General features: G+C 38.1%; 2 protein-coding genes and 1 long non-coding RNA gene across 6 annotated transcripts; 1 reads left to right on the top strand and 2 right to left on the bottom strand.

Moving 5' to 3' along the window:
* Positions 1 to 17986: 17986 nt before the first annotated feature.
* On the bottom strand, positions 17987 to 87280 carry ODAD2 (outer dynein arm docking complex subunit 2). The gene is made up of 16 exons (XM_059869590.1): positions 87174 to 87280; positions 86611 to 86647; positions 85693 to 85806; positions 82675 to 82880; positions 81140 to 81259; positions 80794 to 80935; positions 68708 to 68854; positions 68216 to 68425; positions 67830 to 68054; positions 65458 to 65568; positions 64821 to 64975; positions 61186 to 61428; positions 53490 to 53604; positions 42362 to 42550; positions 41553 to 41774; positions 17987 to 18148 (listed from the first exon to the last, which is right to left on the bottom strand). The coding sequence occupies exons 1-16, from the start codon at positions 87278 to 87280 to the stop codon at positions 18035 to 18037; spliced, it is 2457 nt and encodes an 818-aa protein (XP_059725573.1). The 3' UTR covers positions 17987 to 18034.
* Positions 87281 to 108594: 21314 nt separating this feature from the next.
* On the bottom strand, positions 108595 to 256046 carry MPP7 (MAGUK p55 scaffold protein 7). 4 transcript variants are annotated; one of them, XM_059841146.1, is made up of 18 exons: positions 255930 to 256046; positions 251438 to 251514; positions 214817 to 214981; positions 201655 to 201773; positions 174205 to 174282; positions 169203 to 169283; positions 154601 to 154732; positions 146393 to 146474; positions 145224 to 145309; positions 143332 to 143406; positions 142548 to 142744; positions 141960 to 142024; positions 124600 to 124770; positions 117830 to 117910; positions 115918 to 116011; positions 114738 to 114846; positions 113165 to 113308; positions 108595 to 111767 (listed from the first exon to the last, which is right to left on the bottom strand). In XM_059841146.1, the coding sequence occupies exons 3-18, from the start codon at positions 214851 to 214853 to the stop codon at positions 111588 to 111590; spliced, it is 1731 nt and encodes a 576-aa protein (XP_059697129.1). In that variant the 5' UTR covers positions 214854 to 214981; positions 251438 to 251514; positions 255930 to 256046; the 3' UTR covers positions 108595 to 111587. The 4 variants fall into 4 exon arrangements, with proteins under 4 accessions (XP_059697129.1, XP_059697151.1, XP_059697144.1 ...); XM_059841168.1 differs by lacking the exon at positions 169203 to 169283; XM_059841161.1 differs by lacking the exon at positions 251438 to 251514 and having other exon boundaries at positions 255930 to 256042.
* Positions 256047 to 267209: 11163 nt separating this feature from the next.
* LOC132339465 (uncharacterized) lies at positions 267210 to 268920 on the top strand. The gene is made up of 3 exons (XR_009489652.1): positions 267210 to 267405; positions 267718 to 267810; positions 268378 to 268920. It is a non-coding gene; the product is annotated as an uncharacterized LOC132339465 (long non-coding RNA).
* Positions 268921 to 280717: the final 11797 nt, after the last annotated feature.

Below are 280717 nucleotides of genomic sequence, written 5' to 3'. Positions count from 1 at the left end.
AGGTTCTGGTCCCTAGAGCCTGAGGGGAGGTGCAGATGGGGCATGGCATGTTTCTGTGGGCCCTGCAGGCTCTAGAGAAGGGGCAATCCATGCACTGGCAGGGCACTGAGCAAGTGCCCTTGGAAGAACCTTCCCTCTGCCTGTCTGCTGTGGTGGAATGCATGCTCGTTCCCTGGGTGGTGACTCAAGAGGATCTGGGAAGGCAAGAATATTCCTTCGCTGTGTCCACTGATGTTGGTGCTGCCTGTGTATGGGCTTGGAGGATCGTTGCACTTGCAGAGTATGTGGCTGTCCTCAAGGAGAGGCTTGGTCCCCGGGAGTGGTGGAAATGTGCACTTCTCCCCTGCCTGGCTGTCCAGAGCTGGGCAGGGCACGGGCAGCCAGGGCAGCAGGTCGCTGAGGGCCTGGCAAATCCCACACCCACACCCAGAATAAGGCACAGCAGCAAGAGCTGAGGGCAGAAATCACCATTTGGAAAGCAGTTCTGGAACAAAACAAGAGCGTGTGTGGGGCAGGCATTACCAAACGTGGTGAGGCAGTGGCAGGAGCAGTTGGCACTGCGGCACCTCACAAGCCTCTAAAGCAGTGAGATCTCCCAAATCATCACATGTAAATCTCACACATGCCCGCCCCCTCCATATTTTATTACATAGATCACAGTTGGAAAGCTTAAATGAAAACAGTGTTTCTATTTCCAGAGCTTGTTTAACATCGTGAATGTGATACAAACTGTGGGCTTCATGTTTTTAATTAAGGTTTCTTACCCTTCCATGCACGGAAAAAGAAGTCAACAGTTGCTGGCCGCATACCGCAGCCTGCAGCCGGCTCCCTTGAGGATGCAGCACCGGCTGATGGGAGCTCTGCGGCTCCCCTGCATCCCACAGTGGGACAGGAGCCCGGGGCACAGCAGGACTTCAGGCACCTGCCAGGCTGGAGCTGCAAAAAACTCCCTGCTACTCTTTGCAATACCCCTCTATTGGCCCATGCTTTTGTGCCAGCTCCAGGCAGCTGGTAGGCCAGGCTGGCATGCCAAAAAGGGGCAGCAAGGCACATTTCCAAGGGATATCGTGCAGAAAGAGCCTAAAAGCAGTGCTTTGGGTCTTAATGTGTCCCACTGGAGGAGCCAGGAAAAAATCAACTGTGCTGTCAAGCTGAGAGGAGAATTTGCTCCTGAGGCTGCAAGCGATGGAGCTCCTCAGTGCCAGCGCTGCTCCAGCCCTTGGAGAGGCTGCAGCCCCAGCCCTGCTGCCTGGGTGGGCAGCCATGCCACAGATGGCACCACTGGGGCTGGCTGTGAGTGCTGCTCTGCCTCCTTCCCCCTTCTCCAGCCATGGGCAGGGGAAAACCAAAATCAGTTCAGTAGGGTTCCATATATGCTCCTAAATACTGTCCTTGTTTCCAGTGTCCACTTCTAGCAAAATGCTGCTTTTGTCTGTTGTTCTGGTTACTTTTTATACGCTATCAGCAAACATTTCATTGGTGTAGCATTCTCACAGCTCATCCCTCCCACTGCAAATTCCTTCACAGTAAACATATATGTTTGAAATTCAAAGAATTTCCTCATGTTCCTGGCACTCTCTGTGCTATGGCAGGTTGGGTGGCTAAATAACTATGGCCATGTATGTTGAAAGGCCTGAAGTTGTGTAGGAGAGAAATTGTTTAGGATTATGCTGAATGGGGTGTTATCCAAACTACAAAATAGCCACACTGGCAGGTAAAGCAGCTGCAGAGACCTGTTGCCATCCCTCATAGCAGTTGGATCACTGCTGACCAATGTCCTGAGGCACATATAGACAAGGATGAATGTGCTAAACCATGTTGGCTAAAAGGGACTTGGTCTGCTTCTGTGAGGAGCCAGAGATGGCAGAGTAGCTTTAGAACAGCTCTTTGTGCTCAGTCTGGTAGCTCCCCGATCACTGGAATAAGATAAAGTAGGGATGAAATTAATTCTTGTAATGATGAGTTTTGTTAAGTAGGATCCTAAGAAAGGAAGAACTGCCTCTTCTGAAGACTCTGCTGGACCAGTTCCTACAATAGCCACTGTCTTAGGGCAAGGAGGGTCTCAGTGCTCCATCCTTGGTATCAGCGAGGTCATCATACTGGGCATACAACATCTGAGAGGGGATGCATGAATCCTAATCTAGTGGCCCAATTATGTTGGGCCCAGTTATGTTGGGCCACTAGAAAGCAAAGATAGGTTCTGAAGTCTCCACCTGATTTTTGCATGCAAAAGCCTGTGGAGAAATGAGCTTTGGAAGATTTCTCAACAAGACTGAAGGAGCACTTAAAAGACAACATGTGCGCTCATTTCTTTTTTTGATGGATATTTGGTTTGGATGAACTGGTAAGAAGGTGTGTTGGAATGATGTGTGCAGGAAGGAAACACATCAGTGTCATCTGTGACCATCCCTAAAGCATCTTTAGTGCTGGTGCTGCAGCAGGTAATATTGTCAAACTGCAGGGCCAAAGACTGTGGGGACCTCTGTGAGCAACAACAGCACAAAGGTGAACTGAGGTTGTTGTCAAGAGGGTGTTCTGAAACCCGGCTGACGTGACCATTAATCAAACCCCAGTTTCAGTTCCAAATAAAGCATGACTGGACTGAGATAAAATGACAGACTGTAGCTCCAGGGTAGCATTCAGCACAACTCAGGTATTTCTTTACTGTGTGCACCTGCGAAGGAAATCCTCCAAGAGAGCTGGTCTGCTCTCTGCAGGCTGCTGAATGCTGCAGAAAGGTGGACAAGACATCGCCTGATGGGAAAGCCAAAAAACAAGCCCTGTACAAATGCAGGAGATGACCTTGCGGGAAGGTCCAGTTCTTGCCTTCCACAAATCAAGAAGTGTTGCACGCTATTTGTGTTTGGAAAAGAGTAGGTTGAGGGCATGGGCTGGTTTGTAGAGTGGATTTGTGCTACAACATATAATATTGCAAGGAGAAGTGGCTAGGGTGCTTCAGCTGCAGGAAGAGGTTACCCATAAGCTGTGAGCATGGCTTTAGTCATGGCTGTCAGGTGTGGTGGGGCTGACACCACTCTGAACTCAGGGAGCTGGTCTTGCAAACAGAAGGAGGGGACATGTGCCTCTTCTGAAGCTGCAGCTGGCCCCTATTTCTTTTAGGAAGCACGGGGTCCTATGGGTGGCCTTCCTGATCACACCCTCAAACTGGGGCTAGTGGCAGCCAGAAGCCCCAGACAAACTGCAGACCTGGAAGCCCCAACACACAAAAAGCTGTTGCTTTATCTGGAAGGGTGGAAGACCCAGTTCTGTTCTACATATGTGCTTTATCTTAAGAATTAATAAACAAAACCAAAAAAAGGTCTCCAAACAAGGATCTCAGTTATTTCTACTTCCATCTGAACACATCCCCAAAGAGTCAGAAAAACAATCTCCCAGCTTGTGCTCAAGGTCTTTATTTTTTCTCACTTCTCTGCACCACCTCCATTTTTTATTGCATTTTTTAGGTTTCCATCCCCTTGGGCCATGTAAAACAAAACTCCTTCCATAAGGCCTCTGCTGTGCATCAGCTGCTGCGTGCAGTGGGCACGGGGAGGAGGAGGAGGGCCATGGTGTTTGCAGGAGATGTGTTTTCCCAGCAGCCCAGAGCTCAGGCTCAGCTGGGGCTCTGTGACCAGCCACAAGGGCAAAAGGGCTCCAGAGAGGGGCCAGGCGGTCTCCCTGGGAATGGAAATGGTGTGTAATGCAGTGTTAATTGGGAGGAAACGTGGGCAGCAGGAGAAGCTCTGCAGTCTGGCCTGGGACAGAGTTGTTGTCTCGAGATCAAGCCTCTTGGTTATTTAGCTTCATTTCTGTGTGTGAGCTGTTCTCCATTTTGTGCTTAGGATCCAGGTGGGGTCTGTGTGTGCCCCATTGGAGACTCCACTCATGGCCTGCCTGGTTTCTTCAGTTCTGTGCCCTCTGTGGAGCCAAGCTGTGAGGGTTGCTCCAGTCTGTACCATTGCCCCTCAGCTAGAGCTTTTTGCTTTAACCCCAAGGAATACAAAGCCTTAAATACATACACAAGCTCTTTTTTTCTGTAAAGAAAAAACAACAGCAGTTCAAACATCCCCAAAGAGGATGATGTTCTTAATTATGTGTAATGTAGCAATATAATAAAAATTAGTAATTTTGCTATGTTTTATAAATTTTATTCCTTTAACTGAGCTTTAAATTCTGTACTTAATATTCTCAGAGCAAAATCCATCTTTGGTGTCTGTACTGGCCTGGGAGTGACTCAGTTCCATTTGATGTAGTATCTCAGATGGGTGATGTCTCTCCTGCATTTGGAAAATGAATGTGGATTTGTTTGGATTTAACATTAACGGTGCAGGTCACACTGCAAAATTCACTGCTCTGAAAAGTTAAGTATAAATGCTGAACAGTTGATAGCAATAATAGTCATAAATCTAATTTTTCTTCAGCCACCTGTGCAAAAATAAACACACCACGCTGTGTTATTGAATTCCCTGCTTTTTATGCCAGTTCTCTCATCTAGATTCACTGGAGAGCATAAGTCAGGCAATTTTGCCACCAATATTCTTCAGTATAACATATATAGAGGTCTATCCATAACTTGACATTATCTGCACCATTGTTCAAACCATGATGAATTATTGCTCAAACTTGTCTTTTTTGGGCAGGAAGAGAAGAGGATGTGCACATGTGTGAGAGCAAAGGTAGTGCAGTAATGTGCAAGGACACTGTGATTTATGTGGTGGCTGCCTGGGACCCATCCCCAGGGACTTAATTCCTCCACCAGCCTCAACTGTTGAGCATCTCCAAGTATCCAAAAATGCCCACCAGCCCAGCAAGGCAGGGGGAAATGAGTGGGCTGAAGGGATGGAGGGGCAGCTGTGAGGGTCTGACTCCCTTCCCCACTTGAGCTGCATGCAGTTTTGTGTGACCTCGAGGATTTCACAATCCCCATGCTTCTCTTCTGCAGCTGTAAGACAGGAATAATAACGCTTCCTCCCCTTTCTCTGCTTCCTACTCTGCTTTTGGCACACTGCTAATACAAGAGGGCTTGATCTCAGTTGGAATCTATCACTGCTACTGACATGTTAATAATACCAGTAGAAACGTTTCCTCTTTCCTTTGTACTGACAGAGCTCTGCACGGGGTAGCAGCTCCCAACGCGTCAGCCCAGAGCGTATTCACTTTCAACCCCAAATCTGAGGCGTTTTCCGGACACAAGACAGAGAGGATGCAAGATTCAGGCTGACTTTTAGGATTTTGAACCGGGAGTAGTCATAACAAGCTTCAGTTTGATGGTCCTCCAGTTATTGCATAAACCTCCGAATTATCCTCAGCCTCTTGGCTGCCTGCACGGCGTTAAACCTCGTGTGGTTGAGTCAGGGTTTCGATGATTTTCTGTCTAGAAGCTCCTCTGGTAGATATCGGGTCCTGGAGAGGACAGGGAGACTTGGAGTGCGTTGCCTTGGCAACACGGATGTGATCGAGGGGATTTTGTGTCTTGAAGGAAAACCCCAAAGTTAGTGCCAGTTTCTACAAAGACTGTGTGCAGTCAGACACCCGGAGCTGCCTGGGGAGAGCTTCCCCTGGGACACAGCATCCTGCTCTCTCTGGCTCTGCTTGGGAGTCCCGCAAAGGAAGCCTGAGAAAATCTAAAGATAAAATAAGGTTGCGGGAAGATTCTTCTAAAGATGGCTTGCAATTAATGTTTTTGGCCTGAGTTTGAAAACCTCCTTTCTCGTTGCTTGCAGTCATACAAAAACATCTCCCTAGCTGCTATAGCTCTTACATAATTGATCATTTATAAATCTCTAATGATTTAGAAGTTTTCTGAAAGTTGTCCAGTAATAATAAATATGTTTGTTCAAGCAGATCAAAAAGTCAGGCCAATCATATTAATCTGTTTAACCAGTGCTGATAGCTGTATTATCTCCTTTTTAGCAGAACTGAGGTTCAGCCTCTGTAAATAGCTGTAAAATACACAAATGCTATTTTAGCAGAGGCTAAAGCCAGAGACTCAAGATGCAATTTGGCTTTGATAGCTACTGCAAGCCTCAAATGTGGAGAGGCAACAAATCCACACTCTCTCTGTGCTTTCCTGCTTGTGTACAGAATAGATGGATTCTGCAGGGTGCAAAACATGAGGTGCAGCAGCATAACTCATGTACACACTGTTACTATTTAATATTGGTGAGGCTGAGGCATGCAAGCCAGCAAAGGAAATAGCTGGCACATCTTCATTAATTCCTTCTGGTTCTAAAGTAAGTAGTTTTCAGGAAATAATTCTCCAGGACCTTGGCTACACACACAGCGTATTTATTCAGAGTTGGCAGGGGCACCAGAAAACATATAGTTCATAGAGCCCTCATTTCTTTGGATCCCAAAGGTGTTTATCAAAAATGATTTTTAGACAGATTAGAGCCACACACATGCACAGAACCATGCCTATGACAGTCGCTGTGTCTCCCAGCACTTTAGGTTTAATCATAACCCCCATCCACCCTTTGAATAAACTTCAGAAATTCCCTGATGGCATTAAGGGTTATTTTGAGAATGAGGAGACATCCACCTTAGCTTGGCAAGTGAATATTGGCTTCACAGGTTTTTTTTCCTCCAAGTTACTTGAATATAGCTATTATACTTTCTTCTGAATTGTAACTATTTGACTTGTGACCTCACAGATACTTTACTTGTTGCTTTGAGATCTAGCCATGACTAAACCCAGAAATTTAGATATATATCCAGACTTTTTTATCTGAAAAATAGACTGAAAATCTTGAATATCAGTGTCTCTCATGAGATGTCCTGATTTCATGCATTACAACAGGGCCAGAAATAACACAAGAACAGCTTTTCTCACAGTAGTTCAGTAGTTCTTTTCTGGCCATTGCCAAAAGCAGGATGTGAAGACATGCACGAACATTAAAGCAAACTCTTATTGGAATAGTTCAAGTTCCTTTTGCATTGTGGTAAAAATTCGTGTCAATTTTCATTCTATTCAGGCTATTTCAACCCTTTCAGTACTTCAAAAATCCGTCAGTGTTTTTTCTTAATAAATCATTCTGCTAGCTCAAATGTGATTTGTGGGTTTTCGTGTTTTTTCTTTTTCTTTTTAAACACAGGCCAAGGATATGACAAAGTGCTCAGACCCAAATTGCACATTTGATTGTACACATAAATGCTGGCTATCCCACTGACTATCCCATTGACTTTGCAAGAATTCCTCATTGGTGAAATTTTAATTCTCCAGTAAGTGTTTGCAGGATTGGGATGGAAGGTGCCCTAGGACGCCCTAGAAGCCCAGGGAAAGACTGAAACTGCCATCAGTGGATGTGCCCCAGGGATAGGGACAGATTCAGGTTCAGGTTTGCATAATTAAATTGTTTCCTTCAAAGCTGTCAGCAGACTCAGGTGCTGGGCACCTCAGAGTCTTTCCACAAAGTGTGAAATGCTCTGAAGTTAACTGCTTCAGCTGGGAGTGAGTGCAAGCCCAAAGCAGAGCTGTGTCCTCCTCCTGGGGCTCCTCCAGTGTGGGATGGGCACTGGGCTGACACCCATGGCAGGGATGGGGCAGATCCTGGTGCTGTGCCTGCCCCATCCTGGCAGTGCCTGGGCAGGATTGCAGCGCTGCCCTGAGGTGTTCCTGCCTTCGGAGTGATGGGCTCCACACATGCTCTGCCACACGGCAGGTTGTGCTCTCCTGGAGAGGGCTCTCCACCCACTCTGGAGCTGTGGTGGCATCAGGTGAGGTCACAAATCTCTCTGCAGAGCTAGGTTTTCCAGATGTCTGAGCATGGGTGCTTCCCAGGGCACAGAGGAGATCAGCTAAGCCCTTTGGACTTTACCTTCTCCAGCTGGCATATCCCAGCCTGTCTTAACAGACCGGTGCATCCCTCACTTGCCTTTATTTTCTCTTCACTGATTCAGTAAGGAAAGGGTTGCAGGGATGTGGTGAGCAGCTTGTCCATGCAGCACCTGCAGGGACACCTTGCACCTTGCCACTGCTCAGGAGCTGAGCACCTTGCCCATGAACTAGTCTCTAACCAGAGGGAAAGTAAACAGAACTTTGGGCTGCCCAGGCAGTAGTGGAAGCTCAGATTTCCTGAAGTGATCTGTTCACAAACTGCAAACTTGGCATCACCACATGGCACCAGGTGGCTGGCTCAAACACTTGGTGTCTTTAGGGGAGCTGTCACCCTGTCAGGTCCTGGCTGGAGAGGGTCATTGCTATAATAGAGAGGAGACCTCTGTTTTTTTTGCTGATACTCTCCCCAAGGACAGCTGAGATATTAGTGTCTTACTGCAGATGGGTGAATCAGAGCATGAAAACACCTGCCTGGCAAGCCAGGAGCTGTCAGGCCATTTACAGGATATAGTACAGAGTTTGCACCCCTGGGACTATGAATCCTAAAATCTCAGATCAAGAGGGCACTTCAGGAACAGCCAAATACTAGAAAAGGATTTTGCTGTTCACCTTTCTAGGGACAACAACAAGACTAAAAACACCTGGCTACATAGTATTTGAATTGAAAATTGATTTCCTTCTTGACATTTGTTTCTTCTTCAGTGACCTGTAATATCTGCCTCCATGGGCTGGGATGCAGATATCTGGGAAGGAACAGATGGCCTTCTACAGTGCACAAAACCAGAGCACTGGTTTTATTGAAGAAGCCTTTGAGGAGGACACGCACTGGGCCTCCTGTAGTTCAGAGAACTCAATTCTGAGATCTTTTTCAAAGTTGTCACAGCCACTGTCCTGTAAAAGACTACAACTGGGATGCCTGGGCCCACTTGAGCATTGTCTCTCAAAAAAAGGTACATTGATTTGTGCCTGTGTTCATGTGCCTGTGTTCAAGTGGGAGACTCTCCATGGATTGAGCCATAAAGCCCCAGTTAAGGTAATTCTGTCTGGCAGCAGCACTAGATAGTTTGCGATGAACATTTGCAAACTGTCCAAGGAATATGATTTCTTACACAAAAGATCCAGCTTTTCAAGGCTTTTACTCATGGAGCTGCTTCAAGCAGTCCTCATACCTCAGTCCTCCCTTGGATGGACTCTGCAGCCCTGCACCAGGCAGCTGATAATACAGAAATGCTCGAAATGCCTGGAAAGGACACAGTCATGTCAATTGTCTCCACTGAAGGTAGCAGTCACAAACACATGGGTTTGCCAAAAGCCCCTGGCTAGTTCCAAGCCGCTTTCGTTTGTTTGCATTGCTAATCTACCAGAGACTGAGACTGCTGGGAGAGACACCAAGCCTTTTGTGAGCTCTCTTTCACCCTGCTTCTGTTGGGATCTGCCGGACAGCAGCCATCTGAGAAGGTTTTGGGAGACTGCACGGTTATCAGACTGAGACAGAAGGAAACAGTCTGAGCTGGAGGCAGGACAGCCTGTGCACATATTCATTCCTCAAGTCCTTTTGCTTCTCAGCAGCTTGTCAGGGCTGTCAGACTCAAGGTCTCACTGCAGCAGGGTCTGGACAGGCTGGAGGAACGCCCTGCTGAGATGCATCCCCATAAAATTCAGTTAATGCTGTAACAGAGAGGGCATTTGGCTCACAGATCATTATGGGATCCTCACTGGAAGAAAATTCCTTTAAAATTTTCTGAAGCTCTCTTCTCATAGCAGAGAGACATGTACTTTTTTGTATTTATGGAAAAGGGAGCAGCATGAGAGTAGTATGGCCATGTATCCCTTTTCGGAGTAGATGCAGCATTGGTTCATGTTCCTTGTCTCAGCCAGAAAGATTTCTCAAAAGAGGGGTTGGCTTTGGATCCTGGCAGCCTGGGTTGCCAGTCCACTGTGCAGGATCCCAAAATCTGTGTTTATCAGGCTAAGAGATCAAACAATCTTTCATTGCTTCTTGCTAAGGTCCTTCCTTAATAAAACCTTCCTTTCCACTTTACTTTCTTCCATACAGCAATGTGACTGACCAGCACCTCCCTTGCAGCTGAAGGTGCAGCTGCTCTCACCTGGGCCCTGCAGCAAAGAGCCAGGTGAGAGGCACAGAGCAGGACTGCAGCAGTGCAGCCCCACTGCTCCCAGGGCTGGAGCACACCGGGTGCCTGCACATCAGCTCAACCAGTGGGAATCACTGAAAGTGACTCCTCCATCCCTCCCCTCAGACCTTCCTTGGGCAGGAGTGATATCCTACAACCCATGTCTGGAATTTTTATGCAGTTGCTTATCATCCAGGGCTGCCCAGGGCAGTGTTCCTGGCACAGCAGGCTGGGTTTGCAGCTCATCCTCAGCCAGCAGGGGCTCTCCTGGGGTAGCCTGCAGCTCCCTTTGGCTCTCTCTCAGCTGTTTTGCCATCACTTTGTTTGCAGTTATTCAAGACATACCTACCCCAATCAGACTTGCTACTGGCCAAGGCAAAATGTTACTTCTCTCAGCAAAGTGAGATTTCACCTATTTTTTCCACAGCTTTTCTTGAATGAAACCTTGAAGGGGTACCTGCAGGTGGCAGCCACATTTTGTAACTGAATTCCCTCCACATTCTCACAGCTTTGTAAAATTGCTACTAGTTGACTACAGAAGCACAATCTTGTTACTTCATTGGCCTGTTTAATTTAGAAATGTAAATCTCATGGATTTTTGACAAATACTAAATTTCTCATTGTATTAAATTCTTAGACAGTTTTACTGATTCATTCTGCAGAGTTTTCCAAGGTTTTCTTTGGCTGGTTTGGCTTTTCTAAACTGCCACTTAGATTTGCTATGAAAATATATGCCTCTGCATGCAGTGCACACCCTGCCAGATGCACTGTGGAAGCCCTGAGCCCAGGCTGCCTATCAGCTCCCTGCCCAATGCTGCAGGGTGCTAACACCCCATTGGCACTGCTGCTACTGGGAAAGCCCATGGAGAAGCTCTGTGCTTGATTTCAGCCTCTCAGGACTTAAACCCGAGGTTACAAAAAGATGCTTCACATCACTAAAACTGCTTGTGGAGTTCAGCATTTTGGCCAGTACTTTGTGAGGCATCAGCATCACAGTTGTGTTTTGTCCTAGTTGTAATCGCTGACCATGATACAGAATAGCTGTTCCAAGGCCACAAGGGGCCTCTCTCATGTCTGCTTTCTCTGATGGAGACTCCAAGTCTTGCAGTTTCTAAGGGTGCTGTGGGACAGTTGAGCCTGCATTTCTCATCTCCCAGAGCAAGAATGTACATGGTAGAGTACACCAGGACAGTTTCAGTTAAAGCTGAAAGATATTTCAGTTCTTTTGGGATGGTGGGTGTGGATGTGGCAGTCTTGTAGGAGAGGAGACACACAATTCAAATGCAGCTTTAGTAAAAGTTGAAGTGGTTTCTATTACACATTCCTACAAAGTTCAGAACAGATAAAACAGTAATTAGATATCAGTAATTACCAGTGGAACTAAAATCATAACATAGATCTCAGTAACTGTTGATGTAGAAATATCCACAGTAGGGCGTCTACAGCCATACTTGTAGAGCCCCAAGACTGGTGAAAGGAGCATGTCCACACAGTGGAAGTGTCTTAAAGATAGGTAAAAATCTGAAAAGCAACTTGAGGGGACTGGAAGGAGTTCTGGTTTAGGCTGTTATTTTTTTTTTAATGCCTAGTTTGGAAATAATTAGGCCTCAGTGTCTTCAGACAAATAATTTCTCTTGGTTTTTTAGTGGTTTTTTTTTTAATGCTGAGTTTGGAAATAATTAAACCACACTTTCTTCAGACAAATCACTACCCTTTGTTTTGTACCTCTTCACGCCACATCAGATCCAGCGCTTGGCAGTCACCTACACTCCTTAGTTGCTGTGCTGAAAAACATTCACCTAGTCATTACATTCTGGGAAGCATACCAAGGCTGGCCCACAGATGTCCGCTTTTCCAAATATTTTTCCTTTTACATGACACCCCACCACAGACAGTTGTGGAACGGGTTGGAAGGAGGCATCAATCTGACCATAACTTCTCTTTCTGAACATATTTTGCCCCTCATCTGCAAGTGCGTATGGAATAGTTCTCTCCAAGGGTTGCTCCAGCTTCACTTTGAATATTTTCCTGCCTAACCTCATGCAGGGGTAAGGACTAGGTAGTCTGCTTTTCAAATGGTGCCGTTAAAAAAACCAGTCAGCCATAAACGAGTTCAATGAAGGTCTGCAGAGCAAGACCGGCAGCCATGGGGGCAGAGATTTTCCCTATACTGAGCAAATACAGGACAAAAAGAGGGCAATCCTAGAGCCTCTGACTACTGCAGCCATGGTGACTGAGCAGTAATCAAGGACAGCAAGACTTTGGTTATGAGAATGAAGCAATACTGATCTCTTCCCTCGGAACATTAGGAGCTGTTTTTCTCTTGGGCTGATCACCTCCTGGAAAGCGGGCACAGCAGACCCACTGCTTTAATACATGGTGCTGTCCTGCAGTGGGTCTCAGCTCAGCCCTAATCAACCCCAGTCCCAAAACCAATGTTTTCATAACTGCTGACCATCTACCACCAGCCTCCTTCTCCTCTTTCTTTTTGACTTTTTGAGTGTCTGTTTGTCCCAATATGTGTTCCCCCACCCTTCCGTCATTGGAAGGTTTAATGCTGAGTGAAAAACCACGAACAGCCTTTGAACGTGTTCTGCCAAGTCTCTTTACAGTACAATACTGGCAAGAGTAAAACTCTGGAGCCAGGCAAATATGCAAGCTTCATCACATTAAAGGAAGCAGAGCTGCACGGTTATTGCATCATTCTATGGCTTCCCAGACGTTGTTGTTATGTTTTCATTAGAGCAACAGAACTGCACTTGGTGCTTTCTGCTGAGGAGCCAAGGAGGCCCCAAAAGGCTGTCAACTGGGGCAGAGAATGTGGCAACTGGAAAGATGAGTGGTTTACTGCACTAATTTTATAGTGCAGCCTTTACCAGTTAGTGGTAGAGGGAACCAGCAACATGATCTGTGTTCACTTTTTTTAAAAAAAGACACATAGCCAAATACTTATAACTATTTGCTTGTTCAAGACAAGTTATTTGGAAGTTTAACTACTACTGAATCAACCAACATTTTTCAGCACTAAATCATTTCAACTCCGTACCCATATGTTTTTAATTTTATCAGCATCTGTATTTTTTTAATTACCATTTTTATTAAAACCTCTTTTTTTTTTTTTTTCCAGAAGCAGGACACAAATCCCTAGCTATTTAATCTGGATGTTAGAAGGTATAGTTCAAGGCTCAGCCATTGAAGGAAAACTCTGCTGCCAGATGCAGCCACTGGAACACAGGTGCTGAGCTTTGCTTTCTTGCCTTCAACAAGCCCTTGCAGAAGGGGGGTGTTACACAGCATGGCTGGACAAAAACTTACCAGTACTACAAGGAACAATCTGGAGCTCCAAAAGCTTCTCAGCCATTTCTCACCTAATGAAGAATGGAGCAGCTTTAAAGGCATCCAGCATCCTGGTGCAATGGGAAGTTGAAAACTGCTGGTTTACAACCTCTTGTTTCATGGTTCAGCATTAGTACAATGCCATTTTTATGGTCCTTTTCCAATACAAAGTAAAAAGAGGCAAAGGTTTTGACTGGCCAAATGCTATCTTGTCACCGTGTCAGGATTGTCAAATGATGGAAGAAAACGTGTGAAACTAGTGAAGATGGCTTTGTGTCACTGCGGAACTACAGAAGCGGCAGGACTAGGTCACATCACATTGTATAGAAGCCAAAGTCAACACTTCCTTACGTGCATTGTTCAGCCCATCAGAAGGGAAACATTTGTGTTTGAAGTAGAATTGGTTGCAGTTGTAAAAGATCAAGCAACTGAAGGGTCCTGTGCTCTATGTAGACCAGGATAAAAACACATAACTTGCCAATGACAACAACTGGAAAAGAGAAAGGAACTTGCCAACTGAAAGGGGTCTGGCAGATAACACAAAAACAAGTCAGGAAGATAAATATAAGCGATGGTGATGTTGTCCATGGAAATACTTGCCAGAAAGTTGTATTACTGAACTGATAACTAAGCAAAGCACAAGTTACAATGAAAATTGCACTCAAGGAAAAGGTTCACGAAAATGGGTGACTTTTGGCTGCTTTCAATAGCCAAAGCAGCAAGATATTAAACACTGAGGAATATCACTGTTTAGGTGAGGCAGAGAACACTAAGTGGCAAAATTGATTCCTTTAGAAGTGGTGCAGTGTAACTTACCACTGCAATGGCTATGGCAGAAACATGCTGGTCCTGGCCTGTGCCAGGTCACTGAACAGTCACAATTAGGTTGTCTAAATTAAAGAGTGGCCAAGATGAAGCAGTGCCTCCTTCTGTTGTTCTGGATCCTGAGCAGCGTGTGGCAAAGCTTAAGTGGCTAAAGAAGAGGCAAACCACAATTTGCAGTTGGGAAGCAGTCAGCTTCTGACTCTGGAAATAAGCTCAGCTAACAGCCTGCATGAAAACTTGAATTCCACTGCTGAAGAAACACATTACATGTTTCCATCACAGTCATCCTGCTGTCATGTATAAAACAAAGATTATTTTGGTGGAAATGTGCAAGGAACAACCATTTAATTTATTATGAGATGAAATTCTTAAACTAACATATTATCTAGTTCAGCCTCCTGGGATAATTCACATCTGACCCCCAGCATAAGCAGCTCACTCAACTCATTTCAGAAGACATGGAACGAAAGAGGTACCACGCTTTCAAAGTGATCATTTAGCCTAAAGCATATTACTGAGTCAAATCTTGAGACAGCCCTGTGAGTCTCAAGCTAATTTACTTTCCAAAGGAAAGTTTTGGTGATGGAGCAGAATAACAAAGCCCCTAATACATCACAGATTCCTTGCACCCAGGCCGTGAAGTTTATACTTCTCTTACAACTTGGAGACAATATCGTGTGTCAGAGCACATGCACTTGTCATTAGCATGAACACTAAAAGGAAATGAACATAAATCCCAGATTCAAATGTGTAGTTTGAACATCCTGGGACAATTAAATTATTGATAATGGTTATCTGTCACCAAGCAATAAATCATGAAGTCATGGAGTGGTAGAAGAAAAGCTATCTTGCTGCTGACAGATGTGTAGACTGAAAGATGTAGTGGGCCTATAAGGTTCCAGAAATAATTGCATAAATGTGAAAGATTTCTTCTCTTGCTTTTTTTCTCATCAATTCTAGTATTTCCATACTCAAACCAACACTTTCTCATGGCAACTTTTCCTACTTGGACTCCATGGCTTTTGACATTTTAGTGTAACTGAGGAACAAAGCTGACAATGAGCAGCTGGTGAAGAGCAGACCTGGTGTTGTGACTGCCAGTTGGAGCATGGCAGCTCTGCAGAGCTGGGACCTGCCTCCTGAAACTGTGAAAAGTGTTGGATTCTCCCTGCTGATGTTAAAACCAATGTAAATAAACTTGAAAAAAAGACATATTACAAAACTGAGAAAGTATAGGAATCACATAGAGAAAACATGGAGGGAGCAGACTGAGCAGATGATGACAAATGAACAGGACAAATCCTCACTCCCCCTTCTAGATCACTCAGTTTTTGCGACTAAAATAATTTGTACATCAAATTGCTCTGAATTGAAAATAACACTGAGCCCCATATGCAGTATAACCATATTTCCTAAGAGGCTACAGGTTTACATGGACACGAAGCAGCTGGTGGAAAGAGCAAGGAGTGAAGGCATTTCCCGCCCAAGCACGGGAGCCGGGGGGGAGCTGGCCAGTGCCTGGGTATCCGCAGTGGGAGTGCTGAGACTGGGAGGTGGCAGTGCCTTGGGTTGGTGCCAGGGCTTGAATGGGCTGGTGGGCACTGCCAGGAGGGCTGGAGGGCTGTGTGAGCAGCATGGGGGACCCAGCTTTGTGAGGATCCCTTTTCAGAGGGCTGCTGCGCTGTGAAACTCAGATCTGTGGACAAAGTGGAAGCTTTTCAAACGTACACGCTGTACTGCATCATTCACAGGGGCCAGGGATCACATTCATTAGTTCATTTTCCAACAACTAAATCTCTTCATATTAATTACATGGAATCTACCAGTTTTGGCCAAAAAATATGTATTTTTCTAATACTAGTTCTTTGCCTGTGTGGTGATCTGTATTGATTTCAACAATTCTCCTTGTATAGAACTTTAAAACTTCAGGCATGGTAAAGGAAAAGAAAACGGCACAAGTAAGTTATCTTAAGTCTGGGATTAACTGTCTGAGGTTTTAAATAAAGGTTTCAGATTAACTACTTGGAGGCATAAGGTTTACCAGTGTGAGTGAGAATGGCAAACTGAGGCCATTTCATTGTCAGAAACATGACATTTATTGCCCTGACACCTGTATCATAAAATTAGGCTTGCTTTAGAACTTGTTCCATTTGAAATCCACGCTAAACAGTCAAGTGTGCCTTGAGAGGTCAAGCTAAGGACAAGAGTTATTTTCAGGGAGTTTTTTGCCCTTCAACTGTTAGAAAAGCTACCATTTTACGTGTTATTCATAAGTGAGACTGTGATAAACTATTTGTATCCACAGCTCCTCTCACAGAAGAGACAAAAATAAAATCAAGCCTCTTCTCTTTCAAATGAATTTGGCAATTAGCATTTATTTTAGAAGTATTTTTGGGTATAGCAATGAAGCATATGATACTACTACAGCTGTGACATCAGTATAATAATATAGACATGTTTAGTCAAAATAACATACCAGGCCTGTGGGGCAGAGCTCGAAAAAACCTAAAATAGCATTTACGTGGTCACTGGATGCTGATGGAGCTTGTGATGAACCCTGTGACTATGTTGGTGTTTGCACTGATCAAAAATACTACTTGGATTGACATTTGATTTCCACGCTGCTTCAGCATCTGTCCATAGCTGGCTTCCTTTAAAATAGCCTCTACACCTTCCCTATGGGCCCAGTGTAATTTTCCTTTTTCAGAACTGTGCAAGTCTTCCAAAATGATATTTTAAATGAGTCTTCATGTCTGCTTCCAAGAAAACACAAATAAACAGGTGGATTGGCATTATGTCTTCCTCAGAAGCTTCTGTCAGCAAGAAAGTTAGTTGCCTTGAGAAGTCATGCTAGTTGGAGGAAAATAATGAAATTACAAAATGCTTCTAAACCAAAAAAATTGTTAATTATTAAAGGAAGTAAAAAAATAATTCAGAAGTAAGTTCTTGACAAATGTAAGTCATTTAAATATTTGCTTTTGTTCATTTTTATCTCCAGTCTGTGGCTGTAATTAAGACATTACTGCTCTCACAGAAATGCCCCAGCATTATTTGCTTAGCATGGTATGTACAGCCGGTTTATAATTTATAGTACCAATAATAATTTCTGTGCATTTTTGGAAGCAAGTGTAATTTTGAACATAATTTTATACAGAAATAAAGTAACTACATCAATACAATGTTGTCTTCAGTTTAAAAATTAAACACCACAAAAACTTAATATGCAAATGTAAATCTAAAATCTGACTCTTTATTTAGAGCTGAGTTAAACGTATTAATTAAAACACATTTCACCAGCTGCTTATAAAATTAAGCACTATTTTGTTTGATGTTGGTAGAAATTGGAAATTTGGAATGATGTCTATTGCTACAGCTCTTTGCAGCCTTTATATAATGCCAGATGTGAGATTCACGTATCTGCATTTTCTGCTCTCTTGTGAGTCACAACTGATCAAACACGCAAAAGCATAATGAGAGTATGACTGGGCAAGATTATAATGCAGGGAATTGTTCAAGACATTCATAAATTGCTGCATAACCACACACAAAGAGAAGCAAAATTTATTGTAATGTCACAGATAAGCAAAACCATATATAGATACAATGAATGAAAATAAAAGCATATCAATTGTAGAAAATGTCTTTGACATATCTTAACTGATGGTCTTTGGATGGATGTAATGCTAAAAGACACACAAAATTAGGTATGAGTGTTTTATCAAACCTAGGGGTGACAATCCAGTAATGTAAAACCAAACACAAGTTTCCACAGATTTGTTTTTATTAAATTATCTTCAAATAGATAAGCTCTGCTATAAAATACAGATGCTAGAAGGAGTAGTTGTGTATTTAAATGTAACTGAATTGCTAAACAAGTGTGTTGGTAAAAGCTGCTGAAGCATCAGCCATATTTTGCTTTTTCTGTTGCCAGAGCCAATCTGCGAATGTTTGCTATGCAACCAGCTGCTGCCTCCTGCAGAGTGTCATCTGTAGAGCCTACCATGGCCAGTAGGAGCTAGCAAAAACACAGAGGAGAAAAAAACAAATCAGTGTGCTTCTGTTTCATAACATTCAAATCATACCTAGAACAACTGCATTACTTAACCCACACATCTGATAAATAAAATACTTGCAATCATATTAACAACACTGGCTTATACATATGCATGTATCTACTACATGTATACTTTTGTATGCATATATCTATTAATATCCACATAAAAGTGCAATGCATTATATTTTATCATATTTGTACCTGTGAATTGATACTTTCATGTCCTTTTTTCTGCTCATTGCACTATATCTGTCTATTGGTTGTGACTTGTATTTTTGCTATTGTAAGGAGAAATTACACATGCTTTATGTGAGTCACATGAGTCACAATTTTTCCTCCAAAGTATACCAGTATAACTGTACAAGTTCAATATTTTTACTAGACAAAGCCATGCTTCTATTTTTTTTTTTTTTTTCTTGATCATGAAACTGGATTCATGTGATGGACCCTTGTGTTCCATTGACTGCAGTAGGTTTCTTTATTGTCACAGCAAACAACTCATGTTAAACATCTTGAAGGATATAGATCTGGGCATATCAGTCTTAAACATTTGCATGTAAAAGTGAAAAACAAAAGCTCAAGAAAGGCACCAAACTTTTGGAATTTATTCAGCTTTTCAGTCATGTATAGTAGATCCTCTGCTCTGGAAGTCATTCAAATTTTTCAGTGGAAATTCCCTGGGAGTAAGGTACTGTTCAACATGAGTATGACACAAGACAGGCCTTGGTCATAAAACATTTTTACATATCAGAAAATCATTAATAATGGGTTGTGATCTCACGTCAGTGTGTTGCAAGTCAGTGATGCAACTGCAAATGCAATATAGTTGGAAAAGAGAAGAGTCTTGCTTAGCTTAAAGCAGCTCCATGCAACCCCCAGATTTCTGAAAATTTGCCAGGCTTAATGTGCGTTCAGGTATTTTGAAGCTCAGACAGCTCTAATTAAAACCTGTATTTTCAGTCTGCAATACTTAGGAATCTGTATTCACCCAAACAATGTTGAGTTAAACCACAGAGAAATCTGTTATCACTCAACTCTGGTGCATATTTTTCATACAGCTAAAATATTACACAAAATTATGAACTGCTAAATATAAAAGCATAAATTGAATGCAGACATCAAATTCATATGCTACCTTTTCCTAACCTTCCAGCAGTCGTGAGGCATGGGCCACAGCTGCACACATATGGCATTTACTTAGAGAGATCAAAGCATTTTGTACTTGAGGAAGTATTTGTGTTAGCCAAATGTACAAAACAAGCATCTTTCCAGTCACCTTTCACCCTTTGACCCCTACATGCAACATGTAAGACTGCCTGTGATAGGCCTGAATTATGTCAGAAAAAGTGTTTATTATTATTATCAATCAAGCATCAATGATAATTTTTTCTAGGAATCCTTCCTCTTAAAATTCCCATTCCTGTAATCAGATATCTAGGTCCAAGAAGATAGACAGGACTCTTATAATATTAACTCTTCTGAAAGGATAGACCAGAGTTAAAATGACATTAGAAGAAATTATATGAGAAAGGTTTACGTTTCTATTCTTTATTCATGTGCAAAACCTGGGCCAGGGTCCGCAATCAAAGACCAAAGCACAAAGACCAGAATGCAAGCTTATCAAATGCTTGACTTCTATTTTTTCCTTCAGAAACACTGCTGGATGAAGATCTTTCTTCTCTGCCATTTGTCAAGAGCTGATTTCTCATCAGCTTAAATTACCGGGTGATTCTTCAGGTGCCTCACAACTTTCTTGTGCAACTAACAGAAGAAAACTGCTATAGATCCTTCATATCCCTGACTCAAACCCAAAAATATGTATGCACATGCTGTTCATATGGTGGTTTTGGTAAAGCTCTAGGTTTTAAATTTGGGGGCATGGAAACCATATGCCTTATGTGATTATTCATTGCATCTTCACAGATCTAATGCAAGGCTTTTTCAGTGTAGTGAGTGTGGAACTCCAGCATCCATAATAATTTCAGATAAGACTTGTATCCATGTGCAAGAGCAGATGTTCATCAAAAATATTGTTTTAGAGATACATTATCTAGTAGGAACATAGGAAAAAACAAAAATTGACCTTTGCCTTTATTATGACTACACATTAGGTAGGATTAAATTCAAGGTTAATCTCTTATTTTAGCCATCATTTCTTTCCAGACTCAAAAGACACGGGAGAATAGGTATTTTCTGTCACTTTCCACAAAGAACTCAGTATTAAGCAATGACAATAGCTGTAGGGGAGGATCCATGCTCTTTACTGTAGGTGCATTTTGGAAAATCAGGGTGAGGCATCAAAGAACAGAATCCTGCATGAAACTGGTACAAAAGACCCAAACAGATGCCTAAAGAGCTACTGGTACATATGCAACCAATGCAAACACCAGTTTTGACAAAGGTAGCAAATACTGATTTTTTCCTTCCGTGTTTAGGCGATCACAGATCAGTTTCTCTCTAATTTGCTGCTCTTCTAAATCACTTGCCAGTGGTAACATCTGCAAGAACTGCCACGTCATACAAAACCCAGTACTACACTGTGTCTCAGGATTTTCAATGTGAGACTTCAAAGCACTCTTCTTGGAAACACTGCCCAATACAGTAGCTGCCTCTAAGGACTGTGGATACACAGCAACATTTGTCAGTTAACCTACTCCTTTTGTACTAACAAAAAAACAGCTGAAGAGAAGATTATCAAAAATGTAAAATATTTCAATAGAAGTAGGTAATTCTGTATTTAGGAACCCAACTTTGAAGGTTTTGATATAAATCCTGCCTTTAATGAAATAAAAGTTATTATTTTTTTAATAAACTAAGACATTTATAATTCTTTCACCTCCTGATTATCACTCCTTGACCCTTTCATGGGTTCAATTACATTTACTGGCAATTTGGGTCATTCAATTCAGGTATGGAAATGCATTTATAGATAGTACTTACAAACTACGCCCAGGTATTAGGTATATTTGACAAGTCCAAAAAATCTTTTTCCTTTTTCCTTTTCTTTTATTCCAATGTACTGTATGCAATATGACATGCCATTTTTCTTGATATAATACCCTTGAACTTCATGTATCCCTTCCCTTCACTGTTCAGGTATTGTTTTCTGACACATGTAAATGTTAACAGATGTGAGAAGCAGTAAAAAGAGCATGTGGTCTAAATGCTTCTTTCTGGCACATGAAAGGCACTTTCCATAGACAGAGAAAGCATTTGCAGCACCATGTAGCCTTCATTTTCTGTTGGCAGGTATCTATATTCCAAGGCTAGAGTCCAATGTTTTTGCACAGTTTGCACGTCATACCAGTAAATAAGCACAAATACAAGCTGTTTGGAGAATGTACAGGGCATATGTACCCTTTCTGGATTCCAAAAGCAATGCACAGCCAAATCATTTAAATATTCAGAACAATTAAGATTTTGCTATTATTACCCCAGAATTGTGATACTATATTATGACAACACAATCACAGAGGAATTCAGAACAGAGAGGCTCTCAGGGGTCTCTAGCCTAGGGCCATGCCCAAAGCAGAGTCAGATATGAGGTTCACCTGGGTTGCCCAGAGTTTTTCAGTCTGACCTTGAAAAACTTCAAGAACAGAGATGGCACAACATCTTTGGCAACCTATTGTAATGTCTGACTGAGCTGGTGGAGAAAAAGTTTTTCCCTGTGCCCATTTACTCTTGATTTAGTTTATGCTCATTGTTTCTCATCCTCTTGCCATGCACTGCTGTGAAAAGCCTCACTCCTTTTTGATGACTGAACTCCCCATAGGAACTGCAAGGCTGCTATTCAGTCCAGTTAAAGCTCTCTCTTCTCCAGGCTGAAAAAGCCCAGTTTGCTTAGGTTCTCCTCACAAAGCAATGCTTCAGGTTCTGACCATCCTGCTGGTCCTCTGCTGAACCTATTATGGTTTATCCATACCTTCCCTACATGGAAGGCCAAAGCTGGGTGCAGAATTCTAGGTGTGATCTAATTAGTGCTAAAGGGGACAATCACTTCCCTCAACCTACTGGCTGTACTCCTGTTGTAAGTCCAGTGTTGTGACTTTGCTGTCAGGACACATTGCTGGCTAACGTTCTGCTTGTTGTCTACAAAATCTCCATACCCTTTTCAGTAAATCTCCATGATCCTCAGCATGTCAGTCTCTAGCCTGTATCACTGCAAACAGTGATGTCTTTCTAGATTTTTTTCACTTCTACAAAAGAAGTAGCCCAGGGGGACTTAAAAACAGAAAAAGCAGAGGTAAGTATTGCACCAACAAACTCTAAATCTGACAAAATCTCAGATGGTCTCCATGTACTGGTTACAATAACTTAGAATTACTCACTTTCCTTCTGCCACAGTCACTGCAGCTTCCAGACTCAGAGAGGGGAAGGAGAAAGCACAGGGTGTCATGTTTGCAGGAAGTATAGATGTTGGCATGGAATAATCTTTAAATAAGGGGTTAGTCATGTGATGTGTCCACAAGTTTTATAAAACAATGGAACATGAAGAACAAGGCTGTTGGAAAGAGGCTCTCCTGCTCACAAAAACCAGATAAAAGATCAGCCTAATCAATACCCCAGAGTCCTGTGAACATGGATGAAAACTATGAATAAAGAATAACTATATAAAAAATAATTAATGCCTTTTTTGTCCTGGCTTCTTTAGGTTTTCTGCCCTGTAAAACAAATCTTATTTAAATTTTTCTAATCAGAAGGAAATATGGATAAACTCCTTCAACAAGATTCATATCTATACTGGGAAGCCAAGCAGAGTTCACATAGAGCTTAAAATTCCTGGAACTAAAGACATGCACTTCAGTACAACATCTTGTAGATTGACATAGCATTTCCAGTTGGTGGCAGAACTTGCTTTTTTTTTTTTTTTCTTCTTTTTTTTTTTTTTTAAATTTAGATTTAGTATCTGGCTTCTTTTACATGCAACATTTCCTGAAGGATGCAAAATTTCTAGCACTGTGATTTTCTAATTGCGTAACACTTCTTTTTCAAAAAAAGACATTTTTCACATGTTTTTTATAAATCTAACCTAAAAGAAAAAAAAAAACAACTTTAAATAAAAGCATATGGTAGAGGCTTATCCAAGAAAGTATCAGTCTAGATCCAGCCAGCATTTTCTAACTTTCAACACCATAGTGCACACTGGAAAATATTAAAGCACCTAGTTAGTGTTACGTTACACATATTCCTATGAAAATACTTCTCATAAAATTAAATTATAAATAATAAAACATACTCCACAATCAAAGCATAATGAAGGTTAAGCTAAGTCACTGTTTCTAAACTAAAATTCAGGCCAATTTCCTGATTTTCCTTTTCAGCTGAAAAAGGATAAGACAACATGTACCATACCCAGACTCTTAAGAAGAAGATGCTCATGTAAGTTCTGGGGTGTTTTGTTTGTTTGTTAGGTTTTTTCCTCAGGTGGCACAAAGAAAACAGATTTCAAACTAAAGTCCCATGCACCAGGGAACAATCTGAGCTAGCAGCTGTACAAAATCCAGTACCAAGAAATTCCAAAGAATGGGCAAGGCTGACATTCACTGTGCTGATTCCCTCTTGCACAGGGTCTCTCCTCCCTGGGACTAAAATCAGAGCAAGCCCTGGTGCAGCCTACTTCACCCATTCTGAACACAAAGAGGTGAAACTGAAGCTCTCTGGTTGGGATGGGAGAAATTCCGGGAAGATTACACCTGGCTTCTTTTCCATTCTTGTCCTATTTCTGTCTTTTCTCTCTTCCATGAAACACATCTCCATTCTGGCAGCCACAGGAAAAGGGTAACTTTTTGGAATCACTCAACAATGGCTGGAGGGTACCAGGAAGTCCAAAGGATGCAGCTTGGGCTAAGTTTCACCTGAACACGATGGTAGCCAGCAGGCTGGCCAGGAACTGTCTCTTGTTTTTCATCCTCCCCATCCTCCCTCAGAAAGAGTACAGGAACTGGAAAAACTCTGCACTTCCTGCAAAGAGGTGCAGGACTCCAAGTTAGGATGAGAACAGACTTGCCTTGCCTTTTTGTGCACTTAAACCATCTCACCTGTCTCAAGACTCAAGACAGGTGATTTGTCCTTGGCAAGTTCTTTTTCTTATATGACTGCCTGGGACAAAATGACTGTTGGCAAGATGAATCCCACAAAATTCCAGGAAAAGAAGAGTAGGGCTTGATAGTTTCAGTGAAATATTCTGAACATATGATTACTGGCACTTTACCATAAGATGTTTACTATTTTGTTAGGATAAGCAGTTTCAGTGAGCTACAACTCATTTTATACAATGATAGATTTGAAGCTTAAAATCCTTCTGGAGACAACTTCATTTTTCCATTTTTCCTACCTGCTGTCTGTCCTTTTTTGTCTATTTTGTTTAGCTCCCTCCTTTGTTACAACTAAACTGAAAGGCATCTAGGACAAGGGCCATATTTCTTCAATATCCGAATGGGAACAGCACTCTTGAAAAGAAATCTCTTGACCACACAATAATAACATACAAAATAAGAATATAGTTGTCATATTCTCCAATAAGGTTAAATGTTGCATTGCATTACTTTGGAGACATACATAAAACCTATATGCCTAAAGGGAATTATTATATGGTATAGCCACACATACTGGCAAATGTTTTTATAGCTACAAAATATGAATACACTCTACAGCTCTCTCTTCACCTCATCTGTTTTACTGTCTTTTTCTTAAATAGTTATTTAGAGAAGGATGCCCTCCTTCTCTGCAAAGACACAAGAAATGGGCAGAGAACTGTGACTATTACTGACAAGGAGAAAATCAACAAAAAGTCAAATAGTGAAACGTAGAATAGTTTAAAAACTGCAAATTTGCAAACCACTTTAAAATACTCTAAGTTTAAAGGTTTTCCTATCTCAGTTTGATACTTACAGGAGGAATTGTAAATATTCAGAGGAATATTTACAATTATTTCAGGTGTAAATCTAACTGCTTATAAAAATATCATGCAAAGGTGAAGTAGCTAACTAAAACTAGTAATCAAAATTATTTCTAATCTTTGTTTAAAAGGTACAATTATATGGAACTAATTGGAGACCTGAAAGGCAGACAGCTTGAATCTCCATTCAGCTGCAAGACGTTTGGTGCAATATTAAGAAAGAATTCAATCATCATGAACATTCCAATGTACAGAAAGTCCTACAGGATATGAAATTCATCCCATAAAAAACAATAGGCAGATTTGATAATCCAAAAGTGATGAAGCCCAGGGTCTCACAGCATATTTTTATTTGAACCACTTTCTGTATTTTATTTTTATTTCATTGTAGTTTTCAAAAGAAGATTAATATATAAAAGGCTTTTGGTGGCATAGAGAGAATAAAGAACTTTTTTTGTGATTTCAATAGAGAACCATTTCAAAATTTATTAAGATTCAATTATGAGCCTGCTTACTTACGATATGGAATGGACATCCAAAACTATAAACTTATGTCATGGATGTCCCTTTCATAGTTTACTTTGGCTCAGTAACATCCTTCCTTTGTACGATTGCAAACCTGACCAATCTTTCTTTTTTGTATTTCCTGTTCCTTTTCCATACTTACCTGCTTTTTCACTCTTTGCTCTCCTTTTCATTTTGCAGGAACATGACTTTTACCTTTCCTTTCCTTCTTAAACATTATTGAGGAGGTAGTATAGGAAATTGAGAAAGAATTGCTAATTCAGTTTTGTTTCAAAATTTTTAACATTACTATGGATACGAATACCATAATCTTGTCTATCTCTAGCAATCACATGAAAATTATATGAAAATTAATCAGGGGCAGTTGCAAATATACTATCAGCAGCAAGTCAGAGGAAAAAAACGAAGTTTAAGCTGTCCATTAACCCTGACATTCTGAAGGATTCTGACTGATTTCTCAACAATGCCCTGAAAACATGATGTGGTTTTTTTCCCCCTTTGGTTTGTCTGATATTCCTGAAATGCACTCTTAAATATTCCATCTTTGAAAACAACACTGCACTGCAGTAAAGGGACACTACACTTTCCAAACTTTTGACAAATTTTGCTATGTTTCCCTCAAGTGCACCTTTATCCTGAGAATAGGGACCTGAGAACATAATCTGACTGTAACAACATTTTAAAAGTATATTAGATCTACTGGTAAGCGTGATCTGACTTCAAACTCTCTTCTGTATTCAATTGAAAGTACTCTGAAGTTGATCTCTAAAGTTAATATAGCTTTAGGTCCAATGCTCTAAGGGTCGGTCTCTCTTCCTACATACAATCATTACAATAAAAACCAGTGAGGTACTTTTGCTACTAAACATTACATATCAAAGTCTGGGAATAAAAGAAGGAGGTTCTCCCTGTGAATTTGTACAATAGCATTTGTTTGAAATAAGTAGCCAGCACATTTTAAAGCTGGCTTTTTTGTGGCACACAGGAAGACTGTTCTATAGTCCTATGTTTTAAGATGTGGGGGTTGCAACAGTGCATACATTTACATAAACTGGAAGATGAGTGGTACTGTTCAACATACAATCTGATTTTAGACTAGTAAATGTACTAGAAAATGTTGAATTAGAACACAGGATAAATAAATGTATAGATGGTATGAACACAGATCAGCTCTATTCATACAAATATGAAACTGAATGTGATGAAGTAAGAAAAGATCTGGGGCTGTTCATGGACAAGTGTACATGTATAGTCCACATGGTCATTCATATTAGTAAGTCTAAGTTTTCTTAATATCAGAAAATTAAATGTATGATACCATTTATTTCTCAAGATTTTCAAACGGCATTTTTGCTATTAGAAAAAATCAAATTATTTTATACTAAGGAGTCATCTTCCTATAACAAACACAATTTTTTTATTAACAGTTTGGTCAGTTGTCATAAAATACATTTTATGTGCTGGAAATTTGTGTGCTTTTAAAAAGTCTGTGTTGAGGAAAACATTACCATGTACACTTACTGTGACAGATAAATGCTTTGGTTTTTTGGTGATTGAAAAAAAGGGAGTTGCTTGAATTAGCACTCCAATCAGGCCATATTCAACCAAAGTATTTGTGATTTGCATACAGTTCTTTGGAGGGGAGTTAGACAGTTTTTCAAAAATAAGCAAAATGTCTCTCCAAAGCCACCCAAGGACTCTGGCCTCAAAGTGCTTGGATGGCTGCTGACTTTTGGAAGCTTTGTGAGATCAGAGACTTTTAAAAATACTGTGTTGCATGCAAACAAGCAAGCAGTAATACCTGTCTCACTTTTATATGTCAGAAATACTAGAAACTTTGATCTGCTTCCTTCCCTCTCTAAAGATGTGACTATGAAGTAGGAAGTGAAAAATCAATTAATAAAAGTTAAATTTAAAGCTATTCTCTGATTAGAACAAAAGCCTGTTCCTCAGTGTTTTTATTAACTTCTCAACTTCAATTCCAAGCTTCAGGTTTTGGAAATGTTTTTGGCTTATTCATTTGCTTGAGCTCTTTTAGTTCTATAAAAAGAAAGTTATAGTTGTGCCTGGGCAAGTGGAGGTTGTACCACATGCATAAAAGCTCTGCTAAAGCTGGTTAAAGCATGCGGGGGAAGATGTGAAAATTAATTTTATAAAACCATGCAACTCTGTGCTTTAACACAGGAGAAAAAAAAATTCATGTGAACCTTCTACCTGAATGTTACTGAAAAAGGTTAATAGAATCAAGATTTAAACCTGGTATGGTGGTTACTTTGTCTCTCGGGTAGGATGAAATGGTTGGAGCTCACCAGCTACCCAAGACATTATTTCACAACACAAGTGAAAGAACAAGAATATTACTGACCACGTGTTGGGCATTCTTGGGTGAGTATGTTTGAGGCATGCTGCCACCTAATAAAAGCAGTATGTGGAAGATGATTTAAGAGAAAGTACTGCTCCCACACGGGGAATGTTCTCTCTACTTCATCAGCTCCCCACTCAAACAGGCCATTTTTTCATTTAAACAGCACATCATGGCTTTGACTCATGATGACAATTAAGGAACTTAACATCCTTCTCTGAACAGAAGTATTTTAATGCAGAATATTGTAAATTTTGTGAAAGAGTGGTTTCTCAAAACACAATTCCCTCATATGCATTTCTGATGCAGAAGAATTAAACAGACTATCAGTTTCTCCCCCCACACTCCTGGATGTCAACAAAAATTTAAAGATAAATAACACCTACATATAACTGCAAATTTCATGAGGATTCTTGGATTATGAAACCAAGAGCAGAAAGATTACCAGAAACAACCTGATCAATCAGAAGCAAAGTCAGGGCTTCATGGTATCCTTAACTGTATCTTACATTGAAAATTTTTCTCTCCAAATTGTTTGGAAGGACTTTATTGCCCCACCCAAACATTTGGACATCTTTTCAATCCTAACCAATAGTTACTGGCACTATCTGCAGCACGTGCAGTGTGCAAAACTGTTCAGTGTAGTAAATCCATGAAAGGGGCACACTTTGCACAGAGCTGTGATGTATTTGCACAGGACATTTGACCTCTAGGGTTCTGTACTGTGAACTGCAGTCTGTCTGCACTTATTACAGAGAACTATATTGTCAGCAGTTTGTGACATCACCATTTACCACCCTTCCCCTTACCATTTATGAAGATCCTTTGTCTCCAAAACGTCATCCTAATTTCTAAACTTTGATTCCTGAGTTTTAAACAGTTATTTATCCTCTCTAGGACTTTGCCTTCTCATCACATCTCATTTCAACTTCTTTAATAGTTTTTGGTGAAGAGCGCTGCTCACTGCTTTCTTAAAATCCAAGCATTGTCAATTCCACCTTTCCAAACAGCAACAGGACTACTGCAGACCAACAGAGTAATCAACTGATGGAAAGACAAAATTCTTTGAGAAGCAAAAGACTAATAAAATATTCTCTACACCATGAATGTTCAGCAAATCCAGTGCCAAAGACAGACTTTTTTTTCAATATATACACACCCTCTTAGCCTATAATGCCTCTGGAGTCCAGCAGTTATGTCTGTCGGGAATTCTGAGAAGGAGCATTCATTCGACTGGATTAGCGCAATTTTGATTTTAGGTGTTCCAAAGACCTTCTTGATATTTTAAACTTTTCTCTATTTCCACAGAGCCCTAATTACGTATCTTATCCTTGTATTTGGAACTCTCATACCTGTACAGCAGTATGGAAGCACATTTATGAGTGGCAGCTTTCTCCACCCTATGTCATGGAAAAGGTTTCTTATTTTTATACCTTCAATACAAATGCTATGAGTAGAAGAGAATCAGCCTAAAGGCACCTCCTATCAAGCTTTACAGCTCTCCTAAATCCAAAGGTAACATGTAATTTGCAGTGTATCAGACTCTCACAGTAATTTAAAAGTGTTACTGGCTAATAATATTATCTTACTTTAACATTACATTTTTTTCTTCAAAGCTTTCAGAGATGAAGAATTATCATAAACCATGGCTTGGCAATAAATTCTGCACTGACTAGCAGCTGATAAATACAGCCAGTAATTACCCCTAGAGATAAAAGCAAAATTAATTAAAATCAAATTTTCAATGAAATGAAATCACATGAAACTTCACTTATAGTCCAGGAGAAGATACATTTTAGCTTTCACATGCAATTGATTGTAAAATGAGCATAAGTGCATCAGCAATTCACATCCTGTCCCTGCCCTCACTCAAGTCAGGACAGAATTCTCATCAGGCTTGTGCTGCCTGGCAGCCTTGTCAGGTCTTCAGATTTGATGCCAAAGTACAGAACACTGACCAGGAACATTAACACTAAAGTCCATCCCATAATCCACACACTGCAAATAAGCTTTTTCTTAGCATCTTCCCTTGAAAAGGATATCAATAAGTTGTGCCTTATCACTTAAAAGATACCAGTGAGTGTGCTTTGCAACAGCAATATAAGAGAGATTACAATGAGTAGGGCTTGAAGCCAAACTGAACTGAGTGATTGATTCTACAGGAAGAACTTTTTTCTTGGTATTTTTTATGTTCAGATTCTTTGAATAGCTCCTTACATACAAGGAAACTATTTTTGATCAGCTGAATGTCAAAAATAATTACCTGGCATTCTGTCCTTACACATAAAACCCACATTAAAAGTCTCTCTTAATTAAGAAAACTAATTTTATATCTGACAGTTCAGCTAAGATACTCTTCCATAAACATAAAAATATTTTAATGCTCTTCTTTCTTATTATTGCCAAGTTAGAAAGAAATGATTCACACAGTCACAAGGATAAGAGTGGTGCAGGGAGCTAAACAATTGCAAGAAGCTGCTCTGTGTATTTCTGTGGTTTGGAAATAGAGCCAAGTCAGAAGGAAAAGACATTCTCTGCATTTTCTAAAGCAAGATAAATACAGAAAAGAAATATAGATGAAAGATGGAACTGCTATCTGCAGATTCTGCCAGATTCCTTGGCTTTTTGGCACACCTATTGAAGCTGGCAGACTTAGCCAGTAGCAATCTTTTCCATTAAAAGGAGCAGCATATATTTTGATTTAACATACTTTGTTTGTGCATTTTTAAGCTTCAAAAATGTCTATTTAAATTTTTTTTAATGATTCCTTCTGCACAGTTGGCTGCAATTGCCCTTATTTGAAATGGCTCATTTATCACTAAAAGAGCTGCAGGGCACAGCTACTGTTAAACAGCTCCAACAAATGTACAGCTTAGTGGGACAAGCTTCTTTTTATAAGGCTAAAAGATGTTTAAAATGTGCCAAGAGGAGCTTTATGCCAGCCTCTAGGTTTGTTATCCAAATGTTACAAAATTAGAGATCTCCTGAAGCACAGAGTTTGGGCAAAAATAAGCTGATCTCCCTTAGGCTGCTGTTTTTTCCCATTCACAATCAGCCAGATTTTAACAGAACACTTACTACATAACATAAACTTCAGTAATGTGAAATTTTGAAAAAGTAATCTAAAGTCTGAGGCTTAATCTATACTAAAGCCAAACTTCATTACTTTGTCAATGGTGCAAAAGCAAAATGTTTTACCTAAAAGTACCCTTACTTTTTGAATGGTGACATTTTGCTTATTATGAAGGTAGAACAGCTACTGGCTACTGCTTCCTGGAGCTGAAACTGTAAGCAAAATGTTTAAAGCAACCTGGCAGTTGCCAACACAATGGAAACTGGTGTAACACTGTCAATTTACATTAATCCTTCTGAAACGGAATAAAACACAATAGTATGTGACTTAGTTTGTGGAATCTCTTATATCCAAAATTTAAGTGTGATGTGATCAATACATTTGTGGGTAAAGGGATTTAGCATATTTTTGGTAGACAACAGACATGCAGAAATTTTGGAATCTAGTGCCCTCTTTCTTGATGTCCAAGAACTGTAACAACTGTTATAAAAAGCAACAGGCATCAGCTTGGAGCATGTGCCAGACGCACCGTATCTCCAGCCTGAACTGTGGAGCCTGAGCAGAGCAAACCATTGCAGTTACAAAGGGGTTTTTCTAAATGCAAAATTAAAACACAAATATGTAAATTGCAAATACATTCTATTATTCCCCAATAGTACTATTGCATAGATATTACATGAAATACTATGGATTGATTTATGAAGATATATTAAACCTTGCTTTACAATGTAAAACTCCATATTGTGTATTTAATGTTTTCACCAAAGGCTCCCACAAGAAAAAAAATCACACCTGTTGCCAAATTCTCCTAAAGAAGTGTGTGACAGTGCTTTTCCATTTAATTTTCTATACTCCAAATAAATATAGTATGTGATAAAAGGTTGGTTTTAGAATGTTTTCAGCAGAAATTACTAGTAATTGTCTTCCATGTTTTGTAATTCACATCTATTTATTTCACAAAGATGGTCTTATGAAAGTCTTTGAACATAAAACAGTTAGCCAAAACTTCTTGCAGGGATTTATGACCTTAGCAAACAATGACCAGTTTTCTGGAAGCTCTGCACAATAAATTACAGAAGCTGTATTTTTTAACACAGTCATTATAAAAACCTTCCAAATATGAAATCTACATTTCACAATAACTTTCAGAAACAGTCGTTAAACAAACAGGTTTTATATCTTTGAATATTACAAGGGAATAGAAGAGCCCAACCTTTCTGCCACTAAGAACTGAACTCAAAAAGCACAAATACCTCCTATTAACTCCACACTGGATTCAGAAGATATATTAGGGCTGTTATGCCTTCTTTGCCAAATAAACCAAAACCAATCTACCAACAAACCCAAGCTTAACACATCCACGCTCTCCCCATCTCCCCTCCCATGCATTTCTTGAGGCTGTACCCTGATGAAAAGACCAATTTTAAAAAAATTAAAAGGTATGATTATACAAATTAAGTCCCATTCTTAGGGCATGAGTGTCTTCTTTGCCCACTTCATTGTACCAAGCCATTGAAATTTACTTTTCAGCATTCCTGGTGATGTTCTTATAAGCTACCCCAACTGATATTCCAGAAGGCATCCACTAGTATTTTGCAATATAAGAAAACAGAACACTTCCATGTTAGGCAAATAATAGCATAAACCAGACCACAGAGTAAGGCTAAAGATCAGTTCAGTGCATGGGTAGGTTGGATCGACACTTCCAACAATAAAAAATATCGGAACATGAACAAAACCTCTGATCATCTGCATTTCAAGTATGTGCCTTAATCATTAGGTTAATGGTTCCTCTAGCCCAAAAATAATTAGCTCTGTATGTACAATGGAACAAGAACAGGAGAAAATGAACTTTTTCATAGTGCAGCACAGAAATATATCTTTAAATTAATTTGGAAAATAAAAGCTGCTCAGAACAATGCAAAACTAAAAAGAGACTAATTTACTTGGACTTCATGTAGCCTTCAGCACAGGCACACACATGCAAAAACCTGACAACAGCACCAGTTATGGTTCCCATATGGTGTGAGTGCCCTAAAGTCTGGGTGACTGGAAACTCTCCAGTGGTTCTAGATTTTTACAAAAAGTTCACAGTCAGTATTTGTTATTTATATTTTACACAACATGACTGAGTTGCAGTTATGAATTAGCAGTTTAAAAAACGTATCCTGGTTTTCTTAAACTATCAAATATGAACATATAAATATTTTACATAATTTTTCTAGCAGTCCTATCTGTTTGTTCACCTCCACCTTATTGTGTTTTACATTTAAATTGAAAGTTTTCTGGAGTCATCTTCTTCCCATGCTGGTACACAGCACTCCCTGGCCGAGTGAAGCCCTTACCTGTGATCAGTGCCTTTAAGCATCATCACAGTACACAGAAAAATATGCATAAATAGAAAAATTAATAACTTTACTACTCCTTAGCTAACTAGTTCAGAATTCAAGAAGAAATTTAAAGTCAAAACATCAAGGGATTCTTGTATAAGATACTGGAAATCACTTCAGGGAAAAGATCTCCTTAAATGTTTTAAAATACTTATGTACCATCTGCTTGGGTACCTGTAAAGGTAGAATTTCATGGGCAGAAAGAACAGGCATTTTTTAGCTTCACCCTTTACAATCAAAGCCACTGGTATTGTTTTCACAGACTTAATAAACTTGTGTCTCCATAACTCAAAAGTATTTACCACTTTCTCAGCCAGTAAACTCCTTCAGTTTTCTAAGGAATCTTATCTCTGCCAAAGCTGCAGTCCTCTACTGTGAAAAGGCAATGTTTGTTTTAAAGGCACAAGAAGAGTCACTGTGTTGGTCTCTGAATATCTTCCTTTCTAAAACAAGAAAAAGCTTGAACACATTTTGTGTCTGCTTTTGAATTTTGAATTATTCTTTCAAAAATGAGACCTAAGTCTTTTGACATTTATAAAATACTTTGACAAAAATTAAAATCTGATTTAATCATCTGAAAAAAAAATCATCTTATATCACAACGTCTAAATTCACTGGTGGTGTTTTACTCCTGTGCATGAAGGCCAACATTATAGCATGCAAAGGTTTAACCTGCGGATCCATTTCCAGAAAGACATGAAAATCAAAGTAGAAAATTGGCCAAATACAAACTTTGAGGGCAATACTGTGGCCAAAGAGAATAATGAAAATCTCTGATGTTCAAACAGAGCTTACATAGAAACAGGGAAGTTATTTTACCTGATTTAAGTATTCATACAGATATTACTGGAATACTGAATTTTGTTCTGAAGTATGTTGCAATTCAGTCCAAAAATTAAAGATTCAGAACTGACACACAAATATAGCTAAAGAATTAAAAAGACAGAAATTCCATCAGCAATTACACTTGCCTAGCTAATTAAAAATATGACAGTGAGACAAGCAATTAATTTTTTCAATGAGAATGTATATGAGAACAGAAGTTATGTAGGGCTTGTCAGTTTACCAAGCAAAAGTATCATACATGTAATTGCATAAGATAAAGCTAGACAAACCTTAGGCTACAAATAAGGTGCAAATGTTTTTATGGGGAAGGTATTTAACTACTGGAACAAGTTATGATGTCTCTGGTGGATTTTCCATTGCTGGAATTTTTTAAGTAAAGAGTCAGTGTTTTTCTAAAAGATATACTCTATTCCAAACAGAAAAAAAATGAAGCAATGTCTCTGGTTTGCATGAGCAAGGCTAGTCAGACTCGGTCATTAAAATGATCCTTCCAGTATTATAACATATGGACCTACAACTCTGTCACGTGAGAATAGTGTCCAGTTTACCAGACTATAATCTTATTTGGCCTTTTGAAATGTTGGCATATTACCTCTCTTCCAGCCCTGCAACTTCCCCTGTACCACAAGCTTGCTGAAAATCAACATCCAGGAGGATATTAATTTAAATTCAGCTGTCTGAAAGCTGGCTGTTTAGTCTGAGCTAGTCACCTAGGTTCTTTCTACATTCAGTGGAGAAAATTAGGCACTTTCATGAGTCTATTCCTTGCAGATATCTTGGACATCTATTTTCAGCTAGGATAAGTCTGCAGGTGTCTCTCTCTTTCCATTGCTTGCAGAAGGTGTCTCAGTTTAGACTACTTTAAACTCCATACCTAAAAGTGACCAAAGTTAGATGAAAGGAATCCATCCTTAATACTCCAAAGATCTCTTTCAAAATCCTTGGATTCAAGTTAGTTAGATCCACTAATTTAAAACATCTGGCATTATTAGATCATACTCAAAGAGTGCTTCAGTTACGGCTGGGCAGATTGAGTTTCATCACCATCATAGCATATAAATTCAACTCATCTGTATTCTTCTAGGAAAAGAAAAATTAATATTTTTAATAGCTCTTTCTTATTGCACTATTATTCAGAATTCTGTCATTCCTATCTAATAATGAAATGAACTGTATGCTCATTTTTAAAAGTTCTCCACTGCCTTGGACGGGATTCACCCCATTAAACATAGATACCTACAGCATAGATGTGCAGCTCTAACCTTTGAACCTGCACTGTCATTACAGCCAAAGGAGACCAGAACATATTGCCTGTAGAAACCAAGGTGCCTTATCTTTGCATAAATGTCCAAATCAAAAGAGATGAAACAGTAAAAACTATTCTTCTTCTTTTGACTATTACAAGAATTGGGATGACTATTTCTCTTTGGCATGTGTACTGTGTAAACATTTAAAGTTTAGATTAATTACTAATTTGATTAATTTTGTTCTTCCACAGCCTGACTTTGGCTGCTTATTTTCTCTTGTTCTTACTTTTTTCATTACTTAATAATGTCCTCAGAGACTTCTCAGAGTCTCATTAGCACCATAATAAAAGACTGGACTCAACTCTCTAGATGATGAAGCCATTCAAACTTCCTAGGCCTTTTTTAAACAGAAATCATCATCATCATCATCACCACCATCATCCACAAAACCAAATCCTTTATATCACTTAAAAAGTCAGAAATTCACTTGTGCAATAGCAGAAATTAACTTCCATGAGAGATTATCTTTCACCTTCCTTCATTTGCGAAAGAAGAGTGACCAGGAATAATCAGCTACATGTTTTTCATGTGTATATACTTTGAATTTTTTAATACCTGAAGCCTTTTAGAAGGTATATTATGAGCAGTTGCATGGGTGCCTGTCCTATTACACCCCCATCCTCACTACCACACTTAGAAACAATCCAAATCTACAGCTTGCCAACATCAGCAAGAAAAAGAGTGACTGTAGCACAGAGTAGCATTGTATTATTTTGACATGGTCTGTAGGAAAATGATTTAAATACTTTTTGGCATCTTCCGATGACTTTACTTCTCCCTTTAAAACATGTTTACACTGATCTTTTCACTACTAAAGTAACTGCACTTCCTTAGTCTCCCATTTCTTCTCCAGTCTTTTTACAATTTGTCTTACAAGGGCCTCCCTTGTAACATAGCTGTACTCTTTAGCTTGCAGTTAGACTTGTTTTTCATGAATGAGCTTGATTGCTCTAAAGTTTCAGCAGCAGGCAAATATAGGTGGGCATCATTGTTTCTCTGCAATAGCTTTCAGGGAAATGTGGTGTTTCCATGAGTAGAAACAGGTGATGGCTTGATGCTGCTTTCAGTTGCCTGTGAACTTTCCCATTTCTCTCCTCTCCTCTCCTCTCCTCTCCCCTCTCCTCTCCTCTCCTCTCCTCTCCTCTCCTCTCCTCTCCTCTCCTCTCCTCTCCTCTCCTCTCCTCTCCTCTCCTCTCCTCTCCTCTCCTCTCCTCTCCTCTCCTCTCCTCTCCTCTCCTCTCCTCTCCTCTCCTCTCCTCTCCTCTCCTCTCCTCTCCTCTCCTCTCCTCTCCTCTCCTCTCCTCTCCTCTCCTCTCCTCTCCTCTCCTCTCCTCTCCTCTCCTCTCCTCTCCTCTCCTCTCCTCTCCTCTCCTCTCCTCTCCTCTCCTCTCCTCTCCTCTCCTCTCCTCTCCTCTCCTCTCCTCTCCTCTCCTCTCCTCTCCTCTCCTCTCCTCTCCTCTCCTCTCCTCTCCTCTCCTCTCCTCTCCTCTCCTCTCCTCTCCTCTCCTCTCCTCTCCTCTCCTCTCCTCTCCTCTCCTCTCCTCTCCTCTCCTCTCCTCTCCTCTCCTCTCCTCTCCTCTCCTCTCCTCTCCTCTCCTCTCCTCTCCTCTCCTCTCCTCTCCTCTCCTCTCCTCTCCTCTCCTCTCCTCTCCTCTCCTCTCCTCTCCTCTCCTCTCCTCTCCTCTCCTCTCCTCTCCTCTCCTCTCCTCTCCTCTCCTCTCCTCTCCTCTCCTCTCCTCTCCTCTCCTCTCCTCTCCTCTCCTCTCCTCTCCTCTCCTCTCCTCTCCTCTCCTCTCCTCTCCTCTCCTCTCCTCTCCTCTCCTCTCCTCTCCTCTCCTCTCCTCTCCTCTCCTCTCCTCTCCTCTCCTCTCCTCTCCTCTCCTCTCCTCTCCTCTCCTCTCCTCTCCTCTCCTCTCCTCTCCTCTCCTCTCCTCTCCTCTCCTCTCCTCTCCTCTCCTCTCCTCTCCTCTCCTCTCCTCTCCTCTCCTCTCCTCTCCTCTCCTCTCCTCTCCTCTCCTCTCCTCTCCTCTCCTCTCCTCTCCTCTCCTCTCCTCTCCTCTCCTCTCCTCTCCTCTCCTCTCCTCTCCTCTCCTCTCCTCTCCTCTCCTCTCCTCTCCTCTCCTCTCCTCTCCTCTCCTCTCCTCTCCTCTCCTCTCCTCTCCTCTCCTCTCCTCTCCTCTCCTCTCCTCTCCTCTCCTCTCCTCTCCTCTCCTCTCCTCTCCTCTCCTCTCCTCTCCTCTCCTCTCCTCTCCTCTCCTCTCCTCTCCTCTCCTCTCCTCTCCTCTCCTCTCCTCTCCTCTCCTCTCCTCTCCTCTCCTCTCCTCTCCTCTCCTCTCCTCTCCTCTCCTCTCCTCTCCTCTCCTCTCCTCTCCTCTCCTCTCCTCTCCTCTCCTCTCCTCTCCTCTCCTCTCCTCTCCTCTCCTCTCCTCTCCTCTCCTCTCCTCTCCTCTCCTCTCCTCTCCTCTCCTCTCCTCTCCTCTCCTCTCCTCTCCTCTCGTCACAGACTCCAAGTATAAGGAATGTTGCCTCATATTCCTGCTTATCTCTGCTGTAAACTGCCAAACCCTCACTGGATATCTCTTCTTCCTTGGTTTCTGGATGGCTGTCTCCAATCTTGAATTCAAACTGATACCTGTTCCTTACTCTGATGTCTATCAATTTCTCTTACTTTCTTGTGTCCCATATGTCATCTTCAAAAATGCAAATGCATGGTACTGCATTGTTACTGCACTGATGTTACTGCACCTTTGAAAATGAAAATCTATTTTCCAGCACAGCCATGAATTTTTACTTGAGAAAGAGGAAATATGTTCTGGTGTTTGGAAGAAAGAAAGCATTTATTCATCGGTCACAGGTCATAACCATTGTTCCATTCCCGGTCAAAAGAACATTGATTGTGGAACTGAACATAAAAGAATAACTTCATAAACTGCCTTTCTAAACTCCTTCCAAAATCCCTGTTTGTCTTCTCAGAATTTCACATGGCAGCTGACAAACACCAGTGACTTCCCAAGATTTTTATCATATACACTCACTTGACAAAATTGAATGTATTTTGGGTGCAGTTCCAAATAGGTGAAAATATCCAACACTGGTTCTCTGTTGTTTTGTGATTTGCAAATAATGTTTGAAGCAGTAGCAAAATGTGAAATGCAACACTCTGATTTGAATTATTTTCTGTTTATAATTTTATTACTGGTTTCCTGGACAAAAACATGTATATACACATTGAATAGGGAATGGTCAGAAAGTCCATGCTTTGAGAAAGTCTCTGACCAACTGTTAAAGCACTCAGCAACTGTGTCATTCACACAGGCTAAATGTTTCCCTGAAGCATCACACATTCTTTGTATGTGAACACAGCACATGAACATGTGCTGAAGAACACCTGGAATTAGGCAATCCAGTCACAACTACAGAGGCTGTGACATTAATCCAACTGTGCATGATCACTGAAACACCAGAAATCTGGAAAAATAGGAAAAAAAAATCTAACAAATTCAAATAAGTTTCCTAGAAAAAATATGATTGGTCCTGGAGTAACCTGTGCATAACAACCTCTTTATAACTACAAAGTATGCTTTCACTCAACTATTCACTGGAGGGGCTAGGAGAATGGAAACACCCAGGCATTCTGTCATTACTGTGAAGCACTGAACAAAGATACCCAACAGCACAGACAGAGTGCTGTGGGTTCTCTGCTTGTTTTTCCTACCTCTGTTGGGATCAGGATTGAAGGCACTCCAAATGATAGTTTGTGTTCAGACTCAGGTGTTTATTGTTTCTTATCAATGCTACAGCCTCATCACCATGAGTTCTGCAGTCTTTCATCAGCAAGGCACAAAATGGCTATCTCTTGCTACAAGGTCTTTTAAGGCTAAACTATCCAATTAAGTACTGACACGAGATAATTTTCCCTTTTAACCCAATAACTGATCTCTCAAAGCCCATAATGAGGACTTTTCTCTCCAATTACAAAATACCACCCAAACCCATGAAGAAGAATGAAGAGGAAAGTAAAGAAGAACAACCTGTCTCCACCTTAAAACCTCCATCTTGCTTCATATTTATAACTATATTCTAAAACCCCAAACTCTTAAGTTTTCTACCCTGTGATATCACACACTTCTAACCAACTACACATCCATTATCCCAGTGCTATTAATCAATTTTGGAAGCCTTCTCCACAGCCTCAGGTCAAATGCAGCGTTCTCTTGCGAGTCTGTGCCTTTCAGCACAGAAAGTTTAAAATTCTTAGCATCCAGGGTTCCAACAGTGAGCTGCAACTACTGTCTCACCTGTGTTGTGCACACCAATTGAACAGGCCAGGCAAGACTCAGCCCTGTACTGACTCGTGCATTTCTGCAATTAAATCTCCACCCGCTCTCCTTGCCATCTGGGAATGCCTATTTAGCCTTTCTGAAACTCCAGTTATTGGTTCTTGATGGCAATTCCAATAGTGCCAGCAAGGGAGTCAAGCTCTTGAGTGTTGGTGGATTTGTCATCTGTACCCTGAGCTGCCATGGTGCATGTGTTGATTTGCTCCATGATCTGCTCAGCTCTGACAACACAGAGCAAAAGCACTTGGACCAGCACCTCTGGAAAATCCAGAATACTGTGAATAATACAAAACATTAAAAACTTGTTATATTTTCTGTCGATCCCTATTTATCTGGAAGTACAAACTAATGCTTTTTATTAGTCCAAACACTTTAACTAGCACTGAATAATAAAGGTGAACCTAGAGTGAAGTGGAATTACTTTAAAAGTGCATCATCAGAACTAGTGTGCTGTAACTTATAAAACCTGAAATCTGCATAATAAAATGAAAGAAAACAGATGACAGGAGGTCAGAAAATGGACTGTGCCAGTTGAACAGAGAGAGAAGCAAGAATAAAAAGTCAAGAAATACTAATGCTGTAGTACAGCATATATTACTCTGTGCTGTATAGCCAATATATGTGACTGTGATAGGAAGGTGTTACTCTCCAGTGCTGAAAGGGTAGCTTAGATTTGAGTAAGTTCAAGTATTGAACCTTAAACTGAATATTTAAGTATTTTTGAGCAGTGGATCCTTTAAAGCCAACAGCACACAGATAAACACATGATAATTCAGGACCATTAACTGTGCCAGAATTGAAACTGCTCACAATGAAGTACACTATCATAAATGCAGACATAAATCAACATTAATAATAACACTGCATTATAAGTCAACTCTTACTGTAAATACATTTACCAGAACATCAAGTAAAATGAAAGGTCTGTATACAGTGAATCTTTCAGGGAATTTATGAAAATTGAGAACTCCTAACGTCTCCATCTCAAAACATCTCAAAAGCCATAATGCTCATCTCTCCTGTGCCAAAGCAGTAACTCTTCTGACTTCAACTAGTGAGACGAAAACTTCACTAAAAAAAATCTTTTTGAAAGAAAATTTTGTTCTAAGATAAGGTCTTTGCAGAATGTGATTATGCTTAACTCCTAAAATAAGAATTTTATAAGTAAATTCAGAATTCAAAACAGCTCCAGGTAAACTAAGCCTTTATATTATGGTATGTTAATTTGTCCTCAAACCCAGTTACACTCAATGTCTAAGCGTCTTACTGACATGTTAGGCAACCATCCATTAAGATAACCCAACTTCTTTAGCAAATGCCACTTGAGAATGACAAAATGCTGATGTTATGCCACTACCAGCCTAGGTCAGAGTTGAGTACTCTAAAGGTGAATGTCCACATCATACTTCCATTCTCAAAACCCACCTAGTTGTAGTATTTTTGACACCAAAATCCTGTTTCCTAATTCACTAATTAGTCAAACATTTTTAGGATAAAGTTTAGAAAATTTGAGGTAGAGATCAGCATTCAAGAATTATTTCAAATTAAAGATGTCTTTTTTTGACCATGCCAAACCTCTTCAGTAGTTCGAGCCCCAAATAAGAAAAAGCTTCCACCTCACCTTCACCACTCCATTTTCATGCATGATGACACAGTTCTTGGGATCCTCTGAAAGCTGATATAAAGCCAGAGCTGTAGCTCTATGAACTAATGGATCCTTTGCCTTCAAGTAACGTGCTAAAGGAGCCACAGCCTTGGTGTCTCCAAAGGCAACTCTGTTGCTGCCCCACATGCAACAGTGGGCAATGGCCTCTGCTAAGTGGCGTCTTAACTTGTTATTGTTCTGAAGAAGGTAAAAAACATAACAAATTAAAGTCAACACACAACAAAAAATTCATCGGAAAGCAGAATTGTATTCCCACACATCTTTAAGGCATCCCAATTTAATTGCAGTACAATTAAAACTGGAGAGAGCTGTAAGGCACAGAGCTATTAAAGTCCCTTAATATTCTTTTTATAGCAAGTGCTGTGAGTTTTTATATTATTTCAAATGTACTTTTAGACTGACTGGAAATTAGATAAGATAGCCATAAAATGTAAAATATAGCCCCATCAGCGAGATTCTTCTGCATGTTCGGATTAATTGTTTTCTCAACCCTTTGAGCTTTTCTCATATAGCAGCTGCACCACTCGAAAGCAATATTCTGCAACAGTAACTATTAAAATGAAGCTCATCTTCCAAACCAATTTTAGTAGCAGACACAGACTGTTTTGATGTCCAATATATGTCCCACAGAGGAATGACGCTACAGCTCTTCCTTGTAACTTCTGCAAAATCTACTGCTCTTGTCATAACCCTTCAGTTGGGCATAATGCAGTCTGAAGTAAGAAATTCCAATGCTTTTTATGATATCTTTAAATGTTACTTACTGTGTTTGCTAGCTTGGACAACAGAGGGACAACTCCATGATCTGTCATAACAGCTAAGTTTTCTTGATCTTTAGCTATATTTGCAATGGCTGCACATACACTTGTTAAAACCTCTTTATCCTTTGATTTTAGCAAATTGACTATCAGTTCCAAGCCGCCAACAAACGATCGAACCATTTCTCCAGAATTCTAAATGAGAATCAAAAGAAACAGAATTTTAAAATATTCAATCATTATTTATATGCAAATGTTTAAAAAAGAGATTGGCATGCCATATTTATTCAAAACTGCAGCTATTGCTGTGTTGCTTTCACTAAGAAATGTGGCTATTTGGAACTTGGAGCTCAATCTTTTGATTGACGTATGAGAGTTAGACTGTTTTATATACCACCATACAGGCAGAAATTCAATGCCTAAATAAAGGTATCTATCATTTCTCATACCGCAGGGTATAAAAATCTCCAGCTGTCACTTTAGAAGGGTGCAAGTCTCACTTATCAGTAGTATCAGAGTGGCCAGATGGGCGCCTTGCACACCTCAGGGCATCTAACACAGCAACAGACACTTTAGGCTCTCAAAGTGTCTCCTGTTTCCTACATTTAGTCTGACAGCTAAGACAAAGGAATGACAATATTATTTTCTTGTAGCAATGCCAATGAGTATTCAGGAATATTTAAGAGGGAAAGTTACACAAGCCATGACAGCAACTGTGGGAGGACCATGGTGTACCTCAGAGTATGAAAAATCAGTGTAAAATGTGAATAAAGGACACAAAAACTACCCTGGAAAAATGTCTAAGTTTGCTGATAAAAATGACAGAGAAAACAGTGTGCCTGGATCTTGAATACAGTGGGCAGATCTGGTACATTTTTCAAAAAGTTATCATAACATCAAAAAAGGTTTAGAGAAAGACAAGAATAATCAGTGGTAGGGAACTGTTCTGCAGAAGGAAAAATTAACCAACTAGAACACAAGGTAATTAAAAAAAAAGAAGGAGCAGTGTGATATAGATGTACAGAACCTTGAGTAGAGTGGAAAGGGCACACCAGGATCTCTCTTCTAGAAGAACTAGGATCATCAGACGAAATTAGCAGGTGGCATGTTCAGAATCAAAGTTGTTTTTAAACAATGTACAGTTGAGAAATTGTAAGTCCTTGGAGCAGGATTGGAGTGGCTCTCAAAAAATTTACACGTTAGGCAAATTCAAAGAAAAAAAATAAAATCCATTAAGGGTTATTCAGTATGAAAGTATTCTCTCTGACTTAGAAATTTCCTAAGCACAGACTTCTTTAAGTGATGTTATGGTGGCACATCTGAAGGTGGCATTGGTTAGTCTGTTGTCAAATTGTTATTACATTGAAACAAGAGTCAAGCAGTCAAATGGCTGGCAGTAACTTCGTAAGATAAATTTCAGCTTGTGCTCCTCAGTGGTAAATGTGCAGGGACGGAAAGAAAGGTCTGTAAGTGGAATTACTTTTATTTGTTTCTTTCAACAGGCCAATAGGAGAATTTTGAATAAAATCTACTAGACACTCTCCTGAAACCCTTTGGACTTCATGTAAGTGCAAACATGGATTATATGAACTTTCCTAGGGCTAGGGAGTGACCCTGAAGACCAAGCATGGTTTTGATTATATTTATTCATTTTGGGGGGCTGATTTATAAACGGAGTAGGGTCCAACTGTATTGTGTCAGCTTTGCTGAGAAAAATCCATCAAATCATGGACTTGGCAAATGAAGATTTCATAAGATGCTGCAGTTTCATCTTTTTTTAGTTCTGAGACTAAATGTCAAACAGAACTCTTAGCTGTGATGTTTCCTTCTCACAGAAAGCAAAAGCAGTGGGCAGGCCCATTGGGAATGAAACATTTTTTGCCACAGGCAGAAAAATTCTTGAGACTGGAAGGGAGAGCTTAAAGCCAAACTGTGTAAGGGTAAAAACCAGAAGCCACAGCATGTGGAAAAAGGGCACCATACAAAAGTAAACTTCCTGCAAAAGTCCTAAAAAACCCCAAAATGAATACGTAACAGAGATCCTTATAGAAATTAAAATAGAATCTAAATACAGAAGAGGGACAATACAGGTTTGTGGCTCAGAAAAGCAGCTGAGAAAGAGAGGGAGGGGCAATGCTCTGCCACTCTATTACCAGGTGAGCTGCATGTAGAGGCAGGTGGGCTTACAGAGGGTTTCCCATGGATGCACCTGCATCAATGTTCATCTATTACTGCCAGTGTATGCATACCACAATGTAATGCATCTACAGACAATCACCTGAATTAAAACACTGTTTGTCCATATCAGTTTTCATGTTCGTCTTGAAATTTTAAAATTCTACTCAAGGCAATATGTAATGGGTTACTGAGAAAGCTTTCTACACACAAATTTCTTACCTACATGTATTCAAGGGCTAGAAGTTCAATTACCAGGCATGGGAGGAGAAAAGTAAATGAAATATTTTATATTTACTTCCAAACTTTGAAGGTCACTACAGCATTACCTTGTGTATAAATATTGCCCCAACAGATGAGAAAGGCTTCTGTTCAACAGGTAAATGCTACAGCACAAGGTCTAAGATTTGAAAGGGCCCTGAACATGATTTTGTGTTTCTGCATGGTTCAGATACCTCCATATTCCTACTTTTGAAAGATTTTCCGTGAAAAGATAAAATAGCCTTCACCTCATCTTAATGAATCAATACCAACATTTTATATTTTTCTACCTGTACATTTTTTCTTTCCAGGTGATTATAGCCCTATTTGTTGAATTTCTCTTCTGACAAGCTTATACTTTCCACATTTTGTACTGGAGTACATCCCACTAAAGTCATGGAATAACATATAAATAATTCAGCAGTAAGAAAAAGAAAAGAGTTTCAATAATCATCTGTGAAACCAAGTAAACACAAGGACAGAGCTTTCTACCAGTGATGAAAAGCAGAGGGAAACTGCAGAAACCACATGTCAGGGAAGTTTCCCAAATGTGATTGTGGGTGTAGTCTGGTGGTCTGTGCAAGACAAAGAGAAAATCAAAACAGCAAGAAATTTGAAGAACAATAAGCGGAAAGAAGGACCAAAATGAGAGCTTTAAAATCCATCATGTTATGTACAAGATTTCTCTTTTTTGGAGAAACTTAAACAACAAAGACAATGTTTTTTGTATTGTTTAAGCAAAACCACACACTTGCTTTGTACAATATATTTCTAAACTGAAATATGTGTCTTTATTTTATTCAATTGCCATGCCCTAATATGTCAAAAAGAATTTATATGAAGTTGTGCCTGTAATTGCAGAGGCTACAGCTGAATTCTTCTGAATCTGTGTTCTTTGTATTAATGATCAGACACTGCTCATAGTGTGAAGTAACTTCAGTGATTTTAGTTTTCAAATACTCTCAGGCATTTCATCTGCACTGCTTTTATTAATGTAAGAGAAAAAAGAATATATAACATGTCTTTGGAAATACTTCTTTCTGTTTCAAATACAAAAAAATTCAATCTTTAAATTTCACCTTCTAAATTAATTGACAAACAAGTTAATTTATTGGACAACTCAAAGGGTTTGTAATTTCCAGCTATAAGTGTGTGTTTAGCTTTCATATTTATCTGTACTATGCTTTATCCACGTGTCCCACTTCCTTACCAATTGTAACAAAATCTTATTTATTGGTTGTCCTAACAAGGCTATTCAGGTAGAATTAGGTAGGAAAAAAAAATGCTAAGCATAAAGCCTAAGAAACTGTCTTCATAGAGAAAAACATTGATAAAATCACTGAAAATCAATAGACTAGATAATTTTATTGCCTATATCTGCCTGGACATGGTAATGATAAGTTGAATGCATTTGTTTTAACAATATTTCCTGAGCTGAACAAAGTAAGAGGCCAAACACAAAGACTTCTAAAGAAGTCATAAAACTGTTAAAAAAAACTGGAAAGGGGAAGAAGGTATTGTTATAACAGGAGATATCTTCATTTTATATCTTCATCATTAATATACTTTTTAATGCAACATGTAATCTGAGGTGACACATGAAAAAATTTGGATTGTTAAATTATGTTTCAAGTGGCTAAAGAAGAAAGGAAGAGATAACAGAATATTTCATGACTTCATGTAACCACATCTTCTAAGCTGTGGAGAGCGAAGCTTTCATCCTCAGAAACTATGAGAAATACTATTTTAAAATTGGATTCAAGAGGAGGAGTTTGCAATCTCAAGCAGTAAAAACACACTTATCTGGCATAGATGCTAAGGCTAGAAAAGTTACCTGCTGTGTTAATAAAAGCCTCATCCCCCTACTCTTACTACATACTTCTATCTTGCTGGCCTGCATGACTATTAACAAGATTCACTTAACTTTCCCTTTTCACTTACTTCTATACTGGCTTCAGCCAAGAGCAAAAATACTGTGAGACAGACCAGCTTTGCAGTTTTTCTAATCAAGAGCAGAAATATTATGGTATTTGCAGGACTTGATCTTTGTGGTACTTATACAAGGAGAACATTTGGGATTTTTGCATTTTCTCACTGTCATACTCTATGTTTTTTGTGTTTATTTTCAGCAAGAAAATAAAGTTCATCAGCCTTAAGTTGAGACATACAGGAATTGTAGAAGAACTACTGGCTTCTTTCATAACATAATTTCTTTCTTATTTCTTCCAAAGTGAAAACTGTTTTCTTTATTTGAAAGATTTAAACCTAAACACGTTATCACAAAAATACAATGTGTTTATCTTTAAAATATACTCCATTTGAAAGAAAAAATTTCTCCACTAAAGACAAGTAATATTATTTCACTCTCAGGACACCTTAAAAAGCTTAAGGCGTCAAAGCTAATTTAACAAATTGAATCACTTTAGTTCAAATAAGTGATGGTATGGCTGGGCAAACAACTTTAGTTATCAAGAGTCACCTTTAAACTACGTTTTCTTTATTGAAGGAAGCTTTTCCTTTCCATTTGCTATTCCCAACTGAATAACTTCTCATTCTAGTGCACAAACCAATTTAAAGTTCAAAATAAAGAAATGGAAAGAAGTTTCTATATTACAGCTGCTTAATGAAAAAGGAAAACAAAATTTATATAAAGAAGTTTCTATTAATTGTTCTTATTAAGTAACTCAATGGTAATATTGATGAAATTACTTTATATTTTAAGGCTAATTTTATTCCTGTCTATACAGTTATGGAGGCTTCCACTGTTGCAGAACAGATGAAGAAGCATTTGTAAGGTGAAACTACTTCCCTACATCTCACAACTTTTCTTCTGTGAGAAAATGCAATCAGTTGGGAAAACAACAGCAGACAATGAACATGGACCTTTGTGTCCTCTTCACCTTGATAAAGCAACTAAAGCCAAAGCAACAAAGCAGAGCTGCTTTGACATGGCTGAAATGCTACTCTATAGGCTGTTAGAGTAGAATTCCTCTTCAGAATTTCTTCTCTCTCTTCAGGGATTTGATCACCACACAATGAGCAGCTGTATTGCTCTTGACACTTTCAAGAAACCAAAGTGAAGTCAATTATCCAAGCATACAGCCCAAGAAGGCATTCTCTAAAAAGGTCAGGGGGAAAATGCCTACCTAGTCACTAATGCAACTTTCAGTAGTCCTGTCCGTTGTTTTCCTTACTTTTCAGTCTGGCAGATTATACCTGAAGTTCAGTAGTGGGTAATTGCCAAAATCCTTTTTTTTTTCCCCACAGTGAAACAATGACTATCAAAATCCTTTGATGCCACAGTTGTCTCAATTATGTTAGATTATTTTGAGGAGCATTTAAATAATGGATGTAGGAGAAACAAATAACACAGAATATCTGGGAAAAAACATTATTTCAATTGTTTTTTGGATTTAATTGAATTCAAACATGTCTAAGCAGACTTCTTATAATCATTAATATGCTTATGAGATAGTCATCACAAACATGTAATTTAAGATTGTAGAAGTGCAGACAGCAATATTAGAATGTTCTGAGGATGGTTTAGTTAAACAACCAAGTCAGTGACAACACGAACGAAGAAGTTGCTAAAACATTTATTGTTTGTCTTTGCATGTCTGGCATGGTTCCAGAAATAAAGTGGAAAATAAGAAGGCAATCATATCATGTTGTACCACTCATCATTACAGACCACTGAGAATCTGAACAAACAGCATGAAGTACAAAATATGTTTTAGTTCAGTCAAAAGTTTCATCACTTGACAAAATGATTGCTTGAAATCTTCTGGTATATATTATGTAGCAAATGAAACAATGATCTCCATGCTCTTTTCTTGCTTTAAGACCTACAGAGCTCCCAGTGGCAAGTGAGAGTATAAAGACAGGAAAAGAGTGACACGGACAAAAAGGAAAACAAAGAAGGGAGGAAAAAAATTTAGAGGAGAATGGTGTTTAAATCTTTTCTAGATTTTCAAAATCCAATTAGTGAATCAGATTTAAAAGTAAACAAGCTACACAACAAGCCGTTGACCAGCATGTGTAGCTGTTAATAAACCAAGCTACAAGAAAAGCTGGTCAAATATTTTCCAGTGGAACAGTATTCCATCAGAAAATGCTAATGGAATGGAATCAAAACCTTCCATAAGAACACAATAACTTCTTGAAAAGTTTTGACAGAAACCAGGCAGAAAGGCAGGCTAAATAACCAACATGTCTCTTCATTTTTTCTCTTGTCAGCCAGAAGGCTGATGAGCAGCCTGCCAGGCTCCTTGGCTTCTAGTTTTCATAGAATCCTTGACTTCTTGCCTGATGGGCTGCCAAACAGCTGGAAATCCAGGTCTCCAGGAGCTCCTAAGCTTTTTGGCTTCTTGTGGTCTCCCAGCTCTCAGGCAGCTGCATTGCCTGGAACTTAGGACCCAAGTCTCCTGCGTGAGGGAGATACAGGCGACACCCTTTGCTTCCCAGCTTCCATGTTGTGTGTTCTACAGAAACTGGACTCCTAGATTTGTAGACATTAAAGACCTCGGGGCAATTTATGTCAATCCATTTAGGATCTCCAACATGTCTGCAGGAGGCCCAAATAACTTGTGAGAGTCAGTTCACTAAACAAGGCAGCCAGTGTCAAGAGTCATTGGATGAGCTGGTTCTGTATGTACCCTGCAAGCACAGCAGTCACTTATGGATCACCAAGCCAGGTCTGGATTCCTTGACTTCCCAAATCTCTGAGGACCCTGGTTCTCTGAAAGGCTTCAGAGGCAAGCAAAAGATTCCTTTTTGTCTCTCTAATGGTTTGCTTTTGATGCTTGGTTAATAAGAAATGCTTAAAAATTTGGAAGATCTAAATCCAGATACCAGAGAGTAAAAACTGCTTAAAATGAGAGCAAATACAGAGAAGTAGGCATGACAGATGTAAAAAATTCTAATGTCTAGAGAAAACAAACAGAAAAATGGAAAGAGAGCAGCAAGAGTACTAATTTTGAACCAAGGTTTCTGTGTAAAATTGCAAGAAGCACAGCAAGGCAAACAAAGGAACTGGAAAACGCTGTACATACACAACCAGGGAATTTTGACATTTAAGGCTTAACCCAAGAATGGTACAAAACCAAAAATGTATTGGTAGTATTTAACTAAAATATTTAAAATGTAAAACAAAGGAACAACAGTGTGCAGTATGGAGCACAATTATCTTTATACACTATAGTTTTAAATTAGTAAAATGCGCAATCAAAGCATCTTAATGTATTTAAAACAGCAAATGGTTTAACTATTTTTTAAATATTAGAAGAATTTCCAACTTCAACTACATTTCTTTGTTATTCTTAGAAAAGAAATGCTCTCTGTGGTTTTCTACATATGGTTATGTTAAACGTTCCATAACAAGGAAAATCTATGTAAGAATAGGTCATCAGCAACATATTTTCTACCCATAGGTTAACTCCAGGCTGGTTGGCTGCAAAACTGACTTCTTCATTATTTAATACTGCTGCAGGACTGAACACTATTTGACTTTCACACATACCCATTTTGTGACCCTTCCCTCTTAAACCTGGTTTAGTTTTGGGGTTTTTTTTGTGTCAGCATGGGCATTCTCTTTCCCCTTATGAAATAAATACACAGACAACTTTAGATGTCTCCTCTTTCATCACACCCATGATAGTCTCCTGTAGAATTGAAACCACAATATATCAGAAAAAGGTGAGATGTCATTCCACAGGTAAATTTTAAGAAAACGGAGTAACTTTCTCTCTCTTTCAAACCCCCAGTCTCTGACTCTTTACTTAAATTATTTTGACAGACAAAACACAGCACTGTAACAGCTACTGAAAAATAATTAACTCTACCTTAACTGAAACCAGGACAACTCTATACATAGATGGCTTAATGAAGTTCTTTGAGAAAGCCTCACAGCTGTAGCTATAACAAGGCTAAAATTGAAAGTTGAAAGTTTATATGCAGGCACATGGGACAGAAAAACATGATACATGATATTGCCATTTGCATTTTAATGTTTCCACCCAAAACTCTACTAAATATGAGGACAGAAAATAACCTCTAGAACCTTTTTCCCTTTTCTCTTTTTTTCTTTTAATTTATTTAAAGATTCTAGTAGAAAGTTCCTCTGTGAAGAAACAGGAATTTACATACAGACTCAAGCTGGCAGTGTTCCTTTTATTGGCACAATGCATTTGGGTGATTTTTATAATAGCCCAAATTACATCTTTGTAGAATTTCTCCAAATGTTTATGTTTGGGCTGATGTATGTTGGGAGAACATTACAAGTACTGTTTTTCAAAGAAGCATCATAACCAAATATTGCTGTTCCAACATCAACAGAGTTGAGCAGACTTCTCTTACTCATTTTTCATAATCATTTGTATTTCTTGGACAGTGCACTTACACTTCGCTATTAGCAATGTGCCTGCAGCAGTAACTTTTCCTTTAGGAAGTAAGGAACTAATTAATAAGAATCTGCTTCATTTAAGATAATTCCTTTAATTCCTTTGTAACAAACAATATCACCTAGCTACATCATACTGATAAAATTCTATTCTATGGGAAGTATTCTTAAACAGATTATAGTGAGAGTAAGCATGAAAAAGAAACATGTAATCACATACTACAAAATAACTGCCCTATCAGAATGTTTGATTAGCTTCTAAGATTTTTTAAAATACAGAAAATAACCTTTAAGTTGGTAGTAAAATGAAAATATCTGTGCAGAAAAATGGATGCTGCATTAACTTGTTATAAAAACTTTTTTATGATAGTACTAACAAATTCAATTTCATCTGTGAACCTCCACAACACAGAAGAGAACCATTACAACTTCCACAAAAGAAGACAAAAAGAAAACAGACTCCATTCTCACAGCTATTTGAAACACAGTTTGCAGTCCCAAGTACAGGCTTAGAAAGGCCAGAACACACATAACCCTTTAAAGCCATGTACTTCTTACTGCTTTTGAATCAAGCACTGCATAAACCAAACTGCTCCTTGGAAGATTGTGTAAATTTCTGAATAATATTAACTTTGAACAAAGAACGCCCAAATTCTCTTTAGATAGAAATAGTTGCTGCACTTCCTCAGTGTGGCTGTAGTTGCTGCTTTATACATATTTCTTTCTATTCAGCGTCAGCGGAAAGGGTATTCTTGTAGGTTTGTTTCAGTGAGCCACTTGGCCTCAGTGTCACACAAAGAACTCTTTGTGGGATCACAGATTAGCATTAGGGCAGGCAGCCAGGAGAGATGAAAGGAGAATAGCTACACTAAGGGTGTACATAGCTTGCACTCATCAAACACCCCAGGGAAAAAATGAAGAAAAAAAATCCATGTAATGCATAATTTCAGCAGTTGTCCTCTATTGCCTTAGTTTCTGAAAAAGTGCTTTTAGTGGAAGTTCTAGCAATGTGCAGTTCTACCCTGGCACTTCAAGTGGCAGAGTCTTACACAAAGGAAGTATTACCTCAGTGCTGAGATAAAGTAGTATTTTACCATTCAGTTATAGCAATATTGTTCAAGAGAGGCAGTTATATTCACAGCTTTACAGAAGAGAGATGTTTAGACTGCACCATTAGGCACCAAAAACCTTTACTGCACTATAGTGCACATTTAGAAAAAAAAGATGAAAAGATAATTCAGAATAACCAGCATGTGTGAAAAATAACAAGCAAACTGCCATTGTAGAAATCATTGGGAAAAAATAAAAAATGCTTGAGTTATAAAAAACAACACCTAATTTTCTCACTATACATTCACATATCTCTATATCTATATATTTGTATCATTGAATCATCTACATAAATTAATAGCAGCCACACAGTGCTCAATCTCAAACAGGAAACTGCCTGAAAAGGATGTCACAGATATCTTGCACTTTGAAGGAATTACTATTCTTTACATAGTCAGGATCTCCAATCCTGTGTAGAAGGATTTATATTTCTCATATAGTAGAGAAAAGATGCAAATGTTGCATTAAATATAGATGTAAATCAGAAATGGAAGCTAGTACTGTACAAGGATTAAGGTATAAAGTTAGTACTCTAGGAAACTTCTAATGGGAAAGAAAACCTTGCCCATTTATTTTATCATATGTCAATGCTAAGAATTCAGAGAGATGACTTGCAGCTTATGCTCACAATTTTATCTCTATTTGGAAGCTGACATGAAATAAATGAATAGCTCAGTCTTCTGTACACAACTGACCTGCACAACCACCACTATTCACAACTGGCACTTTTTGTTGGCAGTCTGAGCAGAAAACCTGAAGATTACATTGGCACTGAGTCTAAAATATGCCCTAAAACCAAATGATGGTCTCTTGAGAACACAGCTGAAGTAGACCACAGTGGAGAACAACTGGAACTACCCATACTATTCATAGCCTGTGAGTAGAAGCTTTCTGTTTTCAGCATTGTCGGATTTTCATCATGCTTTATTGGGAACAGTAAGCTTAGGTACTGATAAATCACTAAAATATATTTGTCAATACAGAAAACACTGTAAGACAAAACAGATTATATAATGGGTGCTAAATGGAGGACTATCACTTTTGAAAAGTAAATTCACATGTTTTTTAATCAGTTAACAGAATAAAATAGAGTGTAAGTAGCAAACAGCAAAGTATTGCTGGAAATCATCCAAATATAAAAATTATGTGACTACATATATAACAAAACTGTTATTTTAGATACTTTCTTACCTTAGCATTTTCAATACAAGGACAAAGAGCCCAAGCTGCACTTGCTTGAACATCTGGGTTAGGATTTTTCAACAATGACCATAGCAAGCGGACTCCATCTAGACTGTCAATTATCCTATTGCAGAAAAAGACCAAAAAATGGAACATTAATTATGAAGTATACAATGTTGAATCTCAAATTATATCAGTTTGTTTGGAACACTGCTCTAAGAAACACTGGCACGATTCTGACATACTGTTTTGCTTTTTTGCAAAAGCTTGTGTTTTATTGTCAGCTAATCGCCATCAACATACTGAACAAACAGTGCCCACTATAACAGATGGGTGCCAATAACTGATGTAAAGACAGAATGTTTTCTAACTAAATCTCATTAATGTTGTTTATTTTTTTCCAGCACTGTCATTCAGAGTACTTACAGAAGATAAAGTAAGCTACACTATAACCAGAACTCATAAATGTGAAAACAAGCATGTGACTTTTTAATGATCTACATGCAAAGTGAAATCTGAGTTTGAGCATACTGGCTTCTTTCATATAGTAACAAATACTTTCCAAAACAAATATTTATGCCCAAAACTATGTACTTAACTTTTTATTCAGTCTATGCTTAATGTATTTACCTTGCTCTATGACATATTTTAAAAAACTATGTTTCTAATCAAGCATTAGAAATTAAAATGGTCACACTACAGAGCATCCTTTGTTGGGCATGAATAATGTGTAACTTGTTTCCCATATGTTCCTTCCTAACAAGACCAACACTGAGCACTATGTTATAACTATTTAAACATACTATAATCAAAGTATCTTCATGACTAACTGAGAAATGAATTAGCATCAGAATCATCTCTACACCATCTGGGTTATGTTTACGTATTGATCAGGCTTGGGGATTATAACTTCACATTAGGATCCAATGAATACCCTAAATGGAAAGGAAGGTCAGACAAAACTTACTAGCCTTTATCAACATGCCTTTTTTCAAAAAACTGTGTTAAACTCAAAGCAGATGAGCTGAAGTTGAAGAGAAGCAAGCACAGGTTCATTGTCTAACCTCAAAAGTAAAAAATTCCATTGCATATAACGTGTTTCTAGCTTTAATTGTAAATGCAAGAGAATTCAAAACATATTTTTAAGAGAGCTTAAGAACAGCAGGTAAAGCAAATCATTTGTGTTCACTACATATGCTTTGCCAGGAAATTTTAAAACTAACTATAAAATTAACTTTGTGTGTAATTCTATCATCATTTGAAGCAGAAAAAATAAATAAGGACATGAAGTCTGTCTACAATAAGCAAGGACTTTATTCATAACATCTTTATGCAAACTGTTTAAACAAGTATGTTTTTCAAAATAATACATTTTGAACAAAGCCATGGTTAAGCTAAAAACCCCTAAGTTTTTTAAGATCTACCAGTTTCAGTATAGCTTATTTTACTCACTGAGCTCCAAATCAGTTGCAAGAAAAGCATCAAAGGACAAATTCAGAAGTCTTAACACAACAAAATAAAACAATAGGAGCACAAACTACAAAATTACACATATATTTTGACATAGTAATGATGACTAAAGTAAAAGCTTCAAAACAAACTTTTAAGTCTCTTCAAACCCCAAACACTTTTAAGCAATTTTAACCTTACTCTCCTGTCATTTCAGAAAGCACAAGGAATTTTTTCCTATATTGGAATTAATTAAAAAGAACTCATGAATCTTTCTTCTAGTTAAGCAGACTACTGATCATTTACCAACATGAGGTACTTCCTCCCAAGAGGGCCTAAATATAAATGACCCAGATCCAACAAGTATATAAAAATCAAGAGATAGGAGCCAAACACTGAGCTCAGATTTTTCCACCACACTTAAAAAAATAACCTCTAGGCTGATTTGTCTTTCCTTTCTATTTCTTTTGAAGCTTCCTTTTCAACTGGAGATTTACTTTCATTTTCTTTTCAGTTTTCTGGTCTTCAGTATTTCAAGGTAAACTAGCCTCCCTCTATCCCTAATTTGCTGAAGAGTTTTGCCTTCTGCCTAAAGGCTGGAAAGACCAATTGTCTTAAATCAACAGAACCCAGCTCAGACTATGTGAAAGTATAGTTCTCTGACCATTCCACATGCATAAAATTAAACTAGGAAACAGAAGAAACAAAACCAAAAAAACCTCCAAATCACATTATTCCTCAATGATTACTTGCAGTTACAGTAGATTAACACAAATAAAAATACCTTTACATACAGGAATGATGCTCTTAAATTCTCACTCTGGAAGAATTGTAATTGTGTAATCACCATGCAAGAACAATCCTTATTTTCATTTTCCTGAGAACATACACTTGCCCATCTAGAAAGCAGTGCTAAAAAAATCAATTTTTAAAACTTCCTATGGTTTCACTACACAATCCAGAAGATGAAGAAAATGGGTGCTGAATGAGCACATTTGCCTTTACAGCAAAGAGAACACTAAAATAAATGGCCCTGAAAAATATTTCCTCTATAAAAGTGCTTAGACATTAACTTCCTTCCTACGTAAAAACTCCTTTTAAAAGCTGACAAAAAATACACATTCAGTTTTCTTTACAAAAACAAAGAAAGAGAGAGGAAAACAGACCTGTAATCTTGAAAATTCTAGCTTTGATGGCATAATGCTAAACAACATGATGATTTGTTTTTTTATATAGTTTTTGTATCTAATTTTCTTCCCACAATGTATTATAATATTATTAGCAGGATGAAGTAATAAAGCTTCTTACCACAATAAATACAAGCAAATGTAACATAAAATTTACTTTGGTTGGCATTCAATTCTGTATTCATCCATAGTTAGTACATTATTCACTCTGTGGTTTCAGTCACTTAAGTAATGTATATTATAATAATTTGTTGATATTCTGTTGATAAAATTAAACTACACTAAAATTTGGAGCAAGCAACCACTCATGGGACTCTTAAAAGACAGGCTTTTTAATAAAAATGCAAAAAATTTTATTTGAAAACTGAATGGAATCTCATAAAAGCTGCAATAATACGATATTTATATTGTTACAAAAGTCTAAATATTTAATACTTTAATATTCAAATGCTTTATGGAATAGTTGATCTGCTTTTGTATGTATGTATGTAATGTATTTAATGTAGAGAACACTATTAATAGTCAAAATCCTAACAGGCATGAAACTCACTCACAGTAGAAATGTAAACTTTATCATAAGCCACTTGGTAAATATATAACAATACATGAATATGTGGAGTTCAAAAGCAAGAACCCAGGTTCTGAACTTCTGTGCCTCTATTCCTCAGCATTGCCAAGGCATCTCACAATAGAACTGGGCCACCTCCCCTAATTCAAAGCTCTCTGTCACAGACTGATCTTGTTTGATCACTGATAGAATAGATATAATTCAGAATTTTAATTTATAATAAAGTGATTATATAATATAGTGATTATATAATATAGTAATGATTATGATATAATTTAGAATATTACTCTTCTCCTCAAAATGACCAAAAGAAATTGCAATGGCAGTTAGAACTGGCTGAAGAGGCACTCTTGTCATGTGCTCCTGGGCTGGCCAGACATGATCAGAGCAGAGGTGAAGGGATATTTTCAGCTGGCATCATCACTCCTACCAAAAGGCAGCTGCAAGGTGTAGGACCAAACCATCTTCCTGCTTCCAACACAGAACATATGTATGGTGTACATAGAATAGGTCTTATGGGCAAATCATTTTAATGCAATTAAACACATTCAGAGATTACTGCAATTTTTAGGTTACAGTGGATTGGTATATTCTATTTGACCACTGCAAATTGGTCAATTTAAGGTAATTTTTTAAAACTACTTTTGTTCTGTGTTCACAGACAAAAGTTGCCTAATGAAGACTTTTCACATTATTTAAGAATCTCATTATCATTATATCATTGAACATTATGAGCAAGATGTGGCTTGCAATTCTGGACATTTACTTTGCTTTTTTAAATATATCTGAAATTAGCAAAACTGTTAATCTGAAATAGTACCTCTCTTTCAAGTTAAAACTTAATATTGAACATTTCCAGTAGAAATGTCAACATGAATTGCTTAAACACACACATGTACACAAAGCCTAGACAACTGTTTGTCATATCTATCATCTTTCCCTGCTAAAATGTTACTTACCAGAACTTTGAGAACTTCAGTTTAATTGCCTGCCAATTTAGACCACAAATACAAATGTAAATAAACAAAGTTACACTGACTCTGTATTGTGCTCACTGGTAAGATTACAGGGTTTAATTCTGTCAGAATGTAATCTCATCTTTTTTGAAACCACAATTTAGCATTTTTCTTAAAACTTTCACTGGTTGCTGCTGACTGCTTTGATAAATAGTATTATATACCAATGACTCAAACTCCATCTGCTTGGCTAAAATAATCCTCAGTCTTGAATGCCAGCGATGCAGTCTATGGATTTTCAAATGGAAAAGGCAAATCAAAATCTAGAGTCAGTCAAAGAATAAGCACTAGTCCTTTTTTTTTTTTAGTTAAAGAAAGTTAGTAACTTATAAAAAGTTTCTCAAAAACATAAATAAACATTAAAAAATAAACAGCGACATCTCTGTCAGTGGGGGTACAGCAGACCAAGTATGGAGAACAGCTTCATCCTGTCTACATAGTGTAAGGAAGTTCAGTCACATAATTCTGCTGGGTTTTGTAGATAAGCCAAATCATTATTGGCTGTTAGAGAAGCTGGCTGCTGTTTTTTTATTTTAAATAGCTCACCAGAGTCAGTAAGAATCATGTAATTCCTTTGAGTTGCCCTGAAGTAAAGGATTGGTACAGAAAAGTAACACTAGTGTACCTTCCATTCAGCAGTTGTAAGAGCCTCAGTGTCAACTAGGAAACATGGCAGAGACAAAATATATAAAATACATGTAGAAGATGTACATTCACCGATGCCTATCTATTAGTCTCTCTTTGTCAATGCAAGATTCTTCCATGTAACATAAAATAAAAACACAGTCTTTCCCTCAGAATTTAACTGTACTGCTTCATATAATATTCTCAGCTTTTTCTAGTCCATAATGATGTTTTATTTCTTATATTAATCACAAACTCTTCCTTATATATCTGAATAATTTACAGAAATTATATGAGCTCCACACAGTCTGTATGGTCTTCACATACCTACTGCTGCAAGGATAAGCACATTCAAAGAAGAAGACTGCTAAACTGAATATTTAGTCTCTAAGCCACACTTTGTTAAACACACTTGCAGTTAATGAAATGTAAAATATATCTGAGAATTCTCAATTCTTATGAGGGCTTAAATTTTTCGACATATGAAAGTCAATGATAGCAGAATCTAGGAAAATCATCATAATTTTAAAAGTTCCTATAATGCCAAACAAAAAAAAGTTACACTGTAAACAGAGCCTGTCTGCACTACATGACAAAAAGCCCTCAAGCCTCAAGACCTGTCAGCCAAATTTGGTAGGAAAAAGGCAGTAGAGAAGAACTGATTACCTAGAACCTGTCAAACCATTCTGAGAAATAAGTGATCATGAAATAAGAAATGCAATAGGGATCCAGCTACATGAATCTGAAAAAGCATGAACAACTAAGCATCAACCTGCTGCAACAAAAGGTCTCATCACCTGTATATATGTACAGGCTGTCAGTGGCTTTTCTTGGCTTCTTTCTAGAAGGTAATCTTGGCACATTTCTACAGCCTTGTTAAGATGTGCCTTTTTGATAAAGAACTTCAGAAAATATTTACAGAAAGAGACTGACCTCCACAGTAGTTTCTAACAAGGCTATTTATTGTTTTAGGTCCCAATTTTGTAAACAGAAAAGAGTCATACTACAGACTCTGTATGTGTGTGTGTGTGTGTGTGTGTGTGTGTGTGTGTGTTCATGTCTTTGGTGACTTCTTCCCCGAAACGAAAGCACTTTGGATGAGAAGATAAAATTTCAACTTCTGCTGTACTTATCTGAGAGGAGGAGAAGGAAGAGGAATGGACATACTTTTTTTCTTTTCCTTGTTTTTTTTTCTTGAGAGAGAGGTGGGAGTCAGTGGTGGGAGGGGAGGTTGCTTGTGAGTGCCCTGTGAGAGGCAGAGCACTCAATCAATCAAGGAAATAATTTAGACATATGAGCAGTTGCACTGCTGTCAATATTTTACCTAAGCATTATTTTTAAAAATTTTGCTGAATTTATTTACACTTGGATGAATCATGCTTCGGTAAAAATATAGCAGCATTATCTCTTCTAGTACTACAAGCATAGCTAGCACAATACATCAGGTACATGGCACAGTCATGCTAATAATTTTTGTGTAACTTTTTTTGTAGTACCAAAAAGTACAGTCATGCTTATTTAAGATCTTGCTTACTTGCTAATGTTTTGAAATACTTTTAGAAACAGTTCTAAAGTTGAGAACTTCAATAGAGAATGTTTTATATGAACAAAATTCAATATTTGATTCCTTTGTTCACCCTTTACAAACTCTAAAATATAAATTTTGTCCCAAACCTGTACTTTCTGCTTCTCAAAGACAAGACAGACTCTGTTCTATCACAATTTTCAGCAGCAACTTGCATTTTTTTCATGCTTATACTGAACACATTCCAGTATGAAGCTGTCCTTACTGGATACTACAAGTGACAGTTCTGAGTACTGATTATGTCTGAGGTTTTACAAATATCAGTTCATGTTTATTGGCATTTAAGTTTCTCAGTATTTGCAATGCTAATTCTCTTAGGTTAATATATTATGCTAAAGGCTGGTTTTTAGTGAGAAATGTCATTAAAATGATTTCATTTATTTATACTTTTATGCTACATGGCTAACTGCTCATACAACCCATGTTTACGGTTGTGTACCATCCAGCCTTTTGCCACTGGGTGACAGCCAAAGCATGAAAACAAAAGCCTTATTCAGGAAAAGAATTCCCTGCACTGCTATATGAATATCAAGTGAATTATGCAAATCAGAACAGGAGGAGCTTAATAAAACTCTCTTTCTGACCTCCATTATGTATAAGGAGGGAAATATGCTGAGAATCTTGAGGTAAATATCCTTGTAAGAGAACAGTAAGTGCAGCAAATGCTGACCTCAACATTTAACTGAAACACTTTATCATAAAACTCAACAATCTTTATAATTTGTACAAATCTACATCACAAAATCAAAGGCTGTCTTTTCCTTTGATTTTACAAAGGAATAAGAGGGGAGAAAAGGGTCCAAAACCGTCTGGGTTCACAAAAGGAATGATGGAGAGGGACAAAAGAGATATACAATAGAATTAATACTCTACTACCAAAAAATTTAGTTTATTATCATGACAGTAAATGTGCACATTTCCTTTAGGCTATTTTTAATGACTTAAGATTGGAAGTAAAAAGAGAGTGTAAAACATGGACCTATCATGCAGCACTTTAAAATGGTGGTTTGAAACGTTGAATTTCAACTTACACAAAAATCAATTTATTAAAGGTTTATTTGATTTTTCTCAAAATACAAAAGCTTTACATTCTATATATTTCCTTAATAATTTTATCTATAGCAAACTTACAGTAAGATTAGTAACTAACCCACACAGTTCTGTAAAAAGCAAGAAGCAAAAAAATTTTTAAATTAGAATAGAATTAACTATATTTGCACCAGAATAACTGAACTGTTTTTCTATATTTAAAATGCTGTGAATATTAATAACTTACGCCATATTTTCAGGTTCCATTGCACAACCTCCCACTGCTTTGTTGACATTCACAAGCAGGGCTGGGTTAGTTGCAGTCAGTAACTTCACCATAGGTGCAATTCCGCCAGATCTGCGGATGGTGCCTCGATTTTCTTCCTCTTGGCAACATTCTCCCAGTGCTCCAATGACATTTATAAGGACCTCCTCAGGCTGATCAGTAAGCAATGTTACCAAAGTTTCTACGGTTTTATATTCCTGAAATCTAAAAGACAGCAATAAATCCAAAGTTGGTATTTTCAGTATGTTACCAATATAAACTTTATTTTTATAATTAAAGTATTATTATAATTGAAGTACAAGTTTTAATTTCTTACAAATTAAAGATTACAAATAATCTTGCTGAAGAAATCCCGATACAGGTAAACTGTTCCAATCAATTATTCTAAGTGTGACACACTGTCTAATTTCTTACTCTACTTCTCTAACTACACTTCTACAATTTAGCTGTCTAAGAACCTCCTGAGTAGTTTGAGGGTTTTTTTAAACTTGACATGCAGATGCAACACCTACAAACAGCTGAAAACAAACCAGAAGACTGCCAATTAATGTGCTATCCTTATTTCCAGCACTTTTCCCTGCTATGTTAACAATAGCTAGAGTAGTATTGTACCAGACCCTCCTCCACCTCTCTGAACCTAAGGATGGCCCTTACTTTTCACTAACTATGAGCATTTAGAGAGTTTACCCTGAGCAGTTCTATATTTAGTTTAGGCCTAATACACTGCATTTTCCTGAGGTCAGAACCATAGTTCCAGTACATTTCCATAGTAAAATGTTAGATTCCAACTTGTAGTTAAGAAATAAATTAACAGAAATTCAACTTGACTCATATTAATACTTTCCCCATTCTTATTAGAACTTTTGATACTAAGAATCAAAAATATGTTTTTTTAAATATTGATGGCGCTATCCTACAAAGACATGTGTGCTAAACCTCAAAAGTTCATCTTTCAGAACAGGATTTTTTCCTCAGTGCTGGAATAATTTTTAAGGGTTTGGTTTTTGGGTTTTTTTTTGTTTAAAACTTAGGGGATTCTTAACACTTAGCAAATACTGAATCTTCTTTTTATACATTTTCTGATATAACCTGACAATTCCATGTGGTATATCAAGCTAGATCTAACCTGTATATAATCTAATTATCAGAGAAAATTTCTCTGAGAGTACTGAGTTCTCATTTGTGCTTTTCTCCCAGCCCCAACTTCTGGGAATATCTGCTTGAGCTACAAAAACTATTTTCCAGGAATCAGTTGCTCATGTGGCTTCTCTTTTTATACAAAAAAATATTAGTATTTCTGAGATTTTTATGGCAGAACTAGATGCTTCAATAAAAATTAATCTTTCCAAGATGGATTATCAGCATAATAATTAAAATAACTGAGAAATGAGAAACTTTTGTTTTTCATCATCCAAACCTTTGCTTAAAGAGAAATTTTTCTCTCCTTGTTCACTGTAATTTGGAAGTATCCCTACAATTTTTTTTCCCAAGAGTAAACATCAACAGCATGAAAAAAAGAGCAATAAAGTAAGAAAATAATTTTAAAAAACAACAAAACAAACTGATTTTTGCTGGCATTTCAACTTCTTCACAGATGGAACGCTGTGAGCTGGCTGCGCAGCGGGCAGGCTGCTCTCAGACAGAGCTGCTGGCTCGGGCCATCTTGTGTCCAGGAGCAGAACGGCCGCTCCCACGCCAGCTGCACCCGGAGCGGCACAGGCACAGGCACAGGCACAGGCACAGGCACAGGCACAGGAACAGGAACCTGCCCCGGCTCACGGCTGAGTCAGCACAACATCTCAGCAACGACCTCCAGGTACAGGAAATAACTCTGGAGCACTTCAGAGATAATTAAGTGCCCCTGCAGAAGCCAGCAGGGTTTGTTAGTTCTAGCTTCATGCCAGACTCAGGCTCATCCCTCCAGATCTGCTTAGGTGTTTTCATATTATCCTCACTCCCTTTTCTTTAGTGCCCTCCCATCTTGAGTTTGGACAGGGTTTACTGCTTCAGACTCAGCACTACATAACACGTGAATTCAGCTGGAGCTGCACTGGGCTAGTAACCTTTGTGGAGCATCAAGCACTTGCCAAAGATATGTGAGTAGCCCAACAACAATCTGTTTGCAGTTGGACAGAATTATTTGCTACAGCTATACTAATAAATAAAACAGGCTAGGGCTTATTCTCTAGCCCTGAGGACAAGAAGCACAACATAGCATCCATATGGCTAAAATCTCTTATCCTCACAATGCAGGGTGGCCTCACCCATTCTGCCTAATGGGAACAATCTGTTGCCTGCACCGTTCCCAAGGAGTGTCTGGGCATTGTCTGGGAGAGCATTTGCTGGCAAACTGTGTAAGGAACTGTGCTGGCAGTTAAACAGTATGGATAATCCTAACATAGAGCCTGAAACCTGAAAGATTTGGCCCTGTTTAGTTTACTAGTACAGAGAGAGCCATTCAGTCTCATCCCTGATTGATCCAAAATCAGGTTACCTCTGCACAAACCCAAAGTCAACAGAAAAGAAGGATATATCCATATGAAAAGTTAGGTTACTGTGCAATTAGGAATGCAAAAAACCAGTAGGTCAGCAGTATAGGAAGTAAAGACCATAGGTCTGTATACCAACAGTTTGGGAACTCATTTAGGACAGTAAAAAGCCAGAATGTAAAACATGGAAATCTTCCTAATTTTTAGCCAATCTTTATCTATCGTTATGTGCTTATCCAGCAAGGTACACTAAATTAGGGCAGCAGGAAGATGTTACCTCTTACTAATACTCTTTCTAAACTTTCTACACACTCTACATACAGAGCAGCATAATTTCAGCAGGAAACAGAGCACATATATAGTGGAGTCAGTTTCCTTTTTTTAGGTAAGGTGCATGAATTTGTTATAGTAATTTTAGATGAGAAGGTAAAGTGTTCTCAATCACTTAACTGCTCCATGGAAGGTAGAGAGTGACAACTCTACTGTCCCATTCTCAAATAATTGCTCAGAACCCTGCTACTGAGAGGTTACTGGTACCCACAGTAGAATTCACATCAATTAATTCCACTCATTTAGAAGCTGGGTCTCCAGACTAAGGTACTTTTCTGAGACCCTTCTGTAGTCAAGAGGAGAGAGGCCGAGGCTAGTTATCCTAGACTCCAGTATATTTCTAATATGTATTAGATATTTACCCTAAAATGAGATAATTTGGTCTCTGTCTCTCTTGATGTAAAACATTAAAGTGTACTAAGTACTGTCTCTACCATGCAGCAGTGATTCTGGCTTCTAAGCTACAGACAGGAGGGGGGATATCAGAGATGGCCACATGTCAAATGTTTACTATGTGCTAGTACATCTCCTGACTCAGAGTCCTATAGCTTAACTAGAGGCACCACTTGTCTTCATTGACTGTTAAGATTCTAGGAACTTAACACTGTCTCCACTCTACCCTGATGAGGTCAGGTGGCAATTTTTAAGTACTATAAAACCTAAGTTGATTATAAAGATGATTTTGAAGAATTATGACACAACAGTTTTGAAAACAATAGAGGTCCATAAAATCAAAACATGATAATGTAAGAAATGCTTGTAAAATTAAATTGTTACTTTAGCACATTTTCTCTACTAATTGCACATTTCCAGATTGCTCCTGTCACAGCTGCCAAAAGTTGTTTGTTTTCACTTTTATCAAGCAGAGCAGATAGTGGCTGTAGACCTTCATGTTTTCTAACCAGGTCACGTATCTCTTCATCTTCTGCACACTATAAAAAAATATACATATTAAACATATATATTATGTATAAGTCTGTAAGATTATGTCTTCAAAAGCTAGCTGTATTACATTGTAACTAGTAAAAGCTAATAGAGAAGAAAACATAAATGTTGTATTCAAGTACCTGAATATGCTAACAACTCACTGAGAGAGTGACAGTAAACTGCTCCTGTATATGCAGCAGTACTTATATTGTCACATTGTCCTCTTTAGGGGTACACAAACAAAAAACCAAAGCTGCTCTATGCACAGTATGCTTCACCACTCTTCACTGGTTACCAGTGCAACTTAATGCTTGTACACAAGAAGAGCAAGTAGGAACCTAATTATAATGGAGCTAAAATATTCACAATATTTCTATAATTTTTTACACATTAGAGAAATAGTGAAATTAAGAAAATTTAAAACTGACAATGACATGAAAACAAAGGGCTAATCCTGACTCTGATCTACTGATTATAATAAAATTACCTTAAAAATGGCACTTGCACAATGCCTCTGGAGTTCCTCGTGTTCACTACTCAGATTTTTCACTAGGTTCTCAATCATGCCTTCTGTTCTTATTGCAAGTCTGTAACTTGGCTAGAAAGATAAACTGCATTTTTTAAATCCTGCATATTAACAGTTAATAGGTCAAAATAATAATACAATGCTACAATTATAGGGTTTGATACTGAGAAGCCTTGTGCTTTATGTAAGCACAAGTCATCATTGCCTTGAAAATACTACTGATAATCTCAGAGGTAAGCAAATACAGACATCCTCTGCAGTGCTCTTCAAATCACCTGTAAAGTGAGGTACTGCACTGCCTATCCCGTAGCCACTTGGCTTACAAAGAATGGAGAATATTCTGAAAGAATATTCTCCCTGCTCAGACCCAAAAAAGCAAAAGATGCTTCAGAATGGGATCAAGAAGTACCCACTCACTTCATCGACAGCCAGCAGCCAAAACAACAGATCTATTCCTAAAACAAGGTTAGAAAAACATGTTCTTAGAATTAACATTTTTTAGTGATATTGTCATCTAAATTTAACCCACAGGCATTGTAATGGGATGTTTTTTTAAGTGGGGGAAACATCTGTGTAAGAAATGCATTTAGTGTTCCTTCCAAGTTAGGCCATACAAGAAACCCTCAAAAATGACACCTTCTCAATACATACTTACTGAACCTAAAACCTGACAGGTTTGTGTCTCATGGAACATGCATTAATTTGTGTAATTCAAGAAGCTAATTTTTAACAGACAAAGTGTTTAATAATGTAAAATCTCTTTAAAAAATATGTCTTTTGTGCCTCAAATTCACCAAGACAAATTATGCATATCATTTTATCTGAAATGCAATACACCTCAAGCTCAAATGAAGATAGAGAATCATAAACAAATAGAATCATTTAGGTTGGAAAAGACCTTTAAGATCATCAAGTCTCACCATAATCCCAGCACTGCCATGTCCACCACTAAACTGCATCCCTAAGTGCCACATCTGCACATTGCTTAAGTAACGCCAGGGATGGTGACTCAACCATTCCCCTGGACAGTCTGTTCCAGAGCTTGACAACTGCTTTGGTGAAATTTTTTTTCCTAATATTCAATCTAAACCTCCTCTAATTCAACCTGAGGCAATTTCCTCTGATCCTAATACTTGTTACCTGGGAGAACAACCCCACCTGGCTCCAATTTTCTTTCAGACAGCTCAAGCAAGTGATCAAGTTCCCCCTGAGCCTCCTTCTCTTCACAGGCTAAACTCCCACAGCTCTGTCAGGTGCTCCTCACCAGCCTTGTGCTCCAGACCCTTCCCCAACTCCATTGCTGGACACACTCCAGCACCTCACTGTTCTTCCTGAACTGAGGGACCCAGAACACAGGATTTGCACAGTGCCTAGCACAGGAGGATAATCACTGCCCTGCTCCTGCTGGCCACATTATTGCTGATACAGGCCAGGATGCCATGGGCCTTCTTGTCCACCTGGGCACACCCTGGCTCATGTTCAGCCCTCCAGGTCTTGTCCTACCATGCAGTTTTCCAGCCACTCCTTCCCCAGCCTGTAGCACTGCAGGGGTTGCTTGACCCAAGTGCAGGACCTGTCACTTGGCCTTGTTGAACCTTGTAGCACTGGCCTTGGCTCATGGATCCAGCCTATCCAGAACTTTCTGCAGAGCCTTCTTGCCCTTCAGTAGATTGACACTCCTACCTCTGGTGTGCCTGCAAACACTGAGCGTGTTGGGGGTGCCCACAATCCTCTCAACCAGGTTATTCATAAAGATATTAAACAGAACTGTCCCACTAGCATAATCCCTTACATGGCTATGATAAAAAATATTTGTATTCAAATTTAAAAACTGAATATACTCAAAGCTGGAAAATGTGCCACAGAAATCTGTGGAAAAATCACATCTATTCCTTTCTTCTATTTGCAATGGATCAGACCCAATACAGGAAGACACTGTAAACCATCCTGCCCTGCACTGCCTTGGATCTTCTTGGCCACACCTGCAGGTAAGTTTTGTAGAATTTAAATGCATTGCATAAGCAGAACACAGCACCTTAGGCTGCCAAATCTGTAAAGTATGTTGAAAAAAAAAAAGGAAAAAAAGAAAGTGATTAAGGCTTTCATTTCACACTTTTTCTTTCATGTATTACCTCTAGCCTTTTAAGTAAAAAATACGTGGTTTTTACTTCAGTCCAAGCTGTGACCTTCTCAAAACCGCTTTGATTACATAAAGCATCTACTTCCTGATGGGATAACTGACCTGATTTAAGTGACTGTAGAATGTAGTATTTCCTTTTATTGGCAAATTTCTTTAATGCTTAGAAATAACTTCGCTGTTTGTGTTTACTCACCTCTGAGGCACATTCTTGTAGTGTCCCCACTATGGGGATTAAGATGTTTGCGTGTGCGCATTTGAGCCACCTAGCTAGTAATGGAATGCCACCAGCTCTACGGATTGCTTTCTTGGTTTTGGTGCTTTTGCTGCAGCTCCAGAGTGCCAAAGCTGTACAGCGTACTGTTTCAGTGTCTTTGGCTTGGAATGATGATCCCATCGAAATAGACTCCAACAGCTCAACCTATAAAAAATACCAATTTCTTAATATCTACAGGAAACTCTGATATCATGCTGCTTTCCAATTATGATAAACAGTACAACTGATCATGTTTACAACACATGATATATTTTTTCAACAAAAATATGCATATGACAGGGGTACAAATTTTAATGTCTGCTTACCAATCTCTTGATTCCTCCATGTTTCCTTACTGTCTTTCGTGCTCGTTTAAATTTAGCAACATTGGCAATTGTTTCAGCTGCTAAACATTTTAGATCGGTATCTGGAGAGTCCAGTATTTTCACCATGATCTCTAAGCCTCCAAGATCTGCAATTGCATGTCTGATCAACATATTCTGACTAATTTCCTTTAGGATTTTTAATGAACCAGTCTAAATAAAGGGAAACGATAGAAGTTAAATATTATTTAGGTATACAAAAAACATTAACATTATTTAAAATGATAGGTTATTTAATTTTTTTCTTTATATTTAATCAGGAGAAAAGAAGGAAACTGAAAGTCAAAGACATAGATATCTTTCTAAAAAATCTAAAGAAAACAAGAAAATACAGAAATGAGAAATCAATTTTCTTTACACTCTGTAACTTTGAAACTCAAAAAATATTCTAATAAAAAAGACATATTCATTGCTCTATTTGACAAAGCTCATTACCTGGCATTTAATTTCTTCTGTATCAAGTAAATTAATTAACACTTCAAGACATCCAGTGTCTTTGATGGCCAGCTGACAGGTTTCTTCAGACAGATTGAAATCCCTCATTGAACACAGTGCAATTAGAGTGGCTGTTGGATCACCTCCCTAAAATAAAGCAAATAATTAACAAATATGTAAAATGCATTTAATATAAAACTCAATCACTTCTAGTTGTGCCAGTAAAACTACTACTAAAGAAGAAACATGTTAGACTATTTTGACTTTATAGTGTTCAATAACACAAACATAGTAAGAAATGGAATTATTAAGTCTGTAAATGGCATAAAGATTCAAATGCGTGAATAGCTCAGGTGGAAAATTATTAACATGGCTTGCTGTGAATAGACCAGATTGAATGTTTTTCTAAACATTCAAGCTCTATTGAATAAGATAAGTTCTATTTCAGTCACTAAAACTAGACTTAAAGAAAAAAATCAAAGAACACAACACAGAAAGTTAAGCCATGAGACAGTGGATTCTTTTAAACCTATAATATAGGTTTCCTGTCAATAAAATCAGGGATGAACTGACCTGCATGGAAATTAGGAGAGCTGAGCTATAGCTGCTACAGAAGCTGGAGTGAACATTGCCAGCTGGTACTAATGTGGAAGTTACAACTTAGAGTACCTAGTAAATCAAACTACAGCATCCACCTCCTGCATTCCAGGGAAGCTTTGGCTCCCATCCCGATATGAGCTGTGCTGCCCAAGCCCATCTCTTTTAAATGAGAGTTTTGAATCTGCAAAGGATTTTTGGTCAGCCCTTCCCAGAGGAAAATGTTCTGCTGAATGGTGGAGATCATAATGAAACACAGAATATTACAAAACTGAGTAATGTTTGCTAATACAAACCAGGTAGATTTAACAAAACCAGAATTCTGAAGCATATTTCTTAAATGTAAACAGAAACAGTATGACAGACACAGCACAAAAGGAATTTAAATTTAACATGCTCTTCAAGTTGTTTTAAGGGTAGTAAAGAATACTACCCTTATAACAACTAAATACATCCAAAAAGAAAGTGAGAGAACTACTTCATAAAGTTTCAGACCAGTAGTTTACATCAGACAAAACACTTCTGCTGATCAATGAAATACATATTCATAGTGCTTCATAATTTTTACCTACCTTTCTTTTGACAACAGATACCAGAAAATTTCCCCACAAAAGTGGTTACATGTAAAGGTAATTCTTCAACATAGTGTCCTAGAGGAAGGTGCCCCCAATTTTTTAAATTATATTTTAAAATCATATTTATCATCTTGACTTCAGCAGAATGAAAAGCGTCTTGCTTTAATAACATATTTTCATCTACTTTGAAAAACTGCCCTAGAGCATAAAATAATGTAACAATTTCTCAAATGTTTTCCTAGAGAAATCAGTCTATCCACACTTATAAAATTTTAATTATTTTTTTAAAATCCCTACAATATGATTACAAAATTACAGAGAATAAACTGCACTTCAGAAAACCTAACAGCTCTCCTTTTATGAAATCTGTGGCCTTTTAACAGATTGGACTTTGATATTTACTTTGCTTTGTCTGATAAAAAATTTGCAACAGGCACTTTTTAAAAAAATTGTCTTTTTAGTATTTTACATAACTGTAAGAAGTATATTGCTAACCTAAAAAGTGATGTCCTCTCCTTGTGATGACTGCTTCTCCTACAGTGAAACTGCATTTATACATAACATAGTAGTCCATAATTCACTTATCTTACATGTATAATGGTTGGCATATGATATTTAATATGGACCAAGTTTTTAAAAAAGAAACAACTTTTAATTTTCTTATAATGAATAAAAAATGCAACCGTAAATTATATATATATGCATTTTATTTTTTCAGCTTTAAAAATGAACACCACTTTAAGTGTTTCTAATGTAAAACCACAATAAAATATTTTTCATATGTGCTGAAGCATGAGTTCTACAAAATAAGAAATATTGCTGATGGTTTCAACAATTATTTTTTGTTTCTTGAAGTAATCATTAGAGTAAGTCTTGTAGAAGTTACAGCATAGATTTTAACATGCATGGAAATAGTTACCTCTCCATTAAGTTGACATAAAATCTGCATCGTGTTGTTATACCATTTGAAATCTGATATGTTGGAAGCAAAATAGATTCTACTGGCAGATCAACAGTCAATTTTAAGGCTTGAAATTAAACACAGACTTATTTTAAAATGTGCCTTTCTTCCTATATATCAGTATAGCACATATATCCATGAAAATAAAGCAGTATCACTGTTACACTATCAGTGTATTCTCTTGCACTGAATGTGTAATGTCGCTGTTACAATACTCAAGCTAACAAGTGAGAAAAACTGAGAATTACAGAACTACTGACAAAATCAAAAAAGAGTGAAAAGAAAAACACAAGCAAATACAGACACAACCCAAAGTACAGTTACCAAGGAATACACAAGTTCAAACCTTAATTTTGTTTGACTTCTGTAATAATCAAGAGGAAAAACCCTGTTAGTCAATGGCAACCTTTCAATAAATGGAACCAAGAAAGTAAAAGCATTAAGGGGTCTTTTTTATGCATTAGCCTTCACTATGTTCTGCTAATGGTTACTTAATGTCTCTGACAGCATAGTGAACACTCTGGCTATGCTAAGGACATAACTAGTCAGCAAGTACTTAGATAGCAGATGTTTTCACACTGGATGAGCTCAATGGACTCTGTTCTGTGGTACTGAGAGAGCTGGCTGATGTCATGATTAGTTTGCAGAACTGCAGGAAGAAATCTGAACACAATGCTGATATTATCTATTAATATCACAGCGCTGCCAAACAAAAAAAAGCAAACTTTACAGAGAGACACATAACTAGATTTGTAATCTGTAAGATACAAGAACTCCTCCTTCTTTGGATTGGCACTGCTTAAATTTAAGTGCTACATTCATTCTAGGTATTCTAGTTCAAAAAAGATACTAGGAAAGTTGATAAAGACCAGAGGATGTCAAAATATCTCAAAATTACAATCTCCACAGAAAAATTGAAGGAACTGGAATTGTTTACTCTGAAGAAGACAATGGGAAGGTAGTTTAAAGAAAACCCTCAATGCCAATCATCCCTTCTCCAGGTCCAGATGAGAAATAATGGGGTTTAACAGCATCAGGGTTGATCTATGCTTGGTTAAAAAAAAAAAAAAAACACTCAACAAAACCAACTTTAATAGTAAGAATATTTGATTTCTTGAATACATTGCTTACAGCATGAAAACTCCATAACAGGAAAGAAAAGGTAGAGAAATATTTGTGTAGAAGGCACACAAAGAATTGGTGTTGTTTTGGAGGCAAGCAGATGGAGTCAATACCTTCCTACATTCTGCTCTAGTCCTATTGTCTGTTATTCACTATCATGAAATTTCATAAATAAGAAATGTTTTGGTATTTCCTTATTTTCTTTAAAAAAATAATTAACCCATCAATAGATACTATGATCATAGATATAGATAATAGATAATAAAATATACAGGCTTAAGTTTCAATAGCAGATGTCCAATCCAAATTAAACCATTCTTAATCAATACAAAGCTTTCATTTTTGAACTGATGATGTCAGTTCAGCAGACTAGGAAAGAAAGATACAAAATTTACTCTGAAGTCTACCCTTTCAACTGAAACCTAAAGGCATTATAGGAGTACAAGTAATAAAAGTATGAACAGGATTATAAAGAATATTATTCCAAATGTGTTGCCCAATTTGCAGCAAAACAAAAATATGTGAATGGAAATACATAAACATCACAATCAAATTACAGTGCAGTTTCCCAAGAGAAACCAAAATTAAGTAAAATGAAAATTGTACAGTTTTTGGCTCACAAATATCTCCATAAATACAGTACCTATTTGAAGGGTGTTTTATTCATTTATTTAATTTGGTTTAGGATTTAGAGTGTACATGACTGAATGCTACCAGAAAGTTAAATACTGTTTTACTCTGCATGGTAATGTCAAAGATAAGTTTTTTTACTGTTTAGACCAATGGCTGAGATTAATTTTGCCAGAGTAAGAGTGTATTTTCTCTACTGTATTAAGTAAATCCTGGATAGGTAGTAAACTGTGCCTGTCTGTGATAATAAGCCTATGGCTGAATAACAAGAGAAAAAAAATTGCTGCTTGTGGGCAATTTTGTCATTCTTCTGTGCAATATCCCAGTTTTGATTATGAGTATATATAATCTGAAGGGCAATTACAATATACTTGACAAAATTAAGACCAAACATACCAAGTCAATATATTTTTTAAAAATACCAAACAAACAAAATGGCATGACGTGATAGCCCAAAAATAGTTGGTCAAATTACTATTACACCAGACTTTTAAAATTAAAATTCATTAATAGAACAAATAAACTCCTAGGGGAAAAAAAAATTGTTTAGTTGGGATCCCAACCCAAAGCAGTATTGTCATTTTTATAAAACAAAAAATCCAAAACAAAGAGTAAAGTATGAAACAGAATTATTAGTTTTAAAGTTTGTGATTTTTTATTTTGTGTTGAACTTTTCCTTCTTAAATCAGACAGAAAATTTTGTAATTTTCTGCTAGAAAATACTTTAACACCTAAATAAATTTTGATTAAGCTTAATGAAAGACTGAGTACTGCAGTACTCAGTGTGTATAAAATACACAATATGCTTGAGCAAGGCAATTTTTCTATGCTAGTCAATCTCTAAGCACACTGAGTTTTGTCATGGTTTAAATACTAGTTCCAATTTTTCATCTTAGTTTATAAAACATACAAGCTGCAACTTGTTAAGACATGACTTATGGACAAGTATAACTGAGTTATGGAATAATTCCCTGACCCACTTCCTGAATCTTCTGGCATTCTTTAGCTCCAGCCTGGCAGTATGTAAACCATACAGATTAATATAAGTAAAGCCAGTGGAAAATCACAGGCATCACAACATTTCAAAACTTTCACACTGGACTACAACAATGCACAGAAGCTGCACTGTTTTAGTTGCAGATTAATACATTGACCCTGACCCTACACAGTGGCAGAAGTGAAATATATGTCACAACCCCAATACAGTGAGTTTAAATTGTAATATTTTATGAAATTGAAAATAAATGAGTTTCCAAACAAAAGGATGTCTATTATTTTCTGGGTGAACCAGGAGGTTTTGTTAGGCAAGCATTGATTCCCTCTTGAAAACTCTTCTAAAACACGTACCCTTTCTGTTAGCTTTCCTTCTCTGATTCACAGAAATTGGATTCTACTATAGAGGAGGCAAAAGTCTAACAGTTCATGTGCAAACATATGAACTTTTACTTCCTTGGACTGGGAATAACAGAATATTTTCCTAGTAACTTCTTAAACCTCAAACTTGGAAAGAAGTGAAATGGTGACCCCAAAACCACAGAAAACCTGGCCAAGATAATATATAATATCTTAGCAGTGCAAGTTTATCTTCTACTCCATTGTGAAATTTTCAGTTTAGAAGTGTATTTCTTCCCCAGCTGCATCTGGACAATTTTGTAAGGACACTTCATCTGAGGAAAATAAAACATATACGTGTTTTAACAGAACATGTAGAAATTAGAAGCAAATAGAATGGAGAAAGGGAAAAGGGTCTATGATTAAATTTTAAAAAGAAAAAACCCCACACTAACAGCACTACTATTAACAGTAATATAACACTGTAAATACTGACTGGAGACTTGTTGATGAGACATTTGCTGTCCATAACACAGATGTGCTACTGATCTTGTGTGACAGCGTCAGACCTGTCTAAGCAATTCTGACTTTGCCTAGTACTTGGCTCAGAAAGAGGATAAGAGCCTTAATGCTATTACAGCCATTTTAATTTTAGGTATCCAGCTAACTTGGGAAACCAGTGGATGTGAATCTGAGGAGAAAAGTTAATGAGGTTAAACTAGGAACGAGTGCTGCCTCTGCAGACTGCTGGAGAGCCTGCATAGTGTTGAAGCTTCATAAGCACTGAACAGACAGAAGAGGCAGTGTCATTTGAAACTAGCCAAAAAAAATTTTGCAAGGAAAACAAAATTATAGCAATAGTTTATGAAAACCTAAGAGACAGGTGTCCTCTGGAGAAATAAAACAAACTTAGAAACAGGGCTTAGTGAGAGCATAGGAAAAACAAATATGGGTGAAGACATGGCTGAAGCACAAGTGTGCTTCTGGAATAACAGTGTGTAGAGTGAGCTGTGATTCAACTGAGCCTAGAGCAATGTGGAACATTTAAAAACAACAAAGAATGTTGTTCTCACTACTTAAAACTCTTGCTACCTTTCAGACACATTCACATCCTAATTATTTAGGAAACATAACAATTTGATTATCTACTTCATGAATATAAAATCTGAAGTCAGATTGAGACAATTGTGGCAATTTACTACTATTTTAGAGGTACTACAGTTATGGTGTCAAAGCCATAGCTGATTAATTTCATTACCTGCTTTCATCAGAGACTACAATCCCGTAGAAAGAGGAGAATCACACTTAAGTTATTTTCCATTTTTTTCCTCAGTCCTTTATTTTTCATCTACCATTTCTTCTTTCTCCTTTTTTACTGAATTCTGTTTACCTTTTTTTTCTTTTTTTCTAGATTGACTTTCATCTCATCAGCTATGAAACTCTAAGGAATGTGTGACCCTGTGAACATTAATTAAACCTTCACTACACAGAAATTCATCAGAGTTGGTATCGGTGTTAATGGTCAAAATTCAACTGGTTGTTATGAATTTTATATGTCTCTTGGGATGAAGAATGATTGCATGGTATTTTGAACAGGGAGCTATTCCAATGCTTCAAAGTTGCCAATTATAATAATAATTTGAGAGTTCACCATTTGCCAAATATTTCCTACCTAGTAAAGTTATCATAAAAATATTTCTTTTTCATGATCAGCACTATCAAGGTTGTTAGGAAATACATATCTTAACTATAAATTGAATTTTTCACATATTTTTATTTCCTTTTTTTTCCCAGTAATCACATTCTTTACTGAATTTTTAGATAAAATCTTGGCTAATACTGGAAGATGGGAGCAAGAGACACTCATGAACAGTAGGGAAGAGTGATATGAAGGCTGACAGGTGTGCCAAGGCTGACGGGTGAGCCACACACGTGCCATGAAACACTAGCAGGTGGCACATGACTATGTCACCTACATTTCGTACCTTCTGAAAAATAACAGTCTTAGCCAAACTAAAACAAAGTTTCTTTTTCATCTTTACCTTTCCATTCAGTTGAAAACCTCCTTCAGATTACCCCACTATATACTTTCATAAGGAAGGGAAAAGATTTGTGGCTAGACATTTTACTAATAAGGTGAGTTGGTCAAAGTGGTCAGTCCTGAAAAAGGGCCTTACACAAAGTTATTGCATGTACAAAAATATTTTACATGCACTTACATATGCTTATTATGTATTTAATAGCTAAAACCTAATCTCGTGTAAGTTGCCAGTAAGACATTATAAAGAAAAAACATTTCACTCTTGTCCACAGATTATAGAAAAAACTTTGATGTGCAATATATGTCCTACACAGATTAGGGACTTCTGCTATTAGATCCTAACATTTGTAACCATCAAACACACAGGACCAGATTTCAAGACTATGGGAACATCCATAACCAACAGAGATTTTAGACTTTTCACTTTAAACAATTAGTGTCTGAAGACCCATTGTATTTCTTAGGATGGGATGTTCGTGTCTTTTTCTGAGGTCCTGCACATTAGAATAAAACAGAATTACTTTTCTGCTAATCCCAAATGCAGTTGATTTCTTAATACATGGCTGACGAAACTGATTCAAATTTTTATAATGAGCACTAGTATAATTTTAATAATATGGAATGTTTCCAATACCATTAAAACCTAGGAGAGCTATACTTTTTCATGATGCAGTTCAAAAATACTGTCTGTCCTCTATTGCTGTAAATTTCGAGAAAAATCTACAAGCCACATCAATGGCTTCACAAGCGCCATAAATTTATAACTGGTTCTCATAAAAGAGTTGCTGTATACATCAGCTGCTAAACCACACAATTCTCATTTGCACATGGGCACCTGGGAGCTGCTGCTCAATGCCACTCTCAGGGAACATCTTCCCTGGCTCCTGTGCAGTGCCATAGCCTTTCTCCAGCTCCTGGGCCTGGCACAGGGCACAAACAGCTAGGGAGAGACAGCAGATTTGTCCATCCATGATTCCAAAGTAGAAAAGAAACACAATGCTATTCTGGGAATGAGGTCTTTTGCACTGGAGTAATTCCAAACAGATATGAAATTAAAGAATGTATTCCATGAAGTGTGAGATTTGACTGGTTTCACTAGCATAATCCTGAAATATAGCCAAAAGTAGAATGACTTTCCACATAAGAAACTGAAGGATGAATTCTATAACTGATATGGTCCTGCAGAACTCTATTCATCGTCATCCTGGCATAGGTGTACATCTGAATCAAGCCCTTACAGGGAACCAAAGTCAAACAGCACAAAGGCTTAAGGGATTAAATATTTATTCTGGATATTGGCATTATTCCTGGCACAGTCACCAGCCCAATTCACCCATTAACATCTCAGTTTTATCAAAAAACTGGCAACAGTCAGTGCTCAGCTGTGGGCAGCACAAAGCCCAGCTCCCACCCTTTTTTTTCCCTTTTTTTTTTCCCCAGTGAACAGCCTCAGATCTGCCACAAAGAAGACTCTGCATTTCTACCTGATGTTCCCCATTTGTAGTAAAAGGATAATTGAAAAAGATGACCCCTTTGTCCTACTCCTAAAATTTTTCAGATGTAAAATGTAGTCCTTCCTCTAGAAATCCAATTCTTCACAAGTGCCAATTTAATAAATAATGTCAAATCTGAAGTAGGCTGGGTGAATCTCACTGTTACAAACATTAACAGAGCACCTCATTCCCATTTTATCTACTCTGGCCCCAAAGGATGTCTAACACAAGGCCATCACCAAGCTCACTGATCTATTTTGCTGCTCATTGTTAAGTCAATGGGGAGGCACGGCAGGAACACACATGCTCCAGCTCCTGCTTCATAGCTCTGGGAAGCCTGAAGGTAGGACAAGGAGCCAGACCACAAAAGCAGCTGCTTCCCAGCGGAACAATTCCAACATGGATACTCTTTCCCAGAAAGGAAAGGGAGTGGAGAAGGGCAAAAAGTCAGAAGGGAATTTCCCCAGCACTGGAATTTTCTCTCCATGAAGAGGAATACAAGTACAGAGCCTACAGGCGCAACTCACAGAATCTTGCAGGTTTGCTTTATACAAATAGCAACCATATTTTTAACATTTAATGACAATCTAACATTATATAAAAACTAGATATCTTTCAGGTTTTTGGGAGTTTCTTGTTTGCAAATTAATCTTTTACAGAGTCTTGCTGAATTGTGATTCCCATTAACTTAAACTGACTTAGAAAAGTTATTGTATCTACAAATTATTGCATTTTCTTGGTATCTTGATCAACTATTCTTTAAGGCATTTTATTAATTTTTTCAGATGGGCAAACAAGCCCTTTGAAATTTGTGCTTCTATATAAATTTGCTTGTAGATACTTAAATAACACAGCCATAAATTTATTTTCTCTTGCGTTGCATGTGTCATGAACACTTGCCTACATGAACAACAAGAATGCCAAAAAATCTCCCAAGTCTGGCCAGAAGTGCAGTATTTATACTTGAATTAAAATGAATTCCATGTGCAAGCTAAAGTAGCACTCCATCAATAAAACATTTCAACCACTGTCTGTGGTATGGCACTGAGGCATCTCTTTTCAGCTTTATCTGACACTAGGGAGTTCTTGCTTTATGCAGCTAAGAATGAACACGGAACTATTTTCACAGAACTATTTTATCTTCAAATGCTTAGTTTAATTTATATCTAACTTAAAGAACTATTGGAAGACTCAGGTATGCATGAATATGTAAAGAAGTATATATTTGAATTTTCACAACAAAACTTTTTCGTATTATTGAAGTTTATATTATGAACTTCTCAATGGGTACTCACTGTCTCATCAAAAATGCTGCCCTGTCATTTCTTAGTTCTAAACCATTAGGTAGTTTTGTTTGTTGACAGCTGGAACAAAATAAAGTCAATTCTAAAACAGAGGTGCATTAAAAATACACTTTCCTCTTTGTCATTCTCACTCTTCTTTCAGAATGGTTTTATGCAAATGTATATATGAATTTCAATACTGACTTAAGTTCAATACTAAAATCTAAACCCAACTACATGAAGGATCTAGAGAAGAAAGGAAGTTTGAGAATTAAGTAATCAGGAGAGCAGAGCCTTGCCAGTAAAGAGGTACATAAATGGGCCAATTAAAAGATTAGTGAGAATTCATCAACAGTAATGAATTTCAAGTATCTTCTCCAGGAGGACCTTGGGGTCTTTACTAAAAAGTATCATGGCTGTTTCTCTGAGCTCTCAGAAAAGTACAAAGAGTTGCTTCATTACACAGAGAGAAGCAAGCTACTAACAAACTGAAAGGTTTGAAAACATCCTGCTGAACTGTAATTATACACGGGTAGGAAGAATTCTATAATGCAAAACGTGTACATGCTGTGTTCAGCATTAGGAATAGCTGAGCAAGTTACATGCTCAAAGTTACATTTACAAAGGGTTACTTTGCCATAGCCAAAATGACAAAAATACAGAGGTCCAACCTAGAAAATATAAATGTAGACACACTTGTATTATCCATGTTTGTCTGTGTCTCTTTGCCAGGTCCACTAGCAAGGCCTCACAGACATGAAAATAAGCAGTGTGAGTACTCTGAATACATTTTAAATGACTGAGTTACTCTTCTACAATACTTAAAAGGACTGTGAGGAGCCAAAACTTTGCTTATTTCTCACAAGTAATTAATTGTAGAATCAATCATGGAAAAGATCTTCAGGATCATCAAGTTCAACCTTTGACTGAGCACCGCCACGTCAACTAAAGCACAGTACCAAGACCACATCCAGTAATTCCTTGAACACTTCCCCAGATGGTGACTCCACTGTTGTGGTAACTTCCCTGGGCAGCCCGTTCCAAAGCTTAACCACCCTTTCAGTGAAAAATTCTTCTTGATGTCCAGCCTGAACCTCCCCTGGCACATCTTGAGGCCATGTCCTCTTGTCCCATCTCTGCTCGCCTGGGAGAAGAGGCTGACCTCCACCCAGCTACAACCTCCTTTCAACCAGTTGGAAGGAGTGATAAGATCACCCTGAGCCTCCTTCTCTCCAGGCTAAACAAGCCCAGCTCCCACAGCTGCTCCTCATATGACTTGCTCTTTCTGCTGCACCAAAAGCCAACACCACCATTTTATCTGTTGGATGTGTATTCTCTGTAGTTGCACTCAAAAAAATAAATAAGCCAGAGCTTTTATTAGCAACTTAACAGAACATAAATTCCAGTACGAACTTGTAAAGGAACTTCTCCTGAGGGAAAAACATAATTAGAGTTTTCCAGAATAGTACAGGGTTGTTGGGGTTTTGATCTGTTTCAGACATATTCAGAATTCTAACTATCTATATTTATAGGTTCCAAAAGATTTTCAACAAGTCTGTGTAAAAACGTTTCCTTGGTTTGTTTTAGAAGATGCCTGTTTATCATACATTTTCTTGTCCACTAAAGCATCTATCCAGACACAAGACCATGTTAGAATTACTTCAGACATGCATTAATCACAGTTGATGAAAGACTTTAGGCAACTATTCAGTTTTAATAAAAACTCTTGAAAGTTATTATCCACATAAAGAAATCTCTTGGAAAGTTTCATACAAAAAGCAAAATAGAAACCCAATAGTTAATAAAGAGATTATGCCATCTTACGTTTTAAATAACACTGAACAGATGGTTTAATCTAAAGGGCTATATAAGCCAAAACCAGCAGATTAAAAAGAAAGTGCGTGATAGGAAAGTCCACAGTTCCAGGATTTGAAAATACTACACCGAAGGGCTATGCTAAAGTATAATGAAAGAGGAAAGGATAAGGAACTGGTCTGGTCTCCTCAAATGTAACTTTTTTACTTTTTATACAATTTATCAATGCTTACTTACTTTTACATATTTTGCAAGTTTTTGGATTCCCCAGTATTCTGCTGACAAATCGGTGCTTCCTTCCTGACGACGTACAGGCTGTTCATCTTCATCAGTCTCTGAGGAGCTTTCACTAACATCTTCAAAGCTGACTGATGCTTTACTAAAAATAAATAAAGAGAATAACCAATTTCAAATAGTTATAAACTATAATATGGACAAGCATATTTCAAACAGGTATGACAACACTGCCTAATAACTAGAAAAATACAACTATCATTACCAAATGGTAAGTATAGTGATAATCACTGTAAATAGGGAAAATAAAAATTTGAAAATTGAGGAAGGAAAAATAAGTCATCCATACCATTTTGAAGCTTCTTGAATTTTAACCGACTTAGATTTGCCACTGGCTTTCTTTTTTGTAGTCAGAGGTACAGTTCTACTTTTCCTTTCTTCAGAGACTTTTTTTGGAAACTTGTCACTACTGGATTTGGATTTATTTAAAAGAAAAAAAAAAAGAACACAGAAATTATTTTTTCCAGAATATTCTTCAGCATACTGTGATTCAGAGAACTCCTGATTGTCCATGTATTAATAATTTTGAATGGATGAAGAATTCAATGTCTCTGGTTGTTTTTTGAACTCACATAAACAAATCAATTTACTATATTCTGGCAAAGAATGTGAGTGCTGAGCTATGTGGCGTATGAAGACATCTCTCCCTTTGTTCTGAACTGATCTCACTGGCTCATTTTCATTTGATGCCCTTATTTTTGTCCTAGAACAGACAGTGACTATCTGTTTCCTATTTACCATCCCCAGACATGAGGTTCTGAATCTTTCCTCTTCTCCTCTAGTCATCTTATTTCCAGGCAGTTTTGTCTGCCTAGTTCTTCCACACACTTAGATGTTCCACAGCTTTGATCATGCCGAATACAACATATATTACTTTCCTCATATTCCAAAAAAACTCCTAGTTCTAACTGGCCACAATCTTTGGTGCTTTTTTTATCCCAAAATGACAATGTTGTGAAAGCAAAATGTCTTTTTGAGCCTGAGCTGGTCACTCTATTACAGTCACAAGAAAAAAAAAGAGATTACTTATGATTGCAGTCAATTTCACTACATCAAGACTTCATCAATAACTGTGGAAAAAGGTTAGCTCTTGCTCTGGAATGCCAATTTCTTTCTAACCGATAACCATAAGTCACATCCAAAATCTCTTAAAATGTTTCTTGCAACTTATTAAATTAGCAGACTTGAGAAAGATACTATTTTTTGTAGGATAACATTGGAAGGCTTTTCTGCAGATATTCTTCTTCCTCCACTTACACAAAATCAGGAATCATGGAATCAAAACAGAGGACTGATTTCAGAAGACAAATCCAACAATATACAATATATGTATACTCTGTTTTGGGTGTTCAAACACTGAGATAATCTCATCAGTGAATATCATTGCTAAGCAGAGCAGAGAAGTAGCTCACATAATACAAAATCAAGTGGCAGTAATAAGAGTCATTCTGATTTTCCATCCAGGACCTACTTCACCTTGCTCAGAAAGTGTGGTTTAGATCAGGTTTTCTAATCAGTCTTGCTTTAAAAGTCATTTTACATCAAAAAAATAGGATGGTATCACAGTCCTGGAGAACCAGTACTGCAGATGATCCCTGCCTTGCTGTGGAAGTGACGTAACAACATCATAGTTGTCACATGACAGAAAAAAACTGAGAATTCTCTTTGGCAGGTCAAACTCTCTCCTTAGAAATTAACATGTAGCAGGCTTTGCTTTATTCCTCCTAAGTTGGGACAATAATGAAAACCTGTAACATGCAGCCCTATCATTAGCAGAGTTAGACAGATCTATAGGCAAATTCAATTTTAAAGAAAATTACTTACCCTTGGGAAGCAGAAAGCCCACTGCTCTTCCACTTCATATATGGTTTTAAGCTATGGCCAGTGGGTCCTGCTGATGAACTCTTCCCTTTCTCACATTCAGTCTTTTCTGTAAGCTGATGAAGGCTCTGTGATTGGCCAGAAATCTCAGCACCTTCCACATGCTGATAATTCTTCTTGTGTGCTGGTTCTTTAGACATACTATATTCCTAATAAAAGGTGACATGGTTTGTCACTCATATTGCTATATGAATAATTAATATTAAAACAGTAAGTTATAGGAAAATTCTAGGACTCTGTGCTTAAAAATTGCATGCATTAAACGTAGAATAAAATTCTAAGAACAAAATTATATTGTCTTTGAAAGAACAAAACATGAATTTGAAAAGTAGCAGTTATCATATGCAAATTGAAGATTTTTATGTAAATTAAGTTGATAGATTTGGAATTTCAAGAACATTCTTGAATATTCTGTGTTTTTTGACTTTAAGTATGTCAAAAATCTGTGACACAAGCACTTTTATAGAACCTGGATCCAAATGAGTTTTAAGATTTAGACATGCAAAGTCAGCCTTCTGCTTTCAATGGATCATTTACATAGAAACTATTTCCTTGCATAAAGGATTTACAAAAAAATTCCCACAAAAAAAGTAATGAACGTAAAACTGAAAATAGACTATCATAAACTGCTAGACTTCAGTTCCAAGTAATTTAATTTGATATAGTTTAGAATTAATATAAACACATTCCATTTAACTTTTTTCATCTTCTGTCTCTCAGGACAAAACACTGTTGAACAAGTCACATACAAAAATGGAGCTGAGTGGCACCTACCAATCCTTCAGCTGTCAGTGTCTAGTACCATGGCTAATCAATAATATACAGAACAGAAAGGACTCTTGTCAACTCTTATTCTCTATTGGAACACACTCAATTTTTACAGGAAAGTCAGCATATGATCGTTACTTATTATTATTATTGTTGTTATTGCAGCTGTCAGTACCAGATAGGTGAAGACATTCCTTTGTGTGCCTGATTCAAGGCAGTTTTAAGGAGACTGTCACAGCAGGGTCTGTTTTCCACTGGTCCCTGATGAGAATCGGCTGTTGAAGCCTTGCCAACTCAAGTGTCTAATTCCAAACTAACTCATGCTAATGCTCTCATTCTGAAAATGTACTCCAGACAAGACAATTTAGCACATGATAAACTAGATAAATCACAGGGGAATTGGTGCTGTAGCTTGATCAGTTAAGCATACTTTAAAAAGCATGTTTGCTACAGCACTATATGCCAACACAGCAATTCTAAATGTTAGCTTAAACAAGGCCAGGCAGATATTATAAAAGTTAATTGGTTTTGCAACATATGTGTATGTAATGAGCCTTTTGAAGCTCTCCTCTCCTCAGAAAATAAATCAAAGCTATTTCCACTCATATTTTACTTCATTTAGTCAAACTTGGAAATACAGCTTTTCTCTGCATTTCTTAGTTCTAGAGCAGAGAAGATTTTCCCACAGGTACAAATGCTCTGCAGCTCTATGATATTAACTTGTTTAAATTCCAGTCATAGCAAGCAGAACGTACTACACCAACTCTTCAGCAAGGCAAGATGATATGAAATTCCAAAACCATTAAAAAGGTATAATGTATACTCTTCTGCATAAACTTATTTACACAGCCATAGAATAATGAGTGCATGATTTACATGAAAATTGAAGGAAAACAGGGTATGTTCTGTTTATTTGCTCTAATTTAATAAGTGTGACTTAAAAAGTTACAATATATTTATAAGGGCAGAAAAGGAGGAAATAAAGGTGTGTTATCATCAATAGTAACATTATTCTATACTAACATTTAGGATTAGATCTGAAAAAATAGTAAAATGTTACCATATTTTACCTTTCATGATCATCAAATGAAGCCAAATCACTGCAAATAAATTAAACCAATATCTAAAAACATTAATATGTTGTCCTATTTATGAAGTGTAAACCAATATGTAGGCATAGCATTAAAAAAATACTTGCCTATGAGATAAATAAAGATTTTGGAACTTCATACATTTTCAAACAGAACAACTCCCAATTCTAATTCCAATACTGTTAATATAAGCTACTGTATATATGTGTGTATTTCTAGGAATGCTCTGTTCTTTCAAAACTGGCAAATATCTGTATCTCAAAAAAATAAGTATAAGCCCTACATCCCAGAAAATCAGAACTCGAGGATAAGGAAATTTCACTGTTAATTACTTCCTTCTTGCAATAATTAAAATTGCATATAAATAACCACAATGAAACTCTTCACAGGTTTTGGCCAGTGAGGAATTTTACCTCCAAGTAATCTGTTAAAACCACACTAGAAATCTAAAAAACAAAACAGTTTTATCAGGAACAAGGAAACAACTAAGATTGTACTGGTACTCTGTGATTCTGGCTAGTATAGAGCTCTAAATAAAAGCCAAAATACTTGCATTTTACAGTGTCTGAATCAAGATAAAGTGTGTGAGCTTAACTTAACTCTCAGCTCTGATATTTAAATCAGGTAGTTCTCATAAGAAAGTTGGGCAATTATTTATATTTGGGTTACAAAGAATGAAAATAAAAAAATAAGTGGTTTTCATCACAGAAAAAAACCGTAATAAAAAGCTGACCTTTTCCATACAGATATCACATTTTCCTGCTTTAACATTTCCACTGTTCCATAAAGAACAAGACCAGAAGAAAGACAAAACATTTCATGCAAAACTAGAAGCTGATCTCACATGTTGGATCAAAGCCCACCAAAAAGTACGATAGAGCAACACAGGAAATGGTGCACTACTTGCTATTTACAAAAGAACATATTTTTTAAAAACTGAAACAAATAATAACTTCAAAAAGCACCCCAATCTTTAAAATTCTTCATTTAATCATAGATTTATCTTTGATAAAGAACACAAATGTTCAGCCAGGTTTACAACGTAATTCTTACCAATGTACATTTGCACAAAGAACTACACCAAGTAACAATACATACATACCTGTTTAGCCATATTTTCTATAAATCTAGGTGATCTCCCCCTTAAAAATGTGATTATGTCTTTATATAGATCACCATTTCTTTCATAGTCAATATCTTTACCCTTTAGCTGACCCTTAAAGAAAGAATACATTTAAAATTGTTAATAGTTATGCCTTACACAGGTAATTTAATCTGCATCATAAAATAGTGCAAAAGAGCAGCACCAACATCATATTGTAATGAATTAGATTAAGAAGTCTCATGCTCAGCAAAGTTGACCAAACTTCAAAAATGCTTCTTAAAGACACATGGATCATCTCCATGGACCCCAACAGATGATCAAGATCTTACACAGGATTTTGCAGGCAATAACCATCAGTTAATTATACCCTGTGCAGTTCCACTGAAAAGAATTTATGGTTTATGGGAAACAATCAAGTAAATATGAGCTTCGTGTGCAGTATGGCAGATGTCTAAAAGGCACAGAAAATAACGTGACCTGGCTGCCTGAGCTTTATGAGCTTCATCTATTAAAAATGTGCCAAGTCAAAATTTCCCTGGATTTTTCAACTCTTAGGAAAACGATCCGTGGAGTTATGCCTGCCAGACACCAGTCTCTCTTCAAAATCAATGTAAGAGCTCTGGTCACTACTTAACATATGTAAGGGTCTAAACAAAACCCACCCAAGAGGAAGAAGGGAGCCAAAATGAAAAGGAGAAAAGAGAGCAGTAATTTCTAAAAAGCTTCTTCTGAAAGAAGAAGGAACTGCTTATCATTTATAAAAAGACCAAAGCAAGCCCTACTAGCCCCACATAATAATACATCACCTCAGATCAAGAGCAATGAGGCACTGGAGAGGCATCCACAAAGGTAGGTGCAGAACCTTTAAAGAGGAATAGTGTGAAGAACTGTTATTTAAAGACTAATCAAACGCGCTAGCAGCGTCACCGGAGCCCACCTTGGAAACGAGACCCTGTCACAAACCGAGCTGTCAAATGGTCAAATAGGCTGTGGCTGCTATGATTTGAAATAAATCTATCTAGGAACGAATAGGTTCTTTTAACTCATTTAAATCCCTGAAGAGGGGAAGGAGGACTTGCTGAAGACAACTGCAAATTTTAAAGAAATGGGGAAATCAGGTGCAAACACTGGTTATTTCCCGCTACTATTAGAAATTCTGGCAGCCGACAGCAGGAAGCCTGTGTTGAGGCTGTAACAAAAGGATTCTCCTGTTCAAAGCCCCCTCCCAGCGCAGGGGACAGACACGGCCCCGCGGCCCCCGCGCTCTCCCCGAATGGCGGACACAGGGCCCAGCCCGGGGGCCGAGGGGAGCCCGAGGGCCGCCCGAGCGTGGCGGGCCCGGGGCGGGCTCGGCTGTGGTGGGAGCGCGGGGCAGGGTCTGGGCTGGGAGCGGGAGGGAGCCGGGAGCCGAGGGCTCGGAGCGGGGACACGGCGGAGCCCGGGGGTCGCACGCAGCCCGCCCGATGTTCGGCCCTCACCTCGCCCCGCGCCGGCCGCGCCGCGCCCCGCCATGGACGGCGGCGTTGCCGTGGGGACGGGCCGGCGTTACCGGGACAGCGGGAACAGCCGCGGCCCCGGCCGGCATTCCTCGTCCGAAGGGAAGGGGAGCGACATTTGAACTCGTCGAGTGGGCTGTGTGCCCTCGGTGTAGAGTTAAATAATGCAGTAACTAGAGCTACCTTGCGCCAGAGGTTAAAGGAAGACCACCGAACGAGTTTTTGGCTTGAATTTTAGCCAGTACAGCTTAAACCTTTCCCTGATGGTCAGAGGTTACAGGAAAACAGCTTTGATTAATCAAGGTTAAGATTGACCCCTTCTAGTTCTTGAGGCAGTGTGACAGACCGTGCTTGGAACGCTTATTGTTAAAGGAAATGTAATGTATAATTTGTGTTTGTTGAAGGAAGTGAAAGAAGTAGGTATGGGCAGTGCTAGTGAATAAACTCCTTTCACATACTGAGGACAACGCAGGACTGTACGTGCACAAATAGCCCCAAATACAGAATGGAAATCTGCACTATTCCCCAAATTCTATTATCAGTCCATATGTTGTTGAATGAGCCATCGCTCTGGATAAATTTTTGTTACAAAGTTCCTACCTAACTCATCATGCATTGTCTCTTCTTTTATACCACTGAGCCAAAAAGAATTATATTCTCTGACTTCCCACTTGTAAATTACCTCTCCAGTTCTGCTATTTGTCTTCATCAAAATCCCTATCAGATGATAAAAATTTGATTTAGATTTGGCTGAGGAAGGTGTGGCTACCTGCTGTACACTGACTGAAGCTAGGAAGCTCTGGTCAGCACTACTCTGTGTGTCCTTATGAAGGCACAGGAAAACAATCCTTCTGAGGACAGTCCAGCAGAAGTACCCAGCTTCCAAAACCACAGAGCCAACACAGCCAAGAGTTCTTTTACCGACTGAGAAATCAGCTGGGTAAGAAACTTCTAATAGTGAGGAAGGTCGTGGGGATGTCTGTGGGCTGTATCTCAAAGAATAAAGGTATGGGATCAATATACACTTTTTTGCATGGAGATGATTGTCCAGATACATTTTACTTACCAAAACTTTCGAGCAGTAGCTATGTAGAAGTACATGCAGTCTGCACAGTAATGGTTTAAGAATAGCATTGGCTTTTCTTGCTTTACTTCTTTAAGTTAGAGAAGATAGAAAATTACTAATTTTATTAGGTAAAACTGAAAGAGAATTTTTTTTATTTAAAAGCCTGGTTAAAGACTTAATGCAATTTCTTTTCTGTAAATGTATGAATACTATGTATGAATGCATTTCCAGAAGGGATTAAATCTCTTCATTTTACTGAAGTAATGACTCTTTAAAAATTGATTTTGAGGGCAGAAGGTGCAAGAAACAAAATGTGAAAGGGAATAAAAGTATCCCTGCCATGGGTGGTGGGGAGTGAAGACAGTGAGTTTTCACACAGAGCTGAGTATTTTAAGCAAGAAGTCGGTGGAGTAAGAAATAGAATTCCTAAATGAGATCATTCTCTTCCTCTGAACTGCAAGAAGAAAAGACATTTCAATGGCAGAGATAAATGGGATGGTGTGCCCTCAGAGGCTGTGCATCTCCACTGGCCATAAAAGGAGCTTTGGTAACTAGCTCAGGTTTAGTTACCAGTGAACTTTCTGTGGAACAGGTAAGTCAGAAAATGAAAAAGCAGAGCAGATTCTGCAAGCCAGCAGTGAGGACAGCTGCTGGGGTCTGGTATGAGAAGCAGTGCTTGTGAATGCTCAAGAGTCAGAGGTTTCCCACTTGTGTCTTTGTGGCTGGCAAATGCTGAGTTTGTCACGTAGCATTTCTCCTGGAAGATCATTCTAACTCTTCTGAAGCCTAGAAACTATCTGATTTAATTTAAAGCCTAAATTTGTATGACTAGTTTTTGTGTATTTTTTCTTGTCCAAATGTTGGTTCTTTACCTTATTTTCAACAGCTGCTTTTTCTCCACAGATTTTACACCCATATTCCGAGTTAGAATATTTTCTCCTAGATTTAACTTTGTTTGGTTAAACCAGTTCAGTTCCTCTGGACTCAGACTGCAAATTCTTAATTTCTTAGACCATCTTAGTATCCCTTATTACCCTGTGTTCCAGTCTGAGCTTTTTTTATAAAATAGATTCAACACTGTTTCTAAAGATTCTTTCACCAAGTTCCACTACAGTGGCATTAATAACCTTCATCTCTTTTGGAGGCTCCTCAGCTACTACATTCTAGGATTACATTTGGTTTTCACATTTGGGGATTGTTGTCACCTTGTAATTGAATAAATCAACCCATTTTTAATCCATTACTTTTATTTTCAGCTGATGAGTTTGCAGCTTTCTGCAGGATTTGGGCATATAATATTGCAGTTTGCCCTCATAAAATCCAATTGCTCTTTTAAACAAAAGAAATATTTATAGCATATGGTCTCTGTTTTGATCCCCATCCTCTTCCCCTTTTACAAAGAAGTTTTTGAATCTAATATTAAATTTGAAATGTATTTCATTGAGAGTTGTGGTCTTGAAAATAATGAATTGACATGAACAATTTCTCTTCCTGCTTGTAGTCTCTGTGCTCTGTAGTGTTTTTGCATGTTTTCAGACATGTATCAGCTGTAGCAAGTCATTACTGCAGTTACTGCATTGGTATTTGAGCTCTGGCTTATTCCCTTGGTTACATTCAGGCATTTCTTGCTGGTTGACAAGGAATCTTGCTTTCTTACATCAGTTATCACTGAAAAATAAGTACTTAGGTACTCCCTCATTTACCTAGCACAAGAATATAAATGGATATCTTGGAAGAAAATGTTGCCTGAAAGCTAAAACGTTAAGTAATTACTTGAAGAAATATGAAAATACTCTCTTGGTGCCCCAAAATCAGTGTGCAAAAAAAAAAAATTGCAGGCAATAAAGCTGCAATGTGTTCTCAAAACCAGCTCACTCAAGAACTGCATCCACCCAGAGATGACATTTGCACCATGTTTGGCTAATTCTGTAAACTAGTAGTAGTATGTTTATGTAGTAATGGCTTTTTCTCTGTTATTTTTACATTTTGAATGCAAAAGACATTTAATAAAACAGTAGGTGAGATGTTTGCCAGTAACAAAAGATGAGATCATTTCTTACTGGCACAAAGAAATGGGGAATATGAAGAATTTGTTAACATGGAGAGTAAGGCAAGTGGAAATTTTTTTACAATCTAAAAGTTGCAGCCAGAATGTGCAAGCAATTTTTCATGTATATTTTTCCTCACATTATTATAGAGGAGGGTGTAAATTATTACTGTTGAAGCAGAACAGTAACACCCATTGTAAAAAAAATTGTAGAGGCTTACGTAAAATAAAAAAGGTCAATCATACCAGCTAGTCCTCCTGTTAAATAGCAGTTTAGCTGATCAGCTTCATGGGCAGTTTGTCAGACAGGCTGAAAATCAGTAGAAAACAATATAATATTCATCAATTTACTTTTATTGTTCAGTAGTTTGCCTTTCTTGCAAAATTTATGCATTTTTTGCATTCACAAAAAATCCTGAAGTCCTACTGTTTTGATGTAAAGGGTTTAACAGTGCTTTTATTTCATTTTGTGTCAGTCCCAGGCACCATTTACGTGCCTGGAGTTCTTTACAAGCATTTTTATGCATCTTAATTGCTGGTAATCTGTTGTTTGTTGTTGTGGTTTGGTTTTTGTGCGTTTGGGATTTTTTTAACTGGGGAGTAGTGCTTTGTGGAAAGGCAGGGTTTCAGCTCAAGAGAGGATGTACATTAGGATGCAAAATGAAGCAGAGGACGTGATGAATTGTTAATGTCTTTTCTTTAAGCAAGATTCTATGGAAAACAATGTTTAAAACCTAATGTTTGGAAGAAAAGGACTACTGCTTTTTCACCCGGTCTCTGATTTCTGTATTGTGTTCCCCTACTTGCATCTTGTTTTGTGAATAAATACTACTTCAAAAAATGACAGATTATTTGCAGTGAGGATTTTTCAGGCTTGGACATTGTGTAATATACTCTCTTGGACCTAGAAATTAAGAAACAGAAAAGGACACTTTTCAAATGGGACTTCATGCAAGGGGCAGAGGCGTGCAAGGGTGTGCATGGGTGTCTGGCAAAGAAAGAGTTACTCAAAAATCTTCAAAGAAAATAAGGAAGGACAACATTTTGGTTAATCAGTGATAGATTGACAATATTTGCACAGTTATTTTCTGAACAATGACAATAACAGAGATTCTGCTGCTCTGTTTTAGAAATGGCTTCCAGATGGAATTCATGCTTTACAGTCCAAGATTGAATGTGATTTAATCAGTATCTATCAATAAAAAATATAATATTTCAGAATGTGGACTGTGTTACTCGACTTCCCTCTACTTGTAGGTGGCCATTTTTCCCTTTTGTTGATTTCTGTTTATTACTACGCAGAATTTTGGAAGATTTGTGAGTATAATTTGAAAGAAATTATCAGTCTGCTGTAATAACTAGGTGACTGTAACTGTGTCGCAGTAATATTTGGAATACTAGGTTAGAAGACTGTGGTTTTGAAAGATGCAGCAAATTCATTAATTTGTTTTCTGTGTAGCATTGGAAAAAAAAACAGGTCAGGTTATCAGGGGCCTTAAGATGGTGGTATGTCACTTCACTGAAACTTAGGTTGTTTTTTCCTGGGTTTGTAATACTTCAGTAGGGAATAATTACATTCAAAGATTTTACTTTCTAATCCCTAAATTATCTTTTTTGCATCATCAACTTAAATTCCCTTTTCATGTAATATTTTGCCTTGAAATTTTTGCAAAAAGATATGTGTGCCTAATAATACTGAAGGAGAAAGCTTTGGAGAAAGCTATTCTGAAGCAGGTTTTTCTAAGTATATGAATAAATCTAGAATTGTTTTAAAATGCTGATATTTACAGGTGAAGTCATTAAAGTATTGACTCAATGAGACACCTTAATTTGTTCATGTGCTGGTACAACCCTTACACACAGAAAGCATTAATGGCTAATTCTCTTTATTTTTACGAGTGATCATTCCCTGAAAAAACCCTCATATTTTGCCTATATTTTTCCAGGGAGAAATAATATCTGTGCCTTTTCATGTACAGATAAAATGCACTTCTGATAAGTAGTTGATTATTCTGACCTTACTAGTTTAGCAATTCAGTATCAATGGAAACTGCTTGTGTCTTTTAAAACCTGCTCATTGGTGAGCTGAATTGGTTTTGTGAGTAGATTATAACTACAAATTTAATACAGTTTCTGTGCAGCAATCAGAAGGATATAGCAGCCTTTTAAGGCTTCAGTGTAACTCAGGCATTTTATTTTATACTATAGAAAATAATGAACTTTAGCAGTGATACTTCTCTCCAAAGTAGTAAAGAATAAATTAAAACAAAACAAAGCAGAACAAAACAAAATCAAAGCAAGAATATGTATCCAAAACATGTGTGCCAAGTGTAATGGACTAAGTGATAACCCTGTAAATTGCTCTAAGTTGGGTGTATCCAGAAACACTTTGCACCTTTGCAATTTTGAAAGGAATTCAACTTTCTGGCAAGTAAAAATAGAGAATTATTTTTAAATGTATGCAGAAAAACTGCTAGCTACACTTCTTAGTTATAGGTTCAGGTTGTGGTGCTAGACATTTACAATAATTTGATATTAAAAGCAGCACTGCAGACAGCGTGTCTTGTACTCAGTGGACAGTGTTTTTACCTTTCAAACATAAACCATTTTTAGCTTTCAAACATAAAACCTTTGCAAGTGAATGCTACTGACGTGCTCAAATGCCTTTTTGCTTTCTTAGTAGTTTCTATAAATTGCCTCCTTTTTCAAGGAGAAAAAGGAAAAAAGGATTGAGCTGTTTGTTTTGTGGTGGGAGTGTGAAAAGGAGATTGTTTTAAAATTAGAAATAGAATGTCATAAGTAGTCTCCAGTTCTGAATTACTTTTCCTAGAGAAAAAATGAGAGTTATTGGTGAAAAGCATTGTGGACTGTAATATGGGGATATGAATGGGGAGAGAGAGTTTAACTGTTTCTCAAAGAGCAGATTATCACACGAGGTGCAAATATGAACACAAACTTTCACGACATGGTTAGAGAGAAGGTAAAAATACTTCCCAGTTATTCAGCTCCCAGTTCTTACTGTGGTAGCCCCATTTCACTCCTTAGGTAATCACCAATAGTAATTCTGGATAATTCCCTGCATAGTTCTTACAAAACTAACATAAAAATAAAAGAAAAAAAAAAAAAGGATTATTTTCCCCCCGTTATATAACCAGAAAGAAAGCCAAGACTGACATCAGGGCGTTTTCTCTTCTTTGTAGGTCATTTCAAGGCAGAAATTCAAGCACCTTGGAGCAATCACTGGTTTTGAAAAGACTGCTTCTATCATTTATGGTGGTACAGTAATATTATATGGGAAAATGTGAAATTGTGAGAGGAGTGCAGATCAGAATAAAGCCAAATCGCTACAGGGTTTGAGCAGCAATTGGCTGTAAAATTAATATGGAGCAACAGTTGGATGTTGCAAGGTTGAGCATTAATCCAGTGCCTGGTAGAAAAATAATGTATTTATCTAAATTTCTGCTTCATAGTGATTGCACTGTGTGAGCTATTAAACAAAGCAAAATAAAAAACCAGTTCTAAGCCCACAGAATATGTTTGATGAATATGACATCTTCACTCAGCTTGGATGAAAATGAAGTCCTGCATGGATGAGAACAGTGATTATAGCTCCGTTCCAAATCCTTTTACAGTAGAACTTCAATCTGGGGAGGAAAGCTGCCTTTTTATCAAAATTATTTTTATTGAGAGAAGCAGAAATGTGTGTTGCATATACATGTCTTCTTGCATAGTGTACATTCTGATACAGTTAATTCAGCCAATTTTCTGGTATTGTTCTCAAGATCTGTGCCATGGATATTAGAATCCTCCATATGGGTACATTTTTCCTCTGATTTTTTCCATTTCTTTTTCTGGTAATAATGGTATACATTCAAGTATTTTAATTTAAATTTTAGGATCATTAAGGCTCTTCTGGAGGATCTGGAGCTCTGCCACAGTTAGGTAGTTAGGTATTTTATTGTAGAAGGAGTTGCTTGTAACTCTTAGGTTTTTATATTTTAGCTCAAGCAGAGATAGAGATTAAAACTATCTAGTTTTTAAAACTCTTACTTTTCTATCCAATTTATGCATAAATTAATATTTTAGCTTATTACAAGAGCTGTTGATTTTCAGCAAGCCTTCAACTCTGAATGTAAAATTTGGGGGCTGAAGCAGGCCACTTCTTCAAAATGCATGTATATGTACTGTGTTTAGATTTGGGAAGAATAACATTGAATAGTTTGAACATCATTTTTTCCTGGAATATCAAGTTATCATGTACTGCTGTGGTATTGAAAAGGTTGCTGATTATGATGCCAAAAGACTGTCTTACTAAGAAGCTTGAAATAATTTTTGAGAGATGAAAAGAGATTCTGTCCCTCCTGGAAAATTGTATATGGTGAGACTTTAGTATCTGCACCTATGGTCATCGATGGATTTCTGTCATTGATTTCATGGGGTGAAAATTTGGTCTATTAACGTACTGTCAGAAAGCAGGCAATAAAACTTCATTTTTCCAGAGTCATTAAAAAAAAAAAAAAGTAGGTCCTGTGACATTCTAAAACATACTTTAGTTATTAATGACATTTTTCTTCTGAGATTTCAGTGTGAAAGGCTTGTGATCTGTTAGGATTTTGGTAAAGCCTTTCACACTGGAAATAAGGATGCCAAAGGTGAGTACTAATTAGGCTTAAGAGTCTGAATAAATCTACTAACGATTGGCAGTTTGCTACTGCTGTCACTAAATAAATAAAATAAACAATAAAAGCATATTTGACCGTGGCAAGCCTAAACTGATGCTTTTTAGTGATTCATTTATTGTAGTCTTTTGATGTTCTGGTTCAGTAATACCACTGAATTTCAAGCAGTGACATTTAAGAATTAAAAATGTTTTATGCCATTAAAATGAGTACGTGTGGAATAAAATTTGAGAATCTGAATCTGCACATTTTTATGCAAGCAGTCTTCTGCATCTACTACAAGCTGTGCTGTGCTGTACTGCACAGTAAGTCCGATGTAGAAATCAGTGCCAAAGCTGGCTCATGGACTGGGAGCAGGGTAGTCTATTTGTGCAGTGCTTTGTCAAAGCTAATTTACTTTGCTAAAAACCAGGGTAAATTAGACAGTGTGCAGCATTAAGCAATGTGGTTAAACTGCTTCCAGTTACCCGAGCTGGCTCCTTTTGAGCTGCTCAGGGTATCTCTCCACAGCACCGTGTTGTGCAGCACAGCTGTGCCCTGACTAAAACTGATGTGTGTGAAATTTTATTCATGTAAGGAAGGATTGATGAATCATACTCATCCTCTCTCTTCTGCAGAAATTCAGTCCTCAAATACAGGCAGAATGTACGACTAAGCATGTTTTCAAATAGCTACAGTATAACTGTCATTCCATTTGACCTCAGAAATGTGATTCTCTGGGTAAGCCCAGAAAATGGAGGCACCACAACTGATTGTAATTAAATATAAGTAGCTAAGCACAGATCTGTGGTATAAATAGATGTGTTACGGCTGACAGTCAAAGTTTGAGTTCAGTTTACGTGTGAGCCTTTGCATTACTCATGTAAATCAATGTTCTCACTTACAAGAGAAACCTCGTAATTTACCACTACCCATAAAGTAACTTTGCTGTAATCAATAGTGATTCGTATATGGAATTACTGTGCAGAGCAACCTTTCTTCCATCCATATCCTCAGTATGATTACTGTATGGTTTGGCACCAAGACAGATAAATATTCAGTGAGCTCAGTAGTTTTCTGCGTGGAGGGACTTAGTTGTCCTAATTTGGTACAAAAATTCCGTTCAGTTTAAAGTAAGCTAAACTGGAATGAAATACTCCACATGGGGAAGGATTGAGTAGAATCTTCAGGGGGGTAAATTGTTTGCAATCTCACTCTATTGAAACTTTACAGTTAAACCCAGCTTTATTTTATTCTCTGTAGAAGTAGAATACAGTAATTAGAAATACTTGATGTTGTCTACTACACTGGTAAGTGTAAAGGATGATCTGGTGATGTCCGCTTTTGGTGATAATTATGTATGCTGTGTTTGAGACTGAGAGCAGACCATATTCAAATACATACCAAAACATTTTACAGCTTTCACTTTCTGTGAACATGCTGCGCTGCACACACAGACATGCTGTACTCAGCTCTTTACTCTGCCAAACAGGAATGGTGAGTGTGGAGGGGTTTTTGAATCCCTCTACTTCTTTTTGCAGCCTGGGGGTACCTGCATGGCTGCAGGGCTCTAAGGCACTCTCACAAGGCTCCTCATGGAGCCCCAGTCCCTGTCCAGTGGGATTTCCTTCTATAAAACAGGCTAAGCTTTGCACAGTCAGGCAGGGACTCTGAAGCATGCAGGAACTTATCTCCTCTGTAACTCACCATTTTACCGGACAACTCCACAAGGTCACAGGCAATTGCCAAGCACCTGTGAGCCCAGGACATGAGTGAGATCCATCCTGGAAGCAGCCAGTGGTGTCAGTAAGTGGTAGGTGTGCTCAGGGTATCTGGACTGCCTCAAGGAACCAAGTCCAGACTTGTCTTTTAGTGGGGTTAAAAGAAGCTGAAGATAGAAATTGAGAGTTCGATGTACCTACAGAAACCTGAGCTTTGGACTTAGCAGACTGACAGGAGCAAAATAATGGAGCCAAGTGAATTCAGATTTTACAGTCAGTAAAGCAGAGATTTTCTGAATCACTTTTGTTGATTTGGATTACCTGAATTCCACTTTTGGTGCCTTGTGTACATCCTGAGCGTATAATCTGTGTTCCAACAAAAATATAGGTTACATTTCAAAGAAAGAAAATTTAGAAAATAGTTGGATTTCCATTGTAGTATGGAAGTAGTAGTAGGATGTAGTTTGTAGTATGTAGTGTTTCTGATTACTAAAGTAAAAAAAAAATCCTGCAATTTTCTAGTCACCTGTAACTAACACCTCTGATGGAATGGAGCATACCTCTTCCAGTTACATAAAACAGGCATTCCCAAATGTATTGTTTTAAAAATCTGTGATTAACTAGTGGGGGAATTGAAGAATTTTCCAATAAAATATGGTAAATATGCAAAATAAATGGCATTCCTAAAGAGCAAATTGTAATTGTCCTTGGCACTGAATTACAGCATTATTCTTAATAAATGAGAATACTTAAGCTGACAAAACTACACTACAGAAATCTGTGAAGTTATATGCTTTCTTGTTATCATTGCTCCATTTCACATTTGCCTTTGCCTATCTAGATAGAAGGATGGCTTCCATACAAAATTCATTTTTTCGTGTAATGAAAACGTAATGACGCATAAGATCCACAATACAAACCATCATGCTTTATTTTGTGTGTAAGCAGAAGAGTAACTCTTCATTTCAAGAAGTATCTTCCCATAAAGTGTCCTATTGTCCTTTTAAATTTTTACCAGCAGAGCAGTGTAGTCTTTTTATTCCTTTTAGCTGTACTGTTAAGCTTTCGTTTTGCACTTTAAGGCTGTGGGAAAACACAGGTTACTGAATCTCTAACTTTGCATATGGCCAGTAAAAGCATACTAGTATTCACAATATTGCTTTAATAGGGACTTCTTCAGTAACTGCTCAGTGATGCAATAACATTTCCATTTAAAAAGATAAAGAAGAAAGAGAAGGATAGACAAGTGCTAAACAGTAACTTAACTACTTCTCATCTTAGCAGATGTATCTGAAATTCAGCAATTGCTCATAAATACTGCACCTGTATTTAACGAGAAATATGCTCTTATTTGAAGTACAGGAAAGGACAAGTTTAAGAAGGACAAACCCCTTCAAGCTGTTCTTCAACACAGAAATTGAAGTCACGAAGATTTATCTTTGTAATCCCTCCCTCCACTTTGCTTGCCTGCCTCATTGGGATGTAGGCTGCCTGCTTTCTCAGTGTTCAGCACAGCTCCCACTGCCTACAGTTTGCAGTGGCACTTCTACAAATTACACTCCTCCATACCATGCACCATGAAAAACAGAATTAACAACCACGTGTGCAAAGAGACTCGTATCACACAGGAAATCTGTGGCAAAGGCAAGGATATGACTTGGTTCCCCAGAGCTGCACTCATGCCTTAATCATGAAAACATGTTCCCTTCTCTGCAGTTGTCTGCTTCATTCACTGTGTCCTTCCAACAGCTGCAGGAGCACAGGTTGTACAGAGCACATTCCCGGTTACTATGCTGTGATTCATCCTCCAGCACGGGTCCTTTCTGTGCGCTACACAACACAGGAGGCCATGGAAAACTCCCTCTGCCCAAAGGGATCTCGCACAGTTCCCTCTGCCTCACCACCAGCATAATCCACCAGAGCCCTTGTCCTTTTTCTGCCTCTTATGCCACCAGGAGAGTTGGGTGCATGGGAGCGATGGGATTCCCAATCCAATTCCTGCATGTAATCAGGCCCGGCTGCAGCTGCAGTGAGCGGCAGGATCAGGGAAAACTGTTTTGAACGCCAGTAGCCCCAGGGCTGGAGCATGCCCAGATGTTTCATGGAATGGCTCTGGCAGACCAGTCGCACACAGGTGTTTATTGGCTTCAAGTAAAAGTCAGGAATACCAGGAATAATTCATCCACCACTTGGCTCTTCAAACAGAACAGGAACGAGCACAACGTGCAAATCGAAACGGCAGATAACGGCAGCTCTTAGCTGACACACACACGCACGCTTCACCCACGGAGCTGCTTGCAGGATGAACTTATTATTTTCCTGGAACGAACTCATTTTAGTTATGAAAACTGATTATGCATATTGTGAAAGGCATGCAGCCAAGCAACTGTAAAACTCTGTTTTTCACTAATATCTCTCATTTTTAAGAACAAAACATGCTGCTTCTAAATGCAAGCACAAGTCTGCTTAGAAATGTGATTTGCAGTTTACTTTCTCTCCATGTTTAAAAGCTATTCCAAAGCAAAACAGACCTAACCAGATCAGAAGTAGTATTGTGCACTTAGCTTAAATACGCTGATTTTCACACTAGAATTACTTTAAGGAGCAAAGACTTGTTGTATGTGGCAAATCAAAGGAGAAATGCAAGAAACTTTTCCTGAGAGGTTCGCTACTCCTCGCAGCAGAAGCTCTGCTCAGCCTCTCCGTGACCTGGGCTCCGCATGATTTATTGCTTATCTTTAATAAAGCCAAATCCAAGCGCCTTTTCTGTTTTGTTACTTCCATTTTAACACCAGCAGTAGCAGACAGACAGACAAAGTTTAGTTTTAGCCTGGGAGCTAAAAGAAATACTTCTAACATACATATGTGCTGTAACAGTCTGACTTATAAATGCTCAGTAGTAAAGTCAGCAGGAATTGAACACTAAAACTGGAGAAGAGTAAATGGAAAGAGATCCTGCTGTATTTGCAGACTTGTGGTAATAAGGAAAGCACTCCTGACTGCTCTTGGAAACTTGTCATGTAAGTGAATAAGGGGAGAGGTCAGGCAGTGACAGACTGCTCTGCCAGCCTGAAATGGGGGGGTTGCATCAAATCTAAAAAACCAAAAACATGCATTTAACTTAAAATGAATGTTATTAAAACAAATTATACCCATCATTCAGAAATGTAATCTGAAAGTACCGTAACTCCTGGCTTCTGTTCAGATGATATCTGGCTGTGTATCATCCACAAAGTATCTTTCTGAATCCCCAGCACCCTGGCTTCAGGAACCACTCTAAATCTTACCAAGTTCTGATGATTCTGATGTCATTTTCTAAGCTTAAAGTATTCTTGCAAGTGACATCAATCATGACTCAACCTGGCCTCTCCTGCCATTATGACAAAGGCTCCTATTTTTAATTTTTTCAGACAAATACAGCTTGTGTAACTTTTTTTTTGCCAAAAATATGTCAGTTCAAATCTCACTATTCCAAGCATATTCTGTTCTTTTGGGATACTTGTCAGCTGGCCTATTTATATCAGGTTTGTAAGAAATTAAATGTTTTTCTAGAAGCAAAATAGCAGACTTGGAGAACAGAGCTTCCACCTTGCATTATTAATAGAATTTGTGAAAATCTGTGGTTATATTGTCAAGAAGCATAGAGACTAATTGCACAGAGCCAACAATTCACTCAGCGTGGTGGTTAAAATGCATAAATGGATAAAAATGATTTGTATTAGTGCCTGCAGTCTCTTGTAAATGTCAAATACTTTCTTGACATTCTAAAACCCAGGCTGTACAGCGAAAGTGGGAAAGTAGCATTTTGTATTAATTTGAAAATGTATAAAACTGATTATCCCCTTCTAGCACTCAGTATTTCACTTCTTCATGAAGACCTTACATGCTGATTGTAACTGGCTATACTCTTTCAAGTCATCATGGCTCTCATTTTTCTTCCAGCAGAGCAATGAATATTTTACTTGAGATAAATAAATAAGATTTTTCTTTTTGTGAAAGAAATTTAAAGAGGTACCACACAACCAGTTTTCCCACTTGGAGAAAGTTGCAAATGTTCATTTCCCCTATTTCCCATGCATGGCAGTCTTGCCATTCCTTTGAACCTGCTGTTCCTCTTTTGTAAATCTCCATCCCATGCATTTATCTCCATGTATGTCAGTACTGTCATTTCAGCTTTATTCCGTTCACTTTAATCTTCTCACAAGGTTCAAAGGACACCTGGACATATCCCCATCTCCATTTCAATCTCTAAAACATTCACTGAAAGTTCTGGTATAAAGGATTTATGATGTTTCCTTGGAACAAAACATTTGTGTCCTCACCATACATCCATCAAGACTTTACTTTTTATACTCTGCTAAAGTAGAACGATGCACAGGTATAATTGAACTGACAGAAGTGTTTGTATTTTTCTAGAACAGATCACTTATATTTTGTACAACTGACATTTTACTCATTGTTCTCCTTAGTGCCCACATTTATTTTCAAAGAATTGTGAAATGAAATCATCAAAAAGCTACCAGCTGCACAAGTCTTCTGCAGCCTCTGAGTCATACACATTACAAAAACATGCAAGGCTAAGGGCTTAGAGATAGTCCAAAAAAAGAAGAAAAAAAATTGAAAAGGAATATCCAGGTGGTTTTTTGACTGCAAGATACAATAAAGTAGAGTTTGGAAAGTATTACACAGAAATATAATAACAAAAACCCCCAAGATACACCATTTACAAGTTGAGCTGTACAGTGCTGTGCCTTTGTGTGAGCTGAAATCAGTAAAGCAGACAGAGCTCACTCCACAGGGTTTGTGAACTTTTGACAGCTCCGAATGTACAAACGTACAACTGGCAGCTCACAGGCTGCTGAGCAACACTAGAAAATCTTTCAAGGCTTAAGGTTAACTAAGGTTAATTATTCCAAAACACTCTTTTGTAGATTTCAGTAATAATTGCCTTAAGTAACAGCAATGAATCGCTGCCTCAATTTTGAGAGCACTTGGGAAATGACTTAAAAACATGTAGAAGATTTATCATGAACACACTGTAGGTGTAAAAGAAATGAAATGCTAAAAGGACAGCTAAGCAGCAAAGGGCAGGGCCATCTAATGCAGTCACACAATTTCCATTAAATAATTTAGACAAAAAGTCAATAGATTTATCAGCCACACGTATTTACGACCACGTTTGATGGGACTCTGATGCATTTGTATTGAAGTTTGTTCCCAGATACTAATCTCAGATACTAATCCAAAGATAATAACCAGACAGCTCTCACACATTTGATTACTTGCTGAAATATTTATCATCTTTCCTGATTGCATCTTATCTCAAAGCCAGACCCTGAGCCCAGAGAAGTAATCAGCTTGATTCCAGGGTAAGAGCTGCCAACCCCATTGTGAGGAGTGTTACAGAAGTCAAAGGGACCACACATGAAATGAGACACTAAGGTTCAACTGTAAAATTCAGCAAGACCTGGCATTAGATTACAAGGTCTTGAGAGCAAAGGCATTCCTGATTTCCCAGGCATGGAAAGACAAGAGGTAAAACTCTGATACTGTTAAAGTAAAAATGAAACTTTTCTAACTTCACTAGCACTGCATGTTTATTGTGTTCATCCACTGCCATCTCATCTGTGCCACGCTGTTAAACTGCAGGAACAATCCCGTGTGCTCAAGTGGTACAGATGAAAGTCATTTGAGGCTAACTACAGGAGGAGTTCCTACTATCACTCCTTTAGGGATTGAAGTGGTGTCAGCTCTCTGCTGATATTTCACCCTTGTCCCAAGCACATGATAGAGAAAGCAGCAGCAGCCATTAGGTACTCACAGTGAAGCAATCCAGACTAAGCACTTTCCAATAGCACAAAATGAGGCAATTTACCAGGAAGAGAGGGAGTTGCATTAGCATGAAAAATTCTAAGTTATTCACAAGATGCTAAAAGAGAAGAAAGAATCATCAATCCTAAGCACTGGAACCGTGAGGACCCATAAGGATTTTGCATGACGCTCATGAGCCCGAGCCAAGTTACCACTGCTCTAAGTGGAGCTGAGAGGGGAGCAGAGCAGTAGCACTGGCTCCCTGCAGAGCTCACTCAGATTTGGAATCTGGCCTCTTGTGTCTTCCACATACACATTGTGACAGACAAATTAGTTCACTGGGAGTGACCCAGGAGTTCCTGCAGAAAATCTAAACATGAGTATCTCACTGGGGGTACTTAAACGTGGTTGCACAGACAGTAACAATCACCAAATGTATAAATGCACCACATTCTGCCAGTGGCAGAAGAGTTAACACCAGCCACCACTCACCCCTCTGGTACAAAGTAGGTAAATTGAAGGAGGTTCAGGATTAAAAGTGCAACGACCTTGTCAGCAATACACAGACACTGCAACCACACCTGTCTTGGCACTTGCTGGACTCCAACAGACTCTCAAGTGTAGGCAGCTTTTTAATACCACTTTCAGAAGATGATTTCTGGAGACCACAAATTCAAGAGCTTCATTCAGTGACACTGTGAAGGGGAAGCACATGAGGTAGTCAAGGACTACACGCTGGAATGTGTTACCTGACACAGGGATAACACAACAGGTCCCTGCTAAATTCAGGGAAGTGAAAGGCCAGGGGTGGTGATGGCTCCTTGTAGTGAAGAGGGAGTGAATGACACTGTTGCTCAAATCACCTTCCCATGCTGTTTTCACCCATAGGCTGCTCATTTTTGTGCAGACTTGGAGACTTGCCGGTGTTCAGAGTGCAGCAGTGTCCCAGCTTCTCCCTTCCAGCGGTTCCTGGCCAGCCTCTCCTTTCTGCTTCACATTGCCTTTGTTCAACTATTGGCCCCTGACATGGAGAGGTTTTTGAGAAGACTGGTTAGGAAGAAAGGAAACAAGATTAAACAGAATAGGTCACTTGAGAACACTTGCAGAAATTTTGTCTTTATTTGCTTGGTCTGGTAGCTCTGGAAGATAGGAACTCCACATGTTTTATGGTTACATTTATATAACAAATAAAGTCTTTAATTACAGCAGCCCTTGCTTTCAAGGAGGCAGTAGGGAAGCCAAAGAAAAACAGAAGACTTTGCAGTCAGGGTAACAATGTCTGTTAATCAGAAGTGTCACATAATCCTCTGAAAATTAAAAATGGAATAATAAAACATTCTCCTCATTTACTTAGTTACAATGTAATCTTATCAGGGATACCATCCCTGGTTTCAAACCCTGTGGTGTTACCTATGGCAGCCTCTCCTGTGGCACAGAGTGGCACTTCCTGCTTTGCTTGGAACAGCTTCCCTGCAGCTTCCCTGCCGTGCCGCAGCCTCCCCCGAGCCCACGCGCTGGCTGACGCTCGCGGGGAGCGCGGTGTCAGGAGCGGGGCATGAATGGAGTTGGATTTTTGAAGGGAAAATAGAATTTGATCCTTCAGTTCCCACAGGGTACCACCACAGAGACTATTTTCTGTAAAATGAAACCAGTGGAGTGATGTTTTACACCACAATATCGCACAAAAGGCAAGACAGTTGGCCCAGTGATACTCCTACACAGACAAATGCCTGTGTCTCTGGACAGGTTCACATTTCTTTATCTGGCAAGCATAAAATCGTCGTCTGTGTACAAAGTAGCTATTTTATTTAAGGAACAATTAAGCTAATCCCACAAGATTTCATGTTTAACTAAGTTTGTAGTGAACAAGTTTGTAGTCTGCATTCAATCAAGTTCTTTTGACTTTCAGAAAATAGGGGCAAACCAATATATACGAAATGTAAAATTCTAAATTTCCTGAGATGTGTGAGTCCTGCTGGAGTAAAACTATACATCTATTTGCTAAAACTTTGCTATTCTATAAGTAGACTTCTTTCTTTAGCCTGCCCTTAATCTTCCAATTATGCAATATAAACCTGCATTTTTCATTAAAATAAACTGGTGTACACTAAAGCACTTGATAAATACATAACAATATGTACATGTGCACACATGTGCACTCAGTAAAAGCTGCTGTTGGCTTGAAAGTAACATCAGCTGCACTCATGACAAGATGCAGGCTCTTGGCCTTCAAAATCTCACCTACTCAAAAGTGTGGTCAGGCTGTGTGCTTTTTTTCAGTGTGGTTTGAGCTGGGGTTGAATCCAGCTGTGGCCAATGATGATCTGAATTCAATGAAGTCAAGAGAAGACAATAATTCAGGTTCAGTTCTGGTTTTTGACTAAACAATGGTTCAAATCAATCTTTGGTTTTGGTTCTACTTCCTGCTTAACAGCTGTGTAAAGAAAAACATCTGGAATAATAACCCAGCAGGGCCTATAAGAGAGGCTGCTCTTTCATACTGTCCAGATAACACCAATAATAACAAAGATTTCAAGCCAGTTTTCAACAACAACAATGAAAAAACCACAACCAAACAAGAAAACTCCTTTTGTGCCTTACAGTCACTAGTGGCCAGGACTGCACGTGGGACTTGGAGCATTCCTGCCTCCACTGGCACCAGGCAGGGAAATGGGCCAAGACCAACCCTGCTGTTCTGGCTCTGCAGGAAGGAGGCAGAGCACAACTCATACACACAGCTGATTCCCTCCTGCAGTCAAGCTGGCTGCTTGGCTGCCAGAGTCTGGCTTTTGTGAGCCCTCAGCTGTGCCCGGGCACTGCCCAGCATGGGTGAAGCCCTGCCAGGGAGCTCCAACCACCTGATCCTCCTGTGAGATGCTGAATCCTTGATCTGACAGCCCCCTTAGGCCAGCACTGCCTCTGTGCCAGCTGGTAGGAAGAGCTGTGCCCAGTGCTTCTCCTTGCACCTTCCCACTGCTCTGCCATCTCTCCCACTTCTTTCAGTGAGCTCCTTTGAATCTGGGACTATGTCTTTGTTCCATGTTCATTTGCCTAGCACAGGCCAGCCTGGTTTCAGGAGTAGGGCTCCAGACGCTGCATCAAATTACATTTGGTGGGGATGTATAAACCATCCAGGGCATGCAAAGCTCTGTGGAGTGGTCTCAGCCCATGCTCACATCTGGGCAACTGCCCCACCATGAATGTCAGCCTCGATCGTGAAACATGACTACTCCCACTGCCCAAGGTTTAGACCAATTTTAGGGAACTGTAGTTGCTTAAAAACAAGACAGTAATGGAAGTCTAGAAAAGGGAGAAGACACACCAGGAAATGTCCAGAGGTCACAAAGAAAATGAGCAGAACTGACGCCAATGGCCATTGCCTTAAACGAGAACCCCTGAAGCCAACACTGGCTGCATAAAATTTACAACTGCTCCTGGTCTTTTTTACCACATGCTGCTCTCATGCATCAAACAGGCCAAAGGGACCTCTCAGAGCAATTCTATTTTCATGGGACAAAACACTGCTCAGGTGCTCTCCATCTGGAAAAAGCACTAGCTCTTCACTTCTGTTTCAGGAACACACCACCCCTGTGTCCATTGGGAAGGAGGTAATAAATGTCCTTGTATCAAATTTTTGATGTCTGTTTTTCTAGACCAGTTAATTGTCCCTTTTCTCCTCCTTATATAACTGAATTACTAAGTTGAAACTGTACAAGGGTAAAGAGGAAAACAAAGAATGAAATTGCCAATGACTAAACACAGTTTGGTAATTTTGAGTTAGAGCTGTGATTGCTGTACTCTTGTTGCAAAAGTTAATGAAGTTAGAAGAAAGTAAAGCAGCATTTTGGCCAACATCACCAGGATCTGAGGTACTCCTCCTTCTGAATACTACATTTCAGCTCCATAATTTGGACAATTTTAGCTTTGTTTACCAAAGAAGATTTACTGGTGCTTATTTGTATTTACCAAGGAAGGAACAGAAACCACACCACATTTGCAGCCAGGTCTCTGACCTCCTGTTCAGTGGTTTATGAAACCGAAGATGCATTTTCAGGGTAGTACTTGCATTTGTAACATTCTCAGTTCATCTCTGCCATACCCAAAGACCCTCCCTTTAAAACACATACCCGAAGTTTTTATGAGCCTGTGTATAATCCTACAGAAAGCTTGTAAGATCTTTGTTAAAAACACAAATCTAAATTTCATTTAAAAATTATTGGATGCCTTCTGGGTTTTTTTTAGCATATTCAAGTTCTGAATATTAATACAGCTACTGAAAAGAGATCTAATTACAAAAGAAATTGTGACCTAATTTTCTCTATTTCTTATCAACAAGTTTTCAGATACTGTTTGAGCCATTTGAACCCTCTTGGAAATTCTGAGGGTATTTTTCTCCACATATTGAAATGTGTAGCTGACAGCTTCTGCCACTGAGTCCTTAAAAAGTCATTTAAACAGACATAAGTGTACAACTGAAACAGAAGCAAAACAAAGTCTCAATAATCACACAGATTTACCCTCTTTGTTCAAATGTTGGATTTCAGCTACAGAAAATACCATACTATTTTACTATAGAGATGTAAAATCATTCCATAGAGTCTTCCAAATATCCAGCTTGTATTTCAGACACAGATATCAAGAGGGGAAAAGTCTCCAGCTGTCTAGAACTCCAAATTCTCTCATTTGTACTGCCATTTAACATAAGACAAAATTTAAGACCAGACTTTAACTGTTTCCAAATGTTTTTGTGTGTTTTTCTGCTGAAACCTTTAACTGTTATCTAGCACTAGAATTCTTAGACAACAAATACACCTACAGTCTCCCTTTAATTTTGTGTTCAGACATTTTTCTGTTGAATGCTTGGTATCATACATTAATCATGGTAATATATGATAAATACGTAATGACTCTGAGAGCAGAAGGATCTAGGGCAAATTTCAAGTACAAATGACTTTAAGCACTGATACACAGAAAACTCTTAATCCTGTGGGGAAATGACTGTAGAGAGAGTAGTAGCAAAAATAGACTAAATTAAGTTTAATTTCAAACCTCTGAAGAAACTATTCATCCTTTGAAACAATCTCACAAAAGCTAAATATGAGCTTTACTGAAGAAAAAATTCTCCACACACAGGAGAAACCTGAACAGAAGTACATGTGGGAAATGCAGAATAGTGCACTGAAATAAAACAGAAGGTGCTTAAAAGTCTTCTCTCTAATCCTAGTATGTGTTAGGCCACTCTTTTTTTTCCTGGAAAAGGTATAACACAATGCAAAAAGCAACTGAGTTCAAGCATTACTTTCTTTGAATCCTACAAATGAGCACAACTTCCCCTGGGACTTGTGCGTGGCCTAGAAGTTTATGTGTCTGGTGAAACACTCCGAGTCAACAACTTGGATAACACTCTGAGACTTTGCAAGCCCAGACAAGCTGATATTTCAGTTTGATCCACTGAGGTAAGCATTTCCCCTCAGAAAGAAAATGGTTTATTATGAGGTGGGCTACAGGAAAGGGTAAACATCAATTCTGAGGAAGAATCTGGCAATGAAAATTAAATATTAAGAGCTTTTATCCTTGTTCTGGGGTGCTTTGTTTTTCTATTTAAGATAATTGGAGCATTAAAGTTAATAGAATCCCATGAAATAACTTACTATTTAGGCATTTTACCTTTTAAAGTAATTTTGTTCATCCTGGAGAAGAGAAGGCTCTGGGGAGACCTCATAGCACCTTCCAGAACCTAAAGGAGCTACAAGAGAGCTGGAGAGGGACTTTTTACAAGTCAATGTAGCAATAGAACAAGGGGGAATGGCCTTAAGCTGAAGGACGGTGGGTTTAGATTAGGTATTAGGAATAAATTAATTACTGTGAGGGAGGTAAGACACTGAAACAGGTTGTTCAGAGATGTGGATGCCTCATCCCTGGCAGTGTTTAAGGCCAGTTTGGATGGGGCTCAAAGTAACCTGGTCTAGTGAAAGTGTTCCTGACAATGCCAGGGCTGTTGGAACGGGATGATCTTTGAGGTCCCTTCCCACACAAACCATTCTATGAGTCTATGATACATTATGGAGCAATTTTCAATAAAGAAAAAAAACACCTGCAGTGGTATATCAATAATTTATTGTTTTGCATAAGAAGGTAAGATCAGATTTCAGGTAAGACATCAACCAAGGACCTGATGGTGAATTCAAGTATAGAGTTTGGTACAATATTAAAAAATACAACCCTTTGTTTGACTACCGCAAACAGCTAGAACACAATAAAAACATCTGGACTTGACTGTCAAAACATACATTTCTCTAAAAACCCACACAGCACAACTTGAATATGTGGAATATTGGAAACATGTTTAGTTGTCTTCGTTCCCAAATTCTAAGGAGTCAAAGGAACAATCCACCCCCCTTTTCCCCTTGGTATCCCAGAACAGTTCGGCACAGCTCAGGATCCATCATGATAAGCAGGCTCCTGTCCTGTTGAAACTGCTTGACTAAGATATTTTTTCTGCCTAGACCTACTGTCATCTCTGCCTGTCTCATGGAGGGCTTTGATTTTTAGCTTTTGAAGCTAAATAATGCAATAATGTTGATGTTAAAGAGCAATTTAGTAATGTAACTTTCTGACTTGCCAAAGACTGTGCACGTTTTACTCTGTTGGTTGGATCTATGTTTTTGAGATTCCCTTTCTTCTGCAGGTGTTACCATTCAGGAATTAGCTCCTGGCTCAGAGAGGGGGCAGGCAGCCATGGCTGTGGGAGCTGTGGGAGCCTGCTGCCAGGATGTGCCGGGATCAGAGGGTCGGTGTCTCTGGGAGCTCCCACGGCTGCCCAGGACAGCAGAGCTGTGTGCAACATCCTCCCAGACCACACCGACCCAGGAATGGGAATTAAATTAATTTCAAAAAGACAGGAAAAACAGCCTGCAGGACAGCCAGAACTGTCCCTACCAGGGAGTCTGCAGATTATTCTAGCATCTACTTCACAAAGAGAGAAACAGGTCCCTTATGCAAGCGTGACTGTACCCCAATGTTCCAAGAAAGCCCAAGTTAGGAGCAATGCTAATAGTGTTTTAGTGAGGACTAAAGCCCCTCCTCTTGGAAATAACCACATCCCGAGACATGCCAAGGGTCCTCTCCATTTCTAGATATGGTGAAGGCACTTGGCATCTCACTGACAAAGGCAAACTGACCTACTGAATTCCATATCCCCTGAAAAACAGATTGATTTTCAGTGATTTAAAAAAAATAGAAAATGTTTTCTCAACTCAGATAAACTCTATGCAATTAATTTAATCAACAAATTCCTATTTATGTTACAAAAAAAGTTTAAGTCCACCAGGAAAATGGTGAAATTTGACAGAAGTTACAGTAGAGCTGTTCAAGCAGAGCATGTGTCCATACTGGGACTCAGTACATCTGTAAGTCTTGCATAAACTTTTCCAGACTCCCAGGGATTTTGCTGTTGTTTCTTGCATTTCATTTGTTTTATAAGACTCTAAGCCAAATGCAATGGCTCACACATTAAATACACATTTAGAATAAAACTGCAAAACCTCATGGCTTTATCAGCATATGAGCTGAAATAAAATATTTACATGGAATGTTGAGCTCCATTTACAGAGACTGTTTCAAATTACAGACTAGTAATCTCTTTAATAAATGATCACATTGACAAGAAATTTAAAAACTTAACAACCCTTTTCAACCCTTTCATAAATATATAAAGTTTCACTAAATTCTTTTTTCTTTAAACAAGACAGCTATATTCTCTTTACAGATTAACATGAAATAATGGTTTCCTGTTTGAATGCCACAGATGGGATGATCTGAAGTCAGCAAGTTCCTATACACATTCTGTACTTACAAGACATATTCACAACACAATACACAGGTGTTAGTTGGTCTTTACATCTGTACTCATTTCCTGCATATCAGTAGTAGGTAAAGAAAAATACCAAATTATCTATATTAAAAATACATCCTCTAATATATATTTGCTTAACAATGACACATCAAATCTTAAAATGGGGTTTCCAACTGTCTTGTTTCCAGTGACAAGGATGTTTTTTACAGTGAACTCTACAGCATTAATTTATTTTTGAGTGGAGACAAAATACATGTTACACTACCAGAAAGTATCAGTATATACTCAACAATAAAAAGAATTAGTCTCTTTCAACTGCTTCTCAGATTTCCAAGGTTTCTTCATTGTTTGAAAATTTCTGATGGGAAAATTGTTCTAAAGTGTGCCAAAAATATTTAAAATCAATTTAAAGGGGGAAAAATTATTCTCTACTTTGTTGCTATTCACATCACTTTGCCACTGATTTTACAGAAGTTTAATCCCAAAGACTTTGAAGTTACATACACACTAACCCACATTTTTTCCTATTTAAATAATTATTCCCATGACTTTTCTTTGTTGTGCCACAGAGCATGCCTGAAAATATTTTTAATCCATGCATACTCACAGCTGAGTGTTTCACTATTAAGCCACTGACTACAGCTTTCTTTCCATGATTATGATAATTGCAAAAGAATATTTAAATCAGTCTGTACACGTAAGACAAGGTTCACATCTAGAAAAGTGAAAACACATTGATACATAATCAAAACTATGGTGTCTTCCTCATAAAAATGTTGGTCTCTTTTGCCTGTTTCAGTTCTCTCAAGCACTGAAAGGGCAATAATTTCCAAGTGCTGGTGTGCTCTTGTATGGGAACAGTTATGCTTAAAACCACTGAAGTGCTGATCCCCAGCATCAATTTGTATCTTCTGCAAACTCTGTGTTTGAAACACTCACCTTGGAAACACACAGATGATGATAAAGAGGTGCTTGGCAGTTTTGCTACACTAGTATTAGCTCACTTTACGGAGCACAGTAAATCTCTGGTTTAATCTGACTGTTCTGCCCCAAACCGTGGGCAGCAGAATTGAAGACATAGGAAAACAAGACCAGTTCCAAGTGCATGAAAAGTATACCTGCTGCTCAGAAGAGCTGAAATCCCTCCTCCCAAGAAAGTAGCCATCCAGTAAAAGCTTAACCATGCCCAGGGTTTAGATGCTGAACAACAGCAGAGGTTTTGTCTGCCTAAAACGTTACTATGAGTGTAGCCAGCTGACAGGAACCCAGAAGGTCTCGGTCTCCAACCTGTCAAAAGTTGTTTTAAGCTCACTGTAAGCTGTAGCAAGGTCATCGTTGACTATCACCTTGTCAAAAAGGTGGCCATACTGGCTCTCCATCACATGGGCAGATTTAATCATTTCATGAAAATCTTCTTCCTAGTAAGAGCAGCGCAATAAAGATCAGTGCACAGCCAGTCCATAGCAACCCTGCATAAACTCTTTCTGTATTAAACATGATCTAATTGCTTATTTCTTATCTCATCAGGAGACGGAAACTGTACCTCTAATTTAAAAAAAAAAAACAGATTACCATTACAAGTGATCTCAGAGAGTATTCTGATGAGTTGACTCAGCTCAACAGGCAATTCTTTCATCTCTCCCTTTGTAGTGACACAATTAGTCACTGCACGGTAATTATGGAGACATTTTCTTTTAGCAGCACCAGCGGAAAATGTTTCTAGCTGTTTACTTTGATGATACATTTAAAGTTTCATTATGTTAATCTCAGCTTGCTATTAGCACTTACAGCACAGGCCTTTTAAGAGCTTGGTAGGAATAATCATTCTATGCCTTGTTCGATCTGGCTTAGTGGATTTCTCTTCATGTTTGGGGAGGGAACAAATCTTTGTAATTTGTTTAAATGACTGTGAGAGATGGAACCTGTCCTAACTCAACAATGGCCCGAAGGTTGCTCTTAAAACCAAACTCCTCTTTGTTTTTATATACCACAAACCAACGTTTTCTTACAGAATGCAATTTCCAAACTATTCCAAATACACATTCTACATAGATACAGTCTGTGACTGTATCTGTGACTCACTTTGAAACAAAACCTAAAAAATCTTAAGTAACACCTGAATGAGGAAAAATTATACACACTGTAAATACAGATAAACAATCTAACAATGATCAACTTTGCTGTAGATTCAATTAAAATATAATTTCATTATAATACAAGGAAGCAAGTATGTTAATATTGGGTAATATTATTTTTTTTTCTGACTATTCAGAAAAACCAGCATTTGTTTCTTGCTTAGGTATCTTCTTCTTTCTTGCAATGTTCCATTTTTCTATAACATTTTGAAAACCCTCTATTTCTCTTATCCACAAATAAGGGCTTTTTATTAAAGGACCATTTACTTTTTCAATTGGTTTTTTATATTTGCATTTTCCTCTGAATTTAGACCCCTTAATACAGTTGACAAAACAAATAAATTCTTTTATTTTAATAGAAACATCTAAGCCTAGGTACAATTATTTTAAAGGAAATCCACAGCATTAGCTCCTATAAAGATATGCTTGCACTATGGGGGTTTTTTAATGACATAAAGTCAGAGGAGCATGGAAACTGTGAATACCCATGAGCATATCAAACAATGAAAACACCACAGTAAATGTGCAATATGAGAGAGGTTGAGAAACAGCAAGATGCTCATGTGAGCCCTGACAAGTGCTGTCAACAAGAACCAGAGATCACCTTTATTTTCAAGGTAAACTGCTACAAGTAAACTCCTGACAGGTTCTCCTGATTTACCATGTCTAATTATACTTACGGTAAAGGGTTTTGCAGTTCCCTTATCATCTTTACTTGAAATAATCTTGGCATTTTTTCTGGTTTCTCTCAAACGGTCAAGTGATGGAGGTTTTATAAATATAACAAATGGTTTAAACTCATATGTCCGCAAGTGTTTCACTGTCTGGGAAGAGGAAAAATTTTAATTAATTAGTTTATTTTGCACAATGGAATTTACTGCAATAAAAGAAACTCCCCACTAACCATAATAAACCCATAAAGCGTTTCTAGGCAGGTATTTTTCATCCTGCTCTGCTGACCAGCACTGATTCATCTAGGAAGAATTTTCAGAATGGTAAGAAACTCTTTCTCCAAGGGTGATCATTGGTCTTGATTTCCACATGGCTGCTGGTAAGCCCCATGAAGTCTGGCAAAGTTTGAGTCATGCACACCAGTGCCACTGGCAGTGAGAGGATGGAGAGGAACAGCAGGTACTCAGGGGAGGAGGAAAAGTTCAACCCATTTTAGCAAGAATAACCCTTTCTGTACCCATGAACATCAGCAGGAAGAGGTGTCTGTGACACTTGTTCACAAAAGGTCAATGATTTTTCTCTTCAGTACTGTGTGCCCACCACACAATTCCCTGCTGTTCATTTTCTCTGAGTGAGCTGTGTCTGGTGTTAGAGGCAGGTCTATGATTCAGCTGCAGCACAGGGTGGATGGTCAGAAGCTTTCTATTCTCTCCACACTGCCACAGTCCACAGGAAAACTCCATGCTGGAGAGTGGGATCCCAGAACGGTTCACAAGCTTGGGTCTCCAAGAGAATTTAGAGCTTTGCAGGAACACAGGCTGTGTGGGACAGGCAATGGACTTGTCAGCTCCCCTCCTCCCCTGGCACGGGCTATGGCTTCCCTGGCTGCTCCTCTGCCAGGGCAGCCCCTGCCCTGCTCCCGGGGCACAGCTCCGCATCCGAAACTGCCCCGGGAGCTGTGCACAAGCTGCCAGGGCTCAGAAGCCATACACTGGCCACCCTTGGAGAAGAGATGCTTTTTCTGGGTTTAAACAAACTAGTCCAGCTCCTAGAAGCACTGTGGTTATTAGGAGCAAAAAAATTCCTGGTGGAGCTGTTCAGCGGGGTTGAAAGACAAGGTCAATGAATGAAAAAATGATTTAGAGAGGAATATTCTTAACAATTATCCAGCCAACATCACATTTAGTGCATTCCTTGACTCATGTCCATCCTGCATGGAAATCCTTGGCATGAACAGTCTAGAGAAACATGTGAGAGAGAGTTGCTGGACTTGGTGATAACTCAAAACTATTCTGAAATTAAAGTTTCAGAGACAATCTCTTGCCCAAACTAACAGAAAGATAAATATGGGAGCATTCTGTAATTAAATCTTGAGTATTATGCTGCAGGCTTCCAATTTCTTTATTACTGGCTATATATTTATCCCTTTTCAGAGAGCCTCGCTTAGATAAAGCTAGCAAGAAAACCCACTCAGCAATCATTCAGTGTGGGATAAAGCACACTGTTTGAGAAATACTTTTTACCAGAATTCCAATATGCAATATGGGGAAGTACAAGAGTTTAGAAGACATGCTTACTTACATGAGGTTGCACATCCAACAAACAAACTTTGTTTTTAGCTAGAACTGATCGAACAGAGTCTAAACTTGTACCATAGTAATTGTTCTTATACTCGCCATACTCGATAAACCTGTGGCAGAAGGTAAAAACAACTGGAATAATTTCCATTTTCTCCAGAAAAAAAGCTTACTAGTATGCTTTATAAGATTTAATTCAGAAGCAAAAATATTTTACTTTACATGAGAATTCTACCGTGTTTTATAAAGGAAATGCTGTCAAGTACTTCGGCATGTCAATTTTAAGAAATCTTCCACTTTACTGCTTTCAAATCAGTAACACCTGCTTGTATTACAGTTAAAGAGAAAAAAGCACTGTAGTCCAACAGCCCACTAATGTTTTCCATCACCTCTTTTTCTGAACTAATGCAATGCAATAAAACAGTGGATAAGCTAAACAATAGAAACTACTGAAATTTCATTGCACACTACAGAATATCCAAATTCTCTGTCTCAGAAGAGGAGGAGTGATGACGGTGCTGGTGGAACCAAGGCGGCTGGTTATTTGCTATAAAAGTACAAGCACTATTTGCCAGAAAAGCAAAGCACAGTTTGAAGTTTCAATAAAACCCACAGCTTTGTGTCTAATACACTTTTGCCCTCTGAAACTGGGGCAGAATTTCAAGCTAGAGAATTTTACAGGCTGCTGGAGAGCACGATGCTACCATTGTCTCTTCATTTTAGTTTACTTTCTGGAGGGTGTACAGGCAGGGCCTTCACTGTAGATCTCTAAATTCAAAAGCAGAGGAAGTGCCTGGCCTGAAAGAGAGCAGAACTATGCAAACATTGACTCAGGCACGTCTGCAGCACTTCCACACCCCCCTTCGCTAGAGCTGCAGTGCTTTACTGCCATGACAGAAGATGCTCTATTAAAAGAATGCTCTCCCATCCCAAGCACCTATAATTTCAGTGTGTCCTTGAGGAGCTGAGGTACTGAAACTACTTGTAAGCTTAGAAACTCTTGTGTTTGCACATACTCCATATTTTTCCCTAGCTGCTTATATAACAACATGTAATTTTAACACATCTTCAAATCACTGCAACTTATATCCACTTTGACTTATTATCTAAAATAACAACCAGCCCCATTTTATAATAAACCATTGTTTTAACTGCAGTTCTAGTTAAAAATCTCTTCAACATACTTGTTATTCTGTACATCTGTCTCAAACAAGTGCTTGGAAATGAAAATGTATTCAACACCATCACTTTCCTGGCTTCTCCTTGGACGGGTAGTGTCTGCAGTTTCATCATATTAAAAAAAAAAAAAAGGAAAAAAAAGCACAAAACAATATAATGTAAACCAGTTCAGGAAAAGCTGAAAAGCACAGACTCTTTCTGCAATACTAAGCATAGCACTTCCCTCACTTCTGAAGCACATAAGGCTGCTCTGGATCTGGTAGGCAGCACACAAGCACATGACAGGATTGAGTTTTAAATGCATGCAGGAAAATGAAGAAAAACCTATTGGACAAGTATCAGATTATCATTTTTTATTAACTAGTGGAAAAATCCAATAAAATGAGGACAGCTGAATAATAAAAGGAACAGCAGTCCATAACAATTACCCCAGCCTTGCCTCTTGTTAAACTTATTAGCATATGAGACCATAAAGGGAAACAAAGCACACCATCCTGATTTATAAAATGTTATGTTCATTAACAACTCTTGTAGCTATGGTATGTGAAGCATGGTAATAAAAAATAGGGTGTGAACTTTATGTTTTAGTGCTTTTCTTTATCCCGTGATCAAAACAGAATTCCATTTTCTTTCAGTAGCCTTGTATTATTCACACTTCTTACTTTCCCCCAAGCAGGTATAAGGGTTTTGCTTGTAATATTTGTGGGGTTGTCATTTATGATTAATGAACCCATTAAAACATCCTATTTTGAACAAGTTGAATACTACAGCACCATGTAGTCTTCATCATATATGGACATACAAAACCTGCTTGCAGCCACACAGACTTAAATGCCATTTGATCTACCACTCCTCTTCTTAGGCTGACACAACGAGGAACATTTCCAAGACAGGAACCCCACTGTCTCTCCAAGTCCTGACTTACTGAATTTCAGGGAGAGGGATTCCTTTACATGTTTGTTTTAACTTATAACCACAAATTTGGAAGAGAAAAGAGAGAAGGCAGCTTGATGAATACTGTCAACTTTTAGAGAAATATTTTTGGGCAAATGATTGCATATACTTCAATGTATTAAATATTTTGGGAACATCTAGATTTTTTGCTATTGTTGCTTTCAATAACCAGTTGTAGCAAATGTATGCAAAAGAAATTGCTTGCCAAATTAAATGCATTAATTTTTCTACTTAGCAAATTCATTCATACATATACACTTCACAGAATATCTGCTCTTGCAAAAAACCTGAGAGAGAATCTCCCAAATTCAGAATGTTGGAGCCATATTTGTGAAGGATCCCTATAGAAGGCACAAGTAGAAAGCAAACTAAGAAATCAAAGTCTAAAACAGTTGAGTTCTTCGTATTAAAGAAAACCCAGTAAAGAATTGTAGAAGTTGATAAAACACAATGTTACTCAATTTTATAAAAATCACACTACTTTGTCAGAGACAGGAAAGAGGAAAAAACATCCTCAGATGATCTCTTCTAAAGCTAATAAAAGGGATTTAATTATTTTATTCACTGGATTACACTGTTTATAATCAATCTTCATTTTTCAGCCTAACAGATAAAGGCCAGTTTGCTGAATGCAAGCATTGGTAACAGAGTACATTTCAGCGCTTTACAGCCAAATGCAGGGTGTTCTTCAGCTGAGTTTCATTTACTAAACCTCAGTGACATCAATCATGCTAAACTTGTACTGAAAGTGTACTGCAATGCCTCTGAGCCAAAAAGCTTCATCAGTTAAATCAATGCTATTTAATGCACAACTGCAGCAGCACTTTTAAAAATAAGAAAAGCAATTTGGATGCCAAGCATGCATTTAGAGACCCAAATTTGAAATTACCTTAAAAGTAATACAATAATAAAGGCTAATAACGCAAGTATATCATTAGAGAATAGGAGAACATTTTTACTTACGTGGCACTGTTACCCCGTAGTGCTGGGTGTCACTGATTAGCAATTTCCGTTTAAGTTCATTCAGTCCAACCCCTACAGGACCTGAAAGAAAAAAATTGTCCTTTTTCCCAAGTGCAAGTATGCTCCAAGGTGAGACTTCATAGCCTATGGCTGTGACATTACTGCCTTTTACTGAGTGACTTGGAAAGGCTCATGGTTCCAGCCTCTCCTAGTATATACAGAGCTGACAAATTTTGGGGGATGTAGTTGGCAGTTACTCTGTTCTGATTATTTCTGAGGAAATATCAGTGAAAATAAGTTGCCAGCAAAGCTGACTTTCTTTTCTGCAGCAGCTACCCTCAGCATGCACCCACCTCCATCTCAGCCCTACTACAAACCCCAGCATGCCAACCTGCAGCTTTCCACAATAAAGACTGTTTGGCTGTTTTATTTTGCCAGAATACCCTCCACTTGCAGATTAGAGGACCCCAGCTGGCATGTGCAAAGTGCCCCCAAAGTCTCTGCACTCTCTATGTCAGCAGGGCCTCACTCCCTCCTGCTGCTGCATCCCGTGCCTGCACCAGATGTCCCTGGGGACAATTGTTTCCACCTTCCTATGCCCTAGGAGCACTGCTCCTTCCAGCCCCTACTGCAGGCAAGAACACTGCCTAGCTCCTGGCTGCCTGTAGCTGTCACCATCCACCTTTCAACTGTGTGAGGGTGGCATTGCATGGAGAAAGGAAGGAAGGGCAGTACTTGCCAGGTCACAACCCATTCGGGATATTTGGGTTTCTTTCTTTGTTGTTGATTTTCTTTTAAACTGTGCTTGTCTCCTGCCTGCTGTCTGAACGGGTCCAAAGCAAATGTTTCCTTCTTCATGTGACTGCCAAAGAGAGACCACTCTTGGAAGGAGGATGGCAGGAGGAAACAAAGACTGCATGGAATTTTTTTGACCTGTTTCCTCCACCTCCACTTGAGTAGTGCTGTACTAGAAGCAACAGAGCAAGATGTTCCTCTTGGCTTTTGAGTTGTCCCTAATTCTTAGTTGTTTGTCAGTGGTGCCTTAGGTCTCTGTGAGGGCACTCTGTCCTGTGAGGTCTCAAAGGCTCCACAGGCACTCGCTGCCTGTCCCCAGGAGCCCTTCATGCAGGGCTCCAGCCTGCCTGCCCGCTTTGGTGACAGAGCCATGGTGCTTGCTGTGTGTGAAGGGAGCTCAGCTCTGCATGTTCTTACATTTCTGACAGTGGACAGCCTTCATTTCTACAGAGCCAGGTCAACAGCAGAAGGCAAAGGAGAATAAGCCATTGGAACCATATCCTAAATAATGGAAGGATAATATCTGTGGTTTCAATGAAAATTCTTGCACATTTAGTAAAAGGGACACATGTATATATGGAGTGCTTCTTAACAAACACATTTTAAACATTGTAAAAATGTCCCAAACCTAATAAACGTGTCAATGAAATAGTGTTGTAACCACTACTTACTAGTGAGAGTCCGAAAACAGACTGATGCTTCAGTACCTTCAGGTGCCTATCTGTAAAAATGACCATACACCCTGTCTGGAGTTGAAACACATAATGATGAAAAGCAAGGGCTTGCTACTTTGCTGCTACCCCCAGACTATGGTTCTACTGTAAAATCTTAGACTTTCTACATTTAAAGTTTATGTGTGTTCACATCAGTTAAACACACAACTACATTTCAAGTTCCATCTCTGACCTTTCTGTAAATTAATCTATCAGTATGTATAAATGTTTATTTAATATGGTGCACAGCAGCCTCTACTGGTGCATGTCTGCAGAGGACAGCAATGTGTTATGTAGATAACGGCATTACTTTTGTTATAATTTAATTTTTTTCCTTTTTATAAGAGTTTAGCTCTTTAAGGCAAATATGGACTTTTATAGGAAAAGTAATTAAAACTCTTAATAAACCCTAGCAAAGTAAACCAAACCAAATGGAATTCAGTTTTTAAAAATCACTCTATTACTTTTAAGCAAAAAATATTTCCCATCAAATCCACACAAATGTTATTTCCTCAGTCTACATGCTGTCAAATCAACAGTATGCTTTTAGCTCTATTTATATATATAAAGAGTCCAGGCTTCACTTCCTGTGACACATGCTTTGGAAACTTAGCTTAACTCTGTTTCCAGATCACAACTTCACTGCTACTGTCTCCCCTTCCAGATTAACATTTTAAAATAATCTTTAAATTGAACTACTGAAAGGTGTAGAGTCTTTCTCAGTGCTGTCTTCACAAAGTCCTCATAACTGTAGCATATGGACACTGAAGGCTGATTCCAGCTCAGCAAAGCCATCCGTTATGTGGATTTCTATACTATCTCTCCCAAGTTAATATACAGTTCCTTTCTAAATATTCTTTTTGTTTTCATGCAGCAGAGAAAGATGCCAGCTTCTAATAGTTATAAATCTGAAGACAATTTGAACTCAAAAAGAGAATGAAGTGTCAGGATTTAAAAGGATAATCCTGATTCTTACAGTCAAATATAAGGCATGCAGGATCCATGTCTGTAGTGTAATTTTGGTTTACTATAAATCACCCCAGGCAGCAATATTTACAGTTATGCTGACAGATTTAGAGATACTTTGCTTACTTTTTTAAAGGAACATTTGTGCTGCTTGCTGTTGCATGCTAAGTCATGTTAATGGTCAAATCCTGCACAAGCGGACTGCAGTGCCAGCTCACTTTATTGAGAGACATCTACAGAATTAAACTACCAAAACTTGCACTAAATTTTGTACCACTCAGACACATCTGAAGAAAACTGAAAAAACTAAGTTTAGGTTTTGGGAGGGTTAAGCCAACCAGCCACCATTCTTCACCCACAGACACATAATGAGCTCCTAGCAGACTTTTGGAAAGAAAAGGAAAGTGGTCTTTCAGAAAAGATTTTGTGAGTTAGATGACAATATTCCTGCTAGGATCACAAGAACCCAGTAGGAGACCTGCCTTGAGAGAGGCTCTGTGGCTCAGTTCCTAGTACACTACAATGCAGTAACTGCACATGCATGTGTGACTGCAGCTCAGTGTGGTAGGAAAGGAGAACCTCATTATTTTGTGTTTCTGTACATTTTAACAGGCAGTGGGAGTGTACTTCGAGATCTATTGTTCACTGAAGTAGGATCAGTGAGTTCACACTGGTGTTCTCATAGGCAAGGCTAGGCACTATGTTACATCCTATGTATTTGTTCCCGAACCTTGCTGACCTTCCCATGCCTTCAATCAGGAAGTTTTAATGCAGATAGCAATTATAGGTCTCTTTCTTTATTGTCCAGCTAGTTGACTGGAATAGCATGGCCATGGTAGGCCATTTTCCTGCACTACTGCTGTAGATCAATTAAGACTCTGCAAGCCACTACTGAACATGTTTAGAGCTAAGTCAGGAGAGGTGAAGGGTTAAAAGGCCCTTTCATTTTATCCTCCTTTGCTCTGAAACAGACCTGGCCTCATCATAACTCCTTCATGATAAAACCAGAGGTGATGGATTAAAAAAAAAAAAAAAATCTAAGCAATACAACAAATAGAGAGCTTTTTCAGTCCCAGATTCCTTTTCTTTGCAGTAGTGACCAGAAACACATCTTTGTGGGAAGTACTGACAGCCTCATTCAGAGACAGAGGCTTTTCTGATCATGTCAGACACCAGTAACAACTTCTCCTTTATGGCTACATGCCTCTGGTCCTTGCTTCCACCACTGCCCACTTTGGACAGAGGCATCACCATGGGTGACCACAGCCCCTGAAAGGCTCTGCACACCTCCAGTGATCACACTGCATGCACAGAACAATGTGTGTGTTCTTGGGGACAAGTGCTCATGGTTTGCTACTGACAACTTCACTTTATCCTGCCCCTTCAGAAAGCTTTGACTTAGCTGAAACTATGCCAGATAAAGTTATTGCATGTAGCACATTCATTGTAACTCTAAGGAAATAAAATTTATGCTACTCTGGCTCTGAAAATTACCCAGAGCAGAAGATCTTGTGAACAAGGCTTTTCCCTCATTAATATAAATGAAAATTCTAGTGTCTAAATAATGCAAGTCATATTAAAATATTCTACCCTTGTCTGACAGGGCTGTGAGGTATGCAATGCTTAGGATACAGGCAATATTTGTGGTGGAAGACTTTAAGAATTTCTTGATAGCTTGGGAACAGTAAGTTACTAGAGGCAGACTGATGACATAATATTGGATAATTTTGTTTTTAGCAGACTCATCACAATCCTAACAATTTAAAGCACCACAAAATGTTTCTATCATTACTGTTTCAGATGATGTTATATTAGCCCCTAGGATTTGCAGAGCTTTATTAATGACCTTAGATTTGCAGGCAAGGTAAAATCTTGACAAACTGGTACACTGAGCTGAACCTGAGAGTAGTGTGTATCACACAGCAGGGCACTAAAATTACTGTGTGTGCAATTTGTGTTCATCTTTAAATTAGACTAGACCAATTTGAAATGAAGTGAAATTTGTTTTAAAGTTGTCAAACTCCTTCCCCCTAAAAAAAGGCAAAACCAAACCTAAATGTCCCCTTTTAAACAGTAAATCATATATTTAGACCCAGCTCCACACAACAGACATCTAGTGTCTCCACCAATTACAGCTATAAATTAATTATATCTCCCTTTCTTTCCTAGTACTACTATACAAATTACATTCAATGTATTATATGGAATGCTGCTACTGGCACACAAAAAGCTTTTAAAATGTGTTTGCTTCTACTCTACCTGTATTGCTTAGCTCTGCTAGTTTTTTCCACATTTTGCCCAAGACATTTTTATGGTATTGGCCAGACTTAAGCTGCTCTTAATATCCAGAGAAAAAACATTAGAACTACTGAAGTCCGCAATAAATTTCTGAATTGCTTTTGTTACTGAAAAAGCACTCTTTCTTCATTTGATTTATTACAACAAAAATCAAACAGAATCTCTAGGCATTCCTTAGATCAGACATATGAAATTTGTTATAAAAAGTCTACTTATCACACTTTTGCACTACACTCTTTTGATGTAACTGTAAAATCAACTCAACCATGTTATTACTTGTTGTATATTACCCAAAATCTCACAGTGATCACACTAGTAGGTGGCTGATTTTTAGTGCTGGAGAGTGACAAAACTGTTTATTAAAAACTCAATTTAATGTTCCCTTGGATATGAACGATATAAAAACACAGCTACTCAACAGTTCCTAACAGTCCCTGATAGAGGGTCATATTTCTCTGCTCTGCAGCTTTCAGAATGGAGGAAATTTTACTAATGAAAAAGCAGCCTATGTATTACTGCCAAGGAAACAATAATCAATGAGATGTTACTCACTCCTAGAGATGGTTACTCATTACTCATTGGTACTCCAATTGTTACCTTTAAAAAGCTTAAGATAATGGACTTTCTCTCTTTTTGGGAGACTGAAGCAAGGCATTTTGGTTATATAATAAATGCTGTGAGGAAGCCATGGCAGTGACAGATTATAGAAGAACAGAAAGCTGACTAAGAATAATATGTTGAGTCCTCCACAGCTATGCTTGCATTCATCCTTGGCCTACAGAGGTCCACCTGCATCCACCTTTCTTACTAGTTGTCCATTTACTTTTTCTAATGCAGTAGGTGGTTTTGTTTTTTTCCACTTTCATTGTCTGTCTTCATTGACCTCAGGTATTTATCCTGTTCTTTTGGGGTTTTTTTTCCACATAGATATATTGACTGATCACTAAGAGTGGAATATCAACTAATTCTTTTGAGTTTTAGTACAGCTTGACTGCCACATTCAGACTTGTAACCATGGTAGCTGTATTTTAATTCCATCTCCCCTTCGTTTAGGAAAGCTCTAAACACAATCTCCTAAAGCATCCTTATATGCAAGTTGAGACATCCTGTCTGGAAAGGTGGACTACTAGACAGGTGAAAAAATGGAGCATGTTCAAAGGGAAGGGGTTATTGGTCTGTGCTCTACGACTCATTGTAAGGGGAGTTCCCTGGGACATACTCTATTTCACATCCATACCAACGACACAGACTAGGCCCTTACAAAGCTTGCCCATGGCTAGATACAAGTGACTTGCTCAAGGGCAGGACTTCCGTCCAGAGAGCTCCAGGCATAGGCTGGCAGAACTTAGTGAAATTTGATGAGGACAAAGTTCTGCATTATAGGCTGACTGGTTGGATGACAAGGGCCTTAGGGTTCACATGGGCAGAGCTAAGCACAAGTCCCCAGTGCTCGCTGGCAGCAATGAAGGGAAACAGGAGACTGGGCTGGACCACCAAGAGCCTGGCCCATAGAGGGGAATGATTCTTCTCCTTCACTCAGCACTTGTCAGTCCCTTGTGAGGAATAGCCTGTCCACAACAAGCCCTGCACTAAAATACTGTTGAGAAACTGGATCAAAGACATCAGAGGGCCTCGGAGATGGTCAGGAGCTGAACCACATAACCTCAAAGAGAGACTGAGGGAACTGGGCTTGCCTGGCTTGGGGAAGAGATGTCTTCAGGGGGAACCCACCAGAACCCTTCTGACACTCGCTGAAAAGATGGAAGCCACCTCTTCACTGAGCTGTGAGGTAAGACAGGGAAGACATGATGGGAATACAGGTTCCTAAAGCTGCTGCCACCAGCAACCTGCTCAGAACCTGGTGTTGATCTCACGCAGTGGGAGGCTGGACCAGGTGAACTCCTGAGATCCCTTCCAATTTAAATGACTTTCCGGTGAGCATTGTGCTAATCAGCAGGTCTCTGTTTCCCCAGGTCAAAAAGAAAGAAAACAACTTACCAACCAAAACAACAAGCCTGTATTTCTCATTAGGTTGTCGTCTATATTTTGCAACTTCTTCATAGGTTGGGATATCTGCTGTATCATACTGATCACTCTTCTTGCACTCATACATGGACTTGTTTGTTTTTTTATCTTTTCTGCTAAGACGAAAGCTTCTTCTAAAACCAGCTGCAGTAAGAACAGGGTTTTTTCAAAGTAAGAAAATAAGTCTTCTTAAAACATTTGAAAACAGTCTCCTCCAAACATTCAAGGATTGGAGCATGGAATAAAAAATGTATTATATGTTTAATAAGCCAGGTCATTAGAATGACATTTCTCATGTTTTTAAACTATATCAGGTACTTATTTAAACTGCAAAATTAAGATTACTGATAAAAACAGAACCTTTGTAACAACAAACTGCAAAATATAATTGCTATTAAAAATTGTTAATATATTTAGATTATTTAGACAATTTGAGTATCTTATAAATTGATATATATACACAAGGCAATTCATGCAAGCTGGAGTCTCATACCACATTTAATGCATGTCTATTAAATCACCATGGGACACACTCATCAAATACAACATAGGATAGAAACACATCTAGTGGTCGAAAGGGTTAATGAGAATTAACTCCTTGAACAATTCTCTTGTGCTTAGCTCCATGCTGATAGTATATTAAAAAGTGCATTAAACCTTTCCTGAGTATGTTTAATAGTCAATCCAAGCACTCATAGTTAAATTACAAACTATTAGAAACATCTTAGACAATACAGTACCCATATTATGAAATTAAAAGTTAATATGGCTATTAAATCTATATTTAAAATTACATCAGCTGTGTGATATCTATCGTGCCTTCTAGAGAAAACTTGAAATTTCACATAGCTTTTAAGCACTCTCAAAGGAGAAAATCATTGGCATTTTCAAGCAGAATGGCACAAAAGACCCGTTTTACACTACAGGTTAAGAACTAATCTAGTCCTCTGTTAATGACCTTATAGTTTTTCAAATAAATCCTTTATACTGCATTACATTAAATTTTACTGGTATCTCTACAACATCGCTTTTGTTCTATAAGGAAGTATAGGAAAGACTGCGAAGACTGCAAAGCTAATTTCACTGTCTGGTGGAAGAAGAGTAGAACACAAGTTATACTTTAGATTCTGGAAAAGTTGTTGGTGTTTTTTCTCCAGAACACTTCATGGGACAGTAAAGATATGTAAACTTTTGTTAAACCCAGATTTTCAGTAAAATGTTTTTATATTCTTATAATAGCTTATGTTTAGGTGTTTGAGAAGTAGTCATATTATAATTTCTTCTTCAAAGGAAATATTGTGCAAGTTCAAGATTCAGTTCTGCAAATATTTAGCACCAGATCTGAAGAGAAATGCTACAAGGCTTAGTTATAGGCTTAGCATTTTTCATACATGCAGTTTCATTGAGCATAAATTGTCACAGATCCTAGACCACAGAGGATGTTAACGAAGTTAGTTAATTGGTGTTAACCCTTATACCTACAGGAATCTACAATACAAGCATACAAACAAAGGATGAAAAAAAATTTTGAGAATATCATGACATCAACCCATTTATATTCATATATAAATATGAATAAGTAAACTGAAAATCTATGACAAAGGAGAACTAGCACCCACAGAAAGGGCAGATGATATGTTTAAGAAGTACAATATAGTCCAGACTAAGTAGGAGGTGAGCTGACATAGAAAAAGATCAAAATATGAGATATGAAAACAATAATGAAATAGACTGGGTTACATTATTTTATTATTGAATTAACACTGACATTGAAATGACTGCAGTCAGAAACAGAAATGCTCTGTTGGAGAGCTTACACCCCCACAAGAGGGCTGGGGAAATCTTGCCTGCCCTAAGGTGAAGTCCATCACAACACAAAGATGTTCTCTTGATCACAACTATGCCTAAGTGTACAGACAGCTATATAAAGAAAGGTTAAAAGTAGCTTTAGCAATACAGACTACAGACACATGAAGTGAGTTACAAGTTTCCTGAGGCCTCATCTAAAATGCTCTTGATTAAAAAAACCCAAACACCAACAAAAAAAGTTGCCCAAATCCTGAAAATTATTCCGTTTGTTGCATTTATTTTCCTTTATAATCATTTTATGGAAAAACAAAAAAGAGAAAAAAAAGAAAGAATAATTCTTCACCATTGACTACTAAATGCTTTACAAAATTAAGACCTTTGTTACGAGACCAAGAATCTATGTATCTGGAAAAGGTAAAAAAGTAAGAATAATGAACAAATGAAGCTAAATCAGTGGTCTCCATTCCAGTTTGGTGTTGACCTTTCAATTAACAGCAGCTCCATGCCCCTGATCAGCTGTCTCAAAATGCCATTAAAACAGCTTCTCAACCTCCACTTAAATGGTGAACTGTGCAATCCTTAGGAAAACTATTTTTTCTGCAAAATCTTCCTATCAATTCAATCCCCACTTTTAGGTTTTGGTAAAAACATTTGTAACTTGTTCTTCTTTTCTCCAACAAATTTATTCAGATCTCATTAGTAAACTATCAGGTGGTAGATTATTTAAGAATTTTCATTTCTTTCACTCCTTAAAAAAATGAGAAAATCTTTCAGCTCTGTCTTCAGACTGATTTGTCCCTTGTCACTTTTAAAGGCTCCACAGGAAACATAACCAAGACTCAGGTGATATGATTCCACTGCTAACATGTGTTTCCTTGAATAAAATATTTGATATTTCTGCCACTGAAACTCATTGGTAAAATGAAAACAGTAATATTGTCCTGTGTATTAAGAAAGCTCAACAAAAAGTTCAACCAGAATTTAGACACTGCATAAAATAAAATATACTAATTAAAAAGAACAAATGTGAAAAAAACATAGAAACCAGAGTAAGGTTGACCTCTCTGCAGTGTGCTGGTGAAGATGCTCTGTAAAACTACTGACTATTAAAAGTTTGTGGTATACTGTTCACTTCACCATTTTATCGCTATTTTGAATTTGAAAGTTTTTTAAACTGTTCCTCAAAGTCCACCTGAATAGCCCATACAGAATCTCAAGAAAGTTTGCTATAAATAGCATTCAAACCCAAAACATCCATTTCCAAGAGGAAGGATGTTTCAGATATATCCAACACTTCTATGATACTGCTGCTGCGTTCCTGAAAGCATCCTCATTGCTCATCATCTGCCATTATATGTCCTCTCATGTATGGCTTAACTTTACTGTGACCTAGAAGCTGTTTTATAGAAATGCTAATAAATATTTTCTATTGAATGTCTGCATTTGTAATTGCATTTTATGTTTTATGTTATGGGAACAATGACTGCACAAAAATATTAAGCTGAACTGAAACAATATTGTACTTTTAAGGAATAAAAACATGTATGAAAAGGCAAAATATATTCTACTAATGTCTGCATATTTCATAGTTTTGAAAACATAATTCATGTATTTAAATGAACAATAGAGCATCATTAAGAATACAGTAATGATTACTACAGAGAACCAAACCCAATACTAATATGCAGCAGAAAAGGTTTCTATAAAATGATTCACGTTAAAAGTAAATTTCCATAAAGAACAAAAGGAAAATGTATTGCTTGCCTAGATTATTTGATAATATAAACCTTGATGAATATGAAAGGAACTGCGGGCTATGCTGTCTGTGGAATATGGGTATCAGCAGAGATTAACCTTAGTTGCCAAGTATGCAGACTATAAAATAAAAGGGGAAAATTCTATCACTAAAGCGACATAATCTCCTGAACACTGAGAAGCTTGCACCAGCTCACTGGTTACAGCTACACGTCTAGGAGCTTACTGAACATGCAAACCTATAAACTGCTGCTGGAATGTAACAGATTGGGTGAAATAAGAGCAGGCTCTGGAAAGAAAATATTAAGAACAAATGTTCTCAAACTACTGATGTCTTCAAAACTTATACCTCTTAATATGAAATAAAAAATCATTACTAATAAACTTAATTAAGGCCCAAAAATCAAATAGAAATCACTTAGATCTCTAAGAAGGATAAAAACACCTTAGCAGAAAAGGTTGATTATTCTTTTAACCATTAGCAGTATACATTTTGTCCTTTCAGAACAACATCCTTACACTTACACAGAGAAATCCACTGGGGCCTCACACAGAATCCAAACTGAAAACACACAATGTGTGAACCTTCCTGCCTTGCAATATTTTAAAAGGATGATGTTGCAAATAGCTGTGCTTATTTAATGACATAATTCTGAAGAAGTAGATCGCAACTATGTTGTGTAAATTTCAGTCCAAATATACTAATAAAACCAGAAAGTTAATTTCTCAAATTCAGACAGACTACACTAACAGGAAATAACAAAATATAAATTTGTGCATGCTTCATAAATTCACAAGTAAGACTCCAGAATGCTATAAAGCACTTACATGGGCTTTTGTTATTTTTCATTCATTAAAATCAGTGCTTAAGTATGTGCTCAAATTACATATGTTCTTCACTGAATTTAATTTCATCTTAGAGTAAACAACTTCTATTTAACTGTAAATGCATTTAAGAGCACCCTTTGTATTCATATTGCTGACAAAAGTGAGTTTGGTACCATGGTCATTATCTAGGTTTGTATGAACATAATATTTTTACTAGATATTTCTGGATATTATTTTTCCCCCAAAATATTGGTATTCTTTTTACATTGGCTTGTATATTGAGGATTTCTATTGTTACACAGGAACTGCGCAAACACAGAGCAGACTTCTTACTATGTTTGCTTCTGGACTGATTCCCAGCTTGCACATTTAGACAGGGTTAATAAAAATTTAGATTATGTCTGGATTTTAAAGACGAAATTGAGAATTGTAAACAGATGATATTCATCTGTATTTATTGTATGTTCATAAAGGTTCAAGCAATGTAACCAGAATTTAAGCTTGGCAAAGGCAAACTCCTAACGTTTTCCTCAGCAATTCCTCAGGAAATTACAGCAGAAACATACAATACCATACTGTGGCTTAAATATTAGAATTTGGTGAAAAATCATTAAATTTATCTGAATCACTTTAGAGGAGAGGGTTCAAATTAATAGCAGTATAGCCTTGGATATAAAAGATTTGACCCAAAATGGTTCAGACATTCTGTCTTCTGAACACTCTCCTCCTGTGCTCCTCATGACTACCTTATATGTGTGTGAAGTACATATCCTTTCAGAGAGGGTTGGGTGTTCACAGAGTAATCTGGTTCACAAACTGCAGTGCCAGAACCATATATATGGTTTGTGAAACAAGGAGACACTGGAGTGTGTGGGACAGTTTGAATTATAAATCACTAAGTCCTGTTACTGCATGCAAAAGAATGGTAACATTAACTGTCAAAAGCCTACCTGCTTGTTCTTAAGATAGGAAAATTTTAAACAATTGATTCTTAGTGAAGAGTTACAAGGAACCTTGAATTTTTAAACCAAAAAGCTAATTATACACAATCAGTGAATATACTTGTGTCCTTAACCCAAAACCAGTCCTAACATTAGTTTTTCTGCCTTCTGACTCTCCTCTCTGACATCTCACCCCAAAACCACACACCCAGCATGAGATGGCTGAAGGTACCACCTCTGGACTGCTGACAATATTCCACAACATGGAAGCTCTCAAGAAAGAAACCATTGCCTGAACTGTACTTAGCAATTCTAAATAATAATTGTCAAGTTTTGCCTAAGTAAACTACAATGCATCTTGACATTTTGTTCTTTGCTTCTGGGACAACAGTCTTCTTCCTCAAGAGGCCTCCTTCCTAAAATGGCCATGTCTTTTTGGTAATTATGGACCAAAATTTTTTGGTGAAAAAGGCTACACTACCTAGAAAAGGTGGATTTTGTTTTGCTACCTTTGTTCTCAAATAAAGCAGCAGCCCACTAAGATCTGATTGCAAAACTGTGATAGTCTCACCCTAAGAATTCATGCAGCGTGTATATACATACAGAAAGAAAAGACTGGGTGGGGGGGGGTGTATTGTTCATGTTTCAAATAAAATATTAGATAAGGAAAATTAATTTCATCTGGAATCACATCCAAATTATCATTTTCCAAACATACCCAATATTTCAATACAATTAAAATTCATCATGAACTTAGTTGATTGCTTAACAAAGGTAAGAAGTGTATTTTCAGCATGATCAGATACTCAGAAGTTCCACAAGCACAGAATGGAATTATACCACACTAAGGTTTTGTAAACAGGTCAGAGTTCTTTCAGTGATATACTTTGTGTGTACCTGATGTAGTTTCTATACCACATTTAAAACAACTCCAATTTACAGTATTGGTCTAGGATGTTTTAGTGAGCCCACTGGCTTGGAAATACTTAAGTACTTCGACAAGTTTCTCCCCTTCCTCTTGTAGTAGGAAGATGAAAGTCTTGAGAAAAGGGCTGTTTGCCACAAAATCTGCTCCAGTCAGCCTTCAGCTGGCAGGAATTCTGGACACTTTCAACTAAAATATTTTTACATAGGTTTCAAAATGGCACAAATTAAAAAGTTGAAACATATCATGGAACATTCACCTTTTTTAAATGTTACTTTTGTTTGAAATTTGGAATCTTGAATATGAAGCCAAAGGACTCTTGCCCCTCCTCTTCCCCGTTCCCCGCAATGATACATTGAGCTCAGACCAGCTTTAAAGCTAAATTTAAGCTACTGAATTATTATGACTGATATTTTGTAATGTGGAAAAAGAACTGGTGCCTGCAAATTTGCTCTATATTCTTACTGAATCCTCCCAAAATGGTTAGATAGACGTGTACAAAGAAAAAACGCATACACAAAACTTGAATAAAACCTTGAGAGTGTCTTTAAATAATTTTTCATTATATGGTAACCTTTTTGTTTTATTAAACACATAGCTTGCTTCATGTACTTTAAAAATTTTGACTTTAAGATCAAACCAGTATTTTATTAGCCTATGTTTAACCAGGTAAAGGCATACGCTATATAAACCCTTTATGTCAAATCCAATGAGCCATGTTTAAAACCTTAATATTCATGCATTTGTCATGCAGAGTAAGGACATTTGTATGCAGATTACCCCCAAAAGCACAGAGGACACAGTAGCTCCAAGGAAAAGAAGCTGAAAGAAAGGAACAAAATTGTCTTTTGTAACCAACTGCTCACCTAGATAGGATCCACTGTTGTGACCAGCACATTCAGCATCTTCTGGACGAAGGGTAAAAGCATACAGAATAAGAGCCAAGAAATAAAGCAGAAAAGTTAGAAGCCCAGCAAAAAATACAGAAGAAATTATTTCAAGAATGACAACTGTACAAAGCACAGCATTAAAAAGCCTTCAATAAGCCATTTTCTTAAAAACATAAAACAATCTTTATTGTTTTATATTTTAGCTGGAGATACTCTTGGATTTTGCAGCATGCACACTGATCTTTTTACCTTTTCAAGCAAAAGTTGTGATGATAACAAACATTCTAAAAAAATTCTAACACTGTATTATTCACGTTTTATCAGTTAATAGAAAATATGCCACTTAAAAGAAAGCAGAACGATTTGATGTAAATCAAGCTTTTTTGTAAACGATACATTATCAAACTTTAGCTTAATGTTTTGGCTCACTGGATTAGACAGAAAGGTTTTTGATCAAAAACACATCCTCTCATTTAATATAAAATAGCTAGAATGTATATTTTTACATGCCAGAGGCCCTTTGATCAAAAATATGAGCTACAATTTCTAATGCTTTTATAAACAAAAGCCTCTTAAGTAAAAAAAAAAAAAAACCAACAACAAACAAAAAACCACAAGAGATCAGCTGCTATTACTTTAACATATGCTGCAAACATACCAATAACCGGCTACACTCAGAGGGAAACTCAGAGGGAAAACAGTAACAATGACACCACATAGATGAACCTTCTACCATCCCAGAGAAACAGTCTGTCAGTATTAGTCAGAAGCTCAGGACCTCTCATGGCCATGTAATTAACTCGGAACCATCTCTCTCCACCCCAGCCCACCCAAGTGCTGCCAGTATTATTCTGTCATATCATACTGCTTTTCTATACATATCTTGCAGAAGTTCAAGAGAGAGAAAGCAGTTTAAAACAACAGTTCAAATTACTGATCATTAAATAAGGCAACTAGATATATTCAGATATTTTTATCTACTTTAAAACATGATTCAATGTATTTGGTGGCAATATGAAAGCATCATATGTATAACATCTCCTAGAAACACTGGACTATATTCAATTTAATTCTAAACACATGTTCTCTAAATAAAATTATTGGGCTATTCAGGGAAACTTTTATACATGTACCTTCAATTTCCTCTGAGAAGCACAAAGGAGAAATAGGAAAGGAAATCATTAAACGGAGTGAAAACATAACTTTAGAAAGAAAAGTTAAATCGAAGAAGAAAAATGCACCTACCACACTCAACCGCTTCCTCATCTTAGAACAGCCAAAAAGACAAAGTATTATTGTTTAATACTTCATAAATAGGAAAAAAATTAAGGTATGTAAGCTACTCTCAAATTCTCTTGACAGCACCTATTATATCGAGGCATATACCAACATACCAGTAGTGAGTTTAACTACACTCAGAAAAGGATGTAAAAAGGCATTGAAATACTATGTGCGTTTTAAATTCCCATATGTGATTCTTCCACTATTCATTTGGAAGAAATGACCTTACCCTGCTGTCATGGAAGATCTCTCTGGTATTAAATGCAAAGTTTGTTAGTTCCAATTTATCAATCTTAACATAGAATTTCTAAGAATCACTACCATGAACATGATCTCAGTATTTTTCTGCACTTACAGTAAGAGCTGGGACTGCCCTTTGAGATGCATTTTGAAAAGGTTTTTTGGTTGTGGCTTTTTTTCCTTTTTTTTTTTTTTTTTTGAATGCCTACAATTGCAGCTGAAAACATGCTGAAAGAATTCACATACTCTTGTCATCTTTTCTCTGGCATTATCCTAATATAATAGATATACAGAAGACTTTCTCCTTACCTATAGTAAATCAATAAATTTCTGCTGCCTCGATAGTAGAAAACATACATTTTTGTAATCATCTTTGGGGTTATGCAGAAAAGCAAGATAAATATAATGTATTTTTGTTCACAAAGATATTATATGCTAAGGTTAAGATTTATAGAGAGATTTAGCAATCTACCTCTCATTCAAATTTCCTTTAGAATGTGGATAAACAGGGCTAAAATACAACTGTTTCAAAGACTTTCCATGAAACATGTATTTTCTCAGAATGTGAAAAATTATTCAAGAGCTATTTTACAATCTTTTATGCATAACTAATGTACAAAACAAAGGTCAGGTCAAAATTCTCCTGCATATATGACCACATGGAAGAGTTCTTCTCATTTCATGTCATGAAATGGACATAAGAGTCTCTTCTGCCGCAGGAAAAATACTGTTTTGTACAATCATTTCTTGGTACCATTTTTCTTCAGGACTTACATTTTAAAATATTCATTTGGAAGACTTTTCTGAATTTTATTTAAAGTTTATTTAAATGGTCAAGGTGACCATATGGTTTAAGTTGGCTGGGAAGTCCTCTAAGGTGAACGCTCCTTGGCTGACCACATCTGGTGCCTTAAAAGAGTGTAGACAGTTTTGCGAGTTGAAGGTGAAAGCACTGGACGCATTTTTCTCTTTTGAGCCTAAAAGCTCCCATTTCTTGACAAATGGCCTAAAGCTGGATCAAGAATGGCAAGCTGGCTTCCAGGCACTAACTCTTTTCTCCTTCTCTGTGATGTATGACAAATTTTTCTGTATTTCCACTTCCAAGACTTTCAATAGACTGCAATGTGTCTCCTGAAAACAAGTCACTAATGCTTAATGTCAATTCACATAAATAGATCTTAAAAGTTTCTTGAATTTAACAAAGTTATTTGACTTAACTAATGAATGTGCATTTTAAAATACTGTCTGGTATTTTAACACTGGTAACAGGTAAGCCCTCATTTATGAACATGAAAACCCAGACCAGGAGCAAAGGAGGTCGGTCTGTACACATGGACAGAGGTCTGTACTTGCTCAGCCCTGACCACTGCAGACCTCACAGGAGTCCTGCAGGTGTGGTACACAGCAGAGTTACAGAATCAGGGCTAAGAACACTGAAAGGAAGCCAGGCTTCTGGGCTACCCCTGCCAGGAAAGGGAACATGCTTATCCATAAATGAAAGACATTAGGATTCCCAAGTGAGTCAGCTGAACCCAGAAAGCACAAGCCAAAACGTCTACAAGCCGAGGTTTAATGTTGAGATAAAGGCATTCTGAACTTCCTGTGTTTTGTTAAAAATCTTCCTTCTTAATACTGCTCTTAACTTTCTTGGGCTACTCTAAACGTTGAAAATAATGGTCCATAATGAAAAGATCTTGGAAATCACTGGGTTTTCATAGCTTAATGCAGCTATAAACAGTCATCAACATGCAGCTCCCAGTTTGAACTTTACAAGGACCTTTACCGGAGCTACTGCCTGTCCCTAGTAAAGTCAGAGGTTACTTGCCAGCAAACTTTGCATTGTGATTCACTACTAAATACGGCTCTGTGCATCTGAAGCAGCTGTATGCATGAACCAAGTGTGTGCCCAAAGTTCCAAAGTTTTGAGACATGAAAAACTGGGGCCAATACAGTTCACTAAATGGAAGTGGGCTGAGAAAAGAAAGGTCTTCAGCTGGAGGGGACAAGTTAAAGACTAAAAGAGGTCAAAGTCTAAAGAGGAGGAAATCTGATGGGAAGTAGGAAAACAAAAGCAATGACAAAATGAAAAAAACCCCAAACCCAAACCATAAGGCAACATGGAACAAATAAAACACTGAGAAAAGAAGAAATACAATCCATTAAATGTATTGTGGTAAGAAGGGAGAGGAAGTTCCAAAGAAAATAGTCATGAAACAGGTTTATGAAATGACAACAAAGCTGTAACAAGACAAATGGGAAAAAAGAAATAGGAAACACAAGCACAATGGAAGCTTAGGTGGTTTTATTTATTTTAGAAAGATTTCAGAGCAGCCAATAATGCTAAACTAAAACAATGAAAACCAGTATCATATACACTGCATTTTTGTATGTATTTTAAATGAAATGTAATCAAGATTTGGTTTTTGTGGGCCTCACCTAAATTATACTACTTAGGAAGCTCATAACCAGAGCCACTTCCAGGAACACTCTCAACTCTTTGGAACAGCCCAGCATCAGATTAAGATTTTTTTGCTTTTGTTGACTTTCTTTCAAAAATATTTCCACCAAGCAATTTTACTTAAATGTTTCTCAATCTAAAATTTGATCCAGCAACTCTGTTCTAGTTTCTTATCACAAACAAGTTGCATTATTCCTTAAACTATACTTTAGTAAGCAAGAAATTGTGATGTACAACAGTCAGCATTACAGTGAATATATTAAACACTCTTGATTTTTTAGTGATGAACAGCCCCATATAGCAATCAACATTTATACTGTTTTGCAGGTTTTTATGCTCTGGAGTTTTGTAGATTGAATGATAAATTATGTTCATGCAATGGGAAATTTAAGATGATCAAATTTAATTCTCTTATAAAACAATCAGATAACAGTATCTCTATGAAGATAATTTGGAAAATGAAGAAGGATAGTCTTGCAGTGAAGGACAGATCCATTTCCAGTTCTGTCTCATGTGAACTTGGCTCAAATGTCATCCAGCTTCAGGTTTCCTTAATTTCTCTGTGGTAGCAGGAAGTTAAGATTTGTAAGGACAGGAGACTTCTGAACAGAAATGCTAATGTGCTAATTTAACTCTATAGGTCTGATTTATTTTTTGTTTGTACTTGTAACTACCTGCAGGTGGGCAATCAAGTTTCAAATATGTATACAGAAAAATACTGAGAAGAAAGGCAGAGTTAAGACTGTGCAGCAATTATAACAAGCACAAAGAATCCTACTATACATTTATCCTACATCTTTGGTCTTCAAATACAAGTAGTACAAAGCATTTATTCTTTTAGCCTGTTTAAATTTTTTTGTTGGCAGAACATAATCTTCAATTCAGGACACTCAACTCTGGGTAAACTGGGTTACATCTTGTTTGAATGAACACCATTTGGCTGCAGTTAAGTCTTTCCTCTTGCTCACACAGTGCCAATCACATCTCATAAATCAAAATTGAAAGTAAAATGGGTTTTAAGCTTTAGAAAAACTATATGATGATGGCTTTATCACAGTAAGTATTTACATTTAGCATTAAGTACACAGAACAAATGTATTTTCATGGAAAAGACATCTCTGAACAACTCTGTCATATATGCTACATACATATATTAAACTGTACACACAGGGTATAGGTATACACACATACATATGAACACAGTGCACAAGTTGACAGAGCTTACAGGCCATACTAGTATAAAATATAAAGTTACCAGTAATTTTTATCAGACAACACATACATAATGTAAGAATAAACACAGTAACCACTGTGAAAGCAAAATTATGCTGAAGGAGTATAATTTCTTGCCTGATTATTGCAGTTTATAACAACTGCAGAATAGTAAGTTATTGGTTGTTATTCATATAATTTTCTTCCTCAATAAAACAGGTTATCACTTCTGCCTTCAAATTAAAGTAAGCTACACGTGCAAGAATGACCAAACCTGTTGGCAATATCTATTGCGGTCAGAGCATGAGTACTCTTTGTATGGAAGTTAACAGAGTGGGAGCTATTAAACAAATAATTGTTCCCTGTACAAAGTCTCATGTCACTCCAATTTAGCCAGCATGCAGCAACAGGAGAACTCACAGAGGCAGCTCTGCCTGACAAGCTGTCCAAGCTAAGATGATCACCTAAAATCAGGAATGCTGTTAAGTATTACTGAGGAATATCAGGTGAGCAGGTTTCTGTGGAGCTGGCATTCAGCAGTGGCTCACAAGCTCAGACACATGAAAGCAAATTGCACATAGGCAGACACATCTACGGAACCTCCCTCTGTATCCCAGAGAGTCCCCTCACACTCTCTCAGGTGTATGGCTCATTCACTATCCCAGCACATGCAGGGTTAGTCCCACTCACACAATCTCATGCAACTCTGTTCCTTTACTTTCATTCCATTTTCCTACTTTTTTTCCTATGGCGCTTGTTCTTACAGTTCTTCCCCCAGTATCATTTCCCCACAGTATTAATGTACAAGACTGATTTTTGCTGAAAAGTCATTGCTGTTAAGTATGGAAAAAAAGATGGAAATACTTCAGTAGTTTGTTATTCCTCCATCACTTCTGCACTAACCCTAAGCCTGAGAATTATCATATCAATTCTATCAGCAGGTCAGAACACCTAACAGCCACTTATCTCATGCATCAAATATTACTGTTGAACTTACTAAGGTTTTTCTACCAACAACAGCAAAACAAATCAGCTCAGAGCTCTTGTCAGTAATTTTTGCATTCACTGTTTCAAAGACTTTTACAAAATAAATATATTAGTATTTTATTTAAACAGAATCAACAAGCAACTGAACCACTGCACAAATAGTGACTATAGCAATGCTCCTGCATAATACTGTTAATCGCATTAATCTAAGAATTTCAAAGCCCATCCTGTGTGGGGTTTTGCTTAATGGGGTTTATGGGCAGCTTTTGTCCATGCGTTCCTTCACTGCCCTTGTTGCAACACTTTCTCTTTTTTTTCACCCTCAATACAAAATTTCACTTCCTCTCTTTTCCCTTTATATTTTTATTCCTACTTTTTCTGTATCTTCCTCTTGTCAGTGCAGGCTCCACCTACACTGTCAGTTTCCTTCAACTTCAGTCCCAGATACTATCAAAATGTGCATCTTCTCCATTTGCACATGAGAAAGTGTGATTTCAATACGGAGTGTACACTGTTCTGCCCCCTTCTCCAGTGTACACGTGACATGTGAAATGCTTTTCACTTTAAGGGGTACAATGTGAGAATGATTCTGCTTTATCTTTCAAAAAAAGGGCTAAATGCTGGGAAAGGTATGTGTATTTACACACAGACACAATGGAACAGTTCACTTGGCTATTAAAGTGAAAATAAGAATTGGCATTTCCATTAAAAACTGATCCTTTTAATAACTTAGAACTAGATTGGCTTTGTTTATTTCAGTGCAAATAATTCTTGCAGAAAAAGTTTTGTAGAAAGCATTTTTCACTCTTTACCGTGTTTGGGTATGCATACGCTCATCACCAAAAAAGCCCACTTTTATTTTGCTTCCAAATGTATGATACACAAATATGTGTAAAGATCAGCAACTGCATGCATTGCTATGCTGAAAAGAGTGAAAAATTCAAAACAGGAAACAGAAAGGAGGCTTCCCAGAAGTAATCCAATCTATCTCCTTTCAGGTTTTGAAACAACTTAATTATCAAAGCAAAAACAGTTGTTGACTGTTTCAGAGAGCTTTTTGTATAGATAAATATAAAAGCCCTTTCCAGTTCCAGGACTGGCTTGAGAAGAAAGAAAAAAACGAAGTTATAGGATACTTCTTTCATATTATATGATTTTAACTGATGTTTAGATTAATTTTCAAGAAGAAGGACACTACCACCCTGGAATCCCACCTAAGAAACCAGAGCTGACTGACATTTTTTGGGCATTCAAGAAAACAGAGTATTTTTCCTCAATTCTCCCTATTGAAAACAAAGGTATGTATCAAGGTTTTTTCCTCATTAAAAAACATGGGATTTGTGGAATGAGTTGACTGAACAGAGCAGACCAACAACCATGGCTACACACCAAGTGTCAAGAAAGCTTCCTAGTGCAACTCCCAGTCCTGTCAGGAAAGGGACTTATCTCAGTAGCTCTCCTGAAGTCAACAGGTTTTCATCTTTTTTGGAAGCCATAATAATATCAACTGGCAAATTACTCTTTTTTCTCCAAACTGCTAAGAAAATTCAGGTCACATGACTGGACAGGAACTACTGCACCACTGTAACAGCAACCAGCCCCTCAATATACAGCAAGTTCAGGATGATCTACAGAACATGTCTCCCCACATAATTACCCTTCCAAGCACTGGAAAGCCCTGTATCAGGATGAAGGATTAAAAAAACCTGAAGAAATCAAGCATTATCAATTTCCCACCTTCATGTATAGGCTAAAAAAAAAATATTGAACCCAGCAGTTCTTTCCAATTTTCTGTTCTCTATGTCACCTTCCTTACATGTTTCTGGTGCTGTCAGAATGCTGTTTGTTCAGCTGAGCAATGCATGATTTTCCAGCATCTCCCAGTTTTGGCAAGATGATTGCTGTGCACAAATACAGACATGGCCTCTGTATCTCACAGCTTTACTGCTATGCTTGGTAACACAAAAAAAGCTGATTAACTTTAGAAAGATCACAAAGGTGCAGTTTCCCAACAGAATCTTCTTGAAAATCGAAGCAAGTGGAAGGTTTTCCTGAGAGCAATTTGAACAACATCCTAGACACAATGTTTTTTTCTAATGCGAAATTCTGATCTTTAAAATGTCTTCTCTACAAAGAATCTGAATTCCCTCCCAACACTAAAAACATCTTCAGTCTTTGAACAAAGGGATAAGTCTATACTCAGAACAGGATTTCCCCTATTGCCATGAAAATCTGGCAGATATAGCAGCAGATTGTCTTGAGAAAAAAGGAAGAGAGAGAATGACAAACCTACATTACTCTGCAGTCTTTTCTCCTTCAAGAGACACCACTGCCTTCTAGATGGTATTTAGCTGAGACTTGCTTTGTTCAAAGAAATTCCAAGAGAGAACAGTAATAGGCATACTGTTTGACCCTCGTGCTCAGTCATATTTTAAAGGCAAGGGGAGGAAGACAGGAACTCTTCTCCCTGTTCAAGCTAGTTAAGGCAGTCAGTGGAAAAAGCAGAGACAACAGTAGGTACTGTACTCTGGGTCTTCTTTGGGTTGTAATTTTGGCAATTCCCAATCAAGTTCAGGCTGCCTATTTGGAAGGATGAGATGCATCTTGTAAAACCTTTCACTTGAAGGTCACTAGAAAGATGCAGTCCATTATAAAAGGGTTCATGCGGTGTTGCTGCAGCAGCTGATTTACCTCTTCAAAAGCACCAGTGCCACCTTATTTGAAGGCTCTTGTTGAGTGTATTATCCAGATTCAAGAACAGTGGGCAGAGAGAAATAGCTATACCCTGGGATCAGACACTTTTCCAAAACTGGGGCAGAGCAACTTGACCTAGAACCTAGAAAAACAACAGATTTACTACAAGCTGGAGAAGCTCCTCTTGTTTCTAACATCTATGTAAATTGAAAAGCTATAGTCCAATTGTAATGTCTGTTACTGCAATTACAATGCTAGTCAAGGGCTTTGGAGTTAACAATAGCATTAGGGCACACAATCAAACAGTGAAATGGAATGAAAGAGAGAAAATAAAGATTATCAGAAAAATAACTGTTATTGTCAAGCTTCAGAACACAACCATAGCAAGAAATTAGGAAAATTGCAACAGAAACCTTGGTGAGGAGTTTTAAAGTTAAAAGCATTTAGTTTGGCACTTAGTGTGCCAGCATCCACTGTCTGCCATAGTATCCATACTTTTTCTTTAGTTGTTAGATAATGAAAAGTGGTTGGAAATATTATACCACTGTCTGAATACTTCTAGTTGAACTCACAATCATGTTTGTATTTAAGATTTAGATCCTGCTGTAGCATGATAGTTTCTTACATTGCTCACTTTGTTATGAGCCTGTACAACTGAAAGAAATAACAGGTCAAGTAAAATATGCAATAATACTTAAAACAGATGTTGATGTAAGTTCCAGTGAAGAAAAATATTTGTTTCAATGTATGTGCTTTCTTAGAGGTTATTTTTCTTATATTGTGCAATTACCATATTTAAAAACAGAGACTATTGAGGATGAGTTTGTTTAAAAAACAGTAAGAAGTGATTCTGTGAATGTGTATCAATGAACTGAATGTTCCGACTTTTAAAAAATTCTACTGCTTCATGGGACACAAAAAATTATCAACTATATGGGGAAGAGAGAGGGAGACTATCAGACCTTTCATCTTACTCTATAAATTTCACTGTGTTGATGCAGTCCAAATTATATAAACTGTTGAGCCAATTCTGTACTGTTTCAACAGGAAAAGAATACTCTTCAACCTTTGAAATATTACACATCAAAATATTAATTGGGCTCAGTACTTCAAAAACAAAGTCAGAGGTCGGGAATGTTTCTAGCTTCTTTTAAAGCTTTTAATGATGTTATTTATATATTTTTTCCTACTGATACAATGGGATCAAGAGACTGTTGCGCCTGGGAGAAATGCATCCTGTAGGTGAAACAAACTTCTATTTTATAAGGTTAGAGATGTGGAGTATTATTTCTATTCCAGGTTAACAGACTTACATGATTTTCTGTTGGAAATTTTCAGTGGCTGAACCTGCACTTCTGGTCTTCTTAATGCAAATCTCCTATAAAATGGGAGGTGGTGGGGAAAAGACACAAGCTCCTCAGTTTTCACTGCAAATTTGGGATTAATAAACACTTAATATCATGAGACTATTGCAAAATATACAGAAGATATTATAAGAAATTAACTTAAAACAATGCCATCTATTCACAATCTAAAAAAAATTAAATCTTGCCTAAAATTTTTGTAAGCTCTCCAAAACCTGCTGCAGTTCTTATTCCTGCACAGTACATCAGTGTGAATGCAGATACTGATGTGCTATTTTCCATATGTTTTTTCTTTCAGTCTGGATCAGTATAATCCTATCAGTTTTTGTCATTATTAATTCTAGCCAGAGAAATAAGGAAATCCAGAGTATGCCAGCAACATGTTTCCAAGTTAGTTTTCTTGCTGCAAATGCACATTTATTGTACCCATGTAATCCATGAGCACTACACATGCCAACTATGCTAACTTAACAACTCACCAATAGGTCTCTTCTCTTACTGCAAAAAATAATGGAATTATGCTTCTCAGTAGCTCACCTCTCCTGGAAATGCTTTGAAGGGATCAAGCCTGCTCTGGGATTGGCATCACCTTCATGTTTGGCTTGCCACCAGGTTGCATCATCCTGGCTCATGATCTGAAGGACATCTCCTTTTCTGAAAGCAAGTCCAGCTTCTTTACAAGGAATTGCTTTATCTTCATTAGGATCATAGTCAAATAAGGCTCTGATAAACATCTGGAACAAAGAGTGTTTGATCTTTAGAATCAAATATTAAATACAATCCAAAGGTATCATCCTCTTCTGTTTCTACTCTTCAAAACCACTGAACTAAATAATGTAAATATTTACTGCTGCAAACCATCTTTATGGATGTCTAGCATTGGAAGTTCATATGGGAACGTTCAACTCATTGCTTCTACAACTGCAGTCTCAGTGGAGCAAAGGCTCTGTGACTCAAGGCAAGCAGGACTTGGCAGGTGCACAGTGTGCCCATATGAGGAATAGAGGAGAACATACTGTTAAACCAAGATGCTATCAAGTGTCTTCTACCTATGAATGATGGAAGGAGTACTTGGAACCAAGCCAGGTCCTTGCAGAAGGTGGAAGATCACCTGTCAACTACACAGTTGAGAGTTCAGGCTCAAGAACCATGTTACAGCCACTCATAAATTCAGCACCTGTGTCCTGAAGTACAGTGTACATCACATTAAAAAAGTTGAGTCCACAGGTATAAATCATATTTTGGTTCTGTCATCCAAGCAAAAAATACATATCCTCAGCATAACAGTTACTGTCATGGCTTCTAAAATAGTCTTGCTTACCTTGCCTTCCTTCATTGGCATTTCTTCCTTCACACTGGGTATAATTTTAAATGTAATGGCTCCTTGAGACTGAGCCTGGTGAACATTTGAAAAGAAAATATATTTAGAATTAAGCTAATATTCCAAAGAAACCTTGGAAGATAAAGGAATTCAAATGAATTTAAAAGAATATAATGAGTCTATCCTCTCCCAGGCATGATCTCTGGAGTTTGACAGCTTCATTTTACCAAACTTTGTATTACAAAAATTAAAATACCCACTTAAAATGCTTGAGTTTATTTGCTTCTCTGGGTGGGCAGATGGACTGTTTAAAACTGTGACCTGCATGGTTCAGAGGTCCTATTTCTGTACTGAAGGCAGGAGAAAATGCTACAGCTTAAATGTATACATATTAGAAGCAACTGTTGGACTCCTGGCACAGTTTGGACATCCCTGGAAAAATCAAACTAACATTTCATTAAAAAAAAAAAAAAATTGTAGAAAAATTCGAACAGGCTTGTGCCGTATTTGTTATATAGAGCTATTAGGGGTGGGATTTATTCACTTGGCAACTTAAAGAAACTAGAAAAGCAAAACATATTTGAATAGACGTGTACTAAATGGAAAAAAAGCCCCGCTCTATAAATCTTAAAACAAGTTAGCCATCAGCAACCACCTCATCCATTCATCTTTCCCTATATCCCACTTAAAGTGTGTCTGGCTGCATTTTACTTATTAACCACAGTACATTCCCACTGCCTCAGTGACATTTTGCTATTGAAGGAAGTGCTAATCAGTTGGAAGCTCTGCTACTATTGCATGCAGCCGACAAGTTTCATAAAACGAGCCGAGTGCAACAGCCAGCCAACGATTTCAGCAAAATGGAAACAGGCCTGTCCACTACCGAGCGAGACATTCTTCCGCCACATGTCTGCGATCCAAGGCTCACTGCATGACGGGCAGCAGCCAAGGTCTCATTTCACCCGCCGCAGGACTGGAATCAATAATTTTGTTACTTTTGAAACAAGCTCTAACTATCTTTTGATATTTATATGGTACCTCAAAAAGGTAAATGGGGAAATTGTTCACACCTTTTGTAGTGGTATTTTGTTTCTAGACATTTTAAATTGTTAATTTTTGAAGGAAACTATGGTTCTGTAGGGAACGTGAAACCATAAAGCAAGAATGAATATCAGCAGGCTAGCATTTGAATGATCTTGGTTCCTGAACCAAAACTCTGAGACAACATCTCAATTCAGCAGGACAGCCAAGGTATTTATGTGTATGGAAAACACTACAGCATGAACAATGGAGCTATCATGACCCTCATCAATTTCTTTGATGTAAAAATATTAAATATTTTTGAAAAAGTCTAAATTACTTAATTTGCAATAGTGTTTCAATAATGAGAAATCAGGCTGGCTTTAGAGACTGTGCAGTTTACAAGAGTGTAGGCAGAATAATACATATGGCTATATACTGTAAATTAATGTCATATAAAATCTTCAAATATCAGTTCTACAGGCTATCTAGTCCCTGTATTATTAATTAATTGTCACATGGAGTGACAATGAGTTATTAATGAGTTATTAATGAATACATTTAAATAGTTCAAATACAACAGATCATGGCAGGCCTTAAAAACTGTAGATTATGAAATGAAGTCCGCAACATTCTGCAACATATTTATGGCAATATTACTGTCTTTAACTCTTCACAAGTAATCTATAATTGCATATATATGTAATGCATGGAAAATCACTCTATGAGAAATGTCAGGTTTTTAAATGATGGCACTGGAAAAAAAGCCATTATAGTGGAATACTTTTTTTCTAAGAAATACAGTAGAAATCATAAGTCTCATTACTTTTTCTTAACTCTCCTAAACTAATTTTAAAATGTTTTGTATTTACCAAAATATGTATTATTTCTTCAGGCTTTTTATCATCTACGGGAATTCCATTGACTTCCCTCAGTTCATCACCAACATGAATAAGCCCTACAGAAGAAAAAGAGAAGTTGTGAAACTGTAGCTACATATTACACAAAAACAGCCATTAATATTCAGCTTGTTTCTCCCCTGTCCATATATGTTAAGCTCCAATTTTCATACACTTTAGCTCTAAGATAAAACAGGAATATATGGTGAACATAACAGCTACTGTCCTCTCAGACAGATTTGATAAGGTGGTTGGTTAATTCACCTCCCTGTCTTCCTCCTAAAAATTAGTACCACCTTCTCTACAACTTTTCCAGACTTTCATGCAGACGTTTGAAAAATATCCATGCCAATTCTTTTTCTACTCTTTTTCTACTCTATACTTTTTTACTGCTACAGAGATACAAGTAGTGCAAAGAGCACTAAGGCTGGGAATGCTAATTTGTGGCACAAATATTTGCTAAGCTATCTATGTATCTATCTAAGCTATCTATCTATCTATCTCTAGATTTACTCCATCTATCTCTAGATTTACTCCATTTACTCCATTTACTGCATCTAAGGGTGAAACACATCTGTCCTAGATTTTCTTCAGTGAAAACAGACACCTTAATGCATGATTCAGGACTTCTTGCTTAAGTTTTTGCAGACACTGAGCATGCCAAACTAAACAAGGATGTGCTGTAATTTTGAGAACTATCAGCTGAAATTCCAAATGGATGTCCTAATATAAAATAATGTCAGCACCCCAAGTTACTCCATCTGCAGGTTGGCATATGTCATCATGGAATGATTCTTGGGGTGTCTGACACAGAGATCGACATAGGACTTGATGATCTTGATGGGTCCCTTCCAACTCAGCATATTCTATGATTTATAAACAGATGCCATCAATTGGAAACAAGTCATGATATATATATAAACCCCTCTGTAGGTACTAACTCAAAGAGACCTTGCTGCAACTGAACTGGGGAAAAAAACCAGCATACTTTCAGCAGTATTGAAATATCACTTTGGAAAATTGTTCAGAGCCCAAATACTTCTGTTTGTGATAGTGATGCATTTAATTTCTACAAAATATGCCATTTAATCTCATCTTGTTCTGAGCTTTTGAATGGTTAATGCCAAACAGCAACACCTTACCACTTCTATCTGCAGCTCCTCCACGCATTATCCTGGCCACCACAATTGCACCAGTATGTTCATCCCTTTTAATAGTAGCTCCCTTGGGTAAAAAAAAAGGAAAGAAAAAAGAAAGTTATCTGGTTTATCTCAGCATAATTTTAATATACTACACTATAGAGTACATAATACTACACTAAAAAACATTTGCTACATAAAACTGCAAAAAGCTGATGTATTAATATGTGATTAAGCCAGAAATGATACTTGTTTATGAAAAGAATATACAAAATATGTTGCCCTATTTCTGTCCTCTTAAAATGTGTCTTCTTTTTCAATCAGAAGTAACTCATGCGTTCTGTGAATACACAGGTTTAAAGAAAAAAGGAACAATGATGGAAAAAAGTTTGCTTTTCAATTTAATGGCAACTGCAACAGAGCTTACTTGAGACTGCTACTAAAACTGAACTAAGCTACTGCTTCAAATTGATAAATTCTTGTTCCTACATTAAAATAGGCCATACTACATACTACAGGTACAGAAGGTATATCACTGTTTATAATTGTTGCACTTTATGCTCAGAACACACTGTGTACCCTTTTCCTTTCAGTGTTATCAATAAACAAACACACATTTGAGAAGTGCCCTGAATGTTGGGGCTCACCTCGAACACTCACAGGACAGAAATGCAGAGGAAGGGAACATTTCCTGAGTTAGTCATGGCTGTTTTCATGCATTACACACAGACAGCACAGGACACTGAGGTGAAACAACATAGTGTAGTTAAATTTCCATTGAACAGCTGTCTGGATGAGAAAAATGCCTTTGTAATAAGAACTGCAAGGGTGCACTGCAAAGAGGCACAAAGTGATAGGGAAGCAGCAGGCAGCAGCGGTGCCAAGTGAGAAGGGACACGGAGCTGCAGAGCTGCTGCCTCAGTGGCAATGCCAGTCCTTTCAGGCAGAACTGGGGGAGCCAGGGAGGAAATGCTGGTCCTGTTCCGGGAGACAGAACTACAACGGGGATTTTAACGAGGTATGTCATAATCACCCCCAAAAGTGTTACTTGATGCAGTATTTTTAAAAAACAACAGGAAAAAAAAAGCATTCCCTGTCACAGCACATACTTACTTTCCCATATTAATCTAATTAGTTACCTGCAATAGCTCTAACTTTGTTAATCAACAGAGATATTAAGGACTCTGTCAGGCAAGTCAACTTTCTGCAAATTTCCATATTTGCAATTAGTGAATGAGCAGTATTACTTCACCTCTGAGTGCTATGTGTGTTCTGCCATCACTGGCTAAAATTTCGTTCCATCAGAGAAGTGTTGTGCTTGGAGTAAGGTACATAAGTATTCTTTAAGGAAGTTCCTTGAATCATTTAATAGCTTTTATAGCTACCTTGCTATATCTGTTTATTCTAAACATGAACATCATATTTATCACTACTTCAATTTTTAAGTGTTTCATGAACTTAAAGCTGAAAATTGCACAAATAACAGAGCTGGGATTTTCCTACAGTTAACAATTTCACTGACTGTAAATAAACTTGCTTCCCTCTACCTCTAAGATGGAAATACAGCATAAGTCAGAAAGACAAAAAATGGGAGACTAATTTATATTTTTATATGCACGTTGCATTTATTGCAAATCAAGAAAAATTAAAACAGCCACCATTCACTTTGGCTGAAACTTCAACAGCAGCCAGCACTCCAAAGCAAAACTAATGTGCTTTTTGTGAACTGTTTGCACATTTCATTTTACATTCTAAATTTATTAGTATGAAACTCTATCTATAAGTAAACTAATTCTGCAATTTGCCAGCCTTATTCTTATGCATTGCTTATTATGCAATTATATCAGCATGCACTTGTTTGCATTACAGTTTCAAATTAGTCTCAGAGTTTCAAAAATACAGATTTAGCTGCAGCTAATTTCACCTAAAAAACTCATTATTAGACTTCTGTGCAAAAACTATTGCATACCATTAGGAATATATTAAACAGCCTAAAGCCCCCTAGCTTATATCTCAATATTAAGTTCTGATCTTGCAGCAACAGCTACTAATTTGAAGTTTATAATAATACCTGGAATGTTTTATCTATATTAAAGTAAAAAGGATTTTGTTGGGGTTTTCTTTCTGAATAAATCCATCAAAAAGAAAAACAGCAGCATTAGGATGCTAGAGGCAAATCTAAATATGACACATTTCCACTACACTGTCCATACAAAACAGGCTCTCCTAATTAATCAAGGAAAAAGCCTTCATCAGAAAGGCTGTATGCCTTTTACTTAGAAGTAAACACCATGAAATGCCACCAAATTCAAAAGGCAAGCAAGGACTGGCAGGCCTCCCCTGTGATCACCCACTCCCCCAGCCCCACACTGATGTCTGAAAAGTGGTCCTTCACTTTGCTGGGCTCTTTAGACAGATGCTAGGAAAAAACCCGTGTGCAATCAAAGACCACACTATTGACCCAGACAGCATCTGGAAGTAACAATAAGGCTCTTGTCCAAGTGGAACAGTCACTTCATGCTCTATGTGATTATCTCTACTGGCAGAAAATGAATTTTCCTGGCATAGATTAACTGATCAGAAAGATGGCCCCACAAAGATAACAGGTAAAGTGGAATTTTTGTACAAATGACAAAAACAAGTTCAAAATGATAGGAAAATTATTTAACCCAAGTTAGCTCACTCCTCTGTGGCAAACTCAAAGTGCATGGGCAGGTCCATGAAAAACACTACTTGAGTTTACGTATTTGTACCTTTAGTACACAATTTAAAAAGGGGGTTCTATAAATTCCACTTTTCTCCCAATTTAGAACTCTTAAATCATCAAACACAAGTGGATTTCTTTTTGAAAACCTGAAGAGCTGATTTTCTGAAAAAGCAGCTTCTCTTGTACTGCTGCCAACCCTGCTTAAACTATGAGGTATATATAATCTGGCAAGAAATTTGCCTTATAAGATGTTCAGCTCCAGTACTTTCAGTTACATGTGCAGCGCAGCTCCTCATTTAGGGCTTTAAAAATGGAAGAAGGTTAGACTGGACCTTGAGAGCTGGAAAATATTTTTGGTGTTGTAAGCCAAAAGTGTAAGTTACCCTAAATGAGACATATACAGATGTAATAGCATAGCTCAGTTTAAAATACTTCTAAAGGGAAAAATAAGGAGTTTGGGAGCCATATGGTGATCGGACTGAGAAAATGCTTAAAGGTATACCATTGAAAAGCACTAAAAATAATACAAACTCCTTCAGTAAGGCTCTTCCACTGCTTTTGAGTTGCTTCCCCCCCCCAGTTTTTAATGTAGCATCACTCATGGGTAAGCATTGCTCAGGGCTTCACAGATGTGAGCTTTATTAGTTCATCCATTTATCTGCTGGTTCCAGAATATAAACATCTTAAGTCTTTATTTTTTAAAGAAAGAAAAACTAGCCTGTAAAATAAATTACTAATAAGAGAATTTGAAACATTAGTAATATTGTTGCATACCTCTCTGTTAAACAAAAGCACATGCAGATGATAAATGCAAATAAATATTCCAATAAGCCTTATTTTAATTCATTCTCTATTGAAGGTGCAAATACAAGTATCAGTTACCTACCTTACAGTGAGGAGTTATTTAAAAGTTAATGTACACTTATATGTAGACTATATAGACTAAAGCTAACCCTACATCCAAATCCCACCAAAATCCCACCAAAAAAACAGCTAGGTTCATCCACTATTGTGAACTGAGCTTCAGGGACTAAGAGTGCGAGGGAGATGAAAGCTGTAGCATCTGCATGGACAGAATGCATAAATGACTCCTTTAAATCACCAAAATTCATTTCAGCCAAGTTCAGCTATGGAAATCAGGTACATAGTTCAATTTAGGTGTCCAGGCTACTTCTGCAGCTCTGGAGACTGAATCATCCTTTCATTAAGTCAAGAATCTTAAACAGATGGATGGCATGGGTCATTCTCTGGAGCTGCCTCTTTTTATCCGGACTATAGACATAGCATGGCACAAAGGTAAGTCATCAAATGACCAGATCTATGTGAAATGAATTTTTGTGACAAAGAAGCAACCATCTTAATGTGAAGAAGCATCCTATTCAGTCTACCAGCTGTAACAAACCTGGAGTATTACGTTTGGAAGTTGGCAGTAGTAGGAGGCCAGGTGCTGAACCCCTGGTAGTGTGGTTACTCATCTCGGATACCAGGACTGCTAACTAGGAACAGGGCTGTGGCTGAAAAAGCCCTTGAGAAGTAGGCATAAGCAAAAACTCTCCAAGCTCTCTGATAAAAAGCCCAGTCACAGACAGGTAAATTTCGGATTGTCTCTGAAAAGAGATGTTTCTACATCGCTTTATGTAAGGTTCAGAGATGCTCCAAATTCCTTTGTTAAAACAAAATATCCTAACACAATTTCACCTTGCTTGAGGGAGACGCTGCTGGAATGGCATTTGCTAACAGAGCACTAAAAAAACCCCAAACCCAATACTGTGGAAGGATTAACAAAAAGTTTAAAACACCTCTCTCAAAAAACTGGGGGAAAGTTCAGCACTGACTTCTGAATTGATGAAATCTGGCAAACAGAAGGCCCTCCTACAAACCATGTGTTTCTCTCTCTTGAAATGATTACTCCTGGGAACTCAGGCTTCATCAATATATGATTAACCCCAGCTAAGAACTTTGGTGAGGTGCTTAACTTAGAGAAAAGCACGAACAGGAGCACGAGAGGAAACGTGATGTAGTTTTACATAAAAATGGTCACTAGGTAGATTCCAAAGAAGTTAAGAGAGTTCCTAATTGCTTCACAGTGAGTACTGCTGAAAATAATCCAAAGGGAATACAATTCAGAATGTCCCAGGTTTGCAACTGAAGTAAAGCTTGTGGCTTTGCAGGAAAGTAATCTTTACTGCTTGGGTACAAATAGAATATGAGCCTGTGTCTGGAGCGAAAGAAAAGTTCAAAGAGCTCAGTCAAGAAATGAGACAATCTCTATCCCAGTAAAAATATTGTACAGTACCTCCAATCTCAAGCTCAGTTTATTCTAAAAGTAGAATCTTGATATAATGTTGCAAGTGGAAGTCAGACTTTGTGACTGGAGAATGAAAAGATTAACAGAACAAGCAGAGTCTCTTTCATCTCTACTAAGAACATCCAAGACTTCAGAGCAAGCTCTGAAGGAAAAGCCATTAAAATACATGGAAATAAATAGTAAATGAAATGATAATTTGTTTAGTAAACAGAGATCATGGTGTATCTTCCTTTAGTAAAATAACTTTGGGAAGCATAAACACAGAAGATCTAATATACATAGTATAAGCCTGTCTTCAGTTATTCTGCCATAATGTATTTCATTCAGTAAGACCCATAAGGGGAAAAAATCTAGAGAAGACAAGACAAAAATAATAGGTTTGTTATATATTGTGGTGATGGTGTCATAACAAGTCACTATAAATCTGACACAAAGAAATTAATGTTTGATGTGAACATGAATCATGTTAAGATGGATTGACAGTGCATTATGGAAGAGGAGGAGGAGGACACTGTACTCTACTCTTTGAATTCTTCTTGGAGAACAAGTAACAGGACTCACCATAAGTTCTTCTCTAACAAAAATAAAACATCAAGATAGGCTCAGGATCTGGAAAGATCACAAACACAGTTTTCCTACATAGATAAACTAAAACCTTAGAAATATTGGAAATTCCATATACCCAGTTAGTCTGCTCCAGTGCTGGACTTCCCAACTAATGGACTACTGTTAATTCTTAGTCTAAACCTCCCAGGGCTGCAACCTGTGACCATTGCCCTGTGTTTTAGCATCTTTCACTGCTGAGGAGTTTTACTTTATTGTCCTTGTGACAATAAAGTACTTGAACACTTCAATTAGTTCCTACACTTTGCTTCTTCCTAATAAAAGGTCTACAACACATTCCATTGTAAGGCTGTTTTCACATTGGCAAATAAACAAAACTGTCTTAAACTAAAGAAATTAGTTTGCTCACGTTTTATATTTTCCACGGCTGCTGTCGTGTCTAGTAAAAGATCTAAAACCCCTTCTCTGTTACCTCTGTAACACAAGAGTTGTTAACACCAACAGTGTTGTTAACTTAAATCCACAAGTGTGGATTCAAGACACTGTACAGGTTTTGGCTGGGATAGGGGTAATTTCCTTCATGGTAGCTCCTATGGTGTTTTGTTTAGATTTGTGACGAAAACAGTGTTGATAAAACACGGATAATTTAACTATTGCTGAGCAGTGCTTACACACTGTCAAGGCTTTTCTGTTCATCACCCCACAAGTGAGGAGGCTGGGGATGCACAAGGAGCTGAGACAGGACACAACTGGGACAGCCAACCCCACCCAAACAGAGGGACATCCTCCACCATGTGCTGTCATGCTCAGCAAGAAAACTGGGGGAAGAAAAAAGGAGTGGGGGATGTGCAGAGTGATGGTTTTAGTCTTTCCAAGAAACAATTACAAGAGATGGAGGGAGCCCTGCTGTCCTGGAGATGGCTGAACACCTGCCTGCCCAGGGGAAGTGGTGAATGAATTCCTTATTTCACTTTGCTTGCACATGCAGCTTTTGATTTACCTCTTGAACTGTCTGTCTCAACCCACGAGTTTTCTCATGTTCATCCTTCCGATTCTCTCCCCCATCCCACTGGGAAAATGAATGAGTGGCTGTGTGGGGCTGAGCTGCTTAAACAGACACACAGGTATCTGGAAGAGCTCAGTGTCTCACCGGAACGAGGAGGCAAGACTGGAATTTGAGGAACAGTCCAAGGATAACCTTTGGCTTAAGCAAGTGGTTTCTTTAGGAGAGCTTAAAATCTAAAAGGCCAATATACAATGTACATATTTCACAGAAGTTTTCAGAAAATATCTGAGTTATGTTTTACAAATTACTATAATCCAATCCATTTTGAGATACTATTAACTTATGGTATTGAAATCCTAAGTCTTAGTAAAAAATCATGTTTGTAATATGAAACTATGTAAGTTAAGATTTAAGCTTTTTCTGACAAATAAAAAAAAAGTGTTATAATTAACATTAAAAATAGGCTCCTCAATTAGATTTCATTTCATACTCTATGTTCAAATCTCCAGATACCTTTCAGATGGAATAATCTTTCTGATACTAAATCCTAAAGCAAGCTTGTTTTCTTTCTCAAATAATGTCTTTGATAAAAAAAATACAAAAACCTTAAAGCTGTTACTCAAATATTTGAGGAAAAATATTTAGTATGTTAAAACAAAGTAAGAACTTTCCATATGGTCAAACTTGTAATTTTGCCCATGGGCACCTAGAGTCAGTCAATAAGAAAACTCATTTCTTGTTTATTGATGCCAGAAATCCATCAAGAATTAAGTGATAGTAAGATATCTACTGTGGGACAAACTACCCCTGTATGTCTAACAGGAGCAGCACTCTCCCACTGTCGTCTCAAGTACAGAATGACGACCTTCTCAAAGTAAGTTTGCAGGTATTTCTCCAGGATTGCTGTCCATTAGAACAAATATTCAGTATAACATAAAACAAACCTCTTACTGGTTTGCAGGATAAAAAGAACATAGTTAAATTTTATACAAGATGACTCCCACTCTACAGCAAATAAAAAGAACCAAATCAGTAAAGCATTTTAATATTCTTGTAATACAACCTAGGTTTAGTTCTTTCATTTTTCCAGATATCCCCATGAAAATATTAACTTTCTAGTATTCATAATGCAAAGTACAACAACAGACAGTTTAAATTTGCCCAGATTTCAATTCAAGTATTTTAAAATATGTTTTCATGCTTTCTTTTCAGTGTATTGAAAGGTCATGTTTTTTTACATGAATGCTAACAGGCACAGTTCACAACACAGGTCAAGATTTCTTTGGGGATTCATTCTCTGTCTCACATTTTAAACTAAGTTCATGATTTGAATTCAAGATAAAAGACAAATATACATTTGATCTAAATGCTCAGACTGTCCCACATATACAATGCTTAAACACTATGATGATCATTCATTTATGATGATTATTCATTTCATATGCTTTGCTAATAATGACTGTGAATGGAAGTCACAAGTGTATTACTTTATTTTATGAATAATCATGTGTAATGTCTGTCTCTCCACATTTCAAGTTAATATCCCCCACTCACATTCATAACCTGAGCACTTCCCACTCTGCATACAAACAAAAAAAACCCAAACCAAAATACAGGGTTACCTACCAATGGTTCCCGGTTTTTGACAAGCCTAATTATTTTAACTGAATCTTCTTCTTCATCGATATCATCAGGCATGGGGGGCAAGACAGGATCATAGTTCTTCTGAGCAACAGTATCATGTACAGACAGCAAAGCCTGGAAACATTAATAGTCAGTATATTATTATTTGGCATCTGAAAAGTTTAGGGAAGGGAAAGCAGAGGATATTATTCATACCCCAAATCTACTACTGTGACGCAAGTAGATTAATACAATTCTTATATACAATTTTACCTTATTTCAAACTGATGAAACAACTCCATAAAGAATATGTTTCTATATACAGAATGTATGCAACTAGCGAATTGTGGGTGGAGAAATGTGTCTTCATACACACAAAAACACCACATGCTTTGCATGCTAGCTTGAAATTACAAGAAGTATGAACAGGAGAAAACCTTAGTCTTCAAAAGTAAGTAAATAATTATATTGCAATAAGTAAAAAGTTTATTTGATACAGTAGACAGTCCCATGAAACAACTCAACAAAATAAGCACTTTCCAAGACTTCTGTTCAAGCACAATATGTATAACATGAAGCTGTTGCCCAACCATTCTCTTTACAGGAGATCGGAAAGCTTACCTCCTTACTGGATTCCTTTCATGTGAGCCTCAAATTATCTTAGGAATTTTTAATTTATTATGGAATTCATAACTGAGATTGAGGAACATACTACTGAAGTAATTTAATTTATGTAGGTGCTTATCAACCAGGTGTTGCCTGTCTTTCTTGCTTCTTTTCCTTCTCTATTGCTTCTCCAGTTCATGCATAGCTTGAAAAAATATATTTTTCAAAGAAAAGCCTAACAGAGACTGAAAAAAGCTTCTATCCTAAAAATAAAATAATTTATGAATTTTCCTATCAGGAAATAAGAATCCTGAAAGGCAAAGGAAATGAGAAAGCTCTTTCTCCTAAGGCTCAAAAAAAAAAATCTCAGTGATAACACAAAATACAGTTTTTTCTAGATACAGAACTCCTGAAGTTCTTTTCTACTTCAAAAGTCTTCATTATTTGTAACACCCTGCACATTGGTGAAAAATGGTTAAGTAATGCTTTAGCTTTTGTAGTGAAAACTGTACATTGTACCACAAATAACAGCAACAGCCATACGTATAATCCTATCTACTGCTTTGTTGCTTCTGTTTTCAAGTAGTTTCCTCTCAATACCTGATGTGTTTAACAGCCTTTCTTATTAAAGGACAGAAAATGGTGACATTTCTCTGATGCCAGTTTCCTTGCTACATAGTAATTGGTGACCAGTATTTGACTGAGTACACAAATTACCAGAAACTCTTATGTTCTCAAGGATAATACAACTTCTTAAAAAACATGACACTTCCATTACACCGTTTCAGGGTTTTTCTTTTTCTAAATGAAGGAAAATTTTAACAACAAAAAACAATTTCCAGACAGTGCTACAAGCTACCACGTCAAAAGCTGAAGGCAAAGAGAGCATATGGTAATCTTCAAATTCTGAAGTGTAAATTTAAACTTAGGACTTCAACAAAACAAACACACAGGAAGATCATGCCTGCTTTATGATAAATTACTATTGCTTTACTAATCTTTATGCACATTGTACAATTTCATAAAAACACTTCAACACACTAATTATTTCTGGTCTTCTTCCCGATACACAGTTATGAATTTATACTACTTACCAGCAGAAATTACCAACTCCCTCCAACGAATGATCAGTTTTACTTTAGATCTGAGCTAAAAACCTCAGGCTAGCAATTATGGATCCTCCTGGAAATGTTTATTGTGATGCATTACATATGTAAAAGCCATGCAATCACATGCAGTCCTCTAAGATGTATGTGAAATATCAAAGATACACTAAAACAAAAGTAGTTTGCTTTTACTTCAGGGTACATAAAGTTAAGACTTCTTAAACTAGTCTTCTGCAATTACATTTTCCACATAAAGCTAGGGCACATTCATGGACTGGTTCAATTTAATGAGGTTCTATACTCCAGTTTAAAAACAATCAGGTAGATAGAGAAAACAGATGAAAATAATATAAAGTACCATTTCCAGAGTAAAAGGCAGACACTTAAAACAGGTTCAAAAGAACCTATCCTTGACAATGAAACTTGCAAAACCAATTCTGTCCACTTCTACACTGAATTATGCCACTAGTGTTAGTAATACACTTCCCTGCTCTGACTGCCAGATCAGGATCCTTGACACTGCATAAAGAACAACGATGCATCCCAAGTACTACACACCAATACCAATCAATGCCTGATATTTTTGAGGCTTTTCTTCACATCAACTTCAAAACAACTAGAACTTATCAACCCATTCCTTTCTTGTCCCAAAAAACATATTAAACTACAATGTATTACAGTTAGCCGTGTAAAATCTTTTCCTCAAACTCCAGCACTACTTTATCTCAGTGCAAAGATACATCTTTCAGATAAGAGCAGGAATGCCAGAAACAATGTGTCTTTTCTCAGTCAAGCTTTCAGAAGAGCTTCTGTCATCACAAACTTGTTTATGATGTACAATGAACATGCTAAGATTTCTTTCTTTCTTGTCTTCTATTGCTGCTTCTTTTAACACACTACTCTCTGTCCACTGTAGTTGCTCTGAAATAGTCATCAGCACAGACTTTGGGCAGTAAGAAATTTGCAAAGAAAACTTAAAAAGCCATTTTGATCACTATAACTGATTAGACTGTCCACCAGAGCACTTCTGTATGTTTTGAACACAAGAACAAGCTGCTCTATGCACAGATCTTCAGCAGAACCTTTGTACCATTCAATTAATATAGTATAAAAAATGATGTATCAGACTGGATGTGTATAGAGAAGGTTCGGACTTAACTTAAAAATAAACAAATTGCCAGTGCCAAAAAATAAAACTTGGATCAACAAGATTTACCCAGAATAATTGTGCAGCAAATGCACAATGTAAAGATAGCAATGTTCTCTTTTTGTATATAAGAAGTGAAGAACTGATTAATTTCCATGATACTCATTTTTTAACTCTCACAGAAAACTGTAAGAAGTGCATACAAATTTGGAGTTTTTTAAATGCTTTTGTTTTGTTTTCAAATACACAACTCTTCAGAACTACGAACACAGGATCCGAGATTTGGGCCATGTATATTTAAGCACCTCTGGAGAAAAAGATTTTATTTCAGCTCAAAGTTCTATGCTTATGATTCACTAATGTAAACATGGTCCATATATAGAACTTGAAAGAAGGTATGATTCAAACTCCTGCACTACCTAAATATAAATATTGATGTTCAGCTAAATTCTTAGACATGATCTAGCTGGAAATGAATACTTTCATCGGACCTCTGAAATGTCTAATAACTAGTGCTATATTTTTCATATTAAAACTATCACTGATCATTTCACAGTTTATAAATTGAAATTTTACACTATCAATTTACATGAAGAAAACCTGACACTGGAAACATAAGTTCTTTTTCTTAAACAGTTCTGAAACTTTAAATGTTTATTTAAATTGAGAATGTTATTAATGAAAACAGTTCTACACTTTGAAAAATGTGTATCACTTAACTAGACTAATTACATTTTTGCTCTTATAAAACAATGACAAATTTCATATTATTTTTTGCTTCTCTTTATATTTTGATATCTGTAAGAGTAAAAATACACCAGTAGCCCCTGATTCATGAACACAGCTCCTTATGTTTTTTAATCCTCATTATTAAAAAAAAATCTCCATCTAAGCTTTATTTTTCATAGATGCTTTCTGTTCAGTTGTCTAGAAAAGCATTTCAGAAAACGGTACGTTAAAGAACTGAAACAGAATGGATGAAGAAAGAGAAGCAGCCTCTTTCTTAACAGTAGTTGGAAAAAATCACTATTAGAAATTTAAATAGTGAATAGTCATCAACAGAAACCTTGTAGCAACTCAAACCAACCTTTAGGAGAGCCAACAGCTGCAACAAGAGTGCGGCACTGCCAACCCAGCGGCTGCTGACCCCGCCTGCGGAGCACATTACTGCCCTGGCAGCACAGTCAGCAAAATGGAACAAAATGGCCCATGACTGTGCTGTCCCAGTGCACAGCTTGGATCATTAGCACCAGCCACCTTCTCTGGCAGTTCAGCTTGAACTCCATCAGGTGAGACACAGACATTTTCTCACCTCTTTGCTTTGCCATGGTGCCAGTAACTGCCACTGAGGCTGGCACAGGAAAGTTTCACTTGAGGAGAAAAGTAACTTTATCAGCAACCACAGCAATGTGCCCCTGAACTCACCTGGCAGAGCTCATCCTCCAGAGAGCTCCAGCCACATTATGCTTTCTTTTGAGATAAGGTTACAGAAGAAACAAAAAAGGATAAAAATGTTGGTGGAGAAAATTATTCAAGATTGACAAGATTAATTAATGAGTAACTTGCATAAAATTAGAATAATGTGAGTAATGTCATCTGGCAAATGATACCAAAGAAGAAAAGCTGAAAAGAGCTGGGAGAAGACTGAAGCACCGAAGGAAAGACAAGAGCATCAGAATGGAAGGAGAAGCACAGAAGTCATAAAAGCCAAACGTGCAAGAATTTACAAAACAGTAGAATAAACCTGGAGAAAGCTGAAGCACTCTGGTGATGGCATACAGACTCTAGCCACTGTGTGGTAAAGCAGCATCAGAAATCAACAGCGCATGACAATCTCTTCACCACCAACTCTGCCGGCTAAGGGACTATGTGCAACTCTAACCCTGACACAAGATAAGGGCTAACAAGGAACAAAAAGGCAGGTGAGGACAGGCATCTCAATCAGCAGATAAGAGCAATCACATTAGCTGAACATACCATCTCGGCTAAAGCATAAAGTATAATCCAGAAGCAGAAGCAAGCAGTAAAACTACAGTCAGAAGAAACTCAGTTGTGCTGCTGAATTAGCCAGAGGATGGCAAGAGTAAGAGCAAAAAAAAAATTTTACAAGCTACAGTAATCACATATCAAGTAGAGAAGTAGTATTAATATTTCCGATGCTGCACTAATCTAATCACTTTCCAAGAGAAATCTGTGATTTTCTGTTCTGTACAAAATTCCCAAGTTAAATATATAGAGTACATAATGTTAAAGAAATCAGTTAACTTCCAGTTAAATCAATTTGCTTCTGCCACTGAGGATCACTCACACTATTCAATGAACATAAGCAAAAAGCTTTGACAGGGACAGTAAGAAAAATTAAATACGGTCCTTTAACTTAAGTATAATTTAATGTTCATAATCAGGAAACCAATGGGTGTACTAAGAGATAAAAAATATTGGCTAATTTACTTCCTTCCATCCTGCAAATGATATATTTTCTATATATCCTTTATAAAAATATACAGAAATTATACATTGTATGAGAAAACAGCAGATATGTACAAAACAGAAAATAACATTCCATGCTTGCAAGTGTACTTGCATGCATGCATCTGTACTTAAACTAAAATTGCCCTCTACTTTAAGCTTGTCCAGCTGGCAATTAAATCCCTTTCTCTTCCAATCTTTGATGCAGCTGGGTCACAGCAGTGGTTCAAAATAATAACACATACTGTGTATATTTATGGTTTTGAGTTCTTAATATCTACCGCAGACTAATGATCTTAGCACAGCAACATCTCAGTTGGACTGATATTCATTTTTCCTCTTTACTACGGTGGACTTTATTCATGACTTTGTGAACTGTCTCACACAAAAGGGTAATTTCCTTGCCTGAAAATACTATTTCTTGATTTCAGATTCACCATTCTGAACTGATGGGTTTACCTGCAGCTGGTAGCCAGACGGCAACAGCCAACAGAAAAATGAACTTTCTGCATCCTCAGACCCCCGCTTCCTCTGGCTTAGTGTTCACAGCCCCTGGAGATGCTTCCCAAATCAAACTGTTCTCAGTGTTCACAGAAACACACACTCCATCCATCCGTGTCATCTGGTAAAGGTGTTAATTCCCTTCCAGATGACAGCCCTATGTTTTCCCTCAGTTGTGGATAACAGTGAAAAAAGCTCTGATTTTAAATCAATAGTAAAGAATTTGAACAGTCTGTTTTACATTCGCAATGTGATTCATGTAGCTAGAGTGCTCTTGAAGCTCTAAGCCCTGTTTAAGTAACTTCCAAGAGTACAAATAGATGGTTGTCAGAGTGGAAAATGCCGAGACAGCAGCACTGTTTCAATATCTTGGCAATGCTTGATCGATTTCTTTTTAGAAAAAGTGGCAGCTTCCCAAGAATATTAAGTGTCTACAGTGGTAGCATGTACCTTTTCTTGATTTAAAACCATCCAAAGACACCCCAAAGAAATCATATGAAAACTTAAAGAAAGTAAAAGCTGAGGATGCAGTTGCCTTTTCTAAGAAAGTGTCTCTAGGAATGACTCAGCCTTTATTTGACATTGGCATCATGTCTAAAGTCCTCAAAAGAAAAAATCTATTGATCCAAAAGGTTAAAAGAATCTGAATAAATCCAATTCCTCTGGAAAATAACAACATGTATTGATCTATGATAAGGAGGTCTTAAATTCAGCTATAGAGTACTCACACTACATGGGAACCTAAATAAAAATGAAATAGAAAAGAGAAGACTGTTGAACGGAGAGTCCAAACACAATGTGGCCCAACAAATGCAAAATAAAAACACCAGTGAAGGAAAAGCAGCATAAAAAGATGACATCTAAAAAAAGAGACTACTTGCTTTATACTGTGTAGTTTCTCCATTACACTAGTTCATTTTCAGTAGATGAATGGAATTACTACTTAAAAGGTATGTGATTTTATCTGTCGTGACTTTGTCCTCCTCCTAAATTACTGGCTTTAGCAATGTTGCCAACTTTTATGTTCTCTATCTGAATGCTGTAGTTACATGCATGCAATTCTACATTCTTAGGTGGGTGAGAGTTGGTTCCCTCATGTTGGAAAGTTTGTATATATAACCAAAGAATTTCTTTGATTTACTTTTCAGATTTTATGTTTTCTGCTGCCAACCTGCCTGGCTTCACTTTTGTTTATGTTATCTATCACTTTGTTTATTATATGTTGGCTGCTAGTGAGCATTCTCATATCCATACGTCTAAGATTGACAGACAAGCTCTGCACTGGACATGAGCTGAGTTATCACCAGATGGACCTGAGAGCACTTCCAGAGTAACATGATGGTTGTTAAATATACTCATGCAGTATATTCATTCACCTCCCTTGTATCATTTTGTCTCAATGCTTCTAATATACTGTGTATTGTTACACGTCAGTTCCTACAACAGTAAGAGTGTGCCACAACTGGTTTCTGATTTTCTCTGCCTGACAGATGTGAAAAATCAAGGCTTTTCTTGCTGTTTTTAAAAGGAATATTTTGCCATTATATATTTTTTTACTTACTCTGTGCAAGTAACATTCCAAAAATAAAGACGGCAACAAATTTTCCCAGCTCTTCTCATCCAGATGAATTTTCTTTTTTTTTTTTTTTTTTATTATGGGTGCAAGCATAAATGGAAATCAGAAGTCAAGGTCTAAAAGAGTTACAAATAAAAGATATTTTTCCTCCAGCTGGTTGCCAAAATATGTGATGGATAGCTTCCCAAAGTGGCAAATAATTCAAAGACACGAAACACCGGGCAGAAGGATTTCAGTAATTTGCCAAGAAAAGTCTCCCAGCACAGTCCCCTCTGCCCCAGCTTCATGGCTGGTATGCTCAGAACATCTATGGGATATCTATCCATCAACCAATGACATCAAACCCTCAATGCTGTGGTCCTTGCCAATTGTTGCAGTCATTTGCATCCATTACTCAGGGGGAAAAATAAATATTTCTATCTCCCTGCTGATACTTCACAGCATACCATCAAAAATCAAGCACATTCTTGTAGGTTTACAAATTAGTGACATCTGATTTTGCAAATAAGGATTACGTAGGTAACTTTTCAGTCATGAAGTTCATTGTGCTCCAGCTCACTATATTAATAAATCTTAAGTGTTTGTACAATAAAATCTCTTCATATACGAGCACAGTTCCTACAACCAGTCCTACCAATACGTCTTGCAGATCATTGATGAGTAAATAGTTAAAGATCACGGGAAATTACACTTCCTAAACTAGTTTAGAATAGATACTGTAGATACTGTAGTTTATGTTACCATTTGTAACCATAAATATTTCATGAAGAGGAGAACAGTCTCCCAGGACCTGTGCCAGAGCAGGAAACATTGGTACATCTGGAAATACAGGTCTCTAAGGTGACAGGGCCAAAAGGTCCCCCAAGTGCATAGTATACAGTAGCAGCCCAAATGTAACTCAGATCTTAATGGACCTGAAATTTGTATTTGAGTTTCTTCAGATACAAAACCTGAACAGTTGTAGGCAATTCTCAACAATTTCCAGTGGAAAATGTTGACTTTGCAGAAAACACATAGCTCAGTGAAAAAGCCCTGACGGAAAATCTTCAGCAGGTCTAATTACAAAGGAAATGTTGGAAAGAAGACAAAGTTTAGATTAACTACATTTTTTTTTTAATTACATACTACATGAAATGCTTCATGAACTTTTCAAAGCAAAAATGGATTTTGTTTTATGTTATTATAGCTCAATATTTTCTCTCTGTGCTTTGTATGTTAAAGTTGCTGCAGAAAAAAGCCCACAGTCTCCTGGATATTAATTTACATTGCTGAATCTCACCAGTGACTTTAAGGCAGCTTTAGAAAGCTCTGCTGATAGAGACTTAAAATGTTTGCTTTTTTAACAGAATAAGCCACACTTTGATCTGAACAGTGTATTAGGGCCACTATGCAAGCCTAGTAAGCCTCAGATGGCAGGGATGATGGTATTAGCAGTTGTTTATGAAATAAAGGGTAGACTTTACAAACTTTCCAGTAAATACACGAAAACCAGATCAGGACAGGACAAGTGCTTCATGTTCAAAGAAGCACTATTTCTTTTTTTAAAGAAACTTAATCAAATACAGGAATTTTATTTGAAAATGAAATCTTCATTTGAAAACGAAGAACAAAGTGTCCTGGGCTTCATTATCTGCAGTTTTAGTTTTGTTTAACGCATGGTTCTGTTCTGAAGGAAAGCCAAAGAGGTGAAATTAGATGAAAATATTTACAAATGTAAATTATTTTGTGAAACTGAAAGTCAAGTGTAGCACAAATGAATTGCAAATAAAACAACACGCTTAAGTCCGACTTGTAATTTGCTGGTGTATGCATCTTTGCCATTTGAAAGCAATTAAACCCCCCAACCCCCAACTTAAAATAAAGAATCTGTATTTTGTATGAACAGTAGCATTCCCAGTCATGAAAGTGCAGTTTTCCCTTCACTCTGCAAGTAATCTTAGAGGTAACTTCCAAAATTCTGTTCATTCTATGGAAATAAAAGAGAAGACAAGAAAAATATTGCATGTCCACCTCTTGCTCCCCTCAGCTATAGGTACATTGCCCCAAAGTGACCCAAATACTTTACATTCTTGTGCACCATGAGAGACTGAACTCATTCACAGTCCTGCCGGGTGCCCTGGTTTAGGTGCCTGGTTTATGTTTCAGACTAGCAGCTGGCAAACCTTCCAGCACACATAAACAGAATTTAAACTCCACTGAGAGAGGCAGAACCACCATTGGAGCAGCTTTGTTTCCTCCAGGTCATAAAGGTATAAACATTCTTCTGAGTAGTTTTAGCACAGTGGCATTACCTTTTGAAATAATTATTGTTCTGCCCATTACACCAATGACCACAATGGACGTATTTTATATAATTAAAAACATACTTAATTTACCTTAATAGAGATTAACTTCAATGGTAAATTGCTTATTTTGATATGTAATGATCACAAATGTAATTGCTGATATAAAGGCAAAATTAAACATTATTTAGATCTGACTATGTCCCAAGCCTGCCTCAAAGTTAGGGTAATTGGGATAATATTGTTCAATGGACTAAGAGATGGTTCATTCTTTAACAGTCTTTTTTGTTTACAGCCACAGCAATAAAGCGCCTAAAATGTTAATTCCTATAGTTATTTGTTTCAGTTTTTCTAATAATTTCAAAAATAAATAACAATTATGCTCTTCTGTTATGGCACCATCCCAAAAAGAACACAGCTTTTTCCAGCTTGTTAGAAAAGGAACTGGAACCTAGTTAATCAAGACAGTTTTTAATTAAATGTGGAAAAGAATTTGGAAGCTTTAAAGTCTTTCATTCTTAGCTTGATTATCTGTCATTTGTACATCTCCTTTCTTACAGTGTTCCTCACTGGACTTCTGCCCTGTTATTGACAGAGTTACTCTAGTGACCACTTCACTTCTTCCTATTTCCATTCCTACTAACAGATAAGACTATTTCACTAACTTGCTCACATGTTCATTAAATAGCCAAAATTAAATTCCCTTTTAGGTGTATTTTGTGTTAAATCTTAGTCTTCCAATTAAATGTTCCAATTTACACAATTGCATGACAATGAAAAATATATTGTCTATAGAGAATTAAAAAAAAAAGCTCAGTGCTCTCAACAGCAATACTTCCAGATTCATAAAAACCTTAAATTTTTATAAAGACACATCTCTCAATTGCACTGGTGCCTACCTGATACATCATAATTTTTAATATTTTTGTCACTATTTTCAGAATTCTGTACAACTCTCCTCTTTAAAGACATTCTTTTTTGCTATCACATAAGTTCTGTAAATTTTGCCAAATTATAAATCATTAAAGCTGAGAATACTTATTTCTTTGTGCTATTCATATTTTGTACAAAAGCATTCACAGGAGTGTCCACTCTTAAATCAGAAATACCATTTCTTGATGCATAACCCAACTATATATTCTAGTCTTCATGTTTAAAAACAGCTTAAGACGTTAACATGTCGAAGTTAAAATGATGGTAAACAACCAGAACTAAATGTACTGAAATTTACATTGTTGTGTTTGTGTGTGAGGTGCATGGGCACTTTGTTTCGTTGTTTTTATTAAATTGCAGTGAAATGTATACCTTAAAGATAGAACCTGTATAGGTATATATATTCATGGCCAGGCCAGGCCAGCCTGCAGGCAGTGATGTGTAGCTCCGGTCAGAATGGTGTTTGGACCTAAGCGAGGACATATTTGGGTGATTTGAAACACCAACATATCAGCCTTGAGTCCTCCTGCCCAGCTCTCTGCAAATGTATTTTAGATTTCTGAAAGTGCAGTTTCAGTTTGGTGAAAGGTCTCCTCATCCACACATGAGGAGTGGATGAAGTTAGTATGTCAGTTCAGCCTGGAGGAGACTGAGGGGAGACCTCAGTGAAGTCAACACCTTCCCCATGAGGGGAAGAGGACGGACAGACACTGATCTCATCTCCGTGGCGACCAGTGACAGGATCTGAGGGAATGGCCTGAAGGTGTGGCAGGGGATATTTAGGTTGGATACCAAAGGGTGGCTGGGCACTGGAACAGACTCCCCATGGAAGTGGTCAGAGCACCCGCAGTGACAGCTGACTGTATGTGGTCAATGCTCTCAGGCTCATGGTGTGATTCTTTGTGCAGGGCCAGGAGCTGAACTCTGATGATCCTTGTGGGTCCATTTCAACTCAGGTTATTCTATACTTCTATTTCAAAGAGCTAATTTCTGGTCTGCTTAAAAATAAGATAGAGTATTCAAGTGGATTTAGGTTCTAGGGTATGGAAATACTATTCTGTTTCTTGATATCTTTAACAAGGTAAGGCAAGATTTAAGAATGCAAACCCTAAGTCCTTATTCAGTGCTGGAAATTAAAAATAATAAGCGTGGCTGGCCTGTGTCCACAGGGCTACACAATTATATTTTAAATCCAGAGCGCAAATGAAATGTCTAACACACAGTTAAACAAATCCACTTGATTTCCCAGAGCTACGTGCTCTGTTCTACTTCCAGTGTTCTGTTTTAATCAAAAAGATAAACCACAATCATTATTAGTTCGTTTAATTACGGTAAGTGATGCCACATTTGAGAGCAGGGAAAAAAACCCACTCTGTAACTGGATACTTCATGCAGTTTTTAACAGACTAGAAATGCCCAATTTATTTTTCTTTCCAGAAGAAAATGCACCTGACAAAACCTTGGAATTACTTCTAGGACATTTTGAAAATCTCAGGTCTGATAAATATAACTGCCTCAGAGAAACTACTTTCTTCTTTAGAAAACTTCTCTGTGGATGAAAATGGCAAGCATCACAAACTTGTCAAAGTTTTACTCATCAGATACAAACACTTAGAAATATATTCAAAAAGAATTTTGTAAGAATTTTGTACAGAATCAAAATAATAGGAATATTTAACAAATCAGATATGAAGAGAAACCTCTCCCAGCCTTTTTTTGGCCCATTAACCAAACCTGCAAAGTTATAAATACCTTGCTAGACCTGTCCCCTTACATGTACAGACTTGTGGAGGCAGTGATGTAGTGCAGTAAACTAATCCTAAGCATCCTTCACCATGCCATAAACATTAGAGCAGAGCTGTAGGAAAGTGGAAGCTCGCTTGGCTCCAGCTAACATTGCAGTTATAAATCTGGTCAGGAGAGGAAAGTTTCCCCTGCAAAATAATGTACAGCCACATTAAGTCAATCCCAAATTAAGCCATATATGCTTTTAGATAAAATCTATGGAACACCATTGGAAAAGATAGATCAGTTATCCCAAGTAATTTCAGGTGTGTACACAAGAGCTGTTCTAGCCATCATTTTGTCCCAGGAATCTAGAACAAAACCAAGAAATCCTCTCTAGCCATAAAACTAATAGCAGAGGGCTAGAAAAGTTTATGCAAGATATGGTATAAGTTCAGATACAACTGAAGGGACTAGGACATCTCTAGGGAGGAACTGGAAGTACTGAGTCCCAGAAATGTCCTTCCTTTCCTCTTCTGTCCAAGAGAGAGCAGGGGAGATCAAGAGAAGAATCTCAACTACAACCTCTGACTGAATGCAGCACAGTCACCTGGTAAGTGTGACAGAGGAGGGAGCAGTGGTAATTTATCATCACTCTGAGCCCTGTTTGCCAAGACACGGCAGGGGGAGAAGATAATGGACAAGCAAAATATCTTGCATACTATCAGTTCTTACCCCTACATCACATGAACACCTGCAAGGTGCAACACAAACACCTGCAAGGCCCCTGCAGGGCAAGGAATTGTGTGCCTAGCACAGTATTAGGCAGTCTGGCCATGCAAAGGGCTCGGTACCCTGCAGCTGGGATCTCCCCCTGCAGCCAAGAAAGACATTTGCTAAGTTACTGCAGTTGTTCAATCACATTAACTGCTCTGAGGGGGAGGCACTTGTTTCCCTGAAATCCCACTAAGATTATCACATTGCCTTTCACTGCTACCAAGGAACAGACAGCGAGAGTGAGCGTGTGAGGGAATGAGTGAGAGAAAGCAAGAAAAGCAGAGGAAGAGACACAGTTGCAGCAAAGGAGCTGTCTTCAGGCTCAGCCCACCAAAACTTCAGAAGTATGAAGCACACATGGACAATCACTAAGAAAATACCTACAGTGAAGCTTAGGATCTCTGCAATTTCATGCACCAAAAATTCCTCTTCTAATATATCATTGGTACTACTTACCCCTTCAAAGAAAAAACAGTTTGTCATTTGACAAACTATGGAAAAAGCATCAGTGCAAAAATAGTCTAAAAGCAGGTGTAACTGATCTTTACAATTTTGTAGCACTTTGAAGATACCATAGTTTCTCAGGTTTTGAGATCAGTATTTATACTTAAGATAAAAGAGAAACTGTCTTTAAAGGAGTTCCTTTCCACTCTGCACTTTTCCTTTCAACTTACTAATTGATACATTTAACTACCATTTCAATATGCATCTAAAGCACTACGGTCTTCTTTCTCTTAACAATGGAAAAAATATGATCCTGCACATCAACAATGATACATAGGGGAGGTTCTGACTGGAGAGAAGGATAGTTTTCACTAGGAGGGTAATTAGGAATTGGAAGAGGCCATACAGAAGATCTGTAGAATGTTTGTTCCCAGGCCTTTATTTTCAAGACCCGACAGGAAAAGCCCTCAGCAACCTACTGTGAACTCAGTGTTGACACTGCTTAGGAGCGGCACATTGAACCAGACAACCTCCACCTAACCTCAATGATTCTACAGTCTACTGTCAGACAAAAGGTATCAAATTCCTCAAAAACACCACAAAGAACCACAGGAGTTTTACAGAACGTTTTCAAAATTAGATGTTTTTAAAAACATTATCCATCATGAATTTTGTGCTGAGTACCAGGCTGCACTCTTTATGCATGATGCAGTTCAATCAATGTTATGACTGACAACCTTTTACTAAAAGCACAGTTGTAACAAACTTATGAAGCACATGCATTAAAATATAGCAAAAGAAAAAGAAATAATCTACTTTTTAAAATATCCTTTGCAAATAAGTGATTCCTTTTATAAGTACAAGTAATAGCATAATAATTTACACACAACATTTAATGTGTTTCTTCATCACAGGTATTTCTGATTAACACTACACACATTCTTAAATAGTACTTTTTAAAGCAGACAAACACACAGCCCAAGGAAGCCGATGCACACACCCATGCAGAATGCACTTTGCAGGTGCAACTCATCCTCACCTTGAGATTGGGTTTTGCAAGGAGTTTCAACAGCTCTCTGATCTCACTGCTCAGTGGCTTGCTCTGCAGCTCCTCAGCCAGCTGGGTGGGAGATTGAATCAACACAAAGACCATTAGCAAAGCGTTGTTTTACCCAGTGCATCAGTGACAACCCAGAATCTATCTTGTTCAAGGTTACTGCTTTCCAGCATGTTCAAACAGAAGCCAGCATGAAGGAAAACACCATCAATCACCGTGCTTCTGTTTCTGGCCCTCAGTGGACCAGATTTAAGCCAGGACTTTTGGCTCAGTTTAACACAAGTAATCATTTTTGGCAAGGGTGCAGCCAGATCACATTCTGATTTATAGCAAAGGGGGCAAATCCCAGCACTTCATTTAAGTGAATGGTCCTTTGCGTGCAGACAAAGAACTGCTTGTAAAAATGACTGGATCAAACTTTGACACTGTCTATAAAAAACAGTTTCGAATGAGGTGGTGAAATCCACACTGCTTCCAAAAACCCACAGTAGCTGTGCTGTTTAGGACTGGGATAAGAAAGCAAAGCGCCCCTACAGTGCAAGCAATCTGAACCTTTTATTATGTTTACACATACACTGGAAGGAGCTTGTTAAACGTGAAGCAAGTTAATCATAATATAATTTATAACAGGTCATCAGCAATTCAAGCCTGTAAAATGCACAAACTATGTCCTAACAACAAGATCAGTAATTTATGTTTGGTTATACTACAAAATTGTGGCTTGGTGAACAATAGAGCAGCAGTCTAACTTTTAATCCCATGGCAATTTGGCTCACTTCTTGGGTTCTCTTATCATGCCCTTCTCAACTAATTTGGACCCAAGAGGCATATTTTACTGCAAGATTTTAGACTCAAACTATTTTTCCAGAAGAAGGAAAAGCTAAAATGCATTTCCCAACACTGATCTTTGGTTTAAAATTCTGAAGCTACCTAGCTCATAATGCAAAACGTGATGTCAGATAATCACTTGTTTTCTTTGCATTAAATCAGTATCATAAAAATGTCTCAAAGGAAGATTGGCTATTTGCAGGAAGTCATTTTATTTGTCTAACCTAATTTTAAATTTGTACTTTCATTTTGTATACGTTTTCAAGATAAATGGATGGATGTATATTTTGCATAATTATATATAATAGGCAAATCTATTTGAAGAAGCCATTATAGACATCAGACATGGTTTGAATAACTTTTTTTCTTTTAACTTTCAAATTAACAGAATGTCAAAAATTCATCACCTACCATCCTACAGACTTTTAACTATAATTCATAGCTAAGAACATCCAGCAAGTATCTCAGTGCTAATATTAACAATGTTTGTGTCTGAATACCAAAAGATTAGAAAACAATCTCTGTAGGAAAGGTCAGGATACATATTTTTAGACACAAAGCCAAATATTGAGGTAATCTGACTGCAATTGAGTCTGCATGTTGGAAAAGCCGTGCAAAGCTGAAAATATTCTGTGTTAGGAATGACAGCAGGTCTGTGACATGGGTTACCTTTGGTTCTCTTTTCATTCTTTAGATTATGCTACTCATCACTGGAAAATACAATCTATTAATTTGTGTTTCACTGATGGAGACAAGAAACCACTCAGCAGAATGACCATTTCAGCATTTCTCCCTCAGATTAACTGTGCACAAGTATTAACTCCAGCAGAACTGGTATTGGCTTTGGTGGTAAAAATGAAAATGCACATACATAAGGTTTAGTACAGTGAGAAAAAATACTTAATTACTGTTTAAACAGACATTTTAATCTTACAATTTAGTAAACTTTTTTCAGAGATAAAATAATGTAGAACTTGTTTTCCTTCATGTGATTTATACTGTTTTCCAAATACTTTCATTAAGGTTTCAGGCACATTTAATACCTTGTGATAGAAGAGGAGGAAAACAAAGATTGAAAGACTAAATTGTGTTTTCAGATTAGCAAACAGATACCACTTCAGCTGGTCTAGACTGGATTTTTATTTGCTATTATTGTTGTTGTTGTTTAAGTGCTGAGATTTGAAACACCCACCAGCAGCAGTACATGGCATACTTGGGACACACTGACACAGAGTGATCTCCTCCTATGCTAAAGACTGCAGGAAAAGCTGTCTGAAAACCTCCTCTATGATCTCTTGAGGGAACTCCTCATTTCAACCAGCTCTTTATGAAAAGCTGCCACTAAAGAGAGGGGAAGAAAAGCAAGGGAAAGGGTCAGATGTGGAGTGAGGCTGGTAAGGTGGGGAGCACCAAGGACTGGTCTTTAAAGCTTCTGGAGAAAGTTCTGAAACTTCTTTTGCCAGAACAGTCTTCCTACCAACCTTGAGGCCTTATCTGCTGTATACAGCTATCCTGCCAGTGATATTGTTGTGGTTTAGCAATGGTATTTAGTACTCCCACTAAAACCATGCACCACTTTCCCTTCCCTCTCCAACTGGAGGCACAAATGTAAGATCACAGGATGAGGTAAGAACAATTTAATGGAAATGACAATGAGATAAGACAACATACTATACTGTATGTATATACTATCACTAAATAAGTAATAGCAACAATATTAATAAAAAAAGGTGTAAGAAAAGAAATCATTCATATGGGAAAATTCCCTGATCATAAACAATACCAGATGGCTCTCTCCACCCCCTTTTCTTGACTGGAACAAACCCTTTCTTTCTGGAAGAGAGTCCCTTTCACGAACTCTGAACTGACATGAGGTAGCATGGAATAACCTCTGTGCCCCAACCATGCCCTCTCCCAGCTAGTGCAAAAAATTAACACTGTCCTGGCTAGAACCAAGCAAGATGTTTAGATCATTTGCATGAAATCATTGAGCCCTAAGTTACACACTGCTGCTCCAAAATAAGAGGCAAACAGAATGTGTGATAAATTCTGCCTAAAAGTCCCTAGGGGATAGGAGAGAGAAGGTATGGCAGCTGGGAATATGAAAATGTTTAAAAAAGCCTTGCCATAATTGTTACTTCTAAAACAGCTTTAAAAAATACCACAAGAATAAGAACACACTCCTTGAACAGTTGTATTTATGACAGCAGCACCTCAGATTTGAGTTTAAAATCAAGCAGGAAATATCTACTTGCTAATAAAAATATGGCCTTCTTTAACTATAGAACAGTTATTATCAGTAGGAAGAGAAAACAGTAATTTAAAGCCTATTGAAATGAATGTGTGTTTAATAACACCAACATGCTCTCAAATCCTTGAAGTTGACAACCAGTCAAACAAACAAGCCAAAAAATGAATAGCACTTTAAACCTGAAACTTCATAAGTTTGGGAGTTACAAAGCCCACTGCATGTAATTTTGCTTTCTCAAAATTTACTGATAGCTACCAAAACATAGACAATCCTGCAATGTGCTAGCCTGACTTCAGCCACCAAAGGACATCCTTACCCTATGAGACAGTGCCCATAAAAGCCACAGTTCACTTATAAATAATTAATGAAGAAGCAGCAAGAGCATCTATTAAAAAGAAGCTGTACAGTTGAAGTAGGTAGATGCCTAGACACAATCATGTCCCAACATGTACACTTAAAAATACTACCATATGTACATAATAATGCATTCATAGAGTTAAAAGCCCTAACCTGTCTCATCTGAGGTGTGACAGAGTACTTTCATTTGGAGATTTCCAAAACTATACATTTTAAATGGGTCTGAACTAAGAATGAGATTGCTCAGCATTTCTAAAAGTATCAAAAACTAAGTTATGCATCCAAAAATAAGAAATTATTTTTATTAAGAATTTTATCCCAGAGATCCATTACACAAATATTAGCAAGGATTATTAATATGTCAGCAAGAACTTAATGAAGAGAATTTCAACCAGCTTTCTAATTTTCAAAATTACTATCAACACTATTCAAAGCTATGTGAAGGTTAAAAAAATATTCCCAATATATGCCTGATGTCAAGGCTAATGTATTATTATAGATGGTATGTTACAGGATATAGCTCTCCTCCTACTGAAACATGATTAAATTACCTTGTATCCTTTTTTCAATAGTCTCAAATAAGCCTAATTTAGTTTTTTGTTAAAATGCTACCAATCTCAATTCACAACTTTTACTCGTATGTAAAATTTTAAAACCAAAATCTATTAATTATATAAATAGGTAGTTAAGATTTTAAAACATCTATAAAGTATATGAAGTTTCAAACATGCTGTATTGGAAATGGATCCTAATACATATTGCCTTTTCCAAAAAGCAACCTGACATCATCAATTGCAACAAAGATTTCTGGATTTCACCTAAACCACAGTTTATTAAACATTTCTCTATTCTGGCCTACCTCAGGGTTCAGTCATAGTTTATACAGGTGTGTTCACAATTCATCTGAATCCTAGAATTAACCAAATAGCAAGAAATGGCAGGTTGGATTTTTTTTCTTGAAAATAAAAATTATAGTAACAGGAAATTAACTACTCCATCAATGCTGACCACTTTTACAATTTATTTTTTGGTTATGAAGGTAATTTGGAAAGCTCCAATATCAATAAATCACTACTGTACTTTTTCTTAAATAGTTTTGATTTTTTTCAACAAACCTCCATTGTAGGCATTTCATATGCTTCATTTCTGTAATATTATTTGTCATTTCTCATGTTCTGTCAGCAGTGCTGCTATCTCATTTGTCTTTATTTTTCCAAAGCATTCCTCTTGTCTGTGACTTTCTCAAAACACTAACAGTTGACAGGTTTTCCCCTCCCAGTAGAGTTCCAACCTGTAATTTTTATTGCTTAGTTACTAAAGCAGGACAAGAGGCTACCTAGATGCAATGTTTTTATAACATGCAAGTGAATAAAAATCAAAGTAATATCAGCAACAAGCCCAGTGATGACAGAAGCTTTGGAAACCTTTGCAGCTTCTTATGATTTCAGCTCAGAGGATTACATTCACATGTTTGCACTATGAAGAGTTCTGCTTGCAGACAGTTTTTTGGTAGACTTGGTACCAGTGATCTCAGCAGGGGACACTTACATCATCTGCCAAGGCTGCTGCACCATGGAGTATGGGCATCGGGTTCTGTTTTTCATAATAATGCAGTTTTTCATGAATCTGGAAGACAATAGTACAAAGTGATAAGTTTATTTAGCATCATGAGAAACAGAACAGAATAACCCTGTTGAGTCTGTTGACTGTCTGTAACTAAACATCCTTATAGTAACCTACCGGCAGCAATCATGTAAATGCAATTCATCATCATCCTCTGTTGAAGTGCTAAGAATATGAAATCAGATGGAAAAAATGCTTAGTATGCAGACCAACCCACAGAAAAACTAAACATTTGTGATTTTTCTCTCCTGGCTTTCTCTGTCCATATTTCTAACATATTGCTTCAAGTATCAATTACATTTTATATTGCTGCTGAAAACACAAAGCATAAAGTGTTTATCCCCAAGATGGATATAAAAACCCCCGTAAATTATGATTTATGAAGTGAAATAATACCTTGCCACCCACATCTTGACAGACAACTTGACAGAGCGGCTGCCATCATTAAAATAATTCAGAAACAAGGGCAAAGGAGTGCTAATATTAATTCTAACACATCTGAAAGAAGGAGGCAGTCCTTCAGCAAGTTAAGGTCTTTAATAAATAATTATCAACTTTAGAGATGCACTGTGCTTTGGTTCTTCCTAAAAGGGAAAGGATACACCATTATTTAAACACCACCCTGTTCCCTCCTCCACAAGTTATGCATTTCAAAATTTAGAGGTTTTTTCCAGTATGAATGCTTTTAAAACCCGAAGTATTTTAAGACTTCTAACAAGTTTCTTTGTAGCTATTTCAAAATAGCATAAAAGACTATATTAAATATTTAACTTTATTAACATTATTTTCCTGAAGATACATGGATATACAAATATCAATTAAAATCTAAAAAAAGAAGACAACAGTAGTCTGAACTAATGTAAACATACCCCATTCTAGGATTTTGTGCTTTAGTTCTGCTGCTCTGAAGGAGGCATGAACTCCAGATGGTTGGAGGAGTTGCAGAAAGAGCTAAATCAGGGACTTCTGTGCTTGGCAAGGAGGGGAAAACGAGGCCTGGCAGAGGCCGTGGGGTGTAGAATTTGGCTGGGGACTCCTTCATGTCCTTGGGAAACAGGATCCCCAATGATACCTAGCACTCCCCAACACACTGCTGGGGGAGAGCAGGACAGATGCCAGACAGCATGGACAGATTTAAAGAGCAAGCAAACCACTCTTTGCACATTGAAACTATTCAGTTGACAGATCATGTCCATTTTGCACCAAGTGTTCCCTCCAGCCTTCCCCACTTCTTCCACATTTGCTTTTCTCTGTTTACTTCTCCCCCAGCAGCACTCACTCCTTTCACTGACTAGGACCCCCTCACTCTTTAATTTAAAAGCTCATTCTTTAAGCCCATTCTTTTTAATTTACACTGAACTTTCACAAATATGTCCCTAACAGGATAATGCCATAATGTCAGTGACACTTGTGCTTGCCGGTTTTCTTGTCTTCTGCTGTGCTTCATAACCCTAAGTCCACATCTGTTTTTCCTCATCTAGTCTGTGCATTCTTCGAAGTAAAGAGCACGTTAATACAATATGGCATAGCAAGGTCTAAGTCTTGATTGATTCCTTCATCATTTCTGCAACCTTAACAAGACTATTTCATTGGTTAAAGGATGCTGAAGTTCTGACGTATCATGGTTAAGCATGAAGGCACTACAGTTGCTTAATTTATAACTGTAAAATAATTTGTTCTCATCTGGAAACTACATGGAAAGCACTACTGTCTCCAGAAGATGAATCTGAATTTTACATCGCTTATGTAGACATTGTGTACTCAGCAATTACTTAGAGTAATTCATACTGGATTTCAAAAAACTGTAAGTGACCAGACAACTTCATATTTCTAGCTCACAAAGTAGAGAAACTAAACAAAGCAAGGAGTTACAGCTCCCCGAGTTTGGCAGAAATTTTTGATTTACTTGGACTGTTAACTAGAATAACTAAAAGGCATAGTAAATCAAAAAGTCTCAAAACCATCATTTTTGATTGCTTTGACAACATCTTGATTTTATCCAGATTGAGCTTCTGTCAGCTCTGAAGTTAGAAGCAGTTATCGACATTACCCCCTAGTTTCTCAGAGTAAATAGAAGTGCCACTGCTGATTAAGCTGCTTTTATCCTGGACAACCTGTATATATCTTTAACACTGATATTAATAAAAGGAAAAAGTCAACCAACCAAAAAAAAAAAAAAAAACCAAACAAAAAACAAACCCTGGACATAGCCTTGCTTAACCTATCTTTGAGAAAAATGTTACACAACTGTAAGTTCATGCAACAAAAAAATAGGTTTTCAAGAGGTGGCACAGGGTAACCTGAACTCGTTATTGGCTCTATCTATAGCCAGAAATTGTAGAAATGACTGAAAACAAATTTTTATTTTCCTAAGAGTGGACATTAGATTCCAGTTAAGCATTTACGCCAATCATTAAGATTGTATTTGATTAGGGAGGAGTTGTACAGGGTAACTGTCTAACCAAAAAACCCAGAAGCTAAAAAAGTAAGCAGGAAAATTTAACTGTTACTAGACAGTTCTAGGTATTGGCTTTTGCTACATCAGGTTGAAAATTTTATTAATTTACTGTACTAACACAATGAGTGGCTCTAGGGATAAACATTTCATGGTCTATGGTAACAGACATTGCAACTTCAGCACACTTCCATTTGAGATGCAATACAGAATGGGTTTTTCCCCCAAATATCTGATTTTATTTGACAGTAGTTTGCCCTCTTAGTTGAACCTATTTTTAAAATCAGATCATTAGATGACAACATCTGTCTTTCACATCTTTGTAATTTGAAGGATATACCTACGGAAATTAAAAACCACTGGTCTGTGCACCAGGATGCAATCAATGTGCAATACAGGGATTACCTTTCATATTAGTATAAATTACCACATGCACCATAAAAACAGTTACCTCACACCTCTAACTCCTGTATCAGTAATGAATCCATAATGCATGCAGCACTTTTATACAATATATTGCTGAATGCAGTAAGACAGGAGATTTAGGGCAACTCCATTGATAAAGCAAAAATTTCAGTGAGGCAAAAATGTATTTTCAGACAACTCCTTCCCTCCTTGTGTCTAAAAATGTATTCCAAGATGATTTGTTCCATAATTTCCACCACAGATCACAGCACTGCTGACTGGCCTCTAGTTCTTCATGTTGTATTTTTAGGCCTTTTTTGAAGACAAGTACAGCACTTGCCTTTTCCTACTCACTGGGCACTAGGTCATCTCTGTTGTCTTTCAAGAATGACAGAGCACATTTGCAAGCTCACCTGGTAGCCTTTGAATCTGCCAGACTTCAGGGTGATGAATGACTGTATTTATGATAAACACCTTTAGAGAAACTACTGTGCATGCAGCCATATGCTTTGGCAACCTCTCCACATGCTGTCTTTCAGGTAATTATTTTCCCAAATACGAAATTTTTACATCATGCTAATACATGCACGCCAAGCACTGCACTTCCAAATTTCAAATCTTATACAAGTAGAATTTGAAATCTGAATACCTAGATTAAGTGACTACATTGATGAAGATGAATAATGTCAAGTACCCAAACACAGCAATGAAAAGCAAAACAGGACAAGGTGATGCAAATAGTTTGCCCCTGTATGTTGCAACACCTTTACAAATGTCACTCAATGAAATTCAACTCTAACAGAAGTTAAAACCACTCTGGAACATTTTCAGAGAAGTATGAGAGTGGATTCAAAAGAAGAAGCAAGAGCATTCACCTACTCAAGATAAGATATATCATATTTGTAGCCATGTGTTTGAGTTTCAATCTAAATTCTATTTCATACAAAAGGCAACTTTAGCTTACAGTGCGATACCGGATGCCCACTAACTCTAATACCATTGCCTTATTTCTACTAGAAACTTAAACAGCGTATGGAAAACATAGGACTGTGTTGTGCTTAAAAGTAGGAAATATAGTACATCTGTTTTAAGTTCTTCTGACATTTACATGTAAAGCCTCAATGCTGAAATTCTCTTCACAGATGAGACCAAGTCTGTTAAAGCAAGAATTATATATTGTAAATAAAACATAAAAAGATGTTCTGCTGAACAGATGACTAAGTCATGCAGGTTTTTTTTCATTTGTTTTTTTTATGACTACCTATTCTTTTCACTGAAGAGCAAGAAGATCTATGAGGTTCTGCAAAAACTGACAATATACTCTGAAGTTATGCCCCAAGAGGGAAAAATAATAATTTGCAAATTAATACAATTTTTGGCACACTTGTAAGCAAGAAAAATTGATTCTGAATTTTCCCAGAGAGACTGAATTAAACTTTCAATAATAAAGTAGAGTAGTGTCCTCAGCCAGGATCATTTCAAAACCCAAGAGGAGCTTTCTAAGTCAGAAAAATATGAATCTTAAGCAAAGAGTCCTACAAAATAAGCTTAATTATCCTTCTGGATTTCTTAATTTCCATGTACAGTTCTAATATCATATGATTGCAAATAAAACAGGGGAGTGGGATAAGCATGTACCAAAGGTGCCGAAGAGTTAACAGAAGACAAACTTAGTCTTTTTGACAGAACAGTTGGCATAGGAAAAGAGTAAGTGTATGTAAAAGTACAATATGTAAACACTTGTAACCCAAAAAAGCACTGGCCATCAATGAGCCATACCAGCATATAAAAGACAAGAACTGTCACACACATAGTGTGAAAATGTTCTGCCTACCACACAAGGGTGTCACCAGCTACTCAGACATGTCAACACCTCTGGATAAGAGTTTTTTTTATGGTAATGACACCTTCCTGACAGGAGGTGCTGAAGAGGATCTTGTGAGTATGTGAGAATTTGCACTGACCATCATTCTGGGGCAAACAGCAATTCTGGACCAGAGTGCTTCTTCTTTTGAGAAACATCAGAAGCTCACACCCTCTTATGATTTGTATAAACATTCCCTTACTTGGGTTTTATTTCATGAGATGAGATATTTCTCAGCATAAAGATAATATACCTGCAAAATTCGTTTTAGCACCACATTATACACATTTCTGGGGTTTTCCTCTGGACTATCCTAGTCTTGCCTGCTGAATACCCATTAGCAGCTAATGTGCTTGTTGAGTTTCAGCAGAAAGGAACCCACTTCATATACTGGACTGGTGATGTACAACCAAAGCAGCAGAAGTTGAGAAGAAGGGAAATTACTTAAAAAATGCACCAGTGATCTGAACTAGAATGTCAATATAAGCACACACACAAAGCATCAAGATGTGTCTAGAAGGCAGGCATTGAGTATATTGTTGTACAAAGTCCATAACAGTTGGGAGAACATCTCCCCTAACTGCTCTCTTCATTGTATTTTTCATCATATATTGACTGTAAGGGTGTCTGAAATCAAAGCACTGACAAAAGCCATGCAGCTGCTGTATTTACTGGCTTAGTCCCTTACAAGGATGCATAATGGAAGACTCTTGTACACAGAGAAGCTGCTAACTGTCCGAAGTTTCAGGTTCATGTACATTTGCAAAAAATTATTTAATTCCACTAGTGGCACCACTACAAAGTGGTGCTACTACAAAGAGGAGCATCTATACATGAAAAAGCCACAGCAGATTAAGAGAACGAAAAAAGAAAGCAGAAGAAAAACTGTTGAGAGACGAGTAAGCGCTAGTTTTGGCTTAATCTGCAATTTGTGTTCTGCATCTGAAATACCTGAAGCAAGAGAAATCATTCCAAGGCACTCATGACCATAAAAGACATATTTGTGAATAGTTCCAACATTTACACAGTAAGATTTCAAGACAGGAATTAGGGTTTTCACTAATAGTATGACCTTAACTCTAGGATTTAGACTCATGCATTCACTGTCTAAAGTTACCAGCAACTTGGAGTCAATTTAAAATAAATAAGCAAGAATGAGAAAAATAAATTATGGGCTACCATGAAACAAATGAAAACAACTATCAAAACCATTCACAAATTATAATTACGTACCATCATCTCTGCTGAAAGAGAATGCATATTTTTCTTGATGTAGAATTTTAATTAAAAGATTGCTTAATTCCCTTCCTTTCTCCTTCCAGAACTGTACTGTATCACATGAAAGCAACAGAAAAAGTAGCCAACTCTTTGATTTATCTTTATCACTCAGTGGTGGTCTGTAAGCCTATTTACACAGGACAAAATACAAAACTATTCATTTGTTCCCAAACCTTCCTATAGTCCTTATCATTGCAGCTTTGGTACACCAAGGAACTTAAATACATTAACAACTCTGCAGAGCTATGGCATGATGAACACAAGGTGTAGGAAAACCTAGAACACATACAACCTTTAAATCACATTCTAGTCATACCAACTGAGCTGCAGTTAGAGATATAATACTGTTAAGAAATTAGCATCATGTATTTTAGAAAACAGAAACAAAATAGAAATTAATATATCACAGCTAACTATTCAAAGTTTGCAATGAGCATTTCAATCCCCATAGTAACAATAAATTGCCTCAAATATAAAATAAGTGATTGCAGAATGGCCTCTGAGAGAATATCACAAGAACCAAAGCATGCCTCAGAAGGCTTAAAAACAGATACTCAGAGATCTCAGTTCTAGCCCAATTTGTCACAGCAAGAAGTTTCAGCACAAGAGATGAGCAATTCTCCTTTCAGCCTTTTTTCCAAAAAGCAGAAGCACGAACAGTGGGATATGCCTGCAGATCTGTGCCTCAGAGCTATGTCTTGTAATATTTCTAGTTTAGAATTTCCTGTCTTCATGCTAGTATCACCAAAGAATACGAGAGAAAATGAATAAATACCTCCACTACGCTCATATACCATGAGTTCCCTTTAGCTGAAGACCAAAGAGAGCCTTTAAAACTGAGGCCCATTAACCCAGCACTGCGAAGTCCACCACTAAACCATGTCCCTAAGTGCCACACCTACACATCTTTAAAATACTGGGCAGCCTGCTCCAGTGCTGGAGACCACCCTTCCAGTGAAGAAATTTTTTCTAAAATCCCACCTAAACCTCCCCTGGTGTAACCTGAGGCCATTTCCTCTGGTCCTATTGCTTGGTACTTGGGAGAACAGACTGATCCCAGCTGGCTACAACCTACTTTCAGGTAGTTGTAGAGAGCAGTGAGGTCTCCCCTGAGCCTCCTTTTCTCCAGGCTAAACCACCCCCCCCCAGCTTACTCCGCTGCTCCTCATCAGACTTGTGCTCCAGACCTTCTCCCAGCTTTGCTGACCTTCTCTGGACATGCTCCAGCACTTCAATGTCCCTCCTGAGCTGAGGAGCCTAGTACTGAATACAAAATTAGAGGTGCAGCCTCAGCAGTGCCGAATACAAGGGGTGATCACTGCCTTGGTCCTGCTGACCACACTGCTGATGATACAGGCCAGGATGCCATTGGCCTTCTTGGCCACCTCGAACCTTGCTGGCTCACATTCAGCTCATGTCAGCCAGCACCCCTGGGTCCTTTCCTGCCAGGCAGTTTTCCAGCCACTCTTTCCCCAGCCTGTAGCACTCCAGGGGTTGTTGTGACCCTTGATGCCCTTGTCCAGATAATTGATAAAGATACTAAATGGAACTGGCCCCAATACCAAGCCCTGGGGAACACCACTGGTGACCAGCGAACAGGTGGATGTAGCTCCATTCACCAACATTCACTGGGCCCAGCCATTCCAACAGTTCTTTGCCCAGCACCCATCCAAGCCATGGACAGCCAGCTTCTCCAGGAGATGCTGTGGGAAATCATGTCAAAGGTTTTACTGATGTCCAGGTAGACACATCCACAGTCTTTCCCTAATCCAATATGCAGGTCCCCTTGTCACAGAGGGAGAACAGATTGGTCAAGCAGGATCAGCCTTTCCTCAACCCATGCTGGCTGGGCCTGATACCCTGGGTTATCCTGTAACTGCCATGTGATGATCAAGACAATGAGCTTCGTGACCATCCTAAGATCTGAGGTCAGGTTGATAGGTCCTAGCTCCCTGGATCCTCCTTCCAACCCCTCTGGTAGATGGGTGTCACATTTGACTTTCAGTAACTGGGATCTCTCCAGTTAGCCAGGGCTGCTGGCAAATGATGGAAAGGAGCTTTGTGAGCACTTCTGCCTGCTCCCTCGGTACTCTGGGGTGGATCCCCCCTGGCCCCATAGACTGGTGTGTGTCTAAGTGGTGTAGCAGGTCACTCACCACTCCCTCTTGGATTACAGGCCTCCACTCTGATCCCTGTGCCTGTCTTCCAGCACAGGGGTTGGGTACCCACACAACTGATCTTACTGTTAAAGACTGAAGCAAAGAAGGCCTTAAGTACCTCAGCCTTTTCCTTGTTCTTTGTCACTATGTTTTTCCCCACACCCACTAAAGGGTGGCAATTCTCCTTCTCCATTTGTTGCTAAAAGGAGGTAATACAGTAATAGCATTTGCTATTTTATTTTTGCAATGGTAAGCAAAACAGATTAAATACTGGCTACAAACCCAGTTATTCATGCAGAGCTTCTAAAAATGTTTATTTTACTTTTTAAAAAATTCACTTTGAATTCATTGTTCCTTATACAATAAAATAAAGGTCCTATTATATGAGATTTCACAGACTTCATTCAAACGGGCCTTTTTTTGTCAGTAATAGGCAAAGGTTTTGATGACTTTGCTTATAGGAAAAGGGTCCCTAGATAGACAGAGGAAGTTCAGACCAAAGCTAAACAAGTTGCACTTGCTCCAAAATAAATTTCCCTTCCCCTTTAGAGCCAAACAGTCTACATGGCTACTGTATACAGTATTTTCAAAATTGTTTTTCTGTACTTTTAACCCCAATTCCAAAGGAAGGAGCATCAGAACAATTCCAAATTTGAATGAAACTCTCTTATGTGAGCTAAGGACATGGGGTACTTGAACAGAAAGAACAGAACATCAGACTTTTTTTTTCCCTTGAAACAAGCAGTCTTCAAACTGCAGTCTGTGGATGCTGAAAGACCCCTACAGTTTTAATGTATTACACTTCATCAATACATTTTCAAATAAAATTTGGGGAATAAACCCATCATGTCCCAGTCTCAACAGTACCAGTCAGAATTTGATAAAAGTATAGCAATTCTCTTCTCCAAAAGCACACACTGATCTGTGTAAACACACATTAAAATTCTTAAAAGTTTGAGGGAAATATTTCATTAGAGCAATACTGAACTCAGGATTCCAGGTCTCAAATTGCTCTTCTCAGTTTATGGCCCTTCTGTCTATACACTCCCACTTTGATGCTCCCTCCTCCACCCCTCAGTATTACTACTTTAATAAAAACACTTTTCAAATTGAAGCATTCAGTTTTAAATGGAAGACAGAATTTGAGGTGGGCTCATGCGAGTGTCTTATTTTTCTCCCTTCCCTTCATTAAGAAAATGATAAGCGTTCATCATTCACAACACAATATACCAAGTCTTTCATTAAAGATCCTGACTCAACCCCCAGGAAATTTTGTGCAGTACTGCAGACAGAGAAAACTGAACATGCATATAGTAAAACTCTCAAAGTCTTATATAAAATACCGCAAGGTTCAGTGGTAACAGTACTCAGAATTATAATCATTTTTTTATCCAAAGATTTAAAAGCACATCACCAAAGGAACTAAGCATCAGTTTCCTCAACACCAAAAGGAAGACAATGACTAATCACAGACAAAAAGTGTATTTTATTTCCAAACCAATACTACTACAATGACATCTCTTTAGGAAAAAGTACTGTAATCTTACATTTTTTGATATTTCAATTACTGATAGTGACATACACATCACCAACCGCAATATTTGTTTATATGTCAAATATGTCAGGAAATCTTTATTTCTAAGTGACTTTTAAAATATACTTTTACTTAAAGAATACTTAATGCAAGCAAGAAAGGAATTGTAACTCCCGCTGAAGATCTTCCCTGTTTAGGAAGAGCACACAGAAAAGTTGCACAGCTGAAATGAAATAAAGATGGAAACAACATTTACTGCAATAGCTGTTTATACAATGGTTCTAAATAAAAAACTTGATGAAAAACATTGAATTCAAGACAATAATGAGCTAAAAATTAGTTCAAATAAAAATTAACAAATAAAAAATTTAAAATAAAAATTATCAGAAAAAGACAAATACCTGTCTCTATTATTTCAATCCTACCTTCCAAAAATAACCTGTGGGTTTTGTTTTTTCTTGAAGGTCACCTTTCATTTTTTCACTGAAAAATCTTCTTTTCAGGTATCACCTGTGTCTAAGTACCGCAACAAAGACTTGCAAAATGTATGCCTAACTAATTTGAATTACTATGTATAACAAATAATCCGAAGAACTGATCTAAAACGTCAGAAATTAAAAACTTAAAGTCTTTGTATTGGTCGGATTTTAAGAAATATAGAAGTTTCTTCAGCTTTATAGCAAACCTTTTTTTAACAGTGCAAATATAATGTTTTTGTTTTATGAAAAAAAGTGTTTCTCCTTTTAAGGTCTGGTTTTGGTTTTAAATTTAAAGATCTTTATGAATTTGAGAGGAGGAGTTTTTTCTTAGAAAAATCATAAAAATATAATCATTCTTTGATCCTGAATATCAGATTTGAATACTTCAAATAAAAAATATCTGAAATAGGTATGCATAACTATTCTGATAAATATGAACACAAAAAGGAAAGAAACAAGACTGGAGATGCTGCTGAAATGTAAAGAACAAAGATCACATCAACAGCTGACTGCACTTTAGAAACTATCAGTATCTGAAATCCTTCTAAGCAGAAAACATACTAGCAACAGCACTCTTCTTACAGCTCAGGGTCACCTGGGAAAACGACAATCCTGAACATTTCATGACAGGTGATCGAGTTTGATTATCTGCAACTTTAAAAACCCAAAGCAATATTCCATTATTTCCTGGCGTTTTATGCTGGTATGTTGGTTAGCAAAGAAAAGAGCCATAAAGTGAATTCAAACAAAAATTTACAGTATTTTCTTTGCCAATACTAATAACCATTCATGTTACATTATTCCCAAAGTTCAAGTCAGAGGACTGAAGAGGTAACTTGCTAAGAATATGGAGATAGCATGTTAAAAAAAATTAAATTACATTAAATTAAATTAGATTAAATTAAAAGAGCACTTTTCCAAATAAAAAGGTAACAGGACAGGTTTTAAATGAACTGTATGGTCCTGCTTTGTCAGATAAATACAGTGGAAGAAGAATCTTCAATGTGAGACAGAGCTGAAAGATTAGAATTGTCTTTGCAAATCTGCTAAGAAAGTACAGAAACACTGTGCAATAAGAGCAGGTCCCCAGTTCACTGCTAATAAACTTCCTTGAAGTCTAAGTTTAGGATTTAATTTAGAGGCTAGAAACAAAACAAGTATGTGCCTAGGTTTAATACTTACCTCAATAATGTCTCAAATGTCTCAATGCTTTCTTTCAAAAAACACCTACACTTAGATAAACATTAAAAGGATCTAATTTACCCACAAGTATGTTTTTATCTGTAAATGTTCTGCTTTGTAAATTTCATTTCTTCTGATACTACTGGTTTTAAACATCGCAAATTCAAACTGATATTTTTATTTCATTATACGGAACAAAATTTCCAGACGTTTCCAAAAGAAAGTGACTTCCACTGTTCTGTGAACGATATAAATCCAAAGGAAAGAACTTTGCTAACCCTGCTCTCCGAGTAAACACAATTCCAACAGGAACGACAGCTAAACTACTCGTTTGATTGTCAGATGGTTGCTTTTTTCAGCAAGCTCCATTCCCCGTAGAATTAGGATTCTGGAGAAATGCCAGTTAAATATTAATTGAAGAAAACAGGATTTGCTGCATACAGGCTAAGACACTTTGGCATAGAATTGGGCTTTTTCAGTTTTACTATTCAGAGACTGCTAACTTTAAATCTTGAGGAGCTGGGTTTATTTCTGCTTAGTACAGTAAACATCATCCTTACAGTCTGTACTCAATGCAAGATAGCCCAAGACTGAATTCAGTTCAGGTTCACTGAAGAGGTCACTTCTGTGCAGCTCAGAGTTACAGAATTAACCCATTCAATACCCAAACTTCATTCACAGACATGGACATCTATGCTATAAGCTAAAATTAAAGACATCTATATAAATATACATAGACATACATTTATCAATTAGCACCATCTAGTGGGGTCAGTACAATTTATGTGATGTGAGAAATACACAGCTCACTTTCTGCTTTTACTACATCCTATGCAACATGTCATGATACAACACAGGTCATGTAATTAATAAAACTCAGATGCAAAGAAAAAAATCAACAAAGAAAAACAACAACAACACAAAAGACCAAATAACTCACAACATTATGGTTTTCCTTATAAATTACTTTTTAAGAAAAACACTGACATTGAAAGCTGCATGTCCTTACATATCAAAATTTACTGATAGGAATAAAACCCCCAATCTTTTAGACATTCATACACATGCAAAACACAATTACAATTTAGTTACTATTTTCTATTCTTACTCTTTTGTTTCCCTAACACATGCCTCAAGAAAAATCTGCCACTCTTTAAAAGAAGCTACTCTGAAGCATCAGATAATGCAAAAAACCCTTTTATTTAAGGCCTCCATCATCAGAGCAGAATTTTGCTGTAAATACAACTTTCGCTAAAACTGCATCAAAGTCCAACAAACACTGGATCCCAACCCAAAACCCTAATAAAATAACAGAGTAAATATTTTTTAAATATTCACAATAATTAATTTAATAGAGGTCAACTGTAAACAGTTACTGAGGACTAACCTTAACCATTAATGCAGTTTCTAAATATGAAACCTAGAAATGGATTTTTAGTCAATTCTGCACTTAAAACTGCAGGAGACTTAAGTTATGCAAATAAACAGTGTTGAAGAACTTCAAATGTAAAAGCCATCAGAGGTAGACTCCTCCAAACATCAACCTTAGGCAAGACAGACAGACAAATAAAAAGCAGCTGCATGTGAAGGTGCTTAAAGGCACCAAGCAAAATCTCTGCCAGCCTCTGCCAACAGGCAAGGGAGCTAAAAACATCACCATTCCCTTCTCCCTCTGACTGCATACTGTCCATGTTAAAAAACCAAGCAAAACAAAACAGGAAACAATCACTAACATTATGTTCATACTTAAGACTATTCTGACAAGTCACCAGCATAAAACTAAACATTTACTTAAATGTTCTTTAATGAAATCATGGCCATGAAAGCAAAGAACACCTGTGAAGACATGCTTTGCATTCAAGACTTCCCTTATCTCTGAAACAGGTGACTGGTCACAAAGCCTGCCAAGCAGATCACAACATACCAAACAGACCTTGGACAATGAGGGACAAACACAAAATCACTTTTTTTTTTTTCTGGAAATAATGGTAAAAGTAGTTGAAGAAAAATTTTTATATGTGAAGAAAATATGTAAATAGGGGGTAAAGTTAAGATCAATCAAAACCAGCAAATGAAGACTTGCAGTGAATACTTCAGAAGGCATAGAAGGTAAGAAGAGAAGCTGCTGAGGCCTGCACACTGCAGCCAGGGGCCAGGCTACATTTTAAACTGCATGGAAATCAAAACAAAGAGCTTAAAATAAATCAATTAATACCAACAAGTAAGTTTTATAGCAACAATTTTAATTTAGAAATACATGAAGACAGCATCTTAATTTCTCCTAAAAGGATACAGAGATGCATTAGGAGTAAAATGTCCCAAGTAACTTCAACCAGAAAACTACATTAGTTTTAAAAGACAAAATTAGTTCTCAACCTTCCCTGTAGAGGACAGAGAAACACCAACACTTAAGTGCAATGTGTGCTGTAGGAAAAAGAGAAATATGAAAAATAATGACAAAATATTGGAAGAAAATTGCGGTAATTTAGGAGAGATTTACTGCCATTTCCGATACCTTTTCAGACCAGAGCACTCCAAGTTTTGCACTAAATCACCTCAAAATACAAACCTGTTTCACAGGAAGCTTCAAATCAAAGCAAACATATTAATTTATTTTTATATTGGAAGGGGTAACACAAATGTATTTGCACAGGTGTACAAAATTACAGCTACACCGTATCTTTAAATATTGGAAAGCTGGTAGAAAACAGCAGAAATTGCTCCATGAGGAGACAAGAGTAACAAAGATAAGGGAGCTGCACTGATACTCCTACCATTACAAAAAAGAATATAGGGAAAAATTTAGCAATTTCATTCTTGTAATAAGGATCTATAAATATAGAGAACAGCAACACAAAATTATCAGCTGCTGGGATGCCAAGAGATTTCCTGACAGTTTCCAACCTGGAACTGTTCCCCAGCTCCAGTCCCCTTTTTCCAAGTAGGATCCAACCAAAACAGGCTAGCATGACCTAGCCTGGTTTACACTGCATTTGAATATGAAACCAGCAAAAATTTAAATAATACCAGGAGTATCATTAGCAACCGATGTTTTGTTTTACATTTTTATGCCATGAATCATAACATTAACAGAACAAAAAGGCAACACATGTTCTTTTCTATTGAGCAAAAATGTCAGTTTACCCTTGATAGAACAAGAGAACAAAAATAATGATCCAGCTTAACTTGAGCTCCCCCACCTCAATCAAAATATAGTACTTTAACCATACCCATCTTCAAATGATCAGCCTCAAGTGAATGAGAGGTCACTCTTGCCTACATTATTAAACTGGTGGAAAAGCTGAGGTAAGTAAAAACCACAATGACATTATCACAGAGCAACCATGACAGAATGGTTATGAAGAGATAAATACACATAACACAAAGGGAATAAAAGGCTTTCATACATTAAACATTCATTTAGTAATAGAAAAAAAATTATAAAAAATAATTCAGTTCTAGAAAGTTAAAAGACAAATATGCACATTCAGAAAACAAAAAGAGAAAGAGCAGAAGCAGGACAGAACACAGGATCAAGCTACACAGAGGTGTTCCACAGTGGTTTCCTGATATACCACAAAAGGAAAATATTGCTTCCCCTTTGGGAGAAGACAATAATAAGACTTGGTCAGATATTAGTTAGAAATTGGTGGAAAGCGTATGTTTCCAAATGAAACCACACAGGCACACAATTACAAATGCTTTGTTGCTTGGCACGTGCTAGGGTATGATTTGTAGTTAGCCTTTAATGATACACTAAACTTCAGTATGATCAGCTTAGTATTTTAGATGCCAATTAACATGATGACAATTATGGGTTACTTTTTTCCTAGAATGTTTGAAACTTGGAAATTCAAAATTACACCCTGATTTATGGTTTGATCCTGATTAAAGCTGTGTATGTCTGCAGTATCATTACTGAATTATTTAATCACTGAATCTCAACAAAAACTGCTCCTTTCCATGAAACCCAATCTGTAAAGCACATTAAAATTGAAAATACTTTATGAAGATGATATCCATACTAAATGTAAAGCAGTACTCAAGGCTATCCCATACATAATCCCTAGCATTTATAGCTGGCAGGACTGGAGTGTTTTTTAACTCCTGCTATCAAAATAATTGAGGCAGTCATGTTTGTGAATAACTGAAATCACTGGAATTACCTTGAGCAGGCTGTGATTGCTAGCAAAATCCAACAAGAAAAGTTAGAAAGAGACAGGGAGACAATACAGATTTAATTTCCAACAAAGATTGTTTACCCTCCCCCATGCTTTCCACTCAGTAAACATCATGTTCTTCATAAAGAGTCACACTGTACCTGAGCCACTGGGGCTGAAAAAAGTCAGTGGCTCCAAGGTTGCAAATCTCCTACTCTGGGGAACAATAATTTCATGTTAGTGCTCTGTGAAACAGAGTGAAGGAGAAAGGCAGCACAACCAAAATCAGAGGGAAAACAACCTAAAACTGAAGGAGAGAGCACAAAGTACCAACTTAGCACTAACATTCTCTGAAACAAACAGTTCTGAAGCGCTGGCTAGCAAAAGGATCAAGAGGGTTATGCTGATGCATCTAGTACAGTGTGAGAACTATAGATAATGAAATTAAAATATGCAGCGGAATTCAGAAGTCAAAATGGTTTATTATTTTATTGATAATAATATTGATGGGTATATGTCTCTCTGTGTGAAATCCAAGTCCATAAAATGAAGAAAAGAGTATGTTTGTATTTCCCTAATGGTGTAGGCAGCAAATAAGACAAGACCCTTATCTGAAAGGACTTACAGTCTTAACCTGTGGCTGGGTAAAGAGCTCAGGTATGGCTATTCAGCTGGACTGTACACCTGTGCTGGAATTTGAGGAATCTACAAACATGGGTCTCTTTAGAAATCTAGAGAGCAGAAGGATGTGTGTTGTCAGCAGTGCCTTGATCATCTGGAGATGAGAAATGGGACCAGGCTGCCTGCTTTTTTTTCACATGAGTGACATTGGTGCCTGTGCTGGCTGAAGCACCACTCTGCCTGTGGTGGCATTTCTGGTCAATTGGCTACTGGTGCAGGTGCTCAGCAGTGGCTGCATCCATCTCTTAGTGCACCAGACTGCATCTCTGCAGCCAAGAACGAGAAGTCTTCCTGTCCTGGTATTTGCTACACTTGGCAAATTTCAAAATACCTTCCATTCCAGCACTGATGGAGTATTGCTTAGTTTGCATCTAATGAAATAGTGTAACTGCAAATACATGAAAGCAATGTATCAAACTAAATGAAAGCAGAGCTTTCCCTATGAATTTATAGAGCCATGTTAACATGGCACACAAGTATTTAATCTTCATACACTTACTGTGTTAATTTCCTAAGAGAGGATAAATAATCCAAGCATTATTTATTTAGACAAGAAATAGTACAAGCTTGCAGACATACATGGGAGAGCACACAGAGGGAAAAATTGGTCTTAGGGAGTGGGGGAAGACAGAAAATACCTGACCACAAGGTATGCATGTGCAACTCTAAATGGCCCACTGAGGCACCAGTGTTTTTTGAAAACAAATCTAAGACAGCTCTAACTTTAGACCACTCCATGTCACCACAGGAATAAGAAAGATTTTTTTACACTACTGATACCTCAGAGTGGTTCAGGTGATCTAGAAAGCATGAAGCCCTTTCCCCTGTAGCATGGAAACAGACTATGTCACCATTCTGATCGAGATGTTATGTCAGAGTGAATCTGTACATTTAGGTTTTGCTATTGTATTGAAGGCACAGTTAAATTACAGCAATTGCCTATAATAAATTACTCATCCTTGGCTTGTTGTCCAGGTTTTGCATGGCCTGTTTTTTGTTAGAGGAGGGGACCCACAGAGGAGGCTTCTGTGAGAAGCTGCTAGAAACTTTCACCATGTCCAGCAGAGCCAGTCCCTGATGGCTCCAGAGATGGACATGCTGCTAGGCAAGGCTGGGCCAATTAGAAACGGTGGTAATGCCTGTGTGTTAACACATTTAAGAAGAAATCAAAACAAAGGTTGTGGGGCAGTTTTAATTCCAGCCAGAGAAGGGCAGGAGCAAGAACATGAGAGAAGATGTGAGAACAACTGTGCAGACACCAAGGTCAGTGAACAAGGAGGGGGAGGAGGTGCTACAGGTGCTGGAGCTGAGATTCCTCTGTAGGCTGTGGTGAGGACCATGGTGAAGCAGCTGTGCCCCTGCAGCCCATGGGGACACACGGGCAATGCAGAAATCCACCTGCAGCCTGTGGAGGAGCCCATGCTGGAACAGGTGGATGCCTGGAGGAGGCTGTGGTCCAGTGGGTGACCTGCAGAAAGAGGAGCCCTTGCTCCCAGGCTGGAACAGATTGTCCTTGGACGACTGCATCTCGTAAAAGAGTGACCCATGCTGCAGCAGTTTGACGGGGGACTGTTGCCTGTGGGATGGATTCACATTGCAGCAATTCACAAAGAACTGTTGTTTATGAAATGGACTCACGCTGGAGAAGTTCACAGAGAACTGTCTCCCATAGGAAGGACCCCACAGTGCAGCAAGGGAACAACTCCTCTCCCTGAGCAGCAGAGAAGCCTCAGGTGATGAAGCAACCATAACCCCCATTCCCCATCTCCTTGCGCCACTGGTGTTGGAGGTAGAGCTGGGAAGGAGTGAGAGGAAGGTGTTTTTAAGGGCTTATTTTATTTCTCATTATCCTGCTCTAATTTTGTTGGTAATAAATTCACTTTGTGTCTCTAAGTTGAGCCTGTTTTGTCCTCGATGGTATTGGTTGAGTGATCTCTCCTGGTCCTTATCTCAACCTGTGAACCATTTGTTAAATTTTCTCTCCTCTGTCCAACCACAGAGTTGAGTGAGTGAATGCCTTTTGTGGGTGCCTAGTATCTGGCCCAAGTCAACCCATGACACTTGCACAGAAAGTAAGCCTTATTCTTTGCATGCTCTCAAATCTTATTCATTCAGCTCCTAACTGGCTATTCTCCAAGTGGAGAGTACTGGTACATTAAGCATTTACATGGTGCAGCTCTCAACAACACCTGCAAGGTGAGCACTGGACTCTACAGAGATACACAGGAACAGCTATTAGAGAAAACCACCTGTGGTTAAGAGAACACTGCTATGCCAAAGTGCCATGTGGAAGTCCAAGGAATAGTGCACACCTACCATACTACGGACAGAGAATATGTGTGTAATGTAGCAAAGATCAGTGAACACTACAAATGAACTTCACAAAATTAGCTGGAGAAAGGATACAACCAAGACTTCCAAAAAAAAGAAGTTAAGCTAATATAAGCAGTAACAAAACCTGCTGGTAGGAAACACTGGCAGGCATTTTTGCTGGATCTTAAAAGTACAATTTTTATTAAATCTTATTGTATCAGTTTTCATGCTTCAGAAAGATTTTATAACTATCACATCTCATCCTTCTTAACTCTTACAATGTTTTCACACTGCAGAGGTTGGTTTGGGTAGTTATGACTTTCTGCTCCTAAAAGGAAAACAGTCCAAGACAGTAACAAAATAATTGTTTTAAACACTCCCTCACATGTTCTGCCACAGAACTTCTGGTCCAAGGAAAAAGAACACTGTAGAAAAACAGTTTAAAATTACATTATCCTTGGATGTCTTGGATTTATCAGACTATTACTGAGCAGCTTATGAGACCTTTCATTAGTCTCAGTATCATAGACAAAAAATGTATCACTTTGGTTAAGTAAATACTGCACAAGCTTTGTAAGACAAGAAAAATCTGGGTATGTGTATGGATTTCGGTTCTGAAAGTTCTCTTTGAACTGCTGTACCAGTTTGGTCACCAGGCTGGTACACTGCCCCCTTGGTAACAGTGAAATTACAAACTATTTATCTTAGAAGGATTGATTTTCTTATTTTATGTCCAGTACATTTTGGCTGGATTTCTGCTACTCTTTGGAGGTTTCCCAGCAGAAACTTTAAATCAATTACCACTGATCCAAAAAAAAGCCTCTGTCTGGACTTTAACCTAAACCAAAGTTTTTTCACATTCCAAAGCACTGATTTATTCACAAGTTTCAAGTAATACTCAAAGACAAACACTTCACACCTCTGATTTCATAAGCTTATCTGCTTTATTTTTAATTTTAAAAGTTTGTTGGTACACCACCTGTAGAGACTTCTGATATCAACCTTATTTCTACAGCTTTTATGAGACTAAACTGTCAACAAGACAATTTGATCCTTTTGGGATCTGAGCTTCAGTTTTTTATTATTATTTTTCATGAAGTGGGTTGATAGAGGAGTTGATGACAGGAACAAGACTTCCTCATAAAAATCTAGATGAAAAGTTGCAAGTGCCTATTACTAAACACATTAGCAGCTCTGATATAGAAACTGAAAGATCTTAGACACACCAAATGTCTAGATTCCTGACAAAGAAGTTAACACTAGATATTCAGTTAAATTTCTACCAAAATATACAAAATAAAAATACATTAAAAAAAAAAACACAAAAGAGAACACAGGAAAATCCATTCACCAAACTTTGAATGGAAGGACAAAATAATTATTTATGTCCACCAGCTGTCTACTTCCTAGTAAACAAAATACTAGCTACACTATAACAAATATTTTTAGCTGAACCATCACATAGTATCCATATTTCACAACTGCATTATTTCATCCACTTGGCCCTAACTTGCATTCTTCTACAAATAAGGCTACACCATCTAAAGCTATGCCTAAATAAATAGGAGGGGCATTTTTTCACATAATTGAAGTCAAAAATAAGCACAGGTATGTATGAGTGAACACACATGATAAAACAACTTTGTCTTTACTGAGAGATGAAACATGGAAGGTTGGGGTATTTAGCTATTATTCCAAAAGGAATCCATTTTTATTTTGCTTACTTTTGCCCAGTTATTACCTGATGTACAGCATTTTTTATACTACAAAAGCAGAATCAAGTCAAAGGATTCAACATACACAGAGTGACCAGAAAATACATGAATCTTAACAAGAAAAGCAAACATTTGCTCAGTGCCTGGCTGCTAGCTACCTTTTTTCCAAATGTTTTCATGGAAACAATATCAGCCTGAATAAAGTAAAGATCCTGTACTATTTTCTATAAAACCTCAATTACTTTATTTTGATTAATCTGATCACTGTTCCCATGGAAATTAAGTTTAAAGGCAGCTGACTGCCTCCAGCTAAGAGTGATCACTTAGCTTACACATTTCAGTTGCTGGCAATTGAGCAAGTCTCAAAAAATCACTTTGGCTTCAAAAGTAACATTTTAAGTTTATGCAGCATTTCATGAGGAGTAACACCTTGCATTACACTTTTTTAAAATGTAATAATTATGATGGAAGCAAAATGACTCATTGCTTCAGTGGTAATTACTCCAAATATCAGTCATCAAGAAGATTTCTTATAGAGCATTATTTTCCCAATAATTCTCAGCTTTAGCTAAGTAGAAAGCATGTGGCAAGTTTGTATTTTGGTATATTAATTAGACCATTACCTACAAATACTTTGGATCAGATGAATACTAAAATTCTAGCATTCCTCCATATATATTCTGTACATAAAACTCAAGCAGGAAGCTTCAAAAAAAAAATTAGAGATCAATCTTACTCTACAGAAAATGAGAAAAAGAATGAGAAAAAGAATGAGAAAAAGAATGAGAAAAAGAATGAGAAAAAGAAAATGTTTTAATTTCTTCCATGCAGCTTTAAAACATCTTTGCACATTCAGTAGCCCAATACTGTCACATACACCCCACTGTACCTACTCCTAGGTAGCTCTTTAGAGCTGAAAACTGTATTGTGTCTCTGATGATCTGGATTTAAAGAATGACAAATAACTGCCACCTAATATCTAATTCATCATTATTAATGACTTCAACTTTAGTAAATTCCTTCTCCTCTTGCCAGAAATAGCTTTTTTCCACACCAGCACAACAGACCACATCTGTGCACTGTTTGGACAGTCCGTGTCACAAGAGTGATCACTTTACTTCTGCCATGAGGAGGCTTTGCTTGCTTTCTCTGACTGAAAGGTGTAAGCTATAACATACGAGGCAACCTTGCTTGATTCTTCTTTAAAGTACAAAGATCAATTAAACTTCATTGGCCATGAATTGCTACTGGCTATCAACCACCTTCTCCACACTCACACTTCCTCCTCCTGACATCCAGGTGGTAAATCCTTACTCACTGCCTTTTCCTTCATTTTTCCTACCACCAAGGCAAACAGCACTTCAGAGCTTCATGTGAATTTAGAGAACTGCAGCTTGTTCCCTTTACTGGGGAGGCACAGCTTTTTAAAAATAAATATAGTTGAGAACTCATCAGTAAAGAACCTTAAGGACTTCGAATATCAAAGAAGCATTTTTCTGACTGAGCTATCAGTTTCAATTATTCCACCCACTCCAAGGTGGTCCATACACCTCTCCAACTCTCCAGTGCTTTCCCCCCAAATCACAACCCTCTCACTCAGTTAGATAGATTGAGGTTAGGTACAAAACCCCAGCCCCACTTTCTCTTCTTGTGCATTTTGCAGGTTTGCAGTTCTTGTGTACTGGAGCTCCTCTGAGCTCTTTCTGAGGTGGCTGGTTTTGTCCACCCTGAAATCAGAAACCACTCTCACCACTGTCTTAACACGTGCAAATATATTAGCAACCAAAATCCCCTCACAAACAAACCCTGCTCTCTTCCTCTTCTATATGATTAACAGGAAAAAAAAAGTTTTGAGACATGCAGAAAACAGACAAATTGAACAATAAATTTGAAGACTGTATAAATACTAATTCTAGGGAAAGTATATAGGAGGAACAAAGTAATGGAAAAAGAAATAAGTTTTATATGTCCAGCAAAAAGTATTTCAATGTCAATTTCAAACTTGAAGTGCAGAAGTAGTCAACATATTCCTTCATCACCTTTCCATGCAGAAAGCCACCTCTATCTCAGTATGGTGACCAACCTTCATTTTTTATCATGCCATGCTTTGGTCTTCACTACCTAATACATTCTCCTCCACCACCATGTACTTTTCAGCCACACTCAGAGATGTTATTCCCTCCATCTGTGGATCATCCCCAACAAAAATACAGAACAAAACATTCAGAACAATCAGTTGCATCTCACAACTGATATAATCACAAGTCCATTTTCTCTACATTCTTAGGGGAAGAAGATCTGAATCTTTGGATGCCTGAGCTTGGTGCCCAGGCAGGAGCATGCACCATTTGGATGCACAACACAGGAGGTGAATGCACATGATCTGGGCAGTTCACACCTGGATGTTGGCTGCAGAGCTGTGGAGGCTGGTGGGCCAACAGGGAAAGACTCCACAACTCCCCCCTGGAGGGAAAACCCCTCAAGCCACAGCCTGGTGGTTAGGGTGAGAAGAAAGGCTTCTCCAAGCACGCCTCGATGGGACATGCAGATTCAATATATCCCACTGGCCACGGTGTTCTGTCCCGCCCCTCAAGATCCCTATATAAACCCCTGCTTTCCCTGCCTGAGGGGCTCTTTCATCCCTGGATCCCTTGGAGGAAGAAGCTCAATAAAGGCTCTCCTTGGAACCCCACAGGAAGATGCTGTCTCTCCTTCTGCGTCGCCTGGATCACAGAAGAGCGGAAATCACCCGGTGTGAGCACACCGCGCCTGTGCCCCCGAGGTGTCTTTTTCAAGAGGCTTCTTCAGAAAGGTTGCGGCACTCTGAACAACGCCCACTGCGACACAGAACAGCCAACATATCACAGGGTAGGGAAAGCTGCACCATGGGAGCTTTCACAAATGCCAAAATAACCTGCACAGCTCTTCCCACAAACAGTTCAAACTGAAGATTTAGTACGACATCTGAATGTAGTTGATTTTATCTCTAAGGATGTGTCAAATCAATCCCTTTTGCTTTGCCTTAGTCAACTTAGTTTTTGTAAATATCTTTATTTTTCTCATTGCCAAATGTGGAACCACAGTATACTGAAACCATCTACATTTATATATTGAAAAATCTGAGTACTCACGCTTGAAATTTCCAATGCTTCTATACCACAATGACTGTAAAATTTGGGCTATGTAATCATGCAATTCAATTTACATGCCAAAGAAATTTCACCAGGATATACCTGACTAGTTTATTTTTGATATGATTTTAGCAGTTTACACGGTCAAACTCTAGCACATAGAAAATAAACTTTCTTAGAACTTCAAGTCAAATCAAATCCAGGTGAAACTAGGAAAATTAGCAAAAATTAAGGTTTTGTAGGGCCAGATATCAAAAAACTATGCAGCTACAATAAAATCAGACTTGATTCACCATATATTCCTTACTTTTACAATAGTTTTCTTTTTTTTTCCTAGTGCAACATATAGCCTTTTGAATGTGCAAACTCTTCCCTATCAAGAGAAAGTACAACACCACTTGCTGCGGCTTCTTTAATGGAAAGTACAGTACTGAGTTGGCCAAAAACAAACTGCAATTGGTTATTAAATACTTTGGTAGCTGTGCAACAGAAAAGTTTACTCAACTCTTGAGCATTACATCCACAACCAGAAATGTTTCAGGCAACAGTGTGAGTGGAAGCTTCATCCTGGAGCTAAACAGACAAACAGTAAAACGTGTCTGGTGCACTAACAGCAAGCAAACGCACATGGAAATTCTTGCCACTCCTCTAAAAATAATCCACAGGAGTAGCGAGAGCATATCTTTATTTATCCTTCCTAAAAAAACATCCAAGCTGAGCACGTGCACTATTTCAGGTATCAGCTACATCAATGCTTGTAATTACCCTGAAGGATCTTCCCCTCATGTTTCTATCCTACAAATCTCTACAGAATTAATGGGATCTCTGCTATATAAAAAGGAATGAGATGGCTAAAGATTTTTGGTAAAATTTGAGAGTCATGTGAGAAGAAGGAAGTAACAAATTGAGGGAAGCAGAAACAAATTTTAAAGACTATCCAGAACCAGTTTTCCCTTCCAAAGTGTCAACAACACTTGTGGGTTCCCTCTTCTATATTTTACTTTGTTAACTAAAATCTCATCAACAGATTCCTTTTTGAAGAAAAGGGACAGCAAGAACAGTTGCATCAGTGTTTGCTGGTTTTACTAACTACAATAGGAATGTACTGTAGGGAACAATCCAGCATTTGCAGGGGAATGGATCGGATGATCTAATACAACTTTTCCATTTCTGACTTCTTAGAACAGCTTAGACTCATCCAAGTTCTCAAAGAGATTTCTGTCCAACAATACTGAATGAAGAGAACTCCAAGACAAGGTCTGGGGCTTTTTTTCTTCTTCTTTTTTCCTTCTCAATATTAAGAGAGCCAGAATAGCAAACCATATGCTATAGTACACAACCATGAAGAAAAAGCTATAGTAATTAAATACCCATGAAACTTAGAATATCTGTAGAAAAAGTAGAAAGTTCCTTTATACTTAAGTCTTCCAATAATTTTGGAGCATTTTATCCATTTCATAACTTAGGAAAAAAGGTATTTTATAATATCTGAAATTATTAAGCAGTAAGGTAAGAAGATTGGTGTATAAATTTTTATTAAGCAATGTATTAAAAATAGAGAAATATCAGTGCTAATTGGTAATATACCCATGCTCATTTTCTTCCTACACTGCCACATACCAGGATCACAACATCCTTGGCCCAAGACAAGTGCACATTTTTTCCTTTCTTTTTCTTTTTTTTATTACAAAATGTGTCATCATTCTCTGTCTGCAGAATTAAAAACATTTGTCTTTGCAAGTACAGTTGACTTTAAGAAGTTACTGCTAGGAAAAACAGTCTTTCAAATAAGACACCAGAACTCAGAAAAAGATTTTGCACTCCTGAAGCCTTGTAACAGGGATAAACTATGACAGATGGAGCTCATTCTTCTGCTCTAACAGCTCTCTTCCAAAAAGGCTAGGGACTGTCTTCTCTGAAACTTGAGAGGATACTGAACAATCCTCCTAAAAATGCATTAAAGGTCAAACCAATACCATGAGTTTCACATACAGTTAAGCCCATCTTGAGGCAAGTAAATGAACTAGATAACATTTTGAAAGCTTTTCATACCCTACTTTATATACCAGAACTTCACAGAAATCAAAAGTGAGGTTTGATAGCCTGTGACATGCACTGGGGTCAGTCATGTCAAATGCTCTTAACAGTCTCAATTCCTGCAATTAAGAAACTTTGTGTCTCAAATGAAATTAATATACTGTATTAAAGAAGAGCAACTAGTGAACACTAAAGATGTAGTTTTGAGATTTCAAGAATTGTATCTAGTTTAAGATAGCGTGAGGCTTAAAAGGACATTTAAAAAAGCATTGACAGGGTCAAAGTTACATGTATGTCCAGTATTCGGACCTAGAGGGCACAAGATAAATAATGAAGATGTTTGGAACGTTTCAATGCCTTCTTGTAATTGCAATATAGTGACCATTCACTGATCCCCTCACTCATCTTTCTTTTCTGTTACAGTCAGAAAGTCCAACCCACCCTGCAAGAACAAACAAAATGATAACCAGGGCATGCAACCAGGAGAGCTGCTAGGAAAGCCAACTGCTCCAAACTGAGAGCATACTCCAAGTGAGTAAACCAGTTAACTGCTGTCTTCTTTTGGACTGAGGGGCAAAAGGCAGTAAGTGAAAGGAGTTTGAAAACATCTAGGTTTTGCCTCGATAAAAAATCAGAGCAAATGTTGAAGTGTCAATGTTTCACAGATCCACACTCATTTTCTAGCCAGCCTTCTTTAATTCCCAAAGCAGAAAGAAAACTAATTTAGCAGCTGACATAACATTTTGCTTAGATGCACACCACTGTCAGCCTACATCAGAAAGATGACTGGTATTCCTCTTACAGTGATCTTCTGAGCCACCTGCACAGACAGCTGCAGCAAAGCCACAAGGAGTCTGGGAGCCATGGCACTTCAGAAATGTTGATGAAATTCTTTAGGCAAGCAAATATTGTCAAGCACTGTACCACTGTTTGTTGCTTTTGCATATCAAATGCCAGAGAACATTTAAGTTTACTTTTATACGTAAATTCTCAGGTATTTTGAAGAGTATCACCAAGCACTTGACCAAGTATCAACATTACTACATCTTTTTCCAGTATAAAAGAGCTGAAAAAATGGGAAAATATGATTCTTTCAAACCTACTTTGAAATAATCCCAGTTTTAAGCTTCCTCTAGATCAGTAATTGACACGGGCAACAAATTCTGCACAAGTCTGGATATATTCATGGCATGGCTTACTACCATCTACTGACTCATTTCAGACCTCAGAATTTCCTTCAGCTTGAATTAGCTCTGTACTGGGGACTGAAGACATACTTACCATTTTGTAGGAGTAGAATATTTTTAACCAGCTGATTGGTCCCATTTTTCAGCTCCACACAATTTTAAGATTATTGGGATAGCTCTGTGTACTCCCACGGCATGCTTTGATTTCTTGGTGCTGATCATTTTTGTAGCATAATATTTTACTCAAGTATTCGTCCAACTTATTTTAGGCTGTACTTTAGTCCAGCATATTTATGAGCAAAACACAATATTAAATGGAGACAAGCCAATAAAAGAAACAGCTTACTAGAATTTCAGTTGACTTTGTTAAAGGAAATTATTTTAAATTAATGTGGCTACTGAACTCTTGCCATACTTGACCTCAGAAAATATATTCCTTCTAATTTTTGCTGTGAACATTTATTTATTTAAGCTAAACTCCAGGTCTTGAATGTTGACCATAAAGAAGTGTCAGATTTCCTGCTACTATTTCGTACTCCTTTTTTCTAAACAAGGGCAAACAACACATGTTTGTTGCATTAGCATTACACTGCCAAAACATCACTCTTAAATGAAATCATCTATGTATTTTTGGTAAAATCTTATTTAACAACTTCCACCCCGCCAGAAACAGAGTTAAAACAAGGCTGTTTTGTTTTCACTGAGCAACAGTTTGGTCACTGGTATACTAGATGGCGCTCAAAACATTTTTCCATATGTTCTTCTCAAAGAGAATCTGACTTAAATGTGATTTACCTTCACCAGTGAATGAAGGCTTTTTTCACCAAACATATCCCAGAGGAAGGTCAGGTCTTCCTGGCTGTCCACATGTGGCTGCAGCTGGGCTGGCAATGCAGCCAGCAGCTCGTACAGACCTATAAAATGAAAATAAAACACAAAGTGTGATCTAGGGTGATCTCATTAATTTCACTTAACAGTTCTGTGTAATTGGCTGCCTGGAGCATGTCATTTTAACTGAAGAGGGAGTCTGGAGTATCCAGCACAACATTAACATGTAGAACCAAAAGGAACATTAAGAAAAAATTACTAAGAAACAAGTGATTAGCAGGGTACTTTTTACCTTGTCACAGTTGTCAAGCTTCTACATCCATATATATTTACACAAGGTTATGCAGAAAATTCGTAAAGGTTTTGAGAAAAGGACAAATCCAGAAAAAAGCATACATTCCTTTGCTTAATAGTTATTCCATTTCCCTTGATGTTAGCCAAAGAGTGAAATGAGTCATGCATAGGAAAAACTTCCTTAAAAGAACAGAAACTGGATAGGGTGGTCCATTAAAAAAAGGTTCGTGGTTTTTCTAAATATTTCATGCTAATATATTGCTTAGTATTTTTTTCAATCCTGTGTTCAGCAAGGATCCACAGCAATACAAAAGCACCTTCTCTGTTTTGCGGGATTAAATTTTCAAAAACAAAACCAACACAGTTTTCCCAGACACACACGAACACAGAAATATTTCAGTAACATTTTTAATTTGCAGGTATTTGAGATTCTCTCTAGGGCTAAAGCAATTGCTGTTCTCAGTTATTTGTGGCACACCTCAGCAGCAGTCTCGGAGGGGCAGACAGTAGCACACTGTTCCACAGTAGCGTACAGCATAAAATATCCATCGTGCACACAGACCATCAAAGTGCTGTCCAAGAAATGTAGCAACAGTGTTTGCAGCAGTCCTCTTTAGGGAGGTAACCTGGCATGAGTTGATATCAATTCATAGCACATGTTTAATTTTCCAGTGGGATTACTTGGGGTAAAAAGGACAAAATGCCTTTTTCTCCTGTCTGCTGTCTACAAAAACACCAACAGTCTCCTGGGATCCAAGATACACGGTCCTGTTATTATTTTTAGTCTGAGTAAGTGCTGCTGTTCATCACAAAAGCAGAGTTACAACATATTCTACTGGTAAAAGAACATTGTTGTAAATTACAGGTTACCTACTGTTATTATGTTTATTATCTCCCTGAAACTTATGATTTAGAATATTTATTCGTAAACATAATTTCACAACCTTTTCAGGCAGTACATATCCCTTTCAACAATGCATACAGCACCTTTGGGTTCTGATTATTTATATTTTCATCTTTTTACTGCCCCTTGGTAAAATATTTTGGGAAAAAAACTTCTTTCCAGATTCAGTCTTTTTGTGCTCCAAGCATCTTTGGTGGTTGACATTAGGGTTTCTTAGAATCCTACTTTTATTTAAATCTGTTCTTGTTTCTGCTTCAGAAATACTGCAAAAAGAAGATACAACTCAAACCACTACAATTTTGCAGACAGAAAAAACACCATCAAGCTTTGCCTAGCAAGATACACTCATTGATTGAGGTGACAGCCAGAAAAAAAAGGTCTCAGTGGGACTAGTCATTACAACTTCCCAGATTATTAGAACTTCAGAACTTAGCAAAAATGGTTGTTTTATCACACAATTTATGAAAACAGTTCCATCTAGAAAAATGAAAACATTCTTTTTTTTCATTTAGAAAATTTTAAAAATTCTTTACATTTGGCCACTTTCGTTATTGTAAATATATTTACCTCAAAATAACCTGAAGGCTGTCAGAAAATGGAATAGAAATTTTCAATATAAGCTTGCACTGTGGCATAACTGCCTGGGGACAGTTCCTGTGTGTCATTCAGAAGAAAGAAAACAGAAACTTCAGACACTTCCCTAAAATAAAGGTGTGTAACAGAGTAAGCTTTCTTTTCCTTGATCCATCAGATCTGCTTGAATTCCACGTGTAATCAACTATAAAAGCTATTCTCTCCTTGTAACTTGCTCCTCAACACTTTGATAATCAAATCCCTAGTGAAAAATAAAATGAAAGTTTGTGTTTCCTGATGGATTAACTATTAGTGACAGGGGGAGACTGAATCAGCCCATAATGAGACTTTGGTTTTACACACAAAACTCCCAGAGAAGAAGCCCACCTGCCAGCACGCCAGGACTGCCAAACCCTGCAGGTCCTTACACACATGAAGGTTTCACATCCAGCTCAAAATTTTCTGTGAGCTTTACTTGTTTGTATAGCCCTGAACTGCCTCTTCCAGGGAAACAGGTGTCCATGTTCCTAGTGCACAACTCCAGCTTCAACAGCAATGCACCCATCTGTGCAACTCCCCTGGGGAAGTGCAGACAATTAGACAGGTGCTGACTGATTTTATCCAATATCATGGCCATGCTTCTAGTTCTTCCCTGCTTTGGCTCTAGAGTCCAGCGTTTATAGCTTTCAGCCAGAAGGAAATGAGAATCCATCCCTTCTCTGCAGCAGTGGAAACTGAGGACTGTGCCATGTAGCGTGCTGGAGAGCACCACACTCTTGCTCTTCACACTCCTCCCGAAACTGAACACTATGTAGCCAGGAATTAAAAAAACAACTCCATTAAGGAGCCAAGTAAAAATCAGGCAGAATGAGGACTTAGTGTATTAACCTGGGGAGAACAGAAGACAAAGATCTAGAACATATCTAAAATAAAATTTGTGTGATTACAGATCACCTGACTCAGCTCCAGAAGGTAATGGCAGAAGAAGGTGGTAGCACCTCTAAAGGCTTACTTTTCCTCTTGTTTCTTCTTGTTCCATCTGTGGTGTGCAGTACCACAAAATCAAAAATTTTCAGATGGGCATTCTGATTTTTATCTATTGAGAAATAAAGTAGGTGGAAATTCTACACACCTCTCCAAGTAAAACATGATTTTTACTTGTGTCTACATGAAATGTATTGATGTTAATCATTCCATTGTGAAGAAACTGAAAATTGTGGCTGGCATGTGACTTTACCAGCATATGGCATTCTAAAGAAAGTGCATTTGTGATATGGACAGGGACACAATAATTTGTCAAGTTAGTGTAAACTGGTGATGAAGTTGACACCACTATATTGGCCTAATTTTACTTTAAAAATCTGAACAATTGTTACATGCATCTTTCCTACACATGAAGGGCAGCAGCCCTATAAGATCTCACTCTACAGAGAAGCTGCCATGAAGCAGTGTAAGTAATCTGAATTTCATAGCAGAGTGCTTCAGATCAACTTCAAACCTCCTGCAAAACTTCTAAATAGTATCTCAGGTGGTTCTAGAAGCAAGAGCTAAAGGCCATGGGAAAAAGTGCAAGTTTAACAATGGTTTAAGTAATGCCAGGCTGTTAAAAGCAGATTTTTTTTTAAATTGTTCCAATGGCAATGATGTAGTATGAAGGGATGCCACACCGAACACTTTTGAATACTTATAAAACAAAAAATTAACTTTCCAAAAGGTCGTAGTGATACTCCCTAAAATACAGATTGTTTGGCAAATTAAAAATGCATCTTCATTGTATAAGGCCAGAGTGAGATGTATCAGCACCTCCAAGCTGAATGCTACCACTGCCTGCCAGACCTTGATCGTGCTTTTGGTCTCAATTTTGATGTTTCCCACCTTCTTGAGTCATACGGCATGCTTGGACTTCGCATTTTTTTGAAGGTTACATTTACAATGTAAATGAACACAACCAAGAGCTTTTAAAAAATTTACCTAGAAGTTGTTTAAAAAAAAAAATTAAAAGCCAATTAAAAAAATCCTGTTGTTTTTAAAGCCTGGTATTGGCACCACTGTGTGGAGTGTCTTGCAAAAAAATTTTTATTATACACTACTCTACTTAGGTTCTTGGTTTTTTTTTAGTCTAGTTTGCCAAAGTTTAACCAGCATTTATATTCAAAAGGAATCATGCACCCATTGAAATTTACTAGTATCAAAACACTTCAGGTGTCAAAAATCAGTGAACATGACTTACACAAGAAAAACTAATTTGATTTTTAAAAGTAGATAACTTATTCCCAGAAGACCTGAGCATATATTTAAAAAAACTAACAATGTGATTAAACACAGAGATGTAAGACAATTATGCAGTTTTAAGAGGGGAAGTAAGTCTGGTCGTTCCTACATCTCTGGGGGGAGGAACCCCAGGACCCATCACAATGTAATCATACCTAAAAGGATAAAAGATAAATTTCAACAGTGTTCTTTCAACACACTCAAGCAGTTACTGTCTTCAGAGCTTCTTCACCTTTTTCTAAACTTAATTAATACAATTTAGTTTTATTTGATCTGAAGACCAAAGTGTAGAATAATGCTAATTCCAATTTTAAAATGTGTAGAGTAGATTTGCACCTGCAATCGGATTTAAGAGTAAGAAGCAATGGAAACCTTTTAAATCAGAAACAACAGGACATAAAAGATTTTTCCAGTTTTAGAAAATTGCTTCCTTTGTAGTGTTATATTCTACAGAAGACGGCTTGTTCCTAGGAGGAGAATAAATGGCTAAGCAATTGATTAAACTGTTCCCGTACTGAACCACTCACATTGCAGATTCCAGATGCTCTACATTCTTGACATCAGAATGGAAAAATTTACTGTTAGTCTAGAGAAATTTAATATCACCATTCTTGTCATATCCTTCATAGCTTCATTATTAGGACAAGTCTGTGGAAGCTATAAACTAGTGCTAAATGATAAAAAATATGGTCTCTGCGTTCCATCACTTTCTTACAAGAAAACACCAACTTTGTTTTGGTAAGCGTAAGGAAAGAAATGGAAACACGGATCTGCCTTTGCTTTCATATACTAATTAATTTCCTGAATTAGCATTCTGAACAATGATGCCAGGCTTCAAATCTAGAATTTTTACAGCATCTGAGGGATAATAAACACTAAAGAACATATATCTAAAGGCCCAGAACAACACTGTAAAAATTTACTGTATTAATAAAATGGGACAAACCAACCTTTAAATTTTCCACTTTGTCAAAGGTAAAATAATCAGCACCATTTGCTGCCATTTATAACAAGCTAACATTTTTTCACATTTGAACGGTACCTTACAGTTCTACGAAGGCTCAGACATTTGCCTTACAACCAAGCATCATTGCAGTAGAAGCACTTATTCTGACATGCTTGCTGCTGAATAACAAAATCAGTCACTAACAGCACATATTGAAAATTATTTCATTCTGAAATCTGAGATTAGTATTTATGCACAGATTCAAATAAAAACATTTGCAGTACGTCTGCATATTAGGATGGACATACTGGACTGTCCTATCAGACTCCAGCTATAAAAAAACCACTATGTGCTCAAATTTATGTGCTACAAATAATTCTTTTTTATGTTCTCTTAAGTAATTCCACTGAATATATGGACTTGCTGACACTACAAAAAGTTAAAGAGTAACAATTTTTCTCTCCAGAGCCAGATGGATTAACTCATTCCAGTAAGCACCTTTTTTAAATTTTGTGGTTTAGTGTTTTTATAAAAAAAAATTAATTTTCAAAGTATAGAACACCAAGTAACTACATCATGCACTTGCATAACTACAAGTGATGCATGCAAGTGATCGGCATCTTGGGAAAAATATCTGTTTTGATTTATTTGCTAATTCACAAAAAAAAAAGTAAAATGCTGAAATCCTTACATATGGCAGAGCAATAGAAATATCAATGTTGTATATTTTTTCTAATGAAAAAAAGAATTTTGCTGTAAGTGTCCTCAAAGAACAAGACTGCATATTCATAAGGGCAATAGTATTTTAACTTAAAAGTCGTACCTAATTTTTATTCCTCAAAGCTACAGTAAATTTGTTAGCCCACCTTAAAACAATGTTATGACAGAAAATGTTGAACGAGTAATTATTTAAACCCATCACTTTAAAAAATATTATTTCCTTCAAAATGGAAAAGTCTTTAGTTTTGGAACTTGGCTCCCAGAGCTAAAGAATATGCAGTTGTTTGAAACAGTTATTGGTCTTTTAGGATTTGTCTCAACATGTGTATTTCAGATTTAACATACCACATACCATTAAAGTTCTGATGCCAGTTAAAGAGTTGATCTCTATCTGCATCCATACAGGGCAAGACTTGCTGCAAAGTTCCTGTTTGCATGGCTCATCAAAGCTGTTTCAAAATCAAAACCCCTCAAAAACATAGTTACTAGACACTGTGTCAACATGGTTATTTTCAAAGTTCATAAAATGTACTTTTATGAGTATTCAAAAGCCCACCTTTTATCTGCAAGAATAACATATACATAAAACTGATTTAAAGTGACCCATCAAGGACAAATTAACAAGCAGCTTGTGGAAAACTCATACAAAAAAATTTTTATTTTATTTTTTTTTTAACTCCTGTCTCCTCCAATGAAGCCTGCTATGGCACCTCGAATAACCTTGACTAATTGACTGGTCCTTTCCATAGACATCAGTTTGGCAAGTCTTTGGCATTTCTATCTTGATCTTCATCAGCCCTAGAGGAGGCAATAGCAAGTACCTGGCAGGCAGTCAGGAAAGAACTCATTCCAGCACTAGGAAGGCACTGGGCACACTGGCCATATTTTAACCCTTTAGTCACAGTTTACAAGGTTATAAGATACTTGGCACTGGGGAGGGGCAGCAAGGACTACTAAACATAGCATTTTATATCTGCAAAAGGAAGACAATATCTCATTAAGAGCGTAAAGACTTCTAACAATAGAAATCAACAATATTTTCAAATCAATTTGGTCTAAGAGTAATGGAAACAGTGTTGGATTATCACATATCTCAACCTCTCATGGTCAAGATACAAGCTAATCATGGATCTCATACAGGATGTATCTGTCATAAAAGTAGGAGAAAAAGTCCTACAATCCCAAGCAGTACTGATGCCTGAAATCAAGTCAGTATATTATCTCACTATTTTGATTCACTGTGGGGCCTAGTTTAAGAATTAACACTCAAAACAAGTTATGCCATTACACAATCAGTCATATACATGCAGCCACATATGCTTGACTTAAAAGCTTATAGAAGAATATAGGAATATGCACAAATGTAAAGAGTCAAGCATATTAGAAAGTTGGGGCTGTTCAGTGTGGAGGAGTGTGCATAGAGACCTCCAACTAACTTCCAATATCTGAGTAGGGCCTACAAGGAAGGCTGGAGAGGAACTCTTTGTCAGGAACTGTACTGACAGGACAAACAGTAATGGTTCAGACTGAAAAGATGGGAAATTTAGGTTAGTATGCAGAAGAAATTCTTTGTGGTGAGATTGGTGAGGCACTGGAACAGGCTGCTCCCGGAAGCTGGGGTTGTCCCATCCTTGGCAGCATTCAAGGTGATGCTGGATGGGGTTCTGAGCAACCTAGCAAAAGGTGTCCCTGCTCACAGGAGGGGGTTTGATGTTAGATGATCTTTAAGGTCCCTTTCAACCCAAACCATTTCATGATCCTACATCATCACGTGCTTTAGAAAGCAAGTTTAGGAAAGTAAACTATTTGAAATATTTAAATTATTTTATCGTTTATCTGTAGAACTAATACATTTCTTTGAGGTGTTCTTTGTGTGTGCTGGGTTTTTTCCTAAACCAATGTGTTATTAAGAGAAAAAAAAAATCAATTTTGAACCCCTGTATTTCACAACAGGCAACTAACAGCTAGCAGGGAAGCTCCTCATTACCTCTTAAAAGTAATAAACTGCCTTCTGATTACCTGATTTAATTCTTTTAAATCAATCAGGATTTGATGTGATATTGGGCTGAGAAGCCACACAACCTTTCATTAAATTCACACAGTATGGAGGCTTTGCTGGCTAATCTGGATGCTGGCACAGCTACACTTGAGGGGGACAGCGTGGCAGCGTGCCCTCAGCAAAGGACACCTGGCCTCAGCAGAACTGTCAACCACTTGTGTGCTACAACTATGAGTCCAACAAACAGAACCATATATAACAGAGCCTCTGCTTAGAAGCAGTATAGGCTATTGTACCTTCAAACTTACTACAAAACTACACGCTGCTCACCAAACAAAAAAAGGGGAATAAAATTTTTACAGCTGCCAGACCATTTGAATTTAAATGTGTCCAAAAACCATAACAGTTTTAAAGAGTTTACCATCAGTAAATATACTTACACACATTTTCTGATTCCACACTACTGAATCATTCTAGCAATATTAACACAAAACAGAACAGTTTAGAGAAATTTCACTTCCCTTTGAACGAATTTTCCAAGTCATCATAAATATGTTGATACCAAAATAAATACCCTTTCTGACACCAGCAAGTTGTATTTTTAAAAATTAAATCGGATTGCAATTTAAAGCTAGCCATACATCTCATACTTTCCCAAATCTTCCAAATTAATATTATCCTAAAAGCCATTTAATGCCTCTGGCAGATGGAGATGGAGAGAAATCAGGAGCGCAAGGATAAAATATTGGCTCTGTTTATTAACTCAGTATAAATTTTGCCTCGGCTGTCATATCCATTTTCATGAATATCTGGCCATACCTAGGCATCTCAACGTGCTGAGGAATTAAAGTAGCTTTGAAATTGTGGAGCAGCCAAAGCATTTACATACCACACTTGCTGCAGCACACCTACACCTGAAGTTATAACCAAAGGTGTAAAGCAGGCAAGTGGAGGCTTTCCCTCTGCTCTGTCTCCACCACAGGATGCCAGTGGGGAAGTAAAGGCAGTTTGGAGGAGGAACCGATGACTCTGCAAGCCTTTGCCCTGGCAGCCTCTAACGGAAGAACAACTCCCAGAAAACTTCCCTTCATGGCTCTCCTAAATTCCCTTTCTCTTCATCTCATAACAATGAGATGGACAGATCTTTGGCCACGATTTTATGTTGTTGCGTTCTTTAAATAGGCTGTAAAAATAGAACTTGCTGATTTCTATCTTCCTCAAAATCCTGAAAACTGGGTTAAAAGGCTAAAATTAAAATTTTAGCACTTCAGATTAATTTGTCCTTCTTCCACTACTGATGTTCCTGGTGCCGCCCTTTCAGCTTAGCCAGCTACTCAGCTTTTTCTTCATATTGTTACATTGTTTCTTCACCTTTTTATCCTTTTTATTATCAAATCCTCCTTGAAAGTATCATGTTGAAACTGACAAGCTGATCAAAATGCATTAATAGCATAGTAAATAAAGAGAAGACACCCATACGAAAACAATAAAAGCAAGACAACTTCTTGTTCAGGCGCCTACAAAATCGTCTTTGAACTTTACATTGCTTGCAGGGGTCTCTGAGCACTGGGAAGTCAATCCATAGAACTATCCTAGCAGAATATTTCTACCAGCTTTCAGCATATCCACATCAACAGCATGCAGCTTCAGAGGTCGAGATTAATTCGAAAGAATCACAAAATACACTACTATAAATGCATTTTGGAAAAATACCTAACATTTAGAACAGATTTCACGTATCTATTTAGTATTACTACAAAGCAGAGATGAAAATATGAAAACCAGGAATATTTTAGAGGCCACATGAACTTAAAATTTAGTTAGTAACAAATGTGGGGGTTTTTAAATTAAAAACCTAATATGTAACCAGTTTTGCAGCCTTGTAATACTTAGAAAACTCCACTATCTGGCACAGTGCTCGCTCCTTTATGTGCTCAAGGAGAAACTAACAGAAGCCTTTGCATATTTTCTTTGTATAATTTACAATATTCAAATCCAAGAACTGCTTCTGACTTGTATTTTTCATTGTATATAAGCAATCTCACACAGCTTTACTTGGTGCCTAAGCTTGGCCCATAAATGTGATTTTTCTGCTGACAAAACATGAAACAAAAACATGAAGTCTGCTTTGCACATTCATGCACTGCTTTTTGGGAACAAACAGAAAAGCATTTTTAAGCTTGTCAGTTAAGCAAGCTTGATACAGCGTTGGAAGGAAAGAAATCTGCAACAAGTTTACGATGTTTTTCACATTAGAACAACACTTAAAGCATAATGATGTCATCTTGGCTCCACCAAAGTCAGCAACAAAGCTGCCATCTACTACTGTGAAGCCAGACTTGCAATTTTACACCTTCCTAAATATAGCAGATAAGTGAATGCCAGATCTCACAGACTTGCTTTACCTGCAAAAACGCAAGTCTTCTTGTTCAGTCTTCAAAAAACCTGTTTGGTGTGCTTGCACACAGAGGGCAAAGCAGACTTTTGCAACACAGAAACTGTTGAAAGCTTCTGACCCAGCCCAAGGCATAAGCTCAGCCTTCCATTCATGCTGGTTGCTTTAAGATAACTTTGATTTGACACTGACAGGACCATAAACCTTAACGGTCACACAGATGTTACACACAATGAGCAACTTTTCAATTATTACTATTGTTATTATATAAAAATAAGTTTTCTATATGGCTAATGGAGAGTGGAAGAGAAAGAAGCATCTGCACATAAGCCTTTTTCCTCTGTCTTTAGGTTAGTGAAGCCAGATCAATCTGGTAAGGTATAAGATTAAATTAAAAGTCATTATATCAATCTGAATAAATTAAAACATTTTTTTTAAAAGACTGAAAATAGTGTAGCCATGATTTTGATTTATCATAGCTTAAAGCCTGGTAAATGCCCCTCAAAACAGATTTAAAAGGCATGGCTTGTGTTCAGAAGAAGGTACGGGTTAAAACACAGTAAGACAATAGCAAGGATATGGAGAATGTATATGAAGAAAGCAGCTGCAAGTACATGGTGCCACTTCTAATAAAAGCTATTGACAAAGTAAAAGCAAGGTAAAATGAACACAGTCAGATAAACATTTAGTCTCATCAAATACAGCCCATCACGAACACAATCCTATTTTTGACCGTGAACTGATACTTCAGACAACATAAAAAAAAATTTAAATCATTCATGTTCCTATACTGGTGACTGAATATCCAGTGGTCCATGACATAGCAACTTTCAATATTCACACATGACGCATTTCTATTTACAAACCCTCACAGAACACTTTCATTTGTTTTTAAATCCAGGTTTACTTTTATTTCACTCAGCATCTAACAGACAAAAAAATAGGTTAGGCTGCACTTCGTCTGATTGTATTTACAAAAGAGAGTCTTAGCAAACAGACTGAACAGGGTTATGTCCCTAACCTAAAGGTCCCACTGAGTGACTTGCCAAGTCCTCAGTGTCCCAGACAGGGCAGTCTCAACTCGTCACATGTCACGATACCAGTCTGTGCAGGCAGGGGGAGAGGAAGACTGCTTACCCACACAGGAAGAACAGAGGTAGGAAAAAATTTATGCACATCACTACTTTTTAATCTAAGAGTGAGAGTAACAGCAGAAAAACAGAACTCCAGTTAGAAACTACCTGTATCATAGCCAGGCTAGAAAGCACAGTTTGATGTAACCATCCCAAAAATACTTAAGTGCGTATCAGCCCAATCAGGAAGTATTGTAAAGAAAGTGGAAGAAAAAAAAAGTTGTCTTTTCACTCCAAATGCAAATTTTTATTTAGAGAAACAACTTATAACTTGAGGCAGAAAACAAGGATTTAACAAGTAGTATTATTAACAGCAAGATATTAACGGCATGTACCATGTTTTACTATAAATTTCATGAGACAATGGAGACACTTGAGTTTTAACACAGATATTAATTATTAAAGGTATGTTTGCATCATCATATGGTTTAAGTAGCACAGTAAAACATGCTCGGAGGCATTTTAACACACAATATTTCAAACTTAGGATTATCTTCTACTTTTTGAAGCACTTCTCTTTCTTTATTCAGAAAGTCCATGACTATTACTTTTTATTACTTTTGGACATATTACAATCTTTAAAAATAAACAAGTAATAGTTTAAAAAAAATTAAGGAAAGTTTTGAAAGGACACAAAAGGGTACACAATAAAGAAAGCAAAGGTCCAGAGTGGAAAATTAGCCCAGAGTAGATCTGACATATCTTCCAAAACTCAGCTTTAGCATACTGAACAGCTTCAAGTCACTTATTTCCATGAGGAGAGGGAGAGAAAAGAAAGGTATGCAGAGATAGGGTTTGGCAAAGTCATAGTCAAATCCCTTAAACACAGGAATAGGGAGACAAAAAAAGCATATAAAAGCAAACAACTCTCCTTCCCCATGGCAACAAATAAACACATACACACCCTAATTGTAAAGATTAATACTGTCATCTAGGATAAATTTTATGTGTAAGGAAAACAAAATCACTGCCCTGTACAGTCTACAAAAAAAAAGAATCAAATGCAGTTCCTTATATACATACTTATACACATATTTTTGGATTCCTGACTTGAAATCTCCTTCCTAATTTTCCAAATCCTGCCGTTTCCTCTTGTGCATTAAACTATGGGCACAGGGTTGGAAAGCAGGGATCTTGTACTGTATTGCAACCTCAGCTGGATCACCGTTTTTTAACAAACACTCTCAAGCAAGAATACTAACTTTAGTTATCCCAAACAGAAGGACAAAAATATTTTCAGAGAGGGAGAATTCAGGATAACAAGAAGATGAAATTTAACCTTTGAATATAACCTAGTATTGCCACAAAGAAGGTGAAAACTATGGAAAGCTACGTATCTGCAATCCCACTGCCAGCAGTCAGTGTCAGGAACTGGGCTCTGACGTGGAAGACAAGTGAAGGAACTGAACTTGAGACAGTATTTTTCTTCACCTAATTTGTTACAGAGTTGTCAAAACTGAATAGTCTGTGTTCAGAAATAACTCCACTGATAACTGTAACTCACAGAGGGGATAGTCTAGACTGCTGCAAATATTAAGGCATGCATGATATCATCATCTTTTTTTTTCCCCTCCTCCTCCTTTTTCAAGTTAACATTGTAGGAACCATGCTCAGAGGTGAATCCAAATTCTTCAGATCCATCTATAATATATGTTTAGATCTGTTCTTTTTAGGAGGTTGGGGATGGAAGGGAAGAAGGTGGTGGTGGAACATTTCAAAATTAATATATTTTATCTGGGGTGTTTCATGTATCTAAATTAACTTCAGGGAGAAAAGGTTATGTTTTAAGTCTTAAATTAAAAATCTGGTGAGACCATAATTAATTATCTTACTTGAAATACAGACTTAACAAACAAGATGTGGAGGAAGCACGGCCCCTCCTTGGCCTGCGTACCTGTGTCACTTCCAGATCCAGTTGATAACGCTGGCATGATTTAGTCTGCAGAGCGTCACGCAGAAACCTCAAACCAGAGCTGCAGCCAGAAGGCAGAAGTTTATTTCAGTTTAACTGCTCACAGCCAAGTTGTCTACAAAGATTTATGTTATCTCCCAGCTTCTCCTAGAAAGAACAGAAAGAGAATTTTACAATTAAGAACATTGTTAAACTGTATATTACAGCAGCTAATCGAATCCAATGATTATCATGAAATAAATTTTTATTTAAGATTCTCAAAACCAAGCACTAGACATTTATTTATGACTGTTAAGATCTTTATTTCCTCCAGGTGAAACAAGTTTTGTTTTCTTCAGTCTAGCTTATAATCTAGCTTCTGCATTAAGGATAGTTTAACACATTTCTCTTGTGTAAATTATACTCTTTAACTCCAGCATGTCAGGCATATGGGAAATAAAGTTTAGGGGTATTTTAATAAATCTGTGAATAATTGAGGTCATTCAAATTTTTCTACTACTTATCTCAGGGAAATAAAATTGCTTACTAACAAGGTAACTTATTCAGTATTTCTATTTAACCTCCTTTCAATCATTTTCAGGTCATTTAACATTTTTGTTAGCAATCTGGAAATATAATCTAAATTTTAACTGAAGCTGTAAAAAGTAGGACTGGAGCAAATAGTTTTCTAAGGTAAATAGCAGTTTAATTCGTGAAGTTGATGGAGCCATTACCATGTTAGGAATTTTTCTGTGATTCATTATGACAAAGTCAGTGTTTTTTTAACACATATTTTGTAATAATTGTACAGGTCTACTGATAGTAAATTTTGGGTCTTTCTTTCAACCACTTTTTGAGAAAAATTCAGAGTACATGTAACAAAAATTAAAATTAATTTCAAATAGAAGTGAACGCATTTGTACTCAAGCATGTTAAAATGGGAAACTGGAACGCAAACGTACGAAAATAAATTCCAAGTTAAGACAGCAAATATCTACTCAGAGCAGGGCAGGGACTGATGTGTTTGCAGGGAGAAGGAAGGGAGAGGGGGAAGTAGAAGCTACCAGAAAATATGGATTTTTTTCCCAGATTTCATTAAACAAAAAGGATCCCTGAAGAAAGAAAGCAGCATAGTTCTGCTTTAGCAAAAGAAAATAAACAAATAGAAGAGCGTTTTGCTGCTGCTATTGCTGTTTTGGGTTTTGTTGGTTTTTTTAAAACACATTCATATTAATCAGAATGACTTTTGAAGTCATGTTGGCTCTTAAAGTGCATATTTTGGACCCATTTTAAGTTGGCAACAGTCTTGTAGAAGAGTGATATACAGGTGCTGTAAACAGTGTATGCTGTTCAAAATTTTGTTTTTCACTGGAAGAAATCTCCACATGGCTAAAAATATTGCAGCATACTACAGGCCATCCACAAGATTTTGTTTAATAAGTTTTAAAGAAATTATTAGATATAAGTTAGCTGTCCACTTGTCCCCAGGCATAAACCTACAGTTTAAATAGCCTGGCAGGTTTTTTTAAGCATGGGGGTTTTTACATCCCCTAGGCATTTACTCAGTGAATCTGGGTGGTTTGGTTAAGAAGGCAAACACAGCAGAAGTTACCTCTCCGGACAACTTCTTCTGTGATGAAAAGAACCAAATAAAAACCTAAAAGCTTATCTATTAAGACTGTTTAGGGTTTTAGGATTTTTTTAAATTATAGAAGTTTATGGAGAAAATAAGTTTTCAGTAAAAAAAAAAAAATCAGCTTCAAAAAAAAACCATTTTGATATTCATCAATTCAGCACAAAAGTCCATTAACTTAAAATTTAAAGCACGGATAAGGAAATTAAGTATTCCAGAGTGAAAGCTCATCTTATGATGACAAGAGCTGTAAAACATCTATATGTAAAGCTAGCCAGGGTGCAGTTTAAAAGAGGAAAAAAAAAAAGACATCATAGCCAAGGACACATTGTACCAATTAAGACGGAACATATTCACTTTACATTAATTCAGCTTGCTTTCTGTTTAACACATAAAGAAGAGTCGGGTCCCAAACTCAGTGACAGTCCCCAGCATGAGCACACCCGAGCAGCCGTATGAAGAAGAGAGGCATTTTTACTTTAACACGTGTAAGAAACTGGTTGAACAAAATTATCTATCACTAATGAAACATCTTGATTTATATGCATATTAAAGTACTTTCATCTGTTAAAAAGAAAAAAAAAACAAATCAGAAAAAAACCAAAACCAACCAAACAAGGTGTTCTCATTATAAGCACATTACTATTATCCAGAAATTCAGGTTCCTTAAAAAGAGTTCACTGCAAAATGCAGAAAATCTTGTTTATCTACATATATGCGATGTATTTCAACTCCATCAGTTTCTTTATTTTTTTTTATTTCACAGTAAATCATTCAGTACAAAAAAAATCAAGCTCCTCATTATTTAAGAAACCTATATACAGCATAAAGTTATTGCCCCCTGATCCTAAATATATATTAATGAAAAATAAATGACCTGATGAAATCCTTACCAGTAAAATGCTTAATATTTTGCTGGAATGGGATGAGGATTTTTTTTTTCCCTAACGTGCAAATTAAGCTACATTTTTGCAGTGATGATGCTATTTTCTTTGGCTCACTTCATTTAAAATGCTTTGGAAGTTTTTGCCGGAGCCCAGCCATAGGCATTGCTGACTGCTGTATGGAATCGATTTGCTGCAACACAGAAATACCAGCTGTTACAGTATGTCCTGAGAGGGATTACCGAATATTCCTAAATTGAAGTTCAATCCATCTTTCCATAAAAATTAGGAGCCAGGGCCAGGAACGTAACAGCAGTATCAAGTGCACCTGAGGCATTTACAATACCCAGCAGAACTGTTACAACCAGCCTTTAAAAAGGGCTTATTTTTGAAATTTCATTATTCCAGTTGTACCTTGCTTCTATAGATCGCACCGTATCGGGTTCTGCTGGCACCCGCCGCCTGGAACCAGCGGCGCCCGCCCGGCCCCCCACGGCTCCCGCCTGACCCCTGGCGGCCGCGGGAGGCGCCGCGCTCGCCTCGCTCCCCACACGCGGCGGGCAGGAGACTCGCCAGGCAAAACGTGCCTTCCTCGCTTCTGCTTTTAATTATTTTAGTAAAAATGGATTAAGATGAAATAACAAAACGCGTAACTTTAATTGTTTCTGCCTGTGTTTATCTGCATAATGAAAGACATCTCTATTTTAAGGCGTTCTGGTTGAATGGCAGGTGTTGGGGGGAAAAAAATAAGCCTGGGCTTTAAAAAGCACAGAAATGCTCCCCTGTCCTCCAACAGCTCCCTCACACTGCAGGGTCATCGCGCCAGACACAGCTCTGGTCATCGTCACCACCAAGGTCATTACAGTGACATTACTCACCAGGGAGACGTGCCCCGGTTACACAAGGCCAGGAGTGGGGCAGAAGCCTCCCAGAAGCACCATCCAAAACCACAAAATTCTATAATTACAGCTCTCCAAGGGAACCATTTTTCTGCATATCCCACATGTAAGAGAGGTCCCTTAGCAAAGGATGAGGGGATAAATCTTGTTTGCCATCACTCACGTTGTGAATACAGGACTGGTACGAACAGGCAGAGGTCGGGCAGATAAAGCAAGCAGGTGGGAAGCAGCTGCAGAGTGCCAAGATGAATGGCCTTCCACATAATTTCAGCTTTAGTAGCTTCTTTCTAGCATCCTCTATTGCTTTTGAATTGAAGTGATTCTGTCAGTCACGCATACACTTTATTTCAGTCAAATTCATTTTTTGAGAAAAGATGAGGTAGAAAAGCTAATTCAAATTTGTACTTATGGCAAGCACCATGCGGTTGGAGACAGCACATATGAAGTCTTGGTTCTACCTCAGACTTTCCACACAAACCTCAATAAAGTCCATAATATTCATTTCTGAAAGGGTATTCTACAAGTTACTCAATATTTCGGCACTTTAATGAATATAAATTTATTTTCTTCACATTTGAAAAGCAGACTGAAGACTTTTGATTGATTTATGACAGATAAAAACATAAGAAGTATGAACATAACAATGCTACAAATCAGGAGGCAGGCAGGCTGGGGATGGGACACATAAACGCAGGTTGTTTGATACAGGAAACATTCAACCTATTTTTCTAAAGGATGCTACAATTATGACGACTATAACCTTGATTTGCAGGACTAAACCAGAATGTCTGCAAATGGTATTCAAAGTACCAGATAGAGATTTCATGCAGAGACAGGAAATTTGACAGCCAGTCAGTCTTGTATTCATTATGGGGCCTCAAGTAATTGAGTGACTACAGACATGTATACAAGACTCCAAAACCCAGTGAGCACAGGAAATTGCCAAGGGAGGTTTTCTAGACTGGGAGAAGTAAATTTGTTTCAGTAGACAAAATCTGAATTGAAAATGGTGGTCGACTCTTTTGGAAGCTGTAATGTAAGGCGATCTAGTGAATTCTTAAAGTCTTCTGAAGAAGGTTTCACCTCCTTAATCACACGGTCTCCGACAGGCTACTGGAACCCGCCTGTGGCTCCTGACAGGCTTCCAAAGCTGCTCAGCCACCCCTACAGGCAGTGCTGGCAACAGGAACCTTCAAAAAATCTTCAATTATAGCATAGAGGACATGTGCATAAACATTATGGGTCTTCAAAGATGCTGCAGAAGCAAGAAGCTACCTCTGACTCACTCAGCTGTGTGTGTAATGAAAATTAAAACTAATTCAAGTATCTCTCTGTATGAAGTCCACTTAGAAACCCCAGAAATATTGATGGCAACTACCAAATGGTATTAACTAATACACCAACACAGAAAACACGGACTGCCCCAAATTGGAAAGGTCAACAGCTGCCTTCACTAACTTTCACATGGTCTTGTCATCATATCAGTCTTCAGCCATAAAAAAAAAAATAAAGGCTTCTGCGTATTTTTCTGTATAATGTACTACCAGTGTTCCACCATAGATATGTTAGAAAGAGCCTCACTTTGTGAAAAGACTTAAAGAACAGTAGATAATTTAGGCACTCTTAAGCATCCATGGAAAATGTGTAACTGCTTGGCATTTAATTATTACATTTGTGGTTATATCTTTAACAAACAGCAGTTTGGAAAAAAATACTTCTAAAATAATTTTATCTTGTAGTGTGACTTCTACTTCCATGGCTCAAATCTGACTGTGAAGTCAGTGCATCAGGAGAGAGATGTCTCTGGCCCCTACTTAAGGGAAAGTTTTTACAGATGGAAAAAAAAGGGATTATCCAAATGATAAAATCCTTGAGTACAAGGAAAAAAGGAGAAAGTATTTAAGAAGTAATGTACAGAAAAACTTGAAGACAGTAGAAATTACTACCCCATCAGTCTGTGGTGGCTATTTCCAGCAGTTTGATCAACACCAGAACAATTCAGGCTTATTTCCAGTGAGTGGCCCTCCTGACTGGTGTCCAGGCTACATGTTTGGACCTTTATCATTTTATTCTCTTTCTCTTCAAGGACGAGCTGTCATTAGACACTTCCCTTGCTGGATTATTAACAGGAAACACACAACTTCAATCACTACCTAACCACACATTTCCAAAAACATGCCAGAAGCTCATACATGGGGGAGATCCTCCCTCATGTCTGACTGAGATTTTGTTCAAAGGGCTCAGAAGACAGGCAGAAGGAAAAGAGCACAGCATACAATTTTATTCCTTCACAACTTCAGCAAAAGACAGGTTTCTCCTTCTGATGAGAGTAATCCCGTGTCAATGGAAAAATCTCACTTAACAACTCCAACAGCAACACAATTTTCCTTTTTCAGACTGTTTTCCCCCATAATATTCTTTAATGATCTGGAGTGGGACCATTTATCTAGATAACACTAGATAGATAACTAAGAGGGTTATCTAAACCCTCTCTAAATACAAGTGGGAAATAATTCTTTCAATGAGTCAATACAACATAGAAAAAACAGAAATAAAATACAAATATATTAAGATATTAAAAAGTTGGTAATATTGTTATTAATTTATATATTATGATGTATTACAGTTTAAGTTTTAGAAAGTTCCTTGCAGCCTGAAAACACTGTCAGGCTAAATGTGAAATATGTTCAATGAATACCAATATTAAAACAGAGGCAAGGCTTTTTGCAACCTGCACCTTCTCTGTCTTTAATACAAAAACCCCTACGTGAGCTCTGTCCAGATTAGATTTTTAATGTCAGTGTTTGAATTGAACACATTCCTTTCAATGCACGAAAACATTCCTTTAAATAAACACCCTAAAGCTACCAGTTTAATTTTAACCAGCATCACTGTTGTAGATGTCCAATACCCTTAGACAGATCCAATTTTCTGCAAATAAAATGTACCAACAGACAGAATAATATTAGTTTAATATACTAGTTTAATAAAGCTATTCATTAAAATGTGACCTAAACTATGTCTCAGATCAAAGGTTGCTCTTTCAGTTTGAGTTACTGGTTTGGGCACACTTTTAACACTTTTCCCCGAGCTGCAAACCATTCCTTTCCTTGGAAAATAGCTGTCAGCAGGTACCACAGCCTCTCCATTAATTACCTGCACAAATAGTTTTGTTCTGGCAGTGTTTCCTGACAGTCTGTTTGAAAAATGTAACTACCTACAGTAAATTACAAACCTTACTGACCCCCAAAATACTGAAAAAAATTGGCAATTTTTCTGTAAATGAGAGTTCAGCAAAACCTACTGCAATGAATCATCCAGTAACCTCAACACTCCCTAAAAACAATTAAAAATGTTTTGCACCAAGGGGCTCTGCAACTCCAATTTTAGAAATACACTTCAGATTTTAATAGTATTATAATGCAGTTTGAGGCCACATTTACAAAAGTAGATGGGAAATCTGAAAAGTAAAACCATGATTAGGACATCCTAAAGAAACTAGTAAATATCTAATTGACTTAAATAGTTTAGCCACATATCAGCCTCACCAACAATATTTAAATCACAGTCCAACAAAACATGTATGCACCAATTCTCAGGTCTGTTAAACAGCCATATCCAAAAATCATCCCCACAATTACATAAATATTCAAATTATTACTTCAAACTCAGAAATACCTCCTCCAATGTCAGAATGTTATTTTTCAAACTCAAAATTTTGAACACCTCTAGAGCCAAATAAGGTACAGATATTTTACAGTGCTTCCAAATTTTATTACAGAACTTTTGATCACTCCTTCTCTTTCAGAAAAACTAATCTTCTGAACACTTCTCCTTTGTTCAGCATAATTTTCCATAATCCTCCTCGGTCAAAAATGTGATGGTTTACTTAGAGGATGGGTAAAGAAAAGAGATGAATTAAAAATTAAGCACAGGGTTTATTTTCAGAGAGCAGAATCAGAATAAACCCCACTTTCTTAGTTTGTGTTTTTATCCAAGAAAAAACCCCACTACAATAATTTTCATTTTAATCAGTTTCTGATTGCTTTTTTCAATGCGAAGCTTTAAAACTCAGTGAGCAATCTGGTTTAGCTCAATTTTGAAAATCATTTTGATTTATTAAATGGTAATTTATTAGTTGCATCTTGACCATAAGTAACAAAAAAATATTCCTTAAGTGTACATGAGCATCGTAAAAACAGTATTGCATATGGACAGACAGCTAATCAGATGAAGTCTGTGGTTGACTTACATCCGTTTACAACCTTCTTCTCAACCACTTTTCTGTGATTTAAGTTTGTAGAAGAAAAGAAAGGCGAAGGTCAACAGCCAATCAATGACACATTCCAGCACCTTTGCACTGCTGGCACATCCAGCATACCAGATACTTCTTGCAGTCTTCTGTCTTCTCTGAAAGTTCCCTGCGACCATCCTGCATTCTTGAACTCTCCAATTCCTTCTAACTTCCAGATACCACTGAAAAGCTCTCTTCTGACTGCATACCCTCCCCTCTTCCTTCTTGGCAAACTCTGGCAGGACCACAGCATCAAAGCCACTGTGTGACTTGTTACCTAGCATATACTTCCTTCCATTTTTATTCTCTTCCTTTTCTCCATTTCCCTCTTTCCAGGAGAGAAGCTTCCCCCTCTCAGGCCCTGCTGTCCAAATTCTACGTAGCAGTTTCTTGCTTCACATCTATATCCATTTTACCGTTTCCCTTATGACACTGCTATGTATTCACTATTCTTGTCATGAATCCAAGAACCTCCAGCAACGAACTTGGCCTTTACCCCCTCTATTTATAAATATTCCCATCTCCTGACATCTTACTTTTACTTCCCTTACAGTCTTCAGTTTCTCCTGTCTCCACCTCCACTCCCACCCCACTGTTCACATGGGAAAATGCGAATGACTGCCACACCATTGCTTTCTAAACCCAGAGTCAGTTTCCAAATCTATTTCTAACCAGCAAATCCTTGCTTTACTACTCTCCAAATACTTCCTTTAAGGCTCTTCCCTTTCTTCTAGAACATGGATTAGCAGAGTTCAAACAGGCAAGAAACCTAAAGTGTGTGGCACGTGTCAGCAGCTGCAGACTGCAACATCCACATAGGAAGGTCTGTCTGCCTGCAGCTCTGTACCATCTCCAGGATGGAATCACTCTCAGAGCAGGACTTTCCTGTGTCTTCAGCTCCTTACAGGCAACGACAATACTCTAAAAATTTTGGAACCAATAGTATATATAGCTTACAAAATTATACATTAGAATTCAAATGAGATATAGTTAAGAGTACTTCTTTAAGTTTGATTTACTCTATGACTCAAGTCACTCTGCACACTTAAGTTATGTGGAAATTTAATTAGCACAAAAGATATCATCTGGAATTAATTCTGTCTTGCCAACCTATATAGCCCAACTAATACTCTCACAGTAATCAGAGTGCCTCTGAGGTTCAAGTCATATTTCCAAGACTTGAAACTGCTTAATTCAAATCTGAGATACTGCTGGATGAAGAGTCAGGTTTAAGGCAAGGGGTAAACTGTATGTCAAGTTCACACTGCAGTGAAAACAAGCTCTCAGATTTCACTTCATTTGGCCAAAAAAACCATATTCAATCTTCATGAAGAAAATAATTTAAAATTATAAAAGGTCAATAAACACAAATGCTAACAGAACTAAACTTGGCAGTGCTACCTACATGAAGACTTTTTTTTTCTGTTTTTCTTGTTTAACTCACAGCTTAATACATTGCTTTAAGTCTTAATGCATACCAGGAAAATACAGGATATGCAAAGAGTCCAAGTTCATGTTGCTGTTGGAAACTTAATGTTTGCATTTCCTGGATTTTGGAATTTTAACTAGGTGAACAATGCTGCATTGATTCTATTTTGGCATTTGCTAGAAATACCAAAGTTGTATTTTTTTTTTTTTCCTTGTCTGAAACGGTATAAATCAGAGTTAAGCAATTTGATAGTGAACCTTTGGCTTTTTTTGTTATTCATTGGTCCTCTTCAGCTTACATATCTTGAAGTTTACTGGGAAATGAAAAAGATGCTAAATGAAGCAGTAAGCATAACAGCGCCAGCAAGTGTAGATAAATTAAAGTGCATAAACATCTTTTAAAAATGTAGTGCTTTGCAAAATCAAATATTCTGAATACAGAAGTTTTGATTATGCAACACATAACTATTCTACAGTAAAATGTTTCCCTGAGCTGCCACTGAAAATTCCCTAATAGCACTGAAGAAGTTAATACAGGACTGTGCACTATCCCCACACATGTCATATATTCCTTTATACTTCTGTCACAATATGTAACCAGAGGTCAATCTTCCCTCTGAATTGAAAAGCTAAAAATACCTAGAAGTCAAAAAAAAAAAACCCCAGAGAAAGGGCAGGTAACTGAGTTCAGCTAAGTGAAGCTACTTAGGTACAAAAGTTGTAGTCGCTTCAAAGCACTGATCTATTTCAGTAAATATCAATGTGTGTTTTTTGCATTAGTATCCTTGAGATGGTAAGATATAGAACAGAACATGGGCTAGGGCTTTCTTGGCTCCTATTTTGATAGATGATTTAAGGGTACAACACTGATAGAGATGAATTAAACACATGTTTTAATCAACCTGCATTCTCAGAATTCAAAAATGGGGTTTTTGCTTGGATTGGGGTTTTTTAAAATTGCTACAGTAAGAAATGTGTCTCCAGTGCTACCTTTTCAAGTCAGGCTCCTACCCTTGAAAATGATGTTGTATAAAAGACCCTATCAAATTTAAGTATCTACAAAACCATCTAATTTCTCTGATGAATTCCAACACTGAAGAGGCTATGAAAGGAGAGTGATTGAATAAACAAACAGTGAGGAGGCCTCCTCTCTCTCCTACTGCTCTCACGATGGATGGGAAAGGAGGAAAGAACTCACACTATATACATCAACAGTAAAAAGTTTTAAATTTTTTTTAAACTTCTTTCTAGACTTAGAATGATTTACAGGACTTTGTACAAAATGACCATCAACGACTACATTGCCCTCAACGGCTGTGAAAAGCATGGGTGGGGCTTAATGAAGGGACATATTGCATTTGCAATTTTAGAATACATTAAATGTTGCTTTCATTCCAGCACGACCACATCAACAAGAGAGGACATCATCTGCCGCCTATGGAGGTACAAAGCCAGATGGCAGAAACACAGACACTGCACTCAGAGCACAATCCAAATGGGCATCAAAACCAATTTTTACAATGACTTTCAAGATACCAGAAAAACATTTCTACAGGTAAGTATTCAAAATGAGGTATTTTTTAAATGTGATAAATTGAAAACATTCCCAGAAACTTGCAACTTACAGTGCTCTAAGCCAGGAGAGGGAGCTCCTGCACTTTTCAAATAAGTCCTGGCAAACTTCATCTTATCATTGGAAATAACAAAGCAGTTCTCCTCATCTCTTACCATGCACAGGTCTGCAATTGATTAATTAAGAAGAAGAATCTAATATGAAACTTTAGGATATATAATGCTCTAACTATATGTGATTGATATTGTTTTTAAAAAAATCATTACCATTAGTTTTATTTCCTCTCAGAAAAGTGATCATTTTCACATTACATACACAATGTTACTGAAACAACTGTCTGCAAACTGTTTAAGTAGTGAAATTACACGATCAATAAACAATAACACGGGTAATAACGGGTACAAAACCCCACTGAATTTCCTAACAGCAAAGGGCGTTCTTCCTATTTCTAAGTTGAATAAGCTAGAATTACAAGAAATGAGGGACAGAATTTTGGTAATTTTAAGGAAGTTTGGAAACTGGAAAAATGCCAACTAAAACAAATGTTTGCAATTTATTACTGCAGAATATTTTCACAGTTGCATTTTGTCAATCCATCTTTTTATGAAGGTGGTGTTTTATAAAATATTTAATTCTAGAATAGCTATTAATAAAGTGCTTATTTTTCTCCTTTTCTAATCAGAATAAATGAAAAAAATATTTCACAGATTTTGTGGTCTGTATCCATACTATAAAGGCAGTATTTACTCAAAGTAAGAGCAGACAACCAAAAAGTCAGAGGGGACAAAACACAAGTTTTCATAGTGTGCTCCATCAGAACACATTCATTATATCACAATCATCACTGTGATACCACTAACATTTTCTAAGTTGAGGGAATATTCGTGGAATAAAAGTGATTAGGTATTTAAAAGTTATCACTATGGCAAATTTCTCAATTACTTCGCTTCAAACTACACATACATAGTGAAATGCCTGGTTTACAATTTAACTAACACACCTTAATCCTGGGGATAACTTTCCGTTTCTTGTTTTTGTTCAGTTAAAATGTCCAAGACTGAGCCAATCATTATTTTTATTTCTAAGTCTTGTAAAGAATGTCCAAGAAATTTTTACCCATTGAAATAAGTCAATCTGTGAAAACTCCTCACTAGAAAGCACATGCTAGTTTGAAGAAGAAAAATGTCAAAAATGTAAGACATAATTTGGTGTATAGAGGAAATCACATATTTGCCTCTCTCAATGGTTTAAGTTCCAGGTAAGCACTTGTTTCCCAATTTACATTCCCTTCTTCCATTTTCATCAAAATTTTCAGCTTCCAGGTTCCCTAACCAATGCTTTGATATCAACTTTGATATTTGGTTCTATTTTCTATATGGTAAAAGTGACAACATTCTGTATTTCTTTTCGAAGGAAATGAAGCTTCCTCTTCATAATTTCTTCCGTTCCTTACTGATGACTGTATTAGCATTTCCCACACAGCTCTCAGCTTAATCAGAAATATAAAACCTAACATCATCATATTCCAGCAACCAATTAGCCATCTGGTCTATGTAACTTCTCATTTGACAACCATAATATTCTTGAACTAATGCTCTGTGCTTGAAAACAAAATTGATTGACAGCAAAATCTACTCATCAGTGAAATCTGGCCTCATGATAGAGAAAAATGATGCTCAAAATTTTCCCTTTGCATCTTCTGTGACCTTCAACTAGGGTGGTGAAGGAGGAAAGAAAGGAAAGTCATAAAGATCAAAAGAAGGGCAAAAGCAGCAGTAATATTTGCTGCCAAATTTCACATCACTGTCAGCTTTTACAGTATAGCAATATAATTATGTAGCATAAATTTCATGCAGTTTCATAACTACTCTTCTCTCACTCATCGGTAGGCTTCAGATTTGTGGAAAATATTAGAGTATAACTATTTTTCATGGTACATTATTTGCCAAAGTATCACTGTCACAGCTCATTTCAGCTATGGCAGTATGATTAAAGAATACTAAGGGGGCTTTGACATGTAACTTAATTTTCACAAATAGTGTAATTGTTACTCATAACATTATAAACTGGCTTAAACAGACATTAGGTCCTGGAATTAATTCCCTAGAAATTACTAAGTGGATACCAGAAGATATTTCATCATTATGTAGCCCACCAGTATGAAACAAAAAAAAAAAAAAAAATCCACCTTTCAACTGAAATGAATATAGCCAGCAACAGCCACAGGGAGTGGCAAGGAAATGGAAGTGCAGAAGCACGTAAGCTCGCTGGAAGAGTTTTTCAGTGTGGCCTAAATTCTTGAATCCAACAGCCCAATGGAAGAAACAACTGAACACAGAGAACAATAACACCCATCCAGCTGTCTTTATTGTTAGGCAAATGGACCAAAACTTTAGAGATTCAAATAAATTTTTCAAAAGGAAATTTCTCTTCATTTAAACGTCAAGCACACATTAAGGGCAGAAAGAAAAAGTTGTTTTTTTTTAAATAACTCTGTTTTAAATATGTTGTTATGCAGCACATTTGTGAAGCCCAAGCTGTGCTTCTCCATGGTCAGCTCCACTGGTCACCAAAGTCTCCTCTGCAATTCTTGCCTCTGCCCTGCCCCTACCTAGCTGAGACAGTAAGGTGGCAGAGAGGAGAAAGAAAACTCTTTTCACACTGCTGTTTATTGTGAGAACAAGTAGAAATGAGAGACTCCTAACTTCACAGCTTGTAGATACAAATACAGCTTACTAAATAACTTTTTTTCCTAGGTACCACATCACACTATTTCAAGCAGAGTGTGTAAACAGAAACAAACAGATTAATGATAATAACCAAATTTAAAAAAAACAAGCCCCACCCCAGGAGTTAATCACACAAAATATACAAGTAAGTACATGTAAATAATGAAACAGAGCATTTTTGAAGATTAGTAGTGTGCTTCTGTGATGAATACGTATCTTACATATTGTCACAAAAGAAGATTAGTAAGAGTTGCTAATCTCCTTCCTCTTCTGGCCACTCACAAAACCCCTTCAGGCCCTTATGAACTACATTTTATTACTGAAAAAATAATCAGAACTAGAACCTCTAGCTTAGAAAGCAATGCCAAAATCAGAGCATTGATAGGTGATTTTTAAAAAATCTCTTTTGTTCTATCTTGAAGAATACAGAATAACTACGTGGGCATGTCCAGTCTCTAACCTCCCCACAGTCACAGGGAAGAGGAAGGAACAATGGGGTTTGCAGAATACCTGCCTCACTGAACACCCTGTGACAACACTATTAGTTTTAATACCAAAGCCATCAGATTGATAGTACATCAGAGATCAGTTACTAATAACGTCACAGGTGCTTGTGGAACAGTTACTGATGTGCAAATGCATAAATATTTGAAAAATAAATTACTGCTGTATGAAGGGGAACTTAAAAAAAGGGACAGGGAAGTGCCTATAAAAATAACAAAGCCTCTAGCTGTAGATAACTCTGAATAAAAAAATACCCAACTAGGCACTCAGTAAGTTCTTCATAACCTGGAAAAGCATGGAAATATGCTGTTCTACACTGGATACAGATGCAGACTGGTTGAGTTTGAGCGAGCCACCTTAGCTACCACTCTTCTCTCTTTGCTTTCTGGGACCGAATTAATTTTACAACCCACCAGTATCAGCTGGACAGTTCAATTCCTGAAGCCAGAGGCCAGTAGCGAGCAGCCCAACCACTACCTCTTGTAGCAGGGACACCAGAAAGCAGCCACCCAGCTGTACACAACCAGCCACCTCTTGGAAGTGGCTTAGCAGGACGGTCTGCAATGAGCAGTTCTGCATGTTTCTTATCTTTCAGCCCAAAATAAACCCACCCTTGCTTGTGGGTTTAAGGCAATCTGCAAAATAGTCTTTATGTGTGCCAAGGGGAGGATAAGGGTATGAGGCTAATGGGGAAAGAAGTTGCCCTGGCACTGACTAAGAGGTGAAAGAATCCCTGAAAACAAAGTGCAAGCAAGTATGACCAAAGAATTTGCTATCAGCGCTACTTCCAAACCTTGATGAAGACACTTGCAATATCTAATCTCACCATAAAAGCTAGCTTGGAAGTAGAAGGTCTCTCCTCCTATGAAAATCTAACAAGTATACCTTGAAACAACCTATGCTGTGTGTTAACATGGAGGAATCTTGCATCTAAGTCTCTATTTTACAGTCGTAAGCAGTAATTCTCTGTCTTCACACTGCCCAAAATACAGCCCATCTCACTCATTGCATGGACAATCCATGCTCTCTGAGTACTAGACTTGTCTTTACTGTCGTGTGTACTGGCCTTATTTGCTGCAAACCAGCCACATGCAGCTCTGAAGAGAGGATGACCTTTTGCTGCTTCTGCACTTGCACACTACTTGCTCAATACACTAAAGATATTAAAATGTTAGCAGTTAATTCTCACTTAAAAAAATAATCTGAAGATAAGTGTATTTCAAAAAGAAACCTGTTATTATAAGTACATAATCATGGCCCAAAGTGACAAAAGTAAGAACCTATAAAAATATTAATCTAATAGAATTGTCTAAATTTCAAAGTCTAACAATATATTAAAATAGGTTCCAAGGGACAGAGTTTTCTGAAGTTATTACCCTGGATAGTATCACAGCCTTTATATTTATGCAGAGAATATTTCCTTGATTTCAAATTACTCAACTGGTTCAAAGCAATAACTAGCCTAAAATCCAAGTGACCGAGTAGAACTTCAATACAAGAAGAGTTGTTTTTATTTTCCTGTATACAAATGAAAAACTAAGCATGATAGGAAGATCTGCTTGTTCTACTTTCTACAAAAGATGGCAAATTTGATGTATTCCACTAAATTATCATGGAGGCTAGTATTTAATTTTTTCCTGAAGCCACATTCATATTTACTAGTAAGTGTTGTCATAGGAATGCACATCTGAATTTTAATTGAAATATAAAATTATTTATTACATTCTTTATGCTTGCAATTAAAAAATTACTTACTGGCTACTTCCACTGAAATTAAGAGCAAAAATATTACTATGTTAAAAAATTAAAAGTTTGCTTTTGTTCTTACCAGTAAAAGTTAAAAAAATAAGAAAATCATGTTACGCTATCCAACTGCTTGTATTAAAATGTACAGAAGTACATTGTATAACTTTGTAAGGAAAAAGTGTCATTAACTAAAAGGAATGAATGTCTTAAGAAAAGGTGAAGATGTTTCAGGGCAAATATGAATCTAGAAATTTATTTTCATGTAAATGCTAACAAATTGTTGTAAAATCTGGTTATTACAAGACACTTTGTCTTATACAATTTCTCTGTACTATAGTGTAGTTTTACAGTTTTCATACATTTCCAAAATATGCAAGAGAGCATCATTATACTTAATCCCCAGATTCAAAGAGAAGGCACAGATGGCCTTAGGTCAGGAGCCCTGATTAATCTGTAGTGCCCTTTTTGAGATGATCTAACATTTAAGGGCAGTTTCATGAACACCTATATGTGCAACGCCACAGTTATGATGAACTTAAGCCTCTATGGAACAGACAGAGAGGATATCTGGAAGCCAGCTTGCAGACACACACTGGAAACTCAAGCTCAAGTGTATCTATTTAGCAACATCTCTTGAAAAAATTTAATTACCTAGAAACACTAATTAAAATGTGATTAAACTCATTAGAACACCCTAGCTGCAGAGGCAGGAGCATGATGTAGTTCTTCATTCCAGTTTCCAATGCCATAATGATTGCAGATCTTCCCTTTCCCACAACCTTTTGCCATAGCTGCAATTACCTAGCCTTAGTGTAGTCTCACAACTCTGACAATAGCTGAGATTGAGGCATCTGTTCAAAGAGCATCTTGTATCACACAGGACCAACAAAACATTTATACAAAATGAACTCAATGAAGCTGTAAGTGCAAATCTCAGATCTGCTCCATTTTAGAGCACCTGACAGCTATTCTTCTGATATTCTTTCAGATTTGGTTGTGAAAAAAGGTTCCCCTGATTAAGAAATCAGTCTTAACAGAAAATCCACGTATACTATCATGGCAAGCAATCAACAGCTCCGTGGCTCAGGAGCTGAACAAACTGGGACTTTCTGAAACCCTGCACAAACCTTGTGGCTGGTGCTCAGTAAGCAGCAGCAATCATTTACCACCACATACAGATACAGCAGCAAGAGGGCACAAGACATGGACCACACAAAAACTGGCACTACCGGCTCTGCTGCATATCCTTAAGGGCCTTCTCAGCTCATATATTTTTGGCAGGCCATGGATGCAAAACCAGCTCAGCAGAATACATGAAACACAGCATCATCTGAAACATAAAAAGACAAAATTTCCCTGGCCCACTCCTAAACAATATGCAGATATGCCAAAACTTTAGTATAAGTCTTTCAGTCTCCACAGCTCTCCTTGCACTAGAAAGGACAATCTTTACAAACTGAATGAGAAAGTGCAAATTTTTTTATTGTATTTCCAGGAGAAAAGACATACATCAACCTAACACCAGAGGAAGAGGGAGATCTATATCAATGTTTGTTTAGGCACAATAAACTACGCTGCCTTTTTTGTTCTACTCACTTTCAAGAAACCACAAGTCTTCTTTAAAATACCAGCTCAGAAAAAAACTAGTTGTGGACAATCAGCAGAAAGAATGTCACATGTAAAGTCATGAAAGGACCAAAAAAAACAAGGTGAAACTTGCTCCTATTAAGCTGCAGGAGGTGCTGGGCAGCTGCCAAGTTAGTTAATTCAAATACACAAACAAGTTAATGATGACCTGAGGGAGCAACACTGGATTTACACATCGAAAAAAACACTGTGCAGGAAAATATTAAGAAGCTGAATGTACTCTGTATGCTATTATTTCAAAAGCTCTTTAATTCACCAGATGGAACTATGTACCAAAAAGAGAAGCAGAGGCTCCCCAAGGAATCCTATCACAGTCCCCAATCCCATTACAGGATTGGAATTTGCAACGGAAACTTCAAAGAAGTAAAACTAAGAAGTCCCCTGGTTATAAGTGCTGTTGGAATACCCTATCATGCACCTTCTAGGGATCAAAATGTCTTGTATTCAGCAAGTTCACATCATCTAAACAAGAAATACTTAATTTTTTTAATTATCAGAGTGTAATAGGGAGACAAAAACATTATCTATTCTGAGTTTCCATTCAAGCTATAGTTTCCATATTTTAATACCAACAGTGGAAGCCTGAGTTCTTGAAACAGGAAGAAAACATACTTGTTCACTCCTGGGTTCAAAGATGTATATGAAAGCACTTTGTTTTCCAGTCAATTGCTGATTTTAAGTAAAAAACTATTGTCAGACTCTCTAAGTAGAGTGAAATTATTCACATTCTTCAAATGCTTTCAAAGTTAACTGCGGGAGAAATAAAAGGCATCACTTCTAGTTTCACAAGTAGACAAATCAGTTTACATCCAAAAGATGGGATCAGACTACTTGCATAAACATGGAACAGAAACATCTATACATCTCCTGACAAACTACTCCTAAAATAATTGTATCATGTTCCTGTTTAAAGTAATTCTGTATTACATTTTTTCTGTTTTAAATAATTCTCTCAAAACATCACCAAAAAGAACAAATATCTTAACACTTTACTGCCCCCCCCCCCCAAAAAAAGGTAACACTTCCCAGTTACCAGAAACATCTGGTATGAACAGAATCAGTGTATGTCTTCTGTTCCTACACTCAACCACATTCATATGTTCCACTGCATTTTTATTTCATTTTGAAGATAGAGTAGAATGAAAACAGACTGATGGTTGTTTTATTACGAATCAAGTATCTCCCCACTAAGCCATCAACCCTTCTGCTGAATCAGGAAGTTCAGGATTCAGCTGCAATACAAGATTCCTACATTGTATTGAGGACAGGCTACTCAAAAAGAACTAGATCTTTCTGTCAACACAATATTTATATCACAGGACGATTGTCAAGTACACTCAAAACCAAACATTTTACATGTTGAACAATCACCCTTATAAAACAGATATAGACACTGAAAAGAAGTCTCCCTTTTTCCTTTTCACTGTATGCCAGGCATTAAAACACTCCTTTGCTCAATTTGTCTTTAACACAAGCATATTCCAGTATTCTGAGGGCTATAACTTTCCTTAGTACCTTAGAAGTAGCTGTCCCAATCTTCTGTATTTCAGGTAATTCAGACCTGAAAAAACAAACTAACTTCAGCAGTTGATAGAAGCACCATAAAATGTTCTTCTGAGATCCTAAAAAGGTACACCTCACCTAATGACCCCACCAGACTTCTCTCCACTTTCTAAATGTTTTCATCTATGTCATTTTTAGTTGTGTAGAGACACTCAGCTATCATTCAGAGGTCAAGTTCATTTGTCACAAATCAGCGGTGCTGTAATTTGCCTGTAGGAATTAAAATTTCTAAAACAATACTTAAAATATTATTTTAGTGAGTGTAAGACACCCACACTCTCTCTTTAGGCACTCATTATCCACCATCAAGCCTGAACTGCAGCTAGTAAAACAATTACTGGTCTTGCCTGGGAATCACCTGTCTTGATTCCCATCACATTATGTGTACAGAAGAAAGGCTGAACAAAACCTTGTCACCCTCTTGCACACTCTACAGCTGTCTTTTCAGTCCTACCAGAACAAATTGGAACCAAGGGATAACAGACTTTTCCACTCCATTCCACATGGAATGCTTGATCTCAATTGTTCTGTGACCACTCTGATGGGATACTTTATGGAAAAGGAAGTTTAGAAAAATAAAACACCCTGGAAAAGTAACTGACTTCTATTTTAGTATAAAATTATCAATACCTAGCACTTCTTTTCGGTCACTTAAGTTTCTACTAATCCAGAACACATCTGCAATCACTGCCACCACTACTCTGACTCTGTTTTGCTGCTTTTTGATCCACTTGTGAATAATGTGCACATAGATGGAAAGTCAGCTTTGTGTCCTCCATATGAAAGCAAGTCATTGATAGTCTGGTGACCCAAGCCTACAAATTCACATTCCCTCACTGCTAGCAAAGGCAAGACACCATCTTCCTGCTCAACTGCCAACTTTGAACAGGTGATACAAAAAGTAACTAAGGAAACACCCCAAACCACTCAATACTTAGCCACAGTGACAGTCCATGAAGTACAGAATTCTACCTTCAAGAGAGCCACACAGAGTATCTAATACAGTCTGAAGATGACACAAGTAAAAATTATTTCCTCCCCCACCAATCAGCAGCACAGCATCCACCTGGGTCAGACTGACTCTGAACTATCACCACGAATACTGACAGATTTGTAAAGCTTCTGGTTGAACCCATTTTTTGTTTCGCCTTCTCACAATATGTTGCAAAAATAAGTTCTATAACTTATGTCAAGTGTAAAGCATTTTTTTTTTTGCATTGTGTTCAGTACACCAAATTCTCAAAATCATGAATAAATAATTTCCTATTAATTTCCTCCCAGTATTTATAATTATCTTTCATGTCCTCCTTCAAGCACCTCTGTTTCAAACCAAAATTAGTTTTTTTACTTGTTTTTTTTAATTTTAATAGAGAAGCCATTTCATTGTGTTCCCCATTACCTCTCTTTTTATTATAGTGGCTAAATATCCCAGAAGACTTAGAATTACATCAGTCCTAGAAAAGAGGCAAATGTTCAAGCATTTACAAAATTTTGGTGGGAAGTAATTTTGCCCAGGGTTTTGGAAACAGGCCGCAGATTTTTTTTATTTCTATTCTGTCTGTACAGAAACTCAGAAACATCACAACATTTCAGCAAGTATGTAGGAGGCAGGGCCCAACCTGCCCATACACAATAACTGGGTCACAGAATTCAACACCCATCTTGTCATGAGACTTGCAGAGGGTGATGGAACAGGGACACATGCTCTACTTCTGATTACAAAATGCTGCATCTCTTTTGTCTTTCTTGATTAGGGAAAAACAATGAATCCACAGCCTCTCCACTCTGCTGCAGAGTTATCCTGGTCTCTCAATTTTTTAAGCCGAGCATTTTCCTGTCACCCAAAGCTCAAAAGTGGACACTTTCTTCATAGTGCAATTCCAAAACAAGCTTTCAAAGTAACCTATGTTAAAAGAAAACAGTTTTTAAAGCCTAAGATATGCATATAACACATTTTTCTGGGCTTATCCCAGACAAAAGTGAAACAAAACCATTTACAGCAGGATGAGAGATGGCATCACAGTGCCAAGTGCAGGAACTCCAAACTACAAATGAAAGTGATCACAAGCAGAAAACCCGTGATGTGAATAACAACATACAGGTTCTAACAATAAGTCATCAGCTATGAAATAAACATATAAATCCCCAGTACTTTAGTATTATGTTTAAGCAGAGATGTCTGTTTTCCCTGACACATCTTTTGAATATGGCAAAGAAATGCAAGATCTTTACCTGTAGCTTGTGAACACTCTAGAATGCAACAGCCAAGATCATTTATTAGAGAAAGCTGTCTCTCCAGAGTATTTTTATTCATGTCATAACAAGGAAATTGTTATTTTGAAACAAACCAAGTTCTGACACACATAAGATCTATGTAACTTAAAACTCTAGAGCTACCATTTGACACTTTCTATAATGTTTCTCTAATGTTTCTATAATGCTTTTCCCAAATAGGAAAGCAGATTTCACTAAGTTCACATATTAAACCACAACTCTCCATGACACGACAAAGTCTATAATTCAATACCTCCTTAGCTAATCATTTTAAGTTGCACATTGCAATCTTTTCTTAACTGATCTAGAAATACATGCAATATTGACAAAAGTGCTAAGAAACACATTTAAGACAGCAAATTTCTAATGGGAAATGGAGAAAACCAAGAGATAAAGAATTCAGAATACTCATTAAAATGAAAAATGCCTTCTTCAATTACTCAATAGGAAGCTGAATAAGTCTTTTCACTGAAAATAGCAAATTGAGTTTGCCTTCTTTTCTCTGAATTCTATTAATGTACAGACATCGTGATACAAAATAAGTCTGCACATGCACTTGGATCCATTTTCATTCTGTTTTGAACTGGAATGTCTTGTCTTTGCCAATTTATTAACAGAGACAGAAATGAGACTGTTTCTGCCTTTCTCTAGATGCGTCTTCCTTCATCTGTCCTACACACTTACCTATGTTACATTTGTGACCAGTTCCCGTATAAATTGGTAGAAGTTTATACCCACTAAAAAAATTAGGAATCTGATACTTTTATATGACTGTAAAATACTCCTGTGTTTGGTTTTTGTTTTGTTTCTTGGGAGTTTCTAGTACAATCATGTCTTTGCTTATTTTCTCTACACCTGATCAACCTGCCTACTTGAAAAACACAAGTTAACTTCAATTTGGAAGTTGTTTGTATTGCTAAAGTATGTTCTATGTAAGAAAACATTCAGGCACTTAAGTCCTTAGCATCCGTAACTAAAATTGCAGCTTGTGACTTTATATCCCTATACAATAGATTTAGGTGGGAAGCATTGTGTATTTGGTCAACAGTTTCAAGAGGGCTCCTTCAGAATTTTACTTGTGATTAAGATCTAATTCAAGGCTAACAAACTACACACCACGCTTTAAAAAGCTAAGAGTTTTAACTGCAGCTATGAAACTAAGGTATGTCTGCCAGTTACAGTGCCGGGTTACTTGGAATCCAAAGCACCTGCATGGGGTGAGCAGTCAGAACACAACCAGCCAGCGCCGTGCCCTGACCGAGGAACTGCTGCACACACCAGAGGCAGAGATCAACCCCACTGCAGAAAACAATTCTCCACTAAGCTGGAGTCAGGCTGCCTTCTGGTTTAGGATACTCTGTGAGAGAAAGCTTCAAGGAGTTCTCAGGAAGATTTGAAGCAGTCACTGAGGGCTGACTGGAGGTGGACCCCTATGTATCAGCAGATTACTGGCGACTTAATGAGAAGCAGGACAGGAGCAGACAAGGAAATGACTTTTGAATGGAGGTCTGGTACCCTGTATAGAACTCACCTAGAAAGAGAGATTCTTCAGAATAAAAAAAAAGAATGACAAGATACAATCAACAGCCTTGGAAATTCTTTGCAGCAGAATTGTTTGAGAGCAGCACGATCAGATCCTGTGTATTACGAGAACACAGAATACACTGCAGCAATTGACAAAAGAGATTATGCTGTATTACTTCACAAGAAAGAATATATCCTAAAGATAGTACTACAGGATTTGAAATGACTAAGACTTAAATATAGCCTTGACATAATGCTGAATTTGTAAAATATTTTCCTGTTTATGAGCTTAAGTGAGTGACAGAACAATGGTATCATTCACAGAAAATCATTAAAGAACATAAAAGGAATTTTAGAAATGGTAATGACATTATGTTATGAATAGTATTATTCAAGAAAGCAATCTTTTTAAAATTACAAGTTAAGTGTTTCCAATAATTTACTTGAAAACCAGAAAAAATACTAACAAAATACTTTCCAGTCCAATTTTAACACAATTTTTAAAAATTTCATAGTATATATTCAGACATTGAAAGCAAAAAAAATTTACGTTTTTGTAAATGACACAATTGCAGTTTTAACTAGTGACACTATGTCAGAATAATTAAGATTAAAGTGGCAATGTATCAAATCCAGTCTTGAACAAATGATTGTGCAATCTGCATCCCAAATGCATAAAATGGTGAAACTGCTAGTGATTATCCAGGATAACAACACACAAATAATTCAGCCTTTCTAAACTAAACCTAGGTTTGTGCACAAAAATATATATATTCATATTATTATTACTAATACTGTTTTTTAGCTTTTTATTGAGCTTAACAACATCGTAAATAACAAAAAAAGGGGTCTTACTTCCCTCTAACAAACTCATTACCTTATTTTTTGCTGTACCCCAACAGATCAACTACTGCAAAGCTTTCATCTCCTATTGTCACCAGTGAGTGAGCAACTGAAAAAATAGGAAGAGGAAGCCCTTCCATTAAAATAATCTTAAAATAGTATCTACCCAAAAATATCCATTTCAATTTAAAAAAAAATCCTAGCGCGTGTTGCCTTCAAGTAATGATTTATTGAGGAGGATGCCTCTGTAGCTTCTAAGTTAGGACTGACATTTGAACAAGACACACCCAGGCACAAGTATATCAAACTGAAGTAAGCCTGGTTTTCCAAGAAGACAAGAAAGGTACCTCTATCATCACACAAAATCTGGAAGACAGGTTTTTTTCCTATTCCATAAATTCCACGGAAAGCAATGCACATTCACAAGAACTTATAAAACAATGTTCTTCAACCAAAATCATTAGTTCTCCTGCTCCTTTTCTGATAGTTTTTTTTTCAGTGCTTTTCATTATGGATATTAGGAGATGAAAGTATTGAACTGTCATAACAAGGAGCACAACCAGCTCTTCCCAGACAACTTGCTCCACAATTAGTCTTTTGGAGACTCTAACATGTTAATCACATTTCTCAGTGTAAGGTAGACATTGCCCAACTTCTTTAAGATCCCGTTGGATCTCCTGGCCCTTGACAATCAGCTACTCCATCCAAGGAGCCACTCAATGTTCATTCTGAGCAGCAATAGAGAAGATTCTCTTCCCCAGACATCTCCTTGCTGATATCTTAATAAAGGTAATATAATCTTCTTATAATCTTCTTGCCCCCACTTCTTTCTTCCCACTAGAAACAGAACAATGCTTAGATCATCATGATCTGTTATCTACTACCACTCTTAAGAGAAATTCAGTTATAGAGTCCAGAACAGATGTTTTTTGCAATATAGTCTTCAGTCTTAAAGAAAACACATTATTTTGAGACAGTGTCCTGAAAGACAGCTATGGTATTAGAAAAACAACTGCGCATCAATAGCATTACCGGTCTTTATCCATAGCAGTAATATCCACAGTGCAGGCGCTCACTGCTTTTAGTAATTTCAGTGCAACCCAAAAGCAGAAGTGAACCCAGAAAACTCAGCAATGTTCACTGGTTGAAGCAGAAAGAAATCTGTGTTTTAACTTTCTGCTCCAGCCAGAACAAATGCTTGTTGGCTGCACAATGCAAGCCTGAGCCTAATGTTCATACTTACATCTGCTATTCCTCAGCTGTCAGACTGAAGAGGAACACCAATAAGCTACACAACTCTGCTAAAGCTGATTTAAATGCAAATGAGAATCAGACAACATGCAGAGGAATAACAAGCTTCTGAAAAAAACCACTTATCTCAAAAACAAAAATGATGTTCCAGAGTGTTTCTCTTTATCCCTTAAAAGCATTTGAACTGAATAACAGCAAATACCAGCTCATGAAAGAAGATTTAAGTAAAAAGGTGTGTGCTAACATTGTAATACTGCTTTCTGACTTGTAAATAAAATTGAAGTAGAACAACACCACTTGAAATATTTAATAAGGCAGGAAATCTAAATCTCATATCCAATTTTCTTTCACCAAAACCTCTTTATCCTCAACATTACAGTAACTTCATTTATTCTTAATATTAACAGGTGCTGTTTTAATTCAGTGCCAGAGTCAGGACAGGACATAAGCATAATATTACATTTGGAAACATGAGTGAAATTTGGCAGAAGCTGCCGTGTTGAGGTAACTCAGACACTGCACATGTGCTCCTTTCTGTGAACAGTGCCAGCTATGAAAACTAAACCACTTTAAGGCAAGATGTCTTGCAGATCAGATGTATGGGCTGCCCTTTCTTCATATTCCACACAATACAAGACACAAAAACCAATCCCATAATGGCTGTCTGGGCACACATTGTTTCCTTCTGCTTTACAGCCATCCCCAGAAGTGTGCAATCATACCAGAATTTTTTAATGAATTTTGCTTCATAGCATCCAGGAATTGTATTTTTAAAGAAGTCACTCATGCATGAAGGAAACCATTGTCTCACACTGAGAAACACAGAAGATTTAGCAGGTTGGAGCTAAAAATCAGCAGTTAGCATGATTATTTTAATTTTTTTCATTGAGGAAAGTTCTTCCCATTCTTTTTTCACCTCCAAGCTAAGCAACTCCTTAAGAGCCAAAGTTGACTAGATTTCATTCTATTACAACTTTGCCCTGGTAGAGCCCTAACCTTTGAGAGTTATCACATAGGGGAACCAAAACAACATAGAAAAATGCAATGAAAAAATTTTGAACTATTTGGAATTTTATCAGTGAGTTTCACAGCTAGGTTACCCTCTTCTAAGGTCTCCCATTCACTGTAATCTTGCCTTCTTTAACTGAGCAGAGTAGGAATTTTTTTTTTTTTTTTTTTTTTTTTTGCAGATGTATTATGTCACCACTTAGAAACAAAAAAGAAATTATTTAACTTGCCAGGTAAATTCACAGTTGGGTTTTCCAATACAGCCTGCAAATATAGAAAATATCTTTTATTTATTTTAAACCATAACACCTATAAATCCTATTTTCCTGTATCAGGATTCAAAAGCACAATGTCTGTCTTTGAAAAAAAAGATACATACATGACAGTTGTTTTGTTTTTTTTTAAATAAAGCCATTAATTGAAACAACTCAGATTTCATGCCCAGAAGTGATATAATCAATGATTATATCACTTCACATTACTATTTCATTTCCTTATTACAGTTGGAAATGGAATCAAGTTGTTAAAAAAGTTTCCTGGTCAAACATTAAGTAGAAAACAGTACTCAAACAACTGCTCAAAATATTAAATTAGAATAAAACCAGATTGATTAGATATTAATTCTCCTGCTCTCCAGCTGCAGAATTTGCTTTCCTGGAAAAGCAAGAAGAACTGAATCTGTGTTTCACAAGAACACACCTGACATATCAGCCTGCAGGATACTTTGCACAGGACTGCCATATCCTCCTGAGAAAAAGGTGACCATGGCACTTGGGGACCTGTTTTGAGGTGAGCACAGTGGTGCTGGGTTAATGATTGCACTTGATGATCACAGAGGTCTTTTCTAAGCTTAACAATTCCATGATTCTACAACGCAGTCAGAAATGCACCTTGATGGATTCCAGACAGTGGGCAAGAAGTGTCAATCTGCAGTCTGGTGATTAGATCCCCTACCTAGGCATGAACTACCACCTTATGGCACTCTGGGAAAAGAAAAATGTGGATTTGAAATCCCCCAGGTTGAGAAGGACCCAGGAACAAGGCCTCCTATTTCTTGGACTCATCAGCTAATTAACTGCTAGTCCACTAAATATAAGATTGGTACCAAAAGCATCTTCCTAAGAGAAAACTGCAGAGAGGGGTATGGGATTTATTTTCTGATAAATGTAAGGGTCATATGAATGTCTAAGGAATACCCTGGTTTCCTACCAACCAGCTTCACTGTACCAGTGTTCCACATTACAGATTTCAAATTCTAATCAGGAAATCAGAACATCATCATCATCATCTGATGCCTCCACAGATACCTGCCTCCATACTTTCTTAGCCAGGAGCCTGAATGTTATGAGCTGCAGTGTTGAACATTACAAAGCTTATGTCCTTTGTCAAAACCTGGGACATAAAACCTTCCACTGCATTTTAAACAGTATTTGCTTTATTTTTTCCAAGACAACAGCCTTTAGGATTTTAAATGGGAAGAAATTAGGTCTGGTCTTCCTACTGAAGCCTTTTTAAAACTGTTTTTCTTAAAATTTTGTTGCAAAATTCTGAAAAGTGTATCTGCCTTTTACACCTTCCCTTAATATCTTTCAAATATAAATGTCTGGAGAGAACACTCATTTACTGAGAGCCTTACAAGTAGCAACTGTCTATAAATATTAGTCAGAAAAATATTTAAATATAATTCCAGTTTTTTAGTTCTTTGTAACAGGTCTGATTTATCTTTGATCACATATTTTAGCAGTAAGTCATTAAAAATGCACAAAGAATTTGTGCAGAGATCAACCACAGAATACTGATCTGAACATTTAACGGCCTAAGGGAAAACACAAAAAACACAAAATGGAACTTGTGCACTTGAAGCAATCAAACATCTGCCTGCCTTTCAACACCACTTTGATAGGATTGTCTCTATTCCTAAATCAGAGGATATACCACGAGTCCCTACTGTTTAAACAATCTTGCTACTGAAATACAAATTTTAGTGAGTTTAAAATACAAAATTTTCTATCTGTGTTTCTGTTGGTGCACTGCAATAACAAGGAAGCTACTATTCACTTCTTTTATCAACAAGAGTACAAAGAATAAGACACGCCCTTCTCAGAGAACTGGAAAAACCTGCTACTTGAAAGCTGAAATGTCTCCAACTACCCATTCCTACATTTTGCTCTACTTTCAGCTGAACTGAGGAAGGCTGCAAGGACTTGGCCTTAGCCTAACAAAAATAAAGCTGAGCAGAAAAGCAAGGGTTGTGTATAAAAACACTGAAATAATTATAAAATTGTAAGAAAAAACTATTTAAAATAAAAGGACAATCTTGGCACAAGATTGTTACCAACTGATGATGAATAAATTTAGGTTGAACGCTCTAAGCAGCTTCATCATGTTGAGGAATTTAGCACTGGAAGAGGCTTCTAATTAAAACAGTGAGGGGGAAAGAGCTCAGCTGCTGTTAAGACAGCACTCCATATGGCTATGTCTGTATGACATAAAGCCTACAAGAGCATGAAAATAAACTTGATGAATAGGCAGGTCCTTTCCTGTCCCATGTTCCTAAGAGAACAATACCTGTCAAGCAAGTAACATCATTCTGATACAACTCTAAGATATAACCATCTGTCAGGAGATACCCTAGAATAATTACACCACAGAAAGCAAAACCAGATATTAATATCACAGCAGGACAAACTTTGCCAAGAATAAACTTCACAGAGTATATTTTCAAAAATGTCTTAGACCCATAACCTCATTTCTCATAATTCCATGCTGCCTCTGCAGAAAGCACACCTCTCATGCAGTACTCACAAATCTGAAAGAGCTCAGGTTATTTGTCTCCATGCAACCAGGCACTCCTATGATCCGCACCCCGAGCATTCTGCACACACACAGCAGATCATCTTACCCCAAACAATGTGACATCTAGTATGCTCAACAGGCCCTTGATTTGCTACAACCCTTACTATCTTCATCTCAGGCAGGAGGAGCCAGAACAGCTTTGCTGTTGAAAGGTTCAAATCACCACTTTTGCCCTCCTTAAACAGAAAAACTACAGCAATCGTGAAAGTGTAAGACAATTAGTTAGACATGAATAGTCACAGAAATAACACATTCTATTAGACTAACCTTTATAACTTGAAAGAGCAGACAGTCTTTCAGGCATACCAGCCTTTCAACTTGCTTTACATCCAGAGATATATCCCTATTCCTTACAAAACTGTTGTGGTTAAACCCATGGAAAGTTTTTCAGAACAAGAATAAAACTTGTGTATGAGCCATACAGTTTCTGTAAATTAATTGCAATCTGTATTTTACTTAGCTTTAGTCTCTTAGCGAAGCACAGAGCATGGTAGCTGCAAGACAGCATTACAGTCCATTTTCAGTTTGTTTATATCACACCACAGCATTTTCCTACTATTTTAGTTCATCTGCTTATAACAGAATACCAGTGCTTTTTAACCCTGTCATCCAAACAGCATACACTCTTTTATTCATTATGAGAGCCTACAGATCTGATTCACCGTATATTCTAGACATATGACTGCATAATTAAGACAGGTTTGAAAAAAGGTGTGCTGCAAGATACCACAAAAGACTTCCCATTAGCCCTGCTGAGAATAAACAGACATATTTTACTTGACCTACCCTACTAACCTCAGCAAACTGGACCTTAGCAACAGATGCCAAGTTCAAATGACCACTTTCACATCTTCATTGCAACTCACATCACGTCTTTGATCATTTTTCATCTGGAAGTACCAAAGAGATTTCTGCTTCTTGGCCCCTATACAGCCTCCTCATAATCCACCACCTGATCTCCCTTGTACCACAAAGTGGGAATACTCATCTCAACTTTACCTGCATTTCTCTCCATCACACACAGAAAGGGATATATTGGATACTGCTAAGATAAATTGCAGTTAACTGTTTGTAGATAGCTTTGCTTATTTTACCATAGTGTTAGATAGCAAAATATAAAACTATAACAATATCATATATATGGCCTCTGACAAATTTTGACATTCAGCAGTCTGACACAAAAGTAAATAAACTGGAGGATGAAATCTACTTGAACTGGTTTTCATTTCTCTAAATATAACAAAATTGTAAATACACAAATTACTTGAAGTATAATTCATTTTTGCAGAAGCTTAAAGTAAAGTGGAATAAAGTTACTGAGAATATTTTGTATCGCAAAAGGTCTTTCCCTTAAGATAAGCATTAAAAGAGAAAAGACTACTCTTCAGAAACATTCTAAGCACACAAAAGGAAAAGCTGTCTATACAAAACTAACTTAGAGCATTCACAAAATATGCAGATGCCAAGAACTGCACTTATTTCAAAATACTCTTGCTTTATGTCTTCTGCTTCTTCCAAACTGCATCCACAAACAATTTAAGAATTCCCTCTCAGATAGTCTGATTACTCCCCTACACTCACCCCCGGTCAGTTTACAGCAGCCTGAATTATTTTGCTATGTCACTGCAATGACAGTAAAGGAATGCTGTGTCCCAAGCAGCACAGCCATTTTTAGCATATTATTTTGAAACAATACTTTCTGAAATACTGTCTTGGAATATGACTAGGGGATCTCAGGAATAGCTGCTTATGCTAGGCCTCAGGCTGATTGTCACAAAAACTTGCAGTTTTTATTGGCAAGGTTCTTCTTTCTTCATTTATATTTAATTCCAAGTTTATAAAACTACATAGGTAATTCTGGGAGCTAGTTAAATCCCATGCCAAGTCATAAGCCAAAGACTCCCATGAAAATAGGTCAGATCAAGAACTCTCTGATAAGACATCAGCAACAGAGAAAAAAATCTGCCTCACGTTGACTGCCAGAACACAGCCCAGTTTAGCTACATGGAGGAAACATCTCAGCATCACTTAAGGAACTACTACAAGGAGAAGTCCAAGCCAGCCTGACATTACTGTTTGTTCTCTCTTCAGCACTGTCTAACAAAGAAAAGGAAACAGAACAAACACTGTGCCCCATGACAATGCAACTTATTGATTGGGAACCATTGACCTAGGCTGTGGTACCACTACATCAATTCATGTCAGGGCTGAAGCCAGTTCCATACCTGGTGATCCAAACAGCTCATCCCTTGACCCTTTAGAAATAGGCTTTTATTTAAAGTTCTTACCATCCATCCTTTGTTACAAGATTCCTGCATGATCCAGTGGATTAGCTGAGCTTTTCCTTTAGCTTTACTATTTCCAGGACTACTTCTCCATTCCCTTCTGGCATAAGTTCAGAAAAAAATTCTCCTGAAATGTGCTGATTCTACTAAAATAATGGCAAGCATCTGACATTTTCCTTTCTGCACCTCATCACTCTCTGCTTTTTTGCCTGGCCTGAGAAAGGTTTCAATGACGAGGAAGGTGGGGAAGACTCATTAGGGAGAGAGGTTTGATGCAACAATCATCTGAAACTCAAGGTCAAATGTTTCCCTTGGTAACAGCTGCAGATGCACATATATAACCACACACATTCAGTCTTCTTGCACTGTCTTGTACTTAAACACATACATCATGAAAGAATTTTTTGTACAGTAGACGTGCATATGAGGAAGAGTTTATGCGTAGAAACATCCAACCCCCCCCCCCCAAAAAAAAAATCTAACTACAAAGAGGAGAAAATATGTAATTTCCCATGTGTTTGTAACTTCTAGTTTCTAGATTTGTGAGTCGATCTGCAACATGTAAACACTGGATTTGGGATTACCTTTCCTATTATAGTAAAAAACATCACAAGATTTAGCACAAGGTAATTAGACATTAGGCTTTCAGTCAGGCTGTGACATGTTCTTACTTCTCCATTGGGAAGGCAGGCTGTCACACACACCCATATCAAATCTTATATCTCCAGTCAAGCATTCAAGTGGGGAGATAACATCTTGGCATACTACTCAAGAATGAGTTTTCAAGAAGAAGAGGTCATATTATTACTTACTAATTCAGAACGATAAATTATTTAATGCCTCTAAAAAGCGTTCCAAGAACTACAGAGATCTGTTTCTTTCTAAAGGCAGCAAAATATATACAGAGGTAGAGATATATTCTCTTAATTTCCACTATTCAGGAGATGATGTAAGGAACAACAGTAGAGAGACATTAAGAGTTGTTAAAGCAGAATCAAAACCTAGCCCTGTTGAGGGAGGAAGAAGGTGACAATATGCTTGTCATATGTGTGTGATGACCAGCACGTGGGTTGGAAGGCCCACACTAATTGGAAGGCACAAAGAGAAGGTTTAGCCCTTTGCTCACTGTCCTCTCAAATGCACACCTAAAAATAAGGGAAATCAGCATTTGAATTTGACCTGCCAGTGAGTGAGAAGCACCCCAGTACTAGGACAGGGATGAAGAAGTCTGGCCTCTGTAGTGAGGACACTGTCCTTGTAGCCAGGGAGCCAGAAGCATGCTGGAATCCTGCAGACAGACAACAGCAACTCCAACCACGCCTGTGCAGGCACTGGAAGAAAGACACACTCTTATTTTTATCCCACTGCTGAGTGACCTTATGAGCCGCAAATTAGCAGCTAAACAAATATCTAACCATAAGTATCACACACAAGATGAGATTTGCTTTTAGAAAATTGAGTGTAACTACATTTATTACTTATATCTTTACAATGTGGGCAAAAGTAAGAAATCACAAAATGTAGCTGCTCTGACACAGTAAAAACTGTTCATACAAACACACTGAACAGAAGGTCCAATTACTTAATACTTCCCTGTTACTATGGTCTGTTAGTGCTAGACCACATTAATGTGCATGCATGTTTTCTTGTCAGCAATCTGGAGATATTCCATTCCTATTACTGAGGTGATTTTTTCATAGAATCACAGAATGGTTTGGGTTGGAAGGGACCAAAGAGATCACCTAGTTCCAACTCCACTGCTGTGGGCAGGGACACCCCCCACTAGATGAGGTTATTTAAGACCTCATCTGACCCAGTCTTGAACACTGCCAGGGATGAGGCATCCACAACTTTTGTTTTTTCTTCCTGAAGTACCCACCATCCCAACTGAACAGCTTGTGAAAATGTACATTTTCACAATGACACTACAGGTCACTCTATACTTTCACCTGTGATGACAGCAGGTTTGTTTTAATAAGCTGCAGTGTTTTGATAAGTAATGCATGTGTCTTTTGAACTGATACATACATTTAAATATTAATGCTGTATCAAAGCTAAATGAAAGCTTTAGAGAAGGCAGAGCAAGGGATTTAATAAGGTAGGACATTTAACTACCTGATGTAAGTTAGCAGCACTTAAAATGGTGAGCTCAGTCCTTGGATAAAGAAACCAGAATACCTCTTGTTTTCTTTCAAGTGTAATTGCTATTACCCATAGGAAGTCAAGACAGCTATGTGTAATTCATTAAATAGTGTGGTAAAGCTGAAAGTCTGAGGAGTAAAATACAAATTCAACATTAATGAAATGACAATTTACTCAACAGCCATCACATGTCCACCTACACAAAAAAGCTACAGAATTAAACACTGTGTTACAATTGCTGTCTGCCTCCATTCACAGAGCAGTTAAACAGACTATTTACCTAAACCTATCTTCCTACAGGATGCTTTAGTTCCGGACCCTAAAAAAAGCTAACACCACCCATGCTTTGCTGGCCCAGAAGTGAACCACTGGGGACAGAGTTACTGGATCGAGATGACCCATCTTCATATGACACATGTTGGTTATGGTTCTCTGTACTTTTTTACAGTCAGTTAAGGTGATAATAACTAACCAGAAATGAATTGGGTCACACACACCCCATAGACAACTCTTCTCTAAATATTAAAAGAAAAAAAGCATTTGGCAAAATTTCTTACATTCCCTTGGTGTTCTATGACTTATTAAATATAATTAGCAGATCAGCCAGCTTCTACTGTGAGAAAAGGTTACTCAGTTTGCAAACCTTTCCTAATAGCTATAACCTAAGACTCCTGTGCTGTGTGAAATGTGTGGGCTTGTTTTCTCTCAGAATCCAAATATTTGTCATATTAATGCCTGCACGTGACTCTTTAAATCAGGTATCTACAAAAAAGTATGTTTTACAGCTCTGTTAGAGTATCTTTCTGTATCTAAAATATTTAACATCTTCCACAGCCATGTCAGCTGAAGAGTCTTCTTTTCAGACAAATTTCTGTATCAGTTTCTAACACCCTTCTGTTCCCATACCAAGCTTTTTTTCCTTTGTAAAGGAAGGTATTTAATAGCCTTAATGCATCAATGTGACCAAGTTTAATAAAAGGCCCTAGTGAGAAGGAATATTCATTATCTTAATTAATAAGTAATAAATGCATATGTCACGAAATCAGGAGTTAAGATAATGTTTAATACAGTAGAAAGTGTTAGAAAAGTTTCCATAGCTTCTGGGAAGCAAAAGCCTCCACAACTGGCACAATGAAGTTTTCAGCTTTTCTCCAGTTGCCAATCTGGTCATTTAACTCCCAGTAAGTCACTTGTCCCTTTTAACTTCCCTCCTCCAGTAACTGCCTTGTGAATCCTTCCCTTTGTGGCACTCACAGCACAACTTTGCACATCTAACTGCTCAGGAAGACATTCTCCTCTCCTGCCGCAGTCCAGAAAGCTGCTATTTCCAGGGACAGTTTCTTCCTCAGTCTGGCTGACAGCATGCCCACCATCCCCTAGAAGCAGCACCTTTCAGCATCTCTAAACAGATGGAATCTACAACAGCATTCAACCACCTACGTTTGCAAGTTGCAGCCATGATTCTAAACAAAGGAAAACATCTGTCTTTTCTGCACTCAATACAAAAATGTGTTTGCTTGACAACTGATCTCTATCTTGCCTCAGTACTCAGCTGCTGCACATGACTTTTGCTCTCCATTTTAACCATCAAGATTTCTTGAAGGCAGCCAGTCTTCCCTGGGAAGCACCCAGGGTGTCTCGCCAGGTCCCACGGCACAGACACATGACTCTCACAGCAGTCAGATGAGGGACCAAAGGCACCCTTGAGCACTTGGCTCAAAGCATGCCATTCACAGTTTTATCCTCTGAGGTTTGCTTGCCATTTTGATACCCTTGCTCAGCTTGCTCAGACTGGTGGAGGCAGCTGGAAGGTGGTCCAAGTCACTGTCTGTATCATGTTTCAAACACTCGACAAGCTTTCGAAGCAGAGAGTCACGAACTGCAGCTCAAGCCCTTTCAAACTTGTTGGGCTGTAGTATTTGTAGTGTCATTTCAGTACCAAGACAAAGTTTCTAGCACGTATAATTTTGATGTTTTAAAGTCACAGATTTGGATCCTTAGAGAAGTAACCAGTCTTTGAGTGAGAAGCCTACAAGCTGTGGTACTGGATGTTCCCATCCTCACAGAAATTAAATGCTGGGACTGAAGTTACAGGTTAACTCGATGTGTAATGGAGGTAAGACAGATTTGCTGAATCAGTTAACCTTGGAGACCAGTTAGCAAAAGGCTCCTTTCAGGGTCTCTGGGATTCCCAGATGGCAAGAGAGCAGCAGTAGTGTGAGGACAGAGTGTGCCCCGGGCAAGACAGCTAACAAAGGGTTGCTGTTTGTCTTGGTGAGAGCAGCACTAACTGCCTTGGGCTGGTAGGAGGGAAAGCACTAAGGGAGGAGCAAGGATTTTCAGATATGATTTAGAGTAGCGATTTCACACGTTTGTTAAGCTTTAGCCTTCATTCACCTTAACTAGGCAGCAAGCTGCTCAGGGAGAGGTTGGTTTTGGTCACTTCTCCAGCCTTGCTGGTTTCAAGATGATGCAGCCCTGACGTTCCCCCTTCCACATGCACATTTCAGTTACAATGCAATCCTAACACAGAAATTCACTGTGTTCACAGCTTCCCAAATGACCCAGATTACAATGAGATAATTAACTGCTCATGAACGGCTATTCACTGAAAACGTCTATCACAGTATCTCTTCAGCCACTGAAAATCTTCATTAGTGTATCTGTCAAATCTCTGAAGAAATTCAGGACTGTTTCTTTAGATTCAGAATTAGACCAGATTTAGTTCTTGTTTTCCAACTCTCCTGGACCGTGATAAATAAGCAAAGCTTTTTATCAGCTGAACTTGTAAGGTGGTGTTTAAACCACAAAAAACCCTCCCTATATGCCAGAAGAAGCTTCTGATTCAGTCACATCGATGTGTGAAATAAATATACTTCACCCTCATGTATAATTAGCAATGTCAAGTCTGTTTCTTTAGATAGCATTCATGGCATATTGTCTGCGAAACAGCAGCTCTGCACTTCGTATCTGAAACTACTTTGTTCCTCTCAGAACAGCTTCACTGGCTAAACCAAGCTCAATCCACTAAACAATACATTATGAAAGCAATAAAGGTTTTCTACGATCTTTTTATACATGGATGTGTGCGCTCTCAAATTCTGAGACACAATTAGTAACTCTGATGCAGTTTTACTCTATGCCTAAACTTGCTACACAATTTATGATGCAACATGTTTCGAAGTCAGTCCTCACTAACTCTTGGCTGTATTTGCAATACTTCCCTATTTTTTCAAAACTTCTCCTATCATATGTGATGAAATACCATAAGAAATTTGAGTCATTCTTGACTCAAAAAAGAGGCTGTCTTTACAAGACAATAAAGCAGTACACAATTAGACAACACACAATACTTATACCACAGAACGGTACAACACTTCCACAACTTTATTTATTAATACTAAACATGATATGAAATTATTCTTGGTCTTTAATACTGACCTACACACATCTATTTATTGCTTGGGACAGCAGAAAACAAGCAACAGCCTAATTCAGTATCAGAAAACAATGAGCAAGAGTCATCACAAGGGAGTCCTACCTGGATAACTGTTTTCACTTCAAGAGCACCATAAGATCATGCATTTTTCAGATTGCCAACCTGATTGTCTATGGAATCTGAAAGAAAAGGGAAAGGGTAATAGTAATGTGACATTCTAGTCAGTATTAGACATACTACATATTTGCATTTTTTTCCTTCTAATTGTTAGAATAAATTTAAATTTGTTAACTTCCAAATATCTGATTCTCTATGAAACTCTGCAGAAACAAGAGAAGTCAAAAGACTTATTTTAGCTGGAGGGAGAGAGGATTTTAAATTGCGTATTTATTCTGCCTCCACACTTGTCCTAGATAAATTGGTCTTAAAATTGTAATTAAGCAAAATAATTATTTCAAAATGGGTACAGGTAAGCTTTATCTAACATATAAACATCTGTAAGACTTCAGACATAATCTCATTTATACATGAACAATATGCAAATTCTGATACAAAATTTTAGGCGTAAACCTTCTACCACTGCACTGAATGTGCCCACTTTAAGAAGCCCTTGAGTATTTGTGACTTCTTGCCTGTAGTAAAGATGCTCATTTCTTTGCTTCACCATAGCTAATTACTCTGCTTTGAAAGTTACCAGTAAGCTTTAGACCATAACTGGCTGTGCACACCAACATCGAGCAAATGTCCATTATGCAATGCCTACTGCTCCAACACACTGAGAACACCCCAGGTCTCCCCTCGGCAATAAACTGCAGAATTGGAGCAGCAGACCATGGAATACACGTAGAGGCAGTCCTGGTGTGTGTATGAAAAGCTCCTGACAGTCAAAACAGGATCAAGGCAGGCCTGCTCCTTCCATGTTCATGTGTCACCATCTCCTCCGCACACTGCAAACTACAGTACAGCTCATCTCACCCATTTATATTACATATAATATAATCCTCTTTAATATGGTTTTTAGTTACAGTTTATGGACTGATTCAACTATTATCTTTAAATACTGATGTCACTGAGGATAGAAACCATGAGTTCATTCCATGAGCTTTTTGCTGCAAGCTTATTACATCACTGACCAAAAAAACCCAATAAAGACATTGGCCACTGTAGCAAGATGTGATTCCAAGAGATTAAATAGACTGAAAACCCTTTTATATTAGCAGCTCATCTTTTCTTTAAAGATTACAACTGTGAGATAAGATTAATTCCAGCCATGATTCATAATGCAGATTGATAAAACATTTTCAGAACAAAATCTGTAGTCCCAAAGACTAGTCTGCTTAATGATGCTGGCTTGAGAACACACGGAATCTGTTAGCCTACCAAGGTAGGGGGAAAATTCAAGTTGTGTTCTTTGGTAGTTAAGCATAATGAAAGCAGATATCCAAGAACATCAAAATTTTGTGCATATTCAGACATGCCTTATTTTTTATTTCTGATGGGTTTCCCTTAAATACAAGAGTGTCAGCTAAAATAAAGAGCATGTCAATGTATCTTTAATCTATTTCTGTCTTTGAAAACTCATTTGTCAAAGAACTTAACTGAACACTTTTCATGGTAACGCTCAAAAACGATTCACTAAAATACAAAAACATGGCATCAGAGCCGTTCTCAGAACTGCCATATGGCCAACGTGACACGGGACAGAGCTAGTGGTCTGGGCTGTCAAGGGCTTTTAAGGATACTGCAGTGCAAGTTATTTGAAGTGTATTAAGTAATGTTAGCACTCTGTCTATTTCTGCAATACAGGGCAAGGTACTGTATTAGATAAGTATATGATATCACTTGTGATAGAAATGTCCACAATCTACTGAAAGCAGGTATAAATAAATTCAGCTTTATTAATGTACTTCTAAGACTAAAATTAGGAGGACTCAATTTAATATACTCCATCTTTTCTTTTACAAACAAAAACCAGCAGCAAGCAGGAGATGAGGTGAGGAAGAATACACACACCATAGCCTGGGATTAAACTGCATTAGCACAGCTATGTGGGAAGCTTTCATCACTCCTACACATAATTCATGTAGTTCTAGATGGTCAAACTTGCTTAACTCACTGCAACAACTTTCCAAAACGTACTCTACAAGGCAACTAACAGACATTTTGCTAGCAGCAAGACTGGATTTTTTTCCTGCTTCTCTACTCATTATCATAGCAAGTTCCACAGTAAAACTTAAAAAGAAGAACTAGCTTGGAGGAAAGACACTACTGAATGAGTTTTTATAGATCCATTCTACACCCTTCCTCATGCTAGAATTAAATGACAGGCTCACGGGTGGCCCAGGTGCTTGGCACACAGAATGGGAAGATTCAGTGCACGAAAGCAGAACTAAGGCTGGAGTTTCAGTGAAAGGCAACATTGCAACATCAGAAGATGGGAGTTGCAGCAGATCATCATCTTCGTGAGAAGCACTGTATCCTGCAAGGCACTCAGGAAAGGACTGGAAGTTGCCACTTAGAAAACATACTTGTGATCATTTCCTATCCGATGTTGGGATGTTAACAAAAATGCAAATAAATTTACAAAGTAATAGCACACTCCTTAGCTTGCTTTTTCTGTACCTGGTATTGACTTTTACACTGTACTTTTTAAAACCTACAGCTCCAACATGTGCCTAATTTAAAATTTAGCTTCCTAATGACATGCTTCTACACAGAAAACATTTTACTACAAACACAAAAACGCAATACTAACTCAGGTTCAAGGTCCATCTGACACAGCGTCCTGTTTCTAATAAGTACTGCTAGTGAGTGCATGCAGAACAAGAACAGAGTAAACATACAGCTACCATTCCTTGATGTACTTTGCCAGCTGACAGCAATCTGCAGCTCTGGGATTTCCCATCTCTTTTTAAGTGTACACATGTAAATATAAACACATTCACAATAAAGTCCAAACCTAGTCAACGTCTGAAATAGTTTAAATCAAGTCCTCAGCACTTAGGTTACTGCTTTACTCCTTTTCATGAAGATGAATAAACTGGCACAGTTGAAACTGATGACTCTCATTCACTCATTTCCTAGCTCTGCATGATTAAATCACAAACCCTAAATTAACTGTTGCTTTAAGACAGCTTTTAGAAGCTACATGAAGTCACACACCCTGAATGCAAAAACTCTTAATCCAAACAGGGACATCTAGCAAAATCCTAATGTTAATTCTAAGTGAGATTATAGATTTGATCATCCACATCAATTAAGGACAAAGAATACTTTCAGTAAGTGAATAACCTACTAGTAAATTAAGTAAGGTATTTCTATAAAAATAGCCAAGATATAACATCCCTGCATAAAAGAGACCTGATGGATGATAATACTTCATACCAAAATTCTAACCACTATATTTTTAAATTAACACCTACAAAACAACATGCCTCATTAAAAGGCTCCTGATCTAAGTAAACTTAAAATAAGATCTCCAGACCTCATCCAAAAAAAACTAAGCGTAAAAAACAAATTCTTAATTCAGCTACCAAAGATAGCCATGAGGTCTAATGATGTTGATCACCACTATCCAGACTGTTCAGTCTTCCTCAAGGAAGAATTCTGGTGCTGGGTGATATGGTTTAGTGCTTTAGGGGTTACAGTGATAGTGCTGATGGGTTCACAGTTGGACTTGATCTTAAAGGTCTCTCCCAACAATGCTGATTCTATGACCACTGAAAGTTATTGCGCCTGAAGTTATTCTATGGTTTATTTAGAGGGAATAAAAAGCAAAGATATGGCAGGCTGTTTAAGAAATCAACTCAATTAAGAAGCTCTGGAAGCACAGAAAGGCACGTTGTTGAAAACACAGGTAAAATAAAACGAAGCTAGGAATTCAGAAGTGAAAGCACACAAGTAGCATGCAAAGGCACCTACTGCTCTTCCCAGCTCTTTGCTCAAATATCATCTACCTTCTCCACATGCAACACGCCAAATTAATAGCTATTTATTGCTCCACGCAGATTAAACGTAGGCATTAACAGGAGCTGGCCTCACAGGTGAATTAAGTTATTACCAGCCAATTCATAAAAACGCCTCCTGTTCCCGATACCCCATAAATTGAAGTTGATAGGTCTCCAGAGCCCGGCTGCGCAGCCCGGTGTCCCTTAATGGCTCAGTCACATCCATTACTTGCCACAGCGAGCTCTGCGCAACGAATCCCGGCAGCCCGGCAGGTTTTAAAAGCCGGAGCACTCGCCGTGATTAGATCCACCGTGAGCTCCCCCGCCCGCTCTGGCACGGCCGGCGCTCCCCGCGGGGGGGTCTCGGGGAGCCGGCGCTGCCGCACTGAGCCGCCCGCCCCGGGGAGCCCCGCGGGCAGGGGAGCGGCTCCAGGGGGGCCCCCCGGGGAGGCTGCGGCGGCCATCTCGGAACCGGCGCCTCCTCGCACCCCCAGGACAGAGCGGCCACAGCCCGGCACCTGCCGCATCCCCTCGCTCGCCCGCTGACCCCTCCCGCGGAAAATCCCTCCGGCGCCCTGCGAGCGCCTCGGTGCCCCCCGCCGCGACCTTCACCAGCTCGCGGACCCCCGCGGGGCTACGGTTCGTACCTGCGACCGGGCCTGATACGCGAGTATGGCTCAGCTCCGTCTACCCGCGGCTCCGCTTGCCGCGGCTCCGCATCGTCGTCGCCGCCGCCGCCGCCGCGCTGGGCCGGGCCGGGCGCGCCGTGCGCCGCCTACCGGGGCGGGACCCGAGGAACCCAACGGCCGCGCGCCCACGGCCCGCCCGCTCTCAGGGCCCGCGCGCCATTGGCTGGCGGCGGGAGGGGCCGCGCGGGGCCGCGCTGCCATTGGCCCGCGGCGGAGGCCCGCCCGCGAGAGCGCGTGATGCTGTGTGGCGGGGCTGGGCCGCGGGTCCCGCGCCGGGAGCCCCCCTGAGGGATGAACCGTCCTTCGGGATGAGCCCCCCCCGAGGGATGAACCCTCTCACGGCGTGGCGAGCACGGGCCGCGGGAGCCCCGTGGGGTCCGCCGCCGGGGCTGCCAAAAATTCATTACGGCTCTGCCCAAAAGCGAATGCAAAGCTCTTCACGCACTAACCATTTGTGCTGTTAAGCTTCTTCCTATTTTTGTTTATTTATTATGCCAGTGTATTTCAAGTCTTTGAGTTAGAACACCTTTGCATGCACATTTTTTCCTCTTCAAAAATTTGCTAAAATGGTTTGCTGGATATATGAACTCTCATCTTGTTCGGACCTTTTTAGCATAGAGTCCTCAGACCTTGCGGGCAAAGGTTGGAAAGCATCGGTCAGGGCTGTGCACAGTGGAACAGCAGTGATCTGCAGCAGCTGTTTGTCCAAGCCCGGAAAGGACTGGTGACAAAGCAAATTAATTCATTTGCCAGCTCCGTGCCTTCTGTTTAATGTGCATGCTAGCAGTGAACCGCATTCTTTCACTGCGATCCAACTCTTTTGTGATAATGCGACGATGTTCCTCTAATGTTTATTGAAAAATATCCTTAAAAGGTGCACTGGGAAAACAATACTTCGGTTTGCTTCTCCTGCTGGGTTTTATTTCCTCCTGTTTTGTTTCACTCTGAAGCCTCAGTGTTGAACCAGACACGATCCCTCAGGCTGGGTCCGTGTGCCTCTGCTGCGCTCCCAGCCCAGACCTGCGGTGCTGCGCGGCCGGGGACGCCGCGCTGCTCCGGGAGGGAGCCAGGGCGAGGAGCAGCACAATTAAAGGCTATCAGTATGCGGGTGAGAGATGGACAGGGCTTGGCAGCTGGCAAGCTGGGTGGCTTCCCCAGAAGAAGAGGCTACATTCCTCCTTGTGCATGAAAGAACGTGACTTTACTCTTTTGGTGAATCTCCTTTTAATTAGTTTGCTTTTCATATAAAATATGCCAAGGATTCTTTCAGTCTTTTCCAAGCAAAAGAATACACTGGTATTATAAATATGTATGTTTACAACAGCAGTGCTGTCCAAAATCCACACAGCTCAGCTTTTAGCGCACTGGACTGCCAGCCTGCAGAAGTACTCCCTAGTCCACAGCATGCTGTACTGATACTAGTTCCTGGCTAATTTCTTCAAAATTTGTCATTACAGGTGGTTCTGGACAGCTGTAATTCTCCTGCACTGAGAGAGGCCTTTCAGCATTGTCTTCAATCAGCGTTTTGAATGAAGTGCTTAATTGTGCCAAAAATTCATTGCAATACGTAAGCAGTTCCACAAGACTAGTTTCTTACAGTTTCCTCTCATGTCTTTTATTACTAGACATATGGTTCTGTAGTGTATAATGCAGCTACTCTCATTCAGCTTCCTTTGACATTTGTTCCTATTCAGTTTAAAATTGCAGTATTTGACATACTACATGATTACAGGATTTCATTATGTTGTCAGTCATTTTTTGTTTAGATGAGCAAATCATTAATAATTACTTCCCTTTTATCCATATCTTCAAAGACAGGATATGGTCCTTCCTTTTGTGATCCATCAGCAGCTGAAGCGTTCCTGAAAGGAAACCTGTTGAACATACATGGTTAGTTTTTGAATAAGGTATTCTCAAAGCCAGTAGAGTAATTACAGTGCCTAGAAAAGCTAGACACATCAAATGTAGCTCAGTTCCTGGATGAATACATATTTTTTGTGGGTTTTGAGATCAAATTCTAGATATTCATCTCACTGTCCTTTTAAAGAAATGTTTCACAAGATTAAACAAATGCTACGCTAATAATTTTCTTCTTGTTATGCTGAGTAGCACCCAAGTACTTTTTCATATCTTAAGACAACCCCATTTGGAAAATTAATTCAAAAATAAATAGTTCTGTGTTCTGATACTTTATATGCAAGCTTTTAGTTGCAGTCAGGCTGTTGTTGGAGAAATTTAAATTCCCCAGGATGAAAGCGCTGACAGACACTAAGCAACAGAACTCCAAAACACGACTTCCAGTCAGAAAGATGAATTGCCATTGTGCCCATCCATGTATTTATCCTTCCTTTCCTATTGTAGGGTTTGGCAAGAGTGAGTTTAGCCCTCTATTGGTTTTGAAAAAGGGCGTTTTCTCCACAAATCCAAAGCAAAGCAGCTCCTGTAAGCTGAATACTCAGTAATAGCAAACATGATGAAACTAAGGAGACAAGGAAGAACTTTCCACAGATCAGTGCTTTTTCCAAACCCAGGGGCTTTTCCAAGACATCTTCAAAGAACATTTTTCTACATGACTTTGGTTAAGAACTAAGCATCTCAAAATCATTAAATCAGTCCAAGTCTACAAGCCAGACTAGAAAAAGATGGTTAGGGAGGTCAATTTAGGCAGGTTGAATAACCTGCTCCTTTTCATTTTCTCCCAGAGGTTTTTCTGGTGGAAAATGGCAGGAAGAAATAAGACACTTCAGAAGCTGTTGCGACACACTGGACCCCAAAACAGTTTAGATATGACTGATATATCTGGGGTATTTTCTTCTGTCTTGCTGACATGGTTGGAAATCTGCAGAGGCAGCATCCCACATCTCTCTCAGGGGGATGCAACAGTAGAAAGACATCTCAGGTGGTACCATGTCTGCATAGCACTGTACACATTCCACCCACACAATCTTCCTGGTTTCCTCTAAAGATTTAGCCCATCACAAGGTGTTGGCATCGCTCTTTTCAGTTGCTAAGTTGTTTTTACAAGGCAGTTAAAAACATATTAAATACTTTTCTAAAATTATTTTTCCATGCAGGCAATTGCTGTATTTGGCACAAAGATATTATATGATCATTAATGGGAAGTGAAACTGAGCCAGTTTCTCTTTAAAGTGTGGCCAGCCCTGTGGGACAATTTGAGAACTCCTGCTTCAAATATGTTTAGTTGTGTATGTTTAGAAACTGCTTTGGTGTTATTCACCTCCTGACACTGACACTTTTGCTGTGCATAGCTGAGATTCTTGCATAATTTAACAGAGCCATCTCAGGTGTCTCCCACTCTGCCCAGCATTCAAACTGTGTTCTCTGGGCTGGGGCAGAGTTTAAGAGTTTACCTGACTTGCTTGTTTAGAAAATTTTCTAGAAAACATGTTGGGTGGGTTTTTTTCATTCACATCTCTTTGATTTGCTCCAGAAATATTTATGACAGCTGTCTCCAGCCAAGTTTATTTCCTTGATTTTTCTCTGATGTGAGTATAAACAATAGTATTCCATTCTTCATCTCAAATTCCAACATTGTTGGTGCAAGTGATAGTCATAGACGTATTTTTTATGTTGCATTTTAAATACTTGCTTATTTTTTTGTGTTACTGTTTCATCTTCATAGTATTCCAGCAGACAGGCTTGTGGATAGCACAAAGGACTGGCTTAATGGAACTGGAACCAGCAAAATATCTGTTTCAGTCATTGCAAACTGAGGATACTGGAAAATATAATGTTTCAGTCATTACAAATCAAGGATACTGGAAAATATGTTAAAATGGTTTCATTTATTAAAGGCATATTTAGTTTGTTTTCTCACTTTTTCCTATTATAATTGCAAAACCTTCTGATTTTTTTTTTGTTCAGCAATACTCTGAAGTATTGCTATCTAGGTATAGTAAATGAATTATACAAATTATTTTTTTGACAGAAAATGCACATTTTTTGCCTGGTCTTCCTATTACAGATGCAACTTGTAGTAACATCCTAGTTTGTTAAAGCAAAAAATGCTCTAGAGATTCCAGATTTCGGACTGATACAGTAGAAATCTGTCATGCTTGTGTAGGGCACATGGAGCTTGAATACAGTAGTAAAAATAAATATTGAAATATGTTGAACATTATTTTTTGTTGGTTTAGGTTGAGAAATTTTTCTATCTGCTCATAAGGTAATTTTAACTTTCTTCTTTCATTATATTTATAAAAGTCTCAAAATACATCATTTTTTTCCCTTCACCTTGTAAAATTTTTCTGTCTATAATGTTAGTCACGGAATACTAGGTTGGAAGGGACCTGAAGAATTTTCTGATCCAGTCTTTCTTGGCAAAAGCACCTTCCAGACCAGATGGTCCAGCATCCTGCCCAGACTAATCTTAAAAGTGTCCAAAGTTGGGAAATCCACCACTTTTTTTGGGAGATTATTCCAGTGGTTGGTTGTCTTATTAAAAATATTTCTCATGTCCAATTGGAATTTCTGGGGATGTAACTTGTTCTCTTGACTTTACCCTTTGACTTCTCTATGTGTCTCATTTTAAAAACTGACTCTCCATCTTCTTTGTAGCCACCCGTTAAAGACTAGAACCATTACCTCCATCAGGTCTCCCATGAGCCTTCTGCTGAGCAAGCCCAGTTCTCTTAAGCCTTTCCTCACATGGTAGGCTTTGAGCCCTTGGATCATCTTTGTGGCACTTCTCTGGAGCCTCTCCAGCTGCCCACCTATTTTTTTGTGAAGCAGGGACAAAAACTGAATTCACTATTCCAGGTATAGTCTGGCAAGTGCTGAGTAGAGCAGGATAATGACATCTCTATCTCTGCTGTTGGTTCAGCCCAGGATCCTGTTGGCTTCTTTGCCACAGCAGCAGACTGTGCACTCATATTCAACTGCTTGTTCACTGGGGCCAGGTTCCCTCCTACAGAGCTTCTCCCCAGCAGCTGGTAGATCCCAGCCTGTGCTGCACTCATGGATTATACTTTCCCAAGTGCAAGACCTTAGTATTGTCCTTGTTAACTTCATAAGGTTCTTGGTAGCTCACTCTTCCAACCTATCCAGATCTTCCTGCAGGGTGGCTCTTCATCCCAGTGTCCAGTCTCCCACTGAGTTCAGGGGAAGCAAACTTCATCAGGGTGCACTTGACCCCATCATCCAGATTGCTTTTTCAAGATATTAAACAGTGCTGGGCCAGTATTGCTCCCTGGGAGGCCTTACCTGGGGCAGGTGGAAAGGAGCTGTTTGTCACCTTCATCTGGGTGCAGCCTCTCAGCCAGCTCCCCACCCTGTGGACCCTTGTCTAGACCATAACACCTCAGTTCTCTAAGAGAAGCCTGACAGAAACTGTATTGAGAGCCTTGGAGAAAGGCACGTAGGTCATGTCCACCTCTCATCCCACACTGGCTGAACTGGTTACTTTGTTGTGGAAGGTGATTGGGTTTTCAAACACGATTCACTCTTGGTGAAGCCATGCTGGCTTTTCCTAACCACATACTTCATCTGATAGCCCCAGAAGGATTCATTCCATAATTTCCCCAGACACTGAAGTAAGACTGATGGGCCTATAATTTCCTGAAGCTTCCTTTAAGCCATTTGCATAGATGGGTGTGACATTAGTCGTCTGGGTTGCCCCCAGTCTCCACAACTTCTCAAAGCCTGAGGAGGGTGGCCTCATAACAACATGAACCAGCTTCTAACACCCTTGGGTGGATATTGTCAGGCTCCATTGATTTATAGGGGTCAAGTTCCTGTAGAGTTCATCCACCAACTCTTCATTCATTGATGGTGGGTCTGTGTTTGCATCAATATGGATTTTTGTTCCCAAGGCCTGGGGCCCAATAGTGCTGGTAAAGAGAGGTGAAGAAAGCCTTGAACCTTTTAAGTGTTGTTGGTGACTAATTCACCTCTACTGTTTAACAATGGGCCAGTATTTCTCTTTTGTTTCTGTTTGTTGGTTACATACCTGAAAAACCCTTCCTTGTGGTTTTTGATATCTCTGGCCCATTTCAACTCAAGCTTTTGCTTTTCTGACTGCATCTCTGCACACCCTCGTTGTTCTCAATGAGTATTCTTTCACTTCCATCTCTGGTACATATCTCTTTTAGTTTTGAGCAAACACAGAAGTTCTCAGTTAAGCCAAGGGGATCTCTTGCTCCACCTGCTTTCCTTGCCTCTAAAGGGGACGAGCATTCCAGGAGAGCATTCTTGACAAAATTCCCAGCGTTCACTAACTCCTGCATCCTCCATGGAATCCCTCCCACCTAACCTCTGAGTGAGCTAAGTTTGCTGTTCTATGATCTCAAATCTTTGTATTAGTACCAAACTTCAGAGTACTCAGCCAGAACTCAGTGTTTTTCTGTGGGACCACCGTTAGGATTTCTAGTATATGATAATTCCTCCTCAGGATCCAGCTATTATAAAAGTACACACATATGCAGATCTGACCTTTTTGTTCTGCATGCTTGGTGAGCTTACCATGGATCTTTTTGTTGTGCATAAGCTGTTTTGAATATTCATGCAATTTTGATAAATAACTAAGGTGAATTTTATCCCTACTCCAAATGTCTTGTTCTTCTTGCTCTTGTTAAAGATTTCCTAACTGCAAACGTTGATACCCTTTCTGCCATTCAGCTTACAGATGTATATGTATATTTAAAGACTTGACCAATCATGAGACTCCTGTCCAATTTGCAGAGCTTTGCAAAGCATCCATTGATGCTACTCCATCCAGCTTGAGAAGTTCTGTCAAGCAACTTGGAGTCTTCCTGTTCTGCAAAGTTACATTTATTACATTAATTATTAATGCTATTTCAGGTTTAATGGTGGCTGGTTTTCAATTCACAAAATTCAGTGTTTTTTCATACAATTCCTCATTGCATGATCAGTGGCCATCCCTTGTTTTTCTTACTAGAATTTTACATGCTTTATCAGTCCTGGTTTGCAGCTAAAATACTTCCATTATTGACATGCAGAAACCAAACTTCTCCTCAGAGTTTTGCTGCCACCTCCTGATCCCTGGCACACCTACTGGTATCTTATTTAATATTGCTTAATGGTTTGGATTTGCTTAACTAAGTCACCTGCCACCACCAAAGTGCACTGTACCAAAAGCAGACATGTTCCTTAAACTTCCTTAATGTTAATATTATATTTTAAAATGTATTTGGAGAGGAGAAAATACACAGTTGTTTGCAATACTTCAAAAACAAGGTATATTTATGAGTTCACTGCTGATGCCTAAGTTTCTTACAAAACAACTTCAGGATTTGTGGAGGAGTTGTGAAAGAATTAAAGACATAATGAATGCAAAGTTTAGGATGTATCATCCCTAATTAAGCTTCCACTTTACTTTGCTGAACTCCTGGGAGGGTGAGCTGTTTGCATCACAAGATTGTTTAAATGTCACTGCTTTCTTTATCTTTCCTGGCAGTTACAGAAAACTACTCTTAATGAATTTGGATGTGGCTGCAAGCCAAGAATGTGTTGTTCCATGAGTGTGATCCTGCATCTGCATTTTAGTCTTCCCCCCAACAGAATAAAGAGAAGACTGAGCTGGGAAGTGGGGTCCACCATGTTTTTGAATGGCAGGCGGAAGAAGTATGAAGAAAAATAGAATATAGTGAGACAAACAGTTATAATTTCATTTTAATTTGCTATCTGATTTCCTGATCTTGTTTGCCTACATTTCCTCCACAAAGCCCTGTCTAATCCTCCCCAGCACTAAGACAGGGAGCAGAGTTTGGGCAGCGCATGGAACTGAACAGAAAAGAGATCTCCCTTTAGTATATTCTAAATGATCATCATGTACTATTGTAGCAGTGATCCCTGCCAGGGGATAATGGGCATTGACTCCATGGTTGCAGAAGGCTGATCAATGATCAATTGCTTTATCATTACTATACTATACTGTACTATTAAGAAAAGCTTATCACCCTTGCCAGACAGTCCGATACAGCTCTGACCTAATTGGTCAATCAATCAAAACACTATCACCAGAGTCTAATTAAGAAACTACCCTTTGGTAAATAATCTCTATAACACATTCTACATGTGCACAACAACAGGTGTAGTAAGTGGAGATAGGAATTGTTTTCTCTGAGCTTTCTCTCAACTTCTCACAGATTCCCAGGAAAATCCTGGGAGAGGGTTATGTCTCTCTTTGTTCAAAAAATATGTGATTACCTCAATGTACAGCTGAAGTACTGAGCTAGACTTTTAGGAAATGCATTAGAAAAGAGGCCACTGCTCAGGTACAGACATGACATCAAGGCTAACAGTAAATATGCAACTGCAGTCCCACAAAAGCACATTAACTAATAAAGATGAGGGAGCCAGATACAATTTTTCATAAATTAGCATACACTTGTGGCATGTTTTGAGTTTAAAATTCTCTCATGGGGCAACTGATGCTGAGTGCTTCTGGCAAATAGTCCATTCCAGAGGGAAAGAGGGTTGTTGTGGAGCTAACCTTGTCCTCCAAGTTCACAGACGTTGCTATTTATGTGGCTGCAAATTGGGGAATATCAGAACAGGAGCCACAGTGCTCGAGATGCACCACCAGCACTTCTGCATTTACATTTAGAGAGAATTTTCTAGACTGAAAAATAAATACCTATTACTGATAAGTGATGTAAGATGAAAGATGCTCATTATCTATCCAGCTATTGCCAGTCATTATTAAGCATACTTGTTCTCTATCAGATAGTTAAACTACTCTTTACTAGACTTATGTGACAAAAACTGAGAGCCATGTACTCCTCCAGATACCAGGAAAGACACCTGAATTTAATAAAAATTTTCCTCCAAGACCCAGCAAGATCTACACCTTTCTCTTGCACCTAACAAAGTATGGTAAAACCTACCCTTAATATCAGGATTGCACCCAGCTATACTGTTTTTAGTCTTTGCCAAAGTGCCTCAACAGCATAAGATCTGAAGCTTCCTGATAAGTGGCAGATACTTCAGATCTGTGCTCATTCATTGTTTCTGGACGACTCAAGCACAAGTGAATTCCTTGCAGGCAGTAGTGAGAGTGGTCTCAGATTTACATCTTCCTAAGCAGAAGCAGAGATGCTTTGAGTTCAGGCTGCAGCAAAGCTCACATCCAGAAAGAAGTGTGTTTTCTGGATAAATCCACTGGCAAACTGTTCTTCCATCCTGGGAAGATCATGAAGCAGTCATTACTTCTCAGCCTTCCTAGAACTCCTCCTCTATGCCTGGGAACAAGCTCCTGCCTGTGAAAGGCGATTTAGACTAACAGGACCCTAAGCCACTAAGGATCAGCAGAAAAAGGGACCATGGGTCTGACCAGTGCTGGCAAACACCACACTCCTCTGTGCTCACACTCCTCTCTGCCTGCTCTGGAGAAGGCTGAATTGTGAGCTTTACTCTTTCTGCAAGTGGAAGATTAGTGCTTTCTGAATCTAAATGAGAGAAAGACAAGTGGCTGCAACTTTGAGCTGTCACTTTGTGTGAGAGTGGTGGTCCTTTCAAGTAAATATTTTTACCTCCCTAGGCTGGATAACAGATTGTGGCTCTTTGGTTTCTATTTTTGCTTATCTCATCTAGAGTGAATTGTAAGCAGGCTGGCTGTGCTTGTTGCCTGCCAGCGCAAGCCAGCCAATCTAGTGCAAAATCTGATTATAAGTCTTTTATTTTCAACTCACTTAAACTCCAGTACTGTCCAGATCTGCCAGAAATGCTGCTCTGTCTCTACAGAGGATTGGTCTTTCCTGCCTGGAGAATACCTTTATCCCCGTTCCGCTCTTTTTTTTTTTTTGCAGTGTATATATGTGCACATATAAGGGAGGGATGGGAGGGAGGAACAGTTCCCCTAAGAGACAAACATCCATTTCTCTCCCTAAGCTGGAAACCTATTTAAATCTGCTTGATGGGAATCAGCCCTTCAGCTGATTCCCAACACATGCACAAGGTAGGCTGAGCTGCTCTGCTGAGTTTTTAAAGAGCCATACAGCCTGTTACACAGGGTTTGACATTTCCAGTGCAGGACCCAGCTTTCAGCTCTTTGTGCCAGGTTACCCTGATTCACACTGGAAAAGTCGATAATGGTTGTCACGTGGATATTTTTCTTGCCTGGGGAAAATATCAACCAAAGGGTTTAAGTAATTTCTGAAATAACATTTAGGAGGGGTATCTTGGTTTTCAATGGAAAAAAAAACACCCAACAATTTTTTATGGAGAAAATTTGTTTTGAATTGAGCAAAGGAGGCCTTTGTCAGATGCTTTTTCATGCCCCAAAGAAAAGCTACTCTCATTTGCCCAAATTTTAGGATATTTCAAATCCCAGTTTATGGAGAGACTTTCTACTGCTTAAGGGTTAAGGTTGTCCCAGAGCAAGCTTTTGACTCTCCTGTTTGTGCATCATTCCCACAGTTAAATAAGGCTCTCCAGCCCCTCTCAGCTCCTGGCCTGGGCATGCACTCTCAGTACAAAGCCACTACACATGGTGCTGCCCGGGATTATATGATGGAGACAGATTTCCCAATAATGGTTGTTTCCAGCTGCCACATGCTGAGCTGGACCCAAGCAACAAATGGAGAGCAGGGACACTTTGCTGCACTTTCAGTGACCTCTCTGTTGGCATCTCGGCAATGTGAAGGAAGAAACTGCCTGATGCAGAGGCAAGCAGTGCAACAGACAGATCTGAGGCCTTCCTGTGGAAAACCAGCAGGCTGAACTGGAAGTTGGAGCATGTGGGGTGAAAACAGGGACTTGCAGAGAGGGCAAAAACTCAGGATTGGCAGGACAGGAATACTGTAATTAAGCCATTAGCGAACATGACAATTGGCAGAGACTGAAGATCCTGAAGAATATTGGTGTTGTAGGCTGAGGAGGTGAATGCAATATGGGGGAAAAAAACTGCTCAAGAAACTGAGGCACGAGAAAAGGAAACTGGTAGAGAGGTTGTTATGAAGAGGGAAGATGTTCTGAGAATGCAGTCCCAGGAAAGACACTGGGCCTAGAAACCAGTGGATGTGAGTGGCGTTGGCAAGTGGGCATAGTGAGCAGTCCCAGATGAGAGAGAGCCAGATCAAAGAGTCAGGAGGGAATTCAGAAAAACTGGGCAAGGAGATGTGGGGATAAAGGTTTGGCTTGGCTTGGAGTTTGAATACAAGGGCTTGTTTCTAATGAGCGTTGGGAAATGAAACAAATAAGGCAACAATTGCAACAAAACAAAAAGTAGCCAAATCATCATCTACTTGTCAAAGACCTGTAAGCGTACACTCTGAGAAGACAAGAAGAAGCCCAGGACATGAGCAGCTGCCTTGTTTGGACACAGGACCCACCCTTGGACCACTTGCATGCTGAACTGGCCACTGCCCGAGGGGACCACACCATGCCCACTCAACCGGGAGCCCATGGTGGGTAGGTTTGCTGACTGTGGGCATTCCTGGAAGTGACGCTGCAGGTGGGGCAAGTCAAGAATGTTACGTGCTGTGTGTGCATCTTTTCCAGGGTGGACCCTCTAGGTTTTCTAATGCAATTTTTACTTGCTCTCCACTTGCCACCACTTGGTGGTCAGGCTGTTGGCTGCATTCTGGCTCCAGACCACAGGAGCAGAGGTCCCGGCTCTCTCAAGTAATAATATGGCTTTTAATGATTTTAAACTATCAATCATATTAATTATGGCAAGATAAAAATGGTGAAATCTGCTGTAGATGAAATGCATTCTAGTATTCATCTAATGAATAGCAGATAATGATTTTTGTACTTTCTCCAGCTTTCTTGAATAGATCCTTGCACTTATTTTGGAAATAGCTCCTGATCTTCCTCCTCTGACCAAGGTGTACGGGCATAACTGTGAGCGTTCAAGGTAGGTTGATCCTCTTACTTGGGGTTGTGTTTAATGAAAACTCCAGCTGTCCCCAGGTTTCTTTGTGCAGAAGGTTGTAATGCCACACAGATGGCACACAGGCCTGTGCATGGTGCTGGTCTTCATTTCTCCCTGCAGCAACATGTTTGCATATTCACTGAAATGTTCTTCATTTCTCTCTGCAGCAACATCATTTGGATGGAGCCAATCTATTGTCACTTAAGATCAACCAAGTTCCATCAGCATTTAAGAGTCTATGTGGCATTTTCTATGTGATAACCAAATATGTTTAATAAGGCTGGTGTTAGCACAGACCACTGTAGGAATCATTTCCTGAAGCTCCAGGGGTGGTTTTATTGCCCACTGAAAAAGTTTACCACAGAGTAACACCTCAGTTGCCATTGATACTCTTTGAGAAAGGATGACTGAAGGCTTCATCCGTGGACTGACCTAAACCTGATAAGATGGTACCAGCGGTTATCTGAGCTGAAGTCAGCACATTTCTTTCATTCTCTTGACAATCCTTTTTAACATAGTGATTGGGATGGTGTTGGTGTTTTGTTCCAGCTAGAAATCTGACAGTGTCCCTCATGAGACCTTACCAGGGCATGCTGTGGATGGCACCTGTCCTGCCAGGTGCTGTGGAAGTGGCACCTTTGTCTTCAGCTTTTTACCATATCGTGGGCATCCAGCCCTGCAGCATCAGATGGGTGTGGGGATGAACAGATATGGATAAAGCTTCTTTTCCAGTTTCTGTAGCAGTTACAGCATTACACTGTAAAACCTACATACTAAACTAGATTAAAAATATCCCCTAATTTCAGTTTGTAGTTTTTATGATCTTTTTCCTGGTAATGCCAAATGCTCTATATTACTTTGTATGTTCAAAGCAGCTTCTGCATCCTCAGCTATAGGTATCTTCAGCATGTCTACAAATCAAATCCTAGGTTATGAAGTCAGCACCCAAAACAAAGGATATGAAACTAAGGAGTAGCACAATAAGAACTCGTCTGCTGAAACCTTCTTGCAGAAGCAGACTCCATTTCCCCAGTGACAGAGTTCTGCTACCATAATTGTAAAGCAATCCTATTTCTTCATGCAGTCGCCTGTGGCATGATTCACCATTCATTTTCCATCTTCTGCAACAATGGGAACAAGGGTCTGGCAGATAACAGATACTTTTGGTTCAGAAATTGTGTCATACCCACACCAGGCCTCAAAAAATAAATATGCAGTGTTGTAAGTGAAAACTATGCTAAAAGTTAGAATTACAAAATTACCTTTGTCAAGTTTTAGTGGTTGATTGCATAATATCAATACTGTTCAAATGTAATTTTTTTTCTGACTACAGATCCATTTATGTGTTCTACCTGTTTGGCAGCTCACAGTCTTTCTCCTCATAGCAGGTGCTGAGAAAAAATTATAGGAAGTAAGAAAAACAGGGAAGTTAATTTGAACTAGTCCATGCAGGCAGAAGGAACATGCTGGCATTACCATTTCACTGCCAGTTAAAATGAGAAAGGCCAACAGAAAGGGTTCAAGGACATTTTTGCAGACAAACTCCTGGAAGCAATTATGTGGGGGATAAGCATAGGACTACACATATGCTGTTTTATAAGAAACATTATAGTCCCTCTATAAAAGGCTTCTGCACCAGAAAATATGATTTGGTTTTATAAAAAATATCTGGAAAGTATACAAAGTAAGTGATTGACTTTTCTTCAACTTAATGATTCATATGTAGTTCTAGAAATACAATAATAATAATAATAATAATAATAATAATAATAATCTTGCAGCAAATAATGTGGTAGTTTCTAGCACTGAACAGACCAGAGAGAGAGAGAGAGAGAGAGAGAGAGAGGTGGGACCATCGGGTTCCAGGTTGTTTATGCTGTACATGTGTCAGCACTTTGTGTGCAGTCTCTGTCACAGTGTGCAGGAGGCCTTTAGTGTATTCTGTGTAAGGTACTACCTTGGGGAGTTCCAGCTTTTTGCCCACTGATTGAGTGGGAGCTCAGAACCAATCTTCTCTCTGGAGCACTCTCCAGACACAGCATCAGAACTGCAATGTTACTAAATACACAAGCAAAATGCAAAAATATTAAGGGAAAACTTGTGGGCCAAGTATGCTGCTTACTAAACCTGTTTGTCTTTCTAGACACCAGCAAAGGGTGATGAAAAGGACTCTTCTATTAAAAAAAACCAACCCAGCCTGTTTGTGATATGTAATGTTATTTCCTTTCAGAATCAGGTTGGCAATGTCTCTAATGTGCAGCACTGTGAACTTAAAAGAAATCTCATTATCAGCCTTTCTAGCCTTAAGCACTTCATCAAGTATTCCATGACTGCTGGCTTGCAGATGCTTCAGTTAGGTGCTGGGTGGTGAGGTTTTGTTTGTGTTCCTTCGGTCTTTTTCTTGTTTTTGTATGTGGCTATAATATCTTACTCCTGAGAAAAGACATGAAAGTACTTACATAGACATTAATTAGACATCATGTGATTTTTTTTCTCAAAATTCTGGAGTCACAAAGCATAAGTTTTAATTACCCGTTTTTGTTTGGGGAATAGTAGTTTCTTCCTCAGGCATATATCAAGATGATCAGAAACATGTATAATTTCTTCTCCAGAATTCTTGATTTCCCCTGGCCAACTTTTAATAAATAAGAAAACATTTATGCCTGAATCAAAGAGTTATGCACCCCTGAGTAAAAGTTCTAGTTCTTCTGTTGTGGGTCTCAGCACAGTGCAACTATCATGTATTGTTCACAGAGATCCTCAAGACAGAGATCAAAAACGAGTATAGTTCATTTCAGTTAATTTCTTAATATCTAAATTAAAGGCAGAAAACTTAATTCCAATGTAGTCCTATACAACTGGCTATGTAAGTAACTTTTTAAATCTTTCCTGCCCCCAAATAGTTGGTAAATGAAACCATATCACCTAGTTTAGACTATTTACAGAGACTGTTACATGCTCATGCTGTATATCCAACCACGAAGGAGAAGACTCCTTTTTGCAAAGTCCAAGCATGCAGGTTTAGGCTGACTGCTGTGGTATTCTGGGGAGGTAGCTCTCATTGCAGTAGAATCTCATCATGATCCACTGGTGTCAGAAACAGCTACAAATTGCTGAGACAGGGCTTTCAGACAGATCATCCATTGAAGCCATGATTCACTGTTTGCAGTACTTCAGACTTCAAAACTACTTCTTGCAGTTCCACTCCCATCCGCATGCAGGAAACAAATGTGAGGCACAGGACTGTGCAAGGACTGCACTCACAGCTGCAGAACTCCACTGTGCTGAAGCTTTTGAAATAGCTCTGCGGAGGAGATTTTGCAGAGACATCTGAAGGTATCCTAATGACTTCTAGCCTTTGATGTGTTTGGGTTAACCCAATTCAGATTCTCAGTACATACAAAATATTAAGAGATCTTTTAATGTTTAGCTTATTTTCTTCCCTTTTCCCCCCCCCCCCCACTTGTTTTTTTCCTTTCTGCTTAGTTTCTAAAGAATCAAGACTTAGATGTCCATGTCTCCCCAATAATTATTGGATTTGTTACCAAGTTTGAATTAGAATTGACTCAGGTCTCAAACATATTTGAATTTACTCAGAGGTGAGTTTAATTTTGTGAAAATAGGCAGCTGACAGAATAAAGAAATCAAATTTGGTGACTCCACACTGAAAAACCACAAGAGCTCAGCTCTTAATTAGGTGTCAGGGAATCTTTTCAGGGGAGAGAGCAATGTCTGTCAGCACCCAAACCACTATAAAGGCTTCCATCAAAATTCTGTATGGATAGAAAATGGGGGAATCACAGTACAGACACCTGGTGTATAGAGTGTTGTACCATTGCCATTTCTTTGTCCAGTGTGAAAGCAGGGATGAACCATTATTTATGACTTGTGCCCTCCTTTCCTTTCCACCTTGTGCTGTCCCAATGTCCCCCAAGTTGCATCCCTGAAATTTAATTCCTGCCTCTCAACCAACACAACAGAAGTTTATGAATACAGATTTGAATTTTGTGTATTTGCCATCCAAACCAGCATTTCAACTACCCCCTGGCTGCTCTGCCAAATACATACTGTAAAAAAGCTCTCCTGTGGTCATATGCTATTTGCTATTTTAATTTGATTGCAGATGTTCCTGCACTCCCCTAAGGGCTGGCTGCTTCTCTTTCACACTTGGCTTTCATTTGCTTTTCCAGCCTGTATTCATATCAGGAAGACATTTGTCTGAATCAGTGGCACACCCATCCTATGACCCTAAATTGGCATTCTCACTAGTTCTTAGCTTAAATTAAAAGTTCTCTGTTTCTCATAGATATTCTAAACCTGCTTTTCTAAGCTTTACATCTTTATAGAAATATAGCTCTGGATTGTGATGAATGGTTTTTGGGGTCCTTAGCACATAATAATCTGGCTCTCATAAAACGTGAAAGAAGAGTATTTATAGCAATATTTTGAAGTTAGAAATTTCTACTATTAACAATCACAGGTTACTAAAGAATGTGGTTTAATCTGAAGGAACAGGTGCCTCTTGGCAGTGAATGCCATACAAATCTCCCAGTTTTAAACTCCTTTAGTGATCAGAGAATAAACCACTAGGCTCAGAGAGAGAACTGCCGGTGACTCAGTGCACACTCTGGTTTTTCCCCTTTCTAATTTTGCAAATGATGTGAGAGCAGATCTAGAATGCTGGAGATGCATGATGAATACATGGATGATTGTGGAAGTGCTAGCTACTCGGGTCACAGATGTCTGTCTTTGAGAAAGTTATATTAAAGGCGTCTCAGTGACATTTAAATTTATATTAAAGGCATCTCAGTGAGTATTTGAATTTCCAAGGCATTGAGGAACAATGTGTTCCACCTGTGACAAATGACTGAGAGCACCAGTGTCAAAGTGGCTTTTTTCAGGTGCAGAGTCCTATTTTTAGGGAAGAAAAGGTCCAGTCACCCATTTCCCAATTTTATTTTTTTTAATATGGCTATACCTTGAAAGTCCAACTCTTCCATTACTGAAACTGAGCTTGAGCCATGCTTTCTGTGACTCTCAAAACTGTGTTATTCTAAGTGCTCTGTTAGTGCTTCTGTGAGATTCTGTCAGCTGATCCCTGTCAGCAAAGAAAACTACCTCTAGCTTATCCTATGGCACATGTGTTGGTCATTGACTGTGGGTACAGTGGCCACAAACTGTCTGACCACTTTCTTCCATCCAGCATCTCTTTTGCTACATTCCTGTCTTGCACCAGCTGTGCTATATCACCTTCTTTGGCTTGTCATCCCAACCTTCTTCCCTTGCCCCATGCTCTCTGTCCAGACACTTCTCCCTCTCCAGCCTGTTCCTTCCTTGGGTGATTATTTCTTCTGGGTTTTCCCAAAGCAGCAAGAGGGTCCAAAGTAGTAAATGAGAAACTTGCTGAGGAAAACCACCTCAGTCAGCCCCAGACTAGCACAGAATCACTGAAGGCAGGATCTTTGAAACACCAAGCTATGAAAATCTATCAAGACCAAACTGATCTTGCTAAGGCTCATAATTCATCCAGGCTGAGTTGGATTTCCAGGGTGGCTAAAGCACTCCTGACAATTTTAATGCTTTTCCTCCAAAGTATGGGGCCTTTGGGACTGTCTAAAGATGAAGTTGCCATTATTCTCAATGTGAGGGAAACTTGTTGAAGAGCAAAAGCATTTTGGCTGAAGTTTTTATATACATTCTGAGACAATTCTTGGTAGAAGCACTCATGCATCTCACGTATCCAGCCTTAGGCAGACACCTGCCATGGAAAATGTGAGCCCTGGTGGCTGAAGACTGACAATAGCATCAGCAATGGAAAATGTGGTCTAATAGCAGGAACTATCAGGCAGTATTTAACAGGTGAGTTTTCCCAATGCCACCCTAAATTATCCCACTACTGCAAAGCTTTTAAAAGATTCAATGAAGTTATTTGTTCTTTGCAGTAATTTTCCTCTTTAAAACCTTTGGCATGCTCTTGTTCATATGAAATAACGATTTACGGAAATAGAGGAAGTTGAAATCCCACCCATCCTTTTCTCTCCTGGTTTATTTATTTTCCATGTGAGATTAATGAGTTTCCTGCAACAGGGCTAGATCTGCTCACACATTGTGCAGATAAGTTAATATTTGTTTCCTTTTCCAAAGGCGAGCAGACACTTTCGTGTTCCCTGGTTTTTAGAAGTGGACAGTATGTCAAATAACACTTGAATCAGCCATCCTAAATTATAAAATGCCAGCTTTACATTCCTGACTGTAGTTAAACAGACTGGTAAATCAGGGTGAGCTGTACTGCTGGATGCTAACATGGAAGCTTAATTTAACTGGCTTCATTTTTTTTAACCAGCAGATACTTTGGAAAGAGCACATCTACCTATTTAAGGGATTTTCTTTAGCGCCTGTCTGGTGTCAGGCTCCACTGCTGTGTGCAGTGAAGCTCACAGAAGCTGGTTTCCTATGGATTTCTCTTCCACACTCTCTTACCCTCCCAGTTCCTTCCTGCACCCCAGTGCCATTGCTCCTTCCTGCGATGTCTCCAGGTGCCTGTGCATCCCCTCTGGCAGACTGGAGGCATCCTGGTGCAGCTGCACTCGATGGAGCCCTCCCTCCAGTGGGTTTTTTCCAGTTCCCTTTGCCCAGCTGGGGAGGCCAGGTATTCATCTCTCCCAGACACAGCTGTCAGTTTTCACCTTTGGACTTTCTCTGTCACACGCCAGGAAGTGGACAGAGAAAGTGGCAGGGGGCAGGAGGAAGGCTGGGGAGACATGATGGGCAGACGGTGTGAACATACATGCTACATTTCCTAGGGAAGCTAGGTTAAAAGGAGCTCCTTATTGCTAGGGCATTGTGTAAAAAGAGATGAGAAATGCTGCGTGTGACTTGGTTCAAGAGGCAAAGGATATTTGTACTGTTATTTAATTTCTTTTTCCAGGGTCATCCTCAGTGTGCCATTTACAGCTCCTTCCTCTCTCTCTAGTCAAATCACCCCTAATAGCCAAAGAGAAAAATAACCATTCTCTTCCTGTATGATTTTAAATTTTCTGTTTTAAAAGGTAAGCTGGACAAGTAATTTGAAAAAGTTGCAGCTGTCTTAGGCCCCTGAGTTTCTCACTCCCTGCTGCTGGAAGTGTGAATCGGGCCAGTGCAGCAGCAGTTGGTGGAGCTGTGCCAGGGTAAACAAGGGGAACTATTCCAACCATGTGTGCAAACTCCACCAGAGATTTACTCACCTTCTGAAACCAAAGAGCTGAAAGTTCATTCCAACTTCTCTTATCTGCCAAGGCTGAAGCTCTCCTATGGCTTTACAGGCAGCACAATAAGCCTGGCACTTCAATAAGGGAACTGTCATAAATGCAGCTTTCATTGTCTGTGCTCCCACTGTTAACAGATAAAGAATAAGAGAGCCTCTGACTCACAGCACTGGAGCAACACATCCCTTATCTGACACCCCGGTCTCAGCTAGAATGAATTTTTCAAGACACATGCTAACTGTAATTGAGAATTTCAGAGCAAGTAACAGGCAAGCAGTGTTACTACTGCATTACCTGTAAACCTTGTACTTCAGAAGCCTGTGTTTGAAAAGCAGACCTGCTGTTCTGAGTAGTATGAGCACTAAATGTTGCATTAATACCCTCACAGAGAGCATTCTGCATGTTCCTAGGGTTCCCTGGATCCCTTCCACTCCCTTAGAGGCAGTGGCAGTTTTGGAGCTCACACTTTGTACCCCCCTCCCTCAGAAGGAGTCCTCCTCCCTCAGAAACAACAGGCAGGATGAAATCAGAACAGGACAACTAATTTCCCACTCACTGTTTTTAAAAGAAAATAAAAGCATAAATGATTGCAGAAGTTCAAAGAGAGGACTGTAAAGTCTTTCAGAATTACCCTGAGGCTCCCAGGAAGAATAAGGTCTGACAGTGTTCATAGTTTTATGTAGTCAGGCAGGGACTAAAAAAGATGAAAGTCTGTCATGCCTCCTTTTGTTTTTTCCATATTCATCAGTAGCATGTGTATGAGAATGAATGCAGCAGCTCAAGAATGTTGCTGACACAGAGGTACAGGTTGGGAGAGGATTTCTCAATGAGAAAGTAAGTCTTTTTTTGCAAGAAATACACTATCCAAATTCCAGAGGTACAACAGTGCTCCATAAAGGAGGTCTTAAGTATTTTCCCCATAACAAGCCATTTAGATTTTTCCTCCTTAATTATGGTTTTTTGGAGATGAGTTCTCAGGCATTTTATTTTTAAGATTTGAGAGTTCCAAATGAAGATTGATGTAACCTAGAAAATATATTTGCTCAATTTACATCTGGCCTCATCCTTTTAGTAACCTGAAAATTTTCATTAACTGTTCTTGAAATGGTTACAGTGGGCTGTGAGCAAAGTGCACAAGCAACAGGAGGGGGTTGCAGTCAGTGAAAAGTGAACTCTGGTCACTGAAGACTTCATATATTATTATGGGACTAATTCCCACACCATACCTGCCTTGAGATTACACTGCCACTTTAGTGATGACCACACCTCTTTTGCTTTGAGATTACACTTAGCTAAATTTCTAATTTATGGACTACAGAATGGCTCCATTACATTTCCTCTCCTCCTAGCCACATCACTCTTGGACTTGCACTGATGTAGTTTCAAAAAGAGATGGACTTTGTTCCCTTCCCACCTACTTTTGTAGCCTACTGACCTACAGTCACTGGAACTGTTGACTTAGTTTTTTTCAGTTGAGAAGGAAGTTAAAGTGGTGGCTTATTTCCAGAGCAAGAGCCGCAGCATCGAGGCTGTTACACAAACCTGTGTGGGTTGAAATGAAAGTTGCCACAGTTGCTGCTATCTTAGGTGGGAAGAAAGCATGGAGCTGCTCAGTTTGGCAAGGTGGATGCATCTCTGGACAAGTGTGGCAATAGAAGTTTGGATACAAATGATGCTCAGGTGCTCATAAATTCAGGCACATAAACAGGCTTTTTGTGATTGGTCTGTTGGGCTGAGGCATTACAGTTTCTCCCAAGGTTTGCTTCAAGCATGTACAGCCTTTTCTTGGACCTCTCCCACTAAGGTTGTCCTGCCACCCAAGCAGTGAGCTGGACAGTCCTCTCTGCCACTGCAAAGAAGACTGGGTCATTCTGGCCTCAACTGTAACAACTTCCCTCTGTCGTCCTCTACTGCATGCCAGTGCTCAGGGCTGGAAGCTCTGCTCTGCTGTCACCCTCTGATGATAGTGGTGCTGGTAGCTGCTCTTTCCACATTTTCAACCACCAGATTTGAAGACTTGTCAGAAACAGGTGTAAACATTCATTCTCTCTGTAACAATCTCTAGGAAGGAGGACCAAGAGAGCCTTTCCCCTGAAAGGACAAAGCTGAAGGTACATTATGGGAACAGAAAGTAATTGCAAAGGTAGTAGCTCCACCTTGGTATAAGATTTCTGGCATCCAAAACTTCTTCAGGTCCTCTAAATGCTGGAGGCTAGGGTCTCACACTTTTGTGTACTTGATCTTTACAGACTAGCAGAAAAAGCAATTTTCCAAATGACAATTTGGGATGTTTCTTATCCTTTCTAGTTCTGTGGCTATGTATATCAAGATTCATGCAAGGAAGGTTTTATCTTATGGTCACTAGGCAAAAGTATTCCTAAGGGTATATGATGAGATTATTGTGGTCTGGAGACTGGCAGGTTTATAGCTGTAAAACACTGGCAAGGAAGTGCTAAAGGAGGACTTCAGTGTGAAATATGAAATTGATTTGGCATTCCTTGTGAACTTAGATTCCCCTAGCTATGTTCTATACTTACTGTCACAGACTCGTACCACAGGAACAAAAAAAGTAAAAATAAAGTTAATGGGGGAAACAGTGGAAGTTGAAAGAATAATACAAATGCTCAGAAGTGACCAGGAGAAAAGGGAAAAAAACCCCTCCTCCTTTAAATTGGTGTTTCCTTAGAGATGCTGCTTTAGAAGTAAAATGCTTTTAACAGAAATTTGATAATTGCCAATATACCTTACAGGTCTTTTCCACTAGCTTCAAAGTTTAAAAGTAAATTAAAGATTCATCCTTGTCATGAGCTCACATTTATCTTGAGCTCATTTGACATGAACAGGCAGGAGCTCTATCAAATGCTATTCCAGTGTGGCTGCACACGAGCTACAAGAGCTTTTGTAACCAGCCAGGAAACGTGAGCAGTCCTGATATGTCACTGAAGCCAATTTTTGTTCTGTTTAGACCCACATTCCCCTGCTTGTAGTAGGGCATGACACCATACCTGCCACTGGAAGACACATCCCCCTCTCTCTATCCATATTTTTCTGCTCCCAAATGGTGGCACTCATCATCAAAACATTACTCATCAGAAGTTGGTCATATCCTCAAAACACCAAACTTCTCACTTGGAAAAAAGGAAATGAAATGTAATTTCCCTTTTTAAAAAGAAAACAGAGTAAACCCAAAGCAGGATCTAGCTGGGGGTTAGCTAGCCCAGGTTCCTGTCCTGCTAAGCCCTTTTCCAGGTTCCTGTACTGCCACACATTTTGCTCCTGGTGCAGTGTACAGTTGCAGGCTCTGCACATCACTGAACACAATGTGCTGGGCAGCTTCTGCCAGTGGGGAGTGTGATTCACATGCTTAGAAACAGAAAGAAATATTTCCCTCTCCTAACTACTGTAATAGATTTTCCTGATATAGGCAACAAAGGGAAAATAAGCTCTGCAGATGTTATGAGCAAATACTGACCGTTTCCTCTTTGAATTCCCATTGTGCTGCCTTCTTGCTTCTAGTGGCAATCACCCACTTACCTTAACCACAAGGTATCAGAGAGGAAAGCACTCACCTCAAGGGTCATGTCTACACCAGCAGTGCTTCAGTTCATTCTGCGGTGGGACACAATGAGATCTGACACCAAAGAAAGGAGGCCTTGGGACATGGGATGCCTTTGGTCCTGTGGCAGGGAATCCATGTGCTCCAGCTGGGAGCTCTGGGAGCTGCCTGGGGTCGAAGTGCGCACAGCCCCTTTCTGCTCAGCAGTTCACTCTCTTACCTGATACACCACACGCTGCTGATCAACACATCAGAAGAGCCACCCAGTTTTCAGGAGAGATACAGCAGAGGTGGAAGTTTGTGGCTTAGCTGCAAACATCTGTAAAGGTGTTTCACAAGTGTAAGATACAACTGGATGGGTCAGTGACAACAGGATGAGGACGTAGTACTTTTGCCAGTTGCCTTGGGGAGAAAGTTTGTGTCTGTATGTGCTACTGTGGGTCACATGCAATATGAAGGAAAAGCTTTCTGGCAAGAGAACAATGGTTTGCAATTTACATCTCCACAAAGGACAGCAGTGCTAAGTATTGTGTGAACATCAATCATTGCAAAGAAGCACTAAGGGATCAAGGCTAGTAAGAGAGCATCTTGGAAACTCCCCTTCCCCCTGGAGCGGTGCTGCCTGTAGGAAGAAAGTCTGAACCTGCAAGAAGGCTGCTGTGCAAACCCTCTCAAGAGGCCTTGAGAGCAACCCTGTGGAACCATGAACTAACCATCTTGGTAGCCAGTGGACAGATGCAGCAAGTCTGGAGTATTCTGTGCAAGTTGGGATATGCATGTGAGTCCAGAATGACTTTCTGTGCAGTGGCTCTTTGCCCATGTGTTCCTGTCCTCTGGTGTGATCCCCCAAAAGTGCTTGTAGCCAAATCTGTAGTGTAGGCTCCAGTAATACAGTATTTCTGAACTGGCTCAGTGTTGTGTTTACCTTCTGATGATCTGCCCCTGTTCTTGCTGACTGAAACCTGCAGGTTGTGTTCTTTTAGCAGGTTGTGTTCTTTTAGCCAGTCTCACAGCCACTGCTGTGTAACTTCCCAGGAGAGGAAGAGGGAGATGGTGATGGTTTTGGGAGCAGCTCTGGGGATAGCTTGTTCTCTCTCTCCAATCCAAGCAGATTACTGCATTGCATCTCTGGCTTAAGGATTTGAGGGATGCCATCCTTGAGGATGTCACTAAAGATGACTCTAAGTTAGCAGAGCTGTCCTCTCTATTTGTTAGTAGGAAAAATGACAAAAGAAGACAAGACAGAAAAATCTCAAATAAAAAATTTCCTGGACCTATGGAAAATGACCATCTGTTGAACAATACAAGATACTGCTGTCAGGCTCTCTGCAGTGTCTGATTTGAATCCTGCTTTTTCACTGTCATCAGTCAGCTGGAGGAATGAAGCAGCTAGTGGCCAAAGCAAGAACCAGATTGTGAAAGGATTTTAGGTGCCTTCACATGCAGGTAGGCATCCATCAGGACTTTACAAGTTTCTGTGCAATAGAAACCAATTACACTGAGCTGCTGAACACCTTTAGGATTGTGGACAAGAGTGATCCTAAAACCATATGCAGGAACTGAGTTGTAAAGATTAACATTTAACATGTGTGTTCCTTGATCCCAGAAACAGCAAGGAAAGTGTCAAATCAGGAAGGCCAGAGGAACCCCAGATGGCAAGGGAATCTGCAGGGTGCAGAGGGAAGTCCTGCTGCTCTGCCAAGCAGGAGCAGTTTGCTGCTCTGCCCTCATATTTATATCAAACTCACCATTTGCTTGTTATAAACACTGTTCAGTCAAATGTGTCATTCAGGAGAGAAGAATTTGATCTACTTGCAGTAAGAATTTGTCACTTGAGAGGTGTCTGAATTCCTTCCTGGATTCATTTGCATGTTTTACCAGTCAATCAATGACAGTTCTGCCACAAGAATATTTCTCTTACTTCTTAACAGAACTTATCACTGGCCAAGTTACATCTTTGAGCCATCTTCTGTGTTTTAACATTGTAAGTGAAAAAGTAGTAATTTACTTCACAGTGTTCACTTTGAATGACTTAAGCATCACAATAAAGGATTTACAAAAAGCATGTTGAGTTTCATTGCCTGCA

Source organism: Haemorhous mexicanus, chromosome 1 (genome assembly GCF_027477595.1).
Source record: "Haemorhous mexicanus isolate bHaeMex1 chromosome 1, bHaeMex1.pri, whole genome shotgun sequence".
Classification (NCBI taxonomy): domain Eukaryota; kingdom Metazoa; phylum Chordata; class Aves; order Passeriformes; family Fringillidae; genus Haemorhous; species Haemorhous mexicanus.
Note: the sequence above shows the minus strand (reverse complement) of the source record. Positions and strands in the feature narration are given on the sequence as shown.

Coding starts and splice junctions, on each gene's coding strand:
- ODAD2 (XM_059869590.1), bottom strand. CDS start 87,280: ATGCCGGCCGGGGCCGCGGCTGTTCCCGCTGTCCCGGTAACGCCGGCC. Junction 68,055..68,215: donor ATGGAGGAATCAAGAGATTG/GTAAGCAGACAT, acceptor TATTTTTTATAG/GTTGAGCTGTTGGAGTCTAT. Junction 18,149..41,552: donor ATGAAAATGGAGTGGTGAAG/GTGAGGTGGAAG, acceptor TGTTTTTGCTAG/CTCCTACTGGCCATGGTAGG.
- MPP7 (XM_059841146.1), bottom strand. CDS start 214,853: ATGCCAGCGTTATCAACTGGATCTGGAAGTGACACAG. Junction 201,774..214,816: donor TGGATCTGGAAGTGACACAG/GTACGCAGGCCA, acceptor TTCATTTTATAG/GTCTGTACGAGCTGCTGGCT. Junction 169,284..174,204: donor CAGCAGCCTTGGCAGATGAT/GTAAGTGTCCCC, acceptor TCTCCCACCCAG/CTGGCTGAGGAGCTGCAGAG.